The following is a 288,358-nucleotide window of genomic DNA, read 5'->3' as shown; positions in this document are numbered from 1 at the left end:
AAATAGCCATATATTCCTTCTCTTTTCATAAGCAATAGATGAATCTTTTCTGCAGCCTTTGAGCAGCAACTTGGAGGGAGGAACCCCTATAGAGTTCCAAGGAGGCCAATCCCCTAAAGAGATCAACCCCAAGTTTAGAATCTGCAAGGGTTCTAACACTTGGTATCAGAGCAGCGTTCTTGGCATCTCGCTGCCCTTCCACTGCCATCCATCAGCCCTCCACAACCGCCCAAAGCAATTCCCATAATTGCTTAAAAGATCGTCGTCGAATTCCGCCATCATCTCCACCACCGCGGATCATCCTTTGATCTCCCCGTGAATTGCAATAGGTTATGGTTTCCTACCTTACTGCTGCTGCAATTTAGTTATCCTTATTCGAAAATCCAAAAAAAAAAAACTGTTCCTATATTGCTGCATAAACCTTTCATCACAAAGTTTTCATCTCTACGAATATCAACATGTAAAATTGCGATGTAAGCTTTTGATATCATAACGCAAACATTTCAAGTGTTTATCAATTGTAGCATTTCATCACATGGTAAGATATCAATGCGTAAAATTACGATACAAGTTCTTAACATCTTAACACATGATGCAGACATGGCATAATGCAAATTTGGCAATCATAGCATCAGTGTTCATAGCATCAATTCATATATTTCTCCCCCTTTGTCGTCAACAAAAAGGAGAACAATATAAGCAAATTTTAAATATAAGTGCGATGCCATAAGCAGGTTCATGTCATTTTTCAACAAAAAGTGATAAGATACCAAATATTCAAACATTTCAAGGAAAACATGACATGGAGATAGCTTTGAAAACTTCTTCCATTTTATTTGTTATTTTCTTTTTGCATGACGGAGGAAAGTTATTTCTGAGCTAACTCGAATGAAGTTAAAATCGATAAGATATTAAAGCACGCTTCATTTTTACAAGTATCAAGATATGTATCAAATCCTTGTACGTAAAAATGACTTTCTTTTTCAAGAAGGAATTTATAAGCAGGAATCATTTCATCCATTTCTCAAAACAAAATATTGTTCACATGAAAAGTGTATAAGAGATGTATTTGCTAATTGATTCCATATGTCAAAAATTAATGATATGAATTAAACTTGATATGACATATGCTTATTAAGTCTGGAAGAGGATAATTTGAAAATCCAATTGTTAGGATGCCAATAGTTAAGAGAATTCGAAAATGAAGTTAACACTTTCATGCATTCGGAGAAGGTTGTGCTATTGATTTTCAAATACAATCATGAGGACAAAACATGCTTATTATCATGGAAATTTTTGTATCCAAAGCACATAATTTCGAACCTGTAATTAGGGCATGTAATTGTGTAAAATCATCATGGCAGTCGAGTGATTTGATCATTCAATCAAGAAAGTCCGAAAATTAATTTTAACATGTTCAATCATTCGGACATATTTTTGCCATAGTTTTTCAAATACAATTATGAAGATAAGACATGCTCATCATCATGATAGTACGATAGCAAGTTTACAATATACAAGCTAGCAAAAAATTTTCAACATTTTAAGACACGAAAGCTAGCAATTTTCTCTTTGAGATATGCACATTAGCAACTCTTTCTCCCCCTATGTCATTGGGAAAGAGAAGGGAAGACCCTTTACATTAATTTCTAAATCATGACAAGGGAAGGTTTCAATCTTATTTGTGCATCATTATATTTTCAAATTCGAACATGCACAATTTCAAAAACCTTATATTTCATTCATGCATGATACTGAATAAATCAATCAATATTATGAGCATATCATACATGATACTTAAATTTTTAACTATTTATCAACATTTTGATCATGATACCAAACATTCATCATTTAGAGTATTCATGACATTAAATCAACATACATCATTTTAGTAACAACTCATAGCATTTTAAATCATGATTTACATCATATGCAATACATCACATCATAATTAAAAAGCTCAAGTATTGCATGCATCATTGCAAACAATAACTGCTTCATATCATGATGGTATCAATTTTGTCAAATTATATCTTACCATTCATGATCATAACTTTTCATTTGTATACATCAAAATAAATTAATGAATATTTCATGTATTCATATCATCACATAAGGAATATCAAGAAGAGTTGGTAATGAGATTTACGAATCATGTAGACAAATTATGAATATTAAGAGACATATTATGATTCTTTTTATATAACTCAAATAGTAAAAAGAAAGAATCACAAAAAGTTATTTTGATTTATAAAAAGAATTCTCAAGTTATAATTCCAAGAAATCACGATTCATTTCAATAAATTTCAATAAGAACACATCATCAAAATCTCAACATTACTTTCAAGAGATTCAAAATGGCATAGATAATTTTATTGATCTCTTAGTGAAAAAGTCAATACGGTAGAGAAAAATAAATTTTCAAGAAAAATACTTTTCTCTTTTTAGTTGTTTTAGTTCATATGATTTTATTTCATCTATGCCAAACATGTAGCATGTTTTAAAATCGAAAGTGCAAGTTTTATTACGACAAAGATCAATAAGGCACTTTCATTACCGTGAAAATCGAAAATCGCAAGATTCATCATCCATAATTATAAAACCAATAAACATGATTTTTAAATTCCCATGCATAGAATAAAATCATGGTATCAAAACATCATTATATCATCAAGCATGATTTCATATTTTCAATCAAAATCATTTTGTTTGTTTATCATATAATATTTATTTTTCATGATTATTTTCAAAACTACTAGCATGATCATAAATTTTGCATTTTCATCATTTTTTTTTTGTTTTTTTTAACATGTAATTTTCAAGAAAATTAATTCTATATTAAAAAGAAAATGTATTATGAAGAGCATCATGTAATTTCGAAATAATTCAAGAGAGTTGAATTACTTACCTTGTAGTCGAAGCCCGTCAAAGCCCAATTCGCCGTTTCACCTTTGGAAGTTCTTAATTCATCCTTGGTTGCCTTCCTCTTCTTTGGCCTCTTCCTTCGTTCAAGTTCATTATCTATTTTAGATTTTTATTTAATAAACTTATTAAGATTTAGTATTCGAAGTTCAAGTTCATCATTGTCCTCATCACTTGAGTCATCGCTCAAGTGGCATTCATTTGTACAGAGTTCCAAATCCTTCCTGTTCTTTGGAAGGTGATTGTGTTCAACATGTTCATCATGTGCATTATGCACCATTTCATATGTCATCAACGAACCAATTAGTTCTTCAAGTGGTAAGTTGTTTAGGTTTTTAGCTTCTTGTATTGCAGTTACTTTTGAATCCCACTTCTTAGAAAGAGAACGCAAAATCTTGTTTACGAGTTCAAAATCCTAAAAACATTTTCCAAGAGCTCTTAAACTATTGACGACATCCGTGAAACGGGTGCACATGTCGCCTATAGTCTCGTTTAGTTGCATTCGAAAAAGCTCAAAATCATGCAATAAAATGTTAACTTTCGAGTCTTTGACTCTACTAGTTCCCTCGTGCATGATTTTAAGTGTTTGCCAAATGTTAAAAGCCGTTACGCACGTAGAAATCCGATTGAACTCATTTTTGTCCAAAGCGCAAAATAAGGCATTCATAGCCTTTGCGTTTAAAGAAAAATACTTCTTCTCCAAATCCGACCATTCGTTCATCGGTTTGGAGGGAAGTTGAAAACCGTTTTCAATGATATTCCATAAATCCAAATTTATAGAAATCAAGAAAACTCTCATTCTAGTTTTCCAAAAAGTGTAGTCCAATCCGTTAAACAATGGTGGACGAACAACTGATAAGCCCTCTTGAAGAGCCATTTCTCTCGGGTGTAAATCCGAAATGAGAAATACCGGGCTCTGATACCAATTGTTAGGATCAAGAGCACTAAGAGGGGGGGGGGGGGGGGGGGGTGAATTAGTGCAGCGAAAATCTTTCACTATTAAAATCGAAAGCTGCGTTCGTTTGATAAAAACGATTTCGATGTAAAAGCCAATCCTAAGATTACTTTAACTTAAGATTAAGCGAGATGACATTAAAGTAAATCTACGAAGGCAGTTTGCAGTTTATGATGAAAATTAGACTGCAAGCGCAAACTGAAATGCTACGTTCGTACGATAAAACCGATTTACGTCTAAATGCCAATTTTGCAGATACTGAACTTTGAGATAAGTTTTATAAAAGCGTAGAAGGTAGTTTGCAGTTATGATTGAAATCAAAACGTAAACGTAAACTGAAATGTACTGATCGTACGAAAAAGCCAATTTACGTCTAAACGTAGATTCGAAAAGCTCTGAACTTAGAAACTCGTTCGTAAAAGCGCAGAAGACAGTAGCTATTTAGGAGGTTTGTAGTAAAGATAAAATGCTCAAAGTAAATGCAAACTGAGATTTAGAGTGGTTCATTCAATCTTGACCTACTCCACTTTTGGCTTCCTCCACCGATGAGGTCACCGATGTCAACTAGAGGCCTTCCTTCAATAGGCGAAGGCCAACCACCCTTTTACAGTTTCATTCCTTTTGACGGGCTTAGGAGACAACCCTTACAGAAATTTTCTCTCCTCTCTTTACAAATCAGAACTTGGAAGAACAGAGGGAGAAGAACTTTTGGCCTAAATCCTAAGACAATTTCTGCAGCTTGCTCCGGTGTGTCAATCGCTTCTTCCGATGAGTTTCCGGTGAACTTCCGTCGATCATCCGATGAACCGTCGATGATGCTCCTGCAGGCTTCCGGCAAACTCCTGGACTTGCGACGATCCACTTGGCGAGTTCCGACGAGCTTCTTTGGCAAGCTTATGGACTTCTCGGATTTGTTCCCGTAGAACCTCCGACGACTGTCCAAACTTCCGTCGAACTCTCGAACTCCCAATGTGATCATTGTCTTGACTCCGGCGCAACTCCTGCTGCATGTCTTACTTCCATCATAGTTAATCCTGCACACTTAAAACAAAACTTCGATCGAGACAATTAATCCTAAGCAATAAACCAAGTTGTCTGGCATGTCATTGGTCTCTCGACGCTTCGTTCGATTCTTCGGCGCATCGTCCTCTCCTGCAGCCTATTGCCCAATCGGCCAGTTGACTCCGCAACTCCGATATCCTTGGCATAATACCTGCTCTTCTTGGCCCGATGCCCGAGTCCACGGCTCGAAGCCTTCTATTGATACGTCGACCGATCTACAGGGCTAACGTCCAATCTTCTGACATGTTCCTCTGGCACAACATGATTTTCCTGCTTTAATTGTCTCATCCTGATCGAAGCATCCTACGTCACTCAAAACGCAGATTAAATCATAAACATATATCAAGTAGTTTCATCATCAAAATACGAGATTCAACACTGCGGACTTCCAGCAAACTCTTGGACTTGCGACGATCCACTTAGCGGGTTCCGATGAGCTTCTTTGGCAAGCTCCTGGACTTCTCGGATTTGTTCCCGCAAAACCTCCGACAACCGTCCGGACTTCTGTCGAACTCTCGAACTCCCAACGTGATCATAGTCTTAACTTCGGCGCAACTCCTGCTGCATATCTTACTTTCATCATAGTTAATCCTGCACACTTATATCAATATATAGATTAGATAACAAATGACAATTGACTTCATCATCAAAATCTGAGATTCAACAATCTCCCCCTTTTTGATAATGATAATCGATTGATAATGGAGTTAACCTGAACTCCCCCTGTCTATATGCCATACTTGAGATAAGTCATTCTTGAATTCAAAACCTTTGAATTCAAGAGACATATTGATAAGTTAAAATCATTTAACCTTATCAATACTCCCATCATGATTTCCATCATGATGTATCTCTTTGAAGATGATGTCAAGGCTTGACATTCATTTTCAAATTTTACATTATAAGTTTGAATGATGGTAATAGTAGCAATTCAACATATTGTAAGATATCAACATGTAAAACTACGAAGTAAGATTTTGATATCATTACATGATGCACACATTTCAAATGTTTTAGCAATTATTGCATTTCATCTCATGGTAAGATATCAATACGTAAAATTACGATGCAAGTTTTTTGTTTGATATCTTGACACGATACAAACAAGGCATAATGCAAATTATAGCAATCATAGCATCTAATCATATATCTCTTAGTGATGCAAGCATAGCATTAATACTCATATATTTCTCCCCCTTTGTCATCAACAAAAAGTGTGGTAATTGTGATACCAAGAGAACAATATAAGCAAATTTTGAGCATAAGTGTGATAATTGTTCATGCCTTTACTAGGTTCATGTCATTTTCCAATAGTGAGTGATAGAAAACCAATTATACAAACATGACATGGAGATACCAATTTTGATTTCGTTATTGTCTTTTTACATGAAGGAGGAAGTCTATTTGTGAGTTTACTTTAAATGAAGTTAAAATTGATGAGAGATTAAATCATGCTTCATTTTTACAAGGATCAAGATATGTATGAGAAACGAATCCTTGCTAGTAAAAACACGATCATCCATGATAAGTGTATGAGAGATGTATTTCATATGTCGACAATGATGAGAATTAAACTTGTTATGACATATGCTTTATTTCATCCGGAAGAGGATAATGTACCAAGAAACTTTGATTTTTAAGAGAATCCGAAAATAAAATTAAAACTTTCATACATTCGAACGAGACTATACTATTGATTTTCAAATATGATCATGAAGACAAAACATTCTTATCATCATGGAAATTTTTTATATTCATGCACATAATTTCTAACATGTAATTGTGTAAAATCATCATGGCAATTAAGTGAAATTGATCAATCAATCAATAAAGTCCGAAAAATAATTTCAACAAGTTTATGTATTCGGACACATCAATATTCCTAATTCTCTTCTTATGAAATCAAATTGTTCTTCACTTAGAGGTTTTGTAAAGATAACAACTAGTTGATGTTTAGTATCAAGGAACTCTATGATTACATCATGATTAGTGATATGATCTCGTATAAAGTGATGTCTAATATCAATATGCTTTGTTCTTGAGTGTTGTACAGGATTCTTTGTTAAGCATATTGCACTTGTGTTATCACATTTAATGGGAATATCTTTAAGATGAATTTTATAATCTTCTAAGGTGTTTTTCATCCATACAACTTGTGCACAGCATGCACTTGCTGTAATATATTCAGCTTCGGTTGTTGATAGTGCAACCGAGTTTTATTTCTTAGATGACCAGGAGACAAGGGCATGTCCCAAAAATTGACATGTTCCTAATGTGCTTTTTCTATCTAGTCTACAGTCAGCAAAGTCCACATCAGCATAAGCAATTAACTCAAGATTCTCTGATTTTGGGTACCATAATCCTAGATTTGTGGTACCATTAAAATATCTAAGTATTCTTTTAACTAGTTTGAGATGAGATATCTTAGGATTTGATTGAAATCTAGCACAAAGTCCTACACTGAACATGATATCTGGTCTAGTTGCCGTGAGGTAAAGTAAACTTCCTATCATGCCCCTATAAGTGTTTTGATCGAAGTTTTTTTCACTTTCATCAATTTCTAACTTAGTGGAGATGCTCATAGGAGTGTTAATAGCTTTTGAGCCATTCATATTAAACTTTTTTAGCAAATTCATAGCATATTTAGTTTGACTAATAAAGATGCCATTGCTTAGTTGCTTGATTTGTAAGCCTAAGAAGAATGTTAATTCACCCATTAAACTCATTTCAAATTCAAGACTCATAGTTTTAGCAAAAGATTCACAAAGAGATTCATTCGTAGAACCAAAGATAATTTTATCAACATAAATCTGAACAATAAGAAAAATATTTTCAAAATTTTTGATAAACAATGTAGTATCAACCTAGCCTTTTGTGAAATTATTTTTAATAAGAAAAGAACTAAGTCTCTCACACCAAACCCTCGGAGCTTGTTTTAAACCATAGAGAGCTTTAGTTAGTCTAAACACATGAATAGGGAGGCTATTATTTTCAAATCCAAGAGGTTGTTCAACATAGACTTCTTCGAAATAAAGCCATTAAGAAAAGCACTTTTAACATCCATTTGAAATAATTTAAAATTATTACTACTAGCATAGGCAATGAGCATCCTTATGTGTCACGCCCCTAAAAATATCCATGATATTTAAATTTTTTTTTTTCGCCACAACTAACCCAGGATCCAAACACACATTTGAGGTCACTAAGAAAACATTCAGATTAAAAATTTCACTTCTATAATCTATCAATTCATAACCCTGTGCAATTCATAAACATAGCACACATCACTCGATAATTTATACAATCTGAACTCAACTCATCAAAATAAAAACCACAATATAAATCCACAAGTGGGGAAATCTATGCAGTCACCACAATCATCGATTTTCCATAAGTTCATATCATTACACGAATTTAATTTAACATTCCAAAACCCTATACATGAGGGATCCTTTAACTTACACAAAATCCACAGGTTTAGATTCATAGTCACATTTCATTAGATGCAACGTAGCTTATACACAACTACATATATGCTAACAAAAGTTCTGCCCAACGTCTTCTAAACTTTCCACTGCCTCAGCCCATTCTTAACATTTAAGCAAGCGATACGCTATCCTGAAAAATTTATCAACAAATGGGGTGAGCATAAAGAGCTCAGCAAGTGACTAACATATCCATATCAAAATAGTACAATTTCCAAAGAGATGCAGTTTCAAACACAAAGCAGAATATACGATTTCGTATACATAATATCATTAGGAGCAGAATCATAATTGTCCTTTTTAATCATACATATTTGGTTCCTGACAGATGGGGCATAGAGTAATTGGAGCATATCAGAAACAAAGGAAACATATCGGAGCTTATCAATGGCATATAAAATGTTCCAAATCACATCAACGACATAGGGAACATTACGAAGCAAAATCGGCAGTGAATGAAGCATTTCAGAGCATATCAAACTCATATGTCGTACAGAAGCTCAAACGTCGTCCTTGACGTTGCAATCATATCATAACTATCCAGAGCACGAACAGAAATAACTCACCAAAACTCTGGATGTCATATCAAACATATAGAGGGTGTAGTGGGATCTCAGTCAGAATGTGATTCATCCATTTCTGAATGACCACCTGACAAAAGTCTCCCACGTCTGGGAGCTCCATCCACCCACGTCTAGGTGAAGTCAAAGGGGGCCGGCAGAGCATCGCAGGCTCTAAGCAATATCCCACAAAGCGGGACCCCACAAAGCGGGCAAATAAGCGCATACCAGAATATCCCACAAAGCGGGACCCCACAAAGCGGGCAAATAAGCGCATACCAGAATATCCCACAAAGCGGGACCCCACAAAGCGGGCAAATCAGCGCATACCCTTTACCATTTCTGGCAAAGGTCTAGACAATCCCACACACCAGAGTACAAGAAGGCAGTTTCAACAATAAGTAGCATATAACGGAAGCACACGCGGAACAACCAAACGTACATGTGCCTTTTCAGAAGCAATGTGATGCAAGGAACAAATCTCTCACAAAAGTATTCATTTTAGGAAAGAAATGAAAGCAAGAGTGTACAGGGATTCCAAACAATCATAATCAGCTCAATTCCAATAAGAAGATTAGGCGAATTCAAGTATCCAAAGGAAATGGAACAGAATACGCGAAATCGACCAAAGCTCGATTTCGAACAGAATTCCAATGGCACATCAAACAAATATTTCAGAATAACAATTATGCTCCAATACCCATAAGAAGGCTATGGTCGAACCATATATCAATCTATATTCGGATGGAACAGATTTCATATGAAACAGGGCTCCCAACACAGAGTTACCTCTGATTTGGTAACACAAGGTCAAAATCACAATCACTGTTTTGCAGAATTTATAAGGTCGGATTCAACAGACGATAGGGTGGGTAATTGAACTCCAAAATTTTCAAACTATATGTCAAAAGAGAGAATTTCAAGTCTAGTTTCAAATAAAATCAGTTTGGTACAAACCAGAATTTTCAATAGGGAGTTATAGGCGTTTTAGTATCGAAAGGTCAGAAATCTTGAACTCTGTTTTACAGCGTCTATAGGCTCTTTTGAAACAAATTTTTGGGTAAGTATTCGGTGTCCAAAATCTACAAAATCAGTGTCAAAAGAAATATATACGAGTCTAATTTCAAACAAAAATAGTTCCTGCCTGAATCCTCATTCTGTACTAAAACTTATAGCTGAAACAGTGCTTAGGGGTCAGTTTACCGAAAAAAAAACTTTCAGAATCCATGGTTTTATGTCCAAGGAGAGACATATCAGTTTCTAAATAGAAATCTTCCAATTTATTTTGAATCAACATAAAAACAGAGTCTAATACTGCTGTAGGATGGGGTTAGAACACTTGCCTTTGGAAATTTTGACCCGAAATGACAAGATTAAAGCAAGAACCCTAAAAGCCCCAATTTCTTTCTCTTCTTCTTCTTCTTCTTCTTCTTCTTCTTCTTCTTCTTCTTCTTTCTTTCTTTCTTTCCCTGATCACCCACGAGCTGCCTCCTCTGCTTCCTTAAGAACGAAGGCAGAGAGGCTTAAGCGGTGGAATTTGTCATTTGGTGCATTTTGCAGTTTAGTCCTTGTTTTTATCATATTCACGATTAGGTCCTTAGGGTTTACATATAGGTCCTCAGATTCTTTCTTTTCTCTTTTTTTTTTGAACAGATCTCCCAAATCTTACAAATAAATTACCTCTGATTCATACTCTATTTCTTTTGTCAATTAAAATAGATGCTTACGTTATCACCAGAAATTTATACGAACATTCGGAAATGAGGGGTGTTACACTCTCCCCCCCTTAAAAGAAAAATTTAGTCCTCTAAATTTATCATACCTCTATTCGATGAAAAGACGAGGATACACCTTTTTCATTTCCTCTTCTAGCTCCCAAGTTGTCTCTTCTCCAGAATGATGTCTCCAATTTACTTGAACCAGTGGGATGACCCGATTCCTTAGGACTTTTTCTTTCTTATCAATAATCTGAATAGGCTCTTCCACATAGGATAAATCTTTATCAAACTCCACCAGCTCATACTTAATGATGTGAGAAGGGTCATACATATACTTTCTAATCATCGAGACATGAAATATATCATGGACATGGCTCAATGCTGGTGGTAAGGCAATCCTGTAAGCGACAGAACCAACCCTCTCAAGAACCTCAAAAGGTCCAATAAATCTTGGGCTTAACTTTCCTTTCTTCCCAAACCTTATAATGCCTTTGGAAGGGGAGACTTTTAAGAATACAAAATCTCCGATTTCAAACTCAATATCTCGTCTCCTATTATCGGCATAACTCTTTTGACGACTTTGAGCAGCTTTTAACCTTTTCCTTATAACTTGAATTTTCTCGGTAGTTTCTTGTACCTGGTCCGGTGCTAACAACTTTCTGTCCCCAACTTCCTCCCAACATATAGGTGTTATGCACTTTTGCCCATATAAAGCTTCATAAGGAGCCATCTGAATACTTGAATGATAACTATTGTTATACGTGAACTCAACAAGTGAAATATTCTTATCCCATTCACCTTTCCAATCCATAACATAGGCTCTAAGCAAATCCTCAAGTGTTTGAATTGTTCTTTCTGAGTGAAAATATATTTTAGACTCTTGTGATCAGTAAAGATTTCAAACTGTCGACCATATAAATAATGTCTCCAAATCTTTAGAGCAAAAATGATTGCTGCTAATTCCAAATCATAAGTTGGATAATTCAATTCATAACCCTTATGTTGCCTAGAAGCATAAGCAATTACTCTCCCTTCCTGCATCAAAACACATCCCAAGCCCTTTCTTGAAGCATCAGTATAAACTACAAATCCCTCACTACCACTTGGAATAGTGAGAATAGGGGCACTAGTCAATCTTCTTTTTAACTCTTGAAAGCTTTGCTCACAATCATCGCCCCATACAAATTTCATATTCTTCTTAGTGAGTTTGGTGAGAGGTTGAGCAATTCGAGAAAATCCCTCCACAAATCTCCTGTAATAACTTGCCATGCCCAAGAAACTTCTAACCTCTGTTACATTTGTTGGTACTTCCCATTCAACTACAGCTTCTATTTTCCTTGGATCAACATATATACCCTTCCCTGAAATCACATGGCCTCAGAAAGCAACTTCATTCAACCAAAATTCACATTTGCTGAACTTTGCATACAACTTCTTTTCTCTTAGTATGGACAACACATCACTCAAGTGTTCCTCATGCTCCTGGTTACTCTTTGAATACACCAATATGTCATCAATAAATACAATTACACAAATATCCAAGAGCGGTTGAAATATCCTATTCATTAGTTCCATAAAAGCTGCAGGGGCATTTGTCAAACCAAACGGCATCACCAAGAATTCATAATGACCATATCGAGTTCTGAAAGCTGTTTTTGAAATATCCTCCTCCTTGATCTTTAGCTGATAGTAACCTGACCTCAGGTCAATCTTAGAGAATACTTGTGCACCCTGCAGTTGATCAAACAAATCATCAATTCTAGGTATGGGATATTTGTTTTTGATGGTCACCTGATTCAATTGTCTATAATCAATACAAAGCCTCAATGTTCCATCCTTCTTCTTCACTAATAGTACCGGAGCACCCCATGGGGACACACTGGGTCGTATGAAACCCTTATCTAATAATTCTTGTATTTGCTTCTTTAATTCTTCTAGCTCAAGTGGTGCCATTCTGTAGGGAGGCTTAGATATTGGGGTGGTACTAGGGACTAGATCAATAGCAAATTCACCCTCTCTATCTAGAGGTAAACCAGGCAAGTCGTCTGGAAATACATCAGGGAATTCTTTGACCACTGAAATTTCATCTAGGTGGGTTTCCTGATTTGAATGCTCCTTTACACACACCACATAACAAAAACAACCTTTCTGCATAAGATGATAAGCTTGAAGTGCGGATATTAAGCAAGGAGGCAAATCATGCTTAATGCCCTCAAAGAAAAATATAGGCTGATCTGGTATGCAGAAAGTAATGATTTTTTTGTAACAATCAATACTAGCGTGATGAGAAGATAACCAATCCATGTCGAGTATAATATCAAAGCCCTGGATCTCTAGGAGAATCAAATCAGCAAGGAATTCGTGGTCTCCAATAGAGATCAAACAAGATGGGTAGACCAAGTTTGTTGCCAATGAATCTCCAACAGCAGTTGTTACATATAACATATAATCTAGGGGTTTAGGTAGAATATCCAAGTGACAAGCAAAGTATTTTGAAACAAACGATAAGTTGGAGCCGGGATCAAACAAAACTTTTGCATTTCTTTTAGAAACATGAAGAATACCTTCCACCACTGATTTAGAAGCTCTAGAATCTTGTTCAGTGATAGCGTATACTCTAGCATGGGCTGAGGGTCTAGGAGACAATGGCTCTCTTTTCCTGTTCAGTGGGCAATCTTTTATTTGATGACCTAGCTTTCCACAATTAAAACATGCTCCAGTCACCCGAAAACACTGACTTGTCTCATGATTTAATCCGCATTTTTCACATAACTGAGTCCTCCCCCATGGTTTCCTTTTCTCAAATCCAGATGTCTTAAACCTCTTGTTACTATCTTCGTATTCATTTACTCTCCTGCTTTTGCTAGTAAATTTGTCCCTTTGGTTCTTGCCAATAAACCTCTAAATGGTAGTCAATAAACCTTAAAAAAAAACATAATATTCTTAGTGATTCTCAAATCATGCTCTGATACCACCTCTGTCACGCCCCTAAAAATATCCATGATATTTAAATTTTTTTTTTTCACCACAACTAACCCAGGATCCAAACACATATTTGAGGTCACTAAGAAAACATTCAGATCAAAAATTTCACTTCTATAATCTATCAAATCATAACCCTGTGCAATTCATAAACATAGCACACATCACTCGATAATTTATACAATCTGAACTCAACTCATCAAAATAAAAACCACAATATAAATCCACAAGTGGGGAAATCTATGCAGTCACCACAATCATCGATTTACCATAAGTTCATATCATTACACGAATTTAATTTAACATTCCAAAACCCTATACATGAGGGATCCTTTAACTTACAAAAAATCCACAAGTTTAGATTCATAGTCACATTTCATTAGATGCAACGTAGCTTATACACAACTACATATATGCTAACAAAAGTTCTGCCCAACGTCTTCTAAACTTTCCACTGCCTCAGCCCATTCTTAACATTTAAGCAAGCGATACGCTATCCTGAAAAATTTATCAACAAATGGGGTGAGCATAAAGAGCTCAGCAAGTGACTAACATATCCATATCAAAATAGTACAATTTCCAAAGAGATGCAGTTTCAAACACAAAGCAGAATATACGATTTCGTATACATAATATCATTAGGAGCAGAATCATAATTGTCCTTTTTAATCATATATATTTGGTTCCTGACAGATGGGGCATAGAGTAATTGGAGCATATCAGAAACAAAGGAAACATATCGGAGCTTATCAATGGCATATAAAATGTTCCAAATCACATCAACGACATAGGGAACATTACGAAGCAAAATCAGCAGTGAATGAAGCATTTCAGAGCATATCAAACTCATATGTCGTACAGAAGCTCAAACGTCGTCCTTGACGTTGCAATCATATCATAACTATCTAGAGCACGAACAGAAATAACTCACCAAAACTCTGGATGTCATATCAAACATATAGAGGGTGTAGTGGGATCTCAATCAGAATGTGATTCATCCATTTCTGAATGACCACCTGACAAAAGTCTCCCACGTCTGGGAGCTCCATCCACCCACGTCTAGGTGAAGTCAAAGGGGGCCGGCAGAGCATCGCAGGCTCTAAGCAATATCCCACAAAGCGGGACCCCACAAAGCGGGCAAATAAGCGCATACCAGAATATCCCACAAAGCGGGACCCCACAAAGCGGGCAAATAAGCGCATACCAGAATATCCCACAAAGCGGGACCCCACAAAGCGGGCAAATCAGCGCATACCCTTTACCATTTCTGGCAAAGGTCCAGACAATCCCACACACCAGAGTACAAGAAGGCAGTTTCAACAATAAGTAGCATATAACGGAAGCACACGCGGAACAACCAAACGTACATGTGCCTTTTCAGAAGCAATGTGATGCAAGGAACAAATCTCTCACAAAAGTATTCATTTTAGGAAAGAAATGAAAGCAAGAGTGTACAAGGATTCCAAACAATCATAATCAGCTCAATTCCAATAAGAAGATTAGGCGAATTCAAGTATCCAAAGGAAATGGAACAGAATACGCGAAATCGACCAAAGCTCGATTTCGAACAGAATTCCAATGGCACATCAAACAAATATTTCAGAATAACAATTATGCTCCAATACCCATAAGAAGGCTATGGTCGAACCATATATCAATCTATATTCGGATGGAACAGATTTCATATGAAACAGGGCTCCCAACACAGAGTTACCTCTGATTTGGTAACACAAGGTCAAAATCACAATCACTGTTTTGCAGAATTTATAAGGTCGGATTCAACAGACGATAGGGTGGGCAATTGAACTCCAAAATTTTCAAACTATATGTCAAAAGAGAGAATTTCAAGTCTAGTTTCAAATAAAATCAGTTCGGTACAAACTAGAATTTTCAACAGGGAGTTATAGGCGTTTTAGTATCGAAAGGTCAGAAATCTTGAACTCTGTTTTACAGCTTCTATAGGCTCTTTTGAAACAAATTTTTGGGTAAGTATTCGGTGTCCAAAATCTACAAAATCGGTGTCAAAAGAAATATATACGAGTCTAATTTCAAACAAAAATAGTTCCTGCCTGAATCCTCATTCTGTACTAAAACTTATAGCTGAAACAGTGCTTAGGGGTCAGTTTACCAAAAAAAAAACTTTCAGAATCCATGGTTTTATGTCCAAGGAGAGACATATCATTTTCTAAATAGAAATCTTCCAATTTATTTTGAATCAACATAAAAACAGAGTCTAATACTGCTGTAAGATGGGGTTAGAACACTTGCCTTTGGAAATTTTGACCCGAAATGACAAGATTAAAGCAAGAACCCTAAAAGCCCCAATTTCTTTCTCTTCTTCTTCTTCTTCTTCTTCTTCTTCTTCTTCTTCTTCTTCTTCTTTCTTTCTTTCTTTCCCTGATCACCCACGAGCTGCCTCCTCTGCTTCCTTAAGAACGAAGGCAGAGAGGCTTAAGCGGTGGAATTTGTCATTTGGTGCATTTTGCAGTTTAGTCCTTGTTTTTATCATATTCACGATTAGGTCCTTAGGGTTTACATATAGGTCCTCAGATTCTTTCTTTTCTCTTTTTTTTTTGAACAGATCTCCCAAATCTTACAAATAAGTTACCTCTGATTCATACTCTATTTCTTTTGTCAATTAAAATAGATGCTTACGTTATCACCAGAAATTTATACGAACATTCGGAAATGAGGGGTGTTACATTATGGCTTCTAATCGAGTCACAGGAGTGAAGATTTCTTCGTAATCGATACCTTCTTCTTGGTTGAAACCTTTGGCCACTAATCTAGCCTTGTTTCTAACCACGATACCATATTCATCTTGCTTGTTTCTAAAAACCCATTTAGTACCAATAACTAAATAGCCATTTGGCCTAGGAACAAGCTTCCACACCTCATTTCTCTCAAATTGATTTAATTCATCTTGCATTGTGATAATCCATGAATCATCTTTCATGGGTTCGTCAATACATTTCGGTTCAATTTGGGAAAGAAAAGCGACGTTGGCACAAAATTTTTTAAGAGAAGAACGTGTCTGAACCCCCTTTGATGTGTCTCCTAAGATTAGTTCCTTAGGATGAGCATCTAAATACTTCCAATCCTTGGGTAAGGATGTTTCGGAAGTGGATGTATCCAAGTTGCTAGTTAGAGAAGGGATTTCATTTAAATTTAAAGAATCGAAATTAACATCATCATCAAAATCGTCTTTCTTGATTTCGGAAATCTCATTGAAAACAACATGAATGGATTCTTCAATGATTAAGGTTCTTTTATTAAAGATACGAAAAGCTTTAGAAACCGAATAATAACCAAGAAAAATTCTTTCATCAGATTTAGCATCAAATTTTCCTAAGGCATCTTTTTCATTCAAGATGAAACACTTACACCCAAAGACTTTAAAATATGAAACATTGGGTTTTTTGTTGTTCCACAACTCATAGGGGGTTTTGGTGAGTAAGGGTCTTACTAGAACTCTATTCAAAATATAGCATGCAGTGTTTACGGCTTCAGCCCAAAAATATTTGGGTAGGCTATGTTCATTCAACATGGTTCTTGCCATTTCTTATAAATTTTGATTTTTTCTTTCTACTACTCCATTTTGTTGAGGATTTCTTGGAGTAGAGAAATTATGGTTGTATCCATTAAGTTCACAAAATTCTTGGAAATCATGGTTTTGAAATTCACCACTGTGATCACTTCTAATTGATGAAATCATAGAACCCTTCTCATTTTGAATAAGCTTACAAAAGTTGGTAAAATATCTAAAGCATTCATTTTTTTGTTTTAAGAAGTAAGTCCATGTGTATCTGCTATAGTCATCCACAATGGCGAAGGCTTATTTGCTACCTCCTAGGCTTGATGTAGAGATTGGTCCGAACAAGTCCACATGGATCAATTGTATGGGCCTAGAGGTGCTTATTTGATTCTTAGATTTGAAACTATCCTTAATTTGTTTACCTAATTGGCAAGCATCACATACATTATCTTTGATGAACTTGATATGAGGAATTCCTCTTACAAGTTCTTTAGATGATATTTGAGTGATTAGTTTCATGCTAGCATGACCTAATCTTCTATGTCATAGCCAAGCATCCTTATTCAAAACCGAAAAACACATTTCATTACACAAATCATTGATGTTAATAGTGTATACGTTATTTTATTTTAATGCAATCATATACGTGTTTTTGTGTGGTTTTTCAATGATGCAAGCATTAGATTCGAATCTGACAATATATCCTTTATCACATAATTGACTAATGCTCAAGAGGTTATGTTTTAAACCATCAACTAACAAAATATCTTCAATAAAGAAGTTGGATTTGTTACATATGGTTCCTTTGCCAATGATTTTACCCTTGTTGTTGTCTCTGAAGGTGACATAGCCTTCGTCTATGCTAGTGAGCTTAGAGAATTGAGATGGATCTCCGGTCATATGCCTTGAGCATCCACTATCAAGGTACCATCTCTTGCTCCTAGCTTGCGATGGTATAGGTTTCTACAAGAAAGGATGATCTTTAGGTACCCATTTACTTTTGGGTGCCTCAAAAATAGATCTATATTGTTTATCATGTTGCATAGAATTTATCATGGTTCCTTTAGGAACCTAAATTAATTTGTTCATACTAATTCTCTTGAATGGACAATAATGTGTTTTGTGTCCATGTTTGCAACAAAAGTTGCATTTGCTTTGGAGTCGAACATGTAAGATGGGGCCTTTTATGAAGGTGGTTGGATTTTGGTGAGGACTTCTCACACATCCAATTCCACTTCTTTTGGGAACATGACCCTTGTTTGCAAGGATCATGTTCAAAGACTTGCTACCAACCTCTAATTTCTTCAAGGTATCCTTAAGTAGCAAGTTTTCCTTTTGGAGAGTTTCTAGATCATGGAATTTTATGCATGAGCCTAAACTATCATGATATTCAATTTTTAACTTATCGAAATTACAAGTAAGACTATCATGCTCCTTTTTTAGCAATTTATATTTTCTACTAATAATCTTGCAATCATCAAATAAGTCATGGAAGGCATTTAATAGTTCGTCAAATGATAAATCTGTATCTATTAAATTTGTTACCTCCTCTCTGATGGTCGTTAAGGCGTAATGAGCAACTTGCTCGGTGTTGGACTCCTCCTCTTTGGACGCGCTCGAGTAATCCCATGTTACTTTGAGTGCCTTCTTCTTTGATGTTCTCTTTTTGGCTTGGGGGCAATCACTTTTGTAGTGTCCCGGCTTTTTGCACTCATAGCAAATAACTTGGTCCTTCTTGGGTTCAAGTTTATTTTTTTTGTCATTCTTAAACTTGTTTCTTTTAATGAATTTTTTAAATTTTCTTGTTAGAAGTGCCAAGTCATCGTCATAGTCCTCATCACTTGAGTTTTCTCTCAAGTGGTCTTCTAAAGTTCTGAGTGCCATATCCTTCCTGTTCTTTGGAAGGATGTCTTCTTGCTCTTCATGAGCTTTGCAAGTCATCTCGTAGGTCATTAATGACCCGATAAGTTCTTCAAGAGGGAAGTTGTTTAGATCTTTCGTCTCTTGAATAGCAGTGACTTCAGGATCCCAACTCTTAGGAAGGGATCTTAGAATCTTATTTATGAGCTCAAAATCTAAAAAACATTTTTCGAGTCCTTTTAGACCGTTGACGACATCCGTGAAACGGGTAAACATGTCGCCAATAGTCTCACTCGGTTTCATCCAGAAAAGTTCGAAAGAATGTATCAAAAGATTGATTTTTTACTCTTTCACTCTACTTGTGCCTTCGTGAGTTACTTTGAGTGTGTGCCAAATATCAAATGTGGTTTCACAAATCGAAACACGGTTGAACTCGTTTTTATCAAGCACACAAAATAAGGCATTCATAGCCTTTGCATTAAGATCGAAAGCCTTCTTCTCCAATTCATTCCAATCGATCATTGGAAGAGAAGACTTCGAAAATCCATTTTCGACAAGATTCCAAAGTTCAAAATCCATAGAAATAAGAAAGATCCTCATTCGGGTCTTCCAATAGGTGTAGTCCGTCCCATTGAACATGGGTGGACGTGTAATAGAATAGCCCTCTTGGTTTCCGGCGTATGCCATCTCTCTTGGGTTTTAATCCATTTGAGAGTTAACCCCGCTCTGATACCAATTGTTAGGATCAAGAGCACTAAGAGGGGGGGGGGGGGTGAATTAGTGTAGCGGAAAACTTTTGACGATTAAAATCGCGTTCATACGATAAGAGCGATTTCGGTAGAAAATCCGATTAATAAATAACTTTAACTTGTAATCAAGCAAGATGCAGTTAAAGCTAAGATATAAAGGCAGTTTGCAGTTATGATAGAAATCAGAACAAAAACGCAAACTAAAATATGATGTTCGTACGATAAAAATGATTTATGTTTAAACGCCGATTCGGAAAATGCAGAGCTTGAAACACGATCGTATATGCGCAGAAGGCAGTAAGCTTTTGAGGAAGTTTGCAGTAAAGATAAGATGCTCAAAGTAAATACAAACCGAGATTTAGAGTGGTTCGGTCAATCTTGACCTATATCCACTTTTGGCTTCCTCCTCCGACGAGGTCACCGACGTCCACTAGAGGCCTTCCTTCAATAGGTGAAGGCCAACCACCCTTTTACAGTTTCACTCCTTTTGACGGGCTTAGGAGACAACCCTTACAGAATTTTCTTTCCTCTCTTAACATATTAGAACTCGGAAGAAAAGAGGAAAAAGAACTTTCAACTCATACAACACTTTTGAGCTCTAAAATCACAAAGTAAAATCAGAATTTCAGTGGTTTTTGGGTGCCCTTTCAATGCTAAAAGGGTAGGGTATTTATAGGCCCCAACCCAGTTTGAATTCCGAGCTCAAAACTATCAATTCCTGGAATTTCGGGATCTGATGGTTGCACCGCCTGGTAGAGCTCAAAGACTGAGCCTCTAGGCGGTGCCACCTCCTGTCAGGGGCGATTGCACCTCCTGCCAGAGCTCGAAGACCGAGCTCAGGCGGTGCCACTACCTAACTGAGGCGATTCAATCGCCTGCCAGAGCTCGGAGACCGAGCTCAAGCGGTGCCACCTCCTGTTAGGGGCGGTTGCACCTCCTACAAGAGCTCGAAGACCGAGCTTAGGCGGTGCCACCGCCTGACTGAGGCGGTTCAACCGCCTGGCAGAAATCAGGGTCCGAATGGGTTGATCTATTCGACCCAATTTGGGTTTTTCAAGGGCCCAATTGCCCCAAGATTAAGTTAATGGGATCACCTCCCATTTCTAACTTAATCATTGTGCTAACTATGATGTTTCCTAAGACATTTACTGCAACTTGCTCCGGTGTGTCAATTGCTTCTTCCGGCGAACTTCCATCGATCATCCGATGAACCCTCGATGATGCTTTTGCGGACTTCCAGCAAACTCCTGGACTAGCGACGATCCACTTGGCGAGTTTCGACGAGCTTCTTTGGCAAGCTCCTGGACTTCTCGGATTTGTTCCCTCAGAACCACCAACGACCGTCCGAACTTCCGTCGAACTCTCGAACTCCCAACGTGATCATAGTCTTGACTCCGGCATAACTCCTGTTGCATAGCTTACTTTCATTATAGTTAATCCTGCACATTTATCTCAACATATAGATTAGATAACAAATGACAATTAACTTCATCATCAAAATCCGAGATTCAACATAATGCTCAAAGATAATATGAGACAATGGCTTTGTCAATGGATTTGCAATGTTATATTCATATGAAACTCTTTCTACTACTACATCTTCTCTAGCCACAATCTCTCTAATAAGTTGGAACCTCCTTGGAGCACTTCTGATGAGACCCGAGTTCCCTCATGTGAGCAATTGCCCCGTTGTTATAACAATATAATATAATCGACTCCACATTGCCCAACATGACTCCTAGATATGTGATAAGCTTCTTCATTTAGACTCCCTCCTTTGTTGCCTCTACTGTAGCAATGTACTCTACCTCTGTGGTTGAGTCAGTAGTAGTATCTTGCTTGAAACTCTTTCATTTTACTGCTCCTCCATTTAGGGCAAACACACATCCTGAATTAGACTTGCTATCATCGACATCAAACTAGAAACTCAAGTTTGTGTAGCCTTCAACCCTAAAGCTATTACCTCTATATACTAATTAAAGATCCTTAGTCCTTCTCATGTACTTAAGGATACACTTTACTACTTTCCAGTGCACCAAGCCTGGATCCTTCTGATACTTGCTCGTGACACTCAAAGTATAGGCTATACCAGGCTTGGTACATAGCATGGCATACATGATAGACCCTATCAATGATGTATATGGTATTCTATGTATGTTCGCCCTTTCTTTAGGAGTCTTAGGGGACATACTCCTAGAAAGTGATATCCTATGTCTCATCGGTATGAGACCTTCTTGGAATTTTTCATACCAAACCTTTTGAAAATGGTGTCTATGTACCTGGATTGGGACAAGCTAAGCATCCTCTTGGATCTATCTCTATAGTTCTAAATCCCCAAGATATAGGATGCTTCCCCTAAGTCCTTCATGGAGAAGTATCTAGATAATCAAGTCTTTATTATGGATAGCATTCCTATATCATTCTCAATGATCAAGATGTCATCCACATATAACACTAAAAAGGTGATAGCGCTCCTACTTACCTTCCTGTATACACAAGGCTTATCATCATTCTTAATGAAGTCATAAGATCTGATCGCCTCATCAAATCTCATGTTCTAACTTTGGGAAGCTTTTTTCAGTCCATAAATCGACCTAAGTATGCTACACACTTTATCTGGATAATCCTTGGACACGAATCCCTCAGGTTGTATCATATACACCTCTTTCTCAAGGTTGCCATTAAGGAACATGATTTTCACGTCCATCTACTAGATCTCATAATTATAGTGTACTACAATAGGCAATAGAATTTAGATGGATTTTAACATAGCTACAAATGAGATGGTTTCGTCATAGTCAACACCTAGCCTTTAACGATTCCCCTTAGCCGCTAGCATTGCTTTATAGATCTCTACCTTTCTATCTACACTGATCTTCTTCTTGAAGATCCACTTGCAACCAATGGGCACAATACCCTCGGGTGCATCATCTAGGTTCCAAACCTTATTGGAGTACATGGAATCCATCTTAGAATTAATGATTTCTTGCCACTTCCCGGATTCTATACTCGTAATAGCCTCCTCGCAGGTCTGATGATCAATATCCTCAACATTCTCTCCTCTAATATTTCTCACATATCTCTTAGGAGGATGAGATACTCTATCAGATCTATGTAAAGTTGAAACTTATATGCTAGGTACCTGAACAGACTCGGGCTGTGGAATAGTGATTGAGTTAGGTTCTCCAACCTTGCTCAACTCTATCATGCTCCCACTATCCCTGCCAAGAATATGTTCATTCTCAAGGAATACTGCTCTCTTGGCTACAAAGACCTTTTGGTCCTCGGGATGATAGTAATAATACCCATTAGTTTCCTTGGGATATCCCACAAATATGCATCGTTCCGTCCTGGATTCCAATTTATCCAAGTTGTGTCTTTTGACATGGGCAGGGCAGCCCCAAATCTTAACAACCTTAAGATCAGGCTTCTTTCTTTTCCATATCTTATATGGAGTAGACACTAACGACTTAGTTAGAATTTTATTCAAAAGGTAAGCTACGGTCTCTATGGCGTATCCCCAGGATGAGATAGGAAGGGCGACGAAACTCATCATGGACCGCACCATGTCTAATAGTGTGTGATTCCTCCTTTTGGATACACCATTAAGCTTAGGTGTATAAGGAGGTGTCCATTGAGACAGAATCTCATAGTCCTTGAGGAAATGGGTAAACTCCATACTCAAGTACTCACCTCCTCGATCTGATCGAAGAGTCTTGATACTCTTTCCAGTCTGATTCTCTACTTCATTCTTATACTCCCTGAATTTCTCGAAGGCCTCAAACTTGTACTTCATCAAGTACACATATTCATACATTGAGAAATCATCAGTAAATGTAATGAAGTTGGAATAACCACTTATGACATGAGTTAACATAGGACCACATACATCACTATGTATGAGTTTAAGCAACTAAGTGGCTCTCTCTCCAATTCCACTAAATAGAGAGTTGGTTATCTTTCCACAAAGACAAGGCTCGCAAGTTGCATATGATTCATAGTAGAATGTATCTAAATATCCATCCTTTAGTAACTTTTGAATCCTTTCTTCATTGATGTGACACAATCTACAATGCTATAGTTATATACTGTTCACCTCATCTCGTTTCCTCTTGGACACACTTATATTCATGATATGTGGAGCAATGTCTAGCATAAATAAACCATTATGCAATTATCCTTACGCTAATCTCCTAAGCTTTGCGAGAATCTGTAACAAATTACAGATGTGATAAGCACTACTGGTATCCAATACCATGCACTATCACAAAAATCTAACAACTAGAGACTTATCATGAATGTACCTGAAGCTTCTTCAAGCTTCTATTTTGCCCTCTCTGCAAAGTACTTTTGTAGTTCCCCTTCCAGTGCCCATCTTTACCATAGTGGAAGCACTAACCTTTATCATTTGTTGGGGACTTTCTTTAGCAACCTTTGCTTTACTCGATCTGCCCTTGCCCTTTCCCTTCTTAAGAGACTTTCATGCCTTCCTTTTCTTTCTGGTCTCACCAACATAGAGAACTAGCTTCACTTTCTTGATGGTACTCTCTGCCTCCCTCAATATATTAAGGAGCTCAGGGAGAGTCACCTAAAGCTTGTTCATATTAAAATTTATTATGAACTGAGAAAACAAATCTGGTAGGGACTGAAAAGGTCGACACAAAGGTCATCCTCTAGGGTCATCCCTAAACCTGTGAGTTTCTCTATCCACTCAATCATCTTAAGGATATGGTTCTGAACCGGTGTCCCCTCAATCATCTTGGCACGAAAGAGACACTTGGATATCTTATATCTTTGAGTCCTTCCCTATTCCTCAAATAATTTATGGAGATGCAGGAGAATGGATCCGGCATCCATGTTTTCATACTGTCTCTATAACTCAGAAGTTATAAAGCCCAACATGTAATATCGAGCAAAAGTAGAATCGTCTATGTACTTCACGTAGCGAGCGATCTCATCTTCGCTTGCCCCTTCCTCAGGCATAAGCATCAATGTATCAAGGACATACACGATTTTCTCTACCATGAGAATGATTCTCTTATTGTGGAGCTAATCGATGTAATTTAGACTAGTGAGTCGGTTGACATCAAGTATGCCATGTAAGGGATTTGAATGCGATATATTTCTAAAAATAAAGATGTAGCATAAATAAATAACATATAGATTTTATAAAAAATAAATAATTAAGATAAGGACTTATATCTTAATCTGCTCTCACTATTTTCTTTTGAATCACACAACTCCCTCCGGTATGTAAATCGAAGACCCTCGACAAATCTCTAGTGGGGATCAGGATCCAATTAGCATCTTAACATAACCTCAAGTGACTCGATCAATTACGCTAAGCCTATAAAGGTAGGCAACTCTTGCCAATCACAACTCCTTGTGATTCCTATCCTGTTCGACCTCCGAACCGCCATGGCCTCGACTGACTAGACCAACCATGGTGTTCGGTTAAGTTATAACCATCGTTACAAGATGAGTCTGATTCAACAATATGCCCTCGAGTGACTCGACTAAGCATACCATGTCCTTAGGTCACTGGTGACATCTCTATGTTATAGACAAGATAGCGAATAATGAAATAGGTGAGCCTCAAGTGATTCGACTAACTTAACCTGTTGAATCTCGGATTTTGATGATGAAGTCAATTGTCATTTGTTATCTAATATATATGTTGAGATAAGTGTGCAGGATTAACTACGATGAAAGTAAGACATGCAGTAGGAATTGCGCCGGAGTCAAGACAATGATCACGTTGGGAGTTCGAGAGTTCGACGGAAGTTCGGACAATCGTCAGAGGTTCTACGGGAACAAATCTGAGAAGTCCATAAGCTTGCCAAAGAAGCTCATCGGAACTCGCCAAGTGAATCATCGCAAGTCCAGGAGTTTGCCGGAAGTCCGCAGGAGCATCACCGAGGGTTCATCGGATGATCGACGGAAGTTCGCCGGAAGCTCGCGGGAAGAAGCGATTGACGCACCGGAGCAAGTTGCAGTAAATGTCTTAGGGAATATCGTAGTTAGCACAATGATTAAGTTGGAAATGGGAGGTGATCCCATTAACTTAATCTTGGGGCAATTTGGCCCCTGAAAAACCTGAATTGGGCCGAATGGATCAACCCATTCGGACCCTGATTTCTGCCAAGCGGTTGAACCGCCCAAGGCAGGAGGTTGCACCGCTTGGGCTCAGTCTCCGAGCAAGACTGGGAGGTGCAACCACTCCAGCCAGGCGGTGGCACCGCCTGGGGCTCAGTCTCCGAGCGAGACTAGGCGGTGCAACCTCCCCTGACAGGAGGTGGCACCACCTGAGCTCAATCTTCGAGCTCTGCCAAGTGGTGCAACCACCTCAGTCAGGAGGTGCAACCACCTGAGCTCGGTCTTCGAGCTCTGTTAGGAGGTGCAACCGCCCTTGACAGGAGGTAGCACCGCCCAGAGGCTCAGTCTTCGAGCTCTACCAGGTGGTGCAACCGCTCCAGTTAGGAGGTGCAACCGCCTGATCCCGGAATTCCGGGAATTGATAGTTTTGAGCTCCAAATTTGAACTGGGTTGGGGCCTATAAATACCCCACCCATTCAGCACTGAAAGGGTATGAACTAACACCGAAATCTTGATCCTTTTCTGTGATTCTTAGAGCTCAAAATTGTTGTAAAGGCCAAAAGTTCTTCTCCCTCTGTTCTTCCAAGTTCTGAGTTGTAAAGAGAGGAGAGAAAATTCTGTAAGGGTTGTCTCCTAAGCCCATTAAAAGGAGTGAATCTGTAAAAGGGTGGTTGGCCTTCGCCTATTGAAGGAAGGCCTCTAGTTGACGTCGGTGACCTCGTCGGTGGAGGAAGCCAAAAGTGGAGTAGGTCAAGATTGACCGAACCACTCTAAATCTCAGTTTGCATTTACTTTGAGCATCTTATCTTTACTGCAATCCTCCTCAATAGCTTACTGCCTTCTGTGTTTTTACGAACGTGTTTCAAAGTTCAGTGCTTTCCGAATCGGGGTTTAAGACGCAAATCAGTTTTATCGTACGAACGTCGTATTTCAGTTTGCGCTTATATTCTGATTTTCATCATAACTGCAAACTGCATTCATATCTTTGTTGCATCTCTCCTAGTCAAAAGTTGAAGTGATTTACGAATCGACTTTCTTACCAAAATCACTTCTATCGAACAAACGCAGTTTTCGATTTCAATCGCAGAAGGTTTTTCCACTGTACTAATTCACCCCCCCCCCTCTTAGTGCTCTTGATCCTAACACCTAATAATCTCTTATTAGCTCTTATTGGATCTCATCTAGAGGATCCAATAATTCAGGGGCTTATTGAATATCCAATAACATAGGGGCTTCAGCGGATATCTCATATTTCAAACTCTACTTATCGCAACACCTACCATATGTGTGTGATTCTCTATGCCTAATATCGAGCTGGCCATGAGTCATATCTATTATAACTCTTTCTAGCTTAGCGAATTATTATCTCCATAATAATTCACTCGACTCATCGACTATAGACGTAAAAGGACACTATACCTTAGTCCTCAGATGATACAAGGGAATTTAATCCTATAGACCTATATGTCCTCAATTACCATGTACCTTTAGTCTCTTATCTATCTAATATCACAAAGACCATATATCGAGCATGGTGCTATCAGGCCCATATGGTTTCTCCTTGAGTCTCGCTCTAATCGGATTCTCCCGGAGAACTCTTTCTCTCTCAATCTGAATGACCTAGGCCAAGGATTTATTTGAGCAAGGACACACGAGATATTCCTCTCATGATACCGAGAGTGGATGATCCTCTATCGATACTCAATAGCCCTCGTATGGTTGGCTGTCACTCCTAATAATCGGTTGTACTAGATCTAAAACTTTCAAATATATAAATCTCATATCAAAGAGTGGAGTATTCATACAAGACATCCTTGGTGTCTCAAGTCTAAGGACTAGATACACTACTAGGACTATGGAATCACTATTTGATAATAAGGCATCATCAACCATCCAGTATTCTATGAGCGGATCAATCAGTGAACTCATTCTCTAATTAGCACTTTCACTATATCCTTAGTGTCCCTATATGAGTAGCTATGAGATCAACTGCCTCCATTATATGGATGGGTATATAGCACACTAGTCTATCCAGTTATCTCGATATCCCTTTCGAGTAACATATGACCAAGATTATTTATGGTCAATATTTAAAGGTGAATCAGTCTCATTATTGTGATCTCATCACGATCCGATTCTCATTGCACAGATTTATGGACATCACAATATATATGTATATATATATTTATATATGTATATATACATATTTATATATGTATATATACATATACATATATATATATATATACATATATATATACATATATGTATATTCATATATGTATATGTATATATACATATATAAATATATGTATATACATATATGTATATATATGCAACAAATAATATAAAGTGATAAAATGTCAAAATATAATAAGTAAAAAGAATATGTGTCGTGTCACACATGTCATTACTCACATTATTGACTTGTAGGGCACCTATAACTGGCAAGTACTATCACTGATATAGATGGTATTACCATTAGTATAGGCGGTACAATCATTAAAAATATCGAAAAAGCACAAATAGTGTTTTTCGGCTAACTCAAGTGGTACAACCTCTTGGGCCTGATAGTACCCACCACTTAAGCCTAGTTTAGGCCACCGATTTGGCTTTTTAACAAGTCTAATTTGGTTTTGATTCAAGCCCAATGGGTTCCTTAACAAGTTGGCATGGTTTAAACCCAATACTAACTCAAATTGGTCCAAAATTATCTTAACCAATGCTTTAACAAATAAACCACATATCCAATATATTTATAAAGCTTTCGGTATGTTGTACGCTCTTCTGACATATCATTCAATCTTTCGGCACTTCGTTCGAACCTCTAACACATCGTTCATTCCATTGGCATATCACCTATTCCGCTAGAATGTTGCCTTTCTAATGATATCTAATCTTTTGACATAATATTTAATCCTTCCAGCATAATGCCTAAACTTATAGTATGAAGTTCATGTTAGAACCCTTGCAGATTCAAAACTTGGGATTGATCTCTTTAGGGGATCGGCCTCCTTGGAACTCTATAGGGGTTCCTCCCTCCAGGTTGCTGCTCAAAGGCTACAGAAAAGATTCATCTATTGCTTATCAAAAGAGGAGGAATACATGGCTATTTATAGGGTTTCTAAACCCTAACTCCTAATGGGACTCCTACTTAAGACTCCTACTTCTAACCAACTCCTAATAGGACTTCTACTCAAGACTCATATTCCTTTACAACTCCTAATTCTTCTCTAAGAAATAACCTCCTAACCCTAGCCGGCCTCTTCACCTCTTTAATAGGGGTCAGCTTAGGTAGGTTTTACATGAATGTCCCTCTCAATTAGGACTCTCCTAGCTTGAGACCTAACAGACCCGCCCTCTTCAAATCAGCCTTGTTCTCAAGGCTGACGATTCATGAATTTTGGGAATTTGATCTTCAAGTCATCATAGTTTTCCCAAGTGTCATCTTTTGTTGGTAGGTTCACCCACTGTATTAGCACTTTAGTAGTGGGTCGTCGTCGTCGAGTCACGATCCGTCGATCAATAATGGTACTTGGTTGGGTCTGGAGTTCTCCTAGGATAGTTATAATTGGCGGGTGGCTTTGGGCTGTCTCCAAGCACCTATTTACAACTTTTGTTTGGCCGTCGATTTGTGGATGATATGCCATACTCCTTTTCAATTTAGTACCCTGCATATAAAATAACTTTATCCAAAATCTACTCGTGAAGATGCAAGTAGAATTTATCATAAGCACAATGCGTCCCTTATAGTACAATTTTTTTTTAGTCCCAATTGTAATGAGCCACGGAGCTTGGTGCTTCTTCCAATTTTTTTATAATCTTACTAGTCTCTGAATCTTCCTGTCATTCCATCTTAATATCCTCAAGGAAGTCACTGGTCGGAAGTGAAACGGTCGAAACTTCAGCTTACTCGGGTAGCTGCGAAAGCGCATCTGCAAGAATATTCTCTTTCCCCTTTTTGTAAGTTATTTCATAATAAAATTCAAGAAATTTTGTTACCTATTTTTGCTGCTCAGGGGATAATATCTTTCGCTCCAAAAAGTACTTGAGGCTTTTATGGTCGGTTTTAATTTGAAATCGTCGACCAATCAAGTAGGGTCTCCACCTCGTTGCTGCGCGCACAATGGCGAGCATCTCCTTATCATATATTGACTTATTTGGATGGGAGAGAGGTAATGTCTTGCTAGTGTATGTGAGTGGTCGACCATCTTGCATGAGAATGGCTCCAATTCCGACTCCAGATACGTCGGCCTCAATAATGAAGGGTCGATTGAAATCTGGTAGTGTTAGCACTAACATCGTCGTCATGGCTTTAAGTTTGTCGAAGGAAGTGGAGGCTCTGTCCAACTATTGGAAGATATCTTTTTCCAGTAAGGAAGTAGTTGGTGGATTGATTTTTCCATAGTTTTTCATGAACTTGCGGTAGTAGCCTATTAAACCCAGAAAGCCATATAGCAATTTTATGTTTCTCGGGGTCGGCTAATTTTGCATTGCTCCAATTTTGAAGGGGTCCACTGCCACATCTTCCTCTGATATGATATGCCCAAGATATTCCACCTTCTATTGAAGAAAGCAAAAATTCATAGTGGTTGTTGTGTGTTCAAAAGGTGGTTTTCAGTATGTCTTCTTCGCACGCTCGTATTTGATGATACCTGGATCAAAGGTCCAGCTTTGTAAAGATTTGTGCTCCCTTTCATCTAGCAATTCATCTACTATTGGAATAAGGTATTTATCCTTGATGGTTATGCCATTGAGAGCTCGGTAATCAACATATATTCGTCTTGTTCCGTCCTTTTTGCGTACAAGTAGCACCGATGAAGAGTAGAGGTTGCGACTTGGCCGAATAACTCCTGTTTTGAGCATCTCTTTTACAATCCTTTCTATTTCATCCTTCTAGAGATGTGGATACTAATATGGCTGAGCATTTGCTGAAGATTTGCCTGGAAGAATCGTTATACAATGATCATGCCGACGGATAAGAGGTAGGTTGCGCGGTTCGTCAAATATATTTAAAAATTCAGCAAGCAAAGGAAGTAGATTTGGATCTTAAAATTCTGTTGGCTCTCCTGTAGTTTGTTGCTCAAGTTGTACCAAAAAGCCGCTGCATGCTTTATGCAAAACCTTCTTCATTTGTTGTGTGCAAATCGTTGTTATGTCGCCGCCACGTTTCCCGTGCAATGTCACTTGTTTCTCCTTACTGTAAAATTTCATAATTAGTTTCATAAAATTTTAGGAAATATCACCTAATGTCATCAACCATTTAATTCTGAGCATGGCCTCATGATTGTTAAGAGGGAGAAGGAAGAAATCTGCAATTATCTCTTGGTCCTGCAGCAATAGTTTCTCCTGCGGGCGCCTACGATCACAATTCAAAATCCGTCCGTCGGTGACCTTAACATTAAACCTGCAGCGATTCTCGATAGGTAATGCTATCCGAACAGCAAGCTTACTATTTAGGAAGTTAGTAGTACTACTCGTGTCGATGAGAACAGTGATCGATTATTGTTTGAGAAGGCCTCCAACTTTCATCGTTTGCAGGTTTGAGTAGCTGGCTAGTGCGTGTACTGTAACGTCAGTCAGTTGTGGCTCTTCTTCCGCATCTTCTTTATGTTCAAGGTTCTCTTCTGAATTTTCAATGACTTTTTCTTCTATTGGTTCAATCATAAGGACTCTCCCCTTCATTGTTTGCGGGTTTGAGTAGCCAGCTAGTGTGTATACTGTAACGTTGGTCGGTTGTGGCTCTTCTTCCGTATCTTCTTTGTTATGTTTAAGGCCCTCTTTTGAATGCTCAATGACCTCTTCTTCTACTGGTTCAATCAAAAGAAGTCTCCCTTTTCTACAACAATGCTTGTAACTCCACGGCTCGTCGCAATGCCAACATAACCGCTTCGCAGATTGCTCCCAAAGCTCTTCTCTTGTCAACTTCTTTGGTGCAGGGACTCGATCGACAATAGGGAGGGGGGGGGGGGCTGAGGGCTTTAGTATTTCTGGTTGAGAAGCAACTCTAGTCCTCCAAGCTTCATGATTCAATTGCTCCTCTTGATGTCGTGCGAAAGAGATGCCTGCCATAAGCGTGTACGGTTGTCGTGCTTTAACTTCTCCCTGGATCTCTGGCTTCAAGCCCTCAATGAAGGTCCTCAATAGCTATTTTTGAGACCAATCATAAGTTTGATTAGATAAACTTTCAAACCTGGTTTGGTACTCCTGAATGATGGAGGTTTGTCGGATTTGCTAATTGTCCGTCAATATTCTCGTAATCGGTTGGTCTGAAGCGGATCAACAATCCTTCTTTGAATTATCATCATAAAGGGACTCCATAAGTGTGTTCAAACCAGTCAAACCACTGTATGGCATCCCCTTCAAGATGTGCAGCTGTAATTTTTACCGTAGATGCGTCCGCGGTTTTGTGGTACCAAAAATATCGCTTCGCACGCGAAATCCAACCAATCGGGTCTCTTTCTTCCCATCTAGGAAAGTCCACCCTCATGCATGGATAGTTGGGATCGATCATAGAATCTCCCCTCTTTTGGAAGTTATCTCTTCAGGCTTGGTGCGATTGGGCAGAGCTCTCTCCTTGATGTGATTTCTTCGGGCTTAGTGGTCGGCCCAATCTGAGTTTAGTAAAGAGTGTCCGAATTGTATCCTCCATTCGTGCCTCAAAGGCTTCGAATTTAGCATTAATTGCCTCCTCAGATGCCATAGTATATGGCTCCAAATCTATGATGTTATGATCTCTCTTTTGTTGTCAGGTTAAATGCGTGTATAGGTTGAGAGAGGTGATGGTCGAAAGGGTTGGTGGATTGGTGGATGTAGGCTACGGTTTAGGCTTGTTTTGTGACTGTTTTGGGTGCAGTTTGAGGGTGTGGTTTAGTGGAGTTTTAGGGCTATGGGTGAAAGTTTTTGATCTGTGGTAGATGTTAGCAAAGGTTTGATAGAAATAAGTGGAAGTTACAGCAAGTGTGTGCTGTCTTGTAAGAGTAAAATTGTCATCGAAGAAACAACGATTTCTCGAAGTAATTTCTACCAAAAACTTGAGAGAATTGAGGAGGGAATTGATAGCAAAATCACAGTTTATATGATAGCAAGGATGTCTAATTTAATCAAAAAAAATTCGGTAGTATTACAGCAAGGAAATTAGTGCAAGTTACGATTGCAGAATTCTCATCGAAAAATTTCAGCGGAATGTGATGAAAATTTACAGCAACACAAAATCATTTTTAGAGATGAATTCCTTAATAGATCAATCTTAGATGGAAGCCAAGATGATCTATGAAGTGTATAAGAAATTTCATTCAAAAAAGATTGCGAATAGATGGGTTAAGGCAACAATATGCGGCTGAAACTTTCTACAGCACAGATTTTTAAGTATAGTAGATTGGACGAAAAAGATCAGTGGTTTATATTGAGAATTTTTTGATGAAACCAAAGGGAAATCCACTGATAGGAAGTGTCAAAGTTATCATAAAAATTTCTTAGAGATTTGGATAGAAACAACATAGTATCAAGATCAAACAATCAGTGCTATGCGGCTGAAATTTTACAGTGCAGATTTTCAAGTATAGCAGATTAGACGTAAAACATCAATGGTTTATATTGAGAATTTTTTGACAAAACCAAAGAAAATCTGCTGTTAGAAAATGTCAAAGATGTCATAAAAATTTCATAGAGATTTGGATAGAAAAAACACAGTAGCAAGATCAAACAGACGGTGCTATACGGTTGGAATTCTGCAATGTATCTTTCGTCATAGAGATGAAAACTTTATGACAAAAAGTTTATGCAGCAATATAGGAATAATATTTTTGGGATTTTTAAATAAAGATAACTAAATTGCAGTAGTAGTAAGGTAGGAAACCAGAACCTGTTGCAATTCACGGGGAGATCAAAGGATGATCCGTGGTGGTAGAGATGACGGCGGAATTTGGCGATGATCTTTTAAGCAATTGTGGAAATTGCTTTGGACAGTTGTGGAGGGTTGATGGATGGCTGTGGAAGGACAGCGAGACGCCAAGAACGCTGCTCTGATACCAGGTGTTCGAACCCTTGCAGATTATAAACTTGGGGTTGATCTCTTTAGGGGATTGGCCTCCTTGGAACTCTATAGGGGTTCCTCCCTCCAAATTGCTGCTCAAAGGCTGCAGAAAAGATTCATCTATTGCTTATCAAAAGAAGAGGAATACATGGCTATTTATAGGGTTTCTAAACCCTAACTCCTAATAGGACTCCTACTTAAGACTCCTACTTCTAACCAACTCCTAATAGGACTTCTACTCAAGACTCCTATTCCTTTACAACTCCTAATTCTTCTCTAAGAAACAATCTCCTAACCGTAGCCGGCCTCTTAACCTCTTTAATAGAGGTCGGTTTAGGTAGGTTTTACATGAATATCCCTCTCAATTAGGACTCTTCTAGCTAGAGTCCTAACAGTTCAATCTTCAACACATCGACCAACCTTTTGGCTCAACATCCAATTTCAACGTAACAATTATTTAGCGAAACGTCTTACTCTCCTGCTCAATAGTTGGCCCTTCGATTATTCAAGTTTGTGATTAAAGTATTTTGTTTATCACTTATCTCAAAAATATTTTTAGTCCAATAAACTCATCAAATAATTTTATTGTCAAAATCTGAGATTCAACACCATAAAGATCCCCAAGACTATAAGAATTTCCCAAAGCCTTGGTGTCGATGGCTAATCAAATAAAACTTCCCAACTACACCTCACAAACTGAGAAGTGGGGGTGCATGTATTAGGAAAACATTGATAAAGTCGATAGCACCATGATGTCAACACCTCAATAAAATAGAATTGATGAATCAACCCTAGATGGTTGATACCTTGACATGGCGTGTTGACAACTAGGCACTGCATGGGTAACTTGATGATACCACATGGCTGACAACTAGATGATTAGAGCCAACATGTTGATGCCATGTGATCGATACTTCGATGCCACATCAACACTATATAGACAAACCTTTGGCCTTGTGCGGATGGGACACCACCACCAAACAATACCATGTTGCTAGCAAGCCAACACCCTATGGCCCTACCTTTTACAGCCTGCTGGCCGCACCCATTGTTTGATACACACCATGTGTCAGAATGTGACATCATCTCGAAATTGACATGGCTAGTAACAGTTACATTCGAGATTAGCTCTCCACATTCCTACTAATAATGCATCATCCGAAGGTAACGATCCTAAAAACCCACTATAAAAAGGATTCTACAAGTATGTCCCAAGACACACTAAAGCTCGAAACATTTTGAACCTATCTTACTTGCTTATTGACTTTAAGTATCGGAGGAATATTATTATGAATGCTCCGACGTAGTTTTGTAGGATTCAAATCTGACTTAAAGATAGTTCAAAAAAGAATTCTTCCCCGCTCAGCCCGTCACCATCCTTTTGCATTCTGCATTGCGAAGTCAATAACTAATGTACTGTTCCCTCCCTTATTCTATGGGCGAGCGGTGCAGGTCAGGATGTCAAGTGGGAGCGTTTCAATATTTTGGAGGGGGAATACGCCCACGCATTCAGCTACCAACAATTTTACCTCAGCCGACGTATCAGTGCGTAAGTGGAGTATCTTGATCTCATGGGCCACACTTCGTTCTGCAGGCAACTGTAGGACCTTTCTGCTGCCACATCAGTCGATAAAAATTAAGCTCGGTGCACTCCTATGTTCACGTAGCGTTGCATTAATATTGGACTGCACCAAACTAAGGAAGAAGGATAAAATATATATATCTTGAACCTCAGCGACACCACCATCTGACCTTTCAACTGTATTTCTAATCTACATAGAGGAAGAGAAGAAATCAATGATTGTATATATGTTTGTGCCTGAGGTTAGACAACTTCTTCTCAGTCTCCTACTTGCCAGTTCACACCCTTCTCCTGTTTATACCCTATCGAGGCATCTATCATCGCTCCTTAACTCACTACACCAGGAAGAAAATGGCCGATACGAACCAGGGAAGTCCTAATGGCTCTCCAACTACGCACCCTCCTTACTGGCTCAGTCATGGCCATGGCCGTGTTCTTTATCCTCTTTTCGCCATCCTCAACGTTGTTCTTATCCTCTTCTTGTACTGCTACATCTCGCGGAAACTGTGCAAAAAGTCTCAGCAATTGAATGAGACCAACACGACCGCTGCTTCTTCCGCCAGCACCTCTCCCTCGTCCTCCCTGCGCCACGCCAGGCTCAAACCAGACGTGTTTCTGTCACTACCCGTCTTCGTGTACTCCATGGCGAACGAGGGCAAACTGGAGTGCAGCGTGTGCTTAACGGAGTTCAAGGAAGGCGATAAGGGACGGCTCCTTCCGAGATGCAGCCACAGATTCCATGCCGACTGTGTCGACATGTGGTTTCAGTCCCATTCCACCTGCCCCATTTGCCGGTCCGCCATTGAACCTAAAGCTCCGGGATCAGATGAGGCAGTATGAATTCCACTTTGCTTTTCTTCTATGTGTGCTTTTGTGGTTGCAGAAACAATCTAGTGATTGCTAACCTTAATTCTAGCTTACAGTTTACATGCATTGGGCCTGTCATCGTAGATGGTATATATGTGTGGCTTGTTAAATAAACCTCATTGTTACTGGCATGTACATATGTAAACTTTCTCTGTCCATTGCTCTTTAGCATTTCATTTGTTTCCTTCTTATATGATTCTAATGAACCAAAGTACAACTTGGTTACACAAAATTGAGCAGAAAGGAACAGTAGAAACGGAGTATTCTTCGTCATATATGCTTCATAGTCACATAAGACACGAACGGAATTCATCAGATGGAGAGTCGTTCCAGTTTGATCTTATGTTGGTCCTAGATCTAATATATATCAAATTGTTAGCGTACTGATCCATACGACAATTTAGGATCAATTATGTCTGCCAACCCCTTCACGGAACATAAAGCATATCCTTTTATCTCCCTTTTGTACCAACTCAAAACCTCTCGTTATGCATAAATTAGTTAATCAAAAATAATTTCCCTTCATGATCTAAATTAGTAAGTTCTCTATATTATTTTTTAAAGTCATCACACTACGACAAAGACAGGCTTAGCTTGAGCGGAGATTCATAATTATTACTATCTTTATATATTCCATGTTAAGAAGTTAAAAAATATTTTTAAATATCATAAATTAATATTTTATCTTTTAAATCAAATTAGATAGAGTTTTAGGATAAGGAATTCTTAGTTTAAAATATATTTTAGAAGATTTCAACTAAGATTAGATAGAGTCGTAGAAATTAGAGACACCTATATTTTGCATCTATAAATAGGTCGTATCTACATGTGTAGATCAATCAAGGTCTAAAGTATTCAAGTCAAGTCTACAAGTCATTCAAGATCTATAAGTGTTTTCTTTTTGAGAAATTCAATAAAGTTTTTCTTTTTCGACTTGGTTTATTCTTCTTCTATTTGGTTTGATCTTGAGCTAATGGTACCTTATTACTACTATTGGAGAAAGAGTTATATTTGCATCTAATCCTCCCTTTCTTCATATAGTAGTAGGGTCATTGGTAATATGTGTTTTCAAGATAACCTTGGTACAAAAAGATAATCTTTTTTGACTATAGAATATTATAATTAAGTTAGTAGATTTGGCATTGAACTTCTCAATTAATCTAACTATAATATCTAGAAGACTTGTTTGGAATCTAAACTCATAGGGGAAGATCTATTAAATATGGTTGGTGACAATGTAACAATAGCACTTGATGCTACATATGGAGACGCCATAAAGATATGGAGGACTTTAAATGCAAAGATTGAATTTGTATTAAAAAGATCTATTTCTCATGATCTCTTTGAGTATATTATTCATTGCAAATCAGCTTCAAAGATTTGGATCACTCTCGATACATTGCTCAACAAAAAGAATATGGCTTGAATTTAGTGTTTAGAGAATGATTTGACAAATACTATCCAAGGTGATCTCTCAAATTTTTAGAATTTTTTGAAGACTAAAAAATTATGTTCAAATATATCACTCTTAGATCCAAATGAGCTTCTGATGTACTAATGAAATATTATATTATTTGTAGTCTTCGAAAAGAATATATTATTTATATTATATCTATTCAAACATGATTTCAACAACCATCCTTAGTAGAGTTGAAAATTTTTCTTCCTTCTTAAGAATCCTTAGCTCATCAAATGGTGAGAGTTTCTACTTTGGGGGAGATGGAGATGCCCTTATTATAAATAAGTAAAAGGGTAATAATAATGATAAAGAGAAGAAGGATGATATTATCAGCAAGCAAGAGTCTTCTTCAAACAATGGTGCAAATTGAAAAAAGATCAATGTTATAAGTATGACAAGTTAGGCCACATTAAGAAAAAATATCATGTAAAGATTAAAAAAGAAAATATTGCAAATAAAGAAGATTGTTCTAATGCTACTGGTGAAAATTGGGGCAAATGCTTTGTGGTTGAAACTATTGAGGCCATGACATCTATCAATTTTTTAAAATGACTGAATTGTTGATTTAGGATATGATCATCATCTCACTGGTAGGTACCAAATACGTAAATCTTCATCAATATGAAGGTAATAATATAATTATCATGATAGATAATACTATTCCCTAAGTGGAAAAGGAAGGTACTATTATAATCTCATATTAAGACAATGATCTTATTATATTAAAGAGTGTGTACCATGCTCTAGGAATGAAAAAATATCTCTTTTTTATTACAAATGCAATTGATGTTGAAAATTATATTCCTTTTGGTCCTAATGAAATCAAGTATCTTCGCAATATAAAAGAATTAAATATAAATATAGTACAGACTGGTAAAAGAGTCAAAGATTTATATATTTTATCAGCATCAACCTCTTATGTTGATAAGATGAGTACAAATGATAGTGCATCATGCTAGTAATTGATGCCTTGCAAGCCAATCATGTGAGTGATGACATATGTGACATGATATATACTCTATTTACTTATTATTTATTTAATATTTTTTTCACTTTGTATTGCTTATTACATGTATTATGATGTCCATGAATTATTACATGTATTATTGTGATCATGATGAGATCACAATAATGAGACTGATTTGCCATTAAACATAGACCATAAATAATCTCGATTAGAGACCACTCGAGAGAGACATCGAGATGACTAGATAGACTAGAGTGCTGTACACCCATCAATATAATGGAGGTGGTTGGTCTCATAGTTGCTCATGTGGGGACACTAGGTATACTATGTCGATGCTCATTGGAGAATGAGTTCACTTATTGACCTGCTCACGGAATACTGGATGGTTGATGATATCTTATTGTCAGATAGTGATTCCTTCGTCCCAATGGTGTATCTGGTCGTTAGACTTGAGATACAAAAGATATCCTATATGAGTACCCTACTCTTTGATACCAGACTTATAAACCTAGAAGTTCTAGATCTAGCACAATCGGTTATCGTGAGTGACAACCAAACTTATGAGGGCTATAGTGTATCAATAGAGGATCATCCACTCTTAGTGTCATGAGAATAATATCTTATATGTTCTTACTTAGGTAAATTCGTGGTCAAGGTCCTTCAGATTGAGAGAGAAAAAGTTTTCTGGGAGAATCCGACTACAGCAAGATTATAGTAGAAGCCATATGGGCCTAATAGCACCATTCATAGTATACGGTATTTGGGATATTAGAAGGATGAGAGACTATAGATACATAGTAACTAAGGACTGATAGGTCGAATATATTGGATTCTCTTATATCATATAAGGACTACGACATAGTGGCCCAATTCATCTGTAGTTGATAGTCGAGTGAATTATTATCTTCATAATAATTATTATTATGGAGATAATAATTCATAAAGCCAGAAAGAGTTCTGACAAGTATGACTCATGGCTAGCTCAATATTAGGCCTACTGTTAAGATGGTAAAGGCCCTAGGGGGGTAATTAGTGCTTTCGAAAAATTACGATGATTCAAAGACTTTCATTCGTTGAAACCTATATCGAAAAAACATTTAACTTAAAACATACATAAGAGTTGTAAGCAAGTAAATCAGTAAGTGACTGCAAGAAAAAACATAAACATAAATGCAAACCAGATTTATGTTGAATCTCGTATTTTGATGATGAAACCACTTGATATATGTTTATGATTTAAACTGCATTTTGAGCGATGCAGGTCTACTCGATCAGGTTTAGACAGTTGACGCAGGAGGAATTGACGTTGCGCCGGAAGAGATCACGTCAGGATATTGGATGGCTGAATGCTTCGAACGTCAGGCATCGGGCCAAGGAGAGCGAAATTACGCCAAGGATATCGGGGTTGCGGAGGTCAACCGCCAATTGGGCAACAAGCCGCAAGAGAGGACGATGCACCGAAGAATCGGACGAAGCGCCAACCAATGACGTGCCGGGCAATAGAATGTCAATTCGTGTTGTAATAATTGTCTAGATCGGAGTTGAGTTTTGGTTTGTGTGTGCAGGATTAACTACGATAACGATAAAGATATAAAGCGAAACAAAGTGCTGGAGTCAAGCGTGAAGGATTTGTTGCGAGTTTGAGAGTTTGACGGAAGTCCGAAGGTTCGTCGGGAATGCTGTCGGAACTAGCCGAGAATGAGTAGGGAGCTTGCCGAAGGGTTTTTCGGAAGCTCGCCGGAAGGTTCGTTGGAAGTTTGCGGAGCTCACCGAGACAGATCGGAGCTTGCCGAAGAAGCTCGTTGGAACTCGCCAAGATCAAATCGTGAAGTCTAGGAGCTTGCCAGGAGTCCGCATAATGGTTTTCGAGAGTTTATCGGAAGACCGTCGGAAGTTCGCTAGAAAATCGCCGGAAGAAGTCTTGACTTACGGACTTTGTAATAGCTTAGAAAATGTCTTTAAATTCGTAGTTAGCACATTAATTAGGGTTAGGATTAGGTGTTAATCCTATAACCCAAGTAGGGGCCAATTGGGCCCGAGTTCGGACTGGTTTGGGCCAAGTTTGGAGCCCAACCAGTGAGCTGATTTGGCCTAGGCGGTGGCACCGCCCAGCACCCGAGAGCTGGGCGGTTACACAGTCCAGCACCCGAGCGCTGGGCGGTGGCACCGCCAGCATCGGGAACATAAGAGAATTCAAAATTTTGGAGCCCAAATTTGAATCCTCTTGAGGCCTATAAATACCCCTCAAGTCTCAGTTGAGAATACAACTTTTTGAGCAGCAAGTGTTTGAGAGAATGTCACGCCCCCCCCGAATTATCACATTCAGGAGGTGTGACCCTGTCTAAAATCAATTATATTATAATTCATCATCAATTCAATCCAGGATCCAAACTAACAATTTGAGGATACTAAGAATCATTCAAAATCAATATTCACAATTCATAAACCTGAACGTTACATAAATCATTATCCACTTCACTCAAAGATTCGAGAAATCTAAAGGCAACTCAACTAAACATCAACCACAACACAAATCCATAATCATAGAAGTATATACAATCACAAAAAGATAATTATTTACCATGAGTTCTTATCCTTACATATCTTAAACTCATCATTCCATACACATGAGCGGTCCTTTAACATTTTACAACACATAAGTATCAATAGATCCTTAACATTACATCAGAGGTAAAGTTTACTATACAACAAAAACCATCATCCAACAAAGATTAGCTCAAAAATCTTCTAGCCTTTCACTGCTTTAACCCAATTCTAGCTTTCAGTGCGTGGCAAGCTACCCTGAAAATTTTATATAGCAACGGGGTGAGCATAAAGAGCTCAGCAAGTGTCTAACATATCCATGGCGATAGGAGAAGTTCAAGCAGGTTCAGTACCAAGATACAAAGTAGAAATACAAATGTTCATTTGAAGTCATCTCATTTGATATAAAATCACAAAGGTTTACCTCGTTCAAAAACAAGCATTAGACATAACAATAGGAGAAAGGAAATTGGAGCATTTCATTGGCAAAAGAAACATTTAGGCATGTATCAAATGGCACATGAGGCATTTAGGTACATATCAAAGGCATAAGAGTGTTTGAGAGCATAACAATGACATATGAAACACTTCAAGGTATAACAAGTGAACCGAGTAATAAACACAAGCTTGTATGTCATTTTTGATGTAGCATGCATTCCATTTTTTATCCAAAGCATAATATGAACTCATAAACAAAGCTTTGGATATCATATCAATAAACATAGATGGGACCAATACATAATGTGATTCATCCATTTCTGGATGACCACCAAGCATAAGTCTCCCACGTCTGGGAGCTCCATCCACCCACGTCTGAGTGAAGTCAATGGGGCCGGCAGAGCAATCGCGGGCTCTAAGCATAACTCCCTTTACCATTTCTGGCAAAGGTTCACAATATCCCACAAGACACCAGAGAACAAAAAGGGTAGTATGAACAATAACATTGGCACATATCAGAAGCACATGCGGAACAACAAAATATACATATGCCTTTCGAGTCAATACGACACAAACATAATCTTTCATAAATGTATTCAGATTTGAAAGAAAACAAAAGCAAGAGCATACAAGGATTTCAAGAAATCACATATAGCTCAATTGAAATAAGAAGGTTAGGTGAATTCAATGTCCAATGAAATTAAACTGGAAGAGGCACATATCGAAAGCAAATGCGGAACAATGGGATGCATGTGCCGAATCATTACGATGCAAACATGATCTTTAGATGATAGCTGCAGATGTACAAATAAATAAAGGACAAAAGTATACAGGAATTAAAGGTAATAATGTAAAGCTTAACTGAAGTAAGAGTTTTTTGCCGAAATTGATTTCCAAAGAGAAGAAACAAAGAAAGCTGAAATCGACCAAAGCTCGATTCTGGCAAAATTTGATAGGAACATTATATGAACGATTTGGATGACCAATTATGCTCCAATTTATACAAAATAGGTGTCATTAGAAAGCCGTATCAATCTATTTTCCGATGAACTCAGATTTATAATTTTTTGAGTTCTCAACAGGATGTTACAACAAATAGAGTAAAGGAAGGTCAGAAATGATCATCCCTGTTTTGCAGACTTGATAGGATCGATTTAAACAGAAGTTTCAGAAGGCAAACATACTTCAAAATTTCCAACTAGGTGTCAAAAGAAAGATATACGAATATAGTTTTCGAAGAACTAAGTTTTGCTTAATTCAGAATTTTCTCTAGAGAGTTATGAGCAATTTAGTAACAGAAGGTCAGAAATTTCAGTCCCTATTTTGCAGAATCTATAGGGTTAATTGAACTAGAAGTATTAGTAGGCATTTAAACTCCAAATCATTCGATCTTAGTGTCAAAATAAAGATATTTTTGTCTACTTTCAAATGGAATAGGTTTTGTCTAAATCAGAGTTTACTACAAAATGTTATGACTGAAATATTACATAGAGGTCAGATTACCGAAAAATTACAGATTCATATCTTTATATCAAAACGAAAGAAGGTCTGGTTCTCAGTTGAAATCATTCAAATTTTGCAGAATAAAAATAGAAAGAGAGATTAAGGTTTTCTGTAGGAAGAGGTTAGATCACTTGCCTTAGATGAGTTTGATTCCCAAATATAGGGAGTTGATGCAAAACCTCAAACAAAGTTTCCTCTTCTTCTTCTTCTTCTTCTTCTTCTTCTCTTCTTCTCTTCTTCTTCTCCTCAAACTAACGTTGGCTGAAAACTTTCTTTTTAATGGTGCCTTAAATTACTTAGGTTTGGCTCATGCTAAAATAGTGAGGTGGCAAGCATGCATGGGGGTTTAGGTGTCAACTTTAGAATAAATGCTAAGTGGCTCATCCTTGTTAATGACACATGTCCTCCATTTTATTTTATTTTATTTTTATTTACTCAATTCTGAATATTCTATAAATCATCTCAAACATTTAATATTTACTCTTAGGTCCTTAGCCATAAACTTTAATATAATATTATTTAATATAAAAAATTATTAAATAATCCTCATATTTACAAATAAGCATTTACTAAATTTTCAAAAATGGGGATATTACACTCTCCCCTCCTTAAAAGAAAATTTAGTCCTCTAAATTTATCATACCTCATTCAGCGAAAAGGTGAGGATAAACTTTCTTCATTTCTTCTTGTTTAGTGGGCAGTCTCTGACTTTATGATCTAACTTTCCACAAGCAAAACAGGCTCCGGTCACCCAAAAACACTCACTTATTTCATGATTACGTCCACATTTTGTACACGATAGAGTTCTTTGCGATGGAGTTCCTTCCTCAAATCTAGGTATCTTTACCTTCTTGTTACTTCTTTCTGCTTCATTTCCTCTCTTACTTTTACCAACAAACTTATCCTTACTATTCTTGTCCCTGATTTCTTGGATCTCCTCCAAGTCTTTTTCAAGTATGAAAGCTCTTTCTACTACATCAGTGTATACTTGGAGTTTTAAAACTGATATCCGGCTTCTTATTGCTGGCCTTAATCCTCTTTCAAATCTTCTTGTTTTCCTATATTCATCATCAATCATATGTGTGGCAAATCTAGAGAGCTCGGTGAATTTAGATTCATATTTGGCTACTGTCAAATTTCCCTGGATGAGATTCAGGAATTCCAATTCTTTCTGCTCTCTGATACAATCCGGAAAATATTTATCATTGAACTTTTCTGTAAATACCTTCCAAGTGATTGGCTCCTGTCGAGCTTCAGAAATCCTCTTCATGGTTCGCCACCAGTGCTCAGCCTCTCCTTCTAGCATGAAGGTAGCAAGAGGAACCTTCTTATCATCTGGGCAATTTAAAACATCAAATATTTTCTCCATCCGCATCATCCATTGTTCTGCTACCATTGGATCAGGCTCACCACCAAAACTGGGAGGACTAAGCTTCTTAAACTGTTCAATTCCCAACCCAGTCTGGTTTGAATTCCCACCTTCATCATTTCTTCCTTGTCGGACTTGTTGTTGCATTACTTGTGTCATCGCCTCTAGAGTTTTCATAATTCCACTCAATTGATCAGAAGTAGATGCAACAGGAGAACTAGATGACCTCGTCATCCTTGCTTCCTAAAAATAACAAAAGAAGACTTTTGATCAGTCTCTAAATAGAAATCACTAAACCTCAAAATTTATTACACATCTAGCATATCAAAATTCTTAGAAATACTCAAACCATGCTCTGATACCACTCTGTCACGCCCCCCCCGAATTATCACATTCAGGAGGTGTGACCCTGTCTAAAATCAATTATATTATAATTCATCATCAATTCAATCCAGGATCCAAACTAACAATTTGAGGATACTAAGAATCATTCAAAATCAATATTCACAATTCATAAACCTGAACGTTACATAAATCATTATCCACTTCACTCAAAGATTCGAGAAATCTAAAGGCAACTCAACTAAACATCAACCACAACACAAATCCATAATCATAGAAGTATATACAATCACAAAAAGATAATTATTTACCATGAGTTCTTATCCTTACATATCTTAAACTCATCATTCCATACACATGAGCGGTCCTTTAACATTTTACAACACATAAGTATCAATAGATCCTTAACATTACATCAGAGGTAAAGTTTACTATACAACAAAAACCATCATCCAACAAAGATTAGCTCAAAAATCTTCTAGCCTTTCACTGCTTTAACCCAATTCTAGCTTTCAGTGCGTGGCAAGCTACCCTGAAAATTTTATATAGCAACGGGGTGAGCATAAAGAGCTCAGCAAGTGTCTAACATATCCATGGCGATAGGAGAAGTTCAAGCAGGTTCAGTACCAAGATACAAAGTAGAAATACAAATGTTCATTTGAAGTCATCTCATTTGATATAAAATCACAAAGGTTTACCTCGTTCAAAAACAGGCATTAGACATAACAATAGGAGAAAGGAAATTGGAGCATTTCATTGGCAAAAGAAACATTTAGGCATGTATCAAATGGCACATGAGGCATTTAGGTACATATCAAAGGCATAAGAGTGTTTGAGAGCATAACAATGACATACGAAACACTTCAAGGTATAACAAGTGAACCGAGTAATAAACACAAGCTTGTATGTCATTTTTGATGTAGCATGCATTCCATTTTTTATCCAAAGCATAATATGAACTCATAAACAAAGCTTTGGATATCATATCAATAAACATAGATGGCGCTGTGGGACCAATACATAATGTGATTCATCCATTTCTGGATGACCACCAAGCATAAGTCTCCCACGTCTGGGAGCTCCATCCACCCACGTCTGAGTGAAGTCAATGGGGCCGGCAGAGCAATCGCGGGCTCTAAGCATAACTCCCTTTACCATTTCTGGCAAAGGTTCACAATATCCCACAAGACACCAGAGTACAAAAAGGGTAGTATGAACAATAACATTGGCACATATCAGAAGCACATGCGGAACAACAAAATATACATATGCCTTTCGAGTCAATACGACACAAACATAATCTTTCATAAATGTATTCAGATTTGAAAGAAAACAAAAGCAAGAGCATACAAGGATTTCAAGAAATCACATATAGCTCAATTGAAATAAGAAGGTTAGGTGAATTCAATGTCCAATGAAATTAAACTGGAAGAGGCACATATCGAAAGCAAATGCGGAACAATGGGATGCATGTGCCGAATCATTACGATGCAAACATGATCTTTAGATGATAGCTGCAGATGTACAAATAAATAAAGGACAAAAGTATACAGGAATTAAAGGTAATAATGTAAAGCTTAACTGAAGTAAGAGTTTTTTTGCCGAAATCAATTTCCAAAGAGAAGAAACAAAGAAAGCTGAAATCGACCAAAGCTCGATTCTGGCAAAATTTGATAGGAACATTATATGAACGATTTGGATGACCAATTATGCTCTAATTTATACAAAATAGGTGTCATTAGAAAGCCGTATCAATCTATTTTCCGATGAACTCAGATTTATAATTTTTTGAGTTCTCAACAGGATGTTACAACAAATAGAGTAAAGGAAGGTCAGAAATGATCATCCCTGTTTTGCAGACTTGATAGGATCGATTTAAACAGAAGTTTCAGAAGGCAAACATATTTCAAAATTTCCAACTAGGTGTCAAAAGAAAGATATACGAATCTAGTTTTCGAAGAACTAAGTTTTGCTTAGTTCAGAATTTTCTCTAGAGAGTTATGAGCAATTTAGTAACAGAAGGTCAGAAATTTTAGTCCCTATTTTGCAGAATCTATAGGGTTAATTGAAATAGACGTATTAGTAGGCAATTAAACTCCAAATCATTCGATCTTAGTGTCAAAATAAAGATATTTTTGTCTACTTTCAAATGGAATAGGTTTTGTCTAAATCAGAGTTTACTACAAAATGTTATGACTGAAATATTACATAGAGGTCAGATTACCGAAAAATTACAGATTCATATCTTTATATCAAAACGAAAGAAGGTCTGGTTCTCAGTTGAAATCATTCAAATTTTGCAGAATAAAAATAGAAAGAGAGATTAAGGTTTTCTGTAGGAAGAGGTTAGATCACTTGCCTTAGATGAGTTTGATTCCCAAATATAGGGAGTTGATGCAAAACCTCAAACAAAGTTTCCTCTTCTTCTTCTTCTTCTTCTTCTTCTTCTTCTCTTCTTCTTCTCTTCTTCTTCTCCTCAAACTAACGTTGGCTGAAAACTTTCTTTTTAATGGTGCCTTAAATTACTTAGGTTTGGCTCATGCTAAAATAGTGAGGTGGCAAGCATGCATGGGGGTTTAGGTGTCAACTTTAGAATAAATGCTAAGTGGCTCATCCTTGTTAATGACACATGTCCTCCATTTTATTTTATTTTATTTTTATTTACTCAATTCTGAATATTCTATAAATCATCTCAAACATTTAATATTTACTCTTAGGTCCTTAGCCATAAACTTTAATATAATATTATTTAATATAAAAAATTATTAAATAATCCTCATATTTACAAATAAGCATTTACTAAATTTTCAAAAATGGGGATATTACAGAGAAAGGTCTTAGAAAAGTCCTAGCTAATCTTGTTTTCATTTTGCTAGTGTTCACCTCCTTCTTTCTTGCTGAAAATTTGTAAGAGAGTGAACCGCTTGTAAAGAGTTGTAAGAGGGGTATTTATCCTTCCCTTTCAAGAGATTTGCTAGTGGAAGGTGGGAGCCTCATCGAAGAGGGGCCTCGCAAGTGGATGTAGGTCATTTGACCGAACCACTTTAAAATCGGCGTAATCTCCTATTTGCGTTTATGTTTATGCATTTATCTTTCTGCAAACCTTTACTTTGCTAAGTTCACTGCCCTCATCTTATTACGTACGCTTTCAACGCAATTGAAACGGTTTCAAACGAAACATTATTTTTATCGTACGAAAGATTTTCTAAAACCGAAGTTTTAATCTGCTGCACTAATTCACCCCCCCCTCTTAGTGCCGCTCTGATCCTAACAATTGATATCAGAGCAAGGCTCACTCTCATATTTGGTTTAATACCCAAGAGAGATGGCTTACTCCGGCATGCAAGAGGGACACTCTATCACACGTCCACCTATGTTTAATGGGTCGGATTACACATATTGGAAGACCCGTATGAGGATCTTCCTCATTTCTATGGATTTCGAGCTTTGGACTATTGTCGAAAACGGATTTCAAAAATCTTCTCTTCTGATGAACGAATGGAATGAATCGGAGAAGAAGGTTTTTGCCTTAAACGCAAAGGCTATGAATGCCTTGTTTTGTGCTTTGGACAAAAATAAGTTCAATCGGATTTCAACGTGCGAAATGGCTTTTGATATTTGGCGAACACTTGAAATCACGCACGAGGGAACTAGTAGAGTCAAAGACTCGAAAGTTAACATTTCAATACATGATTTCGATCTTTTTCGAATGAAGCCAAGCGAAACCATTGTTGATATGTACACCCGTTTTACAGATGTCGTCAATGGTTTACAAGCTCTTGGCAAATGTTTCTCGAATTTTGAACTTGTTAGTAAAGTTTTACGATCACTTTCTAAAGCTTGGGAATCAAAAGTAACGGCAATACAAGAAACAAAAGATTTAAATATTTTTCCACTTGAAGAACTTATCGGCTCATTGATGACATATGAAATGGTGCGCAATGCACATGATGAACACAATGAATACTTGGACCACCTTCCAAAGAACAGGAAGGATTTGGAACTCTAGACAAATAAATACCACTTGAGCGATGACTCAAGTGATGAGGACAATGATGAACTTGAACTTCGAACACTAACTCTTAATAAGTTCATTAAACAAAAATCTAAAATAAACAATGAACTTGAACGGAGGAAGAGGCCAAAGAAGAGGAAGGCAACCAAGGATGAATCAAGAACTTCCAAAGGTGAAACGACGAGGGCTTTGACGAGCTTCAACTACAAGGTAAGTAACTCAACTCTCTTGAATTATTTTGAAATTACTTAAAGTTTTTAATGAGTTCTTAATTTAGATAGTAGGAATAGGAAATAAAAAAAAATTGTTTTTCAAAAATTATATCATGTTTTTCTTTTTAGCATCTTTGAAAAAATTAAAAATTTGATCATGAAAAGTATATTGCTAAGTTTTCATACATGTTATGTTTTGAAATGTTGAATGATGTATGCAACATTATGGATGATAGATGTGATATCATGATGTTTTATTTTTGATGTGTTTGGTCTTGACGGTTTTATGACGAAACTTTTGTTTTGATTTTAAATGATGATACATGTTTTCACAAAAAGATTTGAACACCCTCACATGAAATCAATTATATGAAATGGAAATAAATTTTATATCCTATTGAGATTAATGAATTTAGTTTGCCAATCTTGTGAATCTCATGAAAATAAACATGATGAATATTTTAAAAATAAATGAGTGTATCATGTATTTGGTCTTAATGATTTCTCTTAAACATATTTTTTTGAAATCATACTTGATGATGAATATCAAGATATTAAAAGGATGTTATCATGGAATCATACTTATTGAGTATCATGTATGATATGCTTATTAATGATGATTGATTTATTTTTCGGTATCGTGCATGAAAAATAAGGTTATTGAAATTGTGTATGTTTTAATTTGAATATATAATGATGCATAAATAAGAATGATACTTACCTTTATCATAATATGAAAATTGATATAAGGGTCTTCCCTTCTTTTTGACAATGACAAAGGGGAGCAAGAATTTCTAGCGTGGACATCATGAAAAGAGGCAAACTAACTAGCTTGCACAATTCAAGATGAAAGCAAAAATTGCACTTCTCAAAACAGAAGATGCAAATGTAACATTTGCCAAATTGTTTGCTTGCCTCATGTAAAACATTATCTCTTGCTAGTTTGACATTTTTGCTAGCTTTTATGTTGCAAAACTTGATCACTTTTTCAAACATTTTGCTAGCTTGCATGATGAAGAACTTGCTATCTTGAACATTATCAAAAGTGCTATCTTGTATGCTATAAAACTTGCATATCTAAAACTTGATAGCTTGAATGTCCTAAGCATGATGCAATACTTGCTAAATTTTCTAACTTCAAAACTGCATGATGATAAAACTTGATATTATGTTTTTCATGCAATGAGTTGAACTTATATTAAAAACACAAAGAATAGTTGTACTTCTCCTTTTTGTTGATGACAAAGGGGGAGAAGTATGTTGATGACATGATATGCATAAGTTTATGCATATGTTCATGATGATGTGTTGCAAGTATTCATGATGAATATTGCAATGACTTGAATTCAGTTTGAATTCAAGGTTCTATCAATATGGCATATTGATAGAGGGAGTTTGTTTAAACTCCCGGAGTTAAGGTTAACTCCGTCATCAAGTGGTTGTCATCATCAAAAAGGGGGAGATTGTCGAATCTCGTATTTTGATGATGAAACCACTTGATATGTGTTTATGATTTAAACTACATTTTGAACGATGCAGGTCTACTCGATCAGGTTTAGACAGTTGACGCAGGAGGATTTGACGTTGCGCCAGAAGAGATCATGTCAGGATATTGGATGGCTGAATGCTTCGAACGTCGGGCATCGAGCCAAGGAGAGCGAAATTGCGCCAAGGATATCGGGGTTGCAGAGGTCAACCGCCGATTGGGCAACAAGTCGCAAGAGAGGATGATGCACCGAAGAATCGGACGAAGCGCCAACCAATGACGTGCCGGGCAACAGAATGTCAATTCGCGTTGTAATAATTGTCTAGATCGGAGTTGAGTTTTGGTTTGTGTGTGCAGGATTAACTACGATAACAATGAAGACATAAAGCGAAACAAAGTGCTGGAGTCAAGCGCGAAGGATTTGTTGCGAGTTCGAGAGTTCGACGGAAGTCCGAAGGTTCGTCGGGAATGCTGTCGGAACTAGCCGAGAATGAGTAGGGAGCTTGCCGAAGGGTTTTTCGGAAGCTCGTCGGAAGGTTCGTTGGAAGTTCGCGGAGCTCACCGAGAAAGATCGGAGCTTGCCGAAGAAGCTCGTTGGAACTCGCCAAGATCAAATCGTGAAGTCTAGGAGCTTGCCGGGAGTCCGCAGAATGGTTTTCGAGAGTTTATCGGAAGACCGTCGGAAGTTCGTCGAAAAATCGTCGGAAGAAGTCTTGACATACGGACTTTGTAATAGCTTAGAAAATATCTTTAAATTCGTAGTTAGCACATTAATTAGGGTTAGGATTAGGTGTTAATCCTATAACCCAAGTAGGGGCCAATTGGGCCCGAGTTCGGAGTGGTTTGGGCCAAGTTTGGAGCCCAACCAGTGAACTGATTTGGCCTAGGCGGTGGCACCGCCCAGCACCCGAGAGCTGGGCGGTGACACCTCCTGGGCTGGGCGGTTGCACCGTCCAACACCCGAGCGTTGGGCGGTGGCACCGCCAGCATCGGGAACATAAGAGAATTCAAATTTTTGGAGCCCAAATTTGAATCCTCTTGAGGCCTATAAATACCCCTCAAGTCTCAGTTGAGAATACAACTTTTTGAGCAGCAAGTGTTTAAGAGAAAGGTCTTAGAAAAGTCCTAGCTAATCTTGTTTTCATTTTGCTAGTGTTCACCTCTTTCTTTCTTGCTGAAAATTTGTAAGAGAGTGAACCGCTTGTAAAGAGTTGTAAGAGGGGTATTTACCCTTCCCTTTCAAGAGATTTGCTAGTGGAAGGTGGGAGCCTCATCGAAGAGGGGCCTCGCAAGTGGATGTAGGTCATTTGACCGAACCACTTTAAAATCGACGTAATCTCCGGTTTGCGTTTATGTTTATGCATTTATCTTTCTGCAAACCTTTACTTTGCTAAGTTCACTGCCCTCATCTTATTACGTACGCTTTCAACGCAATTGAAACGGTTTCAAACGAAACATTATTTTTATCGTACGAAAGATTTTCTAAAACCGAAGTTTTAATCCGCTGCACTAATTCACCCCCCCCCCTCTTAGTGCCGCTCCGATCCTAACAATTTATAGTGGTTCGGTTGTCTCGACCTACGTCCACTCCCTATTCCTCTTCACTCAAGTTCACTGGCTTTCACTATCAATCTTCTTTTCAATGGGCAAAGATCAACTACCTCGTTACGACTCTTTCTCTTTTTCATAGGCTCAGAAGAGAACCTTCATACCTCTTTTTTACAAAAGACATCACTCCTCCCATAGACAACTTCTAAACTCTAAGAGGAAGAGACTCAATAATTCAAGAGAGATTACAATACTTTTTCTTCAAGAATTATTTTCCCTTTCTACTCTTTTACTTGTTATCCTAAGTAAGAATGAGTGGGGTATTTATATGCCCCAAATGACTTTAGACATAAAGCCAAAAATTTAAATCCCCAGGTTTTCAAGGTACTAGCGATACCAATGCCTACATTGGGCAATACTGCTACCTACCACCCTAGGCATTGGTAGTACCACTACCTAGTTTGGGTGGCACCACCGCTAGGTTTTTCAAGAAAATACATTCTGTACTTTCCAACTCAAAAGCTATTCCACCGCTTGGCCCAACTTCAGGTCACTGAATTGGCATTTCAATATGCCTAATTTCAGGTCACTGAATTGACCTTTTAATATGCCCAATTCAACCTTGATTCAAGCCCAATGGGCCTCTAATTAAGTTGACAGGGTTACATCCAAAACTAACTCAATTAAAACCTAAACTACTTTGATCAAGACACAACCGATTACAAACATGAATCATATGTTGTTTGGCATATCAGTGGTTCATCCGATGCTTCGTTCAAATTTTTGGTGCATCGTCCTCTCCTTTGGTGTATTGCCCGATCCATCGACATGTTGACATCCTGCAACAATTTTGCACCATTGAATTCTTCCACTCTTCTTATTCTTTTTTTTTTTTTACATAGTGACAAACGGGAGAAAGAGAAGTGTTATATTGCACATAACAAAGAAGCAAAAGTGCTAGCTTGCCATCTCAAAATACAAAAATTGCAAACTTGCACATCTCAAAAAAGAAGCATATGAAAGATCAAAAGTGCAAACTTGCAAAGTGTTAGCTTGCCGATCTCAAGATACAAAACTTGCAAACTTGCACATCTCAAGAAAACCGAAAGATCATGAGTCATTTTTTGATTCAAAAAGAAAACTCAAGTCATGAAAACCAAGAAATTAAGATAATGATATGAAAAATATAAAAGATAAATTTATGCATTTGAAAGAGTTAACATGCCTAGTTCTCTTCTAATTATTCCTCATTCGATGGTTCTATAAAAATATCTGCTGATTGATATTTCGTATCAATAAAATCTAAAAATATATCATGATTATTAACATGATCTATAATGAAATGATGTTTAATATCAATTTGTTTAGTTCTAGAATGTTGAATGAGATTCTTTGTTAAACATATTCATCTAGTATTATAATTCTATCCCCTACCCCTACTAGGACGAACCAAGAGTTATTTTTGAAGTAAAGCCCATAATATTCTAAAATATTTTTCATCCAAATAACTTGTGCACAACATGTACTTGCTATTACATATTTAGCCTCGGTTGTAGATAATGCAACAAAATTTTATTTCTTGGAAGACTAAGAAATAAATGCATGACCCAAGAGATGACATGTTCCATATATGCTTTTTCTATCTATTATACTGCTAGTTATAGGTGCCCAGCAAGTCAATCACGTGAGTGATGACATGTATGACTTGACACACAATCATTTTGCTTATTATACTTTGGTATTTATCACTTTATATTGACTATTGCATATATGCATGTATATATTGTGATGTCCTTGAATCTGTACAATGGGAATTGGATCGTGATGAGATCACGATAATGAGACCGATTCGCCTTTAAACACAGATCCTAAATAATCCTAGTCATAGGTTACTCACGAGGGACATCAAGATAATTGGACAGACTAGTGTACTATATACCCGTCTATATGATGGATGCAGCTAATCTCATAGCTGCTCGTGTGGGGACACTAGGGATGCAATACAGGTGCTCATTGGGGAATGAGTTCACTAATTAATCCGCTTATGGAATGCTAGATGGTTAATGATACCTTATTGTTTGATAGTGATTCCATAGTCTTAATGATGTATTTGGTCCTTAGACTTGAGACACTAAGGATGTCCTTTATGAGTGCTCCATTCTTTGATACTAGACTGATAGGTTTGGATGTCCTAGATCAAGTACGGTCGGTCATTGGGAGTGGTAGTCAACCTTACGATGGCTATTGAGTGTCGATAGAGGATCATCCACTCTCAGTATCATGAGAGAAATATCTCATACGGTCAGGCAAGCAAGCCACCTGCGCACAGTAATAGTTGTTGCACACAATTATGGCCGTAGGCGGTCGGTCGCTCATAGGTAGAGCCGCCTACGGTGTGCAAGGGGCGGCGTCGACACCCGCGATTACCGCCTATGGGCATAACGCCCACAGCGATGCCTACCCGCAAGCAGCCAGCGTTGCTCGCCCGCGGGGGCGGTGGTTGCAGTAACAACCCCATAGGCAGAACCGCTTGGAGGGGTGGCGGTGCCCGCAGGGGCGCTCGCCTCCGAGTGTGCCCAACTACAGTGGTGGCGTAGGCCGCGAGCACACCACCTGCGAGCACATCGCCCACATGCAAGGGCAATGCACTGTCCCCCCGCCGCACATGCTGCCGCTAGTAGGGTGGCGACAGTAGCAGTAGGGGAGAGGGAGAAGGGCATTAGGGTTTTATGACAAAAGATAGTTTTGCCTCTCGGAATTTTAGAAATTCTAAATTCTATCTTTTTTTCCTAAATTATGAAAATACCCCCTCAAAAATCATAAAATTCCCTACATGTCCCTAATTTCATAAATATTAATTAATTAAAAGGTTTAATTGATTATTATTTTTATTATTATCTAGTAGTCCTACATGATGATTATTTATACATGTGATATAAGATGTGTGGACGGATGATCATGGACCGTGTAATGTGTGTATTTGTGATTATTATTATTGGGGCCTATGAGCCTCCATTATATTTCTCGTTTATTGTTAGGCCTGTATGCCTATGGTTAAGTTGTAATCATATAAGGAGGCGTAGTGAGAGCATAGAAGCGATAGCGGGACCCACGAGATGGACGATCGCGATGTATGGAGATGCGTTAGATGTCGATGGAACCGATGAGGACAAGATGGACGATCATAGGGCATGGAGATGCCCCGCTGCACACATAGATCTTGAGATAAGTGATTAGGCCCATTGGCTCGGGCCTGATCAGATTAGGTTGTGGTCCATGATCATCTAGTATAATTACTTTATACCTACTAGATATGTATACATATAAATATAAATAAATAAATATATATATATATATATATATATTTGCATGCGATATGGATATATATTAAATATGTATATGTATGACATGTCATATTAGGAGACCAAATCTTGGAAACCCTTCTCTCGATAATATTAAGTCGGTAAAAGTGAGACAATTAGATTGACCCACGTGGCCTTTCATTGTTATAGGTAGGGACCGATTCCCGGTATAGGTTGAGTTGGTCGGGTCCCTCGAGGCTCACCTACATCGCGATTCGCTATCTTACCTATGACATAGAGATGTCACCGATGACCTAAGGACATGGTATGCTTGGTCGAGTCCCTCGAGGGTATATCATCGAATCAAACTCATCTTGTAACAATGGTATTGACTTAACCGAACATCATGGTTGGTGGAGTCCCTCAAGACCATGGTGATTCGGAGGACGAACAGGATGGGAATCACATGGTGTTGTGATCGACAGGAGTTCCCTACCTTTCGGGCTTAGTGTGATTGGTCGAGTCCCTCGAGGTTACATTAAGACGCTGATTGGATCCTGATCCCCACTAGAAGTCTGCTGGAGATTTTCGTTTCACATGCTGAGGGTGTCGTGTGACTTGTCAGTAAAATAGTGGGAGCATATTAAGATAGAAGTCTATATCTTGATTGTTTCTTTCTACAAAATCTACATGTTATTTATTTCTACTGCATCTTTATTTTTATAAAATATCGCTTTCAAATCCCTTACGTGGCATACTTGATGTCAACCGCCTCACTGGTCCAAATTACACGAATTGGCTCCACAACTTGAGAATTGTTCTCACGGTGGAGAAAATCACATATGTCCTCGATACAGTGATGCTTATGCTCGAGGAAGGGGCAAGCGAGGATGAGATCGCTTGCTACGTGAAATACATTGATGACTCCACTCTTGCTCAGTGTTACATGTTGGGCTCTATAACTACTTAGTTATAGAGACAACATGAAATAGATAGATGCCAGATCCATTCTTCTACATGTCTGCAAACTGTTTGAGGAATAGGGAAGGACTCAATGATATAAGATATCTAAGAGCCTCTTTCGCGTTAGGATGACTGAGGGGACATCGGTTCAGAACCATGTCGTAAAGATGATTGAGTGGATAAAGAAACTCATAGGTCTAGGAATGGTCCTAGAGGATAACTAGTGTGTAGACATTGTGCTTTAGTCCCTACCAGATTCCTTTTCATAGTTCATAATATATTTTAATATAAACAAGCTTGAGGTGACTCTCCTAAAGCTCCTCAATATATCGAGGGAGGCAAAGAGCACTGTCAAAAAGGAGAAGCCAGTTCTCTACGTTGGTGAGACCAGAAAGAAAACGAAAGTAGAAAAGTCCCTTAAGAAGGGCAAGGGTAAACCATGTAAAGTAAAGATTGCAAAGATGGGCACTAAAAGAGGAACTGCAAAGAGTACATTATAGAGAGGGTGAAACAGAAGCTTGGAGAAGCTTAAGGTATATTCATGACTAGTCTCCATTTGTCAAACTCTTATGATAACACATGGGTATTGGATACCGGTAGTGCTTATTATATATGCAATTCATTGTAGGTTCTAGCAAGGCCTAGGAGATTGGCGAGAGGCGAGATGGACCTCAAAATTGACAATGGAGCAAAAGTTGCTATAGTAGCTATTGGCGAGGTCGCCCTACATATGCTTGGTAGAGCTATTATTACATTAGATGCATGTTATTTTGTTCCTTTATTATCAAAAATATTATCTCCATTTCATGTTTGATAGTTAGTGGAAATAAATTAGTTTCTAAGAATAATGATTATTCAATATTATTAGATAATGAAATTATCACGAAAGGAACATTGCATAATGGTTTGTTTATGCTAGACACTACTTCACATATCATGAATGTAAGTGTGTCTAAGAGGAAACGAGATGAGGTGTACAGTGCATACTTGTGGCATTGTAGGCTATATCACATCCATGAGGGAAGGATTAAAAAATTGCTAAAGGATGGATATCTAGATCCATTCGACTATGAGTTATATACAACTTATGAGCCTTGCCTTCGTGAAAAAATTACCAACTCTCCATTTAGTGGAATTGGAGAGAGAGCCACTGAGCTGTTGGAACTCACACATAGTGATGTATGTGGACCTATGTCAACTCATGCCATTGGTGGTTACTCTTACGCCATTATCTTCACTGATGATTTCTCAAGATATGGATATATGTACTTATTGAAGTACAAGTCCGAGGCCTTTGAGCAATTGTTAGAACCCTTGCAGATTCTAAACTTGGGGTTGATCTCTTTAAGGGATCGGCCTCTTTGGAACTCTATAGAGGTTCCTCCCTCCAAGTTGATGCTCAAAGGCTGCAGAAAAGATTCATCTATTGCTTATGAAAAGAGGAAGAATACATGACTATTTATAGGGCTTCTAAACCCTAACTCCTAATAGGACTCTTACTCAAGACTCCTACTTCTAACCAACTCCTAATAGGACTCCTACTCAAGACTCCTATTCCTTTACAACTCCTAATTCTTCTATAAGAAACAACCTCCTAACCCTAGCCGGCCTCTTCACCTCTTTAATAGGGGTTGGCATAGGTAGGTTTTACATGAATGTCCCTCTCAATTAGGACTCTCCTAGCTAGAGTCCTAACAAACTCGCCCTCTTCAAATCAGTCTTGTCCTCAAGGCTGACGATTCATGACTCTGAAAATTTGATCCTCAAGTCATCATAATTCTCCCAAGTGGCATCTTCTATTGGTAGGTTCACCCATTGTATTAGCACTTTAGTAGTGGGTCATCATCATCGAGTCACGATCCATCGATCAATAATGGCACTTGGCTGGGTCTAGAGTTCTCCTTGGGTAGTCTTATTTGGTGGGTGGCTTTGGGCTGTCTCCAAGCACCTATTTACAACTTCTGTCTGGCCGTCGATTTTTGGGTGATATGCCATACTCCTTTTCAATTTAGTACTCTGCATATGGAATAACTTTGTCCAAAATCTGCTTATGAAGATGCAAGTAGAATTTATTATAAGCACAATGCGTCCCTTATAGTGTAATTCTTGTGAGTCCCAATTGTAATGAGCCACGAAGCTTGGTGCTTCCTCCAATTTTTTTATGATCTTACTAGTCTCCAAATCTTTCTGCCATTCCATCTTAATATCCTCAAGGAAGTCGCTGGTCGAAAGTGAAATGATCAAAAATTCAGCTTGCTCAGGTAGCCATTTTTGCTGCTCGGGGGAAGATATCTTCTGCTCCAAGAGATATTTTAGGCTTTTATGGTCGGTCTTGATTTGAAAGTATTGCCTGATCAAGTATGATCTCCACCTTGTTACTCTTGCACAGTGGCGAGCATCTCCTTATCATATGTTAACATGTTTTGATAAGGGGGAGACAATGCCTTGTGAATGTATGTGAGTGGTCGACCATCTTGCATGAGAACATCTCCCATTCTGTCTCCAGATGCATCGGCCTTAATGATGAAGGGTCGGTTGAAATCTGGTAGCGCTAGCACCGACGTCGTCATTATGGCTGCCTTAAGTTTATCGAAGGCAATGGAGGCTCTATCCGACCATTGGAAGACATCTTTTTCCAGTAAGGAAGTAAGTGGTGCACTGATCTTTCCATAGTTTTTCACGAACTTACGGTAGTAGCCTGTTAAACCCAAAAAGCCATGTAACAATTTTATGTTCCTCGGGGTAGGCCAGTTTTGCATTGCTTTAATTTTGAAGGGGTCCACCGTTACACCTTCCTCTGATATGATATGCCCAAGATATTCCACCTTTTGTTGAAGAAAGTAAAAATTCGTAGTGGCCGTTGTGTGTTCAAAAGGCGGTTTTCGGTATGACTTCTTTGTACACTCATATTTGATAATACCCAGATCGAAGGTCCAGCTTTGTGAAGATTTGTGCTCCCTTTCGTCTAGCAATTCATCTACTACTAGAATAGGGTATTTATCCTTGATGGTTATGCCATTGAGAGCTCAATAATCAATGCATATTTGCCATGTTCCATCCTTCTTGCGAACAAGTAGCACCGGTGAAGAGTAGAGGTTGCAACTTGGCCGAATAACTCCTGTTTTTAGCATCTCTTTTATAATCCTTTCTATTTCATCCTTCTGGAGATGTAGATACTGATATGACCGAGTATTTGCTGGAGGTTTGCCTGAAAGAATCATTATATAATGATCATGCCGACGGGTAAGAGGTAGGTTGTGCGGTTCGTCAAATATATCTGAAAATTCAACAAACAAAGGAAGTAGGTTTAGATCTTCAAATTCTATTGGCTCTCCCTTAGTTTGCTGCTCAAGTTGTACCAAAAAGCCGCTGTATACTTTATGCAAAACTTTCTCCATTTGTTGTGTGCAAATCGTCATTACGTCGCCCCCACGTTTCCCGTTCAGTATCACATGTTTCTCCTTATTGTAAAATTTCATAATTAGTTGCATAAAATTCAAAGAAATATCACCTAATGTCATCAACCATTTAATTATGAGCATGGCCTCATGATCATCAAGAGGGAGAAGGAAGAAATATGCAATTATGTTAGGACTCTAACTTAGAGAGTCCTAATTGAGATGGACATTCATGTAAAACTATTAGGACTCTAGCTAGGAGAGTCCTAATTGAGAGGGACATCCATGTAAAACTATTAGGACTCTAGCTAGGAGAGTCCTAATTGAGAGGGACATTCTGTTAGGACTCTAGCTAGGAGAGTCCTAATTGAGAGGGGCATTCATGTAGGAGGTGTTTTCTTAGAAAAGAATTAGGAGTTGTAAGGGAATAGGAGTCTTGACTAGGAGTCCTATTAGGAGTTGGTTAGAAGTAAGAGTCTTAAGTAGGAGTCCTATTAGGAGTTAGGGTTTAGAAGCCCTATAAATAGCCATGCATTCTTTCTCTTTTCAAAAAGCAATAGATGAATCTTTTCTGCAGCCTTTGAGCAGCAACTTGGAGGGAGGAACCCCTATAGTGTTCCAAGGAGGCCGATCCCCTAAAGAGATCAACTCCAAGTTTAGAATCTGCAAGGGTTCTAACACCTGGTATCAGAGCAGCATTCTTGGTGTCTCGCTGCCCTTCCACAGCCATCCATCAACCCTCTACAACCATCCAAAGCAATTCCCACAATTGCTTAAAAGATCGTCACCGAATTCCGCCATCATCTCCACCACCGCGGATCATCCTTTGATCTCCCCGTGAATTGCAACAGGTTTTGGTTTCCTACCTTACTGCTGCTGCAATTTAGTTATCCTTATTTGAAAATCCAAAAAAAAAAAAAAATTATTCTTATATTGCTGCATAAACTTTTCGTCACAAAGTTTTCATCTCTACGACGAAAGATACATTGCAGAATTCCAACCGCGTAGCACCATCTGTTTGATCTTGCTACTCTGCTTTTTCTATCCAAATTTCTACGAAATTTTTATGACATCTTTGACACTTCCTAACAGTAGATTTCCCTTTCGTTTCATTAAAAAATTCTCAATATAAACTACTGATCTTTTATGTCCAATCTGCTACACTTGAATTGCAGAATTCAAGCCGCATAGCACCATCTGTTTGATCTTGCTACTGTACTTTTTCTATCCAAATTTCTACAAATTTTTATGACATCTTTGACACTTCCTAACAGTGGATTTCCCTTTGGTTTTATCGAAAAATTCTCAATATAAACTACTGATCTTTTATGTCCAATCTGCTGCACTTGAAAATCTATGCTGTAGAAAATTTCAGCTGCATATCGTTGCCTTAACCCATCTATTTGCAATCTTTTTTGAATGAAATTTCTTATACACTTCATAGATCATCTTGGCTTCCATCTAGGATTGATCTATTAAGAAATTCATCTCTAAAAATGATTTTATGTTGCTGCAAATTTTCATCGTAACCCGGTGAAATTTTTTGACGATAATTCTGCAATTGCAACTTGCACCAATTTCCTTGCTGTTATACTGCCGAAATTTTCTTGATTAAATTAGATATCCTTACTGTCATATAAACTGTGATTTTTCTATCAATTCCCTCCTCAATTTTCTCAAGTTTTTGGTGGAAATTACGTCGAGAAACCGTTGTTTCTTCGACGACAATTCTACTCTTACAAGACAGCACATACTTGCTGCAACTTTCACGGATTTTTGTCAAACCTTTGCTACCATCTACCACAGATCCAAAACTTTCATCCACAACCCTAAAACTCTATCAAACCACACCCTCAAACTGCACCCAAAACAGCCACAAAACAAGCCTAAACCGCAGCCTACATCCACCAATCCACTAACCCTTTCAACCATCACTTCTCTCAACCTATACATGCCTTTAACCCAACAACAAAAGAGAGATCTGAACATCATAGATTTAGGGGCATATACTATGGCATCTAAGGAGGCAATCAATGCTAAATTCGAAGCTTTGGAGGCGCGAATAGAGGATAAGATTCGGATGCTCTTTACCGAACTCAGATTGGGCCGACCACTAAGCCCGAAGAAATCATATCAAGGAGAGAGCTTTACCCAATCACACCAAGCCCGAAGAGATGACTTCCAAGGGAGGGGAGGCTATATGACTGACTCCAACTATCCATACATGAGAGTGGACTTCCCTAGATGGGAAGAAGGAGACCCGATTGGTTGGATCTCGCGCGCGGAGCGATATTTTCGGTACCACAAAACCGCGGATGTATCTATGGTGAAAATTGTAGCTATACATCTTGAAGGGGATGCTATACAGTGGTTTGATTGGTTTGAACATACTTATGGAGTCCTTTCATGGCGACAATTCAAAAAAGGACTGTTGATTCGCTTCAGACCAACCGATTACGAGAATATTGACGAACAACTAGCAAAGATCCGACAAACCTCTACCATTCAGGAGTACCAAACCAGGTTTGAAAGGTTATCTAATCAAACTCATGATTGGTCTCAAAAACAGCTATTGAGGACCTTCATTGAGGGCTTGAAGCCAAAGGTCCGAGGAGAAGTTAAAGCGCGACAACCGTATACGCTTATGGCAGCCATCTCTTTCGCACAACATCAAGAGGAGCAATTGAACCATGAAGCTCGGAGGACTACGGTCGCTCCTCAACCAGTAATATTGAAGCCTTCAGCCCCCCCTACTATCGACCAAGTCCCTACACCAAAGAGTTTAATAAGAGAAGAGCTTCGGGAGTGATATGCGAAGGGGTTATGTTGGCATTGTGACGAGCCGTGGAGCCATGAGCATCACTGTAGTAAAGGGGGACTTCTTATGATTGAACCGATAGAAGAAGAGGTCATTGAACATCGAAAAGAGAGCCTTGAACATGAAGAAGAAGATGCAGAAGAAGAGCCACAACCGACCGAAGTTACGGTACATACACTAGCTGGCTACTCAAACCTGCAAACGATGAAAGTTGGAGGCCTTCTCAAACAACAACTTATCACTGTTCTCATCGACACGGGCAGCACTAATAACTTCCTAAATAGTAAGGTTGCTGTCCATATGAACTTACCTATTGAGAATTGCATCAGGTTTGTCATTAAGGTCGCTAACGGACGGATTTTGAAGTGTGATCATAGGTGCCCTCAAGTGAAACTATTGTTGCAGGACCAAGAGATAATTGCAGATTTCTTCCTCCTCCCTCTTGATGATCATGAGGCCATACTCAGAATTAAATGGTTGATGACATTAGGTGATACTTTATAAACAGTAAGGTTACTATCTAGATAGCCTTACCTATTGAGAATTGCAGCAGGTTTGACGTTAAGGTCGTCGACGGACGGATTTTGAATTGTGATCGTAGGCGCACGCAGGAGAAACTATTGCTATAGGACCAAGAGATAATTGCAGATTTCTTCCTTCTCCCTCCTAATGATCATAAGGCCATGTTCATAATTAAATGGTTGACGACATTAGGTGATATTTTTTGGAATTTTATGCAACTAATTATAAAATTTTATAGTAAGGAGAAACAGGTGATACTGCACGGGAAATGTGAGGGCGACGTAATGACGATTTGCACACAACAAATGGAGAAGGTTTTGCATAAAGCATGCAGCGGCTTTTTGGAACAACTTGAGCAGCAAACTAAGGGAGAGCCAAAAAAATTTGAAGATCCAAATCTACTTCCTTTGCTTGCTGAATTTTCAGTTATATTTGACGAACCGCGCAACCTACCTCTTACCCGTCGGCATGATCATTGTATAACAATTCTTCCAGGAAAATCTCTAGCAAATGCTCAGCCATATCAGTATTCACATCTCTAGAAGGATGAAATAGAAAGGATTGTAAATGAGATGCTCAAAACAAGAGTTATTCGGCCATGTTGCAGCCCCTACTCTTCACCGGTGCTCCTCATACGAAAGAAGGATGGAATATGGCGATTATGTGTTGATTACCGAGCTCTCAATGGCATAACCATCAAGGATAAATACCCTATTCTAGTAGTAGATGAGTTGCTAAGGGAGCACAAATCTTCACAAAGCTGGACCTTCGATCCGGGTATCATCAAATACGAGTATACGAAGAAGACATACCGAAATCCACCTTTTGAACATACAACAACCACTATGAATTTTTGCTTTCTTCAAAAGAAGGTGGAATATCTTGGGCATATCATATCAGAGGAAGGTGTGGCAGTAGACCCCTTCAAAATTGGAGTAATGCAAAACTGGCTGACCTCGAGGAACATAAAATTGCTACATGGCTTTCTGGGTTTAACAGGCTACTACTGTAAGTTCGTGAAAAACTATGGAGAGATTAGTGCACCAGTTACTTCCTTACTGAAAAAAGATGTCTTCCAATGGTCGGACAGAGCCTCCGCTGCCTTCGACAAACTTAAGATAGCCATGACGACGATGCCGGTGCTAACACTACCAGATTTCAACCGACCCTTCATTATTGAGGCCGACGCATCTAGAGTCGGAATTGGAGCCATTCTCATGCAAGATGGTCAACCACTCACATACACTAGCAAGGCATTATCTTTCCCATCAAAATAAGTCAACATATGATAAGGAGATGCTTGCCATTGTGCGCGTAGCAACGAGGTGGAGACCCTACTTGATTGGTCGACGATTTCAAATTAAAACCAACCATAAAAGCCTCGAAAACTTTTTGGAATGAAAGATATCATCCCCTGAGCAGCAAAAATGGGTAACAAAACTTCTTAGATTTGATTATGAAATAACTTACAAAAAGGGGAAAGAGAATGTTTTTGCAAATGCGCTTTCGCAGCTACCCGAGCAAGTTGAAGTTTCGGCTATTTCACTTCCGACCAGCAACTTTCTTAAGGATATTAAGATGGAATGGCAGGAAGATTCAGAGACTAGTAAGATTATAAAAAAATTGGAGGAAGCACCAAGCTCCGTGGCTCATTACAATTGGGACTCAAAAGAATTACACTATAAGGGACGCATTATGCTTATGATAAATTCTACTTGCATCTTCACGAGTAGATTTTGGACCAAGTTATTCTATATGCAGGGTACTAAATTGAAAAGGAGTATGACATATCACCCACAAATCGACGGCGAGACAGTTGTAAATAGGTGCTTGAAGACATCCCATAGCCACCCACCAAATATGACTTCCCAAAGAGAACTCCAGACCCAGCGAAGTGCTATTATTGATCGATGGATCGTGACTCGACGACGACGACCCACTTATGAAGTTCTAATATAATGGGCGAACCTACCAATAGAAGATGCCACTTGGGAGAACTATGACGACTTGAAGATCAAATTCCCAGAATTCATGAATCATCAGCCTCGAGGACAAGGCTGATTTGAAGAGGGCGGGTCTGTTAGGACTCTAGCTTAGAGAGTCCTAATTGAGAGGGACATTCATGTAAAACTATTAGGACTCTAGCTAGGAGAGTCCTAATTGAGAGGGACATCCATGTAAAACTATTAGGACTCTAGCTAGGAGAGTCCTAATTGAGAGGGACATTCTGTTAGGACTCTAGCTAGGAGAGTCCTAATTGAGAGGGGCATTCATGTAGGAGGTATTTTCTTAGAAAAGAATTAGGAGTTGTAAGGGAATAGGAGTCTTGACTAGGAGTCCTATTAGGAGTTGGTTAAAAGTAAGAGTCTTAAGTAGGAGTATTATTAGGAGTTAGGGTTTAGAAGCCCTATAAATAGCCATGTATTCTTTCTCTTTTCAAAAAGCAATAGATGAATCTTTTCTGCAGCCTTTGAGCAGCAACTTGGAGGGAGGAACCCCTATAGAGTTCCAAGGAGGCTGATCCCCTAAAGAGATCAACCCCAAGTTTAGAATTTGCAAGGGTTCTAACAAATTATCTCTTGGGAAGGCCTCATGATCAGCAACAGTTTCACTTGCGGGCACCTACGATCATACTTCAAAATCCATCTATCGACAACCTTAACGTCAAACCTGCTGCAATTCTCGATAGGTAAGGCCATATGGATAGTAACCTTATTATTTAAAAAGTTATTAGTACTGCCTGTGTCGATGAGAACAGTGATCAATTGTTGTTTGAGAAGGCCTCTAACTTTCATCGTTTGCGGGTTTGAGTAGCCGGATAGTGTATGTACCATAACTTCGGTCGGTTGTGGCTCTTCTTCTACATCTTCTTCTTCATGTTCAAGGCTCTCTTTTGGATGTTCAATGACCTCTTCTTCTATTGGTTCAATTATAAGAAGTCTCCCTTTACTACAGCGATGCTCACGGCTCCACGGCTCGTCATAATGCCAACATAACCCCTTCGCATATCGCTCCCAAAGACCTTCTCTTGTTAACCCCTTTGGTGTAGGGACCTGGTCGACAGTAGGGGGGGCTGAGGGCTTCAATATTATTGGTTGAGGAGTGACCCTAGTCCTCCGAGCTTCATGGTTCAATTGCTCCTCTTGATGTCGTGCGAAAGAGATGGTTGCCATAAGCGTATACGGTTGTCGCGCTTTAACTTCTCCTCGGATCTCCGGCTTCAAGCCCTCAATGAAGGTCCTCAATAGCTGTTTTTGAGACCAATCATGAGTTTGATTAGATAACCTTTCAAACCTGGTTTGGTACTCCTGAATGGTGGAGGTTTGTCAGATCTTTGCTAGTTGTCCGTCAATATTCTCATAATTGGTTGGTCTAAAGCGGATCAGCAGTCTTTCTTTGAATTGTCACCATGAAAGGACTCCATAAGTATGTTCAAACTAGTCAAACCATTGTATAGCATCCCCTTCAAGATGTATAGCTGCAATTTTCACCATAGATGCATCCGCGGTTTTGTGGTACCGAAAATATCGCTCCGTACGTGAGATCCAACCAATCGGGTCTCCTTCTTCCCATCTAGGAAAGTCCACTCTCATGCATGGATAGTTGGGGTCAATAGAGCTTCCCCTCTCTTAGAAGTCATATCTTCGGGCTTGGTGCGATTGGGCAAAGCTCTCTCCTTGATGTGATTTCTTCGGGCTCAGTGGTCGGCCCAATCTGAGTTCGGTAAAGAGCGTCCGAATCTTATCCTCAATTCACGCCTCAAAGACTTCGAATTTAGCATTGATTACCTCCTCAGATGCCATAGTATATGCCACCAAATCTGTGATGTTAAGATCTCTCTTTTGTTGTCGGGTTAAAGGCATGTATTGGTTGAGAGATGTGATGGTCGAAAGGGTTGGTGGATTGGTGGATGTTGGCTATGGTTTAGGCTTGTTTTGTGGCTATTTTGGGTGTAGTTTGAGGGTGTGCTTTGGTGGAGTTTTAGGGCTGTGGATGAAAGTTTTGGATATGTGGTAGATGGTAGCAATGGTTTGATAAAAATCAGCGGAAGTTGTAGCAAGTATGTGCTGTCTTGTAAGAGTAGAATTGTCATCGAATAAACTATGGTTTCTCGACGTAATTTTCACAAAAAATATGAGAGAATTGAGGAAGGAATTGATAGCAAAATCATAGTTTATATGACAGCAAGGATGTCTAATTTAATCAAGAAAATTTCGGTAGTATAATAGCAAGGAAATTGGTGCAAGTTGCGATTGTAGAATTCTTTTCAAAAAATTTCAGTGGTTTATGACGAAAATTTACAGCAACACAAAATCGTTTTTAGAGATGAATTCCTTAATAGATCAATCTTTGATGGGTTAAGGCAACAATAGGTGGCTGAAACTTCCTACAGCATAGATTTTTAAGTATAGCCGATTGGACATAAAAGATCAATGGTTTATATTGAGAATTTTTTGATGAAACTAAAGGGAAATCCATTATTAGGAATTGTCAAAGCTATCATAAAAATTTCGTAGAGATTTGGATAGAAACAACATAGTATCAAGATCAAACAATCAGTGCTATGCGATTGAAATTTTATAGTGTAGATTTTCAAGTATAGCAGATTAGCGTAAAATATCAATTGTTTATATTGAGAATTTTTTGACAAAACCAAAGGAAATCTTCTGTTAGGAAATGCTAAAGATGTCATAAAAATTTTGTAAAGATTTGGATAGAAAAAACATAGTATCAAGATCAAACAGACGGTGCTATACGGTTGGAATTCTGCAATGTATCTTTCGTCGTAGAAATGAAAACTTTATGACGAAAAGTTTATGCAGCAATGTAGGAATAATTTTTTTGGGATTTTCAAATAAGGATAACTAAATTGCAGCAGTAGTAAGGTAGAAAAACAGAACCTATTGCAATTCACGGGGAGATCAAAGGATGATTCGTGGTGGTGGAGATGACGGTGGAATTTGGCAACGATCTTTTAAGCAATTGTGGGAATTGCTTTGGGCGGTTGTGGAGGGTTGATGGATGGCTATGGAAGGGCAGTGAGATGCCAAGAACACTGCTCTGATACCAGGTGTTAGAACCCTTGCAGATTCTAAACTTAGGGTTGATCTCTTTAGGGGATCGGCCTCCTTGGAACTCTATAGAGGTTCCTCCCTCCAAGTTGCTGCTCAAAGGCTGCAGAAAAGATTCATCTATTGCTTATGAAAAGAGGTAGAATACATGACTATTTATAGGGCTTCTAAACCCTAACTCTTAATAGGACTCTTACTCAAGACTCCTACTTCTAACAAACTCCTAATAGGACTCCTATTCAAGACTCCTATTCCTTTACAACTCCTAATTCTTCTCTAAGAAACATCCTCTTAACCCTAGCCGGCCTCTTCACCTCTTTAATAGGGGTTGGCATAGGTAGGTTTTACATGAATGTCCCTCTCAATTAGGACTCTTCTAGCTAGAGTCCTAACAATGATTTAGAGAATATAAGAATGAAGTGGAGAACCAAACTCGAAAGAGTATTTAGACTCTTCGATCAAATCATGGAGGTGAGTACTTAAGTATAGAGTTTACCCAATTCCTTAAGGACTATGAGATTTTATCCCAATGGATACCTTCTTATACACCTCAACTCAATGGTGTGTCTGAAAAGAGAAATCATATATTGTTAGACATGGTACGATCCATGATGAGTTTCGCTTACCTACCCATCTTATTCTAGGGATATTCCCTAGATACTGTGCTTCCCCTTTTAACAGAGTTCCAACTAAGTCGATAGTGTCTACACCATATGAGATATGGAAAGGGAAGAAGCATGATCTTAAGATTGTTAAGATTTGGGGTTGCCCTGCCCACGTTAAAAGACACAACCCCGATAAGTTGGAATCAAGGACGGAGCGGTGCAAGTTCATGGGATACCCCAAGAAAACTTATGGGTTTTATTTCTATCATCTTGAGGGCCAAAAGGTCTTTGTAGCCAAGAGAGCAATGTTCCTTGAGAAGGAACAAATTCTTGGCGGAGACAATGGGAGCATGATATAATTGAGCGAGGTTGGAGAACCTAGCTCAAGCACTACCCTATAACCCGAGTTTGTTTAAGGACCTAATACCCAAGTTCCAGCTTTACATAGGTCTGGCAGAGTATCCCTACCTCCTGAGAGATATTTTGGATATATTAGAGGAGAAGATATTGAGGATATTGATCCTCAGACCTACGAGGAGGCTATTATGAGTATAGACTATGGGAAGTGGCAAGAAGCCATGAATTCTGAGAATGATTCCATGTACTCTAACAAGGTTTGGAACCTAGTTGATGCGCCCGAAGGTATTGTACCCATCAGTTGCAAGTGGATCTTTAAAAAAAAGATCAGAGTAGATGAAAAGATAGAGACCTATAAAGCAAGGCTAGTGGCTAAGAGGTATCGTCAAAGGCAAGATGTTGACTATGACGAAACCTTCTCACCCATAGTAATGCTAAAATCTATCCAAATTTTATTAGCTATTGCAGCACAATATAATTATAAAATATAGCAGATAGATGTGAAATCTGCATTCCTCAATAAGAACCTCGAGGAGGAGATTTATATGATAAAATCCAAGGGATTCGTGTCCAAGGACTGCCCAAATAAGGTGTGCAAGTTTCTTAGATCCATTTATAAACTAAAGCAAGCTTCCCGAAGTTGGAACATAAGATTTGATGAGGCAATCAGATCTTATAACTTCGTTAAGAATAAAGATGAGCCTTGTATGTACAAGAAGGTAAGTGAGAGCGCTATCACCTTTTTGGTATTATATGTGGATAACATCATGATCATTATGAATGATATAGGAATATTATCCATAGTAAATACTTTGTTATCTAGATACATCTCCATTAAAAGACACAACCCCAATAAGTTGGAATCAAGGACGGAGCGGTGCAAGTTCATGGGATACCCCAAGGAAACTTGTGGGTATAATTTCTATCATCTCGAGGACCAAAAGGTCTTTGTAGCCAAGAGAGCAATATTCCTTGAGAAAAAACACATTCTTGGTGGAGACAATGGGAGCATGATAGAATTGAGCGAGGTTGGAGAACCTAGCTCAAGTACCACCCTACAACCCGAGTTTATTTAGGTACCTAATATATAAGTTCCAACTTTATGTAGGTCCGATAAAGTATCCCATCCTCCTGAGAGATTTGTTGGATATATTAGAGGAGAGGATGTTGAGGATATTGATCCTCAGACCTACGAGGAGGCTATTATGAGTATAGACTCCGGGAAGTAGCAAGAAGTCATGAATTTTGAGAAGGATTCTATGTACTCTAACAAGGTTTGGAACCTAGTTGATGCGCCCGAAGGTATTGTACCCATCGGTTGCAAGTGGATCTTTAAGAAAAAGATCAGAGTAGATGAAAAGATAAAGTCCTATAAAGCAAGGCTTAGTAGCTAAGAGGTAACTGGTAGAACCCTTGCAGATTCTAAACTTGGGGTTTATCTCTTTATGGGATCGGCCTCCTTGGAACTCTATAGGGGTTCCTCTCTCCAAGTTGTTGCTCAAAGGCTGCATAAAAGATTCATCTATTGCTTATGAAAAGAGAAGGAATACAAGGCTATTTATAGGGCTTCCAAACCCTAACTCCTAATATGACTCCTACTCAAGACTCGTATTCCTTTACAACTCCAAATTCTTCTCTAAGAAATAACCTCCTAACCCTAGCCAACCTCTTCACCTCTTTAATAGGGGTTGGCTTAGGTAGATTTTACATGAATGTCCCTCTCTATTAGGACTCTCCTAGTTAGAGTCCTAACAGACACACCCTCTTCAAATCAGCCTTATCCTTGAGGTTGACGATTCATGAATTCTGAGAATTTGATCTTCAAGTCGTCATAGTTCTCCCAAGTGGCATCTTTTGTTGGTAGGTTCGCCCACTATATTAGCACTTCAGTAGTGGGTCGTCATCGTCGAGTCATGTTCCGTCGATTAATAATGGCACTTGACTAGGTCTGGAGTTCTCCTTGGGTAGTCATATTTGGTGGGTGGCTTTGGGCTATCTCCAAGCACCTATTTACAACTTTCGTCTAGCCGTCGGTTTGTGGGTGATATACCGTACTCTTTTTCAATTTAGTACCCTGCATATAGAATAACTTTGTCCAAAATCTGCTCGTGAATATGCAAGTAGAATTTATCACAAGCACAATGCGTCCCTTATAGTGTAATTCTTTTAAGTCCCAATTGTAATGAGCCACAAAGCTTGGTGCTTTCTCCAATTTTTGTTTTATCTTACTAGTCTCCGAATCTTCCTACCATTTCATCTTAATATCCTCAAGGAAGTCGCTGGTCGGAAGTGAAACGATCGAAATTTCAGCTTGCTTGGGTAGTTACGAAAGCACATCTGCAATAACATTCTCTTTCCACTTTTTGTAAGTTATTTCATAATCAAATCCAAGAAGTTTTGTTATCCATTTTTGCTACTCAAAGGATGCTTTTGCTCCAAAAAGTACTTGAGGCTTTTATGGTCAGTTTTAATTTGAAATCATCGACTGATCAAGTAGGGTCTCCACCAAGTTACTGCGTGCACAATGGCGAGCATCTATTTATCATATGTTGGCATATTTTGATGGGAGGGAGACAATGCTTTGCTAGTGTATGCGAGTGGTCGACCATCTTGCATGAGAATGGCTCCAATTTTGACTCCAAATGCATTGGCCTCAATAATGAAGGGTCAATTGAAATCTGGTTGTGCTAGCACCGGCGTCGTCGTCATGGCTGCCTTAAGTTTGTCGAAGCCCGCGAAGGCTTTGTTTGACCATTAGAAGATATCTTTTTTCAGTAAGGAAGTAAGTGGTGTGCTGATCTTTCCATAGTTTTTCATGAACTTGCTGTAGTAGCCTATTAAACCCAGAAATCCATGTAGCAATTTTATGTTCCTCGGGGTCTGCCAGTTCTGCATTGCTTCTATTTTGGAGGGGTCCACCATCACACCTTCCTCTGAAATGATATGCCCAAGATATTCCATCTTTTGTTGAAGAAAGCAAAAATTTATAGTGGCCATTATGTGTTTGAAAGGGGTCTTTCGGTATGCTTTTTCACACACTCGTATTTGATGATACCTGGATCAAAGGTCTAGCTTTATGAAGATTTGTGCTCCCTTTCATCTAGCAATTCATCTATTACTAGAATAGGGTATTTATCCTTGATGGTTATGCCATTGAGAGCTCGGTAATCAATGCATATTTGCCATGTTGCATCCTTCTTACGTACAAGCAGCACTGGTGAAGAGTAGAGGCTGCAACTTGGCCGAATAACTCCTGTTTCAAGCATTTCTTTTACAATCCTTTCTATTTCATCCTTCTGGAGATGTAGATACTGATATAGCTGAGTATTTTCTGGAGGTTTTCTTGGAAGAATCGTTATATAATGATCATGCCGACGGGTAAGATGTAGGTTATGCGGTTAGTCAAATATATCTGAAAATTCAGCAAGCAAAGGAAGTAGGTTTGGATCTTCAAATTCTATTGGCTCTCTTATAGTTTGTTGCTCAAGTTGTACCAAAAAGCTACTGCATGCTTTATGCAAAACCTTCTCCATTTGTTGTGTGCAAATCGTCATTACGTCGCCCCCATGTTTCCTGGGCAGTATCACTTGTTTCTCCTTACTATAAAATTTCATAATTAGTTGCATAAAATTTCAAGAAACATCACCTACTGTTGTCAACCATTTAATTCTGAGCATGGCCTCATGATCATTAAGAGAGAGGAGGAAGAAATATGTAATTATCTCTTGGCCCTATAGCAACAGTTTCACTCATGGGCTCCTACGATCATACTTCAAAATCCATCCGTCGGTGACCTTAACGTCAAACCTGATGCAATTCTTAATAGGTAAGGCCATTCGGACAGCAACCTTACTGTTTATGAAGTTATTAGTATTGCCCGTGTCGATGAGAACAGTGATCGGTTGTTGTTTGAGAAGGCCTCTAACTTTCATCATTTGCGGGTTTGAGTAGTCGGCTAGTGCATGTACCGTAACTTCGGTCGGTTGTGGCTCTTCTTCTGCATCTCCTTCTTCAAGTTTAAGGCTCTCTTTTGGATATTCAATGACCTCTTCTTCTACTGGTTCAATCATAAGAAGTTTCCCTTTACTATAGCGATGCTCACGGCTCGACGGTGTTAGAACCCTTGCAGATTCTAAACTTGGGGTTGATCTCTTTAGGGGATCGGCCTCCTTGGAACTCTATAGGGGTTCCTCCCTCCAAGTTGCTGCTCAAAGGCTGCAGAAAAGATTCATCTATTGCTTATCAAAAGAGGAGAAATACATGGCTATTTATAGGGTTTCTAAACCCTAACTCCTAATCGGACTCCTACTCAAGACTCCTACTTCTAACCAACTCCTAATTGGACTTCTACTCAAGACTCCTATTCCTTTACAACTCCTAATTCATCTCTAAGAAACAACCTCCTAACCCTAGCCGGCCTCTTCACCTCTTTAATAGGGGTTGGCTTAGGTAGGTTTTACATGAATGTCCCTCTCAATTAGGACTCTCCTAGCTAGAGTCATAACAGACCCGCCCTCTTCAAATCAGCCTTCTCCTCGAGGCTGACGATTCATGAATTTTGAGAATTTGATCTTCAAGTCGTCATAGTTCTCCCAAGTGGCATCTTCTGTTGGTAGGTTCACCCACTGTATTAGCACTTTAGTAGTGGGTCAATGTCGTCGAGTCACGATCTATCGATCAATAATGGCACTTGGCTGGGTTTGGAGTTCTCCTTGGATAGTCATATTTGGTGGGTGGCTTTGGGCTGTCTCCAAGCGCCTATTTACAACTTTTGTCTGGCCATTCATTTGTGGGTGATATGCCATACTCCTTTTCAATTTAGTACCCTGCATATGGAATAACTTTGTCCAAAATCTGCTCGTGAAGATGCAAGTAGAATTTATCATAAGCACAATGCGTCCCTTATAGTGTAATTCTTTTGAGTCCCAATTGTAATGAGCCACGGAGCTTGGTGCTTCCTCCAAATTTTTGATAATCTTACTAGTCTCTGAATCTTCCTGTCATTCCATCTTAATATCCTCAAGGAAGTCGCTAGTCGGAAGTGAAACGGCCGAAACTTCAGCTTGCTCGGGTAGCTGCGAAAGCGTATCTACAAGAATATTCTCTTTTCCCTTTTTGTAAGTTATTTCATAATCAAATCCAAGAAGTTTTGTTACCCATTTTTGCTGATCAGGGGATGATATCTTTCACTCCAAAAAGTACTTTAGGCTTTTATGGTCGGTTTTAATTTGAAATCGTTGACCGATCAAGTAGGGTCTCCACCTCGTTGTTGCGCGCACAATGGTGAGCATCTCCTTATCATATATTGACTTATTTTGATGGGAGGGAGATAATGTTTTGCTAGTGTATGCGAGTGATCAACCATCTTGCATGAGAATGGCTCAAATTCCGACTCCAAATGCGTCGACCTCAATAATGAAGGGTCGGTTGAAATCTGGTAGTGTTAGCACCGGCATCGTCGTCATGGCTGCCTTAAGTTTGTCGAAAGAAGTGGAGGCTCTATCCAACCATTGGAAGACATCTTTTTCCGGTCAGGAAGTAAGTGGTGCATTGATCTTTCCATAGTTTTTCATGTACTTGCGGTAGTAGCCTGTTAAACCTAGAAAGCCATGTAGCAATTTTATGTTTCTCGGGATCGACAAGTTTTACATTGCTCTAATTTTGAAGGGGTCCACTGCCATACCTTCCTCTGATATGATATGCCCAAGATATTCCACCTTCTGTTGAAGAAAGCAAAAAATTCATAGTGGTTGTTGAGTGTTCAAAAGGTGGTTTTCGGTATGTCTTCTTCGCACGCTTGTATTTGATGATACCCGGATCAAAGGTCCAGCTTTGTGAAGATTTGTGCTCCCTTTCATCTAGCAATTCATTTACTACTAGAATAAGGTATTTTTCCTTGATGGTTATGCCATTGAGAGCTCGGTAATCAACACATAATCGCCTTGTTCCATCCTTCTTGCGTACAAGTAGCACCGATGAAGAGTAGAGATTGCAACTTGGCCGAATAACTCATGTTTCAGGCATCTCTTTTATAATTCTTTCTATTTCATCCTTCTAAAGATGTTGATACTGATATGGCTGAGCATTTGCTGAAGATTTTTCTGGAAGGATCGTTATACAATGATCATGCTGACGGGTAAGAGGTAGGTTGCGTGGTTCGTCAAATATATTTGAAAATTCAGCAAGCAAAGGAAGTAGATTTGGATCTTCAAATTCTGTTGGCTCTCCCTTAGTTTGCTGCTCAAGTTGTACCGAAAAGCCGCTGCATGCATTATGCAAAACCTTCTCCATTTGTTGTGTACAAATTGTTGTTATGTCGCCCCCACATTTCCCGTGCAATGTCACCTGTTTCTCCTTACTGTAAAATTTCATAATTAGTTTCATAAAATTCTAGAAAATATCACCTAATATCGTCAACCATTTAATTTTGAGCATGGCCTCATGATTGTTAAGAGGGAGAAGGAAGAAATCTGCAATTATCTCTTGGTCCCACAGCAATAGTTTCTCCTGCGGGCGCCTACGATCACAATTCAAAATCCGTCCGTTGGTGACCTTAACATCAAACCTGCAGCGATTCTTGATAGGTAATGATATCTGAATAGCAAGCTTACTATTTAGGAAATTAGTAGTACTGCCCGTGTCGATGAGAACAGTGATCGGTTGTTGTTTGAGAAGGCCTCCAACTTTCATCGTTTGCGGGTTTGAGTAGCCGGCTAGTGTGTGTACTGTAACGTCAGTCAGTTGTGGCTCTTCTTCCACATCTTCTTTATGTTCAAGGTTCTCTTCTGAATGTTCAATGACCTCTTCTTCTATTGGTTCAATCATAAGAAGTCTCCCTTTTCTACAACAATGCTTGTAACTCCATGGCTCGTCGCAATGCCAACATAACCGCTTCGCAAATTGCTCCCGAAGCTCTTCTCTTGTCAACTTCTTTGGTGCAGGGACTCGACCGATAGTAGGGGGGGCTGAAGGCTTCAGTATTTCTGGTTGAGGAGCAACTCTAGTCCTCCAAGCTTCATGATTCAATCGCTCCTCTTGATGTCGTGCGAAAGAGATAACTGCCATAAGCGTATATGGTTGTCGTGCTTTAACTTCTCCTCGGATCTCCGGCTTCAAGCCCTCAATTAAGGTCCTCAATAGCTGTTTCTGAGACCAATCATGAGTTTGATTATGTAACCTTTCAAACTTGGTTTGATACTCCTGAATGGTAGAGGTTTGTCGGATCTTTACTAGTTGTCCGTCAATATTCTCGTAATCGATTGGTTTGAAGCGGATCAGCAGTCCTTCTTTGAATTGTCGCCATAAAAGGACTCCATAAGTATGTTCAAACCAGTCAAACCACTGTATAGCATCCTCTTCAAGATGTATAGCTGCAATTTTCACCATAGATGCATCCGCAGTTTTATGGTACCGAAAATATCGCTCCGCACGTAAGATCCAACCAATCGGGTCTCCTTCTTCCCATCTAGGGAAGCCCACACTCATGCATGGATAGTTGGGGTTGGTCATAGAGCTTCCCCTCTCTTGGAAGTCATATCTTTGGGCTTGGTGTGATTGGGCAAAGCTCTCTCCTTGATGTGATTTCTTCGGGTTTAGTGGTCGGCCCAATCTGAGTTCGGTAAAGAGCGTCCAAATCATATCCTCCATTCGCGCCTCGAAGGCTTCGAATTTAGCATTGATTACCTCCTTAGATTCCATAGTATATGCCATCAAATCTGTAATGTTAAGATCTCTCTTTTGTTGTCGGTTTAAAGGCATGTATTGGTTGAGAGAGGTGATGGTCGAAAGGGTTGGTAGATTGGTGAATGTAGGCTACGGTTTAGGCTTGTTTTGTGGCTATTTTGGGTGCAGTTTGATAGAAATAAGTGGAAGTTGCAGCAAGTATGTGCTGTCTTGTAAGAGTAGAATTGTCGTCGAAGAAACAACAGTTTCTCGACATAATTTCCACCAAAAACTTGAGATAATTGAGGAGGGAATTGATAGCAAAATCATAGTTTATATGACAGCAAGGATATCTAATTTAATCAAGAAAATTTTGGCAGTATAAAAGCAAGGAAATTGGTGCAAGTTACGATTCCAGAATTCTCGTTGAGAAATTTCAGCGGGTTACGCTGAAAATTTACAGCAACACAAAATAGTTTTTAGAGATGAACTTCTTAATAGAACAATCTTAGATGGAAGCCAAGATGATCTATAAAGTGTATAAGAAATTTTATTCAAAAAATATTGCAAATAGATGGGTTAAGGCAACAATATGCGGCTGAAATGTTCTGCAGCACAGATTTTTAAGTATAGCAGATTGGATGTAAAAGATCAGTGGTTTATATTGAGAATTTTTTGATGAAACTAAAGGGAATTCTACTGCTAGGAAGTGTCAAAGCTATCATAAAAATTTCGTAGAGATTTGAATAGAAACAATGTAGTATCAAGATAAAAAAAAACAGTGCTATGCGGCTGAAATTTTACAGTGCAGATTTTCAAGTATAGCAGATTAGACGTAAAATATCAATAGTTTATATTGAGAATTTTTTGACAAAACCAAAGGAAATCAGCTGTTAGGAAATGTCAAAGATGTCATAAAAATTTCGTAGAGATTTGGATAGAAAAAACATAGTAGCAATATCAAACAGACGGTGCCATACGTTTGGAATTCTGCAATGTATCTTTCGTTGTAGAGATGAAAACTTTATGATGAAAATTTTATGCAGCAATATAGGAATAATTTTTTTGGGATTTTTAAATAAGGATAACTAAATTGCAGCAGCAGTAAGGTAGAAAACCAGAACCTGTTGCAATTCACGGGGAGATCAAAGGATGATCCGTAGTGGTGGAGATGACGGCGAAATTTGGCAACGATCGCTTAAGCATTTGTGGGAATTGCTTTAGGTGGTTGTGGAGGGTTGATAGATGGCTATGGAAGGGTAGCGAGATGCCAAGAACGCTGCTCTGATACCAGGTGATAGAACCCTTGCAGATTCTAAACTTGGGGTTGATCTCTTTAGGGGATCGGCCTCCTTGGAACTCTATAGGAGTTCCTCCCTCCAAGTTGCTGCTTAAAGGGTGCAGAAAAGATTTATCTATTGCTTATCAAAAGAGGAGAAATACATGGCTATTTATAGGGTTTCTAAACCCTAACTCCTAATATGACTCCTACTCAAGACTCCTACTTCTAACCAACTCCTAATAGGACTTCTATTCAATACTCCTATTCCTTTACAACTCCTAATTCATCTTTAAGAAACAACCTCCTAACCCTAGCCGGCCTCTTCACCTCTTTAATAGGGGTCGGCTTAGGTAGGTTTTACATGAACGTCCCTCTCAATTACGACTCTCCTAGCTAGAGTCCTAATAGACGGCTCGTCACAATGCCAACATAACCCCTTCGTATATCGGTCCCGAAGCTCTTCTCTTATTAACCTCTTTTATGCAAGGACTCGTTCGAAAGTAAGGAGGGCTGAGGGCTTTAGTATTGCTGGTCGAGGAGTGACCCTAGTCCTTCAAGCTTCATGGTTCAATTGCTCCTCTTGATGTCGTGCGAAAGAGATGGCTGCCATAAGCGTAAACGATTGTCGCGCTTTAACTTCTCCCCGAATCTCCGGCTTCAAGCCCTCAATGAAGGTCCCCAATAGCTTGAGACCAATCATGAGTTTGATTAGATAACCTTTCAAACCTGGTTTAGTACTCTTGAATAGTGGAGGTTTGTCGGATCTTTGTTAGTTGTCCGTCAATGTTCTCATAATAGGTTGGTCCGAAGCGGATTAGTAGTCCTTTTTTGAATTGTCGCCATGAGAGGATTCCATGAGTGTATTCAAACAAGTCAAATCATTGTATGGCATCCCCTTCAAGATGTAGAGTCACAATTTTCAACATAGATGCATCTGTGATTTTGTGGTACCGAAAATATCGCTCCACGCACGAGATCCAACCAATCAGATCTCCATCTTCCCATCTAGGGAAGTCCACCCTCATGCATGGATAGTTGGGGTCGGTCATAGAGCCTCCCCTCCCTTGGAAGTCATCTCTTCGGGCTTGGTGCGATTAGGCAAAGCTCTCTCCTTGATGTGATTTCTTTGGGCTTAGTGGTCGGCCCAATCTGAGTTTGGTAAAGAGCGTCTGAATCTTATCCTCCATTCACGCCTCGAAGGCTTCGAATTTAGCATTGATTGCCTTCTCAGATGCCATAATATATGCCTCCAAATATGTGATGTTAAGATCTCTCTTTTGTTGTCAGGTTAAAGGAATGTATAGGTTGAGAGAAGTGATGGTCGAAAGGGTTGTGTTAGAACTCTTGTAGATTCTAAACTTGGGGTTGATCTCTTTAGGGGATCGGCCTCCTTGGAACTCTATAGGGGTTCCTCCTTCCAAGTTGCTGCTCAAAGGCTGTAGAAAAGATTCATCTATTGCTTATGAAAAGAGAAGAAATACATGACTATTTATAGGGCATCTAAACCCTAACTCCTAATAGGACTCCTACTTAAGACTCTTACTTTTAACTACTCTTAATAAAACTCCTAGTCAAGACTCCTATTCCCTTACAACTCCTAATTCTTCTCTAAGAAAAAAACCTCCTACAAGAATGCCCCTCTCAATTAGGACTCTCGTAGCTAGAGTCCTAATAGAATGTCCCTCTCAATTAGGACTCTCCTAGCTAGAGTCCTAACATTTTTACATGAATGTCCCTATCAATTAGGACTCTCCAAGCTAGAGTCCTAACAGACCCGCCCTCTTCAAATCAGCCTTGTCCTCGAGGCTGATGATTCGTGAATTATGTGAATTTGATCTTCAAGTCTTCATAGTTCAAGTCATCATAGTTCTCCCAAGTGACATCTTCTATTGGTAGGTTTGCCCACTGTATTAGCACTTCATTAGTGGGTTGTCGTCGTCGAGTCACGATCCGTCGATCAATAATGACACTTGGTTGGGTCTGGAGTTCTCTTTGGGCAGTCATATTTGGTGGGTGGCTTTGGGCTGTCTCCAAGCACCTGTTTAAAACTTTCGGCTGGCTGTTGGTTTGTGGGTGATATATCGTACTCCTTTTCAATTTAGTACCCTGCATATGGAATAACTTTGTCCAAAATCTGCTCTTAAAGATGCAAGTAGAATTTGTCACAAGCACAATGCGTCCCTTATAGTGTAATTCTTTTGAGTCCCAATTGTAATGAGCCATGGGGCTTGGTGCTTCCTCTAATTTTTTTTTATAATCTTACTAGTATCTAAATCTTCCTGCCATTCCATCTTAATATCCTCAAGGAAGTCACTGGTCGAAAGTGAAATGGTCGAAACTTCAACTTGCTCGGGTAGCTGCGAAAGCGCATCTGCAAGAACATTCTCTTTCCCCTTTTTGTAAGTTATTTTAAAATCAAATCCAAGAAGTTTTGTTACCCATTTTTGCTGCTCAGGGGATGGTATCTTTCGCTCCAAAAAGTACTTGAGGCTTTTATGGTCGGTTTTATTTTGAAATCGTCGACCAATCAAGTAGGGTCTCCATCTCGTTGCTACGCGCACAATGGCGAGCATCTCCTTATCATATGTTGACTTATTTTGATGGGAGGGAGATAATGTCTTGCTAGTGTATGCGAGTGGTCGACCATCTTGCATTAGAATGACTCCAATTCTGACTTCAGATGCGTCGGCGTCAATAATGAAGGGTCGGTTAAAATCTGGTAGTGTTAGCACTGGCGTCGTCGTCATGGCTGCCTTAAGTTTGTTGAAGGCAACGGAGGCTCTATCCGACCATTGGAAGACATCTTTTTTCAATAAGGAAGTAAGTGGTGCATTGATCTCGCCATAGTTTTTCACGAACTTGCAGTAGTAGCCTGTTAAACCCAGAAAGCTATGTAGCAATTTTACGTTCCTCGGGGTAGGCCAGTTTTGCATTGCTTCAATTTTGAAGGGGTCCACTGTCACACCTTCCTCTGATATGATATGCTCAAGATATTCCACCTTCTATTGAAGAAAGCAAAAATTCGTAATGGTTGTTGTGTGTTCAAAAGGTGGTTTTCGGTATGTCTTCTTCGCACACTCATATTTGATGATACCCGGATCAAAGGTCCAGCTTTGTAAAGATTTGTGCTCCCTTTCATCTAGTAATTCATCTGCTATTGGAATAAGGTATTTGTCCTTGATGGTTATGCCATTGAGAGCTCGGTAATCAACGCATATTCGCCATGTTCCGTCCTTCTTGCATACAAGTAGCACCGGTGAAAAATAGAGGTTGCAACTTGGCCGAATAACTCCTGTTTTGAGCATTTCTTTTACAATCCTTTCTATTTCATCCTTCTGGAGATATAGATATTAATATAGCTGAGTATTTGCTGTAGGTTTGCCTGAAAAATCATTATATAATGATCATGCCGACAGGTAAGAGGTAGGTTGTACGGTTCATCAAATATATCTGAAAATTTAGCAAGCAAAGGAAGTAGGTTTGGATCTTCAAATTGTATTGGCTCTCCCTTAGTTTGCTACTAAAGTTGTATAAAAAATCTGCTGCATGCTTTATACAAAACCTTTTCCATTTGTTGTGTGCAAATCGTCGTTATGTCACCCCCACGTTTCCCGTTCAGTATCACATGTTTCTCCTTACTGTAAAATTTTATAATTAGTTGCATAAAATTCCAAGAAATATCACCTAATGTCGTCAACCATTTAATTATGAACATGGCCTTATGATCATCAGGAGGGAGAAGGAAGAAATCTGCAATTATCTCTTGGTCCTGTAGCAATAGTTTCTCCTAAGTGCGCCTACGATCACAATTCAAAATCCGTCCGTCGACGACCTTAACGTCAAACCTACTGCAATTCTCAATAGGTAAGGCTATCTAGATATTAACCTTACTGTTTATAAAGTTATTAGAACTGCCCGTGTCGATGAGAACAATGATCGGTTGTTGTTTGAGAAGGCCTCCAATTTTCATCGTTTCCGGGTTTGAGTAGCCGGCTAGTGCATATACCATAACTTCAGTCGGTTGTGGCTCTTTTTCTGCATCTTCTTCTTCATGTTCAAGGCTCTCTTCTGGATGTTCAATGACCTCGTCTACTATTGGTTCAATCATAAGAAGTCTCCCTTTACTACAACGATGCTCACGGCTCCATGGCTCGTCACAATGCCAACATAACCCCTTCGCATATCGCTCCCGAAGCTCTTCTCTTGTTAACCTCTTAGGTGTAGGGACTTGGTCAATAGTAGGGGGGGCTGAGGGCTTCAATATTATTGTTGAGGAGCGACCCTAGTCCTCTGAGCTTCATGGTTCAATTGCTCCTCTTGATGTCGTGCGAAAGAGATGGCTGCCATAAGCGTATACGGTTGTCGCGCTTTAACTTCTCTTCGGATCTCCAGCTTCAAGCCCTCAATGAAGGTCCTCAATAGCTATTTTTGAGACCAATCATGAGTTTGATTAGATAACCTTTCAAACCTGGTTTGGTACTCCTGAATGGTGGAAGTTTGTCGGATCTTTGCTAGTTGTCCATCAATATTCTCGTAATCGGTTGGTCTGAAGTGGATCAGCAGTCCTTCTTTGAATTGTTGCCATAAAAGGACTCCATAAGTATGTTCAAACTAGTCAAACCACTGTATAGTATCCCCTTCAAGATGTATAGCTGTAATTTTCACCATAGATGCATCCGCGGTTTTGTGGTACTGAAAATATCGCTCCACGCACGAGATCCAACCAATCGGGTCTCCTTCATCCCATCTAGGGAAGTCCACTCTCATGCATGGATAGTTGGATTTAGTCATAGAGCCTCCCCTCCCTTGGAACTCATCTCTTCGAGACTGGTGCGATTGGGCAAAGCTCTCTCCGTGATATGATTTTTTCGGCCTTAGTGGTCGGCCCAATCTAAGTTCGGTAAAGAGCGTCCGAATCTTATCCTCCATTCGCCCCTTCAAGGCTTCGAATTTAGCATTGTTTGCCTCCTTAGATGCCATAGTATATGCCTTCAAATCTATGATATTAAGATCTCTCTTTTGTTGTCAGGTTAAAGGCATGTATAGTTGAGAGAAGTGATGGTCGAAAGGATTGGTGGATCGATGGATGTAGGCTACGATTTAGGCTTGTTTTGTGGCTGTTTTGGGTGTAGTTTGAGGGTGCGGTTTAGTGGAGTTTTAGGGCTATGGATGAATGTTTTGGATCTGTGGTAGATGGTAGCAAAGGTTTGATAAAAATCAGTGGAAGTTGCAGCAAGTATGTGCTGTCTTGTAAGAGTAGAATTGTCGTCGAAGAAACAACGGTTTCTCGACGTAATTTCCACCAAAAACTTAAGATAATTGAGGAGGGAATTGATAGCAAAATCACAGTTTATATGACAGCAAGGATATCTAATTTAATTAAGAAAATTTCGGTAGTATAACAGCAAGGAAATTGGTGCAAGTTGAGATTGTAGAATTCTCATCGAAAAATTTCAGCGGGTTACGACGAAAATTTGCAGCAACATAAAATCATTTTTAGAGATGAATTTCTTAATAGATCAATCTTAGATGGAAGCCAAGATGATCTATGAAGTGTATTTCATTAAAAAAAGATTGCAAATAGATGGGTTAAAGCAACAATATGCGGCTGAAATTTTCTGCAGCACAGATTTTTAGGTATAGCAGATTGGACGTAAAAGATCATTGGTTTATATTGAGAATTTTTTTTTGAAACCAAAGGTAAATCCACTGTTAGGAAGTGTCAAAGCTATCATAAAAATTTCATGGAGATTTGGATAGAAACAATGTAGTATCAAGATCAAACAAACAGTACTATGTGGTTGAAATTTTACAGTGCAGATTTTCAAGTATAGCAGATTTGACGTAAAAGATCAATGGATTATATTGAGAATTTTTTGAAAAAACCAAAGGGAAATCTGCTGTTAGGAAGTGTCAAAGATGTCATAAAAATTTCATAAAAATTTGGACAGAAAAAGCATAGTAGCAAGATCAAACAGATGGTACTATGCGGCTGGAATTCTGCAATGTTGATCCAATATCACAAACACTTGATTGTGGTACTTCTCCTTTTTGTTGATGACAAAGGGGGAGAAGTATGTTGATGACATGACATGTTATGCATAAGTTTATGCATAAGTTCATGATGACGTGTTGCAAGTATTCATGATGAATATTGCAATGACTTGAATTCAGTTTAAATTCAAGATTCTATCAATATGGCATATTGATCGGGGGAATTTGTTTAAACTCTGGGAGTTAAGTATAACTCCGTCATCAAGTGGTTGTCATCATCAAAAAGGGGGAGATTGTTGAATCTCGTATTTTGATGATGAAACTACTTGATATATGTTTAGGATTTAATCTGCGTTTTGAGTGACGTAGGATGCTTCGATCAGGATGAGACAATTAAAGCAGGAAAATCATGTTGTGCCGGAGGAACATGTCAGAAGATTGGACGTCGGGCCGGTAGATCGGTCGACGTATCAATAGAAGGCTTCGGGCCGTAGACTCGGGCATCGGGCCAAGAAGAGCGGGTATTTTGCCAAGGATATCGGAGTTGCAGAGTCAACTGGCCGATTGGGCAATAGGCTGCAGGAGAGGATGATGCGCCGAAGAATCGGACGAAGCGTCGAGAGACCAATGACATGCCGGACAACTTGGTTTATTACTTAGGATTAATTGTCTCGATTGAAGTTTTATTTTAAGTGTGCAGGATTAACTACGATGGAAGTAAGACATGCAACAGGAGTTGCACCGAAGTCAAGACAATGATCATGTTGGGAGTTCGAGAGTTCGACGGAAGTTCAGACAATCGTCGGAGGTTCTGCGGGAACAAATCCGAGAAGTCCATAAGCTTGCCAAAGAAGCTCGTCGGAACTCGCCATGTGGATCGTCGCTAGTCTAAGAGTTTGCCGGAAGTCCGCAGAAGCATCACCGAGGGTTCATCGGATGATCGACGGAAGTTCACCGGAAACTCGTCGGAGGAAGCGATTGACGCACCGGAGCAAGCTGCAGAAATTGTCTTAGGATTTATCGTAGTTAGCACAAGGATTAAGTTGAAAATTGGAGGTGATCCCATTAGCTTAATCTTGGGGCAATTGGGCCCCTGAAAAACCCAAATTGGGCCGAATGGATCTACCCATTCGTACCCTGATTGCTGTGGGAGGTGCAACCGCCCCAGCCAGGAGGTAGCACCGCCTGGGCTCAATCTCCGAGCGAGACTGGGCGGTGCAACCTCTCCTGACAGGAGGTAGCACCGCTTGAGCTCAGTCTTCAAGCTCTGGCAGGCGGTGCAACCGCCCAAGTCAGGAGGTCCAACCGCCTGAGCTCGGTCTTTGAGCTCTGGCAGAGAGGTGCAACTGCCCCTGACAGAGGTGGCACCGCCTAGAGGCTCAGTCTTCAGCTCTGCTAGGCGGTGGAACCGCCCTAGTCAGGAGGTGCAACCGCCTGATCCCGGAATTCTGGGAATTGACAGTTTTGAGCTCCAAATTTGAACTGGGTTGGGGCTTATAAATACCCCACCCATTCAGTACTGAAAAAGATGAACTTACACTGAAATCTTGATCCTTTCTGTGATTCTTAGAGCTCAAAATTGTTATAAAGGCCAAAAGTTCTTCTCCCTCTGTTCTTCCAAGTTCTGAGTTGTAAAGAGAGGAGAGAAAATTTCTGTAAGGGTTGTCTCCTAAGCCCATCAAAAGGAGTGAAACTGTAAAAGGGTGGTTGGCCTTCGCCTATTGAAGGAAGGCCTCTAGTTAATGTCGGTGACCTCGTCGGTGGAGGAAGCCAAAAGTGGAGTAGGTAAAGATTGACCAAACCACTCTAAATCTCGGTTTGCATTTACTTTGAGCATTTTATCTTTACTACAAACCTCCTAAATAGCTACTGCCTTCTGCGCTTTTACGAATGAGTTTCTAAGTTCAATGTTTTCCGAATCTGCGTTTAGACGTAAATTGGCTTTTTCGTACGATCAGTACATTTCAGTTTACGTTTACGTTTTGATTTTAATCATAACTGCAAACTACCTTCTGCGCTTTTATAAAACGTATCTCAAAGTTCAGTATCTTCAAAATTGGCATTTAGACGTAAACCGGTTTTATCGTACGAACGTCGCATTTCAGTTTGCGTTTGCATTCTAATTTTCATCATAAACTGCAAACTGCCTTCGTAGATTTACTTTAATGTCATCTCGCTTAATCTTAAGTTAAAGTAATCTTAGGATCAGCTTTTACATCGAAATCGTTTTTATCAAACGAACGCAGCTTTCGATTTTAATAGTGAAAGATTTTCGCTGCACTAATTCACCCTCCCCCCCCCCCCCCCCTCTTAGTGCTCTTGATCCTAACAATTGGTATCAGAGCCCGGTATTTCTCATTTCGGATTTACACCCGAGAGAAATGGCTCTTCAAGAGGGCTTATCGGTTGTTCGTCCACCATTGTTTAACGGATTGGACTACACTTATTGGAAAACTAGAATGAGAGTTTTCTTGATTTCTATGAATTTGGATTTATGGAATATCATTGAAAACGGTTTTCAACTTCCCTCCAAACCGACGAACGAATGGTCGGATTTGGAGAAGAAGTATTTTTCTTTAAACGTAAAGGCTATGAATGCCTTATTTTGCGCTTTGGACAAAAATGAGTTCAATCGGATTTCTACGTGCGTAACGGCTTTTGACATTTGGCAAACACTTAAAATCATGCACGAGGGAACTAGTAGAGTCAAAGACTCGAAAGTTAACATTTTATTGCATGATTTTGAGCTTTTTCGAATGCAACCAAGCGAGACTATAGGCGACATGTACACCCGTTTCACGGATGTCGTCAATAGTTTAAGAGCTCTTGGAAAATGTTTTTTGGATTTTGAACTCGTAAACAAGATTTTGCGTTCTCTTTCTAAGAAGTGGGATTCAAAAGTAACTGCAATACAAGAAGCTAAAAACCTAAACAACTTACCACTTGAAGAATTAATTGGTTCGTTGATGACATATGAAATGGTGCACAATGCATATGATGAACATGTTGAACACAATCACCTTCCAAAGAACAGGAAGGATTTGGAACTCCGGACAAATGAATGCCACTTGAGCGATGACTCAAGTGATGAGGACAATGATGAACTTGAACTTTGAATACTAAATCTTAATAAGTTTATTAAATAAAAATCTAAAATAGACAATGAACTTGAACGAAGGAAGAGGCCAAAGAAGAGGAAGGCAACCAAGGATGAATTAAGAACTTCCAAAGGTGAAACGGCGAATTGGGCTTTGACGGGCTTCGACTACAAGGTAAGTAACTCAACTCTCTTGAATTATTTAGAAATTACATGATGCTCTTCATAATACATTTTCTTTTTAATATAGAATTAATTTTCTTGAAAATTACATGTTAAAAAAAATAAAAAACAAAAAAAAATATGATGAAAATGCAAAATTTATGATCATGCTAGTAGTTTTGAAAATAATCATGAAAAATACATATTAAATGATAAACAAACAAAATGATTTTGATTGAAAATATGAAATCATGCTTAATGATATAATGATGTTTTGATACCATGATTTTATTCTATGCATGGGAATTTAAAAATCATGTTTATTGGTTTTATAATTATGGATGATGAATCTTGCGATTTTCGATTTTCACGGTAATGAAAGTGCCTTATTGATCTTTGTCGTAATAAAACTTGCACTTTCGATTTTAAAACATGCTACATGTTTGGCATAGATGAAATAAAATCATATGAACTAAAACAACTAAAAAGAGAAAAGTATTTTTCTTGAAAATTTATTTTTCTCTACCGTATTGACTTTTTCACTAAGAGATCAATAAAATTATCTATGCCATTTTGAATCTCTTGAAAGTAATGTTGAGATTTTGATGATGTGTTCTTATTGAAATTTATTGAAATGAATCGTGATTTCTTGGAATTATAACTTGAGAATTCTTTTTATAAATCAAAATAACTTTTTGTGATTCTTTCTTTTTGCTATTTGAGTTATATAAAAAGAATCATAATATGTCTCTTAATATTCATAATTTGTCTACATGATTCGTAAATCTCATTACCAACTCTTCTTGATATTCCTTATGTGATGATATGAATACATGAAATATTCATTAATTTATTTTGATATATACAAATGAAAAGTTATGATCATGCATGGTAAGATATAATTTGACAAAATTGATACCATCATGATATGAAGCAGTTATGATTTGCAATGATGCATGCAATACTTGAGCTTTTTAATTATGATGTGATGTATTGCATATGATGTAAATCATGATTTAAAATGCTATGAGTTGTTACTAAAATGATGTATGTTGATTTAATGTCATGAATACTCTAAATGATGAATGTTTGGTATCATGATCAAAATGTTGATAAATAGTTAAAAATTTAAGTATCATGTATGATATGCTCATAATATTGATTGATTTATTCAGTATCATGCATGAATGAAATATAAGGTTTTTGAAATTGTGCATGTTCGAATTTGAAAATATAATGATGCACAAATAAGATTGAAACCTTCCCTTGTCATGATTTAGAAATTAATGTAAAGGGTCTTCCCTTCTCTTTCCCAATGACATAGGGGGAGAAAGAGTTGCTAATGTGCATATCTCAAAGAGAAAATTGCTAGCTTTCGTGTCTTAAAATGTTGAAAATTTTTTGCTAGCTTGTATATTGTAAACTTGCTATCGTACTATCATGATGATGAGCATGTCTTATCTTCAAAATTGTATTTGAAAAACTATGGCAAAAATATGCTCGAATGATTGAACTTGTTAAAATTAATTTTCGGACTTTCTTGATTGAATGATCAAATCACTCGACTGCCATGATGATTTTACACAATTACATGCCCTAATGACAGGTTAGAAATTATGTGCTTTGGATACAAAAATTTCCATGATAATAAGCATGTTTTGTCCTCATGATTGTATTTGAAAATTAATAGCACAACCTTCTCCGAATGCATGAAAGTGTTAACTTCATTTTCGGATTCTCTTAACTATTGGCATCCTAACAATTGGATTTTCAAATTATCCTCTTCTAGACTTAATAAGCATATGTCATATCAAGTTTAATTCATATCATTAATTTTTGACATATGGAATCAATCAGCAAATGCATCTCTTATACACTTATCATGTGAACAATATTTTGTTTTGAGAAATGGATGAAATGATTCCTGCTTATAAATTCCTTCTTGAAAAAGAAAGTCATTTTTACGTACAAGGATTTGATACATATCTCGATACTTGTAAAAATGAAGCGTGCTTTAATATCTTATCGATGTTAACTTCATTCGAGTTAGCTCAGAAATAACTTTCCTCCGTCATGCAAAAAGAAAATAACAAATAAAATGGAAGAAGTTTTCAAAGCTATCTCCATGTCATGTTTTCCTTGAAATGTTTGAATATTTGGTATCTTATCACTTTTTGTTGAAAAATGACATGAACCTGCTTATGGCATCGCACTTATATTTAAAATTTGCTTATATCGTTCTCCTTTTTGTTGACGACAAAGGGGGAGAAATATATGAATTGATGCTATGAACACTGATGCTATGATTGCCAAATTTGCATTATGCCATGTCTGCATCATGTGTTAAGATGTTAAGAACTTGTATCGTAATTTTACGCATTGATATCTTACCATGTGATGAAATGCTACAATTGATAAACACTTGAAATGTTTGCGTTATGATATCAAAAGCTTACATCGCAATTTTACATGTTGATATTTGATAATAGCAAACTTGCATGATGATAAAACTTGATATTATGTTTTTCATGCAATGAGTTGAACCAATATCACAAACACTTGATTGTGGTACTTCTCCTTTTTGTTGATGACAAAGGGGGAGAAGTATGTTGATGACATGACATTTTATGCATAAGTTCATGATGACGTGTTGCAAGTATTCATGATGAATATTGTAATGACTTGAATTCAGTTTGAATTCAAGATTCTATCAATATGGCATATTGATAGGGGGAGTTTGTTTAAACTCTGGGAGTTAAGTATAACTCCGTCATCAAGTGGTTGTCATCATCAAAAAGGGGGAGATTGTTGAATCTCGTATTTTGATGATGAAACTACTTGATATATGTTTAGGATTTAATCTGCGTTTTGAGTGACGTAGGATGCTTCGATCAGGATGAGACAATTAAAGCAGGAAAATCATGTTGTTCCGGAGGAACATGTCAGAAGATTGGACATCGGCCCGGTAGATCGGTCGACGTATCAATAGAAGGCTTCGGGCCGTAGACTCGGGCATCGGGCCAAGAAGAGCGGGTATTGTGCCAAGGATATCGGAGTTGCGGAGTCAACTGGCCGATTGGGCAATAGGCTGCAGGAGAGGACGATGCGCCGAAGAATCGGACGAAGCGTCGAGAGACCAATGACATGCCGGACAACTTGGTTTATTACTTAGGATTAATTGTCTCGATTGAAGTTTTGTTTTAAGTGTGTAGGATTAACTACGATGGAAGTAAGACATGCAACAGGAGTTGCACCGAAGTCAAGACAATGATCATGTTGGGAGTTCGAGAGTTCGACGGAAGTTCAGACAATCGTCGGAGGTTCTGCGGGAACAAATCCGAGAAGTCCATAAGCTTGCCAAAGAAGCTCGTCGGAACTCGCCAAGTGGATCGTCGCTAGTCCAAGAGTTTGCCGGAAGTCCGCAGAAGCATCACCGAGGGTTCATCGGATGATCGACGGAAGTTCGCCGGAAACTCGTCGGAGGAAGCGATTGACGCACCGGAGCAAGCTGCAGAAATTGTCTTAGGATTTATCGTAGTTAGCACAAGGATTAAGTTGAAAATGGGAGGTGATCCCATTAGCTTAATCTTGGGGCAATTGGGCCCCTGAAAAACCCAAATTGGGCTGAATGGATCTACCCATTAGGACCCTGATTGCTGTGGGAGGTGCAACCGCCCCAGCCAGGAGGTAGCACCGCCTGGGCTCAATCTCCGAGCGAGACTGGGCGGTGCAACCTCTCCTGACAGGAGGTAGCACCGCTTGAGCTCAGTCTTCAAGCTCTGGCAGGCGGTGCAACCGCCCCAATCAGGAGGTGCAATCGCCTAAGCTCGGTATTCGAGCTCTGGCAGAGAGGTGCAACTGCCCCTGACAGAGGTGGCACCGCCTAGAGGCTCAGTCTTCGAGCTCTGCTAGGCGGTGCAAACGCCCTAGTCAGGAGGTGCAACCACCTAATCCCGGAATTCCGGGAATTGACAGTTTTGAGCTCCAAATTTGAACTGGGTTGGGGCTTATAAATACCCCACCCATTCAGTACTGAAAAAGATGAACTTACACCGAAATCTTGATCCTTTCTGTGATTCTTAGAGCTCAAAATTGTTATAAAGGCCAAAAGTTCTTCTCCCTCTGTTCTTCCAAGTTCTGAGTTGTAAAGAGAGGAGAGAAAATTTCTGTAAGGGTTGTCTCCTAAGCCCATCAAAAGGAGTGAAACTGTAAAAGGGTGGTTGGCCTTCGCCTATTGACGGAAGGCCTCTAGTTAACGTCGGTGACCTCGTCGGTGGAGGAAGCCAAAAGTGGAGTAGGTCAAGATTGACCGAACCACTCTAAATCTCGGTTTGCATTTACTTTGAGCATTTTATCTTTACTACAAACCTCCTAAATAGCTACTGCCTTCTGCGCTTTTACGAATGAGTTTCTAAGTTCAATGTTTTCCGAATCTGCGTTTAGACGTAAATTGGCTTTTTCGTACGATCAGTACATTTCAGTTTACGTTTACGTTTTGATTTTAATCATAACTGCAAACTACCTTCTGCGCTTTTATAAAACGTATCTCAAAGTTCAGTATCTTCAAAATTGGCATTTAGACGTAAACCGGTTTTATCGTACGAACGTCGCATTTCAATTTGCGCTTGCATTCTGATTTTCATCATAAACTGTAAACTGCTTTCGTAGATTTACTTTAACGTCATCTCGCTTAATCTTAAGTTAAAGTAATCTTAGGATCGGCTTTTACATCGAAATCGTTTTTATCAAACGAACGCAGCTTTCGATTTTAATAGTGAAAGATTTCCGCTGCACTAATTCACCCCCCCCCCTCTTAGTGCTCTTGATCCTAACACGCAGAAGCATCACCAAGGGTTCATTGGATGATTGACGGAAGTTCGCTGGAAGCTCGCCGGAGGAAGCGATTGACGCACCGAAGCAAGTTGCAGTAAATGTCTTAGGAAACATCGTAGTTAGCACAATGATTAAGTTAGAAATGGGAGGTGATCCCATTAACTTAATCTTGGGGCAATTGGGCCCTTGAAAAACCCAAATTGGGCCGAATGGATCAACCCATTCGGACCCTGATTTCTGCCAGGCGGTTGAACCGCCTCAGTCAGGCGGTGGCACCGCCTGAGCTCGGTTTTCGAGCTCTGGCAGGAGGTGCAACCACCCCTAACAGGAGGTGGCACCGCTTGAGCTCGGTCTCTGAGCTCTAGTAGGTGGTTGAACCGCCTTAGTCAGGCGGTGGCACTGCCTGAGCTTGGTCTTTGAGCTCTGGCAGGAGGTGCAAACGCCCTTGATAGGAGGTGGCACCGCCTAGAGGCTCAGTCTTCGAGCTCTGCCAGGCGGTGCAACCGCCTCAGTCAGGCGGTGCAACCACCAGATCCCGGAATTCCGAGAATTGACAGTTTTGAGCTCGAAATTCAAACTGGGTTGGGGCTTATAAATACCCCACCCTTTTAGAACTGAAAGGGCACCCAAAAACCACCAAAATTCTAATTTTACTTTGTGATTTTGGAGCTCAAAAGTGTTGTATGAGTTGAAAGTTCTTCTTCCTCTTTTCTTCCAAGTTCTAATCTGTTAAGAGAGGAAAGAAAATTCTGCAAGGGTTGTCTCCTAAGCCCATCAAAAGGAGTGAAACTGTAAAAGGGTGGTTGGCCTTCGCCTATTGAAGGAAGGCCTCTAGTGGACGTCGGTGACCTCGTCGGAGGAGGAAGCCAAAAGTGGATGTAGGTCAAGATTGATCGAACCACTCTAAATCTCGGTTTGCATTTACTTTGAGCATCTTATCTTTACTGCAAACCTCCTCAAAAGCTTACTGTCTTCTGCGCATATACGATCGTGTTTCAAGCTCTACATTTTCCGAATCGGCGTTTAAACGTAAATCGTTTTTATCATACGAACATCATATTTTAGTTTGCGTTTACGTTCTGATTTCTATCATAACTGCAAACTGCCTTTATATCTTAGCTTTAACTGTATCTTGCTTGATTACAAGTTAAAGTGATTTACGAATTAGATTTTTTACCGAAATCGATCTTATCGTACGAACGTGATTTTAATCTTCGAATGTTTTCTGCTGCACTAATTCACCCCCCCCTCTTAGTGCTCTTGATCTTAACACGTTATAAGGGCATGATGTGTTAGGATCGGAGTGGCACTAAGAGAGGGGGGGGGGGGGGTGAATTAGTGTAGTAGATTAAAACTTGAAGTTTGAAAATGATTTCGTAAATACGTAGAGATTTCGATTCGACAAAGAATGACTTAGTAAAAGTAGCTCGAGTAAAGTAAGGAGATGAAAACCAAAAGCTTGCTGCTATGTAAATGATGGTTTCAGAAAGGTAAACACTCACACATTCAAGGAACATACCAATTTAAAGTTGTTCGGTCAAATGAACTACGTCCACTTGCGAAGCCTTCTTCGATGAGGCTCCCATCTTCCACTAGCAAATCACTTTGAAGGGGAAGGACAAATACCCCTCTTACAACCTTTTACAAGTGGTTTATACTCTTACAAATTTTCAAAGAGAAAAAGGGAAGTGAACACTTAAGCTATTGAAAACAAGACTTGCTAAAGACTTTGCTAAAGGTTTATCTCCATCTCTAACTTCTCAAAGGTTATAGTCTTTGCTAAGAATTGAGGGGTATTTATAGGCCCCAAGAGGATTCAAATTTGAGCTCCAAATTTGAATTACTTTTGAGTTCCCGGTGTTGGCGGTGCCATCGCCTGTCAATAGTGGTGCCATCGCCCAATCTTTCGGGTGCTAGGTGGTGCCACCGCCTAGTCCACTGATACCACCGCTCGATCCTTCGGGTTCTGGGTGGTGCCACCGCCTAGACTATTTTAGCTCACTGGTTGGGCTCCAAACTTGGCCCAAACCAGTCCAAACTTAGGCCCAATTGGCCCCTAACCGAGTTATAGGATTAACCCTTAATTCTAACCCTATTTATATGTAAACTATGAAATTAAGACATAATCCTAAGCAAGTGTTTAACCGGCAACGTCGAGTTTCCTTCTGGCGAGCTTTTCGGCAAACTTCTAGCGGATTTCTGATACACCCTCGGATTTCTTCCGATGGACTCCCAAAAGGCTCCCGGTCTTGTGGCGAGTTCAACGATTCTTTGGCAAGTAGCCGAACCTTCTCAGCGATCTCCACGAATCTTCGATGATTTCTTCGGCAGACTTCCGAAAACTTCGGCAAGTCCCCGATTTCTTCTCGGTTAGTTCTGGCAGCACTTCCGACGAATCTTCGGACTCTCGACAGACTCTCGAACACCTATTGAGCTTGACTCCGGTAGACTTGCTTTATGTCTTCAAGCTATCATAGTTAATCCTGCATACTTAACACAATAATATATATTAGATCAATTAACCCATCAATTGATTTCATCATCAAAATTTGAGAATCAACATTCTCCCCCTTTTTGATGATGACAATCAATTGATGACGGAGTTAAACATAACTCCCCCTCTCTACATGCCATATAATGAGAAGATAAAAACTCTTGAATTCAATCTCTTTGAATTCAAGCCTAAACCGATAAGTTATATCCGTTGAACTTATCATTATTTTCTATAAGCTTGAGCAAATACGAAACTTCATATTTCTCATAATTTCAAGCTATGAAAATTATTTTCATGTCGAATGATAAAAGACAATTATCATTTCGACAAGAGATATAAACTTTCAACATAAATCTCATGATATAAATGTAAAGCATGATTTCATATGATCATGAGATGAAATGACAACCAATCTAAAAACTTTCATATTGCGATATTCTCAAAAAGTTTTGCGATGCATATAAGACATTTTTGCGATGCATATAAGACATTTGCATTAACAACATATTAGTTTTTGCAATTCATATAAGTTATGCTATCACATTTGCGATGCATATAAGATATTTGCATTGCACAACATATTAGCTTTTGCAATTCATATAAGTTATGCTATCACAACATATTAGCTTTTGCAATTCATATAAGTCATGCTATAACATTGGCACAAGTCATCAATCTTTTGCTCATTCTTCTCCCCCTTTGTCATCAAGAAAAAAGAGACGAGACTTTAAGCATACAATTTATGATCATAAAATCATTAGAAAAGGAGTTCAGCATAAAGATTGATCATACAAAAATTCATCTCATTAGAAAAATTCAGCATTCATACAAAAAGGAGATAGCAAAAAAAGAAATGACAAAGCTTTAACTTTGCATTAAGATTAACCATACAAAGATCACATGTCAAGGTAGCAGAATAAGAAGGCATATCGATTAATCCTTAAGAGGAAATCTATAGTTCTTATACATGACATCTATCTTTTGATTCATTTGTCATAGTTCCCTTAAAATTTCAGTTTACTGTAATTGAATTTGCTCTTGCTGTGATTTGAGTTGCTCTTGTTGTGATTTGATCTGATGTAATTCTACCATAATGAGATCTTCAGAAGCAGGAGCTGATTCTGAAGGTGCTGCACCAAAGGGACTAGGAGGACGATATGCATTTCCCCTAAAAATTAGTGTTTCGGGATGTTCTACTGGTGGGAGAACTGGATCAGTCCTTCTAGGTTGCCTAACCTAAATACTATTGTTAAAAGTGCACCTAAGTCTTTTGAGCAGGTTTCTATTGATAGTGGTAAATCGATCAACATGAATTATTTCTTCATCGGGTGAGACATAAATATTATGGGCAAGTATTAATCGAGTGACTAACCCCCCATATAGTAACATCGTGTCTTTAGCTATTATGTCCTACATATGTTGTTGGATTAAGTATCCAAAACAATTATGTTGGCCGGTCATTATCTAATACATAGTGCTTAACTCTATTTGACTAATTTCATCATGATAAAATTGTTTGGGAAGTAGTATGCTAGTCATGATGTGATGAAGAAATTTAGAGTTAAAGGGCAATAAGTGCTTGTAACTTTTGGGAATCATGCCTAGGTTTGGATTTGCAAAATTAGTTTCTAAGGCTTTGGAGTAGGTTGCTCCTATTGCATTGATATCCCATTTATTTCTAAAATAACAGCCCCTATCCTTTTCAGTAATTCTAATTAATTCGCATATAGTGCTATCAAATATTTGAATTTGTGTTCCTAAGAGGTAGGTAGTTAAGCTATCATTATCTACACATAAGTTTGAGCAAAATTACCTAACTAACTTAGGATAAATTGGTTCATTGATTTGTAGGATAGGTAAGGCATCTAAATGTACAAACCATCTAATGGGTTCTAGGTTTCCAAGTTCATCTAGATCAACATGTTTACCCTTATGTATTGTTTTGTTTCTAAATTAGGAAACCTAAGAGCTACTTCATTAGATCTAAAATAGTTTTGGTCATAGAAATCTCCTTCCACACTCTTCCCTTTTGTTCTTGATGATCTCTTAGGAGCCATATCTAATCAAGATGATAGATCAAGAAAAACTGTAAAGAGTAGGCCAAATAATGAGAGGAAGAGAGAAAGATTTCAGATCTTACCTTATGGAGATTTCCTTGGGAGGTAGAGAGCTTGATTCAACAAGAATCCCTCTCTTAGGCTTCTAGAGGTTAGAATGAGGGTGAGAGAGGTTTAGAGGGTTTTGTGGGAGTTCTAGGGAGGGTTCTCACGGGTTGGGGGCGGTTCCACCGCCGACCCTAACTCATCTACTTATATGAGGATTCTCGGGCGATGCCACCACCAATCTGAGCGATGCCACCACCTACGGACTTAGTGCCTAGGCGGTGCTACCGTCGGTTCTGGCGGTGCCACCACTAGCGTACCAAAATTTTTTTTTCTTTCCCGTCATTTTTTTTGTTTTCAGAGGTATTTGGTTCAAGATAGGATAGGGTCTTAGATTGCTCTTTAAGATGTCATTTGGAATCGCAAAACAAAGAAGAAGTCAATTCCATGAAAACCAGAAATAGGATGAAAAATTTTAGAAAATACATACAATCAAGCCCATTCACAAGGACAATTTAACATGCATAGTTCCCTTCTAATAAAGTCAAATTGATCTTCATTTAAGGCTTCTGTAAAAATATCTGCTAATTAATGCTTTGTGTCAATAAACTCTAGAATGACATTATTGTTAAGGACATGATCGCATATAAAATGATGCCTAATATTGATATGCTTAGTTCTAGAGTGTTGAATTGGATTTTTGGTAAGACAAATAGCACTTGTATTATCACATTTTATAGGAATGCTTTTCAAGTAAATTCCATAGTCTTCCAATGTATTCTTCATCTAAACAACTTGTGCGTAGCAAGCACTTGCAGCTATGTATTCGGCTTCCGCCGTAGATAGTGCAATCAAATTTTGTTTCTTAGAAGTCCAAGAAACAAGTGCATGTCCTAAATATTGACATGTTCTGGATGTACTTTTTCTATCTATCCTGCATCCACCAAAATCAACATATGCATAAGCTATTAAATCGAATTTATCAGATTTCGGATCCATAATCCTAAATTAGGAGTTCCTTTAAGATATCTAAAAATTCTTTTAACACTTTTAAAATGAGATAATTTAGGATTAGATTGAAACCTAGCATAAAGTCCTGCACTAAACATGATATCTAGTCTAGTTTCGGTGAGGTAAAGTAGACTACCTATCATTCCCCTATACGTTTTTTGATCAAAGTTTTCACCATTTTCATCCATATCTAACTTAGTGGAAGAACTCATAGGAGTGTTTATCGCTTTTGAACCATCCATGTTAAATTGTTTTAACAATTCTAATGTATATTTAGATTGATTAAGAAATATACCATCACTAAGTTGTTTAATTTGTAATTCTAAAAAGAAGGTTAATTCACCCATTAGGCTCATTTCAAATTCATGACTCATACACTTGGCAAATGATTCATATAGTGATTTATCCGAAGAACCAAAAATAATATCATCAACATAAATTTGCACAATAAGAAAATTGTTTTCAAGATGTTTGATAAACAATGTAGTATCAACCTTGCCTTTGGTAAAATTATTTAAAATAAGAAAGGAACTAAGCCTTTCATACCGAGTTCTAGGAGCTTGTTTCAAGCCATAGAGAGCCTTAGTCAATTTGAATACATGATTAGGAAGAAGAGAATTTTCAAATCCAGGAGGTTGTTCAACATACACTTCTTCGGAAATAAAACTATTCAAGAAAGCACTTTTGACATCCATTTGAAATAGTTTAAAATTATTACTACTAGCATAGGCAAGGAGCATCCTAATGGCTTCTAATCTTGCCACAGGAGCGAAGGTCTCTTCGTAGTCTTTACCTTCTTCTTAGTTAAAACCTTTGTCCACTAGTCTAGCCTTGTTTCTAACCACGATACCACATTCATCTTGCTTGTTTCTAAAGACCCATTTAGTACCAATGACTAAATGGTCACTAGGTCTAGGAGCAAGCTTCCATACCTCATTCCTTTCAAATTGGTTTAATTCTTCTTACATTGCAAAAACCCATGAATCATTTTTCAAGGCTTTGTCAATGCATTTGGGTTCAATTTGAGAAAGGAAGGTGGCATTAACACAAAAATTCTTGAAGTAAGAATGAGTTTGAACACCTTTTGAAGTATCTCCTATAATTAGCTCCTTTGGATGAGCATCTACATACTTCCATTCCTTGGGTAAGGAAATTTCGGAAGAAGATACATCCAAGTTGCTATTTTGAGGAGGGGGTTGATAGAATCCTTTTATTTTTCCTTTTATTTTCTATACTTTAATTTTATTTTCTACATATTTATTAAGTCTATTTAGTTTAGCTAAAGTCAGAACTCTATAAATAAGGATGTAACTGCTTCTTTTCAGTTATCTATGAAAAATACTATTATGTCTTTTGACAAATCCTAGGAGGTCGATCCCCTCGAAGTGATCAAGGAGGGCCGATCTCCTCAAAGCGATCAAGGAGGCCGATCCCCTCGAAGTGATCATCCCTTTCTCTTCTTCCTTTTTTACGGTAAGACTTTTAGGTCTTATCATTTGATATCAGAGCAGCGATCCTTGGCATTCTCGCTACAACATAACTATCCAAAATAAAAATAAAAAGAAAAGGGAAAAGGGAAGAAAGTGTTGTTACCCCAGCGGCCACCGAGAAGGGTTCTCTGCTTCCCTTCTTCCCCACTGCCGCCCCTGCTCTCCGGCAGGCCGCGCCCTACAGCGACCTTTGCTGCCTCCTTCCCACCGCTGGTGCTACTTCCTGGCCGATCGACCAACGCCGCCGCTGCCCCCCCAATCGGCGACCTCTCCTCGCTTCCCCATCTATCTCGAGCGAGAAGGACCACTAGCGTCGTCTCCCTACCGGCGGACCACCCCTTTGTCGTTGATACTATTGGCGACGCCGCCCTAACTTCCCCACCATCGTGCCCCCCTCGGGTCACAACCGTAGCCGCCGGTTGCCCCCCTCTTCACAGCAACCGAAACAGGGCAACTCATCGCTGCTGCCCTTGTTTCCAACCGCACCTCCTCCAGCACTCCTCTTCCCCTTGAGCGCCGTCGCCGCCCAACCGACCCATCACCGTTGCGGGCCACCATGCGACGATCACCGCTCGCCTCCCAGCCGCCGCTCCACCTTGCCCTGGATCCCTTGTAACCGAAACAAAGCACAGGCAACTCACCTTGTTGCCCCTGTTTCCAGCCGCACCACAGTCATGTGGGTCCCCTTGCTGCTGCGAACGTCAGCTGCCGCCACCGTCGCTGCTACTGCCCAACTACTATGCAGATGCCCTTAACTAGACATCAGAAATAAGAACTAGGGATTAACGACTTACAATCATACGCAATGGTTACTGATAACTCATTGAAGGCACAAATGGAAGCATTGGAAACCAGAATTGAGAGTCGGCTACAAGAAACTCTTCATGATTTCAAAAAGAGCTTGTTGGAGCACTTTAGCGGATTTCAACAAGATAGGAGCTCCAGTTCTACATTGAACAAATCAAGATATATAGGAAAATGGCCCTAGGATGGTGACACACACTACCCACGTATTAGGGTAGAATTTCCACGATGGGAAGATGGGGATCCGACCAGTTGGATCTCTAGGGTGGAAAAATTTTTTCATTTTCATAGAACCCCAGAAGAATCCAAGGTAGAAGTGGTCTCAATTCAGCTCGATGGAGATGCAATCCAGTGGTATGATTGGTACGAAACTTGTCATGGAGTTCCTTATTGGGAGCAGTTCAAAAGAGGGCTTCTTGTTCGCTTTGGCCCATCCGAATATGAAAATGTTGATGGTCAACTTGCCAAAATTCATCAGACTTCTATAGTATTCGAATATCAGAGTAGATTTGAAAGATTATCCAACCAAGCCAGAGATTGGTCAGAACGATAACTTCTAGGTACATTTATTGAAGGGCTTATTCCTGAGATCTGGTGCGAGGTTAAGGCTCGTCAACCTCGCACTATGATGGCTGCGATTTCATTTGCATGCCTACATAAAGAAAAAATCAGTGTGGAATATCGTCGAAACAGAGGTGCCAATAAACAGGTGATTAGCAGGCAACCTACCTCATCTACTCCTAGTCGAAACCATAACACTAGCAGACTAACCCGAGAAGAACTCAAAGAAAGGTTAACGAAGGGTTTGTACTGGCATTGCGATGAAAAGTGGAGTAAGGAGCATCGATGCAAACAAGGAAGACTTTTGATGATTAAACCGATCGAGGAGGAACCAAAAGTAGAAGTATCAGATTCCGATCATAAAGAAGTGGAAACCAATGATGATGTTGAAGCCATCACACATATAGTGCATGTATTGGCTGGCTACTCTAATCCACAAACTATGAAAATTGGGGGAACTCTGAAACACCAGTCTGTCACTATTTTGATTGATACGTGTAGCACTAATAATTTTACGGATAGGAAAGTTGTGGCCCGATTAGCTTACCACATCGAGTGTTGTGACAAATTTGAAGTCAAGGTCGCCGATGGATGGATTTTAACCTGTGACAAAAGTACTCAAAGATAAAATTAATTTTGTAAGGTCAAGAATTATTTGTGGATCTTTTTTTATTACCCTTGGAAGACTATGAAGTGGTGCTCGGAATTGAATGACTATCAACCCTAGGTGATGTCTCTTGAAATTTTTCTAAACTAATTATGAAGTTCTATATTAATGGAAGACAAGTGACTCTCAAAGGAAGACGGAGAGGTAAGGTTACAACTATCACTAGCCATTGGATGGAGCAGGTTCTTCGGAAGACACACACCGGATTTTTGGTGCAATTGCATAACATTGAAAAGGAAATGATAGTGAACATTCCGGCTGGAAATATTGAATCATTGCTAACAGAGTTTGCGGATATATTTGTAAAGCCACATGGACTTCCACCTCTTAGAAATCATGATCATCGGATTCCACTATTATCCGAGAAGGCACCAACCAATGTCCGACTCTATAGATATCCACATTTCCACATTTCCAAAAGGCAGAGATAGAGAGGATTGTCATAGAGATGCTCAAAACAAGAGCTATACGAGCTAGTGTTAGCCCATATTCCTCCCCAGTCTTACTAGTCAGAAAGAAGGATGGCTCATGGCGGATGTGTGTCGACTATCGAGCACTTAACAACATTACAGTGAAAGATAAATATCCTATTCCAGTAGTAGATGAACTATTGGATGAATTGGGAGGAGCTCAGGTCTTCACTAAATTGGACCTACGATCGGGCTATCATCAAATTAGAGTACATGAAAGAGATGTTCAGAAAACTACCTTTAGGACACATTATGGCCATTATGAGTTTCTAGTAATGCCTTTTGGGTTAACCAATGCGCCCTCTACCTTCCAGAGTTTAATGAATGACATATTTCGGGCTCATCTCCGTAAGTTTGTTGTGGTTTTCTTTGATGATATTTTAATATACAATCATTCCCTAGAAAGTCATTTATTACATTTACAAATTATCTTTAATATTCTTCATGAGCATGATCTTTTTGTCAAGAAATCCAAGTGCAGTTTTGGGCAACCTGAGGTTGAGTACCTCGGCCATGTCATATCTTAAAAGGGAGTTGTAATTGATCCTTCAAAAATCCAAGTGATGACAGACTGGCCAATTCCAAAATCAATCAAAGCTCTAAGGGGGTTCTTGGGACTAACAGGCTATTATCGAAAGTTTGTGAAGAATTATGACAAAATTAGTGCCCCCTTGACTTTACTTCTAAAGAAAAATGCATTCAGATGGTCAGAAGAGGCAACTTAGGCATTTCAATTCTTGAAAACCGTAATGACTACTACACCCATACTTGCTCTACCCAATTTTAATAAGATGTTTATGATTGAATCTGATGCTTCTGGAGCTGGAATAGGGGCTATATTAATACAAGAAGCTCAGCCTATCGCTTATGCTAGTAAGGCTCTTTCCCCTTCCCATTTGAGTTTATCTATTTATGACAAGGAGATGCTAGCCATAATACATGCAGTCACAAAATGGAGCCCCTACCTAATTGGTCGACGATTTCAAATATGCACTGATCACTATTGAATCTCAGATTTTGATGATGAAACTAATTGATTGTGTTTTGATGTTTAACTACATTTTGAGTGATGTAGGTCTACTCGAGCAGGATTAGATAGTTAACGCAGGAGGAATTGACGTTGCGCCGGAGGAGATCACGTTAGGATATTGGATGGCAGAAGGCTTCGGACGTCGGGCATCAGGCCAAGAGCAGAATTGCGCCAAGGATATCGAAGTTGCGGAGGTCAACCGCCGATTGGGCAACAAGCCACAAGAGAGGATGATGCGCTAAAGAATCGGACGAAGCGCCAACCAATGACATGCCGGGCAATAGAATGTCAATTCGCATTGTAATAATTGTTTAGATCGGAGTAGAGTTTTGGCTTGTGTGTGTAGGATTAACTATGATAACGATGAAGACATAAAGCGAAACAAAGTGTTGGAGTCAAGCGCGAAGGATTTGTTGCGAGTTCGAGAGTTCGACGGAAGTCCAAAGGTTCGCTGGGAATGCTGTCGGAACTAGCCGAGAATGAGTAGGGAGCTTGCCGAAGGGTTTTTCGGAAGCTCGCCGGAAGGTTCGTTGGAAGTTCGTGGAGCTCACTGAGAAAGATTGGAGCTTGCCGAAGAAGCTTGTTGGAACTCGCCAAGATCAAATCATGAAGTCTAGGAGCTTGCCGGGAGTCCGCAGAATGGTTTCCGAGAGTTTATCGGAAGACCGCTCGAAGTTCACCGGAAGCTCGCCGGAAGAAGTCTTGACTTGTGGACTTTGTAATAGCTTAGGAAATGTCTTTAAATTCGTATTTAGTATGTTAATTAGGGTTAAGATTAGGTGTTAATCCTATAACCCAAGTAGGGGCCAATTGGGCCCGAGTTCGAACTGGTTTGGGCCAAGTTTGGAGTCCAACTAGTGAGCTGAAATAGTATAGGCGGTGGCACCGCCAGCCTCGGGAACCCTGTCACGCCCCCCCCGAATTATCACATTCAGGAGGTGTGACCCTGTCTAAAATCAATTATATTATAATTCATCATCAATTCAATCCAGGATCCAAACTAACAATTTGAGGATACTAAGAATCATTCAAAATCAATATTCACAATTCATAAACCTGAACGTTACATAAATCATTATCCACTTCACTCAAAGATTCGAGAAATCTAAAGGCAACTCAACTAAACATCAACCACAACACAAATCCATAATCATAGAAGTATATACAATCACAAAAAGATAATTATTTACCATGAGTTCTTATCCTTACATATCTTAAACTCATCATTCCATACACATGAGCGGTCCTTTAACATTTTACAACACATAAGTATCAATAGATCCTTAACATTACATCAGAGGTAAAGTTTACTATACAATAAAAACCATCATCCAACAAAGATTAGCTCAAAAATCTTCTAGCCTTTCACTGCTTTAACCCAATTCTAGCTTTCAGTGCGTGGCAAGCTACCCTGAAAATTTTATATAGCAACGGGGTGAGCATAAAGAGCTCAGCAAGTGTCTAACATATCCATGGCGATAGGAGAAGTTCAAGCAGGTTCAGTACCAAGATACAAAGTAGAAATACAAATGTTCATTTGAAGTCATCTCATTTGATATAAAATCACAAAGGTTTACCTCGTTCAAAAATAGGCATTAGACATAACAATAGGAGAAAGGAAATTGGAGCATTTCATTGGCAAAAGAAACATTTAGGCATGTATCAAATGGCACATGAGGCATTTAGGTACATATCAAAGGCATAAGAGTGTTTGAGAGCATAACAATGACATACGAAACACTTCAAGGTATAACAAGTGAACCGAGTAATAAACACAAGCTTGTATGTCATTTTTGATGTAGCATGCATTCCATTTTTTATCCAAAGCATAATATGAACTCATAAACAAAGCTTTGGATATCATATCAATAAACATAGATGGCGCTGTGGGACCAATACATAATGTGATTCATCCATTTCTGGATGACCACCAAGCATAAGTCTCCCACGTCTGGGAGCTCCATCCACCCACGTCTGAGTGAAGTCAATGGGGCCGGCAGAGCAATCGCGGGCTCTAAGCATAACTCCCTTTACTATTTCTGGCAAAGGTTCACAATATCCCACAAGACACCAGAGTACAAAAAGGGTAGTATGAACAATAACATTGGCACATATCAGAAGCACATGCGGAACAACAAAATATACATATGCCTTTCGAGTCAATACGACACAAACATAATCTTTCATAAATGTATTCAGATTTGAAAGAAAACAAAAGCAAGAGCATACAAGGATTTCAAGAAATCACATATAGCTCAATTGAAATAAGAAGGTTAGGTGAATTCAATGTCCAATGAAATTAAACTGGAAGAGGCACATATCGAAAGCAAATGCGGAACAATGGGATGCATGTGCCGAATCATTACGATGCAAACATGATCTTTAGATGATGGCTGCAGATGTACAAATAAATAAAGGACAAAAGTATACAGGAATTAAAGGTAATAATGTAAAGCTTAACTGAAGTAAGAGTTTTTTGCCGAAATCGATTTCCAAAGAGAAGAAACAAAGAAAGCTGAAATCGACCAAAGCTCGATTCTGGCAAAATTTGATAGGAACATTATATGAACGATTTGGATGACCAATTATGCTCCAATTTATACAAAATAGGTGTCATTAGAAAGCCGTATCAATCTATTTTCCGATGAACTCAGATTTATAATTTTTTGAGTTCTCAACAGGATGTTACAACAAATAGAGTAAAGGAAGGTCAGAAATGATCATCCCTGTTTTGCAGACTTGATAGGATCGATTTAAACAGAAGTTTCAGAAGGCAAACATACTTCAAAATTTCCAACTAGGTGTCAAAAGAAAGATATACGAATCTAGTTTTCGAAGAACTAAGTTTTGCTTAGTTCAGAATTTTCTCTAGAGAGTTATGAGCAATTTAGTAACAGAAGGTCAGAAATTTAAGTCCCTATTTTGCAGAATCTATAGGGTTAATTGAAATAGAAGTATTAGTAGGCATTTAAACTCCAAATCATTCGATATTAGTGTCAAAATAAAGATATTTTTGTCTACTTTCAAATGGAATAGGTTTTGTCTAAATCAGAGTTTACTACAAAATGTTATGACTGAAATATTACATAGAGGTCAGATTACCGAAAAATTACAGATTCATATCTTTATATCAAAACGAAAGAAGGTCTGGTTCTCAGTTGAAATCATTCAAATTTTGCAGAATAAAAATAGAAAGAGAGATTAAGGTTTTCTGTAGGAAGAGGTTAGATCACTTGCCTTAGATGAGTTTGATTCCCAAATATAGGGAGTTGATGCAAAACCTCAAACAAAGTTTCCTCTTCTTCTTCTTCTTCTTCTTCTCTTCTTCTTCTCTTCTTCTTCTCCTCAAACTAACGTTGGCTGAAAACTTTCTTTTTAATGGTGCCTTAAATTACTTAGGTTTGGCTCATGCTAAAATAGTGAGGTGGCAAGCATGCATGGGGGTTTAGGTGTCAACTTTAGAATAAATGCTAAGTGGCTCATCCTTGTTAATGACACATGTCCTCCATTTTATTTTATTTTATTTTTATTTACTCAATTCTGAATATTCTATAAATCATCTCAAACATTTAATATTTACTCTTAGGTCCTTAGCCATAAACTTTAATATAATATTATTTAATATAAAAAATTATTAAATAATCCTCATATTTACAAATAAGCATTTACTAAATTTTCAAAAATGGGGATATTACACTCTCCCCTCCTTAAAAGAAAATTTAGTCCTCTAAATTTATCATACCTCATTCAGCGAAAAGGTGAGGATAAACTTTCTTCATTTCTTCTTGTTTAGTGGGCAGTCTCTGACTTTATGATCTAACTTTCCACAAGCAAAACAGGCTCCGGTCACCCAAAAACACTCACTTATTTCATAATTACGTCCACATTTTGTACACGATAGAGTTCTTTGCGATGGAGTTCCTTCCTCAAATCTAGGTATCTTTACCTTCTTGTTACTTCTTTCTGCTTCATTTCCTCTCTTACTTTTACCAACAAACTTATCCTTGCTATTCTTGTCCCTGATTTCTTGGATCTCCTCCAAGTCTTTTTCAAGTATGAAAGCTCTTTCTACTACATCAGTGTATACTTGGAGTTTTAAAACTGATATCCGGCTTCTTATTGCTGGCCTTAATCCTCTTTCAAATCTTCTTGTTTTCCTATATTCATCATCAATCATATGTGTGGCAAATCTAGAGAGCTCGGTGAATTTAGATTCATATTTGGCTACTGTCAAATTTCCCTGGATGAGATTCAGGAATTCCAATTCTTTCTGCTCTCTGATACAATCCGGAAAATATTTATCATTGAACTTTTCTGTAAATACCTTCCAAGTGATTGGCTCCTGTCGAGCTTCAGAAATCCTCTTCATGGTTCGCCACCAGTGCTCAGCCTCTCCTTCTAGCATGAAGGTAGCAAGAGGAACCTTCTTATCATCTGGGCAATTTAAAACATCAAATATTTTCTCCATCCGCATCATCCATTGTTCTGCTACCATTGGATCAGGCTCACCACCAAAACTGGGAGGACTAAGCTTCTTAAACTGTTCAATTCCCAACCCAGTCTGGTTTGAATTCCCACCTTCATCATTTCTTCCTTGTCGGACTTGTTGTTGCATTACTTGTGTCATCGCCTCTAGAGTTTTCATAATTCCACTCAATTGATCAGAAGTAGATGCAACAGGAGAACTAGATGACCTCGTCATCCTTGCTTCCTAAAAATAACAAAAGAAGACTTTTGATCAGTCTCTAAATAGAAATCACTAAACCTCAAAATTTATTACACATCTAGCATATCAAAATTCTTAGAAATCCTCAAACCATGCTCTGATACCACTCTATCACGCCCCCCACGAATTATCACATTCAGGAGGTGTGACCCTGTCTAAAATCAATTATATTATAATTCATCATCAATTCAATCCAGGATCCAAACTAACAATTTGAGGATACTAAGAATCATTCAAAATCAATATTCACAATTCATAAACCTGAACGTTACATAAATCATTATCCACTTCACTCAAAGATTCGAGAAATCTAAAGGCAACTCAACTAAACATCAACCACAACACAAATCCATAATCATAGAAGTATATACAATCACAAAAAGATAATTATTTACCATGAGTTCTTATCCTTACATATCTTAAACTCATCATTCCATACACATGAGCGGTCCTTTAACATTTTACAACACATAAGTATCAATAGATCCTTAACATTACATCAGAGGTAAAGTTTACTATACAACAAAAACCATCATCCAACAAAGATTAGCTCAAAAATCTTCTAGCCTTTCACTGCTTTAACCCAATTCTAGCTTTCAGTGCGTGGCAAGCTACCCTGAAAATTTTATATAGCAACGGGGTGAGCATAAAGAGCTCAGCAAGTGTCTAACATATCCATGGCGATAGGAGAAGTTCAAGCAGGTTCAGTACCAAGATACAAAGTAGAAATACAAATGTTCATTTGAAGTCATCTCATTTGATATAAAATCACAAAGGTTTACCTCGTTCAAAAACAGGCATTAGACATAACAATAGGAGAAAGGAAATTGGAGCATTTCATTGGCAAAAGAAACATTTAGGCATGTATCAAATGGCACATGAGGCATTTAGGTACATATCAAAGGCATAAGAGTGTTTGAGAGCATAACAATGACATACGAAACACTTCAAGGTATAACAAGTGAACCGAGTAATAAACACAAGCTTGTATGTCATTTTTGATGTAGCATGCATTCCATTTTTTATCCAAAGCATAATATGAACTCATAAACAAAGCTTTGGATATCATATCAATAAACATAGATGGCGCTGTGGGACCAATACATAATGTGATTCATCCATTTCTGGATGACCACCAAGCATAAGTCTCCCACGTCTGGGAGCTCCATCCACCCACGTCTGAGTGAAGTCAATGGGGCCGGCAGAGCAATCGCGGGCTCTAAGCATAACTCCCTTTACCATTTCTGGCAAAGGTTCACAATATCCCACAAGACACCAGAGTACAAAAAGGGTAGTATGAACAATAACATTGGCACATATCAGAAGCACATGCGGAACAACAAAATATACATATGCCTTTCGAGTCAATACGACACAAACATAATCTTTCATAAATGTATTCAGATTTGAAAGAAAACAAAAGCAAGAGCATACAAGGATTTCAAGAAATCACATATAGCTCAATTGAAATAAGAAGGTTAGGTGAATTCAATGTCCAATGAAATTAAACTGGAAGAGGCACATATCGAAAGCAAATGCGGAACAATGGGATGCATGTGCCGAATCATTACGATGCAAACATGATCTTTAGATGATAGCTGCAGATGTACAAATAAATAAAGGACAAAAGTATACAGGAATTAAAGGTAATAATGTAAAGCTTAACTGAAGTAAGAGTTTTTTGCCGAAATCGATTTCCAAAGAGAAGAAACAAAGAAAGCTGAAATCGACCAAAGCTCGATTCTGGCAAAATTTGATAGGAACATTATATGAACGATTTGGATGACCAATTATGCTCCAATTTATACAAAATAGGTGTCATTAGAAAGCCGTATCAATCTATTTTCCGATGAACTCAGATTTATAATTTTTTGAGTTCTCAACAGGATGTTACAACAAATAGAGTAAAGGAAGGTCAGAAATGATCATCCCTGTTTTGCAGACTTGATAGGATCGATTTAAACAGAAGTTTCAGAAGGCAAACATACTTCAAAATTTCCAACTAGGTGTCAAAAGAAAGATATACGAATCTAGTTTTCGAAGAACTAAGTTTTGCTTAGTTCAGAATTTTCTCTAGAGAGTTATGAGCAATTTAGTAACAGAAGGTCAGAAATTTCAGTCCCTATTTTGCAGAATCTATAGGGTTAATTGAAATAGAAGTATTAGTAGGCATTTAAACTCCAAATCATTGGATCTTAGTGTCAAAATAAAGATATTTTTGTCTACTTTCAAATGGAATAGGTTTTGTCTAAATCAGAGTTTACTACAAAATGTTATGACTGAAATATTACATAGAGGTCAGATTACCGAAAAATTACAGATTCATATCTTTATATCAAAACGAAAGAAGGTCTGGTTCTCAGTTGAAATCATTCAAATTTTGCAGAATAAAAATAGAAAGAGAGATTAAGGTTTTCTGTAGGAAGAGGTTAGATCACTTGCCTTAGATGAGTTTGATTCCCAAATATAGGGAGTTGATGCAAAACCTCAAACAAAGTTTCCTCTTCTTCTTCTTCTTCTTCTTCTCTTCTTCTTCTCTTCTTCTTCTCCTCAAACTAACGTTGGCTGAAAACTTTCTTTTTAATGGTGCCTTAAATTACTTAGGTTTGGCTCATGCTAAAATAGTGAGGTGGCAAGCATGCATGGGGGTTTAGGTGTCAACTTTAGAATAAATGCTAAGTGGCTCATCCTTGTTAATGACACATGTCCTCCATTTTATTTTATTTTATTTTTATTTACTCAATTCTGAATATTCTATAAATCATCTCAAACATTTAATATTTACTCTTAGGTCCTTAGCCATAAACTTTAATATAATATTATTTAATATAAAAAATTATTAAATAATCCTCATATTTACAAATAAGCATTTACTAAATTTTCAAAAATGGGGATATTACAAACCCAAGAGAATTCTAAATTTGGAGCCCAAATTTGAATCCTATTGGGGCCTATAAATATCCCTCAATTCTCAACTGAGATCACAACCTTTGAGAAGCAAGAGATTGAGATAAAAGGCTTAGTAAAGCCTTTAGCAAGTTTTTGTTTTCAATTGCTTGAGTATTCACATCCTTCTTTCTCTTTGAAAATTTGTAAGAGAGTGAACCACTTATAAAAGGTTGTAAGAGGGGTATTTGTCCTTCCCCTTCAAAGTGATGTGCTAGTGAAAGTTGGGAGCCTCGTCGAAGAAGGCTTCACAAGTGGATGTAGGTCGCATGACCGAACCACTATAAATTGGTTTGTGTTTGTCTTATTATCATTTATATTACTGCAAACCATCTTCACTTTGATGCTCTACTTCTTTGTCTCTTTCTTACGTATGCCTTCAAGTTAAAACGCAATCGAAACAGTTTCAAACGAAACATTGCTTTTATCGTACGAAGTTTTCGAAAGTGTTTAAATCACCAAAAGTTTATCGTACTTTACCGCTGCACTAATTCACCTCTCCTCTTAGTGCCACTCCGATCCTAACAATCACAAAAGCCTCAAATATTTTTTAGAGCAAAAGATTTCTTCTTTAGAGCAATAGAAATGGGTCACAAAGCTATTGGGATTATATTATGAGATCATTTAGAAAAAGGAGAGTGAGAATTTAGTAGCAGATGCCCTCTCACACCTTCCAGAACAAGCTGAACTAGTAGCTATTTCTATTCCTATTTGTGAGACTTTGGAAGTTATCAAAAGGGAATGGTCAAATAATCCTGAGATCCAAAGCATCATTAAAAAATTGGAAGAAGCCCCAGGTTCTGTCTCAAATTATAGTTTGGATTCGGTGGACTTGCGTAATAAAGGCCGAATAGTGGTTGCCCCACATTCTTCTTGCCAGGCAATAATTCTGAAGGAGTTCCATTCATCACCAATTGCTGGTCACTCGGGATTTCTCCGCACTTATAAGTGAGTTCGACAACTTTTTTACTGGAAATGTATGAAAAATTTTATCAAGAAATTTATTACTGAATGTGATGTTTGCCAATGTCACAAAAGTGAGGCAGTAGCCACCCCAGGCTTACTACAGCCCCTCCTCCCTATTCCTAATGCTACTTGGACTGATATATCCATGGATTTCATTAACGGTCTCCCATCATCTCAAGGGAAGAGTACTATACTTGTAGTTGTGGATAGACTTATAAAGTATGCTTATTTCTATGCTTTACGACATCCTTATACTGCTGCAAGTTTTGCTCGTATTTTTGTGGAAAACATAGCTAAATTGCATGGGAGTCCCCGTTCCATTATTAGTGATAGAGATAATATTTTTACTAGCTCCTTCTGGACAGAACTTTTTTGTTTACAAGGTACTTAGCTGAATATGAGCACTGCTTATCATCCACAAACAGATGGGCAAACTAAAGTGGTAAACAGGTGCCTCAAAAATTACCTCCGATGCTTTACTAGCGACAAGCTGAAGGAATGGGTCAAATGGCTTCCCTAGGCAGAGTGGTGGTATAATACCTCTTACCATTCTTCTATTAAGATGACTCCTTTTGAAGCAGTTTATAGTCAACCCCCACCTACAATTACAAAATATGTACTCGGTTCTTCTAAAGTTGATCAAGTGGACAAGAAATTGATGGATAGAAATAAGATTATTCATCTTTTAAAGGATAACCTCATAGCTGCACAAGCAAGAATGAAACAACAAGCTGATAAACACCGAAGTGAACGAGAATTTACTATTGGTGATTGGGTTTTCCTTCATCTTCAACCCTATAAGCAAACTTCCATAAAGGTCCGATCTTCCATGAAGCTATCTCCTTGGTTTTTTGGGCCTTATAAGGTATTAGAACGCATTAGACCAGTTGCCTACCTCTTGGATTTGCCTACTAGCTCTAAAATACAACTAGTCTTTCATGTTACATGCCTTAAATGAAAATTGGGTGAAGATGCAATAGTGCAGTGCCATTTGCCGGACACTTCTACTATTGGGGAAGTTCAAGCTCAACCACAAGCCATACTTGATTGACGAGTTGTAATGTATCGCAGACATACTGTAACTGAAGTGCTAATGCAATGGGCTAACTTACCAAAGGAAAATGCCACTTGGGAGTCCTACGGCATGCTAAAGGAGAAGTTTCCAGAATTTGATGCTGCTCAGCCTTAAGGACAAGGCTGAATTGAAGGAGGCGGGATTGTTAGGATCCTTATATTTTCTATGCTTTAATTTTATTTTCTCCATATTTATTAAGTCTGTTTAGTTTAGCTAAAGTCGGAACTCTATAAATAAGGATGTAATTGCTTCTTTTCAGTTATCTGTGAAAAATACTATTCTGTCTTTTGACAAACCCTAGGAGGTCGATCCCCTCGAAATGATCAAGGAGGGCCGATCCCCTCGAAGCGATCAAGGAGGTCGATCCCCTCAAAGTGATCATCCCTTTCTCTTCTTTTTTTATGATAAGACTTTAAGGTCTTATCAGGGGTTCATTTAAATTCAAATTATCAAAACCAAGATCATCATCAAAATCATTTTTCTTTAACTCAGAAATTTCATTAAAAACTACATGAATAAACTCTTCTATAACTAAGGTTCTTTTGTTAAAAACACGAAAAGCCTTAGAAACGGAAGAGTGACCAAGAAAGATGCCTTCATCGGATTTAGCATCAAATTTTCCTAAGGCATCCTTTTCATTCAAAATAAAGCATTTGCAACTGAAAACTTTTAAATAAGAAACATTTGGTTTTTTGTTGTTCCATAATTCATAGGGAGTTTTTGATAGAGATGGTCTTATTAGAATCCTATTCATGACATAGCAAGCCGTATTAACGGCTTTGGCCCAAAAATACTTAGGTAGACTATGTTCATTTAACATGGTTCTTATCATTTCTTGTAAATTTCTATTTTTTTCTTTCAACTACCCCATTTTGTTGAGAATTTTATAAAAACCTTGGAAGTCATGGTTTTGAAATTCACCTCTGTGATCACTCCGAATTGATGAAATCATGAAGCCTTTTTCGTTTTCAATAAGTTTACAAAATTTAGAGAAACATTTGAAACAATTACTTTTGTGAGCCAAGAAATAGGTCCAAGTATATCTACTATAGTCATCTACAATTACGAAAGCATATTTGCTTCCTCCTAGACTCGTTGTGTCAATTGGTCCAAATAAATCCAAATGGATCAATTGCAATGGTCTAGTGGTGCTAATTTAATTTTTTGATTTGAAACTAGTTTTTATTTGTTTTCCTAGTTAACAAGCATCACACACTTTGTCCTTAACAAACTTCATATTAGGAATCCCTTGTACTAACTCTCTAGATGAAATCTTAGATATTAGTTTCATACTTGCATGGCCTAATCTCCTATGCCAAAGCCAAGCATCATCATTTAAAATGGAAAAGCACATTTCATTATTAAGTTCATCAAGGTTAATGGTGTAGACATTATTTTGTTTTAAGGCAATCATTGATATGTTATTGTTTGGTTTTTCAATAATGCACACATTAGATTCAAATCTAATAATGTAACCTTTATCGCATAATTGACTAATGCTTAAGAGATTATGTTACAATCTATCAACAAGCAACACATCATCAAATGAAAAACATGATTTGTTACCTATGGTTCCTTTGCCAATAATTTTATCTTTGTTGTTATCTCCGAAGGTGACATACCCTTCTTCTTTGCTAGTGAGCATAGAGAAATGAGATGGATCTCCGATCATGTGCCTTGAGCATTCACTATCAAGATACCATCTCTTGCTCCTAGCTTGTGAGTTTTTCTATAAAAAAGGATGGTTTTTAGGTACTCATTTGATTTTGGGTGCCTAAAAAATTGATCTACTAATTTTGTCATTCATCATTGAATTATTTATAGTTCCTTTAGGAACCCATATCAACTTATGTGGACTAATTTTCTTAAATGGACATTTGTAAACAACATGTCTGGATTTACAACAAAAGTTACATTTCAAATGAGGTGAAACATATAATGTGGGTCCTTTAATGAAGGTGGTAGGATTATGGTGAGATCCTCTCACAAAACCAATTCCACTTCTATTTACGACGTGACCCTTGTTTGCAAGGACCATGTCTAAGCCTTTGCTACCGATCTTAAACTTGTTTAAGGTCTCTTTAAGTAGCAAATTTTTATTTTTTATTGCTTCTAAGTGTTCACACTTAGAGCATGGAGGAGTTTGAAGACTATCAATCTTATTTTGTAGTAAGACATACTCTTTCTTTAATAGATTAAACTTCTTACCAATAGTTCTACACTCATCAAATAATTCATGAAAAGTGATAGAAAGTACATCGAAAGATAAATTTTCATTAATTAAATCACATATCTCTTCTCCTAAAACCATTAGCACGAAGTTTGCCTCCTCTTTGTTGCTAGCTTCTTCACTTTCGGAATTACTTGAATCGTCCCAAATCGCTTTTAAAGCTTTCTTCTTCTTCAATTGCTTCTTCTTGGCTTGAGGGAATTCATTTTTGAAGTGCTCCAGCTTCTTGCATTCGTAGCATATTACTTGATCCTTTTTATGTTTAAGTTTGTTTTTAGTGTTATTTTTAAATTTATTCTTTCTTATAAATTTTTAAAATTTTTGAGTTAAAAGTGTAATGTCATCGTCACTGTCCTCATCACTTGATGTTCCTTTCAAGTGATCTTCTTGTGATATAAGTGTCATATCCTTCCTATTCTTTGGAAGGGGGTTCTTAAGCTCTTCATGAGTATAGCATGTCATTTCGTAGGTCATTAGAGATCCAATAGGTTCTTCAAGAGGAAATGTTTTAAGGTTCTTGTCCTCTTGAATGATCGTAACTTTTGGATCCCAACTCTTTGGAAGGGATATTAAAATTTTAGTTACTAATTCAAAGTTAGAAAAACTTTTACCAAGAGCTTTGAGTCCATTGATGATATCCATAAAACGGGTGTACATGTCTCTGATAGACTCACTTGGTTTCATTCGGAAAAGTTCATAAGAGTGCACACGAATGTTGATTTTGGATTCTTTCACTTGGCTAGTGCCTTCATGAGTGACCTCAAGAGTTCTCCAAATATCAAAAGCTGAATCACAAATTGAAACGCGATTAAATTCATTGTTATCCAATGCACAAAACAAGGCATTCATAGCCTTTGCGTTTAAAGCAAAAACCTTCTTCTCCGATTCATCCCATTCGCTCATCAGAAGAGAAGATTTTTTAAATCCATTTTCGACAATAGTCCAAAGTGTTAGGATCGGAGCGGCACTAAGAGGGGGGGGGGGGGGGGGTGAATTAGTGCAGCGGATTAAAACTTCGATTTTAACAAAATCTTTCGTACGTTAAGAATGAAACTTGAGAAATTTAACTTGAAGGCGTGTTCTTAAAGTTGCGCAGCAAGAGTACTAAGGAACTAAAGCAGAAAGAAGATTTGCAGTAATGTAAATGACAATAATAAAAAGCAAACCAGAGATTACGCCGATTTTTAGAGTGGTTCGGTCAAATGACCTACTCCACTTGCGAGGCCCCTCTTCGATGAGGCTCCCACCTTCCACTAGCAAGTCTCTTGAAATGGAAGGGTAAACACCCCTCTTACAACCTTTTACAAGCAGCTCAACCTCTTACAAATTTTCAATAAGAAAGAAGGAGGAGAACTCTCTAGCAAATTGAAAACAAGACTTGCTAAGACTTTCTAAGACTTTTCTCTTAATCAAAATGCTTCTCAAAAGTTGTAACCTCAGCTGAGATTTGAGGGGTATTTATAGGCCTCAAGAGGATTCAAATTTTGGGCTCCAAAATTTGAATTCTCTTAGGGTTCCCGGTGCTGGCGGTTCCACCGCCCAGCCAGGCGGTGCCACCGCCCAACGCTCGGGTGCTGGACGGTGCAACCGCCCAGCCAAGGAGGTGTCACCGCCCAGCACTCGGGTTAATTTTAGCCCAAACCAAATCTGACTTTGGGCCCAGTTGGCCCCTAACCAGGATATAGGATTATTTCTTAATCCTAATCCTAATTACAGGTGAACTACATAACACAAAAAAAACATCTTAAGCAAGTTTTTTAACCGCGAACGTCGAGTCTTGTTCCAGCGAGCTTTCCGACGAACTTCTTCCGACGGACTCCCTGCAAGCTCCCAATCTTTGTGATGACTTTAACGAGTAGCCGAGCCTTCTTGGTGATCTCCGCGAGCCTCCGACGATTTCTTCGGCGAACTTCCGACACGTTCCCGATTTCTTCTCGGATGGTTCCGGTAGCATCTCCGATGATTCTTCGGTCTCTTAAACGTCCATCGAGCTCGACTCCGGTATCCTTGCTTTATGTTTTCTGGTTATCGTAGTTAATCCTGCACACTTAACTCAATAATATGGATTAGATCAATTAACCCACCAATTGATTATATCATCAAAATCCGAGATTCAACAATCTCCCCCTTTTTTATGATGACAATCAATTGATGACGGAGTTAAACATAACTCCCCCTATCTATATGCCATATTATGAGAAGATAAAAAACACTTGAATTCCATCCCATTGGATTCAAGCATAACCCGATAAGTTCTAATCGTAGAACTTATCGTTATCCTCATTAAACAATAGTAAGTACGAAACTTCGATGAAAATCATAAGTTAAATAATACGGGACGAATTTTGCTACGACAGAAGATAAAGATTTTCAATATAAATTTCATGATATCAATCTTGTGATATTTTCAAGGATTTGCAAGTCATATAAGACATTCATATCACACAAGTTTTTGTAATTCATATTAGTCATGCTATCGTTCTGGTGTAAGTCATCACTTCTCCCCCTTTGTCATCAACAAAAAGGGACAAGCCAACTAATTGATGATCATAGAAAAAGGTTTAGCATTTATCAAATTTCATCATTCAAATTTGCTAGAAATAGTTTATCCAAAAGACATCATCATCTATGCAGATTAAGACAGTAGTTATCTAAAGGAAAGATCAGTTATCGTACAATCGATGACAAACATGAACTTGTTTTTAAAAGCAAACAGAACAGAATAAAAAGATACATCAATTTAATCCTTAGGAGGTAATCCACAGTGCTGATACATGATATCTATTTTTTCATTCATCTGTCGTAGTGTTTTCAAAATTTCAACTTGTTGATTCTGAATTTGTTCTTGCTGTGATTTAATCTGAGATAGCTCCGCCATAATGATATCTTCAGTGGAGGAAACAGGAGCTGAAGGTGCTGCTCCAAAGGGACTAGGAGGAGGAGATTCATTTCCCATAAGAATTGGTGTTTCAGGTTGTTCTATTTGTGTAGGAATTGGATCCGTCCTTCTAGGCTGCCTAACCCATATGCCATTGCTAAAAGTGCACCTAAGTTTTTTCAGCAGGTTTTTATTTATTATGTTATATCGATCATTTTGAATAGATTCTTCATCGGGTGGAATGCAAATGTCATAGGCATGAAGAATTCTAGTGATTAACCTCCCATATGGTAATATAGTATCTTTAGTCATAATTTCCTGCATGTGTTGGCGAATCAAGTACCCAAAATAATTATGCTGACCGGTCATAATCCAATACATGGTTCCTATCTCTAGTTGACTTACTTCGTCAAGATGAAATTGTTTGGGGAATATGATGCTTGTGATAATGTGATGAAGAATTTTAGAGTTGAAAGGCATTAAGTGTTCACAGCTCTTGGGTAGGAAGTCAAGGTTTGGATTTGCAAAAATTGTTTTCACGGCTTCGGAATAGGTTGCTCTTATTTTTTTGACGTCCCATTTACCTTTAAAATAACATCCCCTATCTTTTTCAGTTATGCCAATTAGCTCACAAATGGTGCTGTCAAGTATTCTAATGGGTGTTACTAGAATGTAAGTGCTTAGGCTATCATTGTCTTCATATAGGTTGGCATAGAACAATCTCACTAACCGTGGATAGATTGGTTCATCTATTTGTAGTAGAGGTAGAGCTTCTAGGTGTGCAAACCACCTAATGGGTTCTAAGTCCTCTAGTTCATCCAAATCAACGTATTTTCCCTTATGGACACATCGTGTTTCAAATTTTGGAAAACTAAGGGCTACCTCTTTTGATCTAAAAAGGTCATGGTTATATGAATCTCCTTCAATCCTTATTCCTTTTGATCTCTTAGGAGCCATTTTCTAGACAACATGATGATGAAATTGTGAAAAATAAGCAAGAGAAAGAGAAAAGAAAAGAGGGATTTCAAGTGTTACCTCGTGGAGATTATGTTGAGAGATGGAAAGCTTGGACCACCAAGAATCCTTCTCCAATGTTTCTAAGAATTAGAATGAGGTTTAGAGGGAATGGGAGAGGGTTTTGAGAGGTCTTTCTTCGGGTTGGGGGCGGTGTCACCGCCTGCCCTAACCCCTCGGGTTAAAAGGGTGACTCGGTCGGTGTCACCGCCAAACTGGTCGGTGTCACCGCCTGGCGCCCGAGCGTCAGTCGATGCAACCACCGGATTTGGCGGTGCCACCGCTGGCATCACGCGGAGGAAAGAAAGAAAGAAAAAAAAATTTTCTTCCTTCCTTTTGTTTAGCTTCTTCCCTCAAGATCATAATTTATACTTTAATGGATCATTTTGAATTGAAGAAGGAAGAATTCAAATTCATAAACGAAGGGAAAAGAACGAGTCCTTTTTGTGAAGTTCATTTTAGGGACAATTTAGCATGCCTAATTCCCTTCGTATGAATTCAAATTGGTCTTCATTCAAGGCTTTTGTAAATATATCTGCTAATTGATGCTTTGTGTCAATGAATTCTAGAACAACCTCATTGTTAAGAACATGATTGCGTATGAAATGATGCCTAACGTCGATGTGCTTAGTTCTAGAGTGCTGAATTGGATTTTTAGTAAGGCATATGGCACTAGTATTATCGCATTTTATGGGAATATTTTTAAGGTGAATTCCATAGTCTTCTAATGTATTTTTCATCCAAATTACTTGTGCACAACATGCACTTGCAGCAATGTATTCGGCTTCCGCCGTAGATAGTGCGACTGAATTTTGTTTCTTGGAAGTCCAAGAAACAAGTGCATGTCCTAAAAATTGGCATGTTCCGGATGTACTTTTTCTATCTATCCTGCATCCGCCAAAATCGGCATTTGCATAAGCTATTAGATCAAATTTTTCAGATTTTGGATACCACAATCCTAAATTTGGAGTTCCTTTAAGATATCTAAATATTCTTTTAACACTCTTAAGATGACATAATTTAGGATTAGATTGAAACCTAGCGCAAAGCCCTACACTAAACATAATATCCAGTCTAGTCACAGTGAGGTAGAGTAGACTACCTATCATTCCCCTATATGTTTTTTGATCGAAACTTTCACCATTTTCATCCATATCTAACTTAGTCGCAGTACTCATAGGGGTGTTTATTGCTTTTGAACTATCCATGTTAAATCGTTTTAACAATTCTAATGTATATTTGGATTGGTTAAGAAATATACCATCACTAAGTTGTTTGATTTGTAATCCCAAAAAGAAAGTTAATTCACCCATTAAACTCATTTCAAATTCAAGACTCATACATTTGGCAAATGATTCACATAGTGATTCATCCGAAGAGCCAAACACAATATCGTCAACATAAATTTGCACAATAAGAAAATTATTTTCAAAATGTTTAATAAACAATAGAGTATCAACCTTGCCTTTGGTAAAATTATTTAAAATAAGAAAGGAACTAAGCCTTTCATACCAAGCTCTAGGAGCTTGTTTTAAGCCATAGAGAGCTTTAGTCAATTTGAATACATGATTAGGAAGAAGAGAATTTTCAAATCCAGGAGGTTGTTCGACAAATACTTCTTCGGAAATAAAGTCATTCAAGAAAGCACTTTTAACATCCATTTGAAATAGTTTAAAATTATTACTACTAGCATAGGCAAGGAGCATCCTTATGGCTTCTAATCGAGCCACGGGAGCGAAGGTTTCTTCGTAATCGATACCTTCTTCTTGGTTGAAACCTTTGGCCACTAATCTAGCCTTGTTTCTAACCACGATACCATTTTCGTCTTGCTTGTTTCTAAAGACCCACTTAGTACCTATGACTAAGTGGTCACTTGGTCTAGGAACAAGCTTCCATACCTCATTCCTCTCAAATTGGTTCAATTCTTCTTGCATTGCAATGATCCAAAAATCATCTTTTAAGGCTTCGTCAATGCATTTAGGTTCAATTTGAGAAAGGAAAGCGGCGTTAGCACAGAAATTTTTGAAAGAAGAACGAGTTTGAACCCCTTTTGATGTATCTCCTATAATTTGCTCTTTTGGATGAGCATCTACATACTTCCATTCTTTTGGTAAAGAAATTTCGGAAGAAGATGCATTCAAATGGCTATTTTGAGGAGAGGGTTCATTTAAATTCAAATTATCAAAACCAAGATCATCATCAAAATCATTTTTCTTTAAATCGAAAGTTTCATTAAAAACTACATGAATAGACTCTTCAATTACTAAAGTTCTTTTATTAAAAACCCGAAAAGCTTTAGAAATGGAAGAGTAACCAAGAAAGATGCCTTCATCGGATTTAGCATCAAATTTTCCTAAAGCATCCCTTTCATTTAAAATAAAGCATTTACAACCAAAAACTTTAAAATAGGAGATGTTTGGTTTTTTGTTATTCCATAATTCATAGGGAGTTTTGGATAAGGATGGTCTTATTAGAACTCTATTCATGATGTTGCAAGCCGTATTTACGGCTTCGGCCCAAAAGTACTTAGGTAAACTATGTTCATTCAACATAGTTCTTGCCATTTCTTGTAGGTTTCTATTTTTCCTTTCAACTACTCCATTTTGTTGAGGATTTCTTGGAGTTGAGAAGTTGTGATTATACCTATTACTTTCGCAAAAATTTTGAAAGTCACGATTTTGGAATTCACCACCGTGATCACTCCGAATTGATGAAATCATGAAGCCTTTTTCGTTTTGAGTGAGTTTACAAAATTTAGAGAAACACTTGAAGCAATCACTTTTGTGAGCTAAGAAATAGGTCCAAGTGTATCTAGAGTAGTCATCCACAATCACAAAAGCATATTTGCTTCCACCTAGACTTGTTGTATCAATTGGTCCAAATAAGTCCAAATGGATCAATTGTAATGGTCTAGTAGTGCTAATTTGATTTTTTGGTTTGAAGATTGTTTTTATTTGTTTGCCTAGTTGACATGCATCGCATACTTTGTCCTTAATAAACTTTATATTTGGAATTCCTCGTACTAATTCTTGAGATGAGATCTTAGATATTGTTTTCATGCTTGCATGGCCTAATCTCCTATGCCAAAGCCAAGCATCATCATTTACGGCGGAGAAGCACATTTCATTACTTAGTTCATCAAGATTGATGGTATAGACATTATTTTGTTTTAAAGCAATCATAGTCATGTTATGATTTGGTTTTTCAATAATGCACATATTTGATTCAAATCTAACGATGTAACCTTTATCGCATAGTTGACTAATACTCAAGAGATTATGTTTCAATCCATCAACTAGTAAGACATCATCAATGGAAAAATTAAATTTGTTACCAATAGTTCCCTTGCCAATGATTTTGCCCTTGTTGTTGTCTCCGAAGGTAACGTACCCTTCTTCTTTGCTAGTGAGCATAGAGAAATGAGATGGATCTCCAGTCATATGTCTTGAGCATCCGCTATCGAGATACCATCTCTTGCTCCTAGCTTGTGGGTTTGTCTACAAAAGAGGATGATTTTTAGGTACCCATTTGATTTTGGGTGCCTCAAAAATTGACCCACTAACTTTGTTATTTATGATTGATTTCTTTATAGTTCCTTTAGGAACCCATATTAATTTTTGTGAACTAATTTTCCTAAATGGGCATTTGTAGGCAATGTGTCCGGATTTGCAACAAAAGTTACATTTCATATAAGAGGAAACATGTAATGTAGGTCCTTTTATGAAAGTGGTAGGATTTTGATGTAATCCTTTTACAAATCCAATTCCATTTCTATTTGCGATGTGACCCTTGTGTGCAAGGATCATATCTAATCCTTTGCTACCAACCTTAAACTTGTTTAAGGTTTCCTTAAGAAGCAAATTTTCATTTTTTATTGCTTCTAAGTGCTCACACTTAGAGCATGGAGTAGTTTGAAGACTATCAAACTTATCTTGTAGCAAAGCATGCTCTTTCTTTAAGATACTTAACTTCTTGCTAACAGTTCTACATTCATCAAATAATTCATGAAAAGCGATAGATAGTTCTTCAAAAGATAAGTCTTCATTAAATAAATCACATACCTCTTCTCCTAACTCCATTAGCGCGTAATGAGCAACTTGCTCGGTGTTGGACTCCTCTTCTTCGGAAGCGCTTGAATCATCCCACGTTGCCTTGAATGCCTTCTTCTTTGATGTTCTTTTTTTGGCTTGAGGACAATCGTTCTTATAGTGTCCTGGTTTTTTGCATTCATAGCAAATCACTTGGTCCTTCTTTTGTTCAAATTTATTTTTTGTATTATTTTTAAATCTGTTCTTTCTTAAATATTTTTTAAACTTTTGAGTCAAAAGTGCAATGTGATTGTCACTGTCCTCATCACTTGATGTTCCTTTCAAGTGGTCTTCTTGTGATTTGAGTGCCATATCCTTCCTGTTCTTTGGAAGGGGGTTCTCGAGTTCGTCATGAGCTTGACATGTCATTTCGTAGGTCATTAGAGACCCAATGAGTTCTTCAAGAGGGAATGCTTTAAGGTCTTTGGCCTCTTGAATGGCCGTAACTTTTGGATCCCAACTTTTAGGGAGGGATCTTAAGATTTTAGTTACTAGTTCAAAGTTAGTAAAATCTTTACCAAGAGCTTTGAGTCCATTGATGACATCCGTAAACCGGGTGTACATGTCTCCGATGGACTCACTTGGTTTCATTCGGAAAAGTTCGTAAGAGTGCACAAGGATGTTGATTTTGGACTCTTTCACTCGGCTAGTGCCTTCATGAGTGACCTCAAGAGTTCTCCAAATATCAAAAGCCGAATCACACATTGAAACACGATTAAATTCGTTTTTATCTAGTGCACAAAACAAGGCATTCATAGCCTTTGCATTTAAAGCAAAAACCTTCTTCTCCGATTTATCCCATTCGCTCATCGAAAGAGAAGATTTTTGAAATCCATTCTCGACAATAGACCAAAGCTCAAAGTCCATAGAAATGAGGAAGATTCTCATGCGAGTCTTCCAATATGTGTAATCCGACCCATTAAACAAAGGTGGTCGTGCAATAGAATGGCCCTCTTGCATGCCGGAGTAAGCCATTTCTCTTGGGTATTAAACCAAATATAAGAGATAACCTTGCTCTAATACCACTTGTTAGGATCAGAGCGGCACTAAGAGGGGGGGGGGGTGAATTAGTGCAGCGGATTAAAACTTCGATTTTAACAAAATCTTTCGTACGTTAAGAACGAAACTTGAGAAATTTAACTTGAAGGCGTGTTCTTAAAGTTGCGCAGCAAGAGTAATAAGGAACTAAAGCAGTAAGAAGATTTACAGTAATGTAAATGACAATAATAAAAAGCAAACCAGAGATTACGCCGATTTTTAGAGTGGTTCGGTCAAATGACCTACTCCACTTGCGAGGCCCCTCTTCGATGAGGCTCCCACCTTCCACTAGCAAATCTCTTGAAATGGAAGGGTAAACACCCCTCTTACAACCTTTTACAAGCAGCTCAACCTCTTACAAATTTTCAATAAGAAAGAAGGAGGAGAACTCTCTAGCAAATTGAAAACAAGACTTGCTAAGACTTTCTAAGACTTTTCTCTTAATCAAAATGCTTCTCAAAAGTTGTAACCTCAGCTGAGATTTGAGGGGTATTTATAGGCCTCAAGAGGATTCAAATTTTGGGCTCCAAAATTTGAATTCTCTTAGGGTTCCCGGTGCTGGCGGTTCCACCGCCCAGCCAGGCGGTGCCACCGCCCAACGCTCGGGTGCTGGACGGTGCAACCGCCCAGCCAAGGAGGTGTCACCGCCCAGCACTCGGGTGTTGGGTGGTTTCACCGCCCAGCCAGGCGGTGCCACCGCCTGGCTCTCCAATTCATTTGTTTGGCTTAATTTTAGCCCAAACCAAATCTGACTTTGGGCCTAGTTGGCCCCTAACCAGGATATAGGATTATTTCTTAATCCTAATCCTAATTACAGGTGAACTACATAACACAAAAAAAACATCCTAAGCAAGTTTTTTAACCGCGAACGTCGAGTCTTGTTCCGGCGAGCTTTCCGACGAACTTCTTCCGACGGACTCCCTACAAGCTCCCAATCTTTGTGATGACTTTAACGAGTAGCCGAGCCTTCTTGGTGATCTCCGCGAGCCTCCGACGATTTCTTCGGCGAACTTCCGACACGTTCCTGATTTCTTCTCGGATGGTTCCGGCAGCATCTCCGATGATTCTTCGGTCTCTTAAACGTCCATCGAGCTCGACTCCGGTATCCTTGCTTTATGTTTTCTGGTTATCGTAGTTAATCCTGCATACTTAACTCAATAATATGGATTAGATCAATTAACCCACCAATTGATTATATCATCAAAATCCGAGATTCAACACAAAGCTCAAAATCCATGGAAATGGGGAAGATCCTCATTCGAGTTTTCCAATACGTGTAATCTGACCCATTAAAAATAGGCAGATGTGTAATGAAATGACCCGCATGCATGCCAAAGTAAGCCATCTCTCTTGGGTATTAAACCAAATATGAGAGTGAGCCTAGCTCTAATACCAATTGTTAGGATTGGAGCGGCACTAAGGGGGGGGGGTGGTTGAATTAGTGCAGCGGATTAAAACTTGTAAGTTTGAAAATAATTTCATAAATACATAGAAATTTCGATTCGACAAAGAATGACTTGGTAAAAGTAGCTCGAGGAAAGTAAGGAGATGAAAACCAAAAGCTTGCTGCTATGTAAATAATGGTTTCAGAAAGGTAAACACTCACACATTCAAGGAACACACCAATTTAAAGTGGTTCAGTCAAATGACCTACATCCACTTGCGAAGCCTTCTTCGATGAGGCTCTCAACTTCCACTATCAAATCACTTTAAAGAGGAAGGACAAATACCCCTCTTACAACCTTTTACAAGTAGTTTACACTCTTACAGATTTTCAAAGAGAGAGGGAGGTAAACACTAAACTAATTGAAAACAAGACTTGCTAAAGATTTTGCTAAGGCTTTATCTCAATCTCTAACTCCTCAAAGGTTGTAGTCTCTGCTGAGAAATGAGAGGTATTTATAGGCCCCAAGAGGATTCAAATTTGGGCTCTAAATTTGAATTACTTTTAGGTTCCCGATGCTGGCGGTGCCACCGTCTGTTAGTGGCGGTGCCACCGCCCGATCTTTCGGGTGCTGGGTGGTGCCACCGCCTGATCCTTTAGGTTCTAGGTGGTGCCACCACCTAGTCTGGCGGTGCCATCGCCTATACTATTTTAGCTCACTGGTTGGGCTCCAAACATGGCACAAACCAGTCCAAACTCGAGCTCAATTGGCCCCTAACCAAGTTATAGGATTAACCCTTAATCCCAACTCTAATTACATGCAAACTATAAAATTAAGACATAATACTAAGCAAGTTTTTAATCGGCAATGTCAAGTTTCCTTCCAGCGAGCTTTTCGGCGAACTTCTGGCGGACTTCCGATACACCCTCGGATTTCTTATAGCGGACTCCCATCAGGCTCCCGATCTTGTGGCAAGTTCAGCGAGTCTTTGGCAAGTCGCCGAACCTTCTCGGTGATCTCTGCGAACCTTTGACGATCTCTTCGGTAGACTTTCGAAAACTTCAGCAAGTCCCCGATTTCTTCTCGGTTGGTTTCGGTAGCACTTCCAATGAATCTTCGGACTCTTGACGGACTCTCGAACACCCATCGAACTTGACTCCGATAGACTTGCTTTATGTCTTCAAGCTATTGTGGTTAATCTTACACACTTAACTCAATAATATGGATTAGATCAATTAACCCATAAATTGATTTCATCATCAAAATCCGAGATTCAATATGATGGGGATCAAACACATAGGTGATTGGCTTTATGTCAAGTGGGAGATTGCTATTCATAGGTACCCTACAAGCCAATCACATGAGTGATGGCACATGTGACATGACACACATTCTTTTTGTTTATTATATTTTGACATTTTATCACTTTATATTACTTGTTGCATATATATATATGTATGTATATATATACATATTTATATGTATATATATATATATATACATATATATACATATATTTATATATACATATATATATATAAATACATATATATATATACATACATATATATATATACATACATATATATATATATACTGTGAAGTAATACAATGGGAATCAGATCGTGATGTGATCACGATAATAAGACCGATTCAACTTTAAACACAAACTATAAATAATCCTAGTAATAGGTTACTCGAAAAGGACATCGAGATAACCGGATAGTTTGGTATTCTATTTACCCATCCATATGATGGAGGTAACTGGTCTCATAGCTGCTCGTGTGGGGACACTAAGGATATAGTGCAGGTGCTCATTGGATAGTGAGTTCACTGATTGATTCTCTTACAAAATACTAGATGGTTGATGATGCCTTATTATTAGACAGTGATTCCATAGTCCCAATAGTTTATCTGGTCCGTAAAATTGAGACACCAAGGATGTTCTGTATGAGTACTCCACTCTTTGATATCGGGCATATAGGTTTGGAAGTTCTAGATTTGCTACAGTTGATTATGGGAGTGGTAGTCAACCTTACGAGGGCTATTCAGTGTCGTTAGAGGATCATCCGCTATAGGTATCATGAGAGAAATATCTCTTGTGTTCTTGCTTAAACAAATCCTTGGTCAAGGTCATTCGGATTGAGAGAGAAAGAGTTCTTTGGGAGAATCCGATTAGAGCGAGACTCGAGGAGAAACTATATGGGCCTGATAGCACTATGCCCGATATATGGTCTCTAGGTTATTAGATGGATGAGTGACTAAAGGTACACGGTAACTTAGGACAGATAAGTCCAAAGGATTGGATTCTCTTGTATCATCTAAGGACTAAAGCGTAGTCGCCTAGTATGTCCGTCGTCGATGAGTCGAGTGAATTATTATGAAGATAATAATTCACTAAGCCATAAGGAGTTCTGATAGGTATGACTCATGGCCAGCTTAATATTGGGCTTAGAGGATCACACACATATGATAGGTATTACGACGAGTAGAGGTTCGGATATGAGATATCCGTTGTAGCCCCTATCTTATTGATATTCAATAAGCTCCTGAATTATTGGATCCCACGTATGAGATCCAATAAGTGCTAATAAAAGATTATTGGATGGAGACCCACTAATCTAAGAGGCTTGGGTAATTGGATGGAGATACAATACCTAATAGGGCATGATCCATTAAGGTTAATTGGGGGCCTCTATAAATAAGAGGGAACTAAAGACCCATAGGCTAGGGGCTTCTTGTTTGCCACCTCCTATTCTCCTCCTCAGAGAGTAGGCCTGGAGATTTGAGGAGCGTCATTGCAGCCCTTCTATATGGATCACCCTTTAGAGAGGAGGACGCTTGAAGTCCTTCATCCACTCCTACAAATCTATAGGGATTCAGGGATATATGATCTCCTGTAGTAACACAACTATCTCACACATGATTTTCTATTTCACGAGTTTTGTGCACCAATCTACGCTCGATCACGAACACATTGAGAAATTTGGGTTTTTAATTTATGTTTTTTCACTACACATGTGATGTTGCCCCTAGATTTCCCTATAGTACTGCCTAGGGTGATGATAGTACTACCCAAGCTAGCAGTAGTATCGTTAGAGCTATTGATTACATTGGTAGTACTGCCCGATGCTAGTGGTAGTACTATCCATACCTTGAAATATCGAGGATTAAAATTTTTGGCTCCATTCTTAAAGTCTTTTGTAATATCTCTCGTTTTTTTAATTGTTTAAAAGGACCTATTAGTAATGTAAGGACTAATTACAAATCTTAAGACCTATTTATAAAATATGAGGACCTATTTATAAATATAGATAATTATAATGATTAAACTACAAAATATACAAAAAATAAAAAGGGGTTTCTTCCATCACCTCTTGCCTCCATTCTTTCGCCCTAAAGGAACTAACAGAAGTAGTGTAGTGTTTGGTAGAGAAGAGACGAAAAAAGGGAGAAGACAAAGAAGAAGAAGAAGAAGAAGAAGAAGAAGAAGAAGAAGAAGAAGAAGAAGAAGAAGAAGAAGAAGAAGAAGGGGAAGGATTTGGGTTTAGAGTTTTGACTCAATTTCTCTCACTAGGCATCAAACCTTTCAAAGGAAAGTGTTCTAACCCATTCCTATAGCAATTCTAATCTTTGCTTTTGCCTTGATTATAAGAAATTTTAAGAGTTTTAGCCTTGCACTTAATATCAATCTTGTTTAGATATAAAACTCTGAATTATAATTTTTTGAGATTCTAACTTTTCTGTCTTATTTAAGCTATAACTCTTTACATCGAATTCTGATTTAAGCAAAACTTACTTTATCTAAAAGTAGACTCATAGGTCTTTCATTTCATAACTTAATTTCTCTCATTTGGGATCATATTTCAAAGTCACGTGTTCTAACTATTTCCTACAATAATTCTAATCTCTGCTTTCACCTTGATTATGATAAATTTGAAGAGTTTTAGCATTATACCTAATATTAATCTCATTTAGATAGAAAACTCTAAATCTAGAATTTTTTGAGATTCTGACTTTTCTATCTTATTTAAGCTATAAATCTTACATTGAGTTTTGATTTGAGCAAAACATACTTCATTTGAAAGTAGACTCATAGATCTTTCTTTATTAATTCCTACCCAAACACCAATTTCAATTAACCCTATGGATTCTATCGAATAGAGATAATGTTTTCAAACCTTTCATTACTAAATTGCTTATAACTCTATGTTGGAAATTCTAATTCATATAAAAATTATTTTTTAAAAACTAGACTCGTAGATATATCTTTCATTATATTACTTAAAAGATATGGAGCATAAATACCTACACAAACATCTATTTCAATTGACCCTATAGATTTTGTAAAATAGAGATCAAAATTTCTGACCTTTCTATACTAAATTGCTTGTAACTTCTTGTTGGATACTCCAAATTTTATAAAACTTAATTTATCTAAAAGCATGTATTTTAAATAATTCATGCTAAGAGCCTCACAAATTTTCTCATAACAAATTTTTTGCTAATTCTACCTTTTCATATTTCTATCTCTTTGAAATTGAATTCATATAGAATTCTTTCATCAATTAAGACTCAAGTGATTGCTTTAAAATTTTGTAGCTCTTTGTTGAATCTCGGATTTTGATGATGAAACCAATTGATAGTATTTATGATTTAATCTACATTTTGAGTGATGTAGGAAGCTTCAATCAGAGAGAGACAATTAAAACAGGAAGAATCATGTTGGGCCGAAGAAAAATATGTCAGAAGATTGGACGTCGCGTTGGAGGATCGGTCGACGTATCGACAAAAGGCTTCGGGCTATGGTTTTGGGCATTAGGCCAAGAAAAGTGGATACTACGCCAAGGATATTGGAGTTGCGGAGGTCAACTGGCCGATTGGACAATAGGCTGTAAGAGAGGACAATGCGCCGAAGAATTGATGGACCAATGACATGCTGGATAACATGATTCATGCTTAGTAATAATTGTATAGATCGAAGTGTGTTTTATGTATGCAGGATTAACTACGATAGCAAGGCATAAAGCAAAATGAAGTCCCGAAGTCAAGAATACGATTTCGTTAGGAGTTTGAGAGTTTGTCGGAAGTCCGAACGTTCGTCGGAAGTTCTAGCGGAATTGATCGAGAAGTCCAGGAGCTTGCCAAAGAAGCACATCAAAACTCTCTAAGAAGATCGTCATGAAGTCCAAGAGCTTGTCGGGAGTCCACTAGAATATTATCGAGAGATCGTCGAAAGTTCGCTGGAAGCTCAAGAAAGAAACCTAGACTTACGGACTTTGTTTAGCTTAATAAATGTCTTAAAATTTATAGTTAGCATATAATTGGGATTAGAATTAGGCTAACTCAATTAAGGGATAGTTGGGCCCAAGTTTGGGCTGTGTTGGGCCAAGAGAAAGGCCCAAACAATGACCAAAGAAGTGAAACCGTCATGGTATAGTCTCGAAGACTGTGTCAGGTGATGATACTACCAGTCTAGGTGGTGGTACCACCTAGGTACAATCTTCTAGGTGATGGTACCACTAGACTGGGCAATGGTACCACCCAGTGTCAGACTGTACGTGGTGGTACCGCTCGCACCCTAAAATTTCAGGGGATTTAAATTTTGGCTCTATTTTTGAAGCTATTTGAGGTCTATAAATACCCTAGCTCTTCCTACATGGAGAAGAAAGAAAAGTGAACAAATGCTCTATGTTTCTAGAGTTGAAAACCTTTGAAAATATAGAGTCACTCCTCCTAAAGTTTAGAGACTATTCTACGGGAGAGTGTGAGGGAAGCTTTGTAAAAAGGGGTGTAAAGGTTCTCTCTTGAGCCTAGAAAAAAGAATAATAGAATTGTAAGAAAGAGGTTGATCTTTGCCTATTAAAGGAAGATCATTAGTAGATGTTGGTGGCCTTGACGGAAGGGGAATCGACGGAGTGGATATAGGTCACGGCGACCGCACCACTATAAAAACTTGGTTTCATTTTTATTCTTGCTATTTACCTTCACTACAAACTACTTACTTACTTTACTTCCACTATGCTTACGAATATGATTTCAAAGTTGACATCTCTCTGAAATGGTTTTTCATCAGAATCGGTTTTAATCGAATGAATATTTTTTAAACTGACGTAATCTTTCCGCTGCACTAATTCACCCCCCCTTCTTAGTGCCGACTCATTCCTAACAGTTAGTATCAGAGTCACGTTATTTCTCATTTGGTTGAACACTCAAGAGAAATGGCTCTTTTTGTTGAATCTCGGATTTTGATGATAAAATCAATTGATGGGTTAATTGATCTAATCCATATTATTAAGTTAAGTGTGCAGGATTAACTATGATAACCAGAAAACACAAAGCAAGAACACCGGAGTCAAGTTCGATGGACGTTTAAGAGTCCGAAGAATCGTCGGAGATGCTGTCGGAACCAATTGAGAAGAAATCGGGAACCTGTCGGAATTTTTGGAAGTTCACCGAAGAGATCGTCGGAGGTTCATGGAGATCACCGAGAAGGCTCGGCTACTCGTTAAAGTCATCACAAGATCAAGAGCTTGCTGGGAGTCCGTCGGAAGAAGTTTGTCGGAAAGCTCGCCGGAACAAGACTCGACGTTTGCGGTTGAAAACTTGCTTTGGATGTTTTTAGTTATGTAGTTCACTTGTAATTAGGATTAGGATTAAGAGATAATCCTATATCCTAGTTAGGGGCCAATTGGGCCAAAATTAGACTTGGTTTGCGCTAAATTTGAAGCCCAACTAGTGAATCGGAGGGTCTGGCGGTGGCACCGCTAGACTGGGTGGTTGCACTACCCAGCACCCAAGAGCTGGGCGGTGGCACCGCCCAGCACTGTCAGTGTCAGACAATGACAGGCGGTGGCACCGCCACTGATAGGCGGTGGCACCGCCAACATCGGGAACCAAAGAGAATTCAAATTTTGGAGCCCAAATTTGAATCCTCTTGAGGCCTATAAATACCCCTCAAATCTCAGCTGAGATTATAACTTTTTGAGAAGCAATTGTTTGAGAGAAAGGCCTTAGAAAACTCTTAGCTAGTCTTTTTTTCAATTTGCTAGTGTTCACCTCCTTCTTTCTTGCTGAAAATCTGTAAGAGAGTGAACCGCTTGTAAAAAGTTGCAAGAGGGGTATTTACCCTTCCCTTTCAAGAGATTTGCTAGTGGAAGGTGGGAGCCTCATCGAAGAGGGGCCTCGCAAGTGGATGTAGGTCATCATTTGACCGAACCACTTTAAAATCGGCGCAATCTCTGGTTTGCGTTTCATTACTGCTATTTACATTACTGCAAACCTTCTTACTTGCTTTATTTCCTTATTACTTTTGCTGCACAACTTTGCAAATACGCTTTCAAGTTAAGCACTTCCGATTCTGATTTTTATCGTACGAAAGATTTATCAAAACCGATGTTTTAATCCGCTGCACTGATTCACCCCCCCTCTTAGTGTCGCTCCTATCCTAACAATTAGTATCAGAACTAGGCTCACTCTCATATTTGGTTTGATACCCAAGAGAGATAGCTTACTCTGGCATACATGAGGGTCATTTTATCACACGTCCACCCTTGTTTAATGGGTCGGATTATACTTATTGGAAGACTCGTATGAGGATCTTCCTCATGTCCATGGATTTCGAGCTTTGGACTATTGTTGAAAACGGATTTCAAAAATCTTCTCTTCCGATGAGCGAATGGAATGAATCAGAGAAGAAGGTTTTTGCTTTAAACGTAAAGGCTATGAATGCCTTGTTTTGTGCACTAGACAAAAATGAATTTAATCGTGTTTCAATTTGTGATTCGGCTTTTGATATTTGGAGAACTCTTGAGGTCACTCATGAAGGCACTAGCTGAGTGAAAGAGTCCAAAATCAACATCCTTGTGCACTCTTACGAACTTTTCCGAATGAAACCAAGTGAGTCCATCGGAGACATGTACACCCGGTTTACGGATGTCATCAATGGACTCAAAGCTCTTGGTAAAGATTTTACTAACTTTGAACTAGTAACTAAAATCTTAAGATCCCTTCCTAAAAGTTGGGATCTAAAAGTTACGACAATTCAAGAGGCTAAAGACCTTAAAACATTCCCTCTTGAAGAACTTATTGGGTCTCTAATGACTTACGAAATGACATGTCAAGCTCATGACGAGCTCGAGAACCCCCTCCAAAGAACAGGAAGGATATGCACTCATATCATAAGAAGACCACTTGAAAGGAACATCAAGTGATGAGGACAGTGACAATGACATTGCACTTTTGACTCAAAAATTTAAAAAATATTTAAGAAAGAATAAATTTAAAAATAATACAAAAAATAAATTTGAACACAAGAAGGACCAAGTGATTTGCTATGAGTGCAAAAAACCAGGACACTACAAGAATGATTATCCTCAAGCCAAAAAGAGAACATCAAAGAAGAAGGCGCTCAAGGCAACGTGGGATGATTCAAGCGCGTCCGAAGAAGAGGAGTCCAACACCGAGCAAGTTGCTCATTATGCCCTAATGGCCATCGGAGAAGAGGTAATGGATTTAATTGATGTAGATTTACCTTATCATGAAATATTAAATGCATTCCATGAGTTATTTGATGAATGTAAGACAATTAGTGAAAAATATAAATTGCTAAAAAAGGAGCATGATAGTCTCACTTATGATATCGATAAATTAAAAACTGAATATCATGATAGTTTAGCTCCATGTATAAAATGCCATGATCTAGAATCTCTCCAAAAGGAGAACTTGCTACTTAAGGACACCTTGAAGAAATTCGAGGTTGGTAGCAAATCTTTGAACATGATCCTTACAAATAAGGGTCACGTTCCTAAAAGAAGTGGAATCGGATTTGTGATAAGTCCTCACCAAAATCCAACCACCTTCATTAAAGGCCCCGTCTTACATGTTCGGCACCAAAGCAATTGCAACTTTTGTTACAAATATGGACATAAAATTTTTAAATATCCATTCAAGAAAATTAGTCCGAACAAACTAATTTGGGTTCATAAAGGAACCATGATCAATTCTATGCAATATGATGAACAAGTTAAATCAGTTTTTAAGGCACCCAAAAGAAAATGGGTACCTAAAAATAATCCCTTCTTGTAGAAACATACACCATCACAAGCTACGAGCAAGAGATAGTATCTAGATAGTGGATGCTCAAGACATATGACTGGAGATCCATCTCATTTCTCTATACTCACTAGCAAAGAAGAAGGGTACGTCACCTTCGGAGACAACAACCAAGGCAAAATCATTGGCAAAGGAACCATAGGTAACAAATTAAAATTTTCTATTGATGATGTCTTACTTGTTGATGGATTGAAACATAATCTCTTGAGTGTTAGTCAATTATGCGATAAAGGTTATATCGTTAGATTTGAATCAAATGTGTGTATTATTGAAAAACCTAACCATAACATAACTATGATTGCAATAAAACAAAATAATGTCTACACCATCAACCTTGATGAACTGAGTAATGAAATGTGCTTCTCCGCTTTAAATGATGATGCTTGGCTTTGGCATAGGACACTAGGCCATGCAAGCATGAAACTAATATCTAAGATCTCATCTAGAGAATTAGTGCGAGGAATTCCAAATATAAAGTTTATTAAGGACAAAGTATGTGATGCATGTCAACTAGGTAAACAAATAAAAACTAGTTTCAAACCAAAAACTCAAATTAGCACCACTAGACCATTACAATTGATTCATTTAGACTTATTTGGACCAATTGACACGACAAGTCTAGGAGGAAGCAAATATGCGTTTGTAATTGTGGATGACTATACTAGATACACTTGGACCTATTTCTTAGCTCACAAAAGTGATTGTTTCAAGTGTTTCTCTAAATTTTGTAAACTTACTCAAAACGAAAAAGGTTTCATGATTTCATCAATTCGGAGTGATCACGGTGGCGAATTTCAAAACCGTGACTTTCAAAATTTTTGTGAAGTTAATGGATACAATCACAACTTCTCCACTTCGAGGAATCCCCAACAAAATGGAGTAGTTGAAAGAAAAAATAGAAACCTACAAGAAATGGCAAGAACGATGTTAAATGAACATAGTCTACCCAAGTATTTTTGGGCCGAAGCCATAAATACGGCTTGCTACATCATGAATAGGGTCCTAATAAGACCATCCCTATCAAAAACTCCCTATGAATTATGGAATAACAAAAAACAAAATATTTCCTATTTTAAAATTTTCGGTTGTAACTGCTTTATTTTGAAAGAAAAGGATGCCTTAGGAAAATTTGATGCTAAATCCGATGAAGGCATCTTTCTTGGTTACTCTTCCGTTTCTAAGGCTTTTCGGGTTTTTAACAAAAGAACCTTAGTAATAGAAGAGTCTATTCATGTAGTTTTTAATGAAATTTCTAATTTAAAGAAAAATAATTTTGATGATGATCTTAGTTTTGATAATTTGAATTTAAATGAACCCCGTCCTCAAAATATCAACTTGGATGCACCTTCTTCCGAAATTTCCTTACCCAAGGAATGGAAGTATATAGATGCTCATCCAAAGGAGCTAATTATAGGAGATACATCAAAAGGGGTTCAAACTCGTTCCTCTTTCAAGAATTTTTGTGCTAATGCTGCCTTCCTTTCTCAAATCGAACCTAATACATTGACAAGGCCATAAAAGATGATTTTTGGGTGATTGCAATGCAAGAGGAATTGAATCAATTTGAGAGGAATAAGGTATGAAAGCTTGTTCCTAGACCTAGTGACCATTTAGTCATTGGTACTAAATGGGTCTTTAGAAACAAGCAAGACGAAAATGGTATCGTGGTTAGAAACAAGGCTAGATTAGTGGCCAAAGGTTTCAACCAAGAAGAAGGTATCGATTACGAAGAAACCTTCGCTCCCGTGGCTCGATTAGAAGCCATAAGGATGCTCCTTGCCTATGCTAGTAGTAATAATTTTAAACTATTTCAAATGGATGTCAAAAGTGCTTTCTTGAATGGTTTTATTTCCGAAGAAGTATATGTCGAACAACCTCCTGGATTTGAAAATTCTCTTCTTCCTAATCATGTATTCAAATTGACTAAGGCTCTCAATGGCTTGAAACAAGCTCCTAGAGCTTGGTATGAAAGGCTTAGTTCCTTTCTTATTTTAAATAATTTTACCAAAGGCAAGGTTGATACTACATTGTTTATTAAATATTTTAAAAATAGTTTTCTTATTATACAAATTTATGTTGACGATATTATTTTTGGCTCTTCGGATGAATCACTATGTGAATCATTTGCCAAATGTATGAGTCATGAATTTGAAATTAGTTTAATGGGTGAATTAACTTTCTTTTTAGGATTACAAATCAAACAACTTAGGGATGGTATATTTCTTAACCAATCTAAATATACATTAGAATTGTTAAAACGATTTAACATGGATAATTCAAAAGCAATAAACACCCCTATGCGTACTGCGACTAAGTTAGATATGGATGAAAATAGTGAAAATTTTGATCAAAAAACATATAGGGGAATGATAGGTAGTCTACTCTACCTCACCACGACTAGACCGGATATTATGATTAGTGTAGGACATTGCGCTAGGTTTCAATCAAATCCTAAATTATCTCATCTTAAAAGTGTTAAAAGAATATTTAGGTATCTTAAAGGAACTCTAAATCTAGGATTGTGGTATCCAAAATCTGAAAAATTTGATTTAATAGCTTATGCAGATGCCGATTTTGGCGGATGCAGGATAGATAGAAAAAGTACATCCAGAACATGCCAATTTTTAGGACATGCACTTGTTTCTTGGACTTCCAAAAAACAAAATTCAGTTGCACTATCTACGGCGGAAGCCGAGTACATTGCTGTAAGTGCATGCTGTGCACAAGTTGTTTGGATGAAAAATACTTTAGAAGACTATGAAATTCACTTTAAAAATATTCCCATAAAATGTGATAATACTAGTGTCATATGTCTTACTAAAAGTCCAATTCAGCACTCTAGAACTAAGCACATCGACGTTAGGCATCATTTTATACGCGATCATGTCCTTAACAATGATGTTGTTCTAGAATTCATTGACACAAAGCATCAATTAGCAGATATATTTACAAAAGCTTTGAATGAAGACCAATTTGAATTCATTAGAAGGGAATTTGGTATATTAAATTATCCCTAAGAATAAACTTGTTTGAATGGATTTTCCGTAAAGTTTTTCATCCTCTCTCCGTTCCTCGGTGAATTTGATCCTTCTCGTTCGATTCTAAATGACACGTTAAATTATCTTATCCTATCTTGAGTCAAACACCGCTCCCATCTGATCAAGATTAATGATATTTTGTGAATCTCGAAATTGATTTTGATGGCTTGATTATGACTTTCAAGTTGACGATTTGAATTTGAATGAGTTTGTATTCGAATTATGATCTTGACTTATTGGAGTTACTACTTCAAATTTTTTTTTAATCACAATCTCTTCCTTGTACACCTACAATTTTTGTTATTTATAGAAAGAAGAGATTTGATAAAGTGGATGAATGCTGAATTTTCCTTTAAGATGAACTCTGTGTAGATATTTTAGCATACTTAATTTTGAATGATAAATTTTTGTATGATCAATGCTGAATTCCTGATGTTAAAATCACAAATTATGTGCTTCAAGTCTCATTTCCTTTTTGTTGATGACAAAGGGGGAGAAGTGATGACTAAGTGATGACTTATACTATTTCGATAGTATGACTTAATGAAAATGTCTTATACGCATCGATAACATGACTAATATGAATTACAAAAGCTTGTGTGATATGAATGTCTTATATACCTTGTAAAATCTTTGAGAATATTGCAAGATTGATTGATCATATTGAAATCATGCCTTACATTTATATCATGAAATTCATGTTGAAAATCTTTATCTCCTGTCGTAGTAAAAATTGTCACTTATCATTCGACATGAAAATGAATTTCATTAAAGTTTCGCATTTACTTATGCTTAATGAGAATAACGATAAGTTCTACGGTTAGAACTTATCGGTTTATGCTTAAATTCAATGGGATGGAATTCAAGTATTTTTATATTCTCATAATATGGCATATAGATAGGGGGAGTTATGTTTAACTCCGTCATCAATTGATTGTCATCATCAAAAAGGGGGAGATTGTTGAATCTCGGATTTTGATGATAAAATCAATTGATAGGTTAATTGATCTAATCCATATTATTGAGTTAAGTGTGCAAGATTAACTACGATAACCAGAAAACACAAAGCAAGAATACCGGAGTCAAGTTCGATGGACGTTTAAGAGTCCGAAGAATCATCGGAGATGCTGTCGGAACCAACCGAGAAGAAATCGGGAACCTGTCGAAATTTTCGGAAGTTCATCAAAGAGATCGTCGGAGGTTCATGGAGATCACTGAGAAGGCTCGGCTACTCGTTAAAGTCATCACAAGATCAAGAGCTTGTTGGGAGTCTGTCGGAAGAAGTTCGTCGGAAAGCTCGCCGGAACAAGACTCGACATTCACGGTTGAAAACTTGCTTAGGATGTTTTTAGTTATGTAGTTCACTTATAATTAGGATTAGGATTAAGAGATAATCCTATATCCTGGTTAGGGGCCAACTGGGCCAAAATTAGACTTGGTTTGGGCTAAATTTGAAGCCCAACCAGTGAACCGAAGGGTCTGGCGGTGGCATCGCTAGACTGGGCGGTGGCACCGCCCAGCACTGTCAGTGGCACCGCCATTGATAGGCGGTGGCACCGCCAACATCGGGAACCAAAGAGAATTCAAATTTTGGAGCCCAAATTTGAATCCTCTTGAGGCCTATAAATACCCCTCAAATCTCAGCTAAGATTACAACTTTTTGAGAAGCAATTGTTTGAGAGAAAGGCCTTAGAAAAGTCCTAGCTAGTCTTGTTTTCAATTTGCTAGTGTTCACCTTCTTCTTTCTTGCTGAAAATCTGTAAGAGAGTGAACCGCTTGTAAAAAGTTGTAAGAGGGGTATTTACCCATCCCTTTCAAGAGATTTGCTAGTGGAAGGCGGGAGCCTCATCGAAGAGGGGTCTCGCAAGTGGATGTAGGTCATTTGACCGAACCACTTTAAAATCGGTGCAATCTCTGGATTGCATTTCATTACTGCTATTTACATTACTGCAAACTTTCTTACTTGCTTTATTTCCTTATTACCTTTGCTGCACAACTTTGCAAATACGCTTTCAAGTTAAGCACTTCCGATTCCGATTTTTATCGTATGAAAGATTTATCAAAACCGACGTTTTAATCCACTGCACTAATTCACCCCCCCCCCCCCTCTTAGTGCCGCTCCGATCCTTACACTTTTTGGGTTTGAAGATGGTCACTCTCTCATTCATCCTCCCTTGTCCAATAGGATGGACTACACATATTAGAAAATTCAAATGAGAGTTTTCTTGCTTTCTTCAGATTTAAATTTATGAAATATTGTCAAAAGCTATTTTTGAAGGTCTTCTCTTCTAATGAACCATTGGAATGATTTGGAGAAAAAGATATTTTTTTAAATGTGAAAACTATGAATGCTTTATTTTGCACCTTAGATAAAAATGAATTCAATCGGGTTTCTACTTGCGAAATGACTTTTGATATTTGGCACATTCTTGAAACCACACATGAAGGCACTAGTAGAGTAAAAGTTTCAAAGATTAATCTTTTAATGCATGACCTCAAATTGTTTCATATGAAACCAAGCGAAACCATTGGAGACCCGTTTTACGGATGTCGTCAATGGTTTAAAAGCACTTGGTAAAAGTTTTTCGGATTTTGAACTTATAAACAAAATTTTACGTTTTCTTAATAAGAACTATGATTCAAAAGTAACTATCATACAAGAGGCAAAAAACTTAAACAAATTTTCACTCGAATAACTTATCGGGTCTTTATTGACCGACAAAATGACTAATGAGGGACAAAACAAACTTGAGGGCAACCTTCCAAAGAACAGGAAGGATTTCGGACTTCGAACAATTAAAGACCACTCGAGCATAAGCTCAAGTGATGGTGAACTTGAACTCCTCATTATGAAATTTAAAAAGTTCATGAAACAAAAATTAATGAACAAAAAGAATGCAACTACTTGCTATGAACGCAAGAAGAGGGAGGTACTTTGGGATGAATCGAGCTCATTCAAAGATGAGGAGAAAATCAATAAAGGCGAGGTGGTAAACTATGCTTTAATGACTTTTGATAATGAGGTAATCAAAATCCCCTTAGTTTATTTAAAAATTACATGATGCTTTTCATAAGTTATTTTTAATTTAGTTTAGAAAAATTATTTTTCTTGAAAATTACATGTTTAATGATGTAATGAAAATGCTAAAAAAAAAATTGGGGATCATGCTTTTCTTTTACTAGCTAATTTTAAAAATGATAATAAAAATTACATGTTTTCTGATAAAGGAACAAAATGTTAAAATTAAATGCTTTATGTTTAATGTAATTATATTTGATAAATTAATGATTTAATCATGCTTGAAGAGTTAAATTAATGAGTTTATATTTTGAAATTATGCATGATGATTCTTGTAATTTATGGCTTTTCGATCTTTATACCGTAATGAAAGTTACTTTTTTGGTTTTAAAAATGATGCATGTTTTGATTTGGCATAAATGAAAAATGCATGCTTATATGAAATAATGTAAGTATAATGCTTGATGATTTTATATTTAAATTATACATGATGATTTGAAGCAATGATGATTTTTGGGTAATTTATGGTTTATTTTTCTTGATGATTTCAATGATGAGATTTACTCTTTTGATTTTAAACCATGATGTATGATTTTTATACAAAAAACTTGAGCATGCTTATATGAAATCAATCACTTAAATTGAAACAACTAAAACGAGGAAAATATTTTTTTAAAATTTTTTTCTCTATCTTATTGATTTTGATGAATCTATTTTTATCATTTTTATGAATATCATAAAAGTGACTTTATTTATTTAACAAGTTGAATGATTTTTCTCTTGATTATAACTTGCGATATATTTTTTTGAATCATCATCTTGATTTCTCGATAATTGATACTTGAAATTTTTTCTATGAATCAAGATCTTGTTTTTGAAACTCCCATGTTTCTTTTTTTTATTTACTAAAAGGGAGATTTGTCGAGATAAATCATGTCATTTAGTATTCATGACTTAATATTTCATGATATGATTTTTATAATTCCTTGTATTCATGAACTATATCTCATCGACAAAATTCTCTTGATATTCTTCATTTGATGATGTGAAATTATGCATGAAATACTCATGATATTATGTTGATGCATATAAATGAGAATTTATGATAATGTATAGTAGGATTTTTGATATTTTTATACCATCATGATTTGAATTATTTATGATTTGGAATGATGCATGCAATACTATAATTTGTTGCTAAAATGATGTATCATGAATGCTTAAGTATCATGTATGATATGCCCATAGTGATGATTATTTTTGGTATCATGCATGAAGTAAGGATGAAATGTAAGGTTTTAAAATTGTGCATGTTTTAATTTGAAACTATAATGATGCACAAATATATTAAAATAAGATTGATACTTTACATTTGTCATGATTTAAAAATTATTATAAAGGAAAAAAAATTATAAAATTATTTTCTTCCCTTCTTTTTGACAGTGACAAAGAGGGAGAAAGAACTAGCTTGCATGTTCTAAAATGATGTAAAATTTACTAGCTTGCATGGTGTAAAATTTGTTAGCTTGCTTGATGTAAAACTTGTTATCTTACTAGCTTGCATATCTAAAACTTGCTAGTGTGCCCAACTCAAAAGAGAAGCAAGAATTACTAGCTTGCACATCCCAAGTAGAAGCAAAATTTCTAGCTCGCACTTCTCAAAAAAGAAGAAATAACTTGCCCTCTTGAACATCGCCAAAAATTGCTAGCTTGCATATCTTAAGAAACAAAAGTGTAAACTTTAAAATCTCACACATCTTTAAAATTAACGATGATTTGGTGATTAGGGATGTTGTAAAGTGATAAATAATTTCCTAGTTGCACTTCTCCTTTTTGTTGATGACAAAGGGGGAGAAGTTATGATAATGATCATGCATGGAATGATGTATTGTAAATTTGATTATGCATGATTTTATGATGACGTGTTGCAAGTATTTTTGATTAAATTTGCTTTGACTTTAATTTAATTTGAATTCAAGGTACATCTCAAATATGCCATATTGATAGGGGGAGAGTTAAGGTTAGCTCCGTCATTAATTAGTTGTCATCATAAAAAAGGTAGCGATTATTGAATCTTAGATTTTGATGATAAAATCAATTGATATTATTTATGATTTAATCTGTATTTTGAGTGACCCAGGAAGCTTCAATCAAGGAGAAACAATTAAAGCAGGAAGAATCATGTTAGGCCGGAGAAAAACATATTAGAAGATTAGATGTCACGTCGGAGGATCAATCGACGTATCGATAGAAGGTTTCGAGCCATGGTTTCGGGCATCGAGCCAAAAAGAGTAAATATTGCACCAAAGATATCAGAGTTGCAGAGGTCAATTGGATGATTGGGCAATAGGCCGCAAGAGAGGACGATGTGCCGAAGAATCGGAGGAAGCGTCGATGGACCAATAACATACCGGACAACATGATTCATGCTTAGTAATAATTATACAGATTGAAGTGTGTTTTATATTTATAGGATTAACTAAGATAGTAAGGCATAAAGCAAAATGAAGTCCCGAAGTAAAGAATGCGATTTTGTTTGGAGTTCGAGAGTTCATCGGAAGTCCGGATGTTCATCGAAAGTTTTGCTGGAATTGACCAAGAAGTCTAAGAGCTTACCAAAGAAGCTCATGAGAACTCTCTAAGAAGATTGTCGTTAAGTCCAGGAGCTTGCCGGGAGTCCAATGGAACATTGCCGAGAGATCGTCGGACGTTCGCCGGAAGCTCACGAAAGAAACCTAGACTTACGGACTTTGTTTAGCTTAGTAAATGTCTTAAAATTTATAGTTAGCACATAACTGGGATTAGAATTGGGCCAACCTAATTAGGAGATAGTTGGGCCCAAGTTTGGGTTGTGTTGGGCCAAGAGAAAGGCCCAAACAATGACTAAACAGGTGAAAGCATCATAGCAAAAACTCCGAGACTATGTCAGGTGGTGGTACCAATAGTCTGGGCGATGGTACTGCCTAGACACAGTCTTCTAGGTGGTGGTACCACCAGACTAGGTGGTGGTACCACCCAGTGTTAGACTGCTAGCGGTGGTACCGCCCAATGTAGGCAATGGTACCACCTGTACCTTGAAATTTCGGGGGATTTGAATTTTTGCTCCATTTTTTAAGCCATTTGGGGTCTATAAATACCCTAGCTATTCCTGCATGGAGAAGAAAGAAAAGTGAACAAAAACTCTATGTTTCTAGAGTTGAAGCCCTTGTAAAGTGTAGAATCCTTCCTCCTAAAGTTTAGAGACCATTCTAAGAGAGAGTGTGAGGGAAGCTTTATAAAAAGGGGGTGTAAAAGTTCTCTCCTGAGCCTGTAAAAGGAGAATAGAGTTGTAAGAAGGAGGTTGATCTTCACCTATTAAAGGAAGATCATTAGTGGATGTCGGTGGCCTCGACAGAAGGGGAATCGACGGAGTGGATGTAGGTCACAGCGACCGAACCACTATAAAAACTTGGTTTACATTTCTATTATTGCTATTTACCTTTTCTGCAAACTGCTTACTTGCTTTACTTCCATTATGCTTATGAATATGATTTCAAAGTTAACATCTCTCTGAAACAGTTTTTGTCGAAATCGATTTTAATCGAATGAATATTTTTTTACCCAACGTAATCTTTCCGCTGCACTAATTCACCCCCCCCCCCCAGTGCTGTCTCGTTCCTAGCACTCTTATCCTTAATTCTTATTATATCTAAATACATTATGTGAAAGTTTATATTATTTCGTATTGTTTTATATAGGCATATATATGTTTCGCTATTACTCATAATATCCATTTGTACTCCAATAGTTATGGGATAATGTGAACTTTTGCTAGAAATGGAAAAGAGAGTTATGTATAGAGCATACAAAGCTCTGTTGAATCTCATATTTTGATGATGAAACCAATTGATAAGTGTTTATGATTTGATATGCGTTTTGAGTGATGTAGGATGCTTCGATCAGGATGAGAAAATTAAAGCAGAAAGAATCATGTTGGGCCGGAGGAAAACATGTCAGAAGATTGGATGTTGAGTTAGAGGATCGGTCGACGTATTGACAAAAGACTTCAGGCCATCGATTTGGGCATCGGGTTAAGAAGAGCGGATATTGCGATAAGGATATCGGAGTTGCGAAGGTCAATTGGTCGATTAGGCAATAGGTCACAAGAGAGGACAATGTGCCGAAGAATTAGACGAAGCATCAATGGACCAATGACATGCCGGACAACATGATTCATGCTTATTAATAATTGTCTAGATCAAAGTGTGTTTTTATGTGTGCAGGATTAACTATGATAGTAAGACATAAAGCAAAATAAAGTCTTGGAGTCCGAACGTTCGTCGGAAGTTCTACTGGAATTAACTAAGAAGTCCAGGAGCTTGCCGAAGAAGCTCACTAGAACTTACTAAGAAGATCATCATGAAGTCTAGGAGCTTGCCAGGAGTCTACTGGAACACTACCGAGAGATCATCGGAAGTTCATAGGAAGAACGTCGGAAGCTCACAAGAAGAACATCGGAAGCTCACTGGAAAGAAACCTAGACTTACAGACTTATTTAGCTTAGAAAATATCTTAAAATTTATAGTTAGCACATAATTGGGTTTAGAATTGGGCCAACCGGATTAGGAGATAGTTGGGCCCAAGTTTGGCTTGTGTTGGGCCAAGAGAAAGGTTTAAACAGTGACCAAACAAGTGAAACAGTCATGGCACAATCCTCAAGAATGTGTCAAGCAGTGGTACCATAAGTCTGGGTGGTGGTACCACCCAGACTTAATCTCCAAGATTGTTAGGTGGTGGTGCCACCAATATGGGCGGTGGTACCGCCCAATGAAGGCGATGGTATCGCTCATTTCCTGAAATTTTAGGGGATTTAAATTTTGGCTCCATTTTTGAAGCCATTTGGGGTCTATAAATACCCTAGTTATTCCTACATAGATAAGGAAGAGAAGTGAATAAAAACTCTATATTTCTAGAGTTAAAAACCCTTATAAAGTATAGATTCCCTCCTCCTAAAATTTAGAGATCATTCTAAGGGAGAGTGTGAGGGAAGCTTTGTAAAAAGGGTATGTAAAAGTTCTCTCTTGAGCCTGCAAAAGGAGAATAGAGTTGTAAGAAGGAGGTTGATCTCTACCTGTTAAAGGAAGATCATGGATGCCGGTGGCCTCGATGGAAGATGAATCGATGGTGTGGATGTAGGTCACGATGACCAAACCACTATAAAAATTCGGTTTGCCTTTTCTTTTATACAATTTATCTTACTGCAAACCTCCTTACTTACACTTGGTAAAAGTTTTTCAGATTTTGAACTTGTAAATAAAATTTTATGTTCTCTTAATAAGAGTTGGGATCCGAAAGTAATCGCAATACAAGAGGCAAAAGATCTTAATAAATATTCACTTGAAGAACTTTTTGGTTCATTGATGACATACGAAATGGTGCACAATGCATAAAATGAACTTGAGAACAATCTTCAAAAGAACAAGAATGATTTAGCACTTCGAACAAAAGAAGACTACTCGAGCATAAGTTCAAGTGATGGTGAACTTGAATTCCTCATGAAATTTAAAAAGTTCATGAAACAATGATTAAAGAACAAAAATAAATTGAAGAAGAGCGGAACTACTTGCTATGAATACAAGAAGAAGTTGCTAAAAGACGAATCGAGCTCCTCAGAAGATTAGGAGAAAATCAACAAAGGCGAGGTGGCAAACTACGCCTTAATAGCTTTCGACAATAAGGTAATCAAAATGCCCTTAGTTTACTTTGAAATTACATAATGCTTTTCATGAGTTATTTTTAATTTAGTTTAGAATAATTATTTTTATTGAAAATTACATGTTTAATAAATAAAAATGAAAAAAATAGGAATCATGCTTATCTAGTAATTCTGAAAATAATCATGAAAATTGCGTGTGTTACGATAAAGGAACAAAATGTTAGACTTAAATCATGCTAGATGTTTTAATGATAATGTGTATCTTAATGATTTTCATATTATTTTTGATTGAAAACACTTTATGAAATTATGCTTAATGAAATAATGTAATGATGCATAATAATCATGCTTAATGAATTTATCTTTTGAAATTATGGATGATGATATGAAGTAATGATGATTTTTGGGTGATTTATGCCTTATTGATCTTTGTCATAATAAATCTTGCACTTTCGGTTTTTAAACAAGATACTTGTTTTTATTTGGCATAAATGAAATAAATCGTATGAATTGAAACAACTAAAAGAGGAAAATATTTTTCTTGAAAATTCTTTTTCTCTATCTTATTGATTTTGATGAATCTATTTGTATTATTTTTATGAATCTCTTGGACTTTAAAAATGATTTTGATGATTTAAATTTGAATAAATTTTTATCGAAATCATGATCTTGATTCCTTGATATTTACAAATTAAGATTTATTATGAATCAAGATTTTTCATTAATCGTTCTCCTACGATTCTTCTTAGTATTTTATTTTAAGAAGAGATTTACTATATGAATTATGTCTTTTGGTATTTAAGTGGTCTTATCTTTCATGACATGATCTCTTTATATTTATGACTTGTATGCCTTGAAATGATTGAAATATTTTACACCATTATGTTCTTCCCTTATTCTTTCTTGTTCACAATGACAAAAAGGGGAAAGAAAATAGCTAACATCTCAAGAGAACCAAGTTTGCTAGCTTGAATGATAAACTTAGACATGTTAGATCTCTCAAATGCATAAATTCTTCTTATATATTTTTCGGATTATGATCTTGATTTCTTGAATTTTAGACTTGATCTTTCATTTATGATGATTGAAATAATGATTGGAATATTGATGTAATTATGAATGATGATTTGGAATCATGCATGTAATGATGATTTTATATTTTGAAAATATACATGATGATTTGGTATTATGCATGCAATACTTCAACTTATGATAATGATGCATGCAATGATGAAATATTCATGATGAAAAATTATTTTGACATTCATGACTTTATTTTACATCATTGTTATTTATCCTTGTCATGCTTTGAAAATTATCGTAAAGGAAAAAAGAGATACAAAATTATATTCATCCCTTCTTTTTGACAATGACAAAGGGGGAGATAGCTAGCTTGCTAACTAGCTTGCACAAGTCAAGAAGATGCAAAGACATGCTAGCTTGCTTATCTCAAAAGAGAAGCAAATATTGCTAACTTGCATATTTCAAGAAGCAAAAGTTGCATTCTTGAACATCTCAAATATTGCTAGCTTATATATTTTTTTAAATGATGTAAAAATTTGCTAGCTTGCATAATGTAGAACTTGCTATCTTGAACATCACCAAGAATTGCTAGCTTGCAATCTCAAGAGAAGCAAAAGTGCTATCTTGCCTATCTCAAGAAGCAAAACATGCTAAACTTGCACATATAGCAAAATTTATAAACTTACAAAACTCAAAATTTTTGCTAGCTTGCATGATGATAAAAATGGAGATTATGTTTATTATGCAATGATTTTAACTTATATGTCCAAACACTTGAAAGTTACACTTCTCATTTTTATTGATGATAAAGGGAGAGAAGTATGATCATGTTATGCATGATGATGTGTTGCAAATATTCATGATAAAATTTGTAATGACTTAAATTTAGCTTAAATTCAAGGTTCTATCAATATGGCATATTGATAAGGGGAGTTAAGGTTAACTCCATCATCAATTAGTTGTTATCATCAAAAAGGGGGAGTTTATTGAATCTCGTATTTTGATTATGAAAATAATTTATAAGTATTTATGATTTAATCTACATTTTGAGTCACGCAGGATGCTTCGATCAGGATGTAACAATTAAAGTAGGAAGAATTATGTTGGGCCGGAGAAAAACATGCCATAAGATTGGACGTTGAGCCGAATGATTGGTCTATGTATCGATAGAAGGCTTCGGGCCATGGATTCGGGCATCGGGCCTAGAAGAGCAGATATTGCACCAAGGATATCGGAGTTACGGAGGTCGACTAGCCGATTGGGCAATAGGCTGCAAGAGATGACGATGCTCCGAAGAATTGGACGAAGCGTCGATGGACCAATGCTCTTACCGACTCGTTCCTAACATGCTCTTACCGACCCACTATGACTTCATCCATGTGGATGAAGCTCCCAAACACGGGAGACTTATATTATTGGTCATTTAGAAATGGATGAACCATATTATGTTATGATCTCACTTCACCCTCTATGTTTTTTACATGTTATCTAAACTATTGTTTATGTTTCTATATATGCTTTGAATAAGAATGAAATGAATGTAATATTAAATACGTCCCTTAAGCTTATGCTTCTTATTTATTCTCTTGATATGCTCTAAAATATTCCTTAAGCCATTGATATGCTCTAAATACTCTTTACTCCATTGGTATGAACATGGTATGTTTCGAATAAAATGATATTTGCATTTTGATATGATATCTATGAATTCTTTGTATCCCTATATTGCATTTTGATACCAAGGTCGATGGAACTATCATTTTTAGCCAAGAATATGTAAGTCTCTTACTGAGTTTGTAGCTCACCCAATTGTTATATAATTTTTTTAGGTTAGCTTTGTTAGGAACAAGAACGAAACTAAAAGGGGGGTGAATTAGTGCAGCGGATAAAAATCACGTCGAGTCAAAAATCTTTGTACGATAAAAAACTGTTCTGGAAAGTTGTTAAATTGAAAGCATATTCGTAAGGTAGTGAAAGTAATAATTCAATTTGCAGTAAAGGTAAATTGCACAAAATAGAAATGTAAACTATATTTTTATAGTGGTTTGATCGTCGTGACCTACATCCACTCCCAATTCCTCTTTACTCGAGGTTACCGACTTCCACTACTGATCTTCCTTCAATGAGCGAAGATCAACTATCCTTTTACAGCCCTCTTCTCATTTTTAGGAGACAACCTTTTACAAGTACTCACTCCTCCCTAAACAAAATTCTAAACTTTAGGACTAGAGGGGATTTCTCAAGTTATTGCTACAATGTTTTCTCATGTTTAAGTTCCCTATGCTTATGTGTGTTAACCAGGGATGAGAAGGGTATTTATAAGCCTCAAGTGGATTCATACTTGGAGCCTAAAAGTGTCTTATCCTCGATTTTCAGGGTACTGGCGGTACCATCGCTTGTGCTGGGCGGCACCATCGCCTACAGCACTATCAATAGGCAGTACCACTACCCAATCTAGTAGTACCATCGCCCAATCTGGCGGTACCACCGCTTGATAGTCTCTCGGAGACTGAGTCTAGGTGGTACCACCACCTGACATAGTCTTAGAGACTGTGCCATCGATGATTCCACCAGTTTGGGTCACTATTTGGGCCTTTTAGTTCGCCCAACACAGCCCAAACTTAGGCCCAATTAGCCCCTAATTGAGTTGGCCCAATTCCAACCCAATTACGTCCAAAACCTACTTTAATCTAGATAATTATTACATAGCTAATCAAATGTTGTCCAGCATGTCATTGGTTCATCAATACCATGTCCGATTCTTTGGCGCATCGTCCTCTCTTACGGCCTATTACCTAAATGGTCAGTTGACCTCCGTAATTCCGATTTCCTTAGTGCAATTTCCACTCTTTTTGGCCCGATGCCCGAAGTCATGGCCTGAAGCCTTCTGCCGATATATCGACCGATCCTCCAGCTCGATGTCTAATCTTTTGACTGTTAGGAATGAGTCGACAATAAGACGGGGGGGGGGGGGGGGGGGGGGGGTGAATTAGTGTAGCGATAAAAACGTTGATTTTGAAAGCCTTCGTACAATTAAAATCGATCTTGAAAAGATGTTTAACTTTGAAATGTTTACGAGAATGTCATAAGCAAATAAAGTAAGTAAATCAGTTTGCAATATAAGAATTAAAAGTAGAATAAATATGCAAACTGATTTATTGTGGTTCGGTCGTCGTGACCTATAATATCCCTCACATTTGAAAATTTATTAATAAGGATTTATATGTAAATTGGAGGACCTATATGTAAATATAAAAATTTCAAGGACAAAACTGTTAAGTTGCAAAAAGAAAAAAAATAAAGAAAACCGAAAATTTCGGTTTTATCCCACCGCCTCCCATGTTCTCTATTCCTGAAACAGAGAGAGGAGTTGTGGGGCGTGGGGAGAAGAAGAAGAGAAGTAGAGGGAGAAGAAAGGAAGAAGAAGAGGGAAAAGAAGAGAGGAAGAAGAGGAAGAAGAGAAGCAGAAGAAGAAGAAGAAGAAGAAGAAGAAGAAGAAGAAGAAGAGGAGGATAGCTGCAGCAAGGCTGCAGCGAGGAGGTGTGTGGCGTTGGGGAGGAAAAGGGAAGAGGAGAAGAAGAGAAGGAGAAGAAGAGGGAGAAGAGAGGGAAGAGGGAGAGGAGCGAGAGGTGGCAGCAGCTAGGGCTGCAGCACCTCTGTTTCCACCTGGTGGAAACAGAGGAGAGGTGTGGGGCATTCGAAGAGGAGAAGAAGAAGAAGAGGAAGAGAAGAAGAAGTGGTTGTAATACCTCTGTTTCCTGTAGAGGAAACAGAGGAGAGGGTGTGTGTGACGCCTGGGAGGAGGAGGGAAGAAGAAGAGGAGAAGAAGCGAAGGGAAAGGAGGAGCTGCGGCTGTGGCGGTGGCAGCTGCAGCTAGAAGAGAAGGAGAAGAAGAGAAGGTGAGGAAGAAGAAAAGAAGAAGAAAGGAAGGAGAAGGAAGAAGGAGAAGAAGAGGAAAAAGAGAGGGAAGAGGGAGAGGAGCGAGAGGTGGCAGTAGCTAGGGCCGCAGCACCTCTGTTTCCACCAGGTGGAAACAGAGGAGAGGTGTGGGGCATTCGAAGAGGAGAAGAAGAAGAAGAGGAAGCAGGAGAAGAGGTTATGATACCTCTATTTCCTGCAGAGGAAACAGAGGAGAGGGTGTGTGACGCCGGGGAGGAGGAGGGAAGAAGAAGAGTAGAAGAAGAAGAGAAGGGAAAGGAGGAGCTGCAGTTGCGGCGGTGGCAGCTGCAGCTGGAAGAGAAGGAGAGGAAGAGAAGGTGAGGAAGAAGAGAAGAAGAAGAAAGGAAGGAGAGGAAGAAGAGAAGGGGAAGAAGGGGCTGCGGCTGCAGTGATGGCAGATGCAGCTGGAAGAGAAGAAGGAGAAGAAGATGAGCAGGGGAGGAAGAAGAGGCTGCGGCCGTGGCTGAGGCTGCGACTGCAGCAGTGCAGTTGGGAAAGAAGAGAAGGAAAGGAAGAAGAAGAGAAAGGAAAAGGGAAGAAGAGAGGAAGAAGAGAAGGGGAGGCAGCTGCGGCAGTGGTAGCTACAGCTGGATGGAAGGAGAGGAAATAGAGCAGGGGAGGAAGAAGAGGCTGCGGCTGTGGTGGTTGCGGCCGTGGCTGCGACTGTGGCTGCGGCTACGACGTTGGCTGCGGTAGCTGCGGCAGTGGTGGTGGCTGCAGTAGCTACTTTTGGGAAATAGAAAGAAAGGAAAGGGAAAAAAAAAAGGGGCTTTGGCCGTGATTGCAGCTGCGGTGGTGGCGGCTGCGCCTACGGTAGCTGTGTTTGGGAAAGAAAAAGTAGGAACGAGAGAATGGAGGAAGGAAGTAGTGCAGAAGAAGGGGCTGCGATTGTGACAGCAGATGCGGTCATGGCTACGACTGTGGTAGTTGCAACGGCGATGGTTGCGACAACTGTGTTTGAAAAAGAAAACGAAAGAATGGGAGTAAGAGAGAGTAGGTGACTATGCCTCTATGTTCTGCATGAGCTGCAGTTGTGGTGGAAAAAGAAAAGACATATGTAGAAAACGAAATAGAGAGCGGACACGGAGGAAAAGTAGAAGGATTTGGGCTGGCACCTTCTTTGGATCTTCGGATTGAAATCTTTAAAAGGCAAGTTTCCTAATCGTTTCTCCTGTAATTGTTCTATTTTTTCTATTGCAAACGATTCGATCCTTTCTATTGCAAGTGTTCCAATCCTTCCTATTGCAAGTTTTCTAATCTTTCATATAGCAAGTGTCATGATCTTTCCTTATTGCAATTTTATCTCTATATTTGTTTTGAATATGAGAAACTTTGAATTGTTCTAGCCTTGCATTTGATATATCTCCTGTTTAGATGTAACGATTCGAATCTATGCAACTTTTGAGATTCTGACCTTTTGATATCGAGCTGACAATAAGTCTTTGTTGGAAACTCTGATTTGTTCAAAACTGATTTCATTGAAAACAAGACTCATAGATCTTTCTTTTGATATATGGATTGAAAGATTTGGAATCCAAACACCTGCCCAGTTATCTGTTGAATCTGACCTTATGAATCCTACCAAACAGAGATTTTGTTCTCCGACCCTTGTTTACCAAATTATTTGTAACTCTTTCTATTGTATAGTTCAATTCATATGAAGCCTGTCCTATCTAAAAGTATAATCCAATGATATATTTTTGAGTAAATTGGAGCACGATTGATAGTTTGAATCATTTGTTCAATGTGCCTCTTGTATTCTGCTAGAAATCGAGCTTTGGTCGATTTCTCATATTCTGGTTTTATTCCTTTGGAAATTGATATATTTTAGCTTTCTTATTCAATTGAGATTTATATTACTACTTTGAATTCTTGTATGCTCTTCTCCTTAAAGTTATTTGCATTCTTGAGAACTATTGTGTAACGTTTATGCTATATCGTATTGACTTATATAGGCACATTTGTATCCCATTGTTCCGCATTTGCTTTCGATATGTGCCTATTCCATTTCCTTTCAAATCTGAATACCATTGTGAAAAATTATTGCTTACTTCGTATTGACTCGTAAAGGCACATGTACTTTTTTGTTGTTCCGCGTGTGCTTCTGATATATGCTATTTATTGTTCATACTGCCCTTTTGTACTCTGGTGTTTGTGGGATTTGTGAACCTTTGCCAGAAATGATAAAGGGAGTTATACATAGAGCCTGCGATGCTTTGCCGGCCCCCTCGACTTCACCTAGACGTGGGTGGATAGAGCTCCCAGACGTGGGAGACCTCCTAGACGTGGGAGACTTCTGTTTGGTGGTCATTCTGAAATGGATGAATCACATTCTGTCTATGGTCCCACTACACCTTCTGTATGTTTGATATGATATCCAGAGCTTTGGTTATGTGTTTCTGTACATGCTTTGGATAAGAATGATATGAATGCAACGTCAAATACGACGTTTGAGCTTTTGTTTGGTATTTGTTATTGATATGTTCCGAAATGTTTCATTTGTTATTGATATACTCCGAAACATTTCATACCCCATTGATATGCTCCGAAATATTCCATCTGTTATTGTTATGCTTCGAAATGTTCCATATCATTGATATGCTCCGGAACATTTCATATGCCATTGATATGCTCCGAAATATTCCATCTGTTATTGTTATGCTTCGAAATGTTCCATGTCATTGATATACTCCGGAACATTTCATATGTCATTGATATGCTCTGAAATGCTTCATTTGCTATTGTCTCAAATTATTGTTCACAATACCCTTTTGTACTCTGGTGTTTGTGCGATTATTTGGACCTTTGCCAGAAATGGTAAAGGGTATGTGCTTAGAGCCTGCGATGCTCTAGATTATGTTTGGTGGTCATTCAGAAATGGATGGACCATATTATGTTTGGAATCCCATTTCACCTTCTATCTGTTTCATCTGTTATTGTTACGCTTCGAAATGTTCCATATGTCATTGATATGCTCCAAAACATTTCATACGCTATTGATATGCTTCAATTACTCTGTGCTCCATTTGCTATGAACTGATATGTTCTGAAATGTCCTATTTGCCATTGATATGCTCCGGAACATCTCGTACGCTATTGATATGCTCCAATTACTCTGTGCTCCATTTGTTATGAATCAAATATGTTTTGAATGACATGACACATATGATTTTGTATCTAATGAGATGGTATCTTTGAGAATTCTTGTATTCTGCCTTGCATTATGATACCTTACTTGTTTGAAACTGTTCCTTTTGTTCTAAATATGCTTTGTCACTTGCTGAGCTGTTTTTAGCTCACTCCGTTGTTATATAAATCTTTCAGGCCAAGTTGTCACTCTTTGAGATGTTTTGAATTGGGCTGAGGCAGTGGAGAGCTATTCAGAATTAAGGGCAAGTCTTGTTGGTTATTATGTTATTGTTGTATAAGCATATTTTATATGTAATGAAATATTATCGATGAATCGAAATGGATATACTATGTAAAAGTGTTAGAAGATCTCTCTTATTTAGAATTTCGGAATGTTAAGTCTAGTTTACGATGATATGAACTTGTGGTAAATGGTTGGAGTTTTGATTGTATAAATTACTTAGCTTGTGGATTTATAAATGTTGTTCATGTTTGTTAAGTTGGCTTGGGTTGCCATAAATGTGAATTATCGGGTGACGTGATATATGATTATAAACTGCACAGGTTTTATAGATGTGAATTTCATAGAATGTTTTTCAGTGTCCTTAAATGTTAGTTTGGATCTTGGATTGATTTGTGTTTAAAAACTTTAAATATAATGGATATTTTGAGGGGCATGACAGAGGTGTTATCAGAGCCTGGTTTGAGGATCACTAGAATATTTGATATGTTGACGTGCAAAATATATTGAAGTCTAGTGAACTATAGTGATTGGTGAAAATTTTCTTTGATGTATTTTAGGAATCAAGGATGATGAGGTAATTTGGTCCTCCTATTTCAATTGTTTCTGATTAATTAAGTGGGATGAAAGGGTTGATCGAGGATATCAAATCAGAGTAGCGCAATGAAAGCATGGTGGACCTAATTTCATTGGTGGTGGAAAAATGGATGATGCAAACGGAGAAGATATTTGATGTACAAAATTGTTCTGATGATCAAAAGATTTCTTTTACTACCTAATATTGGAAGTAGAGGCTGATTATTAATGGCAACAATGAAAAGAATTTTTGGAGATCAGTGGCAAGAATGATAAGGACAAATTTACCAATAAAAGTATGATTGGAAATGAATCAGAAAATAATAACAAGAGGGTCAAGACATTTGGATTTGAAATGGGAAGTCACCACAAAAGAATCAATCATGTGTGAATTACAAGTTAAATTATGAAACAAGTTTGTGTTTGTGAGTGACTTGAGTCTATTTTGTTGGTGAAAGTTGGATCATAAAATAAAAGACTCCCCATTGAACAAGAAGAAAGAGTCACTGCCTCCTAAATCATCAGCCCATGTCAGAGTGTATGCTATCACTGAATATGATTCAAAAATTTCTGAATTAGTGGTCGAAGGTATTTTTTATGTTTACGAAAGAATGTATATATTTGTTTGACCATGGGTCCTATCTACGATTTGATTCATAATATTTTGTTTATCACTTGGGCATTCAACCTAGACCACTGCATTATGTGCTATATGTAAATACGATCATTGGAGATTCTTTGATAACGAACTTGAATATGGTCCTCTTGTTTGATTTTTATTGGAGAACTTGAACTTTTTATTGATTTAGTTCTCCTAGAGATTTGGAATCTTGATATTATACTTGGTATGAATTGGCTATTTTCTTATCATACCAGTATGGATTGTTATATAACTGATGATCACTTTTTGCATATTAGATCAGCCCATCTTTTATTTTGAAAGTATTGGACATGATTTATCTCCTTGCCTAATGTATCCCAAGATGATTTGCTTGAATTACCTCCAAAACATGACTTTGCTTTTGATTTGGTCTTTGGGACAATTCCAATATCTAAGCCTCTCTACAGAATGACATCATTTGAGTAAGTGGAATTAGAAAAGCAACTACAAGGACTATTAAATAAGGATTTTATTTGGCTTAATATTTCATCATGGGATGCTCCGGTATTAGTTAAAAAGATGGATTTAACATTGATGTTTTATATTGATTATAGACAGTTGAATCAGGTGACCATAAAAAAATGAGTATTCTCTAAAGTGACGTCTTGTTTGATTAACTGCAGGGTCCACAGGTATTTTCAAAGATTGATTGAAGGTTGGGTTACCATCTATTGAGGATCAAGGAGGAGAATATTTTGGTCACTCTTGGATAATTTTGTAATTGTATTGTATTGATGAAACTATTTGAGAGCAGGAGGAGGAAATAAAGAAATCATAATCCTCCTCTTTTCATCGATAGAGCTATCACCAATTTAGAGGACTAAATTTTCTTTTAAGGGGGGGGGGAGAGTGTAATATCCCTCACCTTTGAAAATTTATTAATAAAGATTTATATGTAAATTGGAGGACCTATATATAAATATAGAAATTTCAAGGACTAAACTATTAAGTTGCAAAAAGAAAAAAAATAAAAAAAACCAAAAATTTCGATTTTGTCCCACCGCCTCCCACGTTCTCTGTTCCAGAAATAGAGAGAGGAGCTGTGGGGCGTGGGGAGAAGAAGAAGAGAAGTAGAGGGAGAAGAAAGGAAGAAGAAGAGGGAAAAGAAGAGAGGAAGAAGAGGAAGAAGAGAAGCAGAAGAAGAAGAAGAAGAAGACAAAGAAGAAAAGAGTAGGATAGCTGCGGCAAGGCTGCAGCGAGGAGGTGTGTGGCGTTGGGGAGGAAAAGGGAAGAGGAGAAGAAGAGAAGGAGAAGAAGAGGGAGAAGAGAGGGAAGAGGGAGAGGAGCGAGAGGTGGCAGCAGCTAGGGCTGCAGCACCTCTGTTTCCTGCAGGTGGAAACAGAGGAGAGGTGTGGGGCATTCGAAGAGGAGAAGAAGAAGAAGAGGAAGAGAAGAAGAAGAGGTTGTAATACCTCTATTTCCTGCAGAGGAAATAGAGGAGAGGGTGTGTGTGATGCCGGGGAGGAGGAGGGAAGAAGAAGAGGAGAAGAAGCTGTTAGGATCGGAGTGGCACTAAGAGGGGGGGGTGAATTAGTGCAGCGGATTAAAACGTTGATTTCGACAAATTTTTCATACGATAAGAACGGAACTTGAAAAGCTTAACTTGAAAGCGTATTCTTAAAGTTGCGCAGCAAAGGTAATGATGAAACAAAGCAAGTAAGAAGATTTGCAGTAATGTAAATGACAATAAGAAATGCAAACCAGAGATTACGCCGTTTTTAAAGTGGTTCGGTCAAGTGACCTACATCCACTTGCGAGGCCCCTCTTCGATGAGGCTTCCACCTTCCACTAGCAAATCTCTTGAAAGTGAAGGGTGAATACCCCTCTTACAACTTTTACAAGCGGTTCACTCTCTTACAGATTTTCAACAAGAAAGAAGGAGGTGAACACTAGTAAATTGAAAACAAGACAAGCTAACACTTTTCTAAGGCTTTTCTCTCAAACACTTGCTGCTCAAAAAGTTGTTCTCTCAGCTGAGATTTGAGGGGTATTTATAGGCCTTAAGAGGATTCAAATTTGGGCTTCAAAATTTGAATTCTCTTTGGGTTCCCGCTGTTGGAGGTGCCACCGCCCAGCCAAGCGGTGCCACCGCCCAGGGCTCGGGTGCTGGGCGGTGCCACCGCCCAGCTAGGCAGTGCCACCGCCTACAGTGTTTTCAGCCCGACTACAGTGTTTTCAGCCACTAGTTGGGCTTCAATCTTGGCTCTCTAGTTCGCTGGTTTAGCTTAATTTTTAGCCTAAACCAACTCTGACTTTGGGCCCAGTTGGCCCCTAACCAGGATATAGGATTATCTCTTAATCCTAATCCTAATTACAAGTGGACTACATAACCAAAACACATCCTAAGCAAATTTTCAACCGCGAACGTCGAGTCTTGTTCTGGCGAGCTTTCCGACGAACTTTCTGCTGACGGGCTTCTAGCAAGCTCCCGAACTTGTGATGACTTTAATGAGTAGCCAAGCCTTCTCGGTGATCTCCGTGAACCTCCGACGATCTCTTCGGCGAACTTCCAAAAATTCCGACAGGTTCCCGATTTCTTCTCGGTTGGTTTTGGCAGCATCTCCGACGATTCTTCGGACTCTTAAACGTCCATCGAACTTGACTCCGGTATTCTCGCTTTGTGTTTTCTGGTTATCGTAGTTAATCCTGCACACACAAGCAAACACTCTACTCCGATCTAGACAATTATTATAACGCAAATTGACATTCTGTTGCCCGGCACGTCATTGGTTGGCGCTTCATCCGATTCTTCGGTGCATCGTCCTCTCTTGCGGCTTGTTGCCCAATCGGCGGTTGACCTCCGCAACCCCGATATCCTTGGCGCAATTTCGCTCTCCTTGGCCCGATGCCCGATGCCCGAAGCCTTCTGCCATCCAATATCCTGACGTGATCTCCTCCGACGCAACGTCAATTCCTCCTGCGTTAATTGTCTAATCCTGATCGAGTAGACCTGTATCACTCAAAATGTAGTCAAACATTTAAACACAACCAATTAGTTTCATCATCAAAATCCGAGCTTCAACAATCTCCCCCTTTTTTATGATGACAACTAATTGATGACTAACGGAGTTAACCTTAACTCCCCGGAGTTTAACTAAACTCCCCCTATCAATATGCCATTGATAGAACACTTGGATTATCCCAAATCCAAGTAACATTCATCACATGTTATGAAAAACATTTAAACTATCATGCAAATATAAAATATTTAATTCAATGCATGAAGTCATCAATATACTTCTCCCCCTATGTCATCAACAAAAAGGAGAAGTAGCTCTAGCTATTTTAAAAGATATGCAAGTTTTTGCAACATAAAGCGAGATTTTCATCACAACATATAAGCACAAAAGTATAGCAAGATTCTTAAGTTCAATCATGGCAATTCAACACTTGCTTCTTGTGCATGATTGCACTTTGCTTTTCTTTGCAATGTGCATGATAGTATTTCTTTGTAATATTCAAAATAGCAAATTGTACATCATGCTAGCTAGCATATTAAAGATGTTCAAGACAGTAAGTTTTTCTTCTCTTTTGAGAAGTGTTATTTTTGCTTCCTTTACAAAGTGCAAGCTAGCAAAGTATTTGAAAAAGTGAGCAAGTTTTGTAACATACAAGCTAGTAAAAATTTCAAAAGCAAATACAAGATAGCTTTCTTGTTGAAGTGTGTAAGCTATCGATTCTTACTTCCTATTGCAATGTGCAGGTTGCAAGTCTTGCTTCTTGAGATGGGCAAGATAATGATGTTCAAGAAGACAACTTTTGCTTCTTGAAATAAGCAAGTTAGCAATCTTTGCTACTTAAGATAGGCAAGCAAGCAATCAAGTTTTTGCATCTTCTTGACTTGTGAAAGCAAGCTATCTCCCCCTTTGTCATTGTCAAAAAGAAGGGAAGACCCATTACATCAATTATGACAAAGGTAAGTATCAATCTTAATTGTGCATCATCATATTTTCAAATTAGAATATGCACATTTTCAAAAACCTTATATTCATTCATGCATGATATTGAATAAATCGATCAACATTATAAGGATATCATACATGATACTAAAATTTTTAACTATTTGTCAACATTTTGATCATGATACCAAATATTCATCATTTAGAGTATTCATGATACAAAACATTAAATCAATATTTATAATACATAATTTTAGCGACAACTCATAGTATTTTAAATCATGATTTACATCATATGTAATACATCACATCATAATTAGAAAGCACAAGTATTGCATATATCATTGCAAATCATCAATGTTTCATATCATGATGGTATCAATTTGTCAAATTATATCCTACCAAAAAACTTATCCCCATTTGTATTTCATGCATAATTTCACTTCATCACATTAGGAGTATCAAGAGGAATTAATTGGGTGATGAGATTAATATTTCACGAATACATGGAATTGTATAACAAATCATATCATAAGTGTTTCATACATTCATATCATCACATGAAGGAATATAAACAAAAATTAGTGATGAGATCTTACTTCATGAATACAATAAAATTCATATAGCATATCATGGTTTATTAGAATTAGTCTTCCTTTTGGTGAATAGCAAAAAGAGTGGTAGGAGAGCAAGGTCTCAATTCATGCATATCAAATATTCAATCATCAAAATCATGAACCATCTAGAAAATTCTCCTCTTTAAATATTCAAAGAGAGAATCATGATGAACATTCTTGGTTTACATAAAGTTTCAATACATAATTGTCAAGATTATGAATACTAAAAGATTATGAAACATTTCGACAAATCTTCTTTTAAATAGAAAAGAAAATGTTGATTCATAAAGGATTTCATGTTATGAATTTCAAGAGATCAAGATCATGATTTAAATAAAAAATTATTCAAATTTAAATCATCAAAATCATTATCAAAATCCATGAGATTCACAAAAATGATACAAATGGATTCATCAAAATCAATAAGATTGAGCAAAATAATTTTCAAGAATGTTATCCTCTTTTCGATTATTTCAAAACATATGATTTTGTTTCATTTATACCAAATAAAAACATTTATCATGTTTAAAACCGAAAGAGTAAGATTTATTACAACAAAAATCAATAAGGTACTTTCATTATGGTAAAAATCAATGATCCATAAATCGTAAAAGATTCATCATCCATAATTTCGAAATTTATTAAGCATGATCATTAAGCATAACACTAAAACATGGTTTCAAAATGTTTAATATTTTCATGCATATCAAATATTTTCAAATTCGAACATGCAAAATTTCAAAACTATATCTTCCATTTTTCATACATAACTCAATCATCATTATGAGCATATTATACATGATATTCAAGTCATAAATTATCAAGATGTCAAGTAGAGTAGGTTAATTTGAATGTATCATTTTTAGTGAATACCAAGAAGAATCACATCATGAAAGAATTTTGATTAATGGAAAAATTTCATGTATCGAATATCGAGAAATCAAGATGAAAATATATATGTAAAAATATTACAAGTTGTATTCAAGAGAAAAATCATTATTTGTTTTCAACTCATTCAATTTTGTCAAATCAATATCATGATTTTGATATAACTCATTTCTAATTCAAATCATCAAACCAAAATCATTTTCAAGGGATTCATATAAATCAACAAGATTGAGAAAAATAATTTTCAAGAACAATGCTTTTCTCTTTTTAGTTATTTAAATTCATGTCATTTATGCTAGATAAAAATGTGCATCAACATTTAGGATCGAAAAATGAATTTTATCATAAAAACCATCAAGACCAATAAATCATAAAAATCATCATGTATAACTTTACAATCTCATGCATAAAATCATCAAATCATAGCATCAAAACTTTCAATGGTTTCATTACAACATCAAGTAAGGTCTTATTGAACATAATTTTGAATGATTCTTATAGATATTTAAAATTTCTTTAGTTTTACTTTATATGATTGACTTTATATTAGCATGCTTCAAATTTTTGTTCTTATGTCAAAACTATACATCATGTTTGAAAACCAAAGATAAGGTTCATAAAAAAATCATCAAGCCTTCCATTCAAAAGTCAAGCATCGTCATTGAAAATCAATATGGAAATCGTCAAAATATAAATTCTTGCTTCTCAAGCACATATATAAGATTAATCTTACTAGGTGTATAAGCATTAGATTTATATTTAACATTTTACTGCATTAACATAACACATGCAATTTTCAAGAAAATTAATCCTAAACTAAATTAAAAATAACTCAAGAAAGTATTATGTAATATCGAAATAAATTAGTGGGATTTTGATTACCTCATTGTTGAAAGAGGGTGAGGCATAGTTTACCACCTCGCCTTTCTTGATTTTCTCCTCGTCTTCGGAAGAGCTCAATTCATCCCAACTTTTGTTCTTCTTGCGTTCAAAGCAAGTAGTTCCATTCTTTTTGCTTTTTAATTTTTGTTTCATTAGTAGTTTAAGTTCACCATCACTTGAGCTTATGCTCGAGTGGTCTTCATGTGTTCTATGTCCCAAATCCTTCCTATCATTTGGAAGGTTGTTCTCGAGTTTCTTTTTTGTCACATTGTTCATTTCGTAGGTCATTAGAGACCCAATAAGTTCTTCGAGAGGGAATGTTTTAAGGTCCTTGGCCTCTTGAATGGCCGTAACATTTAGGATCGGAGTGGCACTAAGAGGGGGGGGTGAATTAGTGCAGCGGATTAAAACGTTGATTTCGACAAATTTTTCGTACGATAAGAACGGAACTTGAAAAGCTTAACTTGAAAGCGTATTCTTAAAGTTGCGCAGCAAAGGTAATGATGAAACAAAGCAAGTAAGAAGATTTGTAGTAATGTAAATGACAATAAGAAATGCAAACCAGAGATTACGCCGTTTTTAAAGTAGTTCGGTCAAGTGACCTACATCCACTTGCGAGGCCCCTCTTCGATGAGGCTTCCACCTTCCACTAGCAAATCTCTTGAAAGTGAAGGGTGAATACCCCTCTTACAACTTTTACAAGCGGTTCACTCTCTTACAGATTTTCAACAAGAAAGAAGGAGGTGAACACTAGCAAATTGAAAACAAGACAAGCTAACACTTTTCTAAGGCTTTTCTCTCAAACACTTGCTGCTCAAAAAGTTGTTCTCTCAGCTGAGATTTGAGGGGTATTTATAGGCCTCAAGAGGATTCAAATTTGGGCTTCAAAATTTGAATTCTCTTTGGGTTCCCGCTGTTGGAGGTGCCACCGCCCAGCCAAGCGGTGCCACCGCCCAGGGCTCGGGTGCTGGGCGGTGCCACCGCCCAGCTAGGCGGTGCCACCGCCTACAGTGTTTTCAGCCCGACTACAGTGTTTTCAGCCACTAGTTGGGCTTCAATCTTGGCTCTCTAGTTCGCTGGTTTAGCTTAAATTTTAGCCTAAACCAACTCTGACTTTGGGCCCAGTTGGCCCCTAACCAGGATATAGGATTATCTCTTAATCCTAATCCTAATTACAAGTGGACTACATAACCAAAACACATCCTAAGCAAATTTTCAACCGCGAACGTCGAGTCTTGTTCTAGCGAGCTTTCCGACGAACTTTCTGCTGACGGGCTTCTAGCAAGCTCCCGAACTTGTGATGACTTTAATGAGTAGCCAAGCCTTCTCGGTGATCTCCGTGAACCTCCGACGATCTCTTCGGCGAACTTCCAAAAATTCCGATAGGTTCCCGATTTCTTCTCGGTTGGTTTTGGCAGCATCTCCGACGATTCTTCGGACTCTTAAACGTCCATCGAACTTGACTCCGGTATTCTCACTTTGTGTTTTCTGGTTATCGTAGTTAATCCTGCACACACAAGCAAACACTCTACTCTGATCTAGACAATTATTATAACGCAAATTGACATTCTGTTGCCCGGCACGTCATTGGTTAGCGCTTCATCCGATTCTTCGGTGCATCGTCCTCTCTTGCGGCTTGTTGCCCAATCGGCGGTTGACCTCCGCAACCCCGATATCCTTGGCGCAATTTCGCTCTCCTTGGCCCGATGCCCGACGCCCGAAGCCTTCTGCCATCCAATATCCTGACGTGATCTCCTCCGACGCAACGTCAATTCCTCCTGCGTTAATTGTCTAATCCTGATCGAGTAGACCTGTATGACTCAAAATGTAGTCAAATATTTAAACACAATCAATTAGTTTCATCATCAAAATCCGAGATTCAACAGAAGCGAATGGAAAGGAGGAGCTGCGGCTGCGGCGGTGGCAGCTACAGCTGGAAGAGAAGGATAAGAAGAGAAGGTGAGGAAGAAGAGAAGAAAAAGAAAGGAAGGAGAAGGAAGAAGGAGAAGAAGAGGGAAAAGAGAGGGAAGAGGGAGAGGAGCGAGAGGTGGCAGCAGCTAGGGCTGCAGCACCTCTGTTTCCACCAGGTGGAAACAGATGAGAGGTGTGGGGCGTTCGAAGAGGAGAAGAAGAAGAAGAGGAAGAGAAGAAGAAGAGGAAGCAGGAGAAGAGGTTGTGATACCTCTGTTTCCTGCAGAGGAAATAGAGGAGAGGGTGTGTGGCGCCGGGGAGGAGGAGGGAAGAAGAAGAGTAGAAGAAGAAGAGAAGGGAAAGGAGGAGCTGTGGTTGTGGCGGTGGCAGCTGTAGCTGGAAGAGAAGGTGAGGAAGAAGAGAAGAAGAAGAAAGGAAGGAGAGGAAGAAGAGAAGGGGAAGAAGGGGCTGCGGCTGCGGTGATGGCAGATGCAGTTGGAAGAGAAGAAGGAGAGGAAGATGAGCAGGGGAGGAAGAAGAGGCTGTGGCCATGGCTGAGGCTGCGACTGCAGCAGTGCAGTTGGGAAAGAAGAGAAGGAAAGGAAGAAGAAGAGAAAGGAAAAGGGAAGAAGAGAGGAAGAAGAGAAGGGGAGGCAACTGCGGCAGTGGCAGCTGCAGCTAGATGGAAGGAGAGGAAATAGAGCAGGGGAGGAAGAATAGGCAGCGGTTGTGGTGGCTGCGGTCGTGGCTACGACTATGGCTGCGGCTGCGATGTTGGCTGCGGTAGCTGCGGCAGTGGTGGTGGCTGTAGTAGCTGCTTTTGGGAAACAGAAAGAAAGGAAAGGGGGAAAAAAAAAGGGGCTGTGGCCGTGATTGTGGCTGCGGTGGTGGCGGCTGCGCCTACTGTAGCTGTGTTTGGGAAAGAAAAAGTAGGAATGAGAGAATGGAGGAAGGAAGTAGTGCAGAGGAAGGGGCGACGATTATGACAACAGCTGCGGTCGTGGCTACGATTGTGGTAGTTGCAGCGGCGATGGCTACGACAGCTGTGTTTGAAAAAGAAAATGAAGGAATGAGAGTAAGAGAGAGCAGGTGACTATACCTCTATGTTTTGCATGAGCTGCAGTTGTGGAGGAAAAAGAAAAGACATATGTAGAAAACGAAACAAAGAGAGGACACGGAGGAAAAGTAGAAGGATTTGGGCTGGCACCTTCTTTGGATCTTCGGATTGAAATCTTTAAAAGGCAAGTTTCCCGATCGTTTCTCCTATAATTGTTCTATTTTTTCTATTGCAAATGATTCGATCCTTTCTATTGCAAGTGTTCCGATCCTTCCTATTGCAAGTTTTCTAATCTTTCCTATAGCAAGTGTCCTAATCTTTCCTTATTGCAATTTTATCTCTACATTTGCTTTGAATATGAGAAACTTTGAATTGTTCTAGCCTTGCATTTGATATATCTCCTGTTTAGACGTAACGATTCGAATCTGTGCAACTTCTGAGATTCTGACCTTTTGATATCGAGCTGCCTATAAGTCTTTGTTGGAAACTCTGATTTGTTCAAAACTGATTTCATTGGAAACTAGACTCGTAGATCTTTCTTTTGATATATGGATTGAAAGATTTGGAATCCAAATACCTACCCAGTTATCTGTTGAATCTGACCTTATGAATCCTGCCAAACAGAGATTTTGTTCTCCGACCCTTGTTTACCAAATTATTTGTAACTCTCTCTATTGGACAGTTCAATTCATATGAAGCCTGTCTTATCTGAAAGTATAATCCAATGATATATTTTTGAGTAAATTGGAGCACGATTGATAGTTTGAATCATTTGTTCAATATGCCTCTTGTATTGTGCCAGAAATCGAGCTTTGGTCGATTTCTCATATTCTGGTTTTATTCCTTTGGAAATTGATATCCTTTAGCTTTCTTATTCAATTGAGCTTTATATTACTGTTTTGAATTCTTGTATGCTCTTGTCTTTAAAGTTATTTGCATTCTTGAAAACTATTGTGTAACATTTATGCTATATCGTATTGACTCATATAGGCACATGTGTATCCCATTGTTCCGCATTTGCTTTCGATATGTGCCTATTCCATTTCCTTTCAAATCTAAATACCATTGTGAAAGATTATTGCTTACTTTGTCTTGACTCGTAAAGGCACATGTACGTTTTTGTTGTTCTGCGTGTGATTCTGATATGTGCTATTTATTGTTCATACTGCCCTTTTGTACTCTGGTGTTTGTGGGATTTTTGAACCTTTGTCAGAAATGGTAAAGGGAGTTATGCATAGATCTTACGATGCTCTGCCGGCCCCCTCTGACTTCACCTAGACGTGGGTGGATGGAGCTCCCAGACGTGGGAGACTTTTGTTTGGTGGTCATTCAGAAATTGATGAATCACATTCTGTCTGTAGTCCCACTACACCTTCTGTATGTTTGATATGATATCCAGAGCTTTGGTTATGAGTTTCTGTACATGCTTTGGATAAGAATGATATGAATGCAACGTCAAATACGATGTTTGAGCTTCTGTTTGGTGTTTGTTATTGATATGTTCCAAAATGTTTCATTTGTTATTGATATACTCCGAAACATTTCATACCCCATTGATATGCTCCGAAATATTCCATCTGTTATTGTTACGCTTCGAAATGTTTCATATTATTGATATGCTCCGGAACATTTCATACGCCATTGATATGCTCCGAAATATTCCATCTGTTATTGTTATGCTTCGAAATGTTCCATGTCATTGATATGCTCCGGAACATTTCATACGCCATTGATATGCTCCGAAATGCTTCATCTGCTATTGTCTCAAATTATTGTTCACAATACCCTTTTGTACTCTGGTGTTTGTGGGATTATTTTGACCTTTGCCAGAAATGGTAAAGGGTATGTGCTTAGAGCCTACGATGCTCTAGACTATGTTTGGTGGTCATTCAGAAATGGATGGACCATATTATGTTTGGAATCCCACTTCACCTTCTATTTGTTTCATCTGTTATTGTTACGCTTCGAAATGATCCATATGTCATTGATATGCTCTTGAACATTTCATACGCTATTGATATGCTTTAATTACTCTGTGCTCCATTTGCTATGAACTGATATGTTATGAAATGTCCTATTTGCCATTCATATGCTCCGGAACATCTCGTACGCTATTGATATGCTCTAATTAACTCTGTGCTCCATTTTTTATGAATCAAATATGTTTTGAATGACATGACACATATGATTTTGTATCTAGTGAGATGGTATCTTTGAGAATTCTTGTATTCTGCCTTGCATTATGATACCTTGTTTGAAACTGTTCCTTTTGTTCTGAATATGCTTTGTCACTTGCTGAGCTATTTTTAGCTCACTCCGTTGTTATATAAATCTTTCAGGTCAAGTTGTCACTCTTTGAGATGTTTTGAATTGGGCTGAGGTAGTGGAGAGCTATTCAGAATTAAGGGCAAGTCTTGTTGGTTATTATGTTATTGTTATATAAGCATATTTTGTATGTAATGAAATGTTGTTGATGAATCGAAATGGATATACTATGTAAAAGTGTTAGAAGATCTCTCTTATTTAGAATTTCGGAATATTAAGTCTAGTTTACGATGATATGAACTTGTGGTAAATGGTTGGAGTTTTGATTGTATAAATTACTTAGCTTGTGGATTTATAAATGTTGTTCATGTTTGTTAAGTTGGCTTGGGTTGCCATAAATGTGAATTATCGGGTGACATGATATATGATTATAAACTGCACAGGTTTTATAGATGTGAATTTGATAGAATGTTTTTCAGTGTCCTTAAATGTTAGTTTGGATCCTGGATTGATTTGTGTTAAAAAACTTTAAATATCATGGATATTTTGAGGGGCATGACATGACCTACATCCACTCCATTGATTCCCATTCCGTCGAGGTCACTGACTTCTTCTAATGATCTTCTTTCAATGGGCAAAGATCAACTACACTTTTACAACCCTCTTGTCCTTTTTACAGGTTTAGGAGACAACCTTTACACCCCCTTCACTCCTCTCTAAAGCTATACTAACACTTAGAGCTTTTAGAGGAGTTCTCACAAGATTACAAAAGAGTTTTTTTTACTTTTTTTTTACTCAATTCTTGTGTTTGTTAACTAGGTATGAGAGGGGTATTTATAGGCCTCAAGTTGTTTTAAACTTGGAGCCTAAAGAGATCTCATCCCAGGTTTCCCGGGTCCTGGCGGTACCACCGCCTTTGCTGGGCAGTACTATCACTTACAACACTAACACTAGGCGATGCCACCACTTAGGAGATTGTGTCTTGGAGGTACCACCACTCAGACTGGTGGTACCACCACTTGATACTGACACTAGGTGATACCACCACCCAGTCTGGCGGTACCACCACTTGACATAGTCTTGGAGACTGTGTCACGACGGTGTCACCTGTTGGATCACTATTTGGGCCTTTCACTTGGCCCAACATAGTCCATACATGGGCTCAACTGGCTGCTAATTGGGTTGGCCCAATTCCAATCTCAATTATGTGCTAACTACGAAATTTAAGGCATACACTAAGCAAATCCGATCTAGTTAGTCTAAGTTTCTTCCGGCGAGCTTCCGGTGTTCTTCTGGCAAACTTTCGATGATCTCTCGATAGTGTTCCAGTGGACTCCCGGCAAGCTCTTGGACTTCACAATGATCTTCCTAGCGAGTTTCGATGAGCTTCTTCAGCAAGCTCCTAGACTTCTCGGTCAATTCCAATAGAACTTTCGACGAATGTCTAGACTTCTGATGAACTCTCAAACTCCCAATGAAGCTCTTCAGCAAGCTCCGGGACTTCGTTTTGCTTTTTGCCTTAATCACTATTATAGTTAATCCTGCACAAATAAAATCTACTTCGATCTAGACAATTATTACAAAGCTTGAATCATGTTGTCCGGCATGTCATTGGTTCATCGATGCTTCGTCTGATTCTTTGGCGCATCGTCCTCTCTTGCAGCCTATTGCCCAATTGACCAGTTGACCTCTATAACTCCAATTTTTTTAGTGTAATTTCTGTTCTTCTTGGCCCAATGCCCGAACTCATGGCCGGAAGCTTTCTACCGATATGACACAAGAATACTATCCATAGTATAGGCTTGGTTATCTAGACACTTCTCCATGAAGGACTTAGGAGAAGTATCCTATATCTTGGGGATTCGGATCTATAGAGACAAATCCAAGAGGATGCTTGGCTTGTCCCAGTCCAGGTATATAAAAACCATTGTCCAAAGGTTTGGCATGGAAAACTTCAAGAGAGGTCTCATATCGATGAAACATGGGATATCGCTTTCTAAGAGTATGTCCCTAAAGACTCCAGAAGAAAGGGCGAACATGGATATGATACCTTATACCTCAGTGATAGGGTCTATCATGTATGCCATGCTATGTACTAGGCTTGATATAGTGCATGCTCTGAGTGTCACGAGCAGGTATCAGGTGGATCCAGGCTTAGAGCATTGGAAAGTAGTAAAGTGTATCCTTAAGTACTTGAGAAGGACTATGGATCTTTTATTAGTATATGAAGGTACTAGCCTCAAGGTTGAAGGCTACACATACTTGAGTTTTCAGTCTGATGTCGATGATAGCAAGTCAAATTCGGGGTATGTGTACACCTTGAATGGAGGAGCAGTGTGCTGGAAGAGTTCCAAGCAAGATAATACTGCTGACTTGACCACAAAGGCGGAGTACATTGCTGCATCAAATGCAGCAAAGGAGGGAGTTTAGGTGAAGAAGTTCATCACAGATTTGAGAGTCATGCTGGGTAGCGAGGAGCCGATTTCCTTATATTGTGACAACAACGGGACGATTGCTCAAGCAAAGGAACCAAAGTCTCATTAGAAATCTAAGTATGTTCTAAGGAGGTTCCACCTTATCAGAGAGATCGTAACCCGAGGAGATATAGCAATGGAAAGAGTTCCATCCGAAGATAACATTGTAGATCCACTAACAAAGCCATTGTCTCATATTGTCTTTGAGCATCACAGGGGTCTGATGGGGATCAAACACATAGGTGATTGGCTTTAGGTCAAGTGGGAGATTGCTAGTCATAGGTGCCTAGCAAGCCAATCACGTGAGTGATGGCACATGTGACTTGACATGAAATCTTTTTTTGCTTATTATATTTTGGCATTTATCACTTTATATTAACTATTGTATATATGCATTTATATATTGTGATGTTCTTGGATCTGTGCATTAGAAATCGGATCTTAATGAGATCACAATAATGAGATCGATTCACCTTTAAACACATATCATAAATAATCCTGATCATAGGTTACTCGAGAGGAACATCGTGATAACCGGACAAACTGATATGCTGTATACCCGTCTATATGATGGATGTAGCTAGTCTCATAGTTGCTCGTGTGGAGACACTAGGGATACAATACAGGAGCTCACTGGAGAATGAGTTCACTGATTGATCCGCTTACGGAATACTGGATGGTTGATGATGCCTTATTGTTAGACAGAAATTCCGTAGTTCTAGTGGTGTATCTGATCCTTAGACTTGAGACACCAAGGATGTCCTATATGAATGCTCTACTCTTTGATACCAAACTTATAGGTTTGGATGTCCCAAATCTAGTACAGTCGGTCATTGGGAGTGGTAGTGGACCTTACGACGGCTATTGAGTACTGATAGAGGATCATCCACTCTTGGCGTCATAAAAGGAATATTCCATGTGTTCTTGCTCAGACAAATCCCTAGCCAGGGTCATTTGGGTTGAGAGAGAAAGAGTTCTCCGGGAGAATCCGATTAGAGTGAGACTCGAGTAGAAATTGTTTGGGTTTGACAACACCATGCTCGATATACGGTCTCTACGATATTAATTAGATGAGGACTATAGGTACATGGTAATTGAGGATAGACAAGTCCAACGGATTGGATTCCCTTGTATCGTCTAGGGACTACGGTGTAGTGGCCTAGTACATCCGTAGTCAATGAGTCGAGTGAATTATTATAGAGATAATAATTCACTAAATTAGTAGGAGTTCTGACAGGTATGACTCTCGGTCAGCTCGATATTGGGCCTAGAGAGTCACACACAAATGGTAGGCATTGCGATGAGTAAAGGTTCGGATATGAAATATCCACCGAAGCCCCTATCTTATTGGATATCCAATAAGCCCCTGAATTATTGGATCCCATGGACGAGATCCAATAAGAGCCCATGAGAGATTATTGGATAGAGATCTACTAATCTAAAAGGCTTGGGTAATTGGATGCAGATCCAACACCCACTAGGGGAGGATCCATTAGATTTTGACAGGGGACCTCTATAAATATGAGGGATTCAGAGCCTCATAGGCTAGAGCCTTTGCTCGCCTCTCCACCTTAGAGCAAACCTGGAGTTTTGAGGAGCATCGTCACAGCCCTATTGTATGGATCACCACTAGAGAGGAGGACGCTTGACCTCCTTCACCCTTTCCTTAAGATCTGCAAGGAAACAGGGATATACGATCTCCCTAGGTAACACAATCTACTCTATACACAATTTTAAGTTTCGCGGATTTTGCGCACCAATCTTTGCACGACGACAAACATCTCTTTAGGAATAGGGGATTTTGTTTTTCTTATTCTTCCGCTGCGCATGTGATATCGCCCCCAAGATTTTCCAACCGGGTATCGGGCTAATAAGAGCGCATATTGTGCCAAGGATATCGGAGTTACGGAGGCCAACTGGCCAATTGGGCAATAGGCCGCAAGAGAGGATGATGCGCCGAAGAATCAGATAAAGCATCGATGGACCAATGACATGCCGGACGACATGATTCATGCTTAGTAATAATTGTCTAAATCAAAGTATATTTTTTTGTGTGCATGATTAACTACGATAGCAAGTCATAAAGCAAAATGAAGTCCCGGAGTCAAGAACACGATTTCATTCGGAGTTCGAGAGTTCATCAGAAGTCCGGACGTTCATCGGATGTTCTACCGGAATTGACTGAGAAGTCATGGAGCTTGCTAAAGAAGCTCGTTGAAACTCACCAAGAAAATCATCATGAACTCCAGGAGCTTGCCGGGAGTCCGTTGGAATATTGTTGAGAGATCGTCGAGAGATCATCGGAAGCTCGTCGGAAGAAACCAAACTTATTTTGCTTAGAATCATGGTTTGCAGTACCGAACAGTACCGCCCGGTACGGGCGGTACGTACCGGTCCGACAGACTTTCGGTACGCGGACCACCTCTTACCGTTCCGGTACTGTAGCACTACTACAGTGCTCGGCACATCCGGGTGTACCGCTCGGTATACCGTACCGTACCGGTACCGAGCCCAGGTCGAAACTTCGGTATGGTACGGTATTGTGAACCTTGCTTAGAATATGTCTTAGGAATCGTAGTTAGCACATAATTAGAGTTAGGATTAGAAGGTAATCCCATCAACTCTATTAGGGTCTAATTGGGCCCGAAGTTGGGCTAGTTTGGGCTAGATTCAAGGCCCAACTAGGATGATGAAAGCCTAGCCAGTGGTGGCACCGCCTAGGGAACAACACCCTAGGAATTCTGGGCGATGGTACCGCCTAGTAGTAGGGTGCTTGGCAGTGGCACCGCCCCTATCAAGCGGTGGTACCGCCCAGTGTAGTGTTAGTGTCAGACTAACATTGGCAGTGGTACTGCCCACACCTAGGAAACCCGGGATGGGATATTTTTAGGCTCCAAGTTTAAATGAACTTGAGGCCTATAAATACCCTTCTCATCCCTGTTAGGATCGGAGCGGCACTAAGAGAGGGGGGGTGAATTAGTGCAGCGGATTAAAACGTCAGTTTTGATAAATCTTTCGTACGATAAAAATCGAACTCGGAAGTGCTTAACTTGAAAGCGTATTCGCAAATTTGTGCAGCAAAGGTAATGAGGAAATAAAGCAAGTAAGAAGGTTTGCAGTAATGTAAATAGCAGTAATGAAATACAAACCAGAGATTACGCCGATTTTAAAGTGGTTCGGTCAAATGACCTACGTCCACTTGCAAGGCCCCTCTTCGATGAGGCTCCCACCTTCCACTAGGAAATCTCTTGAAGGGGAAGGGTAAATACCCCTCTTACAACTTTTTACAAGTGGTTCACTCTCTTACAGATTTTCTCTTTGGGTTCCCGATGCTGGCGGTGCCACCGCCTGTCAGTGGCGGTGCCACCGCCTGTCAGTGTCAGACACTGACAGTGGACTAGCGGTGCCACCGCCCAGCCAAGCGGTGCCACCGCCTAGCTCTCGGGTGCTGGGTGGTGCTGTCACGCCCCTCAAAATATCGATAATATTAAAAATTTTCATCACAAATCCATCCAGGATCCAATCACACATTTGAGGTCACTAAGAAAATATTCAGATCACAATTTCACCTCTATAATCTACAAATTTATAAACCTTGTGTAGTTTATAAACATACAATACATCGCTCGATGATTCATAAAATCTGAACCCAACTCACCAAAATAATAACCACAACATAAATTCACAAGTATAGGAGTCTATATAGTCACAAAACCAATGTTTACCACAAGTTCATATCATTACACGAATTAAACTTAACATTCCAGAATCCTACACATGAGACGTCTTTCAAACTTATACAAAATCCACAAATTTAGATTCATCGTTAATATTTCATTAGAAGCAGAGTGTACTTATACAACAAAAACATATATACTAATAAAGATCTGCCCAAAATCTTTTAGCTTTTCACTGCCTTAGCCCAATCTTAACATTTAAGAGAGCGACAAGCTATCTTGAAAAATTTATACAACAACGGGGTGAGCATATAAAGCTCAGCAAGTGACTAACATATCCATGGTAAAAGAGGAAAATTTTCAAACAAATAAGCTTTCATAATGCAAGGCAGAATATAAGAATCCATAGACATAATCTCATTGGGTGTAGAATCACAAATATCATTTCAATCAAACATAATTGGTTCATACAGATGGAGCATAGAGTAATTGGAGCATATCAATAGCATAAGAAATGTTCCGGAGCATATCAACAACCTATGGAACATTTCGAAGCATAACAATAACAAATGAAACATTTGGGAGCATATAAAAGGCGTACGAAATGTTTCGGAGCATATCAATGATAAATGAAATATTTCGGAACATACCAATGGCGTATGGACCATTTCGGAGCATTTCAAAGATGAATACGAAACAGAAGCTCAAATGTCGAATTTGACGTTGCATTCATATCATTCATATCCAAAGCATGTATAGAAACACATAACTAAAGCTCTGGATACCATATCAAGCATACAGAAGGTGAAGTGGAAACTTAACATAATATGGTACATCCATTTCTAAATGACCACCAAACATAAGTCTCCCACGTTTGGGAGCTCCATCCACCCACGTCTGAGTGAAGTCATAGGGGCCGGCAGAGCATCTTAGGCTCTATGCATAACTCCCTTCACCATTTCTGGCGAAGGTTCACAATATCCCACAAACACTAGAGTACAAAAGGATAGTATGAACAATGAATAGTACATATCGGAAGTACACGCGGAACAACAAAACGTACATGTGCCTTTACGAGTCAATATGAAGTAAGCAATAATCTTTCACAATTATATTCAGATTTGAAAGGAAATGAAAGCAAGGGCACACATGGAATCCAAGCAATCACATACAACTCAATTCAAATAAGAAGGTTAGATGAATTTGATATCCAAAGGAATGAAACTAGAATAGGCACACATCGAAAGCAAATGCGGAACAATGGATTATACATGTGCCTATATAAGTCAATGTGATATAGCATAAACGTTACACAATATGTTCAGGAATGGTAATAATTTATAGACAAGAGAAAATGAGAATTGAAACATTAATATAAGCCACAATTGAGTGAAGGGAACTGAACAAAATCTATTTTCAAACGAACGAAAACAGAAGATGCGAAATCGATCAAAGCTCGATTTCTGACAGAATTCGAGAGGCTCATTGGATAAATACTTCAGATTGTCAATTATGCTCCAATACCCTCAAGAAGGCTATTGTTGAATTATATATCAATCTATTTTCTGTTGAAACAAGTTTTGTACGAATCATGGTTTCCAACAAGGAGTTAACTTTGATTTGGTAACACAAGGTCAAAAACAATATCACTGTTTTGTAGAATTCATAGGGTCGGATTCAACCGATAATAGGGTAGGCATTTGAATTCTAAAATTTTCAATCTATATGTCAAAAGAAAGGTCTACAAGTCTAGTTTCGAACAAAGTTAGTTTGGTACAAATCAAAATTTCCAACAGGGACTTATAGGTATTTTAGTATCGAAGGGTCAGAAATTTTGATCCCTGCTCTGCAGCATATTTAGGCTCATTTGAAATAGACTTTTGGGTAAGTATTCGGTGTCCAAATTCTACAAAATTAGTGTCAAAAGAAAGATATAAGAGTCTAATTTCAAACGAGCTAGGTCCTGCCTGAATCTACATTTGGTGCTAAAAATTATAGCTGAAACAGTGTATAGGGGTCAGTTTACCAAAAAAATTTCAGATCCTTGGTTTTATGTCCAAAGAGAGAAATATCAGGTTCTAAGCAGAAATCTTTTAGAATCAATATAAGAACAGAGACTAATACTTCTGTAGAATGGGGTTAGAACACTTGCCTTTAAGAATTATGATCCTAAATGAGAAGATTTGAGCAAGAAACCTTAAAGCCCCAAATTTTTTTCTTCTTCTTCTTCCCCCTTTTTTCTTCCTCTTCTTCTTTCTTTCTCTCTGTTCATCCACTTAGCTGCCTTCTCTGGTTCCTTAAGAACGAAGGCAGAGAGGCTTAAATGGTGAGATTTGTATTTTTATATATTTTGCAGTTTAGTCCTTGTATTATTATATTTATGATTAGGTCCTCAGGGTCCTCAGAATTTTTTTTTTTTTTTGAACAAATCCCCCAAATCTAATGAATAAGTTCTCAGATTCATATTTTTGTTATTTTATCAAATTTAAAATAGATACTTACATTATAACTAGAAACTTATACAAAAATTCAGAAATGAGGGATGTTACACTCTACCCCCCTTAAAAGAAAAATTTAGTCCTCTAAATTTATCATACCTCTATCGATGAAAAGATGGGGATAAACCTTTTTCATTTCCTCCTCTAGCTCCCAGGTTGTTTCCTCTCCAAAATGATGTCTCCAAATTACTTGCACCAGAGTGATGACCCGATTCCTTAGGATCTTTTCCTTCTTATCAACAATTTGAGTGGGCTCTTCCAAATAAGATAAATCTTTATCAATCTCCATCTGCTCATACTCAATGATATGAGAAGGATCAGGTATATACTTCCTAATCATCGAAACATGAAATATATCATGGATATGGCACAATGCTAGTGGCAAGGCAATCCTGTAAGCAACAGAACCAACCCTCTCAAGAACCTCAAAAGGTCTAATAAATCTTGGGCTTAACTTTCCTTTCTTCCCAAACCTTACAATGCCTTTGGAAGGGGAGACCTTTAAGAATACAAAATCTCTGATTTCAAACTCAATATCTCGTCTTCTATTGTCAGCATAACTCTTTTGACGACTCTTAGCAGTTTTTAACCTTTTCCTTATAACTTAAATTTTCTCGGTAGTTTCTTGTACTTTGTCCGGTGCTAACAACTTTCTGTCACCAACTTCCTCCCAACTTATAGGTGTTATGCACTTTCGCCCATATAAAGCTTCATAAGGAGCCATCTAAATACTTGAATGATAACTATTATTATAAGTGAACTCAATAAGTGAAATATCTTTATCCCATTCACCTTTCCAATCCATAATATAGGCTCTAAGCAAATCCTCTCATTCACCTTTCCAATCCATAACATAGGCTCTAAGCAAATCCTCAAGTGTTTGAATTGTTCTTTCTGACTGACCATCAGTCTGAGGATCATATGCAGTACTAAACTTGACTTTAGTGCCCATAGATTCCTGTAATCTTCTCCAAAATCTAGAGAGAAATCTGGAGTCTCTATCAGAGATGATCTCCTTTGGAATACCATGAAGTCTTACTATTTCATTGACATATAAATCTGTAAGTCTATCAAGCGAATAAGTCATATTAATCGATAGGAAATGTGCAGATTTTGTTAACCTATCAATGATAACCCAAATACCATCATGCTTTTTAGAGGTTCTGGGTAGTCCTGAAACAAAATCCATAGTAATACATTCCCATTTCCATTCAGGAATATCTAAAGGTTGCAACAACCCTCAAAGTCTTTGGTGTTCTACTTTGATTTGCTAACAAGTCAAACATTTTGAAACATACATTGCAATTTCCTTCTTCATGCCTTCCCACCAATAATGACTTTGAAGATCTCTATACATCTTAGTGCTCCCAGGATGCATGGTGTACTTTGAAGTATGACTTTCCTTTAGGATTTGATTCTTGATATCTGGTTCATTTGGTACACATACTCTCTCCCCAAATCTCAATAGGCCATCCTTTGAAATTTGAAATTTTGGCTTTAATTCCTTTTCTACTTCATTCCTCAAGTAGATTAAATGTGGATCTCGTAATTGTCCTTCCTTAATTTGTTGAATAAGATCATATTGCACTTGAATGGAGGCCATCAATATCATCGAGTCTTACTCTTTCCTCAAAGTTTTCAAATCAAAATTTTCTTCTAATAACTTTCATTGCTTCACGACCAGACTAGCCATAAAACTTGTAGATTTTCTACTAAGTGCATCAGCTACAACATTGGCTTTGCTCGGGTGATAATGGATGGCACAATCATAATCCTTCAAAAGTTCTATCCATCTTCGCTGCCTCATGTTTAACTCTTTTTGAGTGAAAATATATTTTAAACTCTTGTGATCAGTAAAGATTTCAAATTGTCGACCATACAAATAATGTCTCCAAATCTTTAGAGCAAAAATAATTGCTGCCAATTCCAAATCATGAGTTGGATAATTCAATTCATAACCTTTTAGTTGCCTAGAAGCATAAGCAATTACTCTCCCTTCCTGCATCAAAACACATCCAAGGCCCTTTCTTGAAGCATCAGTATAAACTACAAATCCCTCACTACCACTTGGAATAGTGAGAATAGGGGCACTAGTCAATCTTCTTTTTAACTCTTGAAAACTTTGCTCACAATCATCAACCCATACAAATTTAACATTCTTTTTAGTGAGGTTGGTGAGAGGTTGAGCGATTCGAGAAAATCCCTCCACAAATCTCCTGTAATAACCTGCCATGCCCAAGAAGCTTCTAACTTCTATTACAATTTTTGGTACATCCCATTCAACTATAGCTTCCACTTTCTTTGGATCAACAGATATACCCTTCCCTGAAATCACATGGCCTAAGAAAGCAACTTCATTCAACCAAAATTCACATTTGCTGAACTTTGCATACAACTTCTTTTCTCTTAGTATGGACAATACATTTCTCAAGTGTTCCTCATGCTCCTGATTACTCCTTGAATACACCAATATGTCATCAATGAATACAATTACACAGTCATCCAAGAGCGGTTGAAATATCCTATTCATTAGTTCCATAAAAGCTGTAGAGGCATTAGTCAAACCAAAAGGCATCAGCAAGAATTCATAGTGACCATATCGAGTTCTAAAAGCTGTTTTTGGAATATCCTCCTCCTTGATCTTCAACTGATAGTAACCTGACCTCAGATCAATCTTAGAGAATACTCGTGCACCCTGCAGTTGATCAAACAAATCATCAATTCTGGGTATGGGATACTTGTTTTTTATGGTCACCTGATTCATCTATCTATAATCAATACAAAGCCTTAATGTTCCATCCTTCTTCTTCACTAATAATACCGGAGCACCCCAAGGAGATACGCTGGGTCGTATGAAACCCTTATATGATAATTCTTGTAGTTGCTTCTTTAATTCCTTACTTACTCAAATGATGTCATTCTGTAGAGAGGCTTAGATATTGGGATTGTCCCAAAGACCAAATCAAAAATAAAGTCACGTTTTAGAGGTAATTCGGGCAAATCATCCTAGGATACATTAGATAAGGAGATAAATCATGTCCAATACTCTCAAAATAAAAGATCAAATATGCAAAAAATGATCATTTGTTATATACCAATCCATACTGGTATGATAAGAAGATAGCCAATCCATACCAAGTATAATATCAAAACTTCGAATCTCTAGGAGAACTAAATCAGCAAAAAGTTCAAGTTCTCCAATAAGAATCAGACAAGAGGACCAGATTCAAGTTCGTTATCAAAGAATCTCCAATGATTGTATTTACATATATCACATAATGTAGTGGTCTAGGTTGAATACCCAAGTGATAAGCAACATGTTGTTAGGATCGAGAGCACTAAGAGGGGGGGGGGTGAATTAGTGCAGCGGAAATCTTACAGCAATTTAAAAGCTAAAGCTGCGTTCGTCCGATAAAAAATGATTTCGATATAAAAGCAGAATCACAGTGCAGTTTGCGTCTAAGCGCAGTTTTGCGTCTAAGCGCAGTTTGCGTCTAAACACAGTTTGCGTCTAAGCGCAGTTTGCGTCTAAGCACAGTTTGCGTCTAAGCGCAGTTTGCGTCTAAACTCAGTTTTACGTTCAAACGCAGTTTTACGTCAAAACGCAGATTTACGTCTAAACGTAGTTTTGCGTTTAAAAGCAGTTTTGAACCTTGAAAAGCGTTTTACGTAGAAAGCAATTTGCAGTTATAAATGGAGTCCGAATGTAAGCGTAAACTGCAGTGTGAAGATCGTACGAAAACACGATTTACGTTTGAATGCAGATTCTGAAAGAACAGCACTTAGAACTTGTTCGTGAAAGCGCAGAGAGCAGTAGTAATGGAGGAGGTTTGCAGTAATGATAAAGTGCTCAAAAATAAACGCAAACCAGAGATTTAGAGTGGTTCGGTCAGCCTTGACCTACTCCACTTTTGGCTTCCTCCACCGACGAGGTTGCCGACGTCAACTAGCTGCCTTCCTTCAATGGGCGAAGGCTAACTGCCCTTTTACAGTTTCTCTCCTTTTGACAGGCTCAGGAGACAACCTTTACAGATCCTTTCTCTCCTCTCTTTACAACTCAAGACTTGAAGAACAGAAGGAGGAGAACTTTAGGACTTTACACAAATTTGAGCTCTTAGAATCACTGAAAAGATCAAGAATTCGGTGTGGATCTGTATCTTTTCAGTGCTGAATGGGTGGGGTATTTATAGGCCCCAACCCAGTTCAAATTTGGAGCTCAAAACGATCAAATCGATCAAATCCCAGAATTCTGGGATCAGGCGGTTGCACCTCTTGACTGGAGAGGTGGCACCGCCTGGCAGAGCTCGAAGACTGAGCTCAGGCGATTGCTTCTCTCTGCCAGAGCTCGAAGACTGAGCTCGATGGTTGCATCACCTGGCAGAGCTCGAAGACTGAGCTTGGTGATTGCATCACCTGGCAGAGCTCGAAACTGAGCTCGGTGGTTGCATCACCTGGCAGAGCTCCAAACTGAGCTCAGGCTGATGCACCTCTCTGCCAGAGCTCGAAGACTGAGCTCGGTGATTGTATCACCTGGCAGAGCTCGAGACTGAGCTCAGGCTGATGCACCTCTCTGCCAGAGCTCGAAGACTGAGCTTGGTGGTTGCATCGCCTGGCAGAGCTCGAAACTTGAGCTCTGGCGGTGCTACCTCTTGGCAGAGGAGGTTGCACCGCCCAGTCTAGCTCGTAGACTGAGCTCTGGGCGGTTGCACCTCTCGGCTGGGGCGGTTGCACCTCCCAGCCTCGCAGCCCTGGCGGTTGCACCTCCTGGCTGGGGCGGTTGCACCTCCCAACCCCACAGCCCAGGCGGTTGCACCTCCTGGCTGGGGCGGTTGCACCTCCTGGTGCAATCAGGGTCTGAATGGTTCACTCCATTCGGCCCACTTTGAATCTTTTCAGGGGCCCAATTGCCCCAAGATTAAGCTAATGGGATCACCTCCCATTTTCATGCTTAATCATCATGCTAACTACGATTAACTCTAAGACAACTTCTGCAGCTTTGCTCCGATGCGTCAATCGCTTCTTCCGGCGAGTTTCCGGCCAACTTCCGTCGATCAACCGATAACCCTCGGTGATCCTTCTGCGGACATCCGGCATACTCCTGGACTTTGCGACGATCCACTTGGCGAGTTCTGACGAGCTTCGCTTGGCAAGCTTCTGGACTTCTCGGATCTGTCCTCGCTGAACCTCCGACGACCGTCCGAACTTCCGTCGAACTCTCGAACTCCCAACGTGATCATGATCTTGACTCCGGCGCAACACCTGCTGCTTGTCTTACTCTTATCGTAGTTAATCCTGCACACTTATCTCAACACATAGATTAGACAACAAATGACAATTGACTTCATCATCAAAATCCGAGATTCAACAATCTCCCCCTTTTTGATGATGACAATCAATTGATAATGGAGTTATCCTTAACTCCCCCTGTCTATATGCCATAGTTGAGATAAGTCAACCTTGAATTCAAGACTAAGAATTCAAGTGACGTATTGATAAGTTAGATCAGTTAAACTTATCAATACTCCCATCATGATACCTATCATGATGTATCTCTTCAAGGATGATGTCAAAGCTTGACATTCATCATCACGTTTGTATTATGGTGTTTGTAACTGTTCATCATGTAAACATATAAAGCTACGAAGGACTTTTTACATGATGCACACATTTGAGATTTTCTAGCAAGTTTGCATTTACTTCACAAAATAGGATATCAAATCAAGATATGATGCAAACTATAGCACATGTTCACATATCTCTTGGTGATGCAAGGATGGCATAACATTGTTTATAGCATCATTCAAGTATTTGCAACTATGACATAGATATGATGATGGCAGTTCAGCTATGACATAGTGTTTATCAATTCATATGTTTCTCCCCCTTTGTCATCAACAAAAAGCATGATAGCATTATCAAGCATATAAAGGAAGTCATGACACATATATCTTTTTATTATTTTTGCTTGACGGAGGAAAGTCATTTTTCAAAGAGTTTTCATAAGAGTGTACAAGAACATCCCATTTTTAGTATACAAACCGAAAAATGAACTTCTTACATGCATCTGGTTAAAAATATTTGTCACATAATTTGCAACATGTTATTTGATCAAGCGTTTGTCAAGGCATGTAATAGTAATAACATCCGAAAAATAATTTTAACTAGTTAAAGTATTCGGACAATTCAACATTCCTAATTCTCTTCTTATGTAATCAAATTGTTCTTCACATAGGGGTTTTGTAAAAATGTCAGCTAGTTGATGTTTAGTATCAATGAATTCTATGGTTACGTCATGATTGGTGACATGATCTCGTATAAAGTGATGTCTAATATCAATATGTTTTGTTCTTGAGTGTTGTATAGGATTTTTGGTTAAGCATATTGCACTTGTGTTATCACATTTAATTGGAATATTTCTGAGATAAACTTTATAATCTTCTAAGGTATTTTTCATCCAAACAACTTGTGCACAGCATGCACTTGCTGCAATATATTCAGCTTCGGTTGTTGATAGTGCAACTGAGTTTTGTTTCTTTGATGACCAGGAAACAAGGGCATGTCCTAAAAATTGACATGATCCTGATGTGCTTTTTCTATCTGATCTACACCCAGCAAAGTCAGCATCAGCAAAAGCAATTAACTCAAAATTTTCTGATTTTGGGTACCATAATCCTAGATTTGTGGTACCATTAAGATATCTAAATATTCTTTTAACTGCTTTGAGATGAGACATCTTAGGGTTTGATTGAAATCTAGCACAAAGTCCTACACTGAACATGATGTCTGGTCTGGTTGCAGTGAGGTAAAGTAAACTTCCTATCATACCCCTATAAGTTTTTTGATCAAAGCTTTCTCCACTTTCATCAATTTCTAATTTAGTGGAGGTGCACATAGGAGTGTTACTGGCCTTTGAGTTGTTCATATTAAACCTTTTTAATAAATTCATGGCATATTTAGCTTGACTAATAAAGATGCCATTGCTTAGTTGTTTGATTTGTAAACCTAAGAAGAATGTTAATTCTCCCATTAAGCTCATTTCGAATTCAAGACTCATAGTTTTACCAAACGATTCACAAAGAGATTCATTTGTAGAGCCAAAGATGATATCATCAACATAAATCTGAACAATGAGAAAATTATTTTCAAAATTCTTGATAAACAATGTAGTATCAACCTTGCCTTTTATGAAATTATTTTCAATGAGAAAAGAACTAAGTCTCTCATACCAAGCCCTTGGGGCTTGTTTTAAACCATAGAGAGCTTTAGTTAGTCTAAACACATGATTAGGATAGCCATTATTTTCAAATCCAGGGGGTTGTTCAACATAAACTTCTTCGGAAATGAAACCATTTAGAAAAGCGCTTTTAACATCCATTTGAAATAACTTAAAATTATTGCAACTGGCGTAGGCAAGGAGCATCCTTATGGCTTCCAATCGAGCCACAGGTGCGAAGGTTTCTTCGTAATCGATACCTTCTTCTTGGTTGAAACCTTTGGCCACTAATCTAGCCTTGTTTCTAACCACGATACCATTTTCATCTTGCTTGTTTCTAAAGACCCATTTAGTACCAATAACTAAATGGTCATTTGGCCTAGGAACAAGCGTCCACACCTCATTTCTCTCAAATTGATTTAATTCATCTTGCATTGCGATAATCCATGAATCATCTTTCATGGCTTCATCAACACATTTGGGTTCAATTTGGGAGAGAAAGGCGGCGTTGGCACAAAAGTTTTTAAAAGAAGATCGTGTTTGAACCCCCTTTGATGTGTCTCCTAGGATTAGCTCCTTAGGATGAGCATCTATATACTTCCAATCCTTGGGTAAGGATATTTCGGAAGTGGATGCATCCAAGTTGTTAATTGGAGACGGGGTTTCGTTTAAATTCAAGGAATCAAAATCATCATCAAGATCATTTTTCTTAATTTCTGAAATCTCATTGAAAACAACATGGATGGATTCTTCAATAACTAAGGTTCTTTTATTGAAGATGCGAAAAGCTTTAGAAACCGAAGAATAACCAAGAAAGATTCCTTCATCAGATTTAGCATCGAATTTTCCTAAGTTATCCTTTTCATTCAAGATAAAACACTTACACCCAAAGACTTTGAAATATGAGACATTGGGTTTTTTGTTATTCCATAACTCATAAGGAGTTTTGGTGAGTAAGGGTCTTACTAGGACTCTATTTAAAATATAGCATGCAGTGTTTACAGCTTCGGCCCAAAAATATTTGGGTAGGCTATGTTCATTCAACATTGTTCTTGCCATTTCTTGTAAATTTCGATTTTTTCTTTCTACTACCCCATTTTGTTGAGGATTTCTTGGAGTAGAGAAATTATGGTTATATCCGTTGAGTTCACAGAATTCTTGGAAGTCATGGTTTTGAAATTCTCCACCATGATCACTTCTAATTGACGAAATCATAGATCCTTTTTCATTTTGAACAAGTTTACAAAACTTGGTAAAATATCTAAAGCATTCATTTTTCTGTTTTAAGAAGTAGGTCCATGTATATCTGCTATAGTCATCAATAATGACAAAGGCGTATTTGCTACCTCCTAGACTCGATGTAGAGATTGGTCCGAACAAGTCCATATGGATCAATTGTAAGGGCCTAGAGGTGCTTATTTGATTCTTAGCTTTGAAGCTACCCTTAATTTGCTTACCTAATTGGCAAGCATCGCATACATTATCTTTGATGAACTTGATATGAGGAATTCCTCTTACAAGTTCTCTAGATGATACTTGAGTGATTAGTTTCATGCTAGCATGACCTAATCTTCTATGCCATAGCCAAGCATCCTCATTCATAACGGCAAGGCACATTTCATCACATAAGTCATTGATGTTAATAGTGTATACGTTGTTTTGTTTTAATGCAATCATAGATATATTTTTGTGTGGTTTTTCAATGATACAAGCATTAGATTCAAATCTTATAATATATCCTTTATCACATAATTGACTAATGCTCAAGAGGTTATGTTTTAAACCATCAACTAGTAAAACATCTTCAATAGAGAGGTTGGATTTGTTACCTATGGTTCCTTTGCCAATGATTTTACCTTTGTTGTTGTCTCCGAAGGTGACATATCCTTCGTCTATGCTAGTGAGCTTAGAGAATTGAGATGGATCTCCGGTCATATGCCTTGAGCATCCACTATCAAGGTACCATTTCTTGCTCCTAGCTTGCGATTGTTTAGTTTTCTACAAGAAAGGATGATGTTTAGGTACCCATTTGCTTTTGGGTGCCTCATAAATAGATCTACATTTCTTATCATGTTGCATAGAGTTTATCATGGTTCCCTTAGGAACCCAAATTAATTTGTTTGGACTTATTTTCTTGAATGGACAACAATGTGTCTTGTGTCCAGATTTGCAACAAAAGTTGCACTTGGTTTGGTGTTGAACATGTAAGATGGGGCCTTTTACAAAGGTAGTTGGATTTCGGTGAGGACTCCTCACAAATCCAATCCCACTTCTTTTAGGAATGTGACCCTTGTTTGCAAGGATCATGTTTAATGACTTGCTACCAACCTCGAATTTCTTCAAGGTGTCCTTGAGTAGCAGGTTTTCTTTTTGCATAGTTTCTAAATCATGACATTTGATACATGAATTTAAACTATCATGATGTTCGACTTTTAACTTATCAAACTCACAGGTAAGACTATCATGCATCTTTTTCAGCAATTTATATTTTCTACTTATACTCTTGCATTCGTCAAATAAATCATTGAAAGCATTTAATAATTCATCGAAAGATAAATCAGCATCTATTGGATTTGTTACCTCGTCTTCGATGGCCATTAAGGCGTAATGAGCAACTTGCTCGGTGTTGGACTCCTCTTCCTCAGATGCGCTCGAATCATCCCATGTTGCTTGGAGCGCCTTCTTCTTTGTTGTTCTTTTCTTGACTTGGGGACAATCACTTTTGTAGTGTCCCGGCTTTTTGCATTCATAGCAGATCACTTGGTCCTTTTTGGGTTCAAGTTTATTTTTTGCATCATTCTTAAATTTGTTTCTTTTAAAGAACTTTTTAAACTTTCTTGTTAGTAGTGCCAAGTCATCATCACAGTCCTCATCACTTGAGTTTTCTCTCAAGTGGCATTCTGACGTTTTGAGTGCCATATCCTTCCTGTTCTTTGGAAGGATGTCTTCTTGCTCTTCATGAGCTTTACAAGTCATTTCATAGGTCATTAGTGACCCGATTAGTTCTTCAAGAGGGAAATTTCGCAGATCTTTTGCCTCTTGAATAGCGGTGACTTTAGGATCCCAACTCTTAGGAAGGGATCTTAGTATCTTATTAACAAGCTCAAAATCCGAAAAGCTCTTTCCGAGTCCTTTTAAACCGTTGACGACATCCGTGAAACGGGTAAACATGTCGCCAATGGTTTCACTCGGTTTCATCCGAAAGAGTTCGAAAGAGTGTAACAGCAAATTGATTTTTGACTCTTTTACTCTACTTGTGCCCTCATGGGTCACTTCGAGTGTGTGCCAAATATCAAATGCAGTTTCACAAGTTGAAACACGGTTAAACTCGTTTTTATCGAGTGCACAAAATAAGGCATTCATAGCCTTTGCATTTAGAGCGAAAGCCTTCTTCTCCAAATCATTCCAATCGATCATTGGAAGAGAAGACTTTGAAAAACCATTCTCGACAAGATTCCATAATTCAAAATCCATAGAAATAAGAAAGATCCTCATTCGGGTTTTCCAGTAGGTGTAGTCCGTCCCATTAAACATGGGTGGACGTGTAATAGAATGGCCCTCTTGGTTTCCGGCGTAAGCCATCTCTCTTGGGTTTTAATCCTTTTGAGAGTTAACCGGGCTCTGATACCAATTGTTAGGATCGAGAGCACTAAGAGGGGGGGGGGTGAATTAGTGCAGCGGAAATCTTACAGCAATTTAAAAGCTAAAGCTGCGTTCGTCCGATAAAAAATGATTTCGATATAAAAGCAGAATCACAGTGCAGTTTGCGTCTAAGCGCAGTTTTGCGTCTAAGCGCAGTTTGCGTCTAAACACAGTTTGCGTCTAAGCGCAGTTTGCGTCTAAGCACAGTTTGCGTCTAAGCGCAGTTTGCGTCTAAACTCAGTTTTACGTTCAAACGCAGTTTTACGTCAAAACGCAGATTTACGTCTAAACGTAGTTTTGCGTTTAAAAGCAGTTTTGAACCTTGAAAAGCGTTTTACGTAGAAAGCAATTTGCAGTTATAAATGGAGTCCGAATGTAAGCGTAAACTGCAGTGTGAAGATCGTACGAAAACACGATTTACGTTTGAATGCAGATTCTGAAAGAACAGCACTTAGAACTTGTTCGTGAAAGCGCAGAGAGCAGTAGTAATGGAGGAGGTTTGCAGTAATGATAAAGTGCTCAAAAATAAACGCAAACCAGAGATTTAGAGTGGTTCGGTCAGCCTTGACCTACTCCACTTTTGGCTTCCTCCACCGACGAGGTTGCCGACGTCAACTAGCTGCCTTCCTTCAATGGGCGAAGGCTAACTGCCCTTTTACAGTTTCTCTCCTTTTGACAGGCTCAGGAGACAACCTTTACAGATCCTTTCTCTCCTCTCTTTACAACTCAAGACTTGAAGAACAGAAGGAGGAGAACTTTAGGACTTTACACAAATTTGAGCTCTTAGAATCACTGAAAAGATCAAGAATTCGGTGTGGATCTGTATCTTTTCAGTGCTGAATGGGTGGGGTATTTATAGGCCCCAACCCAGTTCAAATTTGGAGCTCAAAACGATCAAATCGATCAAATCCCAGAATTCTGGGATCAGGCGGTTGCACCTCTTGACTGGAGAGGTGGCACCGCCTGGCAGAGCTCGAAGACTGAGCTCAGGCGATTGCTTCTCTCTGCCAGAGCTCGAAGACTGAGCTCGATGGTTGCATCACCTGGCAGAGCTCGAAGACTGAGCTTGGTGATTGCATCACCTGGCAGAGCTCGAAACTGAGCTCGGTGGTTGCATCACCTGGCAGAGCTCCAAACTGAGCTCAGGCTGATGCACCTCTCTGCCAGAGCTCGAAGACTGAGCTCGGTGATTGTATCACCTGGCAGAGCTCGAGACTGAGCTCAGGCTGATGCACCTCTCTGCCAGAGCTCGAAGACTGAGCTTGGTGGTTGCATCGCCTGGCAGAGCTCGAAACTTGAGCTCTGGCGGTGCTACCTCTTGGCAGAGGAGGTTGCACCGCCCAGTCTAGCTCGTAGACTGAGCTCTGGGCGGTTGCACCTCTCGGCTGGGGCGGTTGCACCTCCCAGCCTCGCAGCCCTGGCGGTTGCACCTCCTGGCTGGGGCGGTTGCACCTCCCAACCCCACAGCCCAGGCGGTTGCACCTCCTGGCTGGGGCGGTTGCACCTCCTGGTGCAATCAGGGTCTGAATGGTTCACTCCATTCGGCCCACTTTGAATCTTTTCAGGGGCCCAATTGCCCCAAGATTAAGCTAATGGGATCACCTCCCATTTTCATGCTTAATCATCATGCTAACTACGATTAACTCTAAGACAACTTCTGCAGCTTTGCTCCGATGCGTCAATCGCTTCTTCCGGCGAGTTTCCGGCCAACTTCCGTCGATCAACCGATAACCCTCGGTGATCCTTCTGCGGACATCCGGCATACTCCTGGACTTTGCGACGATCCACTTGGCGAGTTCTGACGAGCTTCGCTTGGCAAGCTTCTGGACTTCTCGGATCTGTCCTCGCTGAACCTCCGACGACCGTCCGAACTTCCGTCGAACTCTCGAACTCCCAACGTGATCATGATCTTGACTCCGGCGCAACACCTGCTGCTTGTCTTACTCTTATCGTAGTTAATCCTGCACACTTATCTCAACACATAGATTAGACAACAAATGACAATTGACTTCATCATCAAAATCCGAGATTCAACACATGTTACGAATCAAATCGTAGATAGGACCCATGGTCAAACAAATATTTGCATTCTTTCATAAACATGCATAATACCTTTGATCACTAATTCATAAGTTTTAGAATCATATTCAGTGATAGTATACACTCTGACATGGGCTGATGATTTATGCGGCAATGACTCTTTTTTTCTTATTCAAGGGGCAGTCTTTTATTTTATGATCCAACTTTCCACAAGCAAAACAGGCTCCAGTCGTCCGAAAACACTGACTTGTCTCATGATTTAATCCACATTTTGCACATGATTGAGTCTTTTGTGGTGACTTCCCATTTCAAATCCAAATGTCTTGACACTCTTGTTATTACTTTCTGATTCATTTCCAATCATATTTTTATTGGTAAACTTGTCCTTATCATTCTTGCCACTAATCTCCAAAAATTCTTTTTATTGTTCCCATTAATGATCAGCCTCTACTTCCAATATAAGGTGACAAAAAAAATCTTTTGATCATCAGAACAATTTTGTACATCAAATATCTTCTCCGTTCGTATCATCCATTTTTCTACCACCAATGAAATTAAGTTCAACATGCTTTCATTGCGCTACTCTGATTTAGTATCTTCGATCAACCTGTCATTGTTGAATCTCGTATTTTGATGATGAAACTACTTGATATATGTTTATGATTTAATATGCGTTTTGAGTGACGCAGGGTGCTTCGATAAGGATGAGACAATTAAAGTAGGAACATCATGTTGTGCCGGAGGAACATGTCAGAAGATTGGACGTCGGGCCGGTGGATCGGTCGACGTATCGACAGAAGGCTTCAGGCCGTGGACTCGGGCATCGGGCCAAGAAGAGCGGGTATTGTGCCAAGGATATCAGAGTTGCAGAGTCAACTGGCCGATTGGGCAATAGGCTACAGGAAAGGATGATGCACCGAAGAATCGGACGAAGCGTCGAGGGACCAATGACATGCCGGACAACTTGGTTAATTGCTTAGGATTAATTGTCTCGATCAAAGTTTTGCTTTAATTGTGCAGGATTAACTATGATAACAATGAAGACATAAAGCGAAACAAAGTGTCGGAGTCAAGAGCGAAGGATTTGTTGCAAGTTCGAGAGTTCGACGGAAGTCCGAAGGTTCATCGGGAATGCTACCGGAACTAGCCAAGAATGAGTTGGGAGCTTGCCGAAGGATTTTCGGAAGCTCGCCGGAAGGTTCGTTGGAAGTTCGCGGAGCTCGCCGAGAAAGATCGGAGCTTGCCGAAGAAGCTCATTGGAACAAGCTAAGATCAAATCGTGAAGTCTAGGAGCTTGCCGGGAGTCCGCAGAATGGTTTCTGAGAGTTCATCGGAAGACCGCCGAAAGTTTGCCAGAAGCTCGCCAGAAGAAGTCTTGACTTGCGGACTTTGTAATAGCTTAGAAAATGTCTTTAAAATCATAGTTAGCACATTAATTAGGGTTAGGATTAGGTGTTAATCCTATAACCCAAGTAGGGGCCAATTAGGCCCAAGTTCGGACTGGTTTGGGCCAAGTTTGAAGCCAAACCAAGTGAGTTGAAATAGTGAAAGAGGTGGCACCGCCAGGGTCATAGGTGGCACCGCCCAGGAGAGGTTCTCCCAACGAAGTTGGGAGGTGCAACCTCTCCAGTCAAGAGGTGCAACCGTCTGATCCCGGAATTCTGGGATTTGACCGTTTTGAGCTCCAAATTTGAACTGGGTTGGGGCCTATAAATACCCCACCCATTCAGCACTGAAAGCACAGAACACACACTCGAAATCTTGCTATCTTTCTGTGTTTCTTAGAGCTCAAAACTGCTAGTTCTTCTCTTTCTATTCTTCAAGTTTGAGTTGTAAAGAGAGGAGAGAAAACTTCTGTAAGGGTTGTCTCCTAAGCCCGTCAAAAGGAGTTAATCTGTAAGAGGGTAGTTGGCCTTCGCCTATTGAAGGAAGGCTTCTAATTGACGTTGGTGACCTCGTCGGTGGAGGAAGCCAAAAGTGGAGTAGGTCAAGACTGACCGAACCACTCTAAATCTCTGGTTTGCTTTCATTTTGAGCACTTTATCATTATTGCAAACCTCCTACATAGCTACTGCTCTCTACGCTTTTACGAACAAGTTTCTAAGTTCTGTTCTTTTCAAATCTGCATTCAGACGTAAATCGATGTTTTCGTACGATCTCTACATTGCGGTTTACACTTACATTTTGATTCTATTTATAACTGTAAACTGTCTTCTGTGCTTTTACGAACGAGTTTCTTTGCAGTGTACGTTTACGTCTTGATTCTGTTTATAACTGCAAACTGATTTCTGCGAACGAGTTTCTTTACAGTTTACGTTTACGTCTTGATTCTGTTTATAACTGCAAACTGATTTCTGCGAACAAGTTTCTTTGCAGTTTATGTTTACGTCTTGATTCTGTTTAGACGTAAAACTGTGTTTTAGACGTAAACTACTTTTAAACGTAAAACTACGTTTAGACGTAAAACTGCGTTTAGACACAAATTGCATTTAGACGTAAAACTACATTTAGACGTAAAACTGCGTTTAGACGTAAAACTACGTTTAGACGTAAAACTGTGTTTAGACGTAAAACTGCGTTTAGACGCAAACTGCACTACGCTCAGACGCAATCTGATCTTAGACGTAAACTGCGCTAAGATGCAAACTGTGCTTAAACGCAATCTGCGCTTAGACGCAAACTGCGCTTAGATGCAAACTGCGCTTAGACACAATCTGAGTTTAGACGTAAACTGCGCTTAGACGCAGACTGCGCTTAAACGCAATCTGAGCTTAGACGCAAACTGCGCTTAGATACAAACTGCGCTTAGATGCAATCTGCATTTAGACGCAAACTGCAAACTGCATAAATTGCGCTTAGACGCAAACTGTGTTTAGACATAAATTGCACTTAATCATAAGTAATCTTAGAATTGGCTTTTGCATCAAAATAGTTTTTATCGAACGAACGCAGCTTTCGTTTTTAATCGTTGTAAGATTTCCGCTGCACTAATTCACCCCCCCCCCCTCTTAGTGCTCTCGATCCTAACAATTGGTATCAGAGCGGGGTATTTCTCATTTCGGATTTACACCCGAGAGAAATGGCTCTTCAAGAGGGCTTTTCGGTCTTTCGTCCATCGTTCTTTAACGGATTGGACTACACTTATTGGAAAACTCGAATGAGAGTTTTCTTGATTTCTCTAAATTTGGATTTATGGAATATCGTTGAAAATGGTTTTCAACTTCCCTCTAAACCGATGAACGAATGGTCGGATTTAGAGAAGAAGTATTTTTCTTTAAAAGCAAAGGCTATGAATGTCTTATTTTGCGCTTTGGACAAAAATGAGTTCAATCGGGTTTCTTTGTGCGAAACGGCTTTCGATATTTGGCGCGCTCTTGAAATCATGCACGAGAGAACTAGTAGAGTCAAAGACTCGAAAGTTAATATTTTACTGCATGATTTCGAGCTTTTTCATATGAAACCAAGCGAAACCGTTGTTGACATGTACACCCGTTTTACGGATGTCGTCAATGGTTTAAAATCACTTGGTAAAAGCTTTTCGGATTTTGAACTCGTTAACAAAGTTTTGCGCTCACTTTCTAAAACTTGGGATTCAAAAGTAACTGCAATACAAGAAGCTAAAAACCTAAACAACTTATCACTTGAAGAACTAATTGGTTCATTGATGACTTATGAAATGGTGCACAATGCACATGATGAACATGTTGAACACAATCACCTTCCAAAGAACAGGAAGGATTTGGAACTCTGGACAAATGAATGCCACTTGAGCGATGACTCAAGTGATGAGGACAATGATGAACAAAACAACCTTCCAAAGAACAGGAAGGATTTGGGACATAGAACATTTGAAGACCACTCGAGCATAAGCTCAAGTGATGGTGAACTTAAACTACAAATGAAACGAAAATTAAAAAGCAAAAAGAACGGAACTACTTGCTTTGAACGCAAGAAGAAGAACAAAAACTGGGATGAATCGAGCTCCTCCGAAGACGAGGAGAAAATCAAAAACTGATATGTTTGCTATCACTAATGATGATATGGTTGCTATCACTGATGCTATGATTAGGCCATACTTGCATCACTAAGAAATATATGATTGCTATCATTGCTATGATTAGGCCATACTTGCATCACCATGTAATACATGATTGCTATCATTGCTATATGCCCTGTATCAAGATATCAAACAAAAATTTGCATCGTACGAGCTGATATCTTACCATGTGATGCAATGCTACACTTAAATATTCGAAATGTGTACATCATGAAATGATATCAAAATCTTGCTTCACAGCTTTACATGTCGATATCATGCCATATGATGAAATGCTACAATTGATGAACACTTGAAATGTAATCCTCTATCTTATTGATCTTTCAATAAATCTATGCTTGTCATACATGAATTTATTGAATGTAATTTTAAGGATGATTTCAGATTTGACAAATGCTTGATTCGTATTTACGACATAAGATACACTTTAAATATGAAACATGTTTCAATCATGTTAAATGCTTCAATCATTTTCTATCTCTAGAGTTCTCGATTTTGATGAAATACAAGTGATAAATTCATTTATGATATCTTGTAAATCACTTGAATTATGAATGAGGCTTTTTTTTTATGTGTTAAAAGAATCACTTAAAAAGAAAATACTTTTCCCATCTTATCGAGATTAATGATTTCATGATATTGTGTGAATCTCGAAATTGATTTTGATGAAATAGTAATAACGTTATTCATGTTATGAATCTTAAAAAAGATAATATGCTTCATGTAATAATATGAATACATGAAACACTTATGATATTCCGTGTATTCATAAAATATTTATCTCATCACCCAATTATTTCCTTTTCAATATTCCTCAAGTGATGATATGAATGCATGAGATATTCATGAATTTATTTTGATGTATGTAAATGAGAAGCTTCGATCATGCATGGTAGAATGCAATGTGACAAATTAATACCATGATGATTTAAAATATTTATGATTTGGAATGATGCATATGCTTTTTTATGATGTGTATCATGAATGCTTTAAATGATAAATGTTTGGAATCATGATTAAAATGAAGTGATAAATACTTAAAAAATATTGATTTAATGTTCGGTATCATGAATACTTCATTATCATACATTAAAATAGTGATAAATATTTTGAAAATAAATGATTGTATCATGTTAGATGATTTTATATATTGTGCATGATAAGCTATAAGTGGTGATTGAAACAATGATTGAAATAATATGAATAATGATTTGGAATCATGCATATAATAACGAGTTTATATGTTTTGAAAATGTGCATGTTTTAATTTGAAATATAATGATGCACAAATGAGATTGATACTAACCTTTGTCATGATTTAAAAATTGATGTAAAGAGTTTTTTCCCTTCTTTTTGACAATGACAAAAGGGGAGATAGCTAGCTTGCACAATTCAAGAAGAAAGCAAAAATTGCACTTCTCAAAAGAGAAGAAATTGCTATCTTGAACATCACCAAGAAGTGCTATCTTGCAAATCTCAAGACACACAAATGCAGTCATGCAAAATTTGTAATTTTGCACATCATTAAAATTTATGATGCTTTGGTGATTATGCATGTTCTAAAATGTTATAAAATTCACTAGCTTGCATGATGTAGAACTTAGCTATATTGAACGTCACCAAGGAATGCTATCTTGCCTATCTCAAGAAGCAAAAAGTTAACTTGCACATCTAGCAAAACTTATATTTCAAGAAGCAAGAGTTGCTTTCTTGAACATCTCAAAATTGCTAGCTTGCGGGCCTTAAAATGTAGAAATTTTTTGCTAGCTTGTATATGGTAAACTTGCTATCATACTACCATGATGATGAGCATGCCTTATCTTCATGATTATATTTGAAAAACTATGGCAAAAATATGTCCGAATGATTAAACGTGTTAAAATTATTTTTCGGACTTTTTTGATTGAATGATCAAATCACCTGATTGCCATAATGATTTTACACAATTACTTGCCATAATTACATGTTGGAAATTATGTGCTTGAATATAAAAATTTCCATGATAATAAGCATGTTTTACCTTCATGATTGTAATTGAATATCTCTAGTAAAACACTGTCCGAATGTATGAAAGTGTCAAATTTCATTTTCGGATTTTCTTGATCCTAACAATTGGATTTTCTTGATACATTATCCTCTTCCGAACTTAACAAGCATATGTCATATCAAGTTTAATTCACATCATTGATTTCTGACATATGGAATCATCTAGCAAATGCACTTATTATGTAAAAAATATTTTTCGAGAAACATATTTGATGATTCCCTCTTATAAAAGGAAGATATTTTTACATACAAGGATTTGACTCACTTACATATCTTAATCCTTGCAAAAATGAAGTGTGCTTTAATATCTTATCGATTTGAACTTCACATATGGCTTTCCTCCTTTATGTAAAAAGATAACAAATAAAAAGGAAGAAGCAATAAAAGCTATCTCCATGTCATGTTTTCCTCGAGATGTTTGCATAATTGGTATCCTATCACTCACTGTTGGAAAATGACATGAACCAACTTATGGCATCGCACTTATATTTAAAATTTGCTTATATCGTTCTCCTTGTTGTTGATGACAAAGGGGGAGAAATATATAATTGATACTATGAGTGCCATATTTGAAGAATATGAATAGATGTTATGAATGCCATATTATGATGAGATATCAAAAGCAGCATTCATATGAATAGGTGCTATGAATGTCATATCATGTTAAGATATCAAGAACTTGAATCACAATTTTACATGTTGATATCGTACCATTTGATAATAGCAAACTTGCATGATGATAACAATAGATATTATGTTTTTCATGCAATGAGTTGAACCAAAATCACAAACACTTGATTGTGGTACTTCTCCTTTTTGTTGATGACAAAGGGGGAGAAGTATGTTGATGAAATGATATGTTATGCATAAGTTTATGCATAAGTTCATAATGACGTGTTGCAAGTATTCATATTGCAATGACTTGAATTTAGTTTGAATTCAAGGTTCTATCAATATGGCATATTGATAGGGGGAGTTTGTTTAAACTCTGGGAGTTAAGGTTAACTCCGTTTATGATGACATGTTGCTTAGATTTTTGAATCTAAGAGTTTCTATCAATATGGCATATTGATAGGGGGAGTTTGTTTAAACTCCGAGAGTTAAGTTTAACTCCGTCATCGAGTAGTTATCATCAGCAAAAAGGGGGAGATTGTTGAATCTCGTATTTTGATGATGAAACTACTTGATATATGTTTATGATTTAATCTGCGTTTTGAGTGACACAGGGTGCTTTGATAAGGATGAGACAATTAAAGCAGGAACATCATGTTGTGCCGGAGGAACATATCAGAAGATTGGACGTCGGGCCGGTGGATCGGTCGACGTATCGACAGAAGGCTTCGGGCCGTGGACTCGGGCATCGGGCCAAGAAGAGCGGGTATTGTGCCAAGGATATCGGAGTTGCAGAGTCAACTGGCCGATTGGGCAATAGGCTACAGGAAAGGACGATGCGCCGAAGAATCGGACGAAGCGTCGAGGGACCAATGACATGCCGGACAACTTGATTAATTGCTTAGGATTAATTGTCTCGATCGAAGTTTTGCTTTAATTGTGCAGGATTAACTATGATAACGATGAAGACATAAAGCGAAACAAAGTGTCGGAGTCAAGCGCGAAGGATTTGTTGCAAGTTCGAGAGTTCGACGGAAGTCCGAAGGTTCATCGGGAATGGTACCGGAACTAGCCAAGAATAAGTTGGGAGCTTGCCGAAGGATTTTCGGAAGCTTGCCGGAAGGTTCATTGGAAGTTCGCGGAGCTCGCCGAGAAAGATCGGAGCTTGCCGAAGAAGCTCATTGGAACTCGCTAAGATCAAATCGTGAAGTCTAGGAGCTTGCCGGGAGTCTGCAGAATGGTTTCCGAGAGTTCATCGGAAGACCGCCGGAAGTTTGCCAGAAGCTCGCCAGAAGAAGTCTTGACTTGCGGACTTTGTAATAGCTTAGAAAATGTCTTTAAAATCATAGTTAGCACGTTAATTAGGGTTAGGATTAGGTGTTAATCCTATAACCCAAGTAGGGGCCAATTAGGCCCAAGTTCGGACTAGTTTGGGCCAAGTTTGGAGCCAAACCAAGTGAGCTGAAATAGTGAAAGAGGTGGCACTGCCAGGGTTAGAGGTGGCACCGCCCAGGAGAGGTTCTCCCAACGAAGCTGGGAGGTGCAACCTCTCCAGTCAAGAGGTGCAACCGCCTGATCCCGGAATTCCGGGATTTGACCGTTTTGAGCTCCAAATTTGAACTGGGTTGGGGCCTTTAAATACCCCACCCATTCAGCACTGAAAGCACAGAACACACACTCGAAATCTTGCTATCTTTCTGTGTTTCTTAGAGCTCAAAACTGCTAGTTCTCCTCTTTCTATTCTTCAAGTTTGAGTTGTAAAGAGAGGAGAGAAAACTTCTATAAGGGTTGTCTCCTAAGCCCATCAAAAGGAGTGAATCTGTAAGAGGGTAGTTGGCCTTCGCCTATTGAAGGAAGGCTTCTAGTTGATGTTGGTGACCTCGTCGGTGGAGGAAGCCAAAAGTGGAGTAGGTCAAGACTGACCGAACCACTCTAAATCTCTGGTTTGCTTTCATTTTGAGCACTTTATCATTACTGCAAACCTCCTACATAGCTATTGCTCTCTGCGCTTTTATGAACAAGTTTCTAAGTTCTGTTCTTTTCAAATCTGCATTCAGACGTAAATCGGTGTTTTCGTACAATCTCTACATTGCGGTTTACACTTACGTTTTGATTCTATTTATAACTGTAAACTGTCTTCTGCGCTTTTACGAACGAGTTTCTTTGCAGTGTACATTTACGTCTTAATTCTGTTTATAACTGCAAACTGATTTCTGTGAACGAGTTTCTTTGCAGTTTACGTTTACGTCTTAATTCTGTTTATAACTGCAAACTGATTTCTGCGAACAAGTTTCTTTGCAGTTTATGTTTACGTCTTGATTCTGTTTAGATGTAAAACTGTGTTTTAGACGTAAACTACTTTTAAACGTAAAACTACGTTTAGACGTAAAACTGCGTTTAGACGCAAACTGCGTTTAGACGTAAAACTACGTTTAGACGTAAAACTGCGTTTAGACGTAAAACTACATTTAGACGTAAAACTATGTTTAGACGTAAAACTGCGTTTAGACGCAAACTGCACTGCGCTCAGACGCAATATGATCTTAGACGTAAACTGCGCTTAGACGCAAACTGCGCTTAAATGCAATCTGCGCTTAGACGCAAACTACGCTTAGACGCAAACTACGCTTAGACGCAATCTGAGTTTAGACGTAAACTGCGCTTAGACGCAAACTACGCTTAAACGCAATCTGAGCTTAGACGCAAACTGCGCTTAGATGCAAACTGCGCTTAGACGCAATCTGCATTTAGACGTAAACTGCAAACTGCATAAATTGCACTTAGACGCAAACTGTGTTTAGACATAAACTGCACTTAATCATAAGTAATCTTAGAATTGGCTTTTGCATCAAAATAGTTTTTATCGAACGAGCGCAGCTTTCGTTTTTAATCGTTGTAAGATTTCCGCTGCACTAATTCACCCCCCCCCTCTTAGTGCTCTCGATCCTAACAATCACGACCCGTGTCTGATGAGCTAACTGGACAATAACTCCATTTTGATCCTCAACGGCGGACCAAAATGCTTAAGCAGGAGGTAACGTAGTACACTCATCAAGCCCTTATAAGCTAATCACACACATTCCCCACTTCCGATGTGGGACTAATGGGATATTACACAACCCTTTCATCCCCCTTAATTAATCAAAAACAAATGAAATAGGAGGACCAAACGTCCTCATCATCCTAGATTCCTAAAATGCATCAAAGAAAATTTCCACCAATCACTATAATACATTAGGCCTCAATATATTTTGCACATCAACATATCAAATATTTCAGTGATCCTCAAACCTTGCTCTGATACCACCTCTGTCACGCCCCTCAAAATATCGATAATATTAAAAATTTTCATCACAAATCCATCCAGGATCCAATCACACATTTGAGGTCATAGAAAATATTCAGATCAAAATTTCACCTCTATAATCTACAAATTTATAAACCCTGTGCAGTTCATAAACATACAATACATCGCTCGATGATTCATAAAATCTGAACCCAACTCACCAAAATAATAACCGTAACATAAATTCACAAGTATGGGAGTCTATATAGTCACAAAACCAACGTTTACCATAAGTTCATATCATTATACGAATTAAACTTAACATTCTAGAATCCTACACATGAGAGGTCCTTCAAACTTATCCACAAGTTTAGATTCATCGTCAACATTTCATTAGATGCAGAGTGTACTTATACAACAAAAACATATATACTAATAAAGATATGCCCAAAATCTTTTAGCTTTTCACTGCCTCAGCCCAATCTTAACATTTAAGCGAGCGATAAGATATCTTGAAAAATTTATACAACAACGGGGTGAGCATATAAAGCTCAGCAAGTGACTAACATATCCATGGTAAAAGAGGAAAATTTTCAAACAAATAAGCTTTCATAATGCAAGGCAGAATATAAGAATCCATAGACATAATCTCATTGGGTGTAGAATCACAAATATCATTTCAATCAAACATAATTGGTTCATACAGATGGAGCATAGAGTAATTGGAGCATATCAATAGCATAAGAAATGTTCCGGAGCATATCAACAACCTATGGAACATTTCGAAGCATAACAATAACAAATAAAACATTTGGGAGCATATAAAAGGCGTACGAAATGTTTCGGAGCATATCAATGATAAATAAAACATTTTGGAACATATCAATGGCGTATGGACCCTTTCAGAGCATTTCAAAGATGAATACGAAACAGAAGCTCAAATGTCGAATTTGACGTTGCATTCATATCATTCATATCCAAAGCATGTATAGAAACATATAACAAAAGCTATGGATACCATATCAAGCATACAAAACGTGAAGTGGGACCATAACATAATATGGTACATCCATTTTTGAATGACCACCAAACATAAGTCTCCCACGTCTGGGAGCTCCATCCACCCACGTCTGAGTGAAGTCATAGGGGCCGGCAGAGCATCTCAGGCTCTATGCATAACTCCCTTCACGATTTCTAGCGAAGGTTCACAATATCCCACAAACACCAAAGTACAAAAGGATAGTATGAACAATGAATAGCACATATCGGAAGCACACGCGGAACAACAAAACGTACATGTGCCTTTACGAGTCAATATGAAGTAAGCAATAATCTTTCACAATTATATTCAGATTTGAAAGGAAATGAAAGCAAGGGCACACATGGAATCCAAGCAATCACATATAACTCAATTCAAATAAGATGGTTAGATGAATTCGATATCCAAAGGAATGAAACTAGAATAGGCACACATCGAAAGCAAATGCGGAACAATAGGTTATACATGAGCATATATAAGTCAATGTGATATAGCATAAACGTTACACAATATGTTCAGGAATGATAATAATTAATAGACAAGAGCAGACGAGAATTCAAACATTAATATAAGCCACAATTGAGTGAAGGGAACTGAACAAAATCTATTTCCAAACGAACGAAAACAGAAGATGCGAAATCGATCAAAGCTCGATTTCTGACAGAATTCGAGAGGCTCATTGGATAAATACTTCAGATTGTCAATTATGCTCCAATACCCTCAAGAAGGCTACTGTTGAAATATATATCAATCTATTTTCTGTTGAAACAAGTTTTGTATGAATCATGGTTTCCAACAAGGAGTTACCTTTGATTTGGTAACACAAGGTCAAAAACAAAATCACTGTTTTGTAGAATTCATAGGGTCGATTCAACAGATAATAGGGTAGGCATTTGAATTCCAAAATTTTCAATCTATATGTCAAAAGAAAGGTCTATAAGTCTAGTTTCGAACGAAGTTAGTTTGGTACAAATCAGAATTTCCAACAGGGACTTATAGGTATTTTAGTATCGAAGCATCAGAAATTTTGATCCCTGCTCTGCAGCATATATAGGCTCAACTGAAACAGATGTTTGGGTAAGTATTCGGTACCAAATTTTACAGAATTAGTGTCAAAAGAAATATATAAGAGTCTAATTTCAAATGAGCTAGGTCCTGCCTGAATCCACATTTGGTGCTAAAAATTATAGCTGAAAAAGTGTATAGGGGTCAGTTTACCGAAAAAATTTCAGATCCTTGGTTTTATGTCCAAAGAGAGAAATATCAGGTTCTAAGCAAAAATATTTCAGAATCAATATAAGAACAGAGACTAATACTTCTCTAGGATAGGGTTATAAAACTTGCCATTGAGAATTATGATCCTAAATGAAAAGATTTGAGCAAGAAAACTTAAAGTCCCAAATTTTTTTCTTCTTCTTCTTCCCCCTTTTTTCTTCCTCTTCTTCTTTCTTTCTCTCTGTTCATCCACGTAGCTGCCTTCTCTAGTTCCTTAAGAATGAAGGCAGAGAGGCTTAAACGGTGGGATTTGTATTTTTGTGTATTTTGCAGTTTAGTCCTTGTATTATTATATTTACGATTAGGTCCTCAGGGTTTACATATAGGTCCTCAGATTTTTTTTTTTTGAAAAAATCCCCCAAATCTTATGAATAAGGTCTCAGATTCATATTTTTGTTATTTTATCAAATTTAAAATAGATACTTACATTACAACTAGAAACTTATACGAAAATTCAGAAATGAGGGATGTTACAGGTGCCACCGCCCAGTCTGGCGGTGGCACCGCCAGACCCTTCAGTTCATTGGTTGGGCTTTAAATTTAGCCCAAACCAAGTCTAATTTTGGGCCCAGTTGGCCCCTAACCAGGATATAGGATTATCTTTTAATCCTAATCCTAATTAATGTGCTAATTATGAATTTAAAGACATTTCCTAAGCTATTACAAAGTCCGCAAGTCAAGACTTCTTCCGGCAAGCTTCCGACGAACTTTCGGCGGTCTTCCGATAAACTCTCGGAAATTGTTATGTGGACTCCCAGCAAGCTCCTAGACTTCACGATTTGATCTTGGCGAGTTCCAACGAGCTTCTTCAGCAAGCTCCGATCTTTCTCGGTGAGCTCCGCGAGCTTCCAACGAACCTTCCGGTGAGCTTCCGAAAAACCCTTCGCCAAGCTCCCTACTCATTCTCGGCTAGTTCCGGCAGCTTTCCCGACAAACCTTTAGACTTCCGTCGAACTCTCGAACTCGCAACAAATCCTTCGTGCTTGACTTTGACACTTTGTTTTGCTTTATATCTTCGTCGTTATCGTAGTTAATCCTGCACACACTAGCCAAAACTCTACTCCAATCTAGACAATTATTACAACGCGAATTGACATTATGTTGCCCGACACGTCATTGGTTGGCGCTTCGTCCAATTCTTCAGCGCATCATCCTCTCTTGCGGCTTGTTGCCTAATCGACGGTTGACCTCCGCAACTCCGATATCCTTGGTGCAATCCCACTCTCCTTGGCCCGATGCCCGACGTTCGAAGCCTTCTACCGTCCAATATCCTGACATTTGTTAGGATCGGAGCGGCACTAAGAGGGGGGGGTAAATTAGTGCAGCAGATTAAAACTTCGATTTTAATAAAATCTTTCGTACGTTAAGAACGAAACTTGAGAAATTTAACTTGAAGGCATATTCTTAAAGTTGCGCAGCAAGAGTAATAAGGAACTAAAGCAGTAAGAAGATTTGCAGTAATATAAATGACAATAATAAAAAGCAAACCAGAGATTACGTCGATTTTTAGAGTGGTTCGGTCAAATGACCTACTCCACTTGCGAGGACCCTCTTCGATGAGGCTCCCACCTTCCACTAGCAAGTCTCTTGAAATGGAAGGGTAAACACCCCTCTTACAACCTTTTACAAGCAGCTCAACCTCTTACAAATTTTCAATAAAAAAGAAGGAGGAGAACTCTCTAGCAAATTGAAAACAAGACTTGCTAAGACTTTCTAAGACTTTTCTCTCAATCAAAATGCTTCTCAAAAGTTGTAACCTCAAGAGGATTCAAATTTTGGGTTTCAAAATTTGAATTCTCTTAGGGTTCCCGGTGCTGGAGGTTCCACCGCCCAGCGCTCGGGTGCTGGACGGTGCAACCGCCTAGCCAAGGAGGTGTCACCGCCCAGCACTCGGGTGCTGGGCGGTTTCACCGCCCAGCCAGGCGGTGCCACCGCCTGGCTTTCCGATTCATTGGTTTGGCTTAATTTTAGCCCAAATCAAATCTGACTTTGGGCCCAGTTGGCCCCTAACCAGGATATAGGATTATCTCTTAATCCTAATCCTAATTACAGGTGAACTACATAACACAAAAAAAACATCCTAAGCAAGTTTTTTAACCGCGAACGTCGAGTCTTGTTCCGGCGAGCTTTCCGACGAACTTCTTCCGACAGACTCCCTACAAGCTCCCAATCTTTGTGATGACTTTAACGAGTAGCCGAGCCTTCTTGGTGATCTCCGCAAGCCTCCGATGATTTCTTCGGCGAACTTCCGACACGTTCCCGATTTCTTCTCGGATGGTTCCGGCAGCATCTCCGATGATTCTTCGGTCTCTTAAACGTCCATCGAGCTCGACTCCGGTATCCTTGCTTTATGTTTTATGGTTATCGTAGTTAATCCTGCACACTTAACTCAATAATATGGATTAGATCAATTAACCCACCAATTGATTATATCATCAAAATCCGAGATTCAACAATCTCCCCCTTTTTGATGATGACAATCAATTGATGACGGAGTTAAACATAACTCCCCCTATCTATATGCCATATTATGAGAAGATAAAAAACACTTGAATTCCATCCCATTGGATTCAAGCATAACCCGATAAGTTCTAATCGTAGAACTTTATCGTTATCCTCATTAAACAATAGTAAGTACGAAACTTCGATGAAAATCATAAGTTTAAATGATACGGGACGAATTTTGCTACGATAGAAGATAAAGATTTTCAATATAAATTTCATGATATCAATCTTGTGATATTTTCAAGGATTTGCAAGTCATATAAGACATTCATATCACACAAGTTTTTGTAATTCATATTAGCCATGCTATCGTTCTGGTGTAAGTCATCACTTCTCCCCCTTTGTCATCAACAAAAAGAGACAAGCCAGCTAATTGATGATAATAGAAAAAGGTTTAGCATTTATCAAAGTTCATCATTCAAATTTGCTAGAAATAGTTTATCCAAAAGACATCATCATCTATGCAGATTAAGACAGTAGTTATCTAAAGGAAAGATCAGTTATCATACAATCGATGACAAACATGAACTTGTTTTTAAAAGCAAACAGGACAGAATAAAAAGATACATCAATTTAATCCTTAGGAGGTAATCCACAGTGCTGATACATGATATCTATTTTTTTCATTCATCTATCGTAGTGTCTTCAAAATTTCAACTTATTGATTCTGAATTTGTTCTTGCTGTGATTTGATCTGAGATAGCTCCGCCATAATGAAATTTTCAGAGGAGGAAACAGGAGCTGATGGTGCTGCTCCAAAGGGACTAGGAGGAGGAGATTCACTTCCCATAAGAATTGGTGTTTCAGGTTGTTCTATTGGTGTAGGAATTGGATCCGTCCTTCTAGGCTGCCTAACCCATATGCCATTGCTAAAAGTGCACCTAAGTTTTTTTAGCAGGTTTTTATTTATTATGTTATATCGATCATTTTGAATAGATTCTTCATCGGGTGGAATGCAAATGTCATAGGCATGAAGAATTCTAGTGATTAACCTCCCATATGGCAATATAGTATCTTTAGTCATAATTTCCTGCATGTGTTGGCGAATCAAGTACCCAAAACAATTATGCTGACCGGTCATAATCCAATACATGGTTCCTATCTCTAATTGACTTACTTCGTCAAGATGAAATTGTTTGGGGAATATGATGCTTGTGATAATGTGATGAAGAATTTTAGAGTTGAAAGGCATTAAGTGTTCACAGCTCTTGGGTAGGAAGTCAAGGTTTGGATTTGCAAAAATTGTTTTCACGGCTTCGGAATAGGTTGCTCCTATTTTTTTGACGTCCCATTTACCTTTAAAATAGCATCCCCTATCTTTTTCAGTTATGCCAATTAGCTCACAAATGGTGCTGTCAAAAATTCTAATGGGTGTTCCTAGAATATAAGTGCTTAGGCTATCATTGTCTTCATATAGGTTGGCATAGAACAATCTCACTAACCGTGGATAGATTGGTTCATCTATTTGTAGTAGAGGTAGAGCTTCTAGTTGAGCAAACCACTTAATGGGATCTAAGTCCTCTAGTTCATCCAAATCAACGTATTTTCCCTTATGGACACATCGTGTTTCAAATTTTGGAAAGCTAAGGGCTACCTCTTTTGATCTAAAAAGGTCATGGTTATATGAATCTCCTTCAATCCTTATTCCTTTTGATCTCTTTGGTGCCATTTTCTAGACAAGATGATGATGAAATTGTGAAAAATAAGCAAGAGAAAGAGAAAAGAAATGAGGGATTTCAAGTGTTACCTTGTGGAGATTATGTTGAGAGATGGAAAGCTTGGACCACCAAGAATCCTTCTCCAATGTTTCTAAGAGGTAGAATGAGGGTTAGAGGGAATGGGAGAGGGTTTTGGAGAGGTCTTTCTTTGGGTTGGGGGCGGTGTCACCGCCGGCCCTAACCCCTCGGGTTAAAAGGGTGACTCGGTTGGTGTCACCGCCAAACTGGTCGGTGTCACCGACTGGCGCCCGAGCGCCAGTCGGTGCAACCGCCGGATCTGGCGGTGCCACCGCTGGCATCATGCGGAGGAAAGAAAAAAAAAAATTTTTCTTCCTTCCTTTTGTTTAGCTTCTTCCCTCAAGATCATAATTTATACTTTAATGGATCATTTTGAATTAAAGAAGAAGGAAGAATTCAAATTTATAAACGAAGGGAAAAGAACGAGTCTTTTTTGTGAAGTTCATTTTAGGGACAATTTAGCATGCCTAATTCCCTTCGGATGAATTCAAATTGGTCTTCATTCAAAGCTTTTGTAAATATATCTGCTAATTGATGCTTTGTGTCAATGAATTCTAGAACAACATCATTGTTAAGAACATGATTGCGTATGAAATGATGCCTAACGTCGATGTGCTTAGTTCTAGAGTGCTGAATTGGATTTTTGGTAAGGCATATGGCACTGGTATTATCGCATTTTATGGAAATATTTTCAAGGTGAATTCCATAGTCTTCTAATGTATTTTTCATCCAAATTACTTGTGCACAACATGCACTTGCAGCAATGTATTCGGCTTCCGCCGTAGATAGTGCAACTGAATTTTGTTTCTTGGAAGTCCAAGAAACAAGTGCATGTCCTAAAAATTGGCATGTTCCGGATGTACTTTTTCTATCTATCCTGCATCCGCCAAAATCGGCATCTGCATAAGCTATTAGATCGAATTTTTCAGATTTTGGATACCACAATCCTAAATTTGGAGTTCCTTTAAAATACCTAAATATTCTTTTAACACTCTTAAGATGAGATAATTTAGGATTAGATTGAAACCTAGCGCAAAGTCCTACACTAAACATAATATCCAGTCTAGTCGCAGTGAGGTAGAGTAGACTACCTATCATTCCCCTATATGTTTTTTGATCGAAACTTTCACCATTTTCATCCATATCTAACTTAGTCGCAGTACTCATAGGGGTGTTTATTGCTTTTGAATTATCCATGTTAAATCATTTTAACAATTCTAATGTATATTTGGATTGGTTAAGAAATATACCATCACTAAGTTGTTTGATTTGTAATCCCAAAAAGAAAGTTAATTCACCCATTAAACTCATTTCAAATTCAAGACTCATACATTTGGCAAATGATTCACATAGTGATTCATCCGAAGAGCCAAACACAATATCGTCAACATAAATTTGCACAATAAGAAAATTATTTTTAAAATGTTTAATAAACAATGTAGTATCAACCTTGCCTTTGGTAAAATTATTTAAAATAAAAAAGGAACTAAGCCTTTCATACCAAGCTCTAGGAGCTTGTTTTAAGCCATAGAGAGCTTTAGTCTGTTTGAATACATGATTAGGAAGAAGAGAATTTTCAAATCCGGGAGGTTGTTCGACAAATACTTCTTCGGAAATAAAACCATTCAAGAAGGCACTTTTAACATCCATTTGAAATAGTTTAAAATTATTACTACTAGCATAGGCAAGGAGCATCCTTATGGCTTCTAATCGAGCCACGGGAGCGAAGGTTTCTTCGTAATCGATACCTTCTTCTTGGTTGAAACATTTGGCCACTAATCTAGCCTTGTTTCTAACCACGATACCATTTTCGTCTTGCTTGTTTCTAAAGACCCACTTAGTACCTATGACTAAGTGGTCACTTGGTCTAGGAACAAGCTTCCATACCTCATTCCTCTCAAATTGGTTCAATTCTTCTTGCATTGCAATGATCCAAAAATCATCTTTTAAGGCTTCGTCAATGCATTTAGGTTCAATTTGAGAAAGGAAAGCGGCGTTAGCACAGAAATTTTTGAAAGAAGAACGAGTTTGAACCCCTTTTGATGTATCTCCTATAATTTGCTCTTTTGGATGAGCATCTACATACTTCCATTCTTTTGGTAAAGAAATTTCAGAAGAAGATGCATTCAAATGGCTATTTTGAGGAGAGGGTTCATTTAAATTCAAATTATCAAAACCAAGATCATCATCAAAATCATTTTTCTTTAAATCAGAAATTTCATTAAAAACTACATGAATAGACTCTTCAATTACTAAAGTTCTTTTATTAAAAACCCGAAAAGCTTTAGAAACGGAAGAGTAACCAAGAAAGATGCCTTCATCGGATTTAGCATCAAATTTTCCTAAAGCATCCCTTTCATTTAAAATAAAGCATTTACAACCAAAAACTTTAAAATAGGAGATGTTTGGTTTTTTGTTATTCCATAATTCATAGGGAGTTTTGGATAAGGATGGTCTTATTAGGACTCTATTCATGATGTAGCAAGCCGTATTTACGGCTTCGGCCCAAAAGTACTTAGGTAAACTATGTTCATTCAACATAGTTCTTGCCATTTCTTGTAGGTTTCTATTTTTCCTTTCAACTACTCCAATTTGTTGAGGATTTCTTGGAGTTGAGAAGTTGTGATTGTACCCATTACTTTCGCAAAAATTCTGAAAGTCACGGTTGTGGAATTCACCACCGTGATCACTCCGAATTGATGAAATCATGAAGCCTTTTTCGTTTTGAGTGAGTTTACAAAATTTAGAGAAACACTTGAAGCAATCACTTTTGTGAGCTAAGAAATAGGTCCAAGTGTATCTAGAGTAGTCATCCACAATCACAAAGACATATTTGCTTCCACCTAGACTTGTTGTATCAATTGGTCCAAATAAGTCCAAATGGATCAATTGTAATGGTCTAGTAGTGCTAATTTGATTTTTTGGTTTGAAGCTTATTTTTATTTGTTTGCCTAGTTGACATGCATCGCATACTTTGTCCTTAATAAACTTTATATTTGGAATTCCTCGTACTAATTCTTGAGATGAGATCTTAGATATTGTTTTCATGCTTGCATGGCCTAATCTCCTATGCCAAAGCCAAGCATCATCATTTACGGCGGAGAAGCACATTTCATTACTTAGTTCATCAAGATTGATGGTATAGACATTATTTTGTTTTAAAGCAATCATAGTCATGTTATGATTTGGTTTTTCAATAATGCACATATTTGATTCAAATCTAACGATGTAACCTTTATCGCATAGTTGACTAATACTCAAGAGATTATGTTTCAATCCATCAACTAGTAAGACATCATTAATGGAAAAATTAAATTTGTTACCAATAGTTCCCTTGCCAATGATTTTGCCCTTGTTGTTGTCTCCGAAGGTAACGTACCCTTCTTCTTTGCTAGTGAGCATAGAGAAATGAGATGGATCTCCAGTCATATGTCTTGAGCATCCACTATCGAGATACCATCTCTTGCTCCTAGCTTGTGGGTTTGTCTACAAAAGAGCATGATTTTTAGGTACCAATTTGATTTTGGGTGCCTCAAAAATTGACCCACTAACTTTGTTATTTATTATTGAATTCTTTATAGTTCCTTTAGGAACCCATATTAATTTTTGTGAACTAATTTTCCTAAATGGGCATTTGTAGGCAATATGTCCGGATTTGCAACAAAAGTTGCATTTCGTATAAGAGGAAACATGTAATGTAGGTCCTTTTATGAAAGTGGTAGGATTTTGATGTAATCCTTTTACAAATCCAATTCCATTTCTATTTGCGATGTGACCCTTGTGTGCAAGGATCATATCTAATCCTTTGCTACCAACCTTAAACTTGTTTAAGGTTTCCTTAAGAAGCAAGTTTTCATTTTTTATTGCTTCTAAGTGCTCACACTTAGAGCATGGAGGAGTTTGAAGACTATCAAACTTATCTTGTAGCAAAGCATGCTCTTTCTTTAAGATACTTAACTTCTTGCTAACAGTTCTACATTCATCAAATAATTCATGAAAAGCGATAGATCGTTCTTCAAAAGATAAATCTTCATTAAATAAATCACATACCTCTTCTCCTAATGCCATTAGCGCGTAATGAGCAACTTGCTCGGTGTTGGACTCCTCTTCTTCAGATGCGCTTGAATCATCCCACGTTGCCTTGAACGCCTTCTTCTTTGATGTCCTCTTTTTGGCTTGAGGACAATCGTTCTTGTAGTGTCCCGGTTTTTTGCATTCATAGCAAATCACTTGGTCCTTCTTTTGTTCAAATTTATTTTTTATATTATTTTTAAGTTTGTTCTTTCTTAAATATTTTTTAAATTTTTGAGTCAAAAGTGCAATGTCATTGTCACTGTCCTCATCACTTGATGTTCCTTTCAAGTGGTCTTCTTGTGATTTGAGTGCAATATCCTTCCTGTTCTTTGGAAGGGGGTTCTCGAGCTCGTCATGAGCTTGACATGTCATTTCGTAGGTCATTAGAGACCCAATGAGTTCTTCAAGAGGGAATGCTTTAAGGTCTTTGGCCTCTTGAATGGCCGTAACTTTTGGATCCCAACTTTTAGGGAGGGATCTTAAGATTTTAGTTACTAGTTCAAAGTTAGTAAAATCTTTACCAAGAGCTTTGAGTCCATTGATGACATCTGTAAACCGAGTGTACATGTCTCCGATGGACTCACTTGGTTTCATTCGGAAAAGTTCGTAAGAGTGCACAAGGATGTTGATTTTGGACTCTTTCACTCGGCTAGTGCCTTCATGAGTGACCTCAAGAGTTCTCCAAATATCAAAAGCCGAATCACACATTGAAACACGATTAAATTCGTTTTTGTCTAATGCACAAAACAAGGCATTCATAGCCTTTGCATTTAAAGCAAAAACCTTCTTCTCAGATTCATTCCATTCGCTCATCGGAAGAGAAGATTTTTGAAATCCATTCTCGACAATAGACCAAAGCTCAAAGTCCATAGAAATGAGGAAGATTCTCATGCGAGTCTTCCAATATGTGTAATCTGACCCATTAAACAAAGGTGGTCGTGCAATAGAATGGCCCTCTTGCATGCCGGAGTAAGCCATCTCTCTTGGGTATTAAACCAAATATGAGAGATAACCTTGCTCTGATACCACTTGTTAGGATCGGAGCGGCACTAAGAGGGGGGGGTGAATTAGTGTAGCGGATTAAAACTTCGATTTTAATAAAATCTTTCATACGTTAAGAACGAAACTTGAGAAATTTAACTTGAAGGCGTATTCTTAAAGTTGCGCAGCAAGAGTAATAAGGAACTAAAGCAGTAAGAAGATTTGCAGTAATGTAAATGACAATAATAAAAAGCAAACAAGAGATTACACCGATTTTTAGAGTGGTTCGGTCAAATGACCTACTCCACTTGCGAGGCCCCTCTTCGATGAGGCTCCCACCTTCCACTAGCAAGTCTCTTGAAATGGAAGGGTAAACACCCCTCTTACAACCTTTTACAAGCAGCTCAACCTCTTACAAATTTTTAATAAAAAAGGAGGAGAACTCTCTAGCAAATTGAAAACAAGACTTGCTAAGACTTTCTAAGACTTTTCTCTCAATCAAAATGCTTCTCAAAAGTTGTAACCTCAGCTGAGATTTGAGGGGTATTTATAGGCCTCAAGAGGATTAAAATTTTGGGTTTCAAAATTTGAATTCTCTTAGGGTTCCCGATGCTGGAGGTTCCACCGCCCAGCGCTCAGGTGCTGGACGGTGCAACCGCCCAGCAAAGGAGGTGTCACCGCCCAGCTAGGCGGTGCCACCGCCTGGCTTTCAGATTCATTAGTTTGGCTTAATTTTAGCCCAAACCAAATCTGACTTTGGGCCCAGTTGGCCCCTAACCAGGATATAGGATTATCTCTTAATCCTAATCCTAATTATAGGTGAACTACATAACACAAAAAAAACATCCTAAGCAAGTTTTTTAACCGCGAACGTCGAGTCTTGTTCCGGCGAGCTTTCCGACGAACTTCTTCCGACGGACTCCCTGCAAGCTCCCAATCTTTGTGATGACTTTAACGAGTAGCCGAGCCTTCTTGGTGATCTCCGCGAGCCTCCGACGATTTCTTCGGTGAACTTCCGACACGTTCCCGATTTCTTCTCGGATGGTTCCGGCAGCATCTCCGATGATTCTTCGGTCTCTTAAACGTCCATCGAGCTCGACTCCGGTATCCTTGCTTTATGTTTTCTAGTTATCGTAGTTAATCCTGCACACTTAACTCAATAATATGGATTAGATCAATTAACCCACCAATTGATTATATCATCAAAATCCGAGATTCAACAACATTATCTCCTCCGGCGCAACGTCAATTCCTCTTGCGTTAACTATCTAATCCTGATAGAGTAGACCTGCATCACTCAAAATACAGTTAAACATCTAAACACAATCAATTAGTTTCATCATCAAAATCCGAGATTTAACAATCTCCCCCTTTTTGATGATGATAACTAATTGATGACTAACAGAGTTAACCTTAACTTTCCAGAATTTAACCAAACTCCCCCTATCAATATGCCATTGATAGATCACTTGGATTATCCCAAATCCAAGTAACATTCATCACATGTTATGAAAAACATTTAAACCATCATGCAAATATATATAAAATATTCAATTCAATGCATGAAGTCATCAATATACTTCTCCCCCTATGTCATCAACAAAAAGGAGAAGTAGCTCTAGCTATTTTAAAAGGTATTCAAGTTTTTGTAACATGAAGCTAGATTTTCATCACAACATATAAGCACAAAAGCATAGTAAGAATCTTAAGTTCAATCATGGCAATTCAACACTTGCTTCTTGTGCAAGATTGCACTTTGCTTTTCTTTGCATGTTCTAACTAGCAAAAGCTTTCTCCCCTTTGTTTTTGTCGAAAAGAAGGGAAGAGTACAAGCTAGCTAGTATTTGCCTTGAGCTAGCAATCTTTCTCCCCCTATGTCATTGCCGAAAAGAAGGAGAGGAACCGATGATTTAGACTTTTACATAAATTATGAATTTGCATCAATCAATATTTCAATCATCACATGATATATACAAGACAAAAATGCAAAGAAATCATGTCATGAAAGACATCAATTGTTAAACATGATATGATAATGGTCTCAAAAATTTCAATTTGCGATACATGTGATACATTGCGATACTAAAAAATTTAATGCGATGCTTTTAAGGATATCAACCAATTTTTGATACAAAGCATGGCAAGAGCAATTTTGTTGCAAGTTTTCGATGTTTTGCACTTTTTGCTTCTTTCGATAGGCAAGATCTTTCTTCTCTTTTTGAGAAGTGCAAGCTTGTAAGTTTTACTTCCTTAGCATGCTAGGAAGTTTACTTTCATTTTCAATGCACAAGCTAGCAAAACCTTCTCCCCCTTTATCAAAGTCAAAAAGAAAGGGAGGACTCAATGGCTAAAAATTTTAACCATTCAACAAGCTAAATATGCAAAGAATTCATGAAATATATCAATAAGAATCAATTCATGAATACCAAAGATATGATTCATGGTTCATTAAAATTCTTCTTAACAAGTTCACGATCAAGGTTCATTTGAAAAGATATAGCACAAAGAGCAACTTGAAACATTCTTATCAAGATCACATTTTAAAATATTCCAAGTATCAAGAGGAATTAATTCGGTGATGAGATAAATATTTCACGAATACATGGAATTGTATAAAAAATCATATCACAAGTGTTTCATACATTCATATCATCAAATGAAGGAATATAAACAAAAATTAGTGATGAGATATTACTTCATGAATACAATAAAATTCATATAGCATATCATGGTTTATTAGAATTAGTCTTCCTTTTGGTGAATAGCAAAAAGAATAGTAGGAGAGCAAGATCTCAATTCATGCACATCAAATATTCAATCATCAAAATCATGATTCATCCAGAAAATTCTCCTCTTTAAATATTCAAAGAGAGATTCATGATGAACATTCTTGGTTTACATAATGTTTCAAAACATAATTATCAAGATCATGAATACTAAAAGACTGAAACATTTTGACAAATCTCCTTTTAAATAGAAAACAATCTTGATTCATAAAGGATTTCAAGTTATAAATTTCAAGAGATCAAGATCATGATTTCAATAAAAATTTATTCAAATTTAAATCATCAAAATCATTATCAAAATCCAAGAGATTCACAAAGATGATACAAATGGATTCATCAAAATCAATAAGATTGAGCAAAATAATTTTCAAGAATGTTTCCCTCTTTTCGATTGTTTGAAAACATATGATTTTGTTTCATTTATGCCAAATAAAAACATGTATCATGTTTAAAACCGAAAGAGTAAGATTTATTTCAACAAAGATTAATAAGGTACCTTCATTATGGTAAAAATCAATAATCCATAAATCGTAAGATTCATCATGCATAATTTCGAAATTTATTAAGCATGATCAATATGCATGACAGTAAAACATGGTTTCAAAATGTTTAATATGTTTATTACACAATTTCATCATTATGCATCATTATATATAACTTTACAATGTCATGCATAAAATCGTCAAATCATAGTATTAAAATATTAATATTTTCATTACAACTTTATGCATCATTAAGTATACAATTGTCAAGCATGACACTTCACTATTTCATATAAGCATGCCTATTTCATTTATGTCAAATCAAAATATATATCATTTTTTTTTAAAGCCACTTTTATGTCAAATCAAAAAAATGAAGTCATACATTTTTCTTTTTAGGGTGAATCTATCTTTTCATGCTTAGTTTGCATACAAAAGCCATGCATCATTTTCGAAAGCAACTTTCATCATGGTACAAATCGATAATCCATAAATCGTAAAAGATCATTATGGAAATCATCAATAATCAATAAACTATAAATTACCCAAAACTCATCATCATCATGCATAGCTTCAAAAAATAAATTTATTAGGCATGATATCATATTTCATAAGGTATTTTTAATCAAAATCATTTTGTTTATCAGAAACATACAATTTTCATGATTATTTTCAAAATTACTAGAATGATAAGCATGATTTCTAATTTTTTTTATTTTCATATAATTTTTAAGAAAATTAATCCTAAACTAAATTAAAAATAACTCATGAAAAGTATTATGTAATTTCAAAATAATTCAAGAGAGTTGAGTTACTTACCTTGTAGTCGAAGCTCGTCAAAGCCCAATTCGCCGTTTCACCTTTGGAAGTTTTTGATTCATCCTTGGTTGCCTTCCTCTTCTTTGGCCTCTTCCTCCGTTCAAGTTCATTATTTATTTTAGATTTTTGTTTAATAAACTTATTAAGATTTAGTGTTCGAAGTTCAAGTTCATCATTGTCCTCATCACTTGAGTCATCGCTCAAGTGGTATTCATTTGTCCGGAGTTCCAAATCCTTCCTGTTCTTTGGAAGGTGATTTTGTTCATCATGTTCATCATGTGCATTATGCACCATTTCATATATCATCAACGAACCAATTAGTTCTTCAAGTGGAAAAATATTTAAATCTTTTGTTTCTTGTACTGCGGTTATTTTAGGATCCCACCTTTTTGGAAGGGATCTTAAGATCTTGCTTACGAGATCAAAATTCGAAAAAGATTTACCAAGAACTCTTAGATTATTGACGACATCCGTGAAACGAGTGTACATGTCGCCTATAGTCTCGCTTTGTTGCATTTGAAAAAGCTCAAAATCATGTAATAAAATGTTAACTTTCGAGTCTTTGACTCTACTAGTTCCCTCGTGCGTGATTTCAAGTGTTCGCCAAATATCAAAAGCCGTTTCACACGTTAAATCCGATTGAACTCATTTTTGTCTAAAGCGTAAAATAAGGCATTCATAGCCTTTGCGTTTAAAGAAAAATACTTCTTCTCCAAATCCGACCATTCGTTCATCGGTTTATAGGGAAGTTGAAAACCGTTTTCAACGATATTCCATAAATCCAAAATCATAGAAATCAAGAAAACTCTCATTCGAGTTTTCCAATAAGTGTAGTCCAATCCGTTAAACAACGGTGGACGAACAACCGATAAACCCTCTTGAAAGCCATGAAGAGCCATTTCTCTCGTGTGTAAATCCGAAATGAGAAATACCGGGCTCTGATACTAATTGTTAAGATCAGAGTGGCACTAAGAAGGAGGGGGTGAATTAGTGCAGCGGATTAAAACGTCGGTTTTGATAAATCTTTCGTACGATAAAAATCGAACTCGGAAGTGCTTAACTTGAAAGCGTATTCGCAAAGTTGTGCAACAAAGGTAATGAGGAAATAAAGCAAGTAAGAAGGTTTGCAGTAATGTAAATAGCAGTAATGAAATGCAAACCAGAGATTACGCCGATTTTAAAGTGGTTCGGTCAAATGACCTACATCAACTTGCGAGGCCCCTCTTCGATGAGGCTCCCACCTTCCACTAGCAAATCTCTTGAAGAGGAAGGGTAAATACCCCTTTTACAACTTTTTACAAGTGGTTCACTCTCTTACAGATTTTCAATAAGAAAGAAGGAGGTGAACACTAGAAAATTGAAAACAAGACTAGCTAAAACTTTTCTAAGACCTTTCTCTCAATCAATTGCTTCTCAAAAAGTTATAATCTTAGTTGAGATTTGAGGGGTATTTATAAGCCTCAAGAGGATTCAAATTTGAGCTCCAAAATTTGAATTCTCTTTGGGTTCCCGATGCTGGTGGTGTCACCGCCTGTCAGTGGCGGTGTCACCGCTTGTCAGTGGCGGTGTCACCGCCTATCAATGTCAGACACTTACAGTGGACTGGGCCCAGACAAGCGGTGCCACCGCCCAGCCTAGGCGGTGCTACCGCCTGGCTCTCAGGTGCTGGGCGGTGCCACCGCCCAGTCTGGCGATGCCACCGCCAGACCCTTCGGTTCACTAGTTGGGCTTTAAATTTAGCCCAAACCAAGTCTAATTTTGGGCACAATTGGCCCCTAACCAGGATATAGGATTATCTTTTAATTCTAATCCTAATTAATATGCTAACTATGAATTTAAAGATATTTCCTAAGCTATTACAAAGTCCGCAAGTCAAGACTTCTTCCGGCGAGCTTCCGGCGAACTTTCGGTGGTCTTCCGATAAACTTTCGGAAACTGTTATGCGGACTCCCGGCAAGCTCCTAGACTTCACGATTTGATCTTGGCGAGTTCCAACGAGCTTCTTCGGCAAGCTCCGATCTTTCTCGGCGAGCTCCGCAAATTTCCAATGAACCTTCCAGTGAGCTTCCAAAAAACCCTTCAGCAAGCTCCCTACTCATTCTCGGCTAGTTCCGGCAACATTCTCGACGAACCTTCGGACTTCCGTCGAACTCTCGAACTCGCAACAAATCCTTCGTGCTTGACTTCGACACTTTGTTTCACTTTATGTCTTCATCGTTATCGTAGTTAATCCTGCACACACAAGCCAAAACTCTACTCCGATCTAGACAATTATTACAATGCGAATTGACATTATATTGCCCGGCACATCATTGGTTGGCGCTTCGTCCAATTCTTCAGCGCATCGTCCTCTCTTGTGGCTTGTTGCCCAATTGGCGGTTGACCTCCGCAACCCCGATATCCTTGGTGCAATCCCGCTCTCCTTGGCTCGATGCCCGACGTTCGAAGCCTTCTACCGTCCAATATCCTGACGTGATCTCCTCCGGCGCAACGTCAATTCCTCCTGCGTTAACTGTCTAATCCTGATAGAGTAGACCTGCATCACTCAAAATGCAGTTAAACATCTAAACACAATCAATTAGTTTCATCATCAAAATCCAAGATTCAACAATCCCTAGATAAAAAACATAAGCACAAAGGGTTTAAAATTGATAAAACACTATAGAAATCTCTTGAGAAATCCCCTCCTCTAGCTTAAACTTAGAATTCTGTTTAGAGAGGAGTGTGTGCTTGTAAAGGTTGTCTCCTAAACCTGTGAAAATGAGAAGAGGGGTGTAAGAAAGAGGTTGATCTTTGCCTAATAAAGGAAGATCGATAGTGGATACCGGTGGCCTCGACGAAAGAGGAATCGGCGGAGTGGATATAGGTCACGACGACCAAACCACTATAAAAATCTGGTTTGCCTTTGCTTTTGTGCAATTTATCTTACTGTAATCCTCCTTACCTTCTTACTGTGCTTTTACTTTGCCTACACTCGCATACGCTTTCAAGTTTCTGAAATCGATTTTTATCGTATGAAACAAAGAGATTTTCATAACCGACGTGATATTTACCGCTATACTAATTCACCCCCCCCCCCCTCATAGTACCGACTTATTCCTAACATCAGGTAGTGGTACCGCTAGTACCCCGAAAACCCATGATGAGACACTTTTTGGCTCTATTTTCAAAGCCATTGGGGCCTATAAATACTCCACTCTTTCCTACATGAAAGGGTAATAATGTGTGAACAAAAATCTTAATGTGTGGGCATGTGAAAGTGTTGTAAAAGTGCTATGTGTCCTCCTCCTCTTTCTTTAGATTGATTTGTGATCATTCTAAGAGAGGTGTGAGGTGTGCGGTTTGTAAGGATTGTCTCCTAAATCTGAAAGAGGAGAAAGTGTTGTAAGAAGGTGGTTGGTCTTCACCTATTGAAGGGAGACAGTTAGTGGACGCCGGTGACCTTAACAAGGAGGAATCAAGAGTGGATGTAGGTCACGACGACTGCCACTATAAATTTGGTGTGATCTCTACTTTGTCATTCTTATTTTTCTTTTTCTAGTTTATCTAATTATCTTGATATCCCTCTTGAGTAACCTATGACCAAAATTATTTAGGATTTGTGTTTAAAGGCGAATTAGTCTCATTATCGTGATCTCATCACAATATGATTCCCATTGCATAAATCCATGGACATCACAAAATATTCATGCAATAGGCAATATAAAGTGATAAAATACTAAATAATAATAATAAGCAAAAAGACTATGTGTCAAGTCATACGTGTCATCTCTCATGTGATTGGCTTACAAGGCACCTATGACTAGTAATCTCCTACTTGTCCTAAAGCCAATCATCTTTGTGTCTGATCCCCATCAGACCTCGGTGACGCTCAAAGACAATTTGAGACAATGACTATGTCAGTGGATCTGTAATGTTATCTTTGGAGGGAACTCTTTCCATTGCTACATCTCCTTGGGTCACGATCTCTCTGATCAGGTGGAACCTTGTTAGGACTCTAGCTTGGAGAGTCCTAATTGAGAGGGACATTTATATAAAACCTACCTAAGTCGACCACTATTAAAGAGGTGAAGAGGCCGGCTACGGTTAGGAGGTTGTTTCTTAGAGAAGAATAAGGAGTTGTAAAGGAATATGAGTCTTGAATAGGAGTCCTATTAGGAGTTGGTTAGAAGTAGGAGTCTTGAGTAGGAGTCCTATTATGAGTTAGGGTTTAGAAGCCCTATAAATAGCCATGTATTTCTCCTCTTTTGATAAGTAATAGATGAATCTTTTCTGCAAGGGTTCTAACACCTAGTATCTGAGCAGCGTTCTTGGCATCTCGCTGCCCTTCCACAGCCATTCATCAACCCTCCACAACCGCCCAAAGCAGTTCCCATAATTGCTTAAAAGATCGTCGCCAAATTCCGCCATCATCTCCACCACCATGGATCATCCTTTGATCTCCCCGTGAATTGCAATAAGTTCTGATTTTCTATCTTACTACTGCTGTAATTTAGTTATCCTTATTTGAAAATCCCAAAAAAATTATTCCTATATTATTGCATAAACTTTTCGTCATAAAATTTTCATCTCTATGACGAAAGATACATTGCAGAATTCCAACCGTATAGCACCGTCTGTTTGATCTTGCTACTATGTTTTTTCTATCCAAATCTCTACGAAATTTTTATGATATCTTTGATACTTCCTAACATCAGATTTTCCTTTGGGTTTGTCAAAAAATTCTTAATATAAACCATTGATATTTTACGTCTAATCTGCTATACTTGAAAATCTACACTATAAAATTTCAACCGCTAGCACTGTTTGTTTGATCTTGATACTATGTTATCTCTATCCAAATTTCTATGAAATTTTTATGATAGCTTTGACATTCCTAATAGTGGATTTCCCTTTGGTTTCATTAAAAAATTCTCAATATAAATTACTGATATTTTACGTCCAATCTGCTATACTTAAAAATCTGTGCTGTAGAAAATTTTAGCCGCATATTATTGTCTTAACCCATCTATTTGTAATCTTTTTTGAATGAAATTTCTTATACACTTCATAGATCATCTTGGCTTCCATCTAAGATTGATCTATTGAGAAATTCATCTCTAAAAACAATTTTGTGTTGCTGTAAATTTTCATCATAAACCGTTGAAATTTTTCGACGAGAATTCTTCTATCGCAACTTGCACCAATTTCCTTGTTGTTATACTGCCAAAATTTTCTTGATTAAATTAGTCATCTTGCTGTTATATAAACTATGATTTTGCTATCAATTCCCTCCTCAATTCTCTCAAGTTTTCGGTGGAAATTACATCGAGAAACCGCTATTTCTTCGACGATAATTCTGCTCTTACAAGACAGCACATACTTGCTGCAACTTCCAGTGATTTCTATCAAACCTTTGTTGCCATCTACCACAGATCCAAAACTTTCATCCACAGCCCTAAAACTCCACCAAACCACACCCGCAAACGATGAAAGGGAGACTTCTTATGATTGAACCAATAGAAGAAGAGATCATTGAACATTCAAAAGAGAACCTTAAACATAAAGAAGATGCGGAAGAAGAGCCACAACTGACTGACGTTACAGTACACACACTAGCCGACTACTCAAACCCGCAAACAATGAAAGTTGGAGGCCTTCTCAAACAACAACCGATCACTATTCTCATCGACACGAGTAGTACTAATAACTTTTTAAATAGTAAGGTTGCTGTCTAGATGGCTTTACCAATCGAGAATTATAGCAAGTTTGATGTTAAGGTCGTCGATGGATGGATTTTGAAGTATGATCGTAGGCACCCGCAAGTGAAACTGATGTTGATCATGAGGCCTTACCAAGAGATAATTACATATTTCTTCCTTCTCCCTCTTGATGATCATGAGGCCATGCTCAAAATTAAATGGTTGACAATATTATGTGATATTTCTTGGAATTTTATACAACTAATTATGAAATTTTATAGTAAGGAGAAACAATTGATACTGAATAAGAAACGTGGGGGCGATGTAACGACGATTTGCACACAACAAATGAAGAAGGTTTTACATAAAGCATGCAGCAGCCTTTTGGTAAACTTGAGCAGCAAACTAAGGGAGAGCCAATAGAATTTGAAGATCCAAACCTACTTCCTTTGCTTGCTGAATTTTCAGATATATTTGACGAACCGCACAACCTATCTCTTACCCGTCGGCATGATCATTATATAACGATTCTTTCAGGCAAACCTCCAGTAAATACTCGGCCATATCAGTATCTACATCTCCAGAAGGATAAAATAGAAAGGATTGTAAAAGAGATGCTCGAAACAGGAGTTATTTGTTAGGACTCTAGCTTGGAGAGTCCTAATTGAGAGGGACATTCATGTAAAAATGTTAGGACTCTAGCTAGGAGAGTCCTAATTGAGAGGGACATTCTGTTAGGACTCTAGCTAGGAGAGTCCTAATTGAGAGGGGCATTCATTTAGGAGGTTTTTTCTTAGAGAAGAATTAGGAGTTGTAAGGGAATAGGAGTCTTGAGTAGGAGTCTTATTAGGAGTTGGTTAGAAGTAAGAGTCTTAAGTAGGAGTCCTATTAGGAGTTAGGGTTTAGAAGCCTTATAAATAGCCATGTATTCCTTCTCCTTTCAAAAGCAATAGATGAATCTTTTCTGCAGCCTTTGAGCAGCAACTTGGAGGGAGGAACCCCTATAGAGTTCCAAGGAGGCCGATCCCCTAAAGAGATCAACCCCAAGTTTAGAATCTACAAGGGTTCTAACACCTGGTATCAGAGCAGCATTCTTGGCATCTCGTTGCCCTTCCACTACCATCCATCAGCCCTCCATAACCGTCCAAAGCAAATCCCACAATTGCTTAAAAGATCGTCGCCGAATTCCGCCATCATCTCCACCACCGCAGATCATTCTTTGATCTCCCCGTGAATTGCAACAGGTTCTGGTTTCCTACCTTACTATTGCTGCAATTTAGTTATCCTTATTCGAAAATCCAAAAATAAAAAAACTGTTCCTATATTGCTGCATAAACCTTTCGTCACAAAGTTTTCATCTCTACAACGAAAGATACATTACAAAATTCCAGGCGCATAGTACCATCTATTTGATCTTGCTACTATGCTTTTTCTATCCAAATTTCTATGAAATTTTTATGACATCTTTGACACTTCCTAACAGCATATTTCCCTTTGGTTTTTTCAAAAAGTTCTCAATATAATCTATTGATCTTTTACGTCAAATCTGCTATACTTGAAAATCTGCACTGTAAAATTTCAACCGCATAGCACTATTTGTTTGATCTTGATACTATATTGTTTCTTTCCAAATCTCTACAAAATTTTTATGATAGCTTTGACACTTCCTAACAGTGGATTTTCCTTTGGTTTCATCAAAAACTTCTCAATATAAACCACTGATCTTTTACGTCCAATCTGCTATACCTAAAAATCTGTGCTGCAGAAAATTTCAGCCGCATATTGTTGCCTTAACCCATGTATTTGTAATCTTTTTTTAATGAAATTTCTTATACACTTCATATATCATCTTGGCTTCCATCTAAGATTGATCTATTAAGAAATTCATCTCTAAAAATGATTTTATGTTGCTGTAAATTTTCGTCGTAGCCCGCTTAAATTTTTCGACGAGAATTCTGCAATCTCAACTTTCACCAATTTCCTTGCTGTTATACTGCCAAAATTTTCTTGATTAAATTAGATATCCTTGCTGTCATATAAACTGTGATTTTGCTATCAATTCCCTCCTCAATTATCTCAAGTTTTTGGTGGAAATTACGTCGAGAAACCATTGTTTCGTCGACGATAATTCTACTCTTACAAGACAGCACATACTTGGTGCAACTTCCACTGATTTCTATCAAATCTTTGCTACCATCTACCACAGATCCAAAACATTCATCCATAGTCCTAAAACTCCACTAAACCACACCCTTAAACTACACCCAAAATAGCCACAAAACAAGCCTAAATCGTAACCTACATCCATCAATCCACCAATCCTTTCGACCATCACTTCTCTCAACTATACATGCTTTTAACCTGACAACAAAAGAGAGATCTTAATATCATATATTTGGAGGCATATACTATGGCATCTAAAGAGGCAATCAATGGTAAATTCGAAGCCTTGGAGGCGTGAATGGAGGATAAGATTCGGACGCTCTTTACCGAACTCAGATTGGGCCGACCACTAAGCCCGAAAAAATCATATCACGGAGAGAGCTTTGCCCAATCGCACCAGGCTCGAAGAGATGAGTTCCAAGGGAGGGGAGGCTCTATGACTGAACCCAACTATCCATGCATGAGAGTGGACTTCCCTAGATGGGAAGAAGGAGACCCGATTGGTTGGATCTCGCGCGCGGAGCGATATTTTCAGTACCACAAAACCGTGGATGCATCTATAGTGAAAATTGCAACTATACATCTTAAAGGGGATGCTATACAGTGGTTTGACTACTTTGAACATACTTATGGAGTCCTTTCATGGCAACAATTCAAAGAAGGACTGCTGATCCGCTTCAGACCAACCGATTACAAGAATATTGATGGACAACTAGTAAAGATCCGACAAACTTCCACCATTCAGGAGTACCAAACTAGGTTTGAAAGGTTATCTAATCAAACTCATAATTAGTCTCAAAAATAGCTATTGAGGACCTTCATTGAGGGCTTGAAGCCGGAGATCCGAAGAGAAGTTAAAGCGCGACAACCGTATACGCTTATGGCAACCATCTCTTTCGCACGACATCAAGAGGAGCAATTGAACCATGAAGCTCGGAGGACTAGGGTCACTCCTCAACCAGTAATATTGAAGCCCTCAGTCCCCCCTACTATTGACCAAGTCCCCACATCAAAGAGGTTAACAAGAGAAGAGCGTCGGGAGCGATATTCAAAGGGGTTATGTTGGCATTGTGACGAGCCGTGGAGCCGTGAGCATCGCTGTAATAAAGGGAGACTTCTTATGATTGAACCAATAGAAGAAGAGGTCATTAAACATCCAGAAGAGAGCCTTAAACATGAAGAAGAAGATGCAGAAGAAGAGCCATAACCGATTGAAGTTACGGTACATGCACTAGCCGGCTACTCAAACCCGGAAACAATGAAAGTTGGAGGCCTTCTCAAACAACAACTGATCACTGTTCTCATCGACACGGGCAGTTCTAATAACTTTATAAACAGTAAGGTTACTATCCAGATGGCCTTACCTATTGAGAATTGCAGCAGGTTTGACGTTAAGGTCGTCGACAGACGGATTTTGAATTGTAATTGTAGGCGCCCGCAGGAGAAACTATTGTTGCAGGACCAAGAGATAATTGCATATTTCTTCCTTCTCCCTCCTGATGATCATAAGGACATATTCATAATTAAATGGTTGAGAACATTAGGTGATATTTCTTGGAATTTTATGCAACTAATTATGAAATTTTACAATAAGGAGAAACAGGTGATATTGAACGGGAAACGTGGGGGCGACATAATGACGATTTGCACACAACAAATGGAGAAGGTTTTGTATAAAGCATGCAGCAGATTTTTTATACAACTTGAGCAGCAAACTAAGGGAGAGCCAATACAATTTGAAGATCCAAACCTACTTCCTTTGCTTGCTGAATTTTCAGATATATTTGATGAACCGTACAACCTACCTCTTACCCGTCGGCATGATCATTATATAATGATTCTTTCAGGCAAACCTCCAGTAAATACTCGGCCATATCAATATCTATATCTCTAGAAGGATGAAATAGAAAGGATTGTAAAAGAAATGCTCAAAACAGGAGTTATTCGGCCAAGTTGCAACCTCTATTCTTCACCGGTGCTACTTGTACGCAAGAAGGACGGAACATGGCGAATATGCGTTGATTACTGAGCTCTCAATGGCATAACCATCAAGGACAAATACCTTATTCCAATAGCAGATGAATTACTAGATGAAAGGGAGCACAAATCTTTACAAAGCTGGACCTTTGATCCGGGAATCATCAAATATGAGTGTGCGAAGAAGACATACCGAAAATCGCCTTTTGAACACACAACAACCATTACAAATTTTTGCTATCTTCAATAGAAGGTGGAATATCTTGGGCATATCATATCAGAGGAAGGTGTGACAGTGGACCCCTTCAAAATTGAAGCAATGCAAAACTGGCCTACCCCGAGGAACGTAAAATTGCTACTGCAAGTTCATGAAAAACTATGGCGAGATCAGTGCACCACTTACTTCCTTCTTGAAAAAAGATGTCTTCCAATGGTCGGACAGAGCTTCCGCTGCCTTTGACAAACTTAAGGCAGCCATGACGATGACGCCGGTGCTAACACTACCAGATTTTAACCGACCCTTTATTATTGAGGCCGACGCATCTGGAGTCAGAATTGGAGCCATTCTTATGCAAGATGGTCGACCACTCGCATACACTAGCAACGCATTATCTTCCTCCCATCAAAATAAGTCAACATATGATAAGGAGATGCTCGCCATTGTGCGCGCAGCAACGAGATGGAGACCCTACTTGATTGGTCGACGATTTCAAAATAAAATCTACCATAAAAGCCTCAAGTACTTTTTGAAGCGAAAGATACCATCCCCTGAGCAGCAAAAATAGGTAACAAAACTTCTTGGATTTGATTTTGAAATAACTTACAAAAAGGGGAAAGAGAATGTTCTTGCAGATGCGCTTTCGCAACTACCCGAGCAAGTTGAAGTTTCGGCCGTTTCACTTCCGACCAGCGACTTCCTTAAGGATATTAAGATGGAATGGCAGGAAGATTCAGATACTAGTAAGATTATAAAAAAATTGGAGGAAGCACCAAGCCCCATGGCTCATTACAATTGGGACTCAGAAGAATTACACTATAAGGGACGCATTGTGCTTGTGACAAACTCTACTTGCATCTTCAAGAGCAGATTTTGGACAAAGTTATTCCATATGCAGGGTACTAAATTGAAAAGGAGTACGATATATCACCCACAAACCAACAGCCAGCCAGAAGTTTTAAACAGGTGCTTAGAGACAGCCCAAAGCCACCCAGCAAATATGACTACCCAAAGAGAACTCTAGACCCAGCCAAGTGCCATTATTGATCGATGGATCGTGACTCGACGGCGACGACCCACTAATGAAGTGCTAATACAGTGGGCGAACCTACCAATAGAAGATGCCACTTGGGAGAACTATGACAACTTGAAGATCAAATTCCCAGAATTCACGAATCATCAGTCTCGAGGACAAGGCTGATTTGAAGAGGGCGGGTCTGTTAGGACACTAGCTTGGAGACTCCTAATTGAGAGGGACATTCATGTAAAAATGTTAGGACTCTAGCTAGGAGAGTCCTAATTGAGAGGGACATTCTGTTAGGACTCTAGCTAGGAGAGTCCTAATTGAGAGGGGCATTCATGTAGGAGGTTTTTTCTTAGAGAAGAATTAGGAGTTGTAAGGGAATAGGAGTCTTGAGTAGGAATCTTATTAGGAGTTGGTTAGAAGTAAGAGTCTTAAGTAGGAGTCCTTTTAGGAGTTAGGGTTTAGAAGCCTTATAAATAGCCATGTATTCCTTCTCTTTTCAAAAGCAATAGATGAATCTTTTCTGCAGCCTTTGAGCAGCAACTTGGAGGGAGGAACTCCTATAGAGTTCCAAGGAGGCCGATCCCCTAAAGAGATCAACCCCAAGTTTAGAATCTGCAAGGGTTCTAACATTATACGGCCAAGTTGCAACAGCTACTCTTTACCGGTGCTACTTGTACGCAAGAAGGACGGAATATGGCGAATATGCGTTGATTATCGAGCTCTCAATGGCATAACCATCAAGGACAAATACTTTATTCCAATAGCAGATGAATTACTAGATGAAAGGGAGCACAAATCTTCACAAAGCTGAACCTTTGATCTAGGTATCATCAAATACGAGTGTGCGAAGAAGATATACCGAAAACCACCTTTTGAACACACAACAACCACTACGAATTTTTGCTTTCTTCAATAGAAGTTGGAATATCTTGGGCATATCATATCAGAGGAAGGTGTGGCAGTGGACCCCTTCAAAATTGGAGCAATGCAAAACTAGCCGACCCCGAGAAACATAAAATTGCTACATGGCTTTCTGGGTTTAACAGGCTACTATCGTAAGTTCATGAAAAACTATGGAAAGATCAATGCACCACTTACTTCCTTACTGGAAAAAGATGTCTTCCAATGGTTGGACAAAGCCTCCGCTACCTTCGACAAACTTAAGGCAGCAATGACGATGACGCCGGTGCTAACATTACCAGATTTCAACCAACCCTTCGTTATTAAGGCCGACGCATCTGGAGTCAGAATTGGAGCCATTATCATGCAAGATGGTCGACCACTTGCATACACTATTAAGGAATTATCTCCCTCCTATCAAAATAAGTCAACATATGATAAGGAGATGCTAGCCATTGTGCGTGCAGCAATGAGGTGGAGACCCTACTTGATTGGTCGACGATTTCAAATTAAAACCGACCATAAAAGCCTCAAATACTTTTTGGAGTGAAAGATATCATCCCCTGAGCAGCAAAAATGGGTAACAAATTTTTTTAGATTTGATTATGAAATAACTTACAAAAAGGGGAAAGAGAATGTTCTTATAGATGCGCTTTCGCAGCTACCCGAGCAAGCTGAAGTTTTGGCCATTTCACTTCTGACCAGCGACTTTCTTGAGGATATTAAGATAGAATGACAAGAAGATTCAGAGACTAGTAAGATTTTAAAAAATTTAGAGGAAGCACCAAGCTCCATGGCTTATTACAATTGGGACTCAAAAAAATTACACTATTAGGGACGCATTGTGCTTATGATAAATTCTACTTGCATCTTCACGAGCAGATTTTGGACAAAGTTATTCTATATACAGGGTACTAAATTGAAAAGAAGTATGACATATTACCTACAAATCGACGGCTAAACAAAAGTTGTAAATAGGTGCTTGGAGACAGCCCAAAGCCACCTGCCAAATATGACTATCCAAGGAGAACTCCAGACCCAACCAAGTGCCATTATTTATCGACGAATCGTGACTCCACGATGACGACCCACTAATGAAGTGCTAATACAATGGGCAAACCAACCAATAGAATATGCCACTTGGGAGAACTATGACGACTTGTAGATTAATTTCCCAGAATTCATGAATCATCAGCCTCGAGGACAAGGCTGATTTGAAGAGGGCGGGTCTGTTAGGACTCTAGCTTGGAGAGTCCTAATTAAGAGGGACATTCATGTAAAACCTACCTAAGCCGACCCCTATTAAAGAGGTGAAGAGGCTTGCTAGGGTTAGGAGGTTATTTCTTAGAGAAGAATAAGGAGTTGTAAAGGAATATGAGTCTTCAGTAGGAGTCCTATTAGGAGTTGGTTAGAAGTAGGAGTCTTGAGTAGGAGTCCTATTAGGAGTTAGGGTTTAGAAGCCCTATAAATAGTCATGTATTCCTCCTCTTTTCACAAGCAATAGATAAATCTTTTCTACAGCCTTTGAGCAGCAACTTGGATGGAGGAACCCCTATAGAGTTCCAAGGAGACCGATCCCCTAAAGAGATCAACCCCAAGTTTAGAATCTGCAAGGGTTTTAACATGGAACCTCCTTAGAACATGCTTACACTTATGATTGTTGAATCTCAGATTTTGATGATAAAATCAATTGATGAGTTAGTGATCTAATCTATATTTTGAGTGACGTAGGACAAGCTTTGAGCAAGGAGAGACAAATTAATTAAAGCAGGAGGAATCATACATTGGGCCAGAGTGAACATGTTAGAAGATTGGACGTCGAGCCGGAAGATCGGTCGACGTGTAGGCAGAAGGCTTCGTGCCATGAATTCAGGCACTGAGCCAAAGGATCAAACATTGTGCAAGGAGATCAGAAGTTATGGGAGTCAACATGCCAATTGTACAATACATCGAAGGAGAGGATGATGCGTCGATAGATCGGATAAAGTATCGAATGAACCAATGATATGCTGGACAAAGGATTCATGCTTTGTAATAATTTGTGTAAGATTGAAGTAGTTTAGGGGCTAATTGAGTTAGCTTTTAGTGTAATCATGCTAACTCAATTAGGTCAGGTGGTGGAACTGCTTGTGAGTTGAAAGACTAAAAAAAATGGGTCTACGAGGCTGTCAAGTGGTGGTACTGCTAGACTTAGAAGTGGTACTACCCAGTGATAATGTGTTAGGTGGTGGTACCGCCTAACGTCAGATTATAGTTGGTGGTACCACCCGAACTCGGAAGACCCAGAAATTCAAATTTTTGGCTCCATTTTTGAAACTACTTGGGGCCTATAAATAACCCACTTCGACAGCAAGAAAGGAGCAAGAATTCTTGAGGAAAAAATTGAGTAAATCTGCCAAAACTTTGAGTTTCCTCCTCCTAGTGCTTAGAGTTAGTCCTAAGGGAGGTGCGTGAGGGACTACTTGTTAAAGAGTGACATGTAAAGATTATCTCATAAACCTTTGAAAAGAAAAAAGTGTTGTAAGAGGGTAGTTGGTCTTCACCCATTGAAGGAAGACCGATAGTGGATGCCGGTGGCCTCAACGGAGGAGTAATTGGGAGAGTGGTTGTAGGTCACGATGACCGAACCACTATAAACTTAGTTTGTATTTCTATTTTATTGTTTACCTTTGTTGCAAACTACTTTACTTCCTCATTACTTTAACTGCACACTCTTACAAATGTTTTTAAAGTCAAACATTCCTTGATATGGTTTTATCGTGTGAAGATTTTTGAATCGACGTGACTTTTATTGTAAGCACTAATTCACCCCCCCGCCCCTCTTGGTGTTTACTTGGTCCTAATAGTTAGTATTAGAGCCTTATTTCTCTCTATTTAGTGTAACACCCAAGAGAGATGGCTTTTTTTGCTTTCAAGAGGGTCACTCTATCATTCGTCCTCCTATGTTCAATGGGACGGACTACACTTATTGAAAAACTCAAACGAGAGTTTTCTTGCTTTCATTGAACCTCGATTTATGGAATATCATTGAAAATGGTTTACAAAAGTCTTTTAATCCAATGAACGAATGGAATGATTTCAAGAAGAAATTTTTTTCTTTAAATGTGAAAGCTATGAATACTATATTTTATGCCTTAGAAAAAAATGAATTTAATCATGTTTCTATTTGTGAAACTACGCATGACATTTGGCACACTCTTGAAATCACACACGAAGACACTAGTAGAGTTAAATATTCAAAAATTAATCTCTTAATGTATGATTTTAAATTATTTTGTATGAAGCTAAGGAAAACTATTATTGACATGTACACTCGTTTTGCGGATGTCGTCAAAAGTTTAAAATCTCTTAGCAAATATTTTTTGAATCTTGAACTTGTTAATAAAGTTTTATGATCTCTTTCTAAAAATTAGGATTCATAAGTAACTGTAATACAAAAGGCAAAAGACTTAAACAAGTTTCCACTTGAAGAACTTATCGGGTCTTTAATGACCTATAAAATGAGTTGTATGGCACAAAATAAATATGAGAACTACCATTCCAAAGAACAAGAAGAATTTGGCACTTCGAACAATAGAATACCACTTGAGTGATAACTCAAGTGATAATAATGATGATGACTCTGAATTTCTCACTATAAAATTTAAAAAGTTTATGTAACAACAATTAAAGAAGAAAAATAAACTTAAAAAGGATAAAACAACTTGCTATAAATGCAATCGGTCAGGGCACTTCAAAAGCGAATTTTCACAACTAAAGAAGAATGCACTCAAGGCAATAGTGGAGGATGAAACAAGTGCATCCAAAGACGAGGTTACAAACCACACTTTGGTGGCTTTCGAAAACAAGATAAGTGACTCAACCAAAACTCCTTTACCTTATTTTAAAATTACTTGATGCATTTCATGAGCTATTTTTAAATTAGTTTAGAAAAAAAATTATATATAAATTATTTAAAAAATTGATCATGAAAATCGTATGTCTTATGATAAAGGAACAAAATGTTAGATTTAAATCTAATGCTTGTACACTAATAAGATTAATTCTATATAAGTTTCAAGAAGTAATAGTATGTATCATGAGGATTTCCGTATTGCTTTTCGATTTTAAATGATGATGCATAGCTTTTATAAGGAAGATTGGAGTATGAAATCAATCATAAAATTTGGAACTAAAAGAAATTTAGCTACGGTTAATCTTATTGGAATCAATCAATGTTGCTTTCAATTAATTTCCCGAATGAATGAAATTTGATTTTGATGATGATTTTGGATTTGACAATTTGTTTTCATATTTATCCAAACACTTGATTTATTCATGTTTACGACATGAGATGTATTTTATGTGAATCATTTTTACGATTTTATCGTCTAAAGAAGAGATTCATCCAAAAGAATCTTGATTCTTTCACTAGATATTTATAAATTGAGATTTATTATGAATCAAGATTTTTTTATATTTTGTTCTCTTATGATTCTTTTTTCTATTCACTAAATATGAGACTTATCCTAATAAACCATGATATGCCACTTGACATCTCGATAATTTATGACTTGAGCTTTGTTATGTACAAATTGTTTATATTTATGATTGTATACCTTATGTGATGTTTATAGTAATGATGTTAGATGGAAATGAATTGCACCATTGTATTATTCCCCTTTTCTTCTTTTTTACAATGACTAAGGGAAGTAAGAAAATTACTAGCTTGAATGTTCAATTTAGCCAAACAAAAGTACTAGCTCGAATGTTAAATCTCCCAAATACATAAACTCTTCTTATAATTTTTTTGGATCATGATCTTGATTTCTTGATTTTTATGACATAAGTTTTCTTTTTAAATCAAAATTGTTTCCTATTATTCCTTCTATTTATAAAAGAAAAAAATTATCAAAAATGATACATGATCTTTTGGTATTCATGACTTGATCTTTCATTTTTTATGATTGAAATATTGATGTAAATTTATCCTTATTATTTATCCTTGTCATTATGTGAAAATTGATGTAAAGGAAAAAGAATTACAAAATTGTATTCTTCCCTTCTTTTTGACAATGACAAAGAGGGAGATTAAATTTGCTAGCTTGCATATTCTAAAATGATGCATTGCTATCTTGCTAGCTTGCAATTTACTATCTTGCATTCTTTTTCAAAAACTTGCTAGCCTTCATACTTCAAAGAAAAGTAACAGTTGCCAAATTGCTAGCTTGTATGTTCTAAAATGATATAAAATTTACTAGCTTACATAATATAAAACTTGCTAAAATTGCTAACTTGCTCATCTCAAAATAGAAGCAAAGTTTGCTAGCTTGCACATTTCAAGAAGATACAAAAACAAGCTATCTTGCACATCTCAAAAGATGCAAAAATTTTGCTAACTTTCATATGTGAAAAACTTGCTACTTGCATGCTCAAAACTTGCCATCTTACTAGCTTGCATAATCATGCATATTATGCCTAAAATGATGATTTTGAAAATATACATAATAAATGTAATGACTTGCCACACATGATTATTTTGATATGAAAGGATACGATTCTATCAATATGACATTGATTGGAGGAGATTAGTTTAAACTCCATCATCAATTGGTTGTTATCATCAAAAAGTAGGAGATTATTGAATCTCGAATTTTGATGATGAAATCAATTGATGAGTTTGTGATCTAATTTGTATTTTGAGTGTTATAGGACTAGCTTCGATCAAAGACAGGAAAATTGATTAAAGTGAGAGGAATCAGACACTAGGCCGAAGTGAACATGTCAGAAGTTTGAACGTCGGGCCGGAGGATCGGTTGACGTGTTGGCAGAAGGCTTCGTACCATGAATTCGGGCATTAGGCCAAAGGATCGGGCATTGTGCTAAGGAGATCGGAAGTTATGAGAGTCAACATGTCGATTGGGTAATACTCCAGAGGAGAGGACGATGCGCTGAAAGATCCGATGAAGCGTCGGATGATCTAGTGACATGCCGGACAAAGGATTCATACTTTATAATCATTTATCAAAGATCAAAGTAGTTTAGGGGACTAATTAAGTTAGCTTTTGGTGTAATCATGCTAACTCAATTAGGGGCCAATTAGGCCTTAATTGGGACTGATTTGGGCTCATTGGGAGGCTCATTCAGTGACCCAAAAGTTAGGTCAAGCGTTGGAATTATTGTGAGATGGAAAACTCAAAAAACGTGGTCTCCATGGCTGTCAAGCAGTGGTACCGCCAAACTAGGCAGTGTCACCACCCAGTGACAATTTGTTAGGCAAAGGTAATGCTAGACTGGGCGATGGTTGTCATGCCCCCCGAATTATCACATTCAGGAGGTGTGACCCTGTCTAAAATCAATAATATTATAATCATTGTCAATTCAATCCAGGATCCAATCTAACAATTTGAGGATACTAAGAACCATTCAAATCAATATTCATAATTCATAAACCCGTATGTTACATCAATCATCCTCCACTTCACTCAGAGATTCATAAAATCCAAAGGCAACTCAACTAAACATCAACCACAACACAAATCCATAATCGTAGAAATATATACAATCATAAAAAGATAATTATTTACCATGAGTTCTTATCCCTATACTACTTAAACTTATCATTCCATAAGCATGAGCGGTCCTTTAAACTTTTACAACACATAAGTATCAACATATCCTTAACATTACATCAGAAGTAAAGTATACTATACAACCAAAACCTATCAACCAACAAAGATTAGCCCAAAAATCTTCTAGCCTTTCACTGCTTCAACCCAATTCTAGCTTTTCAATACATGACAAACTACCCTGAAAAATTTATATAGCAACAGGGTGAGCATAAAGAGCTCATCAAGCGACTAACATATCTATCGTGATAAGAGAAGTTCAAGCAGGCTTAGTATCATGATAATAAAAGCAGAAATACCAGTGTTCATTTGAAATCATCTCATTTGATATAAAAATCACAAAGGATTATCTCATTCAAAAATAGGTGTTAGATATAACAATAGGAGAAAGAAAATTGGAGCATTTCATTGGCAGAAGAAGCATTTAGGTATGTATTAAATCGCACATGAAGCATTTAGGTGCATATCAAAGGCATAAGAGTGTTTGGGAGCATAAGAATGACATATGAAACACTTCAAAGTATAAAAAGTAAATCGAATAATAAACACAAGCTTGTATGTCATTTTTGATGTAGCATGCATTCCATTTTTATCCAAAGCATAAATATAAACTTATAAGCAAAGCTTTGGATATTATATCAAAAACATAAAGGGCATTGTGGGACCACATACATAATGTGATTCATCCATTTCAAGATGACCACCAAGCATAAGTCTCCCATGTCGGGGAGCTCCATCCACCCACATCTGAGTGAAGTCAATGGGGGCCGGTAGAACATCACGGGCTCTATACATAACTCCCTTTACCATTTTTAGCAAAGGTTCATGATATCTTACAAGACACTAGAGTACAAAAGGGTAGTATGAACAATAACATTGGCATATATCAGAAGCACATGCGGAACAACGGAGATATGTGTGTACCTTTATCAAACAAAGAAATGCAAACAAAGCATCCATAATAACTTTTAGACATACAACAATTTCAGGATGAACAATACAAGAATTTCAAAGGACTAATATAAAGCTCAATTGAAGAAGAATTTAGTAGAAATCAAATTTCCAATAGAATGAAACTTGAATAGGCAAAACTCAACAAAGTTTTCAATTCTAGTAGAATTTGAAAGGTATATATCTTGATTTGTTTGAGTGACCAAGCATACTCCAATTCACTAAAAATATGTCATTAGAAAACTGTATCAATCTATTTTCAGATGAACTCGGATTTGTAATTTTTTTTTTGAGTTCCTAAAAGGAAGTTACAACGAATAGAGTAACGGAAGGTCAGAATTGATCATCTCTGTTTTACAGAATTGATAGAATCAATTTAAACAGATGTTTCAGAAGGCAAACATACTTCAAAATTTCCAAATTAGGTGTCAAAAGAAAGATATGCAAATCTAGTTTCTAAAGAACTTTACATAATTCATAATTTTTACTAGAGAGTTACGAGCAATTTAGTAACAGAAGGTCAGAATTGATCATCTCTGTTTTGCAGAATTGATAGAATCAATTTAAACAGATGTTTTAGAAGGCAAACACACTTCAAAATTTCTAAATTATGTGTCAAAAGAAATATATTCGAATTTAGTTTCTAAAGAACAAGTTTTGTATAATTCAGAATTTTTACTAAAGAGTTATGAGTAATTTAGTAACAGAAGGTCAGAAGCTATAGTATCTGTTTTACCAAATACATTAGGTCTTTTCATTTGGATAGGTAAATTTACTCTAAATCTTTCAATTTTTTATATCAAATGAAAGCACTATAAGTCTCCTTTCATATGAAAGAGGATTTTCCTCAATCCGAATTTGATGCAAAAAGTTATGGCCACACAAGTACTGAAAGGTTAAAATCTTCTTCTTCTTCAATTCTTTCTGTTTCTCTTCTCCTTCAATTCCTTCTCCTCTTCTCAAGTTACGTTGGCTGCAAAGTTTCTCTTAATTGTGCCTTAAATTATTTAGGTTTGGCTCATGCTAAAATAGTAAGGTGGCGCAAGCATGCATGAAGGTTTATGTGTCATCTTTAGAATAAATATAAGCGACTCATCCTTGCTAATGTCACAAGTACTCCATTTTATTTTATTTTTTTCTTAGTGTGAATCTTTCACAAATCTCCTCCAATTAATGAGATTCACATTTTGGTCCCTCATAATACTTTCAATATATATAAACAAATTATTTAGTGCTAAAGAATTATTAAAAAAATCCTCATATTTACAAATAAGTCTTTATAAATTTTTAAAAAAATAAGGGATGTTATAGTGGTACCACCCAGTGTCAAGCTATAAGTGATGGTACTGCCCGTACCCGAAAGACCTAGAAATTTAAATTTTTGGCTCCATTTTTGAAATTGTTTAGGGTCTATAAATGCCCCACTCAGGTAGCAAGAAAGAAGCAAGAATTCTTAAGGAAAAAACTAAGTAAACTCTACCAGAACATTAAGTTCCCTCCCCCTAGTACTTAGAGTTAGTCCTAAGGGAGGTGTGTGAGGGACGACTTATAAAAGAGTGATATGTAAAGGTTATCTCCTAAACCTATAAAAAGGAGAAAGTGTTGTAAGAGGATAGTTGATCTTCACCTATTGAAGGAAGACCGATAGTGAACGCCAATGGCCTCAATGGAGGAGTAATCGAGAGTGGATATAGGTCATAACGACCAAACCATCATAAATTCAGTTTGCATTTCTGTCTTATTGTTTACCTTTATTGCAAACTGCTTTACTTCCTCATTACTTTAGCTGCATACTCTTACAAAAGTTTTCAAAGTTAAACATTCCTTGTTACGGTTTTATCGTATGACAATTTTCGAATCAACGTAACTTTTATCGTTAGCACTAAGTCACCCCCCCCCCTCTCTTAAGTGCCGACTTGGTCCTAACAGTTGTCATTAGAGTCTCGTTTTTCTCTATTTGGTTTAACACTTAAGAGAGATGACTTTTTTTACTTTTGATGGGGTTACTCTATCATTTGTCTTTCTGTGTTCAATGGGACGAACCACACTTATTAAAATACTCGGATGAGAGTTTTCTTGCTTTTATTGAACCTCAATATATAGAATATCATTGAAAATGGTTTTTAAAAGTCTTTTAATCCAATGAATGAATGGAATAATTTGGAGAAGAAAACTTTTCCTTTAAATGCAAAATTTGCTAGCTTACACAATTCAAGAAGAAGCTAAAATTTGCTAGCTTGCATATTCTAAAATGATGCATTGCTATCTTGCTACCTTGCTATTTACTATCTGGCATTCTTTTTTAAAAACTTGCTAGCCTTCATATTTCAAAGAGAAGTAACACTTGTCAAATTGCTAGTGTGCATGTTCTAAAATGATTTAAATTTGCTAGCTTGCATGATGTAAAACTTACTAAAATTGCTATCTTGCACATTTCAAAATAGAAGCAAAGTTTGCTAGCTTGCACATTTCAAGAAGATACAAAATCAAGATATCTTGCACATCTAAAAGATGCAAAAATTTTGCTAAGTTTCAATTGTGAAAAACTTGCTAGCTTGAATGTTCAGAACTTGCTATCTTACTACATATCTAAAAACTTGCTAGTAGCACTTCTCCATTTTATTGATGACCAATGGGGAGAAGGTCTGATGATAATCATGCATATTATGTCTAAAATGATGATTTTGAAAATATACATGATGAATGTAATGACTTGCTACACATAATTATTTTGATATGACATAGTAAGATTCTATCAATATGACATATTGATAGGGGGAGTTTAGTTTAAACTCCATCATCAATTAGTTCTCATCATTAAAAGGGGAAGATTGTTGAATCTCAGATTTTGATGATGAAATCAATTGATGAGTTTATGATCTAATCTACATTTTGAGTGACGCAAGACTAGCTTCAATCAAGGAGAGGCAAATTGATTAAAGTAGGAGGAATTAGATGTTGGGCTGAAGTGAACATGTTAGAAGATTGGATGTCGAGCCAATGGATCGATCGACGTATCGGCAAAAGGCTTCGTATCATGAATTCGGGCATTGGGCCAAAGGATCGGACATTACGCCAAGGAGGTCAGAAGTTGCAGGAGTCAACATGCCAATTGGGTAATACGCCAAATGAGAGGACGATGCGCCGAAGGATCAAACGAAGCACCAGATGAACCAATAACATGTCGGATAAAGGATTCATTCTTTGTAATCATTTGTCTAAGATCAAAGTAGTTTAGGGGGCTAATTGAGATAGCTTTTGGTGTAATCATACTAACTCAATTAGGAGCCAATTGTGCCTTAATTGAGACTGATTTGGGCTCATTGGGAGGCTCATTCAGTGACCCAAAAGTTGGGTCAAGTGGTGGAACCACTTGTGAGTTAGAAAACTCAAAAATCCCGATCTCCAAGGCTATAGGTATATGATAACTGAGGACAAATATATCCAAAGGATCGGATTCCCTTGTATCGTTTGGGGACTACGTCATAGTGGCCTAGTACGTTCATAGTCGATAAGTCGAGTGAATTATTATGGAGATAATAATTCACTAAGCTATAAGAAGTTCTAACAAGTATGACTTATAGCCGGCTCAATATTGGGCTTAGCCCTTCACATATATATGGTAGGTATTGCGACAAACAGATGTTCGGATATGAGATTTTTGTTGGAGCCCCTATCTTATTGGATATCCAATAAGCCCTTGAATTATTTGATCCCTTAGATGAGATCCAATAAGAGCTAATCAGAGATTATTGTGTAGAGACCCACTAATCTAAGAGGATTGGGTAATTGGATGGAGATCCAATACCCAATAGGGCATGATTTATTAGGATTAACCGGGGCCCTCTATAAATAGGAGGGAACTAAAAGTCCATAAGCTAGGGCTTCTTGGTTACCACCTCCTATTATCCTCTCCGCTTCTCCTCCTTAGATAGTAGGCTGGAGATTTGAGGAGTGTTGTTGCAGCCTTGCTATATGGATCACCACTACAATGGAGGATGCTTGACCTCCTTCATCCACTCCTATAGATCTGTAGGGATTCAGGGATATATAATCTCCCTAGGTAACACAACTATCTTTCTGACATGTAGTTTTTTATTTTTGCGGATTTCGTGCACTAATCTTCATAAATCCATGGGATCCATTATGGTTTCTGTTTTTTGTTCTTCCATTGCACATGTGATGTTGCCCTTAGTTTTTTCAATAGGATGGAGATTCAGTACTCAATATGGCAGGATCCATTATGGCTAAGTTGACAAGGGGCCTCTATAAATAGGAGAGAACCAAAGACCCATAGTCTAGTAGTTCTTTTTGGCTACCTCCTCCTATTCTCCTCTCTCCCTCTCCTCCTCATACCTCAAGGAACTTGACCAATCACACTAAGCCCAAAAGATAATCAACTCTTGATGATCATAACTCTTTATGATTCTCGTCTTGTTACGCCTCCAAACCACCATAGTCTCGAGGGACTCGATGAACCATGATATTCAGTTAAGTCAACACCATCATTATAAGATGAGTTTGATTCGATAATATACCCTTGAGGGACTCAACTAAGCATACCATATCCTCAAGTCACCAGTGACATCTCTATGTCGTAGGCAAGATAGCAAATCATGATATAGGTGAGCCTCAAGGTGTTAAATCTCAGATTTTGATGATGAAATCAATTGTCATTTGTTTATCTAATCTATATGTTGAGAAAAGTGTGTAGGATAAACTATGATGGCAGTACGATATGCAGTAGGTGTTATGCTGGAGTCAAGATCAAGATCACATTGGGAGTTCGAGAGTTCATCGGAAGTTCGGACGTTCGTCGAAAGTTCTGCGAGAACTAGCCAAGAAGTCCAGGAGCTTGCCATAGAAGCTCGTCGGAACTTGCCAAGAAGATCATCGCAAAGTCTAGGAGCTTTCCGCGAGTCCACCGGAGCATCGCTGAGAGTTCGTCGGATGTTCACCGGAAGTACGCCGAAAGCTCGCCGGAAGAAGCGATCGACACACCGGAACATGAATTGCAGTAATAATGTCTTAATTATCGTAGTTAGAGTATAGATTAAGTTAGGATTGGGAGATAATCCCACTAACTTAATTAGGGGCCAACTAGGCCCTTAATAGACCCAAATTGGGCCAAATGGAATAGCCTATTTGGCCCTTGAATTCCTAGCCGGTGGTGGCACCGTTAGGGCCGACGGTGGCATCGCCTGGGAGACTTGGTCTCCCAAGAATTCTGGTTGGTGGTACTGCCTTTATCAAGTGATAGTACCGCTGGCAGTTATTACTGCCAGTAGTGGTACCGCTTGAGCTCGGTCTTCGAGCACTATCAAGCGATAGTACCACTCAAACTGAGTGGTAGTACTGCCCAGTGCCCGATGATAGGCGATAGTACCGCCCATTAATTGCAGTGGTACCGCTAGGACCTAGAAATCTGTGAATGGACACTTTTAGGCTCTATTTTTAAACTCATTGGAGCCTATAAAAACCTCACCCTTTCCTGCATGAAAGGGCAACGAAAACTTGACATTATCTTGAGTCTTTGAGGCATTAAAGTGTTGTAAAAGCTAGAGTTCTCCTCCTTCTTTATAAGTGTTGAGATCATTCAAGAGAGGAGTGAAACTTGTAAGGGTTGTCTCCTAAGCCGGGCAAAAGAAGAAAAACTGTAAAATGGTGGTTGGCCTTCACCTATTGAAGGAAGGCCTCTAGTGGACAACAGTGACCTCATTAGAGGAGGAAGCCGATAGTGGATGTAGGTCACATTAATCGAACTACTTTAAAAACTCGGTTTGCATTTACTTTGAGCAACTTTCCTTTATAGCAAACTGCCTCTCCTCCTTACTGTGCCTTAACTACGTCTACTTACGCTTTGACGTAAACATTTTCTGAGATCGGCTTTAATTGTACGAAGACCTTAAAAAACTGACACTTTTCAATTGTGCACTTTACTTTGCTATAAATCACCTTAGTCTTTTCTTGCTCGTTCACGAAAGATTTCAAGTTCAAAGTTCTTCCAAAAAAGATTGAGTTGAAACCATTCTTATTGAATCGACTTTAATCGAAATAAGTTTATTGAAATCATAAAAGTTTCCTGATACACTAATTCACACCCCCCCCGCCCCCCCTCCCCTCTTAGTGCGCTCTTGATCCTAACAATTGGTATCAGAGCAAGGTTCACTCTCATTTGGATTGAAACCTAAGAGAGATGGAATTTGCCGGAAACCAAGAGGGTCACTCAATTACACATCCGCCCATGTTCAATGAGACGAATTACACCGATTGGAAGACTAGGATGAGAATCTTCCTAATTTATATGGATTTTGAGCTTTAGAATATTGTAGAAAATGAATTTCAAAAGTCTTCTCTTCCAATGATCGATTGGAATGAATTTGAGAAGAAGACTTTCGCTTTAAATGCCAAGTGCTAGTCATAGGTGCCCAGCAAGCCAATCACGTGAGTGATGGCACGTGTGACTTGATACAGAATCTTTTTGCTTATTATATTTTGGCATATATCACTTTATAACTATTGCATAAATGAATATATATATTATGATGTCCTTGGATTTGTGCAATGGGAATCGGATCGTGATGAGATCACGATAATGAGATCGATTCACCTTTAAACACATATCCTAAATAATCCCGGTTATAGGTTACTCGAGAGGGACATCGTGATAACCGGACAGACTGGCGTGTTGTATACCCGTCCATATGATGGATGCAGCTGGTCTCATAGCTGCTCGTGTAGGTGTAACATCCCCCATTTTTAAAATTTAATAGAAGGTTTATTTGTAAAAATAAGAATTATTTAATAATTATTTTATATTCAATGATATTATATTAAAAGTTTATGGTTAGGGACCTAAGAGTAAATATTAGAAGTTTGATATAATTTATGAAAGATTCAGATTTAAGTTATATATATATATATATATATATATATATATATATATATATATATATATATATATATATATATATATATATATATATATATATAGTGGATATGTGTCACTAGCTAACCTAAGGTTGGTGCCACTTATCTTTGCTCTAAAGATGATACCTAGCCCCTTTCATACATGCATGACACCTTGCAACTTTTGCATTAGCCAAAACCCAAATAATTGGATGAAAGGTTAAAGAAAATAAACCTGAAGAGTTGCAGCCAACGTGAGTTTGAGAAAAGAAGAAGAAGAAGAAGAAGAAGAGCTTGAGGTTTTTCATCAATTTTCCCACATTTGGGATTCAAATAATTTTAAGGCAAGTGTTCTAACCCTATCCAACAGTAACCTTAATCTCTGTTTCCATTTTTATTCTGTAAAATTCAAAAGATTTCAACTGAGAACCAGACCTTCTTTTGTTTTGATACAAAGCTAGGAATCTATAATTTTTCGATAATCTGACCTCTATGCAATGTTTTGGTCATAACATTTTGTAATAAACTCAAATTTAGACAAAGCCTATTCTATTTGAAAGTAGACAAAAAAATCTTTATTTTGATACTAAGATCGAATAATTTGGAGTTTAAATACCTACTAAGACTTCTGTTTAAATTAACCCTACAGATTCTGCAAAACAGGGACTAAAATTTCTGACCTCTTGTTGCTTAACTACTTATAACTTTCTACTGTGAATTTAGATTCATAAAAAGTATAATTTATTCAAAGCTAGACTCAATATGCTTTCTGTGTATTCCTGATTTGAAATTTTTGGAGTATAATTGCTAACTGAAACATCTGCTTTCATCGACCTTATGGATTCAGTAAAACAGAGCTAATATTTTTAGACCTTTCACTATGAAATTATCTGTAACTCTTTGTTGTAAATTCCATTTTTTGTAAAAATTGATTTGCCTAAAACTAGATTGAAAAATCTTTCTAATGACATCTATTTTGTATAAATTTGAGCATAATTGGTTATCCAAATAGTTCATACAATGTTCCTATCAAATTCTGCTAGAATCAAGCTTTGGTTGATTTCGGCTTTCCTTGTTTCTTCTCTTTGAAAATCAATTTCGGTAAAAAACTCTTACTTCAGTTAAGCTTTACATTATTGCCTTAAATTCCTGTATACTTTTGTCCTTTATTTATTTGTACATCTGCAGCTATCATCTAACGATCATGTTTGCATCGTAATGATTCGGCACATGCATCCCATTGTTCCGCATTTGCTTTCGATATGTGCCTCTTCCAGTTTCATTTCTTTGGACATTGAATTTATCTAACTTTCTTATTTCAATTGAGCTATATATGATTTCTTGAAATCCTTGTATGCTCTTGCTTTTGTTTCCTTTCAAATCTAAATACATTTGTGAAAGATTATGTTTGTATCGTATTGACTCGAAAGGCATATGTACATTTCGTTGTTCCGCATATGCTTCCAATATGTGCTAATTTTATTATTCATACTGTCCATTTGTACTCCGGTGTTTGTGGGATAAATGTGAACCTTTGCCAGAAATGGTAAAGGGAGCTATGCTTAGAGCCCGCGATGCTTTGACGGCCCCCTATGACTTCACTCAGACGTGGGTGGATAGAGCTCCCAGACGTAGGAGACTTATGTTTGGTGGTCATTTAGAAATGGATGGACCATATTATGTTATGATCCCACTTCACCTTCTATGTGTTTGATATGATATCCAAAGCTTTGGCTATGTTTCTATGCATGCTTTGGATAAGAATGAAATGAATGCATCGTCATGTGACATTTGAGCTTCTATTCATGTTTTATTCTTTGATATATTTTCGAAATGTTATAAGTCTTTGTTATACCTTGAAAACTACCATATGTCATCGATATGCTCCTTATGCCAATGATATGCTTCAATTACCTTTCCTCGATTGTATGAATAAAACGTGCTTCGAACGATACGACATTGTAATTCTGCATTCAAACAAAACATGCTACTATTTCATCTTATATCTCTGCTTTGTATTTTGATACCTTATTTGTTTGAAACCTGTCCTTTTTGCTATGGATATATTAGTCATTTGCTGAGCTTTATATGCTCACCCTGTTGCTATATAAATTTTTTAGGATAGCTTATCGCTCAGTAAAATGTGTAAATTGGGTTGAGGTAGAGGAAGACTAGAAGATTTTGGGGCAAATATTTTGTACTTGATAGGTTGATATTGTATAAGTTCTTTTTGGGTGTAATGAAATATCAATGACAAATCTAGATTGATGTATCTTGTAAATATTTGAAAAGTACCTCTTACGTCAGGATTTTGGAAATGTTAAGTCTAAACTGTGTACTGATATAAACATGTAGTATATGTTGTTTTTGTGATTGCATTAATTGCCGCGCTTATGGATTTATGATATAGTTATAGTTTAGTTAAGTTGCTTTTGGATTTTAAGAATCATTTAGTGACATGATGAATGATTATAAACTGCACACGTTTTGTGAATTGTGGATTATAGAGGTGAATGACTTGAATGTTTTTCTTAGTGACCTCAAATGTGTGATTGGATCCTAGATTATTTGTTGAATTATAATATTATCAATCTTGAGTTAGGTTCACACCTCCTAAATGATAATTAAATTCGGGGGGCGTGATATATTGGTATCAGAGCCAACTTAGCATTTGGGTAGGGTAAGAGGGCTCGAGTAGGAAAGGGCTGTCTGTGGATAGAGTCGAGAACTCATCACGGCGTGGAGCCACCACTGAGTTAAACCTCACATGCACTATGCTAGGGTTCAATCTGGGTTACGTCGGGCCTTGACGAGGACGTCAAGCTAATTGAGTTGGGGATATTGTAACATCCCATTAGTCCCACATCGGAAGTGGGCAATGTGTATGATTAGGTTATAAGAGCCTGAGTGTACTACATTAACTCCCGCTTAAGCATTTTGGTCCATGATTGAAGGACCAAAATGGAGTTATTGGCTATTTGGCTCATCAGACTCGGATCATGACATTTGTTACAGCATGATTTGAGGATCACTAAGATTATTATTATTATTATTATTATTTTTATATGCTAGATACACAAAAAGAATTTGGTGGTTTAGTGAATTTTATTCAGAGATTGATCAAAAAAAAAAATTCTCTTTTGTTGATTTTAGGAAGTGAGGATGACGAGGACATCTGGTTCTCCTATTGCATCTACTGCTGATCAATTAAGTGGAATTATGAGAACTCTGGAGACTATGACACAAGTGATGCAACAACAAGTCCAACAAGGAGGAAATAATAGAACGGGGGCATCAAACCAGACTGGGTTCGGAATTGAACAGTTTAAGAAGCTTAGTCCTCCTAGTTTTAGTGGTAAGCCTGATCCAATGACAGCAGAACGATGGATGATGCAGATAGAAAAAATATTTGATGTCTTAAATTACCCTGAAGACCAAAAGGTTTCTCTTGCAGCCTTTATGTTGGAAGGAGAGGTCAAGCACTGGTGGAGAATGATTAAAAGGATTTCTGAAATCAAACATGAGCCAATCACATGGAAGGCTATTAGAACCCTTGCAGATTCTAAACTTGGGGTTGATCTCTTTAGGGGATCGGCCTCCTTGGAACTCTATAGGGGTTCCTCCCTCCAAGTTGCTGCTCAAAGGCTGCAGAAAAGATTCATCTATTGCTTATCAAAAGAGAAGGAATACATGGCTATTTATAGGGCTTCTAAACCCTAACTCCTAATAGGACTCCTACTTAAGACACTTACTTCTAACCAACTCCTAATATGACTCTTAGTCAAGACTCCTATTCCCTTACAACTCCTAATTCTTCTCTAAGAAAACACCTCCTACATGAATGCCCCTCTCAATTAGGACTCTCCTAGCTAGAGTCCTAACAGAATGTCCCTCTCAATTAGGACTCTCCTAGCTAGAGTCCTAACAGAATGTCCCTCTCAATTAGGACTCTCCAAGCTAGAGTCCTAACAGACCCGCCCTCTTCAAATCAGCCTTGTCCTCGAGGCTGATGATTTGTGAATTCTGGGAATTTGATCTTCAAGTCGTCATAGTTCTCCCAAGTGGCATCTTCTATTGGTAGGTTCGCCCACTGTATTAGCACTTCATTAGTGGGTCATCGTCGTCGAGTCACGATCCGTCGATCAATAATGACACTTGGCTGGGTCTGGAGTTCTCTTTGGGTAGTCATATTTGGTGGGTGGCTTTGGGCTGTCTCCAAGCACCTATTTAAAACTTCCGTCTGGCTGTTGGTTTGTGAGTGATATGTCGTACTCCTTTTCAATTTAGTACCCTACATATGGAATGACTTTGTCCAAAATCTGCTCTTGAAGATGCAAGTAGAATTTGTCACAAGCACAATGTGTCCCTTATAGCATAATTCTTTTGAGTCCCGATTGTAATGAGCCACGGAGCTTGGTGCTTCCTCTAATTTTTTTTGTATCTTACTGGTCTCCGAATCTTCCTATCATTCCATCTTAATATCCTCAAGGAAGTCACTGGTTGGAAGTAAAACGATCGAAAATTCAGCTTGCTCGGGTAGCTGCGAAAGCGCATCTGCAAGAACATTCTCTTTCCCCTTTTTGTAAGTTATTTCAAAATCAAATCTAAGAAGTTTTGTTACCCATTTTTGCTGCTCAGGGGATGGTATCTTTCGCTCTAAAAAGTACTTGAGGCCTTTATGGTCGATTTTATTTTGAAATCGTCGACCAATCAAGTAGGGTCTCCACCTCGTTGCTGTGCGCACAATGGCGAGCATCTCCTTATCATATGTTGACTTATTTTGATGGGAGGGAGATAATGCCTTGCTAGTGTATGCGAGTGGTCGACCATCTTGCATGAGAATGGCTCCAATTCCGACTCCAGATGTGTCGGCCTCAATAATGAAGGGTCGGTTGAAATCTGGTAGTGTTAGCACCGGCGTTGTCATCATGACTGCCTTAAGTTTGTCGAAGGCCATGGAGGCTCTGTTCAACCATTGGAGGACATCTTTTTTCAGTAAGGAAGTAAGTGGTGCACTGATCTTTCCATAGTTTTTCATGAACTTGCGGTAGTAGCCTGTTAAACCCAGAAAGCCATATAGCAATTTTATTTTTCTCGGGGTCAGCCAGTTTTGCATTGCTCCAATTTTGAAGGGGTCCACCATTACACCTTCCTCTGATATGATATGCCCAAGATATCCCAACTTTTGTTGAAGAAAGTAAAAATTTCTAGTGGCCGTTGTGTGTTCGAAAGGTGGTTTTCGGTATGACTTCTTCGTACACTCGTATTTGATAATACCCGGATCAAAGGTCCATCTTTGTGAAGATTTGTGCTCCCTTTCATATAGCAATTCATCTAGTACTGGAATAGGATATTTATCCTTGATGGTTATGCCATTGAGAGCTCGGTAATCAACGCATATTCGCCATGTTCCGTCCTTCTTGTGTACAAGTAGCACCGGTGAAGAGTAGAGGTTGCAACTCGGCCGAATAACTCCTGTTTCGAGCATCTCTTTTATAATCCTTTCTATTTCATCCTTCTGGAGATGTAGATAATGATATGGCCAAGTATTTACTAAAGATTTGCCTGGAAGAATCGTTATACAATGATCATGCCGACGGGTAAGAGGTAGGTTGCACGGTTCGTCAAATATATTTGAAAATTCAGCAAGCAAAGGAAGTAGATTTAGATCTTCAAATTCTATTGGCTCTCCCTTAGTTTGCTGCTCAAGTTGTACCAAAAAGCCACTGCATGCTTTATGCAAAACATTCTTCATTTGTTGTGTGCAAATCGTTGTTATGTCGCCCCCACGTTTCTCGTGCAATGTCACCTATTTCTCCTTACTGTAAAATTTCATAATTAGTTTAATAAAATTTCAGAAAATATCACCTAATGTCATCAACCATTTAATTCTGAGCATGGCCTCATGATTGTTAAGAGGGAGAAGGAAGAAATCTGCAATTATCTCTTGGTCCTTCAGCAATAGTTTCTCCTACGGGCGCCTATGATCACAATTCAAAATCCGTCCGTTGATGACCTTAACATCAAACCTACAGCGATTCTCGATAGGTAATGCTATCCGAACAATAAGTTTACTATATAGGAAGTTAGTAGTACTGCCCGTGTCGATGAGAACAGTGATCGGTTGTTGTTTGAGAAGGCCTCCAATTTTCATCGTTTGCGGGTTTGAGTAGCTGGCTAGTGCGTGTACTGTAACGTCAGTCGGTTGTGGCTCTTCTTCCGCATCTTCTTCTTCATGTTCAAGGCTCTCTTTTGGATGTTCAATGACCTCTTCTTCTATCGATTCAATCATAAGAAGTCCTCCTTTACTACAGCGATGCTCATGGCTCCACGGCTCGTCACAATGCCAACATAACCCCTTCGCATATCGCTCCCGAAGCTCTTCTCCTGTTATCCTCTTTGGTGCAGGGATGTGGTCGACAGTAGGGGGGGCTGAGGGCTTCAATATTACTGGTTGAGGAGTGACCCTAGTCCTCCGAGCTTCATGGTTCAATTGCTCCTCTTGATGTCGTGCGAAAGAGATGGCTGCCATAAGCGTATACGGTTGTCGCGCTTTAACTTCTCCTCGGATCTCCGGCTTCAAGCCCTCAATGAAGGTCCTCAATAGCTGTTTTTGAGACCAATCATGAGTTTGATTAGATAACCTTTCAAACCTGGTTTGGTACTCCTGAATGGTGGAGGTTTGTTGGATCTTTGCTAGTTGTTCGTCAATATTCTCGTAATCGGTTGGTTTGAAGCGAATCAGCAGTCCTTCTTTGAATTGACGCTATGAAAGGACTCCATAAGTATGTTCAAACTAGTCAAACCACTGTATAGCATCCCCTTCAAGATGTATAGCTGCAATTTTCACCATAGATACATCCGCTATTTTGTGGTACCGAAAATATCGCTCCGCACGCGAGATCCAACCAATCGGGTCTCCTTCTTCCCATCTAGGGAAGTCCACTCTCATGCATGGATAGTTGGGGTTGGTCATAGAGCCTACCCTCCCTTGGAAGTCATCTCTTCAGGCTTGGTGTGATTGGGCAAAGCTCTCTCATTGATATGATTTCTTCGGGCTTAGTGGTCGACCCAATCTGAGTTCGGTAAAGAGCGTCCGAATCTTATCCTCCATTCGCGCCTCCAAGGCTTTGAATTTAGCATTGATTGCCTCCTTAGATGCCATAGTATATGGCCCCAAATCAATGATGTTAAGATCTCTCTTTTGCTGTTGGGTTAAAGGCATGTATAAGTTGAGAGAAGTGATGGTCGAAAGTGTTGGTGGATTGGTGGATGTAGGCTGCGGTTTAGGCTTGTTTTGTAGCTGTTTTGGGTGCAGTTTGAGGGTGTGGTTTGGTAGAGTTTTAGGGCTGTGGATGAAAGTTTTGGATCTGTGGTAGATGGTAGCAAAGGTTTGACAGAAATCCGTGGAAGTTGCAGCAAGTATGTGCTGTCTTGTAAGAGTAGAATTGTCGTCGAAGAAACAACGGTTTCTCGATGTAATTTCCACCAAAAACTTGAGAGAATTGAGGAGGGAATTGATAGCAAAATCACAGTTTATATGACAGCAAGGATATCTAATTTAATAAAGAAAATTTCGGCAGTATAACAGCAAAGAAATTGGTGCAAGTTGCAATTGCAGAATTATCGTCGAAAAATTTCAGCGGGTTACGATGAAGATTTGCAGCAACATAAAATTGTTTTTAGAGATGAATTTCTTAATAGATCAATCTTAGATGGAAGCCAAGATGATATATGAAGTTTATAAAAAATTTCATTCAAAAAAGATTGCAAATAGATGGGTTAAGGCAACGATATGCAGCTGAAATTTTCTGCAGCATAGATTTTCAAGTGCAGCAGATTGGACATAAAAGATCAGTAGTTTATATTGAGAATTTTTCAATAAAACCAAAGGGAAATCTACACTTAGGAAGTGTCAAAGATGTCATAAAAATTTCGTAGAAATTTGGATAGAAAAAGCATAGTAGCAAGATCAAACAGATGGTGCTATGCGGCTTGAATTCTGCAATTCAAGTGCAGCAGATTGGACATAAAAGATCAGTAGTTTATACTGAGAATTTTTTGATGAAACTAAAGGGAAATCCACTGTTAGTAAGTGTCAAAGATGTCATAAAAATTTCGTAGAAATTTGGATAGAAAAAGCACAGTAGCAAGATCAAACAGATGGTGCTATGCGGCTGGAATTCTGCAATGTATCTTTCGTCGTAGAGATGAAAACTTTGTGACGAAAAGTTTATGCAGCAATATAAGAACGATTTTTTTTTTTTTTTGATTTTCAAATAAGGATAACTAAATTGCAGCAGTAGTAAGGTAGGAAACTAGAACCTGTTGCAATTCACGGGGAGATCATAGGATGATCCGCGGTGGTGGAGATGATGGCGGAATTCGGGGACGATCTTTTAAGAAATTGTGGGAATTGCTTTGGATGGTTGTGGAGGGTTGATGGATAGCTGTGGAAGGACAGCGAGACGCCAAGAACGCTGCTCTGATACCAGGTGTTAGAACCCTTGCAGATTCTAAACTTGGGGTTGATCTCTTTAGGGGATCGACCTCCTTGGAACTCTATAGGGGTTCCTCCCTCCAAGTTGCTGCTCAAAGGCTGCAGAAAAGATTCATCTATTGCTTATCAAAAGAGAAGGAATACATGGCTATTTATAGGGCTTCTAAACCCTAACTCCTAATAGGACTCCTACTTAAGACTCTTACTTCTAACCAACTCCTAATAGGACTCCTAGTCAAGACTCCTATTCCCTTACAACTCCTAATTCTTCTCTAAGAAAACACCTCCTACATGAATGCCCCTCTCAATTAGGACTCTCCTAGCTAGAGTCCTAACAGAATGTCCCTCTCAATTAGGACTCTCCTAGCTAGAGTCCTAACAGTTTTACATGAATGTCCCTCTCAATTAGGACTCTCCAAGCTAGAGTCCTAACAAAGGCATTCATAGAAAAGTTCAACGATAAATATTTTCCATATTGTATTAGAGAGCAGAAAGAATTGGAGTTCTTGGATCTCATCTAGGGAAATTTGACAGTTGCAAAGTATGAATCCAAATTCACTGAGCTCTCCAGATTTACCACTCATATGACTGATGATTAAATTAGAAAAGCAAAGAAATTTGAAAGGGGTCTAAGGCCAGCTATAAGAAGTCGAATATCAGCATTAAAACTCCAAGCTTATACCGATGTGGTCGAAAGGGCTTTAATAATTGAAAGAGACTTGGAGGAAATTCAAGAAATTAGGGACAAGAAAGATAAGAAGTTTATCAGCAAAAGTAAGAGAGGGAATGAATTTGAAACAAGTTATAAGAGGGTCAAGATGTCCAGATTTGAGAAAGAAAAACCACCACAGAGGACTCATTCATGTGCTAAATGTGGATTAAATCATGAAACAAGTCAATGTTTTCGGACGACTAGAGCTTGTTTTGCTTGCGGGAAGTTAGATCATAAAGTAAGAGATTGCCCATTGAACAAGAAGAAAGAGCCACTGCCTCCTAAGTCAACAGCCCATGCTAGAGTATATGCTATTACTGAACAAGATTCCAGAGCCTCTAAATTAGTGGTTGAAGGTATTCTTCATGTTTTTAAAAGAAATGCAAAAGTTTTATTTAATCTTGGTTCCAACTTACCTTTTGTTTCACAACACTTTGCTTGTTACTTGGGCATTGAACCTAGACCCTTGGATTATATGTTATATGTAACTACTGTTGTTGGGGATTCTTTGACAACAAACTTGGTTTATCCATCTTGTTTGATTTCTATCGGAGAATGTGAACTTCTTGCTGATTTGATTCTCCTAAAGATCCAGGGTTTTGATATTATACTTAGCATGGATTGGCTATCTTCCTATCATGCTAGCGTTGATTGCTATACAAAAATAATTACTTTCTACATACCAGATCAGCCTATATTTTACTTTGAGGGTATTAGGCATGATTTGCCTCCTTGCTTGATATCAGCACTTCAAGCTTATCGTTTTATGCAGAAGGGTTATTTTTGTTATATGGTGTGTGTAAAGGAGCATTCAAATCAAGAAACTCACCTAAATGAAATTACAGTGGTCAAAGAGTTCCCTGATGTATTTCGAAATGACTTGCCTGGTTTATCTCCAGATAGAGAGGGTGAATTTACTATTGATTTGGTCCCTGGGACAACCCCAATATCTAAGCCTCTTTACAGAATGGCACCACTCGAGCTAGAAGAATTGAAAAAGCAACTACAAGAACTATTAGATAAGGGTTTCATTCGACCCAGTGTTTCACTATGGGGTGCTCCGGTGCTATTAGTTAAGAAGAAGGATGGAACGTTAAGGCTTTGTATTGATTATAGACAATTGAATCAGGTGACCATCAAAAATAAGTATCCCCTACCCAGAATTGATGATTTGTTTGATCAATTGCAGGGTGCACAAGTATTCTCCAAGATTGATTTAAGGTCAAGTTACTATCAGTTGAAGATCATGAAGGAGGATATTCCAAAAACAGCTTTTAGAACTCGATATGGTCACTATGAATTCTTAGTGATACCTTTTGGTTTAACTAATGCGCTTGCAGCCTTTATGGAACTGATGAATAGGATATTTCAACCATTCTTGGATGATTGTGTGATTGTATTCATTGATGACATATTAGTATATTCAAGGAGTAATCAGGAGCATGAGGAACACTTGAGAAATATATTATCCATACAAAGAGAAAAGAAGTTGTATGCAAAGTTCAGCAAATGTGAATTTTGGTTGAATGAAATTGCTTTCTTAGGCCATGTGATTTCAGGGAAGGGTATATCTGTTGATCCAAAGAAAGTGGAAGCTGTTGTTAAGTGGGAAGTACCAACAAATGTGATAGAAGTTAGAAGCTTCTTGGGCATGGCAGGTTATTATAGGAGATTTGTGGAGGGATTTTCTCGAATCGCTCAACCTCTCACCAAACTCACTCAAAAGAATGTGAAATTTGTATGGGGTGACGATTGTGAGCAAAGTTTTCAAGAGTTAAAAAGGAGATTGACTAGTGCCCCTATTCTCACTATTCCAAGTGGTGATGAGGGATTTATGGTTTACACTGATGCCTCAAGAAAGGGCCTTGGATGTGTTTTGATGCAAGAAGGGAAAGTAATTGCTTATGCTTCTAGACAACTAAAGAGTTATGAACTGAATTATCCAACTCATGATTTGGAATTGGCAGTAATTGTTTTTGCTCTAAAGATTTGGAGGCATTACTTGTATGGATGAACATTTGAAATCTTTACTGATCATAAGAGTTTAAAGTATATTTTTACTCAAAAAGAGTTAAACATGAGACAGCGGAGATGGATAGAACTTCTAAAGGATTATGATTATACCATTCGTTATCACCCGGGTAAAGCTAATGTTGTAGCAGATGCTCTTAGTAGAAAATCTACAAGTTTTATGGTGACTTTGGTTGTGAAGCAATGGGAGTTATTAGAAGAGAATTATGATTCGAATTTTATGAGAAAAGGGCAAGACTCAATGATATTAATGGCCTCCATCCAAGTGCAATTTGATCTCATTCAACAAATTAAAGGAGGACAACTACGAGATCGACGCTTGATCTGCTTAAGGAATGAAGTAGAAAAGGGATTGAAAGTGAATTTTCGAGTTTCAGAGGATGGCCTATTGAGATTTAGGGATAGAATATGTGTTCCAAATGACTCAGATATCAAAAATCAAATCCTGAGGGATGGTCATAATTCAAAGTACACCATGCATCCTGGTAGCACTAAGATGTATAGAGATTTCCAAAGTCATTATTGGTGGGAAGGCATAAAGAAGGAGATTGCAATATATGTTTCAAAGTGTTTGACTTGTCAGCAAATCAAAGCAGAACACCAAAGACCTGGAGGATTGTTGCAACCTTTAGATATTCCTGAATGGAAATGGGAATGTATTACCATGGACTTTATTTCAGGACTACCCCGAACTTCTAGAAAGCATGATGCTATTTGGGTTATCATTGATAGGTTAACAAAATCTGCACATTTCCTACCGATCAATATGACTTATTCTCTTGATAGGCTTGCAGATTTATATATAAATAAAATAGTAAGACTTCATGGTGTTCTAAAGGAGATAATCTCTGACAGAGACTCCAAATTTCTATCTAGATTTTGGAGAAGGTTACAGGAATCTATTAGCACATAAGTTAAGTTTAGCACTGCTTATCACCCTCAAACTGATGGTCAATCAGAAAGAACCATTCAAACACTTGAGGATTTACTTCAAGCCTATGTTATGGATTGGAAAGGTGAATGGGTTAAAGATATCTCTCTTATTGAGTTCACTTACAATAATAGTTATCATTCAAGTATTCAGATGGCTCCTTATGAAGCTTTATATGGGCGAAAGTGCAGGACGCCTATATGTTGGGAAGAAATTGGCGACAGAAAGTTATTAACACCAGAAAAAGTACAAGAGACTACTGAGAAAATTCAACTTATAAGAAAAAGGTTAAAGACTGCTCAAAGTCGTCAAAAGAGTTATGCTGATAACAGAAGACGAAATATTGAGTTTCAAATCGGGGATTTTGTATTCCTGAAGGTCTCCCCTTCTAAAAGCATTGTAAGATTTGGGAAGAAAGGAAAGTTAAGCCCAAGATTTATTAGACCTTTTGAGATTCTTGAGAGGGTTAGTTCTGTCGCTTACAGGATTGCCTTGCCACCATCATTGTGCCATACCCATGATATATTTCATGTTTCAATGATCAGAAACTATATACGTGATCCCTCTCATATCATTAAGTATGAGCCGATGGTGATTAATAAAGACTTATCTTATGTGGAAGAGCCCACTCAGATTATTGATAAAAAAAGAAAAGATCTTGAGGAATCAGGTTATCCCTCTAGTTAAAGTGATCTGGAGATATTATTCTGGAGAGGAAACAACTTGGGAGCTTGAGGAAGAAATGATGAAAGCTTATCCTCATCTTTTCGTCGAATGAGGTATGATAAATTTAGAGGACTAAATTTTTCTTTAAGGAGGGGAGAGTGTAACATCCCCCATTTTTAAAAATTTATTAAAAGGTTTGTTTGTAAAAATAAGGATTATTTAATAATTATTTTATATTCAATGATATTATATTAAAAGTTTATGGCTAGGGACCTAAGAGTAAATATTAGAAGTTTGATATAATTTATGAAGGATTCAGATTTAAGTTTATATATATATATATATATATATATATATATATATATATATATATAGTGGACATGTGTCACTAGCTAACCTAAGGTTGGTGCCACCTATCTTTGCTCTAAAGATGACACCTAGCCCCTTTCATGCATGCATGATACCTTGCAACTTTTGCATTAGCCAAAACCCAAATAATTAGATGAAAGGTTAAAGAAAACAAACCTGAAGAGTTGCAGCTAACGTGAGTTTGAGAAAAGAAGAAGAAGAAGAAGAAGAAGAGCGTGAGGTTTTTCATCAATTTTCCCACATTTGGAATTCAAATAATTTGAAGGCAAGCGTTCTAACCCCATCCAACAGTAACCTTAATCTCTGTTTCCATTTTTATTCTGCAAAATTTGAAAGATTTCAACTGAGAACTAGACCTTCTTTCGTTTTGATACAAAGCTAGGAATCTGTAATTTTTCGGTAATCTGACCTCTATACAATGTTTCGATCATAACATTTTGTAATAAACTTTAATTTAGACATAACTATTCTATTTGAAAGTAGACAAAAAAATCTTTATTTTGATACTAAGATTGAATGATTTGGAGTTTAAATGCCTATTAAGACTTATGTTTAAATTAACCCTACAGATTCTACAAAATAGGGACTGAAATTTCTGACCTCTTGTTGCTTAACTACTTATAACTTTCTGCAGTGAATTCAGATTCACACAAAATATGATTTATTCAAAGCTAGACTCAAAATGATTTTTGCATATTCCTGATTTGAAATTTTTGGAGTACAATTGCTAACTGAAACATCTACTTTCATCGACCTTATGGATTCAGTAAAACAAAGCTAATATTTTCAGACCTTTCACTATGAAATTATCTGTAACTCTCTGTTGTAAATTCCAATTCTTGTAAAACTTGATTTGCCTAAAACTAGATTGACAAAGATTTCTAATGACACCTATTTTGTATAAATTGGAGCATAATTGGTTATCCAAATAGTTCATAAAATGTTCCTATCAAATTCTGTCAGAATCGAGCTTTGGTCGATTTTGGCTTTCCTTGTTTCTTCTCTTTGGAAATCGATTTCGGCAAAAAACTCTTACTTCAGTTAAGCTTTACATTATTATCTTAAATTTCTGTATACTTTTGTCCTTTATTTATTTGTACATCTGTAGCTATCATCTAAAGATCATGTTTGCATTGTAATGATTCGGCACATGCATCCCATTGTTCCGCATTTGCTTTCGATATGTGCCTCTTCCAGTTTCATTTCTTTGGACATTGAATTTATCTAACTTTCTTATTTTAATTGAGCTATATATGATTTCTTGAAATCCTTGTATGCTCTTGCTTTTGTTCTCTTTCAAATCTGAATACATTTGTGAAAGATTTGGTTTGTATCGTATTGACTCGAAAGGCATATGTACATTTCGTTGTTCCGCATGTGCTTCAAATATATGCTAATTTCATTATTCATACTATCCCTTTGTACTCCGGTGTTTGTGGGATAAATGTGAACCTTTGCCAGAAATGGTAAAGGGAGTTATGCTTAGAGCCTGCGATGCTCTGCCGGCCCCCTATGACTTCACTCAGACGTTGGTGGATGGAGCTCCTAGACGTGGGAGACTTATGTTTGGTGGTCATTCAGAAATGGATGGACCATATTATGTTATGATCCCACTTCACCTTCTATGTGTTTGATATGATTGTTAGGATCAAGAGCACTAAGAGGGGGGGGGGTGAATTAGTGCAGCGGAAAAACCTTCTGCGATTGAAATCGAAAACTGCGTTCGTTCGATAGAAGTGATTTTGGTAAGAAAGCTGATTCATAAATCACTTGAACTTTTGACTAGGAGAGATGCAGCAAAGATAGGAACGCAGTTTGCAGTTATGATGGAAATCAGAATATAAGCGCAAATTGAAATACGACGTTCGTACGATAAAACTGATTTGCGTCTTAAACCCCGATTCGGAAAGCACTGAACTTTGAAACATGTTCATAAAAACACAGAAGGCAGTAAGCTATTCAGGAGGTTTGCAGTAAAGATAAGATGCTCAAAGTAAATGCAAACCGAGATTTAGAGTGGTTCGGTCAATCTTGACCTACTCCACTTTTGGCTTCCTCCACTGACGAGGTCACCGACGTCAACTAGAGGCCTTCCTTCAATAGGTGAAGGCCAACCACCCTTTTACAGTTTCACTCCTTTTGACGGGCTTAGGAGACAACCCTTACAGAATTTTCTCTCCTCTCTCTACAACTCAGAACTTGGAAGAAAAGAGGGAGAAGAACTTTTGGCCTTTACAACAATTTTGAGCTCTAAGAATCACAGAAAAAGATCAAGATTTTGGTGTAAGTTCATGCCATTTCAGTGCTGAATGGGTGGGGTATTTATAGGCCCCAACCTAGTTCAAATTTGGAGCTCAAAACTGTCAATTCCCGGAATTCTGGGATCAGGCGGTTGCACCTCCTGACTGGAGCGGTTGCACCGCTTGGCAGAGCTCGAAGACTGAGCCTCTGGGCGGTGCTACCTCCTGTCAGGGGTGGTTGCACCTCCTGCCAGAGCTCGAAGACCGAGCTCAGGTGGTTGCACCTCCTGACTGAGGCGGTTGCACCGCCTGGCAGAGCTCGAAGACCGAGCTCAAGCGGTGCCACCTCCTGTCAGGGGAGGTTGCACCGCCCAATCTCGCTCGGAGACTGAGCCCAGGCGGTGCCACCGCCTGGCTGGAGCGGTTGCACCTCCCAGTCTCGCTCGGAGACTGAGCCCAGGCGGTGCAACCTCCTGCCTTGGGCGGTTCAACCGCCTGGCAGAAATCAGGGTCCGAATGGGTTGATCCATTCGGCCCAATTTGGGTTTTTTAGGGGCCCAATTGCCCCAAGATTAAGTTAATGGGATCACCTCCCATTTCCAACTTAATCATTGTGCAAACTATGATATTCCCTAAGACATTTACTACAACTTGCTCCGGTGCGTCAATCGCTTCTTTTGGCGAGCTTCCGGCGAACTTCCGTCGATCATCCGATGAACCCTCGGTGATGCTCCTGCGGACTTCCCACAAACTCCTGGACTTACGATGATTCACTTGGTGAGTTCCAACGAGCTTCTTTGGCAAGCTTATGGACTTCTCGGATTTGTTCCCATAGAACCTCCGACGACTGTCCGAACTTCCGTCGAACTCTCGAACTCCCAACGTGATCATTGTCTTGACTCCGGCGCAACTCCTACTACATGTCTTTCTTCCATCGTAGTTAATCCTGCACACTTAAAACAAAACTTCAATCGAGACAATTAATCCTAAGCAATTAACCAAGTTGTCCTGCATGTCATTGGTCCCTTGACGCTTCGTCCGATTCTTCGGCGCATCGTCCTCTCCTGCAGCCTATTGCCCAATCGGCCAGTTGACTCCGCAACTCCAATATCCTTGGGACAATACCTGTTCTTCTTGGCCCGATGCCCGAGTCCATGGCCCGAAGCCTTCTGTCGATACGTCAACCGATCCACCGGCCCAACGTCCAATCTTCTGACATGTTCCTCTGGCACAACATGATTTTCCTGCTTTAATTGTCTCATCCTGATCGAAGCATCTTGCGTCAATCAAAACACAGATTAAATCATAAACATATATCAAGTAGTTTCATCATCAAAATATGAGATTCAACAATGATATCCAAAGCTTTGCCTATGTTTCTATGCATGCTTTGGATAAGAATGAAATGAATGCATCGTCATGTGACATTTGAGCTTCTATTCATGTTTTGTTCTTTGATATATTTTCGAAATTTTATAAGTCTTTGTTATACCTTGAAAACTTCCATATGTCATCGATATGCTCCTTATGCCAATGATATGCTCCAATTACCTTTCCTCGATTGTATGAATAAAACGTGCTTCGAACGATACGACATTGTAATTCTACATTCAAACAAAACATGCTACCGTTTCATCTTGTATGTCTACTTTATATTTTGATACCTTATTTGTTTGAAACCTGTCCTCTTTACTATGGATATGTTAGTCATTTGCTGAGCTTTATATGCTCACCCAGTTGATATATAAATTTTTCAGGATAGCTTATCGCTCACTAAAATGTGTAAATTGGGTTGAGGTAGTGGAAGACTAGAATATTTTGGGGCAAATATTTTGTACTTGATAGGTTGATATTGTATAAGTTCTTTTTGGGTGTAATGAAATATCAATAACAAATCTAGATTGATGTATCATGTAAATATTTGAAAAGTACCTCTTACGTTAGGATTTTGAAAATGTTAAGTCTAAACTGTGTTCTGATATAAACATGTAGTACATGTTGGTTTTGTGATTGCATTAATTATCGTGATTATGGATTTATGATATAGTTATGGTTTAGTTAAGTTGCTTTTGAATTTTAAGAATCATCTAGTGACATGATGTATGATTATAAACTGAACAGGTTTTGTGAATTGTGGATTGTAGAGGTGAATGACTTAAATATTTTTCTTAGTGACCTCAAATGTGTGATTGGATCCTGGATTATTTGTTGAATTATAATATTATCAATCTTGAGTTAGTTTCACACCTCCTAAATGAGAATTAAATTCGGGGGGCGTGACAGTAGGGACACTAGGGATATACTACAAGTGCTTATTGGAGAATGAGTTCACTATTTGATCCGCTTATGGAATGCTGGATGGTTGATGATGCCTTATTGTCAGACAGCGATTCCATAGTCCTAGTGGTGTATCTGGTCCTTAGACTTGAGACACCAAGGATGTCCTGTATGAGTGCTCCACTCTTTGATACCAGATTTATAGGTTTGGCTGTCCTAGATCTAGTACAGCTGGTCATTGGGAGTGGTAGTCGACCTTACGAGGGCTATTGAGTGTTCATAAAGGATCATCCACTCTCAGCGTCATGAGAGGAATATCCCATGTGTTCTTGCTCAGACAAATCCCAAGCCAGGGTCATTCGGGTTGAGAGAGAAAGAGTTCTCTCGGAGAATCCGATTAGAGCGAGACTCGAGTAGAAATCGTATGGGTCTGACAACACCATGCTCGATATACGGTCTTTAGGATATTATATGAATGAGGGACTATAGGTACACGGTAACTGAGGACAGACAGATCCAATGGATTGGATTTTCCTGTATAGTCTGGGGACTACGGCATAGTGGCCTAGTACGTCCGTAGTCAATGAGTCAAGTGAATTATTACAGAGATAATAAATCATTGAGTTAGAAGAAGTTCTAACAGGTATGACTCACGGCCAGCTCAATATTGGGCCCAGAGGGTCACACACATATGGTAGGCATTGCGATGAGTATTGGGCCTTTGCTTGCCTCTCCTATTCTCCTCCCCCTCTCCACCTCAGAGTAGGCATGGAGTTTTGAGGAGCATCGTCGCTGCCCTACTGTGTGGATCACCGCTAGAGAGGAGGATGCTTGACCTCCTTCACCCTCTCCTAAAGATCTGCGAGGAAACAGGGATATACGATCTCCCTAGGTAACACAATCTACTCTATACGTAGTTTTTTATGTTTCGCGGATTTTGCGCACCAATCTTCTCACGACGACGAACATCTCTTTGAGAATCAGGGATTTTGTTTTCTTGTTCTTCCGCTGCGCATGTGATGTCACCCCCAAGATTTCCCAACAGTGGTATTAGAGCCAGGTTGTTCGTGCGAATGATTGGTTTTGAATTGCGTATGTTGTGTTTAAGAAGAATTTTGACGTCAAAATCATTGATGCAAAAACAAGGGCAGCAACTATTGCTGTCGCCCTCAATCTGCATGTGTGCAGCGAGCCACAAGCAGGCAGCACAGGGGCTGTGTTTGCAGTAGCCGGCCGGCGACCTGCTTGTAGCAGGCTTGCGACCGACGGGGCTGGCAACCCGCAAGCATACGCACCTGCGGCCGCTTCTCCCGCGGGGTGAGGCACCGCAGGGCAGCGGCGCCTGCCGCCGCTGCTCCCGCGAGCGAAACCCCCCCGTAGGGGCGGTCGCCCGACGGGACAACACCGCCTGCGGGCATTGCCCCGCAGGCAGAACCGCCCGCGGAGGCGGCGGCGCCCGTTGGGGCGCCAACCTACAAGGGCAGCACCGCCTGCGGGCGCTGCCTTGCCGACAGAACCGCCCGCGGGGGCGCACACCCGCGACAGCAAAGCCGCCAACGGGCGTGCCGCCTGCAAGCGAGGGCAGCGCCCTCGCCCCACCGCACAGGCCGCCGCTAGCAAGGTGGCGACGGCCACAGCAACAAAGGGGAGTTGGGTATTAGGGTTTTTTGAACAAAAGATAGTTTTGCCCCTCAGAATTTGAGAAATTTTAGTTTTTGTCTTTTGTCCAAATTATAAAAATACCCCTATAAATTCAGAAATTTCCTATATGTCCCTGATTTCATAAAATACTAATTAATTAAAAGGTTTAATTAATTATTATTTTTTATCATTATCTAGTAGTCCTACATGATGATGATTATTTATACATGTGATGTATGATGTGTGGACGGATGATCATGGACCGTGTGATGTGTGTACTTGTGATTATTATTATTGAGGTCTGCAAGCCTTCATTATATTTCTCGTTTATTGTCGGGCCTACGTGCCTATGATTAAGTTGTAATCACATGAGGAGGCATAGCGGGAGCGTGGATGCGATAGCGGGACCCACGAGACGGATGATCGCGATGCATGAAGATGCATCTAGATGTCGACAGAAGAGGGCGAGATGGACGATCACAGGGCATGGAGATGCACCATTGAACACATAGATCTTAATGTGAGTGATTAGGCCTACTGGCTCGGACGAGATAGACGATCACAGGGCATGGAGATGCACTGGTGTGATTGTTTATACACATACTAGATATGTATATAAATTTGGATGCGATGTAGATATATATTAAATATGTATACGTGTGACATGTCATATTAGGAGACCAAATCATAGAAACATCTCTCTCGATAATATTAAGTCGGTAAACGTGAGGCAATTAGATTGACTCACGTGGCCTTCCATCTTTATAAGTAGGAACCGATTCTCGGTGTAGGTTGAGTTGGTCGAGTGTTAGGACTCTAGCTAGGAGAGTCCTAATTGAGAGGGACATTCTGTTAGGACTCTAGCTAGGAGAGTTTGTTAAGACTCTAGCTAGGAGAGTCCTAATTGAGAGGGACATTATGTTAGGAGGTTTTTTCTTAGAGAAGAATTAGGAGTTGTAAGGGAATAGGAGTCTTGAGTAGGAGTCCTATTAGGAGTTAGGGTTTAGAAGCCCTATAAATAGCCATGTATTCCTTCTCTTTCATAAGCAATAGATGAATATTTTCGGCAGCCTTTGAGCAGCAACTTGGAGGGAGAAACCCCTATAGAGTTCCAAGGAGGCCGATCCCCTAAAGAGATCAACCCCAAGTTTAGAATCTGCAAGGGTTCTAACACCTGGTATCAGAGCAGCATTCTTGGTATCTCGCTGCCCTTCCACTGCCATCCATCAACCCTCCACAACCGCTCAAAGCAATTCCCACAATTTCTTAAAAGATCATCACCAAATTCCATGGTCATCTCCACCACCGCAGATCATCCTTTCATCTCCCCGTGAATTGCAACAGGTTCTGGTTTTCTACCTTACTGCTGTTGCAATTTAGTTATCCCTATTCGAAAATCCAAAAAAAAAAAAAATTCGTTCCTATATTGCTGTAAATTTTCATCGTAAGTTGCTGAAATTTTTTGACGAGAATCCTGCTATCGCAACTTACACCAATTTTCTTGCTGTTACTGCTAAAATTTTCTTGATTAAATTGGACATCCTTGCTATCATATAAACTGAGATATTGCTGTCAATTCCCTCCTCAAATCTCTCAAATTTTTGTGGAGATTTCGTCGAGAAACCGCTGTTTCTTCGACGATAATTCTGCTCTTACAAGACAACACAATTCTGCAGCAAACTTTCACGGATTTCTATCAAACCTATACATGCCTTTAACCCGTCAACAAAAGAGAGATCTTAATATCACAGATTTAGAGTCATATACTATGGCATCTGAGGAGGCAATCAATGCAAAATTTGAAGCCTTTAAGGCACGAATTGTTAGGATCGGAGCGGCACTAAGAGGGGGGGGTGAATTAGTGCAGCGGATTAAAACTTCGATTTTAACAAAATCTTTCGTACGTTAAGAACGAAACTTGAGAAATTTAACTTGAAGGCATATTCTTAAAGTTGCGCAGCAAGAGTAATAAGGAACTAAAGCAGTAAGAAGATTTGCAGTAATGTAAATGACAATAATAAAAAGCAAACCAGAGATTACGCCGATTTTTAGAGTGGTTCGGTCAAATGACCTACTCCACTTGCGAGGCCCCTCTTCGATGAGGCTCCCACCTTCCACTAGCAAGTCTCTTGAAATGGAAGGGTAAACACCCCTCTTACAACCTTTTACAAGCAGCTCAACCTCGTACAAATTTTCAATAAGAAAGAAGGAGGAGAACTCTCTAGCAAATTGAAAACAAGACTTGCTAAGACTTTCTAAGACTTTTCTCTCAATCAAAATGCTTCTCAAAAGTTGTAACCTCAGCTGAGATTTGAGGGGTATTTATAGGCCTCAAGAGGATTCAAATTTTGGGCTCCAAAATTTGAATTCTCTTAGGGTTCCCGGTGCTGGCGGTTCCACCGCCCAGCCAGGCGGTGCCACCGCCCAGCCAAGGAGGTGTCACCGCCCAGCACTCGGGTGCTGGGCGGTGCCACCGCCCAGCTAGGCGGTGCCACCGCCTACAGTATTTTCAGCCCGACTACAGTGTTTTCAGCCACTAGTTGGGCTTCAATCTTGGCTCTCTAGTTCGCTGGTTTAGCTTAATTTTTAGCCTAAACCAACTCTGACTTTGGGCCCAGTTGGCCCCTAACCAGGATATAGGATTATCTCTTAATCCTAATCCTAATTACAAGTGGACTACATAACCAAAACACGTCCTAAGCAAATTTTCAACCGCGAACGTCGAGTCTTGTTCTAGCGAGCTTTCCAACGAACTTTCTGCCGACAGGCTTCTAGCAAGCTCCCGAACTTGTGATGACTTTAATGAGTAGCCGAGCCTTCTCGGTGATCTCCGTGAACCTCCGACGATCTCTTCGGCGAACTTCTGAAAATTCCGACAGGTTCCCGATTTCTTCTCGGTTGGTTCTGGCAGCATCTCCGACGATTCTTCGAACTCTTAAACGTCCATCGAACTTGACTCCGGTATTCTCGCTTTGTGTTTTCTGGTTATCGTAGTTAATCCTGCACACTTAACTCAATAATATGGATTAGATCAAATAACCCATCAATTGATTTTATCATCAAAATCCGAGATTCAACAATCTCCCCCTTTTTGATGATGACAATCAATTGATGACGGAGTTAAACGTAACTCCCCCTATCTGTATGCCATATTATGAGAAGATAAAACCCTTGAATTTCATCATTGAATTCAAGTATAAACCGATAAGCTCTAACCGTAGAACTTATCGTTATTCTCATTAAGCATAATGTAAATGCGAAACTTTGATGAAAATCTTTTTCAAATCGAAAGATAAGAGACAAATTTTACTATGACAAGAGATAAAGATTTTCAACTTGAATTGCATGATTATACATTTTAGACATGCATTCAATATGATCAATCAATCTTACGATATTTTCAAGGATTTTGCAAGGCATATAAGATAATCATCGATCGATCACTTTTCTCAAGGATTTTGCAATTCATATTTTGTCATGCTATTAAGAATGATATAAGTCATCACTTTTCTCCCCCTTTGTCATCAACAAAAAGGAAAATGAGACTTGAAGCACATATTTTGTCATACAATGATTTTATCATTGAAAATTAAGTATGCAAAAATATTTACGCAGAGTTCATTTTAGAGGAAAATTCAGCATGCATTCATATTATCTAATCTCTTCTTTCTATGAATAACAGAAATTGTAGATGTATATAAGAGAGAGATTGGGATAAAAAAATTCAAGTAGTAATTTCACGAAGTCAAGATCATAATTCGAATACAAACTCATTCAAATCATCAAATTAATGAAAATCTCAACATTACTTTTTAATCATCACATAAGGCATTTAAAGAATTTTTGAAACATAGGAGAATGATTAATTTAAGCATACAATGTTTCAATCAAATTCAACTCATGAATGCCAATACTTTCATATTTGTAAGTATCAATTCATGAATGCCAAAAGATATTATTTGTGATTCCAATTTTGCAAGATCAAGATTATGATTTAGATAAAACTTATTTAAATCAAATCGCTAACTTGAAATTCATAATCAAGTCATCAAAGTCTATTTCGAGATTTCACAACATGTCATATGGAATTTGAAGGAGAATGAGAGATGGAAAGAAGATGAAAAACTTTACGGAAAATCCAATCAAACAAGTTTATTGTTTAGGGACACTTTAACATACCTAATTCCCTTCTAATGAATTCAAATTGGTCTTCATTCAAGGCTTTTGTGAATATATCTGCTAATTGATGCTTTGTGTCAATGAATTCTAGAACAACATCATTGTTAAGAACATGATTGCGTATGAAATGATGCCTAACGTCGATGTGCTTAGTTCTAGAGTGCTGAATTGGATTTTTAGTAAGGCATATGGCACTAGTATTATCGCATTTTATGGGAATATTTTTAAGGTGAATTCCATAGTCTTCTAATGTATTTTTCATCCAAATTAATTGTGCACAACATGCACTTGCAGCAATGTATTCGGCTTCCGCCGTAGATAGTGCGACTGAATTTTGTTTCTTGGAAGTCCAAGAAACAAGTGAATGTCCTAAAAATTGGCATGTTCCGGATGTACTTTTTCTATCTATCCTGCATCCGCCAAAATCGGCATCTGCATAAGCTATTAGATCGAATTTTTCAGATTTTGGATACCACAATCCTAAATTTGGAGTTCCTTTAAGATATCTAAATATTCTTTTAACACTCTTAAGATGACATAATTTAGGATTAGATTGAAACCTAGCGCAAAGTCCTACACTAAACATAATATCCGGTCTAGTCGCAGTGAGGTAGAGTAGACTACCTATCATTCCCCTATATGTTTTTTGATCGAAACTTTCACCATTTTCATCCATATCTAACTTAGTCGCAGTACTCATAGGGGTGTTTATTGCTTTTGAACTATCCATGTTAAATCGTTTTAACAATTCTAATGTATATTTGGATTGGTTAAGAAATATACCATCACTAAGTTGTTTGATTTGTAATCCCAAAAAGAAAGTTAATTCACCCATTAAACTCATTTCAAATTCAAGACTCATACATTTGGCAAATGATTCACATAGTGATTCATCCGAAGAGCCAAACACAATATCGTCAACATAAATTTGCACAATAAGAAAATTATTTTCAAAATGTTTAATAAACAATGTAGTATCAACCTTGCCTTTGGTAAAATTATTTAAAATAAGAAAGGAACTAAGCCTTTCATACCAAGCTCTAGGAGCTTGTTTTAAGCCATAGAGAGCTTTAGTCAATTTGAATACATGATTAGGAAGAAGAGAATTTTCAAATCCAGGAGGTTGTTCGACAAATACTTCTTCGGAAATAAAGCCATTCAAGAAAGCACTTTTAACATCCATTTGAAATAGTTTAAAATTATTACTACTAGCATAGGCAAGGAGCATCCTTATGGCTTCTAATCGAGCCACGGGAGCGAAGGTATCTTCGTAATCGATACCTTCTTCTTGGTTGAAACCTTTGGCCACTAATCTAGCCTTGTTTCTAACCACGATACCATTTTCGTCTTGCTTGTTTCTAAAGACCCACTTAGTACCTATGACTTAGTGGTCACTTGGTCTAGGAACAAGCTTCCATACCTCATTCCTCTCAAATTGGTTCAATTCTTCTTGCATTGCAATGATCCAAAAATCATCTTTTAAGGCTTCGTCAATGCATTTAGGTTCAATTTGAGAAAGGAAAGCGGTGTTAGCACAGAAATTTTTGAAAGAAGAACGAGTTTGAACCCCTTTTGATGTATCTCCTATAATTTGCTCTTTTGGATGAGCATCTACATACTTCCATTCTTTTGGTAAAGAAATTTCGGAAGAAGATGCATTCAAATGGCTATTTTGAGGAGAGGGTTCATTTAAATTCAAATTATCAAAACCAAGATCATCATCAAAATCATTTTTCTTTAAATCGAAAATTTCATTAAAAACTACATGAATAGACTCTTCAATTACTAAAGTTCTTTTATTAAAAACTCGAAAAGCTTTAGAAACGGAAGAGTAACCAAGAAAGATGCCTTCATCGGATTTAGCATCAAATTTTCCTAAAGCATCCCTTTCATTTAAAATAAAGCATTTACAACCAAAAACTTTAAAATAGGAGATGTTTGGTTTTTGTTATTCCATAATTCATAGGGAGTTTTGGATAAGGATGGTCTTATTAGAACTCTATTCATGATGTAGCAAGCCGTATTTACGGCTTCGGCCCAAAAGTACTTAGGTAAACTATGTTCATTCAACATAGTTCTTGTCATTTCTTGTAGGTTTCTATTTTTCCTTTCAACTACTCCATTTTGTTGAGGATTTCTTGGAGTTGAGAAGTTGTGATTGTACCCATTACTTTCGCAAAAATTTTGAAAGTCACGATTTTGGAATTCACCACCGTGATCACTCCGAATTGATGAAATCATGAAGCCTTTTTCGTTTTGAGTGAGTTTACAAAATTTAGAGAAACACTTGAAGCAATCACTTTTGTGAGCTAAGAAATAGGTCCAAGTGTATCTAGAGTAGTCATCCACAATCACAAAAGCATATTTGCTTCCACCTAGACTTGTTGTATCAATTGGTCCAAATAAGTCTAAATGGATCAATTGTAATGGTCTAGTAGTGCTAATTTGATTTTTTGGTTTGAAGCTTGTTTTTATTTGTTTGCCTAGTTGACATGCATCGCATACTTTGTCCTTAATAAACTTTATATTTGGAATTCCTCGTACTAATTCTTGAGATGAGATCTTAGATATTGTTTTCATGCTTGCATGGCCTAATCTCCTATGCCAAAGCCAAGCATCATCATTTACGGCGGAGAAGCACATTTCATTACTTAGTTCATCAAGATTGATGGTATAGACATTATTTTGTTTTAAAGCAATCATAGTCATGTTATGATTTGGTTTTTCAATAATGCACATATTTGATTCAAATCTAACGATGTAACCTTTATCGCATAGTTGACTAATACTCAAGAGATTATGTTTCAATCCATCAACTAGTAAGACATCATCAATGGAAAAATTAAGTTTGTTACCAATAGTTCCCTTGCCAATGATTTTGCCCTTGTTGTTGTCTCCGAAGGTAACGTACCCTTCTTCTTTGCTAGTGAGCATAGAGAAATGAGATTGATCTCCAGTCATATATCTTGAGCATCCACTATCGAGATACCATCTCTTGCTCCTAGCTTGTGGGTTTGTCTACAAAAGAGGATGATTTTTAGGTACCCATTTGATTTTGGGTGCCTCAAAAATTGACCCACTAACTTTGTTATTTATGATTGAATTCTTTATAGTTCCTTTAGGAACCCATATTAATTTTTGTGAACTAATTTTCCTAAATGGGCATTTGTAGATAATATGTCCGGATTTGCAACAAAAGTTGCATTTCATATAAGAGGAAACATGTAATGTAGGTCCTTTTATGAAAGTGGTAGGATTTTGATGTAATCCTTTTACAAATCCAATTCCATTTCTATTTACGATGGGACCCTTGTGTGCAAGGATCATATCTAATCCTTTGCTACCAACCTTAAACTTGTTTAAGGTTTCCTTAAGAAGCAAATTTTCATTTTTTATTACTTCTAAGTGCTCACACTTAGAGCATGGAGGAGTTTGAAGACTATCAAACTTATCTTGTAGCAAAGCATGCTCTTTCTTTAAGATACTTAACTTCTTGCTAACAGTTCTACATTCATCAAATAATTCATGAAAAGCGATAGATAGTTCTTCAAAAGATAAATCTTCATTAAATAAATCACATACCTCTTCTCCTAATGCCATTAGCGCGTAATGAGCAACTTGCTCGGTGTTGGACTCCTCTTCTTCGGATGCGCTTGAATCATCCCACGTTGCCTTGAACGCCTTCTTCTTTGATGTCCTCTTTTTGGCTTGAGGACAATCGTTCTTGTAGTGTCCCGGTTTTTTGCATTCATAGCAAATCACTTGGTCCTTCTTTTGTTCAGATTTATTTTTTACATTATTTTTAAGTTTGTTCTTTCTTAAATATTTTTTAAATTTTTGAGTCAAAAGTGCAATGTCATTGTCACTGTCCTCATCACTTGATGTTCCTTTCAAGTGGTCTTCTTGTGATTTGAGTGCAATATCCTTCCTGTTCTTTGGAAGGGGGTTCTCGAGCTCATCATGAGCTTGACATGTCATTTCGTAGGTCATTAGAGACCCAATGAGTTCTTCAAGAGGGAATGCTTTAAGGTCTTTGGCCTCTTGAATGGCCGTAACTTTTGGATCCCAACTTTTAGGGAGGGATCTTAAGATTTTAGTTACTAGTTCAAAGTTAGTAAAATCTTTACCAAGAGCTTTAAGTCCATTGATGACATCCGTAAACCGGGTGTACATGTCTCCGATGGACTCACTTGGTTTCATTCGGAAAAGTTCGTAAGAGTGCACAAGGATGTTGATTTTGGACTCTTTCACTCGGCTAGTGCCTTCATGAGTGACCTCAAGAGTTCTCCAAATATCAAAAGCCGAATCACACATTGAAACACGATTAAATTCGTTTTTGTCTAATGCACAAAACAAGGCATTCATAGCCTTTGCATTTAAAGCAAAAACATTCTTCTCCGATTCATTCCATTCGCTCATCGGAAGAGAAGATTTTTGAAATCCATTCTCGACAATAGACCAAAGCTCAAAGTCCATAGAAATGAGGAAGATTCTCATGCGAGTCTTCCAATATGTGTAATCCGACCCATTAAACAAAGGTGGTCGTGCAATAGAATGACCCTCTTGCATGCCGGAGTAAGCCATCTCTCTTAGGTATTAAACCAAATATGAGAGATAACCTTGCTCTGATACCACTTGTTAGGATCGGAGCGGCACTAAGAGGGGGGGGGTGAATTAGTGCAGCGGATTAAAACTTCGATTTTAACAAAATCTTTCGTACGTTAAGAACGAAACTTGAGAAATTTAACTTGAAGGCGTATTCTTAAAGTTGCGCAGCAAGAGTAATAAGGAACTAAAGCAGTAAGAAGATTTGCAGTAATGTAAATGACAATAATAAAAAGCAAACCAGAGATTACGCCGATTTTTAGAGTGGTTCGGTCAAATGACCTACTCCACTTGCGAGGCCCCTCTTCGATGAGGCTCCCACCTTCCACTAGCAAGTCTCTTGAAATGGAAGGGTAAACACCCCTCTTACAACCTTTTACAAGCAGCTCAACCTCTTACAAATTTTCAATAAGAAAGAAGGAGGAGAACTCTCTAGCAAATTGAAAAAAAGACTTGCTAAGACTTTCTAAGACTTTTCTCTCAATCAAAAATGCTTCTCAAAAGTTGTAACCTCAGTTGAGATTTGAAGGGTATTTATAGGCCTCAAGAGGATTCTCAAAAATGCTTCTTACAAAATCTACATGTTATTCATTTCTACTGCATCTTTATTTTTAGAAAATGTCGCTTTCAAATCCCTTACATGGCATACTTGATGTCAACCGCCTCACTGGTCCAAACTATACAAATTGACTCCGTAACTTGAGAATTGTTCTCACGGCGGAGAAAATCGTGTACGTCCTTGATACAGTGATGCCTACGCCCGAAGAAGGGGCAAGCGAGGATGAGATCGCTCGCTACGTGAAGTATATTGATAACTCCACTCTTGCTCAATGCAATATGTTGGGCTCTATGACTCCTGAGTTACAGAGACAACATGAAAAGATGGATGCCAGATCCATTCTCCTACATGTCCGCAAATTGTTTAAGGAACAGGGAAGGACTCAGCGATATGAGATATCCAAGAGCCTCTTTCGCGCTAGGATGACTGAGGGGACACCAGTTCAGAACCATGTCCTAAAGATGATTGAGTGGATAGAGAAACTCACTGGTCTAGGAATGGTCCTAGAGGATAACTTGTGTGTGGACATTGTGCTTCAGTCCCTACCAGATTCCTTTTCATAGTTCATAATGAATTTTAATATGAACAAGCTTGAGGTGACTCTCCCAAAGCTCCTCAATATGTTAAGGGAGGCAAAGAGTACTATTAAGAAAGAGAAGCCAGTTCTCTATACTGGTGAGACCAGAAAGAAAAGGAAAGCAGAAAGGTCCCTTAAGAAGGGAAAGGGCAAGGGCAGACCAGGTAAAGCAAAAGTTGCTAAGAAAGACCTAGCAAAGGATAAAGGACAGTGCTTCCATTGTGGTAAAGATGGGCACTGGAAGAGGAACTACAAAGAGTACCTTGCAGAGGGGGCAAAATAGAAGCTTAAAGAAGCTTCAGGTACATTCATGATTAATCTCCAATTGTCAGATTTTTGTGATAGTGCATTGGTATTAGATACCAGTATTGCTTATCACATCTACAATTTATTGTAAATTCTAGCAAAGCCGAGGGGAGATTGGCGAGAGGAATATTGCATAAAGGTTTGTTTATGCAAGACACTACTCCACATATCATGAATGTAAGTGTCTAATAGGAAACGAGATGAGGTGAATAGTGCATACCTATGGCATTGTAAGCTAGGTCATATCCATGAGGGAATGATTCAAAAGTTACTAAATGATGGATATCTAGATCCAGTCGACTATGTGTCATATGCAACTTGCGAGCCTTGCCTTCGTGGAAAACTGACTAACTCTCCATTTAGTGGAACTAGAGAGAGAGCCACTGAGCTGTTGGAACTCATACATAGTGATGTATGTGGACCCATGTCAACTCATGCCATTGGTGGTTACTCCTACTTCATTACTTTTACTGATGATTTCTCAAGGTATGGATATGTGTACTTAATGAAGTACAAGTCCGAGGCCTTTGAGAAATTCAGAGAGTATAAGAATGAGGTGGAGAACTAGACTGGAAAGAGTATGAGAACTCTTCGATCAGATCGAGGAGGTGAGTACTTAAGTACAGAGTTTACTCAGTTCCTCAAGGACCATGGGACATTATCCCAATGGACACCTCCTTATACACCTTAGCTCAATGGTGTCTCTGAAAGGAGAAATCATACGCTATTAGACATGGTACGGTCCATGATGAGTTTCGCTGACCTACCCATCTTATTCTAGAGATATGCCCTAGAGACCATAGCTTACCTTCTGAACAGAGTTCCAACTAAGTCGGTAGTGTCTACACCATATGAGATATGGAAAGGGAAGAAGCCTGATCTTAAGGTTGTTAAGATTTTGGACTGCCCTGCCTACGTTAAAAGACACAACCCCGATAAGTTAGAATCAAGGACAGAGCGATGCAAATTTGTAGGATGCCCCAAGGAAACTTGTGGGTATTATTTCTATCATCTCGAGGACCAAAAGATCTTTGTAGCTAAGAGAGCAGTGTTCCTTGAGAAGGAACATATTCTTGGCGGAGATAGTGGGAGAATAATAGAGTTGAGCGTGGTTGGAGAACCAAGCTCAAGCACCACTCTACAGCCCGAGTCTGTTCAGGTACCTAATACACAAGTTTCAACTTTATGCAGGTCTGATAGAGTATCCCATCCTTCTAAGAGATATGTGGCACATATTAGAGGAGAGTATGTTGAGGATATTGATCCTCAGACCTACGAGGAGGCTATTATGAGTATAGACTCCGAGAAGTGGCAAGAAGCCATGAATTCTGAGATGGATTCTATATACTCTAACAAGGTTTGGAACCTAGTTGATGCGCCCAAAGGTATTGTACCCATCGGTTGCAAGTGGATCTTTAAAAAAAAATCGGAGTAGATGGAAAGTTAGAGACCTATAAAGAAAGGCTAGTGGCTAAGGGGTATCGTCAAAGGCAAAGTGTTGACTACGACGAAACCTTCTCACCCGTAGTAATGCTAAAATCCATCAGAATTCTATTGGCTATTGTAGCATACTATGATTATGAGATCTGACAGATGGATGTGAAAACCGCATTCCTCAATAGGAACCTCGAGGAGGAGGTATATATGATGCAACCTGAGGGATTCGTGTCCAAGAACTGCCCAGATAAGGTGTGTAGGTTGCTTAGATCCATTTATGGACTAAAGCAAGCTTCCCGAAGTTGGAACATAAGATTTGATGAGGCAATCAGATCTTATGACTTCGTTAAGAACCAAGATGAGCCTTGTGTGTACAGGAAGGTAAGTGGGAGCGTTATCACCTTTTTGGTGTTATATGTGGATGACATCCTGATCATTAGGAATGACGTAGGAATGCTATCCATAGTAAAGGCTTGGTTATCTAGACACTTCTCCATGAAGGACTTAGGGGAAGCATCCTATACCTTGAGGATTAAAATCTATAGAGATAGATCCAAGAGAATGCTTGGTTTGTCCCAGTCCAGAAACATAGAAACTATTGTCAAATGGTTTGGCATGGAAAATTCTAAGAGAGATCTCATACCGATGAGACATGGGATATCGATTTCTACGAGTATGTCCCCAAAGACTCCAGAAGAAAGGGCAAACATGGATATGATACCTTATGCCTCAGCAATAGGGTCTATCATGTATGTCATGCTATGTACTAGGCCTGATATAGCGCATGCTCTGAGTGTCACGAGTAGGCATCAGGCGGATCCAGACTTGGAGCACTGGAAAGTAGTAAAGTGTATCCTTAAGTACTTAAGAAGGACTAAGGATCTTTTACTAGTATATGGAGGTAATAGCCTTAAGGTTGAAGGCTATACGGACTCAAGTTTTTAGTCTGATATCGATGATAGCAAGTCGAATTCAGGGTATGTGTATACCTTGAATGGAGAAGAAGTGTGCTGGAAGAGTTCCAAGCAAGATACTACTACTGACTCGACCACAGAGGTGGAGTACATTGCTGCATCAGATGTAGTAAAGGAGGGAGTCTGGGTGAAGAAGTTCATCACAAATTTGGGAGTTGTGCTGGGTAGCGAGGAGCCGATCTCCTTATATTACGACAACAACAGGGCGATTACTCAAATAAGGGAACTCGGGTCTCATCAGAAGTGTTCTGAGGAGGTTCCAACTTATCAGAGAGATCGTAACCCGAGGAGATGTAGCAGTGGAAAGAGTTCCATCCGAAGATAACATTATAGATCCACTAACAAAGTCATTGTCTTAGATTGTCATTGAGCGTCATAGGGGTCTGATGGGGATCAGACACATAGGTGATTGGCTAGTCAGAGGTGCCCAGCAAGCCAATCACGTGAGTGATGGCACGTGTGACTTGATACAGAATCTTTTTGCTTATTATATTTTGGCGTATATCACTTTATAACTATTGCATAAATGCATATATATATTGTGATGTCCTTGGATTTGTGCAATGGGAATCGGATCGTGATGAGATCACGATAATGAGATCGATTCACCTTTAAACACATATCCTAAATAATCCCGGTCATAGGTTACTCGAGAGGGACATCGTGATAACCGGACAGACTTTCAAGGGAAGGGTAAAATACCCCTCTTACACATATCCTAAATAATTCCACTAGCAAATCTCTTGAAAGGGAAGGGTAAAATACCCCTCTTACAACTTTTTTTATAAGCGGTTCACTCTCTTACAGATTTTCAGCAAGAAAGAAGGAGGTGAACACTAGCAAATTGAAAACAATACTAGCTAAGATTTTTCTAAGACCTTTCTCTCAATCAATTGCTTCTCAAAAAGTTGTAATCTTAGCTGAGATTTGAGGGGTATTTATAGGCCTCAAGAGGATTCAAATTTGGGCTCCAAAATTTGAATTTTCTTTGGTTCCCGATGCTGGTGGTGCCACCGCCTATCGGTGGTGGTGCCACCGCCTGTCAGTGTCAGACACTGATAGTGGACTGCTGGTGCCACCGCCTAGCCAAGCGGTGCCACCGCCCAGCTCTCGGGTGCTGGGCGGTGCTACCGCCAGACCCTTCGGTTCACTGGTTGGGCTTTAAATTTAGCCCAAACCAAGTCTAATTTTGGGCCCAGTTGGCCCCTAACTAGGATATAGGATTATCTCTTAATTCTAATCCTAATTACAAGTGAACTATATAACTAAAAACATCCTAAGCAAGTTTTCAACCGCGAACGTCGAGTCTTGTTCCGGCGAGCTTTCCGACGAACTTCTTCCGACGGACTCCCACCAAGCTCCCGAACTTGTGATGACTTTAACGAGTAGCCGAGCCTTCTCGGTGATCTCCGTGAACCTCCGACAATCTCTTCGGTGAACTTCAAAAATTCCGACAGGTTCCCGATTTCTTCTCAGTTGGTTCCGGCAACATCTCTGATGATTCTTCGGACTCTTAAATATCCATCGAACTTGACTCCGGTATTCTTGCTTTGTGTTTTCTGGTTATTATAGTTAATCCTGTACACTTAACTCAATAATATGGATTAGATCAATTAACCCATCAATTGATTTTATCATCAAAATCTGAGATTCAACAATCTCCCCCTTTTTGATGATGACAATAAATTGATGACGGAGTTAAACATAACTCCCCCTATCTATATGCCATATTATGAGAAGATGAAAACACTTAAATTCCATCCATTGAATTCAAGCATAAACTGATAAGTTCTAACCGTAGAACTTATCGTTATTCTCATTAAGCAATAGTAAATACAGAACTTCGATGAAAATCATAAGTCAAATGATAAGGGACGATTTTTACTACGATAGGAGATAAAGATTTTCAACATGAATTTCATGATATAGATGTAAGGCATGCTTTCAATATGATCAATCAATCTTGTGATATTCTCAAGGATTTTGCAAGGCATATAAGACATTCATATCACACAAGCTTTTGCAATTCATATAAGTCATGCTATCAAAATGGTACAAGTCATCACTTTTCTCCCCCTTTGTCATCAACAAAAAGGGAATGAGACATAAAGCACATAATTTGTGATTATAACATCAGGAATTCAGCATTGATCATACAAAAATTTTATCATTCAAAATTAAGTATGCTAAAATATTTACGCAAAGTTCATCTTAAAGGAAAATTCAGCATTCATCCATTTTATCAAATCTCTTCTTTCTATAAATAACAAAAATTATAGATGTACAAGGAAGATATTGTTATAAAAAAAAAATTTCAAGTAGTAACTCCAATAAGTCAAGATCATAATTCGAATACAAATCCATTCAAATTCAATTCGTCAACTTGAAACTCATAATCAAGCCATCAAAATCAATTTTGAGATTCATAAAATATCATAAAATCATTAATATTGATCAGATGGGAGTGATGTTTGACTCAAGATAGGATAAGATAATTTAACATGTCATTTAGAATCGAAAGAGAAGGATCAGATTCACCGAGGAACGGAGAGAGGATGAAAAACTTTATGGAAAATCCATTCAAACAAGTTTATTCTTAGGGACAATTTAACATACCTAATTCCCTTCTAATGAATTCAAATTGGTCTTCATTCAAAGCTTTTGTAAATATATCTGCTAATTGATGCTTTGTGTCAATGAATTCTAGAACAACATCATTGTTAAGGACATGATCGCGTATGAAATGATGCCTAACGTCGATGTGCTTAGTTCTAGAGTGCTGAATTGGATTTTTAGTAAGACATATGGCACTAGTATTATCACATTTATTGGGAATATTTTTAAAGTGAATTTTATAGTCTTCTAATGTATTTTTCATCCAAACAACTTGTGCACAACATGCACTTGCAGCAATGTATTCGGCTTCCGCCGTAGATAGTGCAACTGAATTTTGTTTATTGGAAGTCCAAGAAACAAGTGCATATCCTAAAAATTGGCATGTTCCGGATGTACTTTTCTATCTATCCTGCATCCGCCAAAATAGGCATCTGCATAAGCTATTAAATCGAATTTTTTAGATTTTGGATATCACAATCCGAAATTTGGAGTTCCTTTAAGATACCTAAATATTCTTTTAACACTCTTAAGATGTGATAATTTAGGATTAGATTGAAACCTAGCGCAAAGTCCTACACTAAACATAATATATGGTCTAGTCACGGTGAGGTAGAGTAGACTACCTATCATTCCCCTATATGTTTTTTGATCGAAATTTTCACTATTTTCATCCATATCTAACTTAGTCGAAGTACTCATAAGGGTGTATATTGCTTTTGAATTATCCATGTTAAATCGTTTTAACAATTCTAATGTATATTTAGATTGGTTAAGAAATATACCATCACTAAGTTGTTTGATTTGTAATCCCAAAAAGAAAGTTAATTCACCCATTAAACTTATTTCAAATTCATCTCATATATTTGGCAAATGATTCACATAGTGATTCATCCGAAGAGCCAAAAATAATATCGTCAACATAAATTTGCACAATAAGAAATTTATTTTTAAAATGTTTAATAAACAATATAGTATCAACCTTGCCTTTGGTAAAATTATTTAAAATAAGAAAGGAACTAAGCCTTTCATACCAAGCTCTAGGAGCTTATTTCAAGCCATAGAGAGCCTTAGTCAATTTGAATACATGATTAGGAAGAAGAGAATTTTCAAATCCGGGAGGTTGTTCGACATATACTTCTTCGGAAATAAAACCATTCAAGAAAGCACTTTTGACATCCATTTGAAATAGTTTAAAATTATTACTACTAGCATAGGCAAGGAGCATCCTTATGGCTTCTAATCGAGCCACGGGAGCGAAAGTTTCTTCGTAATCGATACCTTCTTCTTGGTTGAAACCTTTGGCCACTAATCTAGCCTTGTTTCTAACCACGATACCATTTTCGTCTTACTTGTTTCTAAAGACCCATTTAGTACCAATGACTAAATGGTCACTAGGTCTAGAAACAAGCTTCCATACCTTAGTCCTCTCAAATTGATTCAATTCCTCTTGCATTGCAATAACCCAAAAATCATCTTTTATGGCCTCGTCAATGCATTTAGGTTCGATTTGAGAAAGGAAGGCAGCGTTAGCACAAAAATTCTTGAAAGAGGAACGAGTTTGAACCCCTTTTGATGTATCTCCTATAATTAGCTCCTTTGGATGAGCATCTATATACTTCCATTTCTTGGGTAAGGACATTTCGGAAGAAGGTGCATCCAAGTTGCTATTTTGAGGAAGGGGTTCATTTAAATTCAAATTATCAAAACCAAGATCATCATCAAAATTATTTTTCTTTAAATTAAATATTTCATTAAAAACTACATGAATAGACTCTTCTATTACTAAGGTTCTTTTGTTAAAAACCCGAAAAGCCTTAGAAACGGAAGAGTAACCAAGAAAGATGCCTTCATCGGATTTAGCATCAAATTTTCCTAAGGCATCCCTTTCATTCAAAATAAAGCATTTACAACCGAAAACTTTAAAATAGGAAATATTTGGTTTTTTGTTATTCCATAATTCATAGGGAGTTTTTGATAGGGATGGTCTTATTAGGACTCTATTCATGATGTAGCAAGCCATATTTACGGCTTCGGCCCAAAAATACTTGGGTAGACTATGTTCATTTAACATCGTTCTTGTCATTTCTTGTAGGTTTCTATTTTTTCTTTCAACTACTCCATTTTGTTGGGGATTCCTCGGAGTGGAGAAGTTGTGATTGTATCCATTAATTTCACAAAAATTTTGAAAGTCACGGTTTTGAAATTCGCCACCGTGATCACTCCGAATTGATGAAATCATGAAACCTTTTTCGTTTTGAGTGAGTTTACAAAATTTAGAGAAACACTTGAAGCAATCACTTTTGTGAGCTAAGAAATAGGTCCAAGTGTATCTAGAGTAGTCATCCACAATCACAAAAGCATATTTGCTTCCACCTAGACTTGTATCAATTGGTCCAAATAAGTCTAAATGGATCAATTGTAATGGTCTAGTAGTGCTAATTTGATTTTTTGGTTTGAAGCTTGTTTTTATTTGTTTGCCTAGTTGACATGCATCGCATACTTTGTCCTTAATAAACTTTATATTTGGAATTCCTCGTACTAATTCTTGAGATGAGATCTTAGATATTGTTTTCATGCTTGCATGGCCTAATCTCCTATGCCAAAGCCAAGCATCATCATTTACGGCGGAGAAGCACATTTCATTACTTAGTTCATCAAGATTGATGGTATAGACATTATTTTGTTTTAAAGCAATCATAGTCATGTTATGATTTGGTTTTTCAATAATGCACATATTTGATTCAAATCTAACGATGTAACCTTTATCGCATAGTTGACTAATACTCAAGAGATTATGTTTCAATCCATCAACTAGTAAGACATCATCAATGGAAAAATTAAGTTTGTTACCAATAGTTCCCTTGCCAATGATTTTGCCCTTGTTGTTGTCTCCGAAGGTAACGTACCCTTCTTCTTTGCTAGTGAGCATAGAGAAATGAGATGGATCTCTAGTCATATGTCTTGAGCATCCACTATCAAGATACCATCTCTTGCTCCTAGCTTGTGGGTTTGTCTACAAAAGAGGATGATTTTTAGGTACCCATTTGATTTTGGGTGCCTCAAAAATTGACCCACTAACTTTGTTATTTATGATTGAATTCTTTATAGTTCCTTTAGGAACCCATATTAATTTTTGTGAACTAATTTTCCTAAATGGGCATTTGTAGGCAATATGTCCGGATTTGCAACAAAAGTTGCATTTCATATAAGAGGAAACATGTAATGTAGGTCCTTTTATGAAAGTGGTAGGATTTTGATGTAATCCTTTTACAAATCCAATTCCATTCCTATTTGCGATGTGACCCTTGTGTGCAAGGATCATATCTAATCCTTTGCTACCAACCTTAAACTTGTTTAAGGTTTCCTTAAGAAGCAAGTTTTCATTTTTTATTACTTCTAAGTGCTCACACTTAGAGCATGGAGGAGTTTGAAGACTATCAAACTTATCTTGTAGCAAAGCATGCTTTATCTTTAAGATACTTAACTTCTTGCTAACAGTTCTACATTCATCAAATAATTCATGAAAAGCGATAGATAGTTCTTCAAAAGATAAATCTTCATTAAATAAATCACATACCTCTTCTCCTAACGCCATTAGCGCATAATGAGCAACTTGCTCGGTGTTGGACTCCTCTTCTTCGGATGCGCTTGAATCATCCCATGTTGCCTTGAACGCCTTCTTCTTTGATGTCCTCTTTTTGGCTTGAGGACAATCGTTCTTGTAGTGTCCCGGTTTTTTGCATTCATAGCAAATCACTTGGTCCTTCTTTTGTTCAGATTTATTTTTTACATTATTTTTAAGTTTGTTCTTTCTTAAATATTTTTTAAATTTTTGAGTCAAAAGTGCAATGTCATTGTCACTGTCCTCATCACTTGATGTTCCTTTCAATTGGTCTTCTTGTGATTTGAGTGTAATATCCTTCCTGTTCTTTGGAAGGGGGTTCTCGAGCTCGTCATGAGCTTGACCTGTCATTTCGTAGGTCATTAGAGACCTAATGAGTTCTTCAAGGGGGAATGCTTTAAGGTCTTTGGCCTCTTGAATGGCCGTAACTTTTGGATCCCAACTTTTAGGGAGGGATCTTAAGATTTTAGTTACTAGTTCAAAGTTAGTAAAATCTTTACCAAGAGCTTTGAGTCCATTGATGACATCCGTAAACCGGGTGTACATGTCTCCGATGGACTCACTTGGTTTCATTCGGAAAAGTTCGTAAGAGTGCACAAGGATGTTGATTTTGGACTCTTTCACTCGGCTAGTGCCTTCATGAGTGACCTCAAGAGTTCTCCAAATATCAAAAGCCGAATCACACATTGAAACACGATTAAATTCGTTTTTGTCTAATGCACAAAACAAGGCATTCATAGCCTTTGCATTTAAAGCAAAAACCTTCTTCTCCGATTCATTCCATTCGCTCATCGGAAGAGAAGATTTTTGAAATCCATTCTCGACAATAGACCAAAGCTCAAAGTCCATAGAAATGAGGAAGATTCTCATGCGAGTCTTCCAATATGTGTAATCCGACCCATTAAACAAAGGTGGTCGTGCAATAGAATGGCCCTCTTGCATGCCGGAGTAAGCCATCTCTCTTGGGTATTAAACCAAATATGAGAGATAACCTTGCTCTGATACCACTTGTTAGGATCGGAGCGGCACTAAGAGGGGGGGGGTGAATTAGTGCAGCGGATTAAAACTTCGATTTTAACAAAATCTTTCGTACGTTAAGAACGAAACTTGAGAAATTTAACTTGAAGGCGTATTCTTAAAGTTGCGCAGCAAGAGTAATAAGGAACTAAAGCAGTAAGAAGATTTGCAATAATGTAAATGACAATAATAAAAAGCAAACCAGAGATTACGTCGATTTTTAGAGTGGTTCGGTCAAATGACCTACTCCACTTGCGAGGCCCCTCTTCGATGAGGCTCCCACCTTCCACTAGCAAGTCTCTTGAAATGGAAGGGTAAACACCCCTCTTACAACCTTTTACAAGCAGCTCAACCTCTTACAAATTTTCAATAAGAAAGGACGAGAACTCTCTAGCAAATTGAAAACAACACTTGCTAACACTTTCTAAGACTTTTCTCTCAATCAAAATGCTTCTTAAAAGTTTTAACCTCAGCTGAGATTTGAGGGGTATTTATAAGCCTCAAGAGGATTCAAATTTTGGGCTCCAAAATTTGAATTCTCTTAGGGTTCCCGGTGCTAGCGGTTCCACCGCCCAGCCAGGCGGTGCCACCGCCCAACGCTCGGGTGCTGGGCGGTGCAACCGCCCAGCCAAGGAGGTGTCACCGCCCAGCTAGGCGGTGCCACCGCCTACAGTGTTTTCAGCCCGACTACAGTGTTTTCAGCCCGACTACAGTGTTTTCAGCCACTAGTTGGGCTTCAATCTTGGCTCTCTAGTTCGCTGGTTTAGCTTAATTTTTAGCCTAAACCAACTCTGACTTTGGGCCCAGTTGACCCCTAACCAGGATATAGGATTATCTCTTAATCCTAATCCTAATTACAAGTGGACTACATAACCAAAACACGTCCTAAGCAAATTTTCAACCGCGAACGTCGAGTCTTGTTCTGGCGAGCTTTCCGACGAACTTTCTGCCGACGGGCTTCTAGCAAGCTCCCGAACTTGTGATGACTTTAATGAGTAGCCAAGCCTTCTCGGTGATCTCCGTGAACCTCCGACGATCTCTTCGGCGAACTTTCGAAATTTCCGACAGGTTCCTGATTTCTTCTCGGTTGGTTCTGGCAGCATCTCCGACGATTCTTCGGACTCTTAAACGTCCATCGAACTTGACTCCGGTATTCTCGCTTTGTATTTTCTGGTTATCATAGTTAATCCTGCACACTTAACTCAATAATATGGATTAGATCAAAGAACCCATCAATTGATTTTATCATTAAAATCCGAGATTCAACACTTTACAACTCCTAATTCCTTTCCAAGAAACAACCTCCTAACCCTAGCCGGCCTCTTCACTTCTTTAATAGGGGTCGGCTTTGGTAGGTTTTACATGAATGTCCCTATCAATTAGGACTCTCCTAGCTAGAGTCCTAACAGACCCGTCCTCTTCAAATCAGCCTTGTTCTCGAGGCTGACGATTCATGAATTTTGGGAATTTGATCTTCAAGTCATCATTGTTCTCCCAAGTGGCAGCTTCTGTTGGTAGGTTCACCCACTGTATTAGCACTTTAGTAGTGGGTCGTCGTCATCGAGTCATGATCCGTCGATCAATAATGACACTTGGCTGGGTCTGGAGTTCTCCTTGGATAGTCATATTTGGTGGGTAGCTTTGGGCTGTCTCCAAGCACCTATTTACAACTTCTATCTGGCCGTCGATTTGTGGGTGATATGTCGTACTCCTTTTCAATTTAGTACCCTGCATATGGAATAACTTTGTCCAAAATCTGCTCGTGAAGATGCAAGTAGAATTTATCATAAGCACAATGCATCTCTTATAGTGTAATTCTTTTGAGTCCCAATTGTAATGAGCCACGGAGCTTGGTACTTCCTCCAATTTTTTTATAATCTTACTAGTCTCTAAATCTTCCTGCCATTCCATCTTAATATCCTCAAGAAAGTTGCTGGTCGGAAGTGAAACGGTTGAAACATTAGTTTGCTCGTGTAGTTGCGAAAGCGCATCTGCAAGAATATTCTCTTTCCCCTTTTTGTAAGTTATTTCATAATCAAATCCAAGAAGTTTTGTTACCCATTTTTGCTGCTCAGGGGATGATATCTTTCGCTCCAAAAAGTACTTTCGGCTTTTATAATCGGTTTTAATTTGAAATCATCGACCAATCAAGTAGGGTCTCCACCTCGTTGCTGCGCGCACAATGACGAGCATCTCCTTATCATATATTGACTTATTCTGATGGGTGGGAGATAATGTCTTGCTAGTGTATGCGAGTGGTCGACCATCTTGCATGAGAATGGCTCAAATTCTGACTCCAGATGCGTCGGCCTCAATAATGAAGGGTCAGTTGAAATCGGGTAGTATTAGCACCGGCGTCATCGTCATGGCTGCCTTAAGTTTGTCGAAGGCAGTGGAGGCTCTGTCCAACCATTGGAAGACATCTTTTTCCAGTAAGGAAGTAAGTTGTGTATTGATCTTTCCGTAGTTTTTCACGAACTTGCAGTAGTAGCCTATTAAACCTAGAAAGCCATGTAGCAATTGTTGAATCTCGGATTTTGATGATGAAACTAATTGATTGTGTTTAAATGTTTGACTACATTTTGAGTGATACAGGTCTACTCGATCAGGATTAGACAATTAACGCAGGAGAAATTGACATTGCGTCGGAGGAGATCACGTCAGGATATTGGATGGCAGAAGGCTTCGGGCGTCGGGCATCGGGCCAAGGAGAGCGAAATTACGCCAAGGATATCGGGGTTGCGGAGGTCAACCGCCGATTGGGCAACAAGCCGCAAGAGAGGACGATGCACCGAAGAATCGGACGAAGTGCCAACCAATGACGTGCCGGGCAACAGAATATCAATTTGCGTTATAATAATTGTCTAGATCGGAGTAGAGTGTTTGCTTGTGTGTGCAGGATTAACTACGATAACGACAAAGACATAAAGCAAAACAAAGTGCCGGAGTCAAGCGCGAAGGATTCGTTGGGAGTTCGAGAGTTCGACGGAAGTCCGTAGGTTCGTCTGGAATGCTGCCGGAACTAACCGAGAATGAGTAGGGAGCTTGCCGAAGGGTTTTTCGGAAGCTCGCCGGAAGGTTCGTTGGAAGTTCGCGAAGCTCACCGAGAAAGATCGGAGCTTGCCGAAGAAGCTCATCGGAACTCGCCAAGATCAAATCGTGAAGTCTAGAAGCTTGTCGGGAGTCCGCAGAATGGTTTCCGAGAGTTTATCGGAAGACCGCCGGAAGTTCGCCAGAAGCTCGCTGGAAGAAGTCTTGACTTACGGACTTTGTAATAGCTTAGAAAATGTCTTTAAATTCGTAGTTAGCATGTTAATTAGGGTTAGGATTAGGTGTTAATCCTATAACCCAAGTAGGGGCCAATTGGACACGAGTTCGGACTGGTTTGGGCCAAGTTTGGAGCCCAACCAGTGAGCTGATTTAGCCTAGGCGGTGGCACCACCTGGGCTAGGCGGTGGCACCGCCCAGCACCCAAGAGCTGGGCGGTGACACCTCCTGGCTGGGCGGTGGCACCGCCCAGCACCCGAGCGCTGGGCGATGGCACCGCTTGGCTGGGCGGTGGCACCTCCAACAGCGGGAACCCAAAGAGAATTCAAATTTTGAAGCCCAAATTTGAATCCTCTTGAGGCCTATAAATACCCCTCAAATCTCAGCTGAGAGAACAACTTTTTGAGCAGCAAGTGTTTGAGAGAAAGGCATTAGAAAAGTCCTAGCTAATCTTGTTTTCATTTTGCTAGTGTTCACCTCCTTCATTCTTGCAAAAAATTTGTAAGAGAGTGAACCGCTTGTAAAGAGTTGTAAGAGGGGTATTTACCCTTCCCTTTCAAGAGATTTGCTAGTGGAAGGTGGGAGCCTCATCGAAGAGGGGCCTCGCAAGTGGATGTAGGTCATTTGACCGAACCACTCTAAATCGGCGTAATCTCTGGTTTGCATTTCATTATTGTCATTTACATTACTACAAATCTTCTTACTGCTTTAGTTCCTTATTACCCTTGCTGCGCAACTTTAAGAATACGCTTTCAAGTTAAACTTTTCAAGTTCCGTTCTTATCGTAAGAAAAATTTGTCGAAATCAACGTTTTAATCCGCTGCACTAATTCACCCCCCCCTCTTAGTGCCGCTTCGATCCTAACAATTGGTATCAGAGCCACGTTTTTCTACCTTGGTTTAACACCCAAATAGAAATGGCTCTTTACGGCTTTCAAGAGGGTCACTCTCTCATTTGTCCTCCCTTTTTCAATGGGACGAACTACACTTATTGGAAAACTCGAATGAGAGTTTTCTTACTTTCTTTGGATTTGAATTTATGGCACATAGTCGAAAATGGATTTGAAATGTCTTCTCTCCCAATGAACCATTGGATTGATTTGGAGAAGAAGATGTTTTCTCTAAATACAAAGGCTATGAATGCCTTATATTGTGCACTTGACAAAACTGAATTTAATCGTGTTTCGATGTGTGACTCGGCTTTTGATATTTGGAGAACTCTAGAGGTCACTCATTAAGGCACTAGCCGAGTGAAAGAGTCCAAAATCAATATTCTTGTGCATTCTTACGAACTTTTCCGGATGAAACCAAGTGAGTCCATCGGAGACATGTACACCCGGTTCACGGATGTCATCAATGGACTCAAAGCTCTTGGTAAAAGTTTTTCTAATTTTGAACTAGTCACTAAAATCTTAAGATCCCTTCCAAAAAGTTGGGATCCAAAAGTTACGGCCATTCAAGAGGCCAAGGACCTTAAAACATTCCCTCTTGAAGAACTTATTGGGTCTCTAATGACCTACGAAATGAACAATGTGACAAAAAAGAAACTCGAGAACAACCTTCCAAATGATAGGAAGGATTTGGGACATAGAACACATGAAGACCACTCGAGCATAAGCTCAAGTGATGGTGAACTTAAACTACTAATGAAACAAAAATTAAAAAGCAAAAAGAATGGAACTACTTGCTTTGAACGCAAGAAGAACAAAAGTTGGGATGAATTGAGCTCTTCCGAAGACGAGGAGAAAATCAAGAAAGGCGAGATGGCAAACTATGCCTCACCCTCTTTCAACAATGAGGTAATCAAAATCCCACTAATTTATTTCGATATTACATAATACTTTCTTGAGTTATTTTTAATTTAAGTTTAGGATTAATTTTCTTGAAAATTGCATGTGTTATGTTAATGCAGTAAAATGTTAAATATAAATCTAATGCTTATACACCTAGTAAGATTAATCTTATATATGTGCTTGAGAAGCAAGAATTTGTATTTTGACGATTTCCATATTGATTTTCAATAACGATGCATGACTTTTGAATGGAAGGCTTGATGATTTTTTTATGAACCTTATCTTTGGTTTTCAAACATGATGTATAGTTTTGACATAAGAACAAAAATTTGAAGCATGCTAATATAAAGTCAATCATATAAAGTAAAACTAAAGAAATTTTAAATATCTATAAGAATCATTCAAAATTATGTTCAATAAAACCTTACTTGATGTTGTAATGAAACCATTGAAAGTTTTGATGCTATGATTTGCTGATTTTATACATGAGATTGTAAAGTTATACATGATGATTTTTATGATTTATTGGTCTTGATGGTTTTTATGATAAAATTCATTTTTCGATCCTAAATGTTGATGCACATTTTTATCTAGCATAAATGACATGAATTTAAATAACTAAAAAGAGAAAAGCATTGTTCTTGAAAATTATTTTTCTCTATCTTGTTGATTTATATGAATCCCTTGAAAATGATTTTGGTTTGATGATTTGAATTAGAAATGAGTTATATCAAAATCATGATATTGATTTGACAAAATTGAATGAGTTGAAAACAAATGATGATTTTTCTCTTGAATACAACTTGTAATATTTTTACATATATATTTTCATCTTGATTTCTCGATATTCGATACATGAAATTTTTCCATGAATCAAAATTCTTTCATGATGTGATTCTTCTTGGTATTCACTAAAAATGATACATTCAAATTAACCTACTCTACTTGACATCTTGATAATTTATGACTTGAATATCATGTATAATATGCTCATAATGATGATTGAGTTATGTATGAAAAATGGAAGATATAGTTTTGAAATTTTGCATGTTCGAATTTGAAAATATTTGATATGCATGAAAATATTAAACATTTTGAAACCATGTTTTAGTGTTATGCTTAATGATCATGCTTAATAAATTTCGAAATTATGGATGATGAATCTTTTACGATTTATGGATCATTGATTTTTACCATAATGAAAGTACCTTATTGATTTTTGTTGTAATAAATCTTACTCTTTCGGTTTTAAACATGATAAATGTTTTTATTTGGTATAAATGAAACAAAATCATATGTTTTGAAATAATCGAAAAGAGGATAACATTCTTGAAAATTATTTTGCTCAATCTTATTGATTTTGATGAATCCATTTGTATCATTTTTGTGAATCTCTTGGATTTTGATAATGATTTTGATGATTAAAATTTGAATAATTTTTTATTGAAATCATGATCTTGATCTCTTGAAATTCATAACATGAAATCCTTTATGAATCAACATTTTCTTTTCTATTTAAAAGGAGATTTGTCGAAATGTTTCATAATCTTTTAGTATTCATAATCTTGACAATTATGTATTGAAACTTTATGTAAACCAAGAATGTTCATCATGATTCTCTCTTTGAATATTTAAAGAGGAGAATTTTCTAGATGGTTCATGATTTTGATGATTGAATATTTGATATGCATGAATTGAGATCTTGCTCTCCTACCACTCTTTTTGCTATTCACCAAAAGGAAGACTAATTCTAATAAACCATGATATGCTATATGAATTTTATTGTATTCATGAAGTAAGATCTCATCACTAATTTTTGTTTATATTCCTTCATGTGATGATATGAATGTATGAAACACTTATGATATGATTTGTTATACAATTTCATGTATTCGTGAAATATTAATCTCATCACCCAATTAATTCCTCTTGATACTCCTAATGTGATGAAGTGAAATTATGCATGAAATACAAATGGGGATAAGTTTTTGGTAGGATATAATTTGACAAATTGATACCATCATGATATGGAACATTGATGATTTGCAATGATATATGCAATACTTGTGCTTTCTAATTATGATGTGATGTATTACATATGATGTAAATCATGATTTAAAATACTATGAGTTGTCGCTAAAATGATGTATTATAAATATTGATTTAATATTTTGTATCATGAATACTCTAAATGATGAATATTTGGTTTCATGATCAAAATGTTGACAAATAGTTAAAAATTTTAGTATCATGTATGATATCCTTATAATGTTGATCGATTTATTCAATATCATGCATGAATGAATATAAGGTTTTTGAAAATGTGCATATTCTAATTTGAAAATATGATGATGCACAATTAAGATTGATACTTACCTTTGTCATAATTGATGTAATGGGTCTTCCCTTCTTTTTGACAACGACAAAGGGGGAGATAGCTTGCTTGCACAAGTCAAGAAGATGCAAAAACTTGATTGCTTGCTTGCTTATCTTAAGTAGCAAAGATTGCTAACTCGCTTATTTCAAGAAGCAAAAGTTGTCTTCTTGAACATCATTATCTTGCCCATCTCAAGAAGCAAGACTTGCAACCTGCACATTGCAATAGGAAGTAAGAATCGATAGCTTACACACTTCAACAAGAAAGCTATCTTGTATTTGCTTTTGAAATTTTTACTAGCTTGTATGTTACAAAACTTGCTCACTTTTTCAAATACTTTGCTAGCTTGCACTTTGTAAAGGAAGCAAAAATAACACTTCTCAAAAGAAAAGAAAAACTTACTATCTTGAACATCTTTAATATGCTAGCTAGCATGATGTACAATTTGCTATTTTGAATATTACAAAGAAATACTATCATGCACATTGCAAAGAAACGCAAAGTGCAATCGTGCACAAGAAGCAAGTGTTGAATTGCCATGATTGAACTTAAGAATCTTGCTATACTTTTGTGCTTATATGTTGTGATGAAAATCTAGCTTTATGTTGCAAAAACTTGCATATCTTTTAAAATAGCTAGAGCTACTTCTCCTTTTTGTTGATGACATAGGGGGAGAAGTATATTGATGACTTCATGCATTG

At 38.1% G+C, this 288,358-nt stretch overlaps 1 protein-coding gene across 1 annotated transcript; it reads left to right on the top strand.

The window, feature by feature from the left end:
- Positions 1–35,795: 35,795 nt before the first annotated feature.
- On the top strand, positions 35,796–40,930 carry LOC135631042 (RING-H2 finger protein ATL17-like). Its single transcript, XM_065138422.1, has 2 exons — positions 35,796–36,375; positions 40,096–40,930. The coding sequence occupies exons 1-2, from the start codon at positions 35,893–35,895 to the stop codon at positions 40,366–40,368; spliced, it is 756 nt and encodes a 251-aa protein (XP_064994494.1). The 5' UTR covers positions 35,796–35,892; the 3' UTR covers positions 40,369–40,930.
- The last annotated feature ends 247,428 nt before the right edge of the window (positions 40,931–288,358 follow it).

This window comes from Musa acuminata, chromosome BXJ3-2 (genome assembly GCF_036884655.1).
Source record: "Musa acuminata AAA Group cultivar baxijiao chromosome BXJ3-2, Cavendish_Baxijiao_AAA, whole genome shotgun sequence".
Classification (NCBI taxonomy): Eukaryota; Viridiplantae; Streptophyta; class Magnoliopsida; order Zingiberales; family Musaceae; genus Musa; species Musa acuminata.
This window is presented reverse-complemented; position numbering and strand designations above follow the sequence as displayed.

Bases quoted from the DNA above. Each gene is read 5' to 3' on its own strand.
- LOC135631042 (XM_065138422.1), top strand. From the start codon at position 35,893: ATGGCCGATACGAACCAGGGAAGTCCTAATGGCTCTCCAACTACGCAC. The intron at 36,376-40,095 runs GTATGAATTCCA...TGAGCGATGCAG, and splicing joins CTCCGGGATCAGATGAGGCA to GTCTACTCGATCAGGTTTAG.